We start from the raw sequence: 206,060 nt of genomic DNA, 5'->3' as shown, positions 1-206,060 counted from the left end.
GGGTCAGTGCTGAGGGAGTGCTGTGGGCAGAGGTGAAACAGTATTTTTCACTTTTGGCAGCAGATAATTATCAGATTCCTGTTAATGGGACTGTACAGTGTACAAATCGCCTGGCACAGTGCCACCATTCCATCATGTCTATCCTCCACTTGGGATTTCATTGGCTGTAAACCCCTTTGCGAGACGGAGATTGGGTTAACAGCTGCAGATATCTAGGGTTTGATCCTCAGTGTCTGCTGATACCGATACCCCCCTGTCTGTACCAGGAACTGGGCACAGATATCCCATCTAATGCCTCATTGCCCATCACCTGCAAATCCATTTCATTCACTGACACGTGCCAGACGAAGCAGAATCTGAGGAACAAGATGTTCTCTGCAGCTTGCTATGGGCAGGGTTAGAGCTGGGCGATTAACTCCCTCATTGAACTGCAGTCTCGATCAGGGTAGGCATCTCTCAGTGTCTGTGATGAGAAATGAGGATGGCAATGAGAATGCTGCTGGATAAGCAGTGCTCAGCATTTTATTGAGGGATTGACAGCATGCTGCTGCCTGTCAGCTACAGTCGATGCCAGCAATGCTGAGAAACAGCTCCACACAGAACAGCTTGGCTCATCCCTGAATACTCCACCGTTCTTCAAAAACAGACAATTCGGAATGTGCAAGACCAAACAAGTTGGGAATCAATCAGTTTACAATGCACTCTATTATAAATCGACTTGGAAGGAGTGACTGCGAGCAGTGTGCCTGTCTCTGTAGACACAGACTCCACGTCAATCTGTGCATGAACTGGGCAGAGACAAGGTCTGCATGAGTAATACATATCGAAGGTATTCAAATGCTATAACATTGTTGCTGGTTGGTGCAGTTTCACTAGGGGAAGATGGGCCACAAAGATGTCCCACTTAAAAAGCAATGGTAACAAGATATAGCTTATTGCATCTCATCAACGACACAGGCTACACTAACTCATGGACAGGTTAACTATTATGAACACTAGGTGGGTGAGGTACATGTTGAACACTCCAACTCACTCAGACTGTTCCCCCCCCCACCCCAGACACTGTCAGAGTGGGGTGGAGCTTCAGTTTAGCTCATAGACTAACCCTTTCTTCAGCAATTCATAGGAGTATAATCCTTCAAAGTTTGCCACAGAGACATGAGAACAAGAAGCCCCAAGCTTGTTCCAAGAGGCAGGTTAAGAAGGAGATTAAAGGTAAGGGATACTCTCTGCAGGGTGTACTATAGAAACTTCTGAACCAAACTGTTTGGAGGTATTATTATACATCCCTGGAGCAGGTGGGACTGGGGTCTCCTGGCTGAGAGGTAGGGACTTACCATTACAGCACAGAACCTGCTTAATCCTCGTACGTACAGTTTTTGAGAAGAAGGTCAAGGAGAGGTAGAATATGTCTTTTCTAACCAGCCTGATCAGAGATGTGATTACACCTCTCTGGAACAGGTGGGTCTTGAACCCGGATCTCCCAGTTCAGAGGTACCGACACTACCACTGTGCCACAAGAGTCCGTGCAGTCTTTACACCTCACACTGACTTTGGATATTGACAGAGTCTCATCGGGGTCTGAGTGACATGGACTATGGCAGCATTAGATTGGAAGTGTAGTGAGTCTGATCGTGATGTCAGGAACAACTTTTGACACCTTATAATATTTTCTAATCGGTCTGTTCAGAAATGTAAAGACACACCCGGACCTCCTAGAGTAGGAGCATTGCCAGTGCACTATAAGAGCCCACTCAATCCTTTTTCTTCTGCTGAGTCTAAGGGATAATCCAATTAGCAGTGGGAAAGGACAAACCACTTAGTAAACCTCAATGGGAAGAGGCACTAATCTTAACACAACATATAGTATACTGCCTGACACAAATGGAAACAGGCTACTCTGGCTTGGTTCAGTGCGATTACAAAGATGATCAGGAGCCTGAGATAACGCGTCTGTCTCCATGAGGATCACATGAGACTCTGCTCCCCACCAAGAGTGTCATCAAAGTGGGTGGACCCTAATGCAATCTCCAACCAGGATAGGGTGTAGGGCTGGAGTTGGGTGGGATGTTCTTCGGAGGGTCGGTGCAGACTGGATGGGCTGAATGGCCTCTTTTCATACAATAGGGATTCTATGACTGGCACTTTCAGAACCATTATGCACGCAACAATGTACCCGGGGGAACATCTTAAACCCAGAGTTCACTGGGGATTCCATACTCAGCAGAAATCATTCCAAAACTGGCTCCCTGGGTTTCCAAGGAGGAAGCTTTGATATTGTAACAAAAATATCAGAGTTGCAGCTTTCCAAACAAAACACTTGTCAGTGTAACAGAATATTTATATTTGTTAGATGTAAATTTTATAATATACCAGACAGGTCAGGCAGCATCAAAGGAACAGGAGAATCGACGTTTCGGGCATAAGCCCTTCTTCGAATAAGCCCGAAACGTCGATTCTCCTGTTCCTTGGATGCTGCTTGACTTGCTGCACTTTTCCAGCAATACATTTTTAAGCTCTGCTCTCCAGCATCTGCAGTCCTCACTTTCTCCTAATATACCAGACACTTGTGTGTCCGGTCCTGGGGTTTGTGGGTTGTGTCAGGGATCCTTACACAGTGAGGGATGTCAATAAGATGGAACTGTCTGAAAAATGAGCTTTGGGATTCTGCAGCGATCAGACTGGGAGGTAAACTAGGGTCCCATCCCCCATGATGGGAGATTTGGAATGGGAATCACCGCAGCAAAGGAGGGAATACAATGGTCTGAGCATGCTCCATACAATGTGGGCTGGACAGGGAGAATTGACACTGAGAGACCACGGGGTAATATCCATATAAACTACAAACACCGCTGTTTTCCAGGAAAGTGTGTAAACAACCTTCCTTCTCAGGGAACAGCCTGCCAAAGGAAACACTCTCAGATCCTCACTCCAAGTCTTCCAAACCTCTATTTATCCCATTTACAAGTGGTCAGAATCTCACTGGGACTAACATCTCACCGGCTCATGGCCATGGAAATGTTGACAATGGTACAGAGATATTGAGAGCACTCGTGTCTGGGCAAGATGGTTGTGAGATCTGACCTTCTCTAAACCACAGGGATACATCGAAGCTGATGTTTCAGGACAGTGCTGCACTGTCACGGGGGAAGGAGTGGGCGTCACCATTTGAAGGAGATGTTAAACTGAGATCCGTGGTCTATCCTGTCAGGTGACTCTAGATGATCAAAGGGCAGTATTTCTGGTGAAGAGTCCTGTTCATAGAATCTCTACAGTTTGGCCACCAATCCTCCATGTAGCATCTCACCCCACCTACCCCTGTGCCCATAGAACCAGAAATTGGAGCGTTCAAAGTAAAGCCAAGCAGACACAGAGAGAATGTGTAAACTCCACACAGACAGTCGCCCGAGGCTGGAATCGAACCCGGATCCCTGGCACAGTGAGGCAGCAGTACTAACTACTGAGCCACTGTGCCGCCCTGTTGCCCTGAACAGCATTATCCCTCATCAATGTCACAACAAACTCTCTGATCTTTATTACACCGCTAGTTGTGGGAGCTTGCTGTGCTTCCTTCATTACAGTGATGACTACTATTCAAAAATGGACAGTCGAAGGCTATGAAAGCTGCTATGTCAATGCACGTGTTTGTTGGTATCAGCTGCACTGTGGGAGTCAGTTGTCAGTGTTGAGAACAGTTCCCATTTTCCAAGCAGGCTGTCAGAGATTGCATGCAGTCAATGCTAAGTTTCTTGATGTTTTACTGCGACTGGAGTCTCGCTCTCTAAAGGACCGAATCGGCTTGAACTGGGGCTGATTGGAAACCATCCGAGGCTATCTCAAGAGTTCACACTTCTCAGCAGCAAGGACAAGACAGCCACCCACTCTGCTGTCACATCCTTTCCATCACTCCCAATGAATCATTTTTCTTCACCTGACTGACAGCTCCAAGTTTTGCTTCAACTTTAATCTTCATCAGATCGAGAGAGATCCAGAGGATGGCCTGATTGAATCCTAAAGACTTTCACTGGCTACCTCCAAGAAAGCAAGACACATAGCTCACTTGAACAGCTCGTTCTGTTCAGTCGCTATATTTTTCGACAGAGGTTGACAAGGAGACAAAACAAAATTCTGGAGAATAGCCCCAGGCTTCTCTTCATGTGTCAGTCTCTCAAAACAAGTCAAATTATCAACTCAATCTCTGTGGAAGGAGCATGGGCGTCAGAGAGCGGTGTGGGTGAATTAGAGCTGGGACTTGGTAACCTTCTCACTGTCTTTGTCAATGTCACAGATTCAGGAAGATTATGGGTAATTTTAGATCCCCAGTTGCGGTAGGAATATACCTTCATACAAAGAAGGTGTAAGATCAATCAGACATCGGACTGTCTGGGCATTTATTCAGTGTCAGAAGCTGAGTAAAAGATTTCCATGGGGGGGGGGAGCGGGGGGATTGAGCGAGACAGCACCACCACCAGCACCCCCTCCCCCAGTGGAAACAGGAGAGTATGAACTGGGAAGAAGAGACCAGTGTTTACCATCACTGCCTTCCTGTTGAGAAATGTTGAACAATCATTGACAGAGATGAGCTGTTGAAAACAGGGGTCACTTTGAAACCTTGGGAAAATTAATACTATGGACAGGACAGAGAGGGGTGGGGGGAGAGAGGGAGAGGGGGAGAGAGAGAGAGAGAGAGAGAGAATGGGAGAGAGAGGGAGAGATAGTGAGAGAGTGGTGGGGGGGCAAGACAGAGATAGAGAAGGGAGAGAGACAGGTGGGGGGGGAAGGGAGAGAGAGAGAGAGAGAGAGGTAGGCCTGAAAGGATGAGTCCACTGTGAATGATGACAGCTTCACTGTGTCAGAACACAGTGTGTGAGTTAGCCCCAGGACACAGACGTTCAGAAGAACAAAGGCCGGGTTTTCCAGCCTCCTGTCTCTCCAGTTTACTGGAGGCTACAGGGCCGCAAAAATGAAGCAGGTGTTCTTTCTGCCCTGTCTCATAACCTCTGACCTGCCTCCGTGTTCCAACAGAGTGGAAGAAGTGTGTCAGGGACACCCCCTTCCCCTCCCCCTCCCCCTCCCCTCAAGTCGATGGAGACCCCTATCTGGTCAATTCACAGCCTTTTCAGGAGCTGAGATCCGCTCCACCAGGGGCCTGGGGAGGGCAGGGAGCTCAGCTCAGTCCAGGCACAGGTGGGGACTGAGTGGGGGATGGGGCAGTTCCTGCTTAATGGACATTTACTCTGCATCCACTGGGTGCTTCTCACTCCCTACTCACCCACCTCCCAATGACACCTTTCCCTTCAGAGCACCTCTCCCAGCCTCTCTGATGCTCCACCTTAGTTCCCTCTCTCTAATCTCATCTTTACTAAAATGCCCTGGGTTTAGTGACAGGTCCATGGCCCCCGGTCTCACCATGGGCTGCCTGCAGTCCCAGCAATGGCCATGGCTTGTTCCTGGCAAACACCAAGACATTGATTGGCTGGTGGTGAGAAGGGCATCACTGCCTGTTAGATACTTCATGTATGCACGGACAGTCCGATGTCTGATTGATCTTACACCTTCTTTGAATGAAGGTATATTCCTACCGCAAATGGGGATCTAAAATTACCCATAATCTTCCTGAATTTGTGACATTGACAAAGACAGTGAGAAGGTTACCAAGTACCAGCTCTAATTCACCCACACCACTCTCTGCCACTGTACACTGCCCTCAAAGTGGCTGCAGTGGGTACAGACTGTCACACATCTCCTTTTGGAATGCAACTTTGCAAAGGAATTCTGTCAGAAGATGTGCCATATGGTCTCTTCCCCTGGGACACACATCGACTGGAGGTCTATCAACCCGGTGATCTTTTGTGTGCGTGGGTTGTACCCGAGCCTGTTCCTGAGGCACTGAGAGCGATCAGAGAGATGGTAGCAGCAGCGGCATCATTGAAACAGGCAGCTGAGATTTCCCAGATCGTTGGTCTTTTAGAGCAAGAAGTTGGCCCTGAACATTCAAAGGTCCAGGAGTACGTGCTGAGGGACACACTAAATCTTGGGACAGCTGCTGCCAAGGTGCAGTGGGGAAAGACCACTGTCTAAGGTCATCCTGCTGAAGGTACACAGTTGGGGGGGGTATCTGTTTAGTTATTGGACCCTCCTGGTGCCTCAGATATACAACAGTAAGCAATGTCTTTGGGTTGTTGGAACTGTTAGGAAAGTGCAATGTTTGATTAGATTGCCTGCAGTGTTAGGTGCATTCGTCAGAGGGAAATGCGTCTGGGTGGGTTACTCTTTGGAAGGTCGGTGTGGACTTGTTGGGCCAAAGGGCCTGTTTCCACACTATAGGGGAATCAAATCTAATCTAAAGTAGGCCATTCAGCCTGTTGGGTACACTCCTCCACTCAGTGAGATTGTGGCTGATCTGATAGTCCTCGTCATCACTTTCCCAGAGCCCTAATTCCCTTCCTGATAATCATGTGGTCTCTCTCAGCCTTAAACGGATTCAACCGAGAGGCTTCACTTCAGTAGAACTTCATTAGTTGTGAGAATTCTGGAAGCTTGGGACATGGCATGTGGGAAAGCTTTTGTGCACAGACTGAATTTCTTTATTGGATTACCTTTGCTGTGTGCAGTCTGGACATCCTGCTCTAGGAAGGATATCATTAAACTGAAGAGGGTTCAGAAAAGATTTACCAGGACGTTGCCAAGAATGGAGGCTTTGAGTGAGGAGATGCTGGAACATTTTTCACTGGAGTGTAGGAGATTGAGGGATGACCTTATAAAGTTATATGTAATCATGAGGGACAGAGTTAAGGTGATGGCAAAGATATTTTCCCTAAGGTGGCCTGTGGTGATGTATTGGCTCGGTGTGTGCATGGGTTGTACCCGGGCATGTTCCTGAGGCACTGGGAGCGATTGGAGAGATGGTAGCAGTGGGGGCATCATTGATACAGGCAGCTGAGGTTTCCCAGACAGCAAGATTAGTGAAGGTTTCATCAAAGGCTGTTGAACTTTTAACTTATTCCTTTACTTTTCTAGTTTAAATTAACAAAGACTCTAATGTTAACTATTACCTTATTTCTTGATTTTTCTCCTTATTCTATGAAGGTCTGTAATGCTTAACTTTTTAACTCTGTTCCCCTTGCTACTTTGTACCGAGGCACCTTTGTACCTAAGGTGGTGTCATGTGTGGTAATGATGTATACATTTCACTGTATTCCTGTACTCCTCAGCTTGAGTACGTGACAAAAAGTTTAAATCTGAACCTAAAATATTTTTGAGGTGAGAGGGGAAAGATTTAAAAAGAACATGAGGGGCAAGTTTTTCACACAGAGGGTGGTTCGTATGTGGAATGAACTTCCAGAGGAAGTGGTAGATGCAGGTACAGTTACAATATTTAACAGACATTTGGATAAGTTCGTGAATAGGAAAACATTGGAGGGATATATGGGCCAAACGCAGACAGATGGGACAAGGTTAAAAATCACACAACACCAGGTTATAGTCCAACAGGTTTAATTGGGAGCACACTAGCTTTCGGAGCGACGCTCCTTCATCAGGTGATTGTGTAGGACAAGTTTAGTGTGGGAAGATGGTCAGTGTGAACCAGTTGGACCGGAGGCTGTTTCCGTGCTGTATGACTCTATGACCTGCGATTAATCCCAGTGTACGAGTTATTTTAAAGGGTTGTTTAACTCTCTATGATCAGACCCTTCCCCTTGCAGCCTCTCAACATATTTTTAGCATCTGTTGAGACTCGCAACCCTCCCCCATCCTCAAACAGAAAGCCTTAGTTGAACCGATGAATAATTCATGTTATTAGGGATATTAAAATTTTGTTTCAGCCTGCAGCCTGCCTAGGGACTGATTAAAATGCTAATTATAGCAGCAAAGTGAATGCTGCTAACATTCTCATCTATCACCGTCTAGTTGTTAGCTGTGACTGAGTGACCCATGCAGGAGAGAAACCTTTGATACAGAGGCTGACCTTTACACTCATCATCGCTTCCACTGGAGAATGAGATAGCAGAGGAATTCACCTCATTGTATCTGTGCTGCTTATCCCTACTCCATAGTCCTGAAGATTATTCTTTTTCAGGACCATTTCAAGATCAGTTTTCACTCATTGCCCTATCAGGCAGCGTGTCCTTCTCACAGCATCCTGTCAGGCAGGTTCCACAGATTGTAGAAAATGGAATTTATTTCCAAGTTAAAGATCACACCACACCAGGTTATAGTCCAACAGGTTTACTTGGAAGCATTAGCTTTTGGAGCGCCGCTCCTGATGAAGCGGTGTTGGATGGGACGGGGGAATGGGGTTGGACGGGGTTGGGGTGGGGGGATGGGGTTGGGGAGAGGGGGTTGGGGTTGTGGGGCAGGGTTGGGGGGATGGGGCGGTGTTGGATGTGGTTGGGGGAGGGGGGGTTGGGGGCGGGGGCGGTGTCGGAGGGAGGGGGCGGTGTCGGACAGGGTTGGGGGTCGTGGGGGGCGGTGTTGGACGGTGTTGGGGGAGAGGTGTTGGACAGGGTTGGGGGCGGGGGCAGGTGAAGGGGTGTTGGATGGGTGCAGGGGTGGTGTTGGATGGGTGCGGGGGATGGTGTTGGATGGGTGTGGGGTGGTGTTGGATGGGTGCGGGGGAATGGTGTTGGATGGGTGCGGGGGAATGGTGTTGGATGGGTGCGGGGGATGGTGTTGGATGGGTGCGGGGGTGGTGTTGGATGGGTGCGGGGGAATGGTGTTGGATGGGTGCGGGGGGGGTGTTGGATGGGTGTGGGGGGGTGTTGGATGGGTGTGGGGGTGGTGTTGGATGGGTGCGGGGGATGGTGTTGGATGGGTGCGGGGGATGGTGTTGGATGGGTGTGGGGGTGGTGTTGGATGGGTGCGGGGGATGGTGTTGGATGGGTGCGGGGGATGGTGTTGGATGGGTGCGGGGGATGGTGTTGGATGGGTGCGGGGGATGGTGTTGGATGGGTGCAGGGGTGGTGTTGGATGGGTGTGGGGGGGTGTTGGATGGGTGTGGGGGGGTGTTGGATGGGTGCGGGGGAATGGTGTTGGATGGGTGCAGGGGTGGTGTTGGATGGGTGCGGGGGGGTGTTGGATGGGTGCGGGGGAATGGTGTTGGATGGGTGCGGGGGATGGTGTTGGATGGGTGTGGGGGGGTGTTGGATGGGTGTGGGGGGGTGTTGGATGGGTGCGGGGGTGGTGTTGGATGGGTGCGGGGGGGTGTTGGATGGGTGCGGGGGATGGTGTTGGATGGGTGCAGGGGGGGGTGTTGGATGGGTGCGGGGGTGGTGTTGGATGGGTGCAGGGGGGGGTGTTGGATGGGTGCGGGGGTGGTGTTGGATGGGTGCGGGGGTGGTGTTGGATGGGTGCGGGGGATGGTGTTGGATGGGTGTGGGGTGGTGTTGGATGGGTGCGGGGGATGGTGTTGGATGGGTGTGGGGGATGGTGTTGGATGGGTGCGGGGGGGTGTTGGATGGGTGCGGGGGTGGTGTTGGATGGGTGCAGGGGTGGTGTTGGATGGGTGCGGGGGGGTGTTGGATGGGTGTGGGGGGTGTTGGATGGGTGCGGGGGTGGTGTTGGATGGGTGCGGGGGGGTGTTGGATGGGTGTGGGGGGGTGTTGGATGGGTGTGGGGGGGTGTTGGATGGGTGCGGGGGAGTGGTGTTGGATGGGTGTGGGGGGGTGTTGGATGGGTGTGGGGGGTGTTGGATGGGTGCGGGGGTGGTGTTGGATGGGTGCGGGGGGGTGTTGGATGGGTGTGGGGGGGTGTTGGATGGGTGTGGGGGGGTGTTGGATGGGTGCGGGGGAGTGGTGTTGGATGGGTGCGGGGGGGTGGTGTTGGATGGGTGCGGGGGTGGTGTTGGATGGGTGCGGGGGTGGTGTTGGATGGGTGTGGGGGGGGTGGGGGGGTGGTGTTGGATGGGTGCGGGGGATGGTGTTGGATGGGTGCGGGGGTGGTGTTGGATGGGTGCGGGGGGGGTGGTGTTGGATGGGTGTGGGGGTGGTGTTGGATGGGTGTGGTGGGGGGGGTGGTGTTGGATGGGTGTGGGGGGGGTGGGGGGGTGGTGTTGGATGGGTGGGGGGGTGGTGTTGGATGGGTGTGGGGGGGGGTGGGGGGGTGGTGTTGGATGGGTGGGGGGGTGGTGTTGGATGGGTGTGGTGGGGGGGGTGGTGTTGGATGGGTGTGGGGGGGGTGTTGGATGGGTGTGGGGGGGGGTGGGGGGGTGGTGTTGGATGGGTGGGGGGGTGGTGTTGGATGGGTGTGGGGGGGGGTGGGGGGGTGGTGTTGGATGGGTGGGGGGGTGGTGTTGGATGGGTGTGGGGGGGGTGGGGGGGTGGTGTTGGATGGGTGGGGGGGTGGTGTTGGATGGGTGTGGGGGGGGTGTTGGATGGGTGTGGGGGGGGTGTTGGATGGGTGCAGGGTGTGGTGTTGGATTGGTGCGGGGGGGTGGTGTTGGATGGGTGTGGGGGGGGTGTTGGATGGGTGTGGGGGGGGTGGGGGGGTGGTGTTGGATGGGTGTGGGGGGATGTGGGGGGGTGGTGTTGGATGGGTGTGGGGGGGGTGGGGGGGTGGTGTTGGATGGGTGTGGGGGATGGTGTTGGATGGGTGCAGGGTGTGGTGTTGGATGGGGTGAGGGGCAGGGGTTTGAGTGCGCTGTGCTGCTGTCTCCTCTCCTGAACAGGGAGCAGACCTCAAAAACCTCCAAGCCCCAGAGGAAAGGCATTTAATCGATTAACCGAATAATCGATGATCTGAACGAAATAGTGCTCGCCCATCATGTTTGGATAATCGAGGTTCCTCTGTATCTCTCAGCTCCCCCTGGCCCATAAGCCTCATTCCTGATGAAGGGCTCATGCCCGAAACATCGAATCTTCTGCTCCTCGGATGCTGCCTGACCTGCTGTGATTTTCCAGCATCACACTCTTCAACTCTGATCTGCAATCCTCACGTTCTCTCATTAATGAACAAGACAGCAATCTTATTGAGTTCTGGGTGACACCAACTTGTTCTTTTGAAAGAATGAATGAAGAAACGTCTCAAGGTGATATTTTTGTGTGAATTGTTTCTGAAAAGCATCAGAGACAATCCTATGTGATTAGTGACTGCACACGCCTGAGGCAGGATGTTAGTTTGACAGACTCCAGAACATTCCGTACTTTGCCCTTTTGCCCTCAGGAATAACATATTGACCAAATGTCTTCTTCCTAAAGAAATCTGTATTTTTTCCCTTTGCTTTCTGAATATTGTGTGTGTGTGCGCGAGTGTGTGCGTGTTTGTTTTTGGATTAGTTAGGGATGTAGAAATTTATACTGCAATGTTAACGATTGTGAATGTTAACCAATTATTGCATCTTTGTTGAGTAAGTTATTTTGATAAACCCATCATTGTATTCATTAAGGGAAAGAGTTGCATTGTTAACAACAATCTGAATTTATATATAACCTTTAATATTATGAAACATCCCAGAGCACTTCACAGGTGCACACTGAACCAAACAAGGGTTATTAATATATCTGGAGATTTACAATGATTATGAACCCTGAAGGGATAGAGTGGTCAAGAAGGTATATAGTATACTTGCCTTCATTGGACGGCAAATTGAGTGTAAGAGCTGGCAAGTCATGTTAACATTGTACAAGACATAGGTTTGGCTGCATTCAGAATACTGTGTACAGTTCTGGTCGCCACATTACCAAAAAGATGTGGACGCTTTGGAGAGGGTGCGGAGAAGGTTTACGAGGATGTTGCCTGGTATGGAAGGTGCTAGCTATGAAGAGAGATTGAGTAGGTTAGGATTGTTTTCACTAGAAAAAAGGAGATTGAGGGGGGACCTGATTGAGGTTTACAAAATCATGAAGGGTATAGACAGAGTGGATAGAGACGAGCTTTTTCCCAGGGTGAAGGATTCAATAACGAGAGGTCATGCTTTCAAGGTGAGAGGTGGAAAGTTTAAGGGGGATACATGTGGCAAGTACTTCACACAGAGGGTGGTGGGCATCTGGAACACGTTGCCAGCAGAGGTGGTAGAGGCAGGCACGGTAGATTCATTTAAGATCCGTCTGGACAGATGCACGAGTAGGTGGGGAGCAGAGGGATACAGATGCTTAGGAATTGACCGACAGGTTTAGACAGTACATTTGGATCGGCTCAGGCTTGGAGGGCCGAAGGGCCTGTTCCTGGGCTGTAAATTTTCTTTGTTCTTTGAAAACGGACTATTCCCCCCACTTGACTGCATGGGTGCAGCTCCAACAACACTCAGAGCTTGTCCACATCCAGGTCAAAGCAGTCCATTCCCTTAAGTCCCTCCCTCAATTTCCCGACTGTTTGTTAGACACAGAGAAAGGGGTAGCAGTGACTGGGGATATTGCATTTCTCTGATGACTCAAGGGGCAGGTTCAGGCCTGGGTCACAGTTGGATGCAGGGATGGAATGTGTGCATCTGAGAATCAGCAGGAGCTGGGGTCTCTCTGCAATAAAGACCACCAGCCGATTGTTGTGAGCAGGAGCCAGACTATTACTGTAAGAGGCAGGCTCTGAGCATTCTGGTTCAGTCTTTGTCCCACTCCATCAGTCAAGGGCAAATCTCTCAGTGAGTATTGTCGGTATTATAAAGCCCAGAAATCCTCTAACAAAGAACACCGTCCCTGTGACAAAAAGGACCATGAGCAAAGGATTTATTTATTTATCTTCACCTTAGCAGCTTTTGGAGAAGAAAGGGAGTTAATCCAGTCACATTGTGACATCAAAGCATCAGAAAAGAGATGATTTCCCATCATCCCCCATCATGTCTGATTCCTGTCTTCACGCTATCATCATTTTTGTCTGAACTGAAATTCTCGGAATGACAATTAACAGTTGGCAATGCTGGCTCAAGGACTTGGTCCTCCCTGATGTGATTTCAGAGTGGCCAATATGAGCAGCCATTGCTGATCTGAATGACCAGTCATTGGGTCAGATGGCCATTCAACCCTTTAGTCTGTATTGTAACTGGAAGGCTGCCATTCAACAATGTGAATTGATATATAACCTATAATATAATGGAACATCCCAGAGCACTTCACAGGTGCATACTGAACCAAGCAAGGGTTATTAATATATCTGGAGTCTTTAGTCCATATCCCTCAATATATTTCAATTAATAATAATCTCAATTTAACTCCTTAAGCCTTTAAGGGTTCAAAGCTGTGAATTTCCACACCCCTGAGAGTAAGGCAGTATGTCCTGATGTTAACCCTGAATGACCTGGCACAAATTTGAGGGCTGTAACCCTTCACCTGGACTCCCTCCACACTTTCGTCTTCTCCTTGACTCCCTCTACCCCCCCTCCACCTGGACTCCCTCTACCCCCACTTCACCTGGACCCTCTCTACCCCCTTCACCTGGACTCCTTCTACCCCCCCCATTACCTGTTCTCCCTGTACCCCCTTTCACCTGGACTCTCTCTACCCCTCCTCACTTGGTCTCCCTCTACCGTCCTTTCATCTGGACTCCCCTACCCCGTACTTCACCTGGCCTGTGTCTACCCCATTCCCCAACTTACGGTCTCACTCTCTGGACACAATCAACTCCTTTCACATTTCATGTCCTTAGACTAGTTCATTCTTTAATATTCTGAACTCAATGTAATGCAAGAATCATATCACTCCCAGTCCTCATTACCGAACACTTGAATCTCCAGCAAGTCACACTCACTCTACAGTAAATCACATCCAGAGAGGGTGACTGAAAAGCTGACAGAAGCTGGCTTGCATTCACATATGAAAAGATAAAGTGACTTTGTGAATACTCAGAACAACAGACAAGGTAATGTGCACAGCTAGCTCACTCTTGTGTATGGGGGGGACATAAATTAACCTGGAGAGTCACCTTTCATCTGTTACTAGAGAGACAGAGAGGAGCCAGGAGTAAAGGGGGCATTGCTGATGATCCACAGGCCTGAGATAATTTATTTTTGTCTGGGGAAGGGTCTAAGAACAATGGCAGTGGGATCATAATTTACGACAGAGATGAGGAGGAATTTCTTCATCAGAGGGTAGTAAATCTGTGAAATTCTTTACTGTCGCGGCTGAGTCATTAAATATATTCAAGGTTGAGATAAATTGATTCTTATTCAGTGAGAGAGTCAAGGGTGGTAAGGTAAAGGCAGGAAAGTGGATGTGAAGGTTATCAGATCAGCCATGATTTCAGTGAATGGTCTGCTTCTGCCCTCATGACTTATGGCCTTACAGAAGGTTGGATGGGGAGTTCAGTGTCTGAGAATGAGCAGGAAGTGGACTTTTTCTGTTGACCTCTGCAATGTAAAGTCCTGACTGCCAGTCCTTGGTTGGCCCTGCCCAGCTACACTAACAGGGGTTTCAGTCTTTCTGTCACTCCCTCAGTCAAGGAACAGTTACTCATTCCCAACATTACAGAGCCCAGAAATTCCAACAGAAACTCTGAGGGAGCTTTAGATCCGGGAAAGGCTTTGAATTAATGACTATAGGTGACATGCTGGATATAAATAATGCTGTGCAGTCAGCATGGGTTCAGGCAGTGTGGGTACAGGTCATAGAGTTATAGAGTAATGCAGCATGGAAATAGGCTCTTCAGCCCAAACTGGTATATGCTGACTGTAGTGCCCACTCAGCTAGGCGGCATACACACAGGCTGTGTACATAGTGAAAGCATAGATATAGGTAAAGTAGATATATTTATATATGTAATGAGTACAGATACTGAAAATGTGTTCCTGAAGAAGGGCTCATGCCCGAAATGTTGATTCTCCTGCTCCTTGGATGCTGCCTGACCTGTGCACTTTTCCAGCAACACATTGATCTCCAGCATCTGCAGTCCTCACTTTCTCCAATGAGTACAGATAGCATGGATGTGAGTTCAGGCAATGTCAGCACATGCATCATAGGCACAGGTAGCATTGTGCAGTCAGTGTGGGAACAGGCAGCAAGGGTACAGGCAATGTCAGTGCAGGCAATATGGATGCAAGCAGTGAGGGCACAGGCAATGTCAGTGCAGACAGTGTGGGAACAGGCATTGTGGTGCAGGCAATGTCAGTGTAGGCAGTGTGGATACAGACAGCGAAGGTACAAGCAATGTCAGTGCAGTCAGTGTGGGAACAGGTAGCAAGGGTACAGGCAATGTCAGTGCAGGCAGTGTGGGAACAGGCAGCAAGGGTACAGGCAATATCAGTGCAGTCAGTGTGGGAACAGGCAGCAAGGGTACAGGCAATGTCAGTGCAGGCAGTGTGGGAACAGGCAGCAAGGGTACAGGCAATGTCAATGCAGTCAGTGTGGGAACAGGCAGCAAGGGTACAGGCAATATCAGTGCAGGCAGTGTGGGAACAGGCAGCAAGGGTACAGGCAATATCAGTGCAGGCAGTGTGGATAGAGGCAGCGAGGGTTCAATACACACCAATCCAGTGACAGGCAGCAATTTAGGAAGGAAATCTGTAGCTGAACAAAATTTACTTTGGAATCCTGTCAGAGGTTGGGGATTAAAATCTGACCTGCAGCCACTCTGAGACAAAGATTTTATGTTTTGTCATATTCATTATCATATTAATTGCTTGGAATTAATTAGGCAACCTTTCCTAAAATAACTGATTAGATATGACAAATTTCCCTGATGTCGGTTTGCCAACAGAGTTTGGGATGTATCACAGTATCACTGAATTGTTGCAGTACAGGAGGAGGCCATTCGGTCCATTGGGTTTGCACCAGTTCTTCAACTCAGCATCATTATCTAGTGCCAGTCTCCTGCTTTCTCTCCACACCCTTACACACTATTTCTATCCATATAACCATCCAAAACGACTCTTCAATGCCACAGTGGAACCTGCCTCCACCAATTTCCATTCAGTGCATTCCAGGCCCTAGCTACTCACTGTGTGAAAAAGATATTTCTCACATCACCCTTCCTTCAATTGCACATACTTTCAATCTATATCCTTTCATTCTTACTTAAGAACTAGGAATAAGAGTAGGCCACCCGGCCCCTCCAGGCTGCTCTGCCATTCAATAAGATCATGACTGATCTTTTCATGACCTCAGCTCCACTTACCCACCTGTTCCCTGTATCCATTAATTCCTTTATTGTTGAAAAAAATCAATCTTAATTTTAAAAATATTTCCTGAAGTAGTGTCAACTACTTCACTGGGCAGGGAATTCCATAGATTTACAACTCTCAGGGGTGAAGAAGTTGCTCCTCAATTCAATCCTAAATCTGCTCCTCCTAATTTTGAGGCTATGCCCTCTTGTCCTAGTCTCACCTGCCAGTGGAAACATCCTCTCTACTTCCATCTTATCTATTCCCTTCATAATTTTATATGTTTCTATAAGATCCCCCCTCATTCTTCTAACATCCAATGAATATAATCCCAGCCTTCTCAGTCTCCCCCCATAAGCCAACCCCCTCAACTCTGGATTCAACCCAGTGAACCTCCCCTGCAACCCCTCCAGTGCCATACATCCTTTCGCAAATAAGGAGACCAAAACTGCACGCAGTTGTGGCCTCACCAACACCATACAGAGCTACAATATAACCTTCCTTCTTTTAAATTCAATCCCTTGAGCAATGAAGGACAAAATTCCATTTGTCTTCCTAATTACCTGTTGTACCTGCAGACCAACCTTCTGTGATTCATGCACAAGGACACCGGGTCCCTCTGCACAGCAGCAAGCTGCAGCTTTTTACCATTCAAGTAATAGTCCTTTTTACTGTTACTCCTACCAAAATGGATGACTTCACATTTATTATCATCGTATTCCATATGCCACACCTTTACCCACTCACTTAAACTATGTCCCTTCGCAAAGTTTCATAGTCCTCTGCACACTTTGCTCTGCCACTAATGCACATGTCATCTGCAAACTTTGACACACTGTACATCGTCCCCAACTCCAAATCATCTGTATAAATTATGAACAATTGTGATCCCAACGCAGATCCCTGAGACGCACCACTAGTCACTGGTTGCCAATGAGAATAGCACTCATTTATATCCACTCTTTGCTTCCTGTTAGTCAACCAATTCTCTATCCATGCTCATACTTTACCAAAACGCCACACATCCTTATCTTATGCAGCAGCTTCTTGTGCGGCACCTTGATGATGCTTTTTGGAAATTTAGGTGCAGCACATCCACTGGGTCCCCATTGTCCACCATGTTTGTAATGCCTTCATTGAATTCCATAAGATTAGTTAAGCATGACCTGCCCTTCATGAATCCATGTCACCTCTGCCTAACCTCCCTTTTTAAACATTTGCCATTTTCCAGTCTGCTGGAACTGTCCCAGAGTCCAGTGAATTTTGGAAAATTACCACAGTGCATTTACCACTTCTCCTGCCATCTCTTTTATTACCCTGGGATGCATTCCATCAGGGCCAGGAGACCTGTCTACCCTAGGCTCCATTAGCTTGTCCAACTCGATCGCTTCCATGAGAATGAATGTTTCCAGGTCCTCACCCAGCTTCGGCTCTTTGTCAATTACTGGCATGTTAATAGTGTCCTCCATGTGAAGACTGATACAAAATACCTGTTCAATGCCTCGGCCACTTCATTATATCCCGTAACTAAATTCCTCTTCTCATTGTCTAGAGGACCGATGTTTACTTTAGCCACTCTTTTTCATTTTATGTATTTGCAGAAACCTTTGTTATCTTTCTTTATATTCTGTACTAGTCTTTATCTCATATTCTATCTTATTTTTCTTTATAGCTCTTCTTGTGGCTTTCTGTTGACCTTTAAAGCTTTCCCAGTCTTCTAGTTTTCCGCTGATCTTGGCCCTTTATGTGTGGGTACAGCGTCTCCCTGTCTGCTCTATCCAGCCAACGCATGAGTGCCTCAAATCTCCGATAAGCCAAGGAGAATAGCCCCAACTTCTTCAATTATGAGGGTGGCATGGTGGCTCAGTGGTTAGTGCTACCACCTCATAGCACCAGGGACCCGCATTTGATTCCAGCCTTGGTTTCCCCCCACAGTCCAAAGAGGTGCAGGTTTGGTGGATTGGCCATGAGAAATTGCTCATGGTGTCCAGGGATGTGCAGGCTAGGTGATTTAGCTTTGGAAAATGTTGGGTTACTCGGGATAGGGTAGGGGTGTGGGTCTAGTTGGGATGCTCTTCAGAGGGTAGTGTGGACTCGATGGGCCAAATGGCCTTGCTTCCACACTTTTATCCTTGTATCTTCATACTCAGTACCAGCTGTGAGATGGGAGAATGTGGGATAGTTTGATCTGTTTGAGAGAGAGATAGAGAGAGAGAGAGGCTTAGGATTCAAAAATAGCAGCAGGGGTGGAAATAGGTGCATTACAACAATAACAATTTATGTTCAGACAGCGACATTAAGCTGAGCAGTTTCACAGGACAAATTGTGATGCCAGGTTAGGCACTACACATCACTAAATCATATCAGATCGGATGGAGTAAAGGAGCGTTTGAAAGGAATTGACAGAGAAAACAGAAAGGTTCATGGAGGGATTTCTACAGTTTAGGGTTTAAAGCTGTGTTTAAAGCTGTGTAGCATATCAGCTGTAATACATAACACAGTAAACAGGAAGTAAAATAAGGCACACTTTGATCATGAACTTGTTGGGGGGAGGGGGTGGATGGGTGGGGCTATCCATTGACAAGTTTCCAAAGCATTACTTCTGATGAGGGGCTTATGCCCGAAACATTGACTCTCCTGCTCCTCAGATGCTGCCTTGTTGCTGTGCTTTTCCAGCACCATACTTTTTGAATCAAGTTTCCAAAGCAGTACTTTCTGTGTTGTTACACAATTTGGCTCTGTTTTAACTCTTGAAGATTAATAAAAATAGCAGTACCTCTCCACTAGCCCCCATAAAGATGGCAACTGCTGTTTACAATGTGCCCCTCGAAAGATGGCAGCTGCAGTTTACAATGCCCCCTATAAAGATGGCAGCTGCCATTTACAATTGTCCCCTACAAAGACTGCAGCTGCTGTTCACAATGTGCCCCCTATAAAAATGGTAGCCAGAATTTATAATGCCCCCTATAAAGATGGCAGCTGATGATTATAATCTGTGCCCTATAAAGATGGCAGCCACAATTTATAATTCCCCCTATAAAAATGGCCACTGCTGGTTACAATTTGCCCCTTGTAAAGATGGCAGCCATAGTTTATAATGCCCCCTATAAAAATAAAAATCACACAACACCAGGTTATAGTCCAACAGGTTTATTTGGAAGCACTAGCTGTCAGAGCATTGCTCCTTCACCAGGTAACTAGTGGGATAGGATCATAAGACACTGAATTTATAACAAAAAATCATGGTGTGATCCAACTCATAAGATATATTGAAGAAAACTTAGATTGTTGTTAAGTCTTTCATCTTTTAGAATGGGTTGCAGGTATCAGTTCATTAATAAGTAAATCCCAGAACTTTTCTTAATTCACATTCCCGAGATAACTTAAGGTTTTACAACAAAAAAGGTGATATCTCAGCTCAGATAATGCACTAAAGGTGTGAGGTTAGAGTCTGTCTGTATTTCAATCTTGAGTTTGCCTTGGCAGGATTGTATTTGCAGATACATTCTGTTTTGTTCAAAAAAGTGCACAATCTGCAAGCAATCAATCCATACGAAATTTCATAAATTTGTTCTTTGGAAATAGAACCAGTCTGGCTCAAGATTCGAATACAGACAGACTCTAACCTCACACCTTTAATGCATTATCTGAGTCGAGATGTCACTTTTTAAAATAAAACCTTAAGTTATCTCAGGAATGTAACTTGAAAGAAGTTCTGGGATTTACATATTAATGAACTGATAACCTGCAACCCATTCTAAAAGGTGAAAAGCTGAACAATCTCAGTTTGTTCAATATATCACATTAGTTGCATGACCACTGTGATCTTTTGCTATAAATTATGTGTCTTATGATCCAGCCCCACTAGTTACCTGATGAAAGAGCAGTGCTCCAACAGCTGGTACTTCCAATTAAACCTGTTGGACAATGACCTGGTGTTGTATGATTTTTAACTTTGTCCACCTCAGTCCAACACTGGCACCTCCACATCATTCCTATAAAAATGGTAGCTCCTTTTTACAAAGCTCCCTCTAAACAGTCACTGTTACAGGCAGGTTCTCATCAGACTGCATTTGGAATATTCCAAACAATTTGGTCCCATATCAAAGGAGGCATGTGCAGGCTTTGGAAGCAGTCCAGAGGAGGTTTCCGAGAATGACCCTAGGGATGAGGGCCTTGTCATATAGAGTCGTAAAATCATTGAGATGATGATTTGGAAACAAACCCTTCAGTCCAACTAATTCATGCCGACCAGATATCTGAACCTAACCTCGCCCATTTGCCGACACTTGGGCTATATCCCTCTTCCTATTCATATGCCCACCCAGATGCCTTTTAAATGTTATAAAGAGCAGTTGAGGACCCTGCGTATGTACTCAATGGAGCTTAGAAGGATGAAGAGGGAATCTGACTGAAACTTACAGAATACTGAGAATCCTGCACTCAGAGGACATGGAGAAGATGTTTCCACAAGTAGGAGAGACCATAGCCCAAGAGCACAGTCTCAGAGTGAAGGGATGACCCTCTTATAAATGTCAAAAGGAACATGATATCAGGTTATAATCCAACATTTTAAATCACAAGTTTTCGGAGCGTTGCTCCTTCATCAGGTGGAGTGAAGAGAACATCCAGACACAGACTTTATAATCAGAGAGATCAAAAGATCATACAAATGGTGTGAATGGAGAGTCAACAGGCCGAACAATAGGTCACTGCAGGTGATCGAGTGCGTCAGATGGTGTGAGTAAAGTGTCAATAGCTGAATAACAAGTGAATGGATGACCTATAATCCGATTAATTGAGTTAAAAGTCACATAACTCCAAGTTATACCCCAACAAGTTTATTTGGGAGTACTGTACAGGCTTTCAGAGCACTGTTCCTTTGTGGGGAAGGTAGTGAGGCGAGATCTTAGGACACAGAATATATAGTAAAAGATCAAGGTGTCATACAACTGAGGTGATGTATTGAACAAACCTAGATTGCTGTTACGTCTTTAGTCACCTAGAATGTGAATGCAGTTATAATGTAAATCCCAGAACTTCTCTCAAGTCACTGTCCTGAGATATCTTAAGGTTTTATCAGTATAACTAAAAAAGTGACATCTCAGTTCAAACAATGCATTAAAGGTGTGGGGTATCCCAACCTTGAGTCAGACTGGTTCTATTTCCAAAATAGGAATTTATAAATGTCACATGAACTGACTGCCTCCACATCATGCTTACAGATTGTGTGTTTTTTGAACAAAATAAAATGTATCTGCAAATACAAATCACCCCATAGACTTATATGCATGTGTATGTGTGCACACGTGTGTGTATGTGTGCGCACGTATGTGTGTGTGTGTATGTGTGCGCACGTATGTGTGTGTGTGCGTGTGTGTGTATGTGTATGAGGGGGAGAGAAAAACTCAATATGTGTGGGAAAGAGAGAGTGTGTGAGTGTGTGCATGTGAGTGTGTTTATGTGCTTGATATAGTGTGCACTAGTATGACTGAGTATATGCCTGTGAAAAGATGAACATGTGAGTGTGTGTGTGTGAGAGAGAGAGACAGGGTGTGTATGAGAGAGGGCCTGTGTGAGTGTGTAAGAGCGTGTGTGTGTTTGTGAGAGAGAGTGTGTATAAGAGAGGGTCTGTGTGAGTGTGTGATATGTAAGAGTGCGTTTGTGTGTGTGCATGCGTGTGTGTGTGTGAGAGAGTGGGTCTGTGTGAGTGTGTGATGTGTAAGAGTGTGTTTGTGAGTGTGTAGTGTAGTGGGGTCACCGACAGTGCGACATGAACCAGGTTGAAGCCATCCTTATGGGTATCAAGCTTGGCTATCAGCCTCTGCTCGGCAACTCTCCATTGGTGCGTATCCTGAAGTCCACCTTGGAGGATGGTCACCTGAAGATCCGAAGCTGAATGTTTTTTTTTAGATTAGATTACTTACAGTGTGGAAACAGGCCCTTCGGCCCAACAAGTCCACACCGCCCTGCCGACGCGCAACCCACCCATACCCCTACATCTACCCCTTACCTAACACTACGGGCAATTTAGCATGGCCAATTCACCTGACCTGCACATCTTTGGACTGTGGGAGGAAACCGGAGCACCCGGAGGAAACCCACGCAGACATGGGGAGAATATGCAAACTCCACACAGTCAGTCGCCTGAGGCGGGAATTGAACCCGGGTCTCTGGTGCTGTGAGGCAGCAGTGCTAACCACTGTGCCACCATGCCGCCCTAGACCATTGATGTGCTCCCCCATTTCTCTCTGGCAATTGTTGTGTTGTGTCCATTCATCCGTTGTCGTAGCGTCTGCTTGGTTTTGCCAATATATCATGCCTCAGAGCATTGTTGCCTGCAGCGTATGAGACAGAGAGATAATTACAAAAATTAAAAGTAAGGTGGTGCTAGATACCATACAGCTGGAATAACATAATAGGTATAAGAGTTACATACCACGGAGGAATTTCTTCAGCCAGAGGGAAGTGCCTTTGTGGTGCTTATTGCTACTGAGGGCTGCAGAGGCCAAATCATTGAGTACATTTAAGTTAAACATAGATCATTCTTCATTGGTAAGGGGATCAAGGGTTATAGGGAAAAGGCAGGAGAATGAGGTTAAGAAACATAACAGCCATGATCGAATACTGGAGCAGCCTCGATGGGCTGAATGGCCTAATTCTGATCCTAGATTCTATGGTTTTTTGGCCTTTCCTGTTGTAACCTGGTGCTACACTTTTGCTTGCTCGAAAACCTCTTGATCCAGTCGGGGAGCAAATCCCAGGATTGCAAATAGATGCATTAAATTCAGCAAACTTTTAATAGTCATCCATTGCAATGTAGCTAAATATGTCACCCAATTTGTGCAGAGAAAGTTCTAATGACAGCAATGAAATGAATGAATGAAGCCATTTCAGTTTTCTGGTGGGGAGAGGTTTTTTTCCCAAAGCATACAGTGAACTATTGGCATTATGGTTTTGTGATAGTCAGTGTCAGATTTGGATCCAAGTTATCATTGATTGGCTGGTGGTCAGTTCTGTGGGCACAAAATTGGCATCTTTGTCATTCAGCTGGACCATGGGTATAACCTGGGGTGGGAGACTGCATGGCCTAGGGTTTCTTCATTCATTCACTGTATATGGGCATCGTTGGCTGGGTCAGCATTTATTGTCCATCCTTAATTGCCTGGAGGGCAATTAAGAGTTAACCACGTTGCTGAGGGTCTAGAGTCACGTAGACCAGACCAGGTAAGCACAGCAGGTGTCCTTCCCCAAAGGCCATGAGTGAACCCAATGAGTTTTTATAACAATTAATGGTCTTTTTATGGTTAACATTGGGTTAGATTTTGATTCCAGAATGAATTCAAATTCTACCATCTGCCCTGATGGCATTCAAACCCATGACTCCAAAACAATAGCCTGGGCCTCAAGATTACTGCCTCACCCTGATTCCTCCTCATCAACCAGTTTGGGATGGGTCTGGAGTCACAAAGAGCCCAACCTGTCTAAGAACAGTAGGTTTGCTTTGGAAAACAGACATGACTGAATGGTTACGAATTAATGACAATGCTGCATTTTTCATCATTTTTACAGACTCCAGCTATTTCACTTCTGTTTAAATCACATTCACATTCTCAGATTGTTCAGCATGGTACTTAAGCTCCTGTTCTCTGGGATTAGGAAGCCTGGAGTCTGGTCCAGCAGCAACAGTCATCCTTCTGTTCACTGTGCTTCTCATCAGTTTAATCGTTCCATGTTTGCTTTTCCCATCTTCATTCATCTGTTCAAGAACGATTCACAGTGCCAACTCAGATCTGTCAGGATGTTGTCATTTTCCCCATGACTGGATCTGTCTCACCTCAGGCTGGGACTAAAGTCTTTCTCTGATCACTGTCAGACCCAGTCTGAATCAACCTGCCAGCACACACCCTGGATCCAGTCAGCTCGACCTTTCTAAACATTCACAGCATCTGGCAGATGAAACATTATGATGCTGCAATTGCTCTTCTGACTGTAACTTTGTATTCAAACAATCCTGGTTACCGTGGCAATGTTGTTGCATAAAGGGATCTGTTCAGAAACGAAGACCTCATTCCTTGTATTAGATCCAGTCGGAGAGGATTGTGGGCTTTTGTTTAATTCTTTCATGTAATGACGAGCTCGCTGGGCCAGCCTTTATTGCCTGTACCTAGTTGTCCCTTGCAAAGGTGCTGGTGCTTCTTGAACCACTGCAGTCCATGTGCTGTAGGTAGACACATAATGCATTTAGGGAGGGAGTTTCATGATTTTGCCGCAGCGACAGTGAAGAAACGGAATAATTTCCTCGTCAAGATGGTGAGTGGCTTGGAGCACAACTTGCAGGGAGTGGTGTTCCCATGTACTTATTGCCCTTATCCTTCTTAGATAAAAGCAGTCGTGGGTTTGGAAGGTGCTACCTGAGTCTTGTTGGTGAGTTTCTGCAGTGCATCTTGTAGATAGTACAACTGAGCGTTGGTGGTGGAGGGAGAAGGGGCTTGTGGATGTGGTGCTGAACAAGTGCACTGCTTTGTCCTGGATGGTGTCAAATATCTTCAATGGTTTTTTGAGCCGCACTCATCCAGCTAAGTGTGGAGTAATTAGAGTTTGTTGCTCAACTGTGATGTAAGTCTAAGGCACAATCCCAACTCCTAATATCCAAGCGTTGAGGACAGACTTGAACTTCCACTTTCCCCTGCAAATTGTTTGGGCTCATTTCAAAACAGAGATTTTCTCATTACTGTTGAAACTGAGGGAGTGGCCACAGGAGAGCCTAACAGTTTGGATCATGCTGTGTATTTTCTGGACCCACAGCTTCGCCTTGGTTGAGACAGGCCTGTATATAACCTGGTCTGGGGCCACGGGATGTAGGAACCAATCCATTGTAGTTCAGTTGAAAAGGAAAAAAGATAAAATGTATCCTTCATTTCCAGAGACAGTGACTGATCTCATTTTGTTTCAAACATCCTTTCAGGGAGTCAGTCAAAGTCAGAGTTACGACGACATTGGCTGTGTCCCTATGTTTCGTTTTGAAGGCTGTGTACCACAGAACTTTCCTGTTGGTAGTTTGTGACCCATCATCAGTGTGAAAAGGGTTCATTTGCTCCCCCCCCAGTGCTGGGATGTGGGAACATTCAGATAAACTGTGGCACAGATAAGCTCAAGATACACCCCATCCAAATCGTACAATTGGATTCAAAGTCGCAAAATTGTTCCAGAGAAGACGGAGGCCATTCAGCCCATCATGACTACACTGGCTGGTCAAACGAGCATCATTACTGAGTGGCTAATCCCTGCTTGTCCCGCAAACCCTTACACACTATTTCTATCCAAATAATCAGCCAATGCCCTTCTTCGCTGTCTCCATTGAACCTGCCTTCACCACATTTCCAGGCAGTGCACTCCATATCCTAACCACTAACAAATCACTTTAAATCTAAACCCTCTTGGCTGTGTTTCCTTTATGAGTGGGAATAACTTCTCCCATCTACCCTAACCAGCCTTACATTCCAATCACTTAATGTGAACTATCAACATCCTTTCTCTGCCAGCACCTCGCCTCCCCCCCCCACCACTATTGCATCAGTGCTGCCCCTTCCACATTTCACTTCAGCTCTAATGAAGAGTCATCTAGACTTGAAACATTAGCTTGTTCTTTCTCCATGGATGCTGCCTGACCTGCTGTGATCTCCAGCATTTGTTGTGTTCAGCACAGATTCCAGCATCTTCAGTAATGTGCTCCTACATTTAACAAATCTCTTCGCAGCCTTCCTCTCTCTGAGGAGAACTGTCTCAATCTCTCCCTCATCACTGACATTTCTCATCCCTGGAACCGTTCTTGTAAATCGTTCCTATACTCTCTGTCCAATGTATTCACAACTTCCCTATGGATGTAGTGCCATCCATACACAATACTCCAGCTGAGTCTCATTAGAGTCATCGAGTCATCGGAGCATCGATCTCAGGAGTTGGGAGGTCATGTTGTGGCTGTAAAGGACATTGGTTAGGCCAGTTTTGGAATATTGTGCAATTCTGGTCTCCTTCCTATCGGAAGGATGTTGTGAAACTTGAAAGGGTTCTGAAAAGATTTACAAGGATGTTGCCAGGGTTGGAGGATTTGCGCTACAGAGATGCTGAATAAGCTGGGGCTGTTTTTCCTGGAGCATTGGAGGCTGAGGGGTGACCTTAAAGAGGTTTATAAAATCATGAGGGGCATGGATAGGATAAATAGACAGCCTTTTCCTTGGCCCCTGCTTTGCCCCTGCCCTTCTCTCAGACCCTGCTCCTCATCTATCCCCCACTCCCCAAGTTTAAGGTTCAGTTCTGGCATTACCGTCAGCATTAACCACACTTTGCATGTAACTTGTTGGCTGTGAAATCTTTGACTGCACTCTGAAGTCATCAAAGGCACCTTGTCATTTCATGCTCTTTTCTTCTTTCTTGAAATAAATCTATCTTGTTGAAGACACTATCTGGGGATTCTAACAGGGTCAGAAAAAATGCAAAGTTCTTCATTTAATCCTGATATCTCAATATGCGTCTCTCTGGCCATCAGTCTGCAGTGGGTCTTTTAAACAATGAAACTTGTCTCATGACAGAGTTTTTCAATTTATACAGGCCCTTTGTGCAAGCAGACAAATCGACAACACCAGGACCCATTCAATCTTAACAACATAGAAATCACTGTTGATTATGTAACATGTCGAGGCTTACCGAAAACGTGAATCATGCCCTAATTAGCTCCACTACACTGAGTTCGAGATTATCCTGCACTGACTGTCACCCTGCCTTTACGTTATCACTGATAGGAGATTCCAGGCTGGAATAGAGCTGAACCCTTACCTCACAATCACTGCTGATAAAATTCCTCTCATTTGTAAATGTGTCTGAGGTGCAGATAACTGAAAAATAAAATTATAATACAAGATGCTGCCAACAAAACCCTTCAATTCATAGAACCACTTCAGCAGGCCATTCAACCTATCAAGTCCACACTGACCCTCTGAAAAGTATCCCACCCACCCAATAACCCTACATTGCCCATGGGTAATCCACCTAACCTGCACATCCCTGAACAATACAGGCAATTTAGCATGGCAAATCCACATAACCTGCACATTTTTGGACTGTGGGAGGAAACCCATGCAGACATGAGAAGAATGTGCAAGGTCCACACACACAGGCACCCAAAGGTGGAATTGAACCCAGGTCCCTGTGAGGCAACTGTGCTAACCACTGAGTCCCCCTCAGATTCATTGGTGATTTAGCATGATCTGCACGTCTGCAGGTTGTCAGTCTGATCTCTGCATATTCTGAGCCAGAAATTCCAGTCTGTACTTTGGGACTCAGCACCTGACCTCAGCTGTTGTTCTGGTACAGAGACATTAAGAGATGTGGTATTTTCACATCACACAACAGAGAGATCTCATCCATCTTTGCTGGGGAGTGAGGAGGATCCCATTTCATTCTTTGAAGCAGATGAGGGTGATCTCCTATTTTCATCCCCATTCATTCTTCCATCAACTGAAAGCACCAAACACTGATCAACCATTTACTTGTGTATGTTGTGCCCCTTCTGGTCACTGCCCTTTCCCACACAACAGTGGTGCTGATCCACTGGGCTGCATTGTCCCAGATGGAGTCAATGTCTCGAGTGTTGTTTATTCAAACGAGGGCAGCTCCAGCAGAAGTCAGGAAGCTTTCCCCATTCAGGACAAAGTAGCCCAATTGATTGACACTACATCCATTTGCATCCACTCCCTCCATCACCCACACTCAGTAGTAGTAGTGTGTAACACTGGGGACATAGTGGACGAATGGCAATGTCACTGGGCTTTTTAATAAAATCATTCGTGGGATATAGTCATCACCATATGGCTGGAATGGCATTTATTGCCCATCCCTAATTAACCAGGAAGCAATTAGGAGTCAGTCACATTGCTGTGGGTTTGGAGTCACATGTAGGCCAGACCAGGTATGGATGGCAGTTTCCTTCACAAAAGGCCATTAAGTGAACCAGATAGGTATTTCCCAACACTCAGTAATAGTTTCATGGTTATTGTTAGACTGTTATTTCCAGATTATTATAGAATTATCTGCTATGGCAGGATTAAAATCTGGGTCCCTGGGACATTACGTGAGCCTCTGGATTAATAGACTAATGATGATGCCGAAAGGCTATCACCTACTGGGCTGGTAATCCAGAACTGTACAGGACATTGGTTAGGCCACTTTTGGAATATTGTGTTTAGTTCTAGTCTTCCTACAATAGGAAGGATGTTGTGTAACTAGAAAGGGTTCAGAAAAGAGTTAAAAGGATGTTGCCAGAGTTGGAGGATTTGAGCTATAGGGAGAGGCTGAACAGGCTGGGGCTGTTTTCCCTGGAGCATAGGAGGCTGAGAGGTGACCTTATAGAGGTTTATGAAATCATCGGAGTCATGGATAGGATGAACAGCCAAGGTCTTTTTCCCAGCATAGGGGAGACCAAACTAAGGTGAGATGGGAATGATTGAAAAGGGACCTAAGAGGCAAATTGTTCAAGCAGAGAGTGTTGCATGTCTGGAATGAACTGCCAGAAGAAGTGGTTGAGGCCGGAACAATTACAACATTTAAAAGGTATCTGGATGGGTCTGTTTTTCCTGGAGCGTCAGAGGCTGAGGGGTGACCTTATAGAGGTTTATAAAATCATGAGGAGCATGGTTAGGATAAACAGAGAAGGTCTTTTCCCTGGGATGAGGGTGTCCAGAACCAGAGGGCATAAGTTTATGGTGAGAGGGGAAAGATTTAAAAGGGACCGAAGGGGCAACATTTTCATACAGAGGGTGGTGTATATATGGAATGAGCTGCCAGAGGAAGTGGTAGAGGCTGGTACAATTACAGCATTTAAAACGCTTCTGGATGGGTATATGAATAAGAAGGGTTCAGAGGGATATGGGCCAAATGCTGGCTAATTGGACTGGTTAATTTAGGATGTTTGGTCGGCATGGATGGGCTGGACCAAATGGTCTGCTTCCATGCTGTAAATGACTCTTTGACTCTCTAACTCAAGGCTAATGTTCCAGGGACCTGTGTTCGAATCCCAACAGGGCTGATGCTAAAATTTACATACAATAAATATCTGAAATTGAAATGGTGAGGATGTGACCACTGTCAATTGTTGTAAAAGAAATCTCCCAGACAGAGTGAAATCTGCCATCCTTACCTGGTCTGGAGTCAGATGGCTTATACTGCATGTGACTCCAGACCCACACGAATGAACAAGCCACTCAGATCAAGGGCAATTAGGGATGGGTGTTCACTTTCCATACATGAATAAAAAATTTATAAAATGCACTGCAGAAATTCACCTGCAAAAGAATTGGGGTTAATCTTCTTTGACAGCACGTTCCAAACCAATGACATTAACCGTCTCAAAGACCAAAAGCGTCAGATCCATGGGAACCTCATCACTTACAATCCCCCTCCAAGCCACTCACCATCCTGACTTGGAAATATATTGCTGTTCCTTCACTGTCGCTGGGTCAAAATCCTGGAATTCCCTGCCCAAGGGCGTGTGGGTCAACCTACAACACATGGACTGCAGTGGATCAAGAAGGCAGCTCACAACCACCTTCTCAAGGGCAACTAGGGACGGGCAATAAATGCTGGTCTGGCCAGTGACATCCATGACCTGTGAACAAATAAAAAAGAACCTGTAGTTTTTTTGGATTATGATAAGGCTCTATGTAAATGTAAGTCTTCCTTTTATTCCATTTTCCCAGTAAGTTGCTGCTTAATTCTGAGCTGATGCCAATCCAAATGCACCACAAGGTCTTTTATTAAAGCCCTGCTCTTACAGACAGCTGCCACAGACACTGTGCAGGAGTTATTCCAGTTGGACTCTAGCCATACTGTGCTGAGTTTCACTGGGGTTCAGCCAAGGTTCCTTCCCTGACTCACATCATGTCTTCATGTCATGGCTGGCTCAGTATCACGTGAAGATGAACCGTGATTCCCTTCAGCCTCCCTACAGCCAAAAATGTCAATGAGAATTGGGGTACAATGAGGTTAAGCCAGATTCTGCAGGGATCTCTACACCAGTAGGGACCAGTACAGGTGGACAAGAATGGAAGGAAGGTGGAGATTTGAAGATTAATAACACAATTTTTACAAAATGAGAGATTCTTTTGTTCTGAGCTAGTCATGACCTCACCCAGTCATCCCACAGCACCCCCTCTCTCAAACTCGCCAACATTCCACAGCCAACACAGAATTGTTTATTGTAATCAAGCAGTGGTTACTCTGGGATACCTCTTATCCTGAAGTCATCAGAAAATAGCTTTCAGATGTATATGTTTCCAGATTTCTACATCAGCAGTAAAACATTGACCAACACAATAGATTCCCACTCATTATCCCAGCAGCTCAGAGTCGTTGGTAAAGCTGGTAGTTATTGGCCATGCTGAGAAGTTGGTGAGCTGCAGCCACAGTTTGGTATAAGTGAGCAGTTTGCTCAATTGCATCAGAGGTCAGTTACGAGAGACTCAAGTTGGCAAGGGTCTGAAATTCAGTAAAGTGTGGACTGGGTAAGGACAGCTGGTCTCTCTCCCTAAAGGACATCAAGTGACTGGATTTTAGGATTGACTGACATCCTTACAGTTTTGTTTACTGGTAGCAGCTTCCATTTCCGGGTTTTAACTGGATTCAATTTTCCAAACTGTCCCTGCTGGGGTTTGAGTTCACATTTTATTGTGATGGCTCAGGCCGTGTACATAACAACAGCATTAAGCTCTGGAGCTCCAGAACAAAGTTAAATGTTGCTGTTGAAATGGTCCTGTTGATCTTGGCAGTGAACATCTCTCCTGAGCCTCAGTGAAAACTTGCCTGCTCCAATGTCTCATCAGATCCTCATGCCGAGCTATTAAAATTGAGTCGATTCCCTTCTTCCTCAGGCCACAAATTTCTCCCCTTTTCCCAATTAACATCTCTCAGGATCCTCCAACATTGATTTCATCCCTCGTGGGAATGTGGTTGTGGCTGGGTGGGCCACCATTTATTGGCTGTCCTCACTTACCCTTGGGATACAACAGAGTAGCTGGCTGGGCCATTTCAGAATGTGGGTTAAGAGCCGACCACATCGTTGTGGGTGTGGAATCACACATAGGCCAAACCAGGTAAGGACGGCAGATTTCCTTCATAAAGGATAATTAGTGAGGCAAATGGGTTTTACAACAAACAGCAGTGGTTACATAATTGACATTAGACTTTTAATTATAGGTTATTTGATTCAATTCAAATTCAGCAGTAGTAGGATTTAAACCCGAAACCATTGCTTGTGTCTCTGCATTGTTATTCAATTAATAACACCAGGCCCTCACTTCTCCTTATGACTCATGCTGAGATGATAGACAGAAACCAAGACCTTAAGACCGTAAGACGTAGAAGTAGAATTGGGCCATTTGGCCCAATAGGTCTGCTCCGCCATTCGATCAGGGCTGATATGTTTCTCAACTTCATTCTCCTGCCTTCTCCCCGTAACCCTTGATCCCCTTACCAATCAAGAACCTATCCATCTCTGTTTTAAATACACTCAATGACTTGGCCTCCACAGGCCTCTGCAGCAATGAGTTGCACAGACTCACCACTCTCTGGCTGAGGAAATTCCTCCTCATCTCAGTCCTGAACTGGGGAGATGATGGCCTCGTGGCATTATTGCTGAGCTGTTAATCCTGACACTGATGTAACGCTCTGGGGTACCTGGGTTTAAATCCCGTCAAGAAAGATGGCTAAATTTGTATTCAATAAATATCTGGAATTAAGAGTCTAATGATGGCCATGAATCCATTGTTGGGGAAAATCCATCTGGTTTACTAATGCCCTCTGGGCAATTAGGAATGGGCAATAAATGCTGGCCAAGCCAGCGACACCTTCATCCTATCATCCCTTCATTCTGAGACTGTGCCCTCGGGTCCTAATCTCTCCTATTAGTGGAAAAATCTTCTTCATGTCTCCTTTATCCAGGCTTCTCAGTATTCTGTGCGTTTCAATCAGAGCCCGCCTATCCTTTTAAACTCTATCGCGTACAGACTGAGAGTCCCCAACCACTCCTCATATGACATTCCCTTCACCCCAGGGATCTTTCTTATAAATCTCTTCTGGACCCCCCCCAAAGACTAGCACATCTTCCCTTACATACAGGGCCCAAAACTGCTCACAATATTCCAAATGTGATCTAACCAGAGCTTCATACAGCCTCAGCAACTTATCTCTGCACTTGTATTCTAGCCCTCTTGAAATGAATGCTGAAATTACATTTAGCTTCCTTTCTGCCAACTGAACCTGCATGTTACCCTTAAGGGAATCTTGAAGGAAAAGTCAAGTCCTTGAGATTTCCAAAGTCTTCAGATTTTGAAAGCTTTTCCCCATTTAGAAAATAGTCTACATCTGAATTCTTCCTACCAAAATGCATAACCTCACACATTCCTACATTGCATTCTATCTGCAATTTCTTTGACAACCTCCGAGTCCATCCAAGTCCTTCAGCAGCCTTCCCACTTCAGCAGTGTCTCTCCATTTAGCTTTGTGTTGTCTGGAAACTTAGCAATAATGCCCTCAGATTCTTTAACCAGATTGCTTATGTATGATGCTAATATAAATCCCATTACTGACCCCATAGAACTCCACTGGTCATTGGCTGCCATTCTTAAAGACCTTAAGAAGACCATAAGTCATAAGAGCAGAAGTAGGCCATTCAGCCCATTAAGTCTGCACTGCCATTCAATGAGTTCATGGCTGATCTGATAATCAACTCCAATTTCCTGCTTTTATCCATAATCCTTGATTCCCTTGCTGATTAAAAATCTGTCACGTAATGACCCAGCCTCCACTGTCTCCATGGGAAAGAATTCCACAGATTCACTTGCTCTGAGAGAAGAAATGCCTCTCCATCTCTACCTTAAATGTACGATCCCTATCTCTGAGATGATGTTCTCTGGTCCCTCACGCAGGGGAAACCACCTTTCTGCATCAACCCTGTCAAGTCCCCTAAGAAACTTAAATGTAACTGCAGGTCAATGTTAAGAGTTGTAGAGAATTTGGAAGTTTACAGTGAGGAACCAGTTGAAGAAAATAGCGTCATTATTTGGGAATTGAGAATAGCCTGCAATGGGGCCAAGGGGCAGAGGCAATTGGTACTGAGACATTTCGGAATTGTTTCTTCAAAGGCTAAATGAGAACAGTTCAACCTTCAACTGTACAACTACAAGAACAGTTCCAAGCTTTAGAGAATAACTGGAACATTCCACTGTCTGAGAATGTATGAGGCTGTTAGTCTGACGGTCTTTAGTTACACAATGATGAATAAGTTATTTTCCTGCCTTACTGAGCCTCAGGGAATTGAGAGTGAAGAAGTTTGACATTGTACCAAAGGCTACTCTCTGTTTTGGATTGTGGGTTCATTGGGAATACACACTTTCACTGGCAGCGTGAGAGGTTTTCTCACGTCTCTTGATATCTTCAGTCACCCATTTGGTCCAGTTTGTTTTCAGTAAATATTATATGTGGACAGCAGGCCACAGCAGGGCCTGGAGGGTGACTATTGAACCCCATTCACGCCTCAATTTGAAAATAAACCAGGCCTGAGCTCTTCCACCCCCACCGACTGGTACATGTCCCAGACCACAGCAATGGAATTGGCTCATTGTGTCATATGACAAAAAGCCTGTCATGGACTAATGCCCAGTACCAATTCAAAACCTTTTCATTTCCAATGTCTTTACCCAATCCACAAAGTAGATACCCAAGTTAGACACATAACTTTAAATATCTAATCACTAAACTAGCAGGGATGTCTTGCTGGAATTACACAGGACTTTAGTGAGGCCAAACCTGGAATATCGTGTGCAGTTTTGGTCTCCTTATCTGAGGAAGAATTTTCTTGCTCGCGAGGGAGTGTAACAAAGGTTTACCAGACTGATTTCTGGAATGGCAGGACTGACATATGAGGAGATATTGAAATGGTTAACTGGAAATTCACTGTGTTCAGAAAAATGTTGGGGGGAATCTTATGGAAGCCTAAACAATTCTAACAGAATTCGACAGGCTCGATGCAGAAAGGATGTTCCCAATGGCAGTAGAGTCTGGAACCAGAGGTTACAGTCTAAGGATATAGGGTAGGTCATTAAGGACTGAGATGAGGAGAAATTTCTCCACCCAGAGATATTTGATTTATTATTGTCACATGTGCCTAGGTGCAGTGAAAAGCTTTGTTTCGTGTGCAGTGCAGGCAGATCATACCATACAAAGTCCATTGCAGTAGTAGAACAGAGCGAGGAATACAATGTTATAGCTGCAGAGAAATTGCAGAGAGTACTATGGACCAGGCCAGATCCTCTCAAAACATTTCAAGAAAGTTGCCCAGATCCTAACTTTGCTAGTTGTTTCAAGCAGGCGTAATGCGGATATTCCAGGAGAAATGCAGCTGGTCAAATCACTTAGTTTTAAACAAAACAGAATTTATTTACAAGATTACCAAAAGGAACACAAGCAAAACAGAACAGAATATAGAATAACTTAACCTATCTGAAGACCCAACAGATCATCCCAAGTTAATGATGCTGTTTCAAACACTTGCAACAATCCCCATAAACACCTCTTGGCACAAGAGGTAAAATCAAACACAGATCTTACAGGATATATGTCAGGATGGACCTGCCTCTTTGAGTCCAATAGCTTCACAATGACTGCTTGCTAAAATCAAACCAAACCAAACCCAAACCAGAGAGAAGCAGAGCTGGGAGAACTGGCCACTCCCCTTTCATTATACAAGTGATTTTTTAAAATTGGAAAGCCTTTTGCCTGAGGCAGTATCTGTTAGCTATAATCAAACTGGCCCTAAAACACTTCCAAGTCAGACCTTTCAGAATTTCTGCTTTTACGACCTCTCTGAGAAAAAAAAGACGAGGACAGTATAACCTTGTTAAAGGAGCAGCACCGTCAGAAGAGCAAGATCAACATTAAATTTGAAATTTGAGACGTCCATTCAGGAATCTAATAACAGCTGGGAAGAAGCTGTTCTTGAATCCATTGGAACGTGTGTGTAAGCTTCTGTATCCTCTGCCTGATGGAAGAGGTTGGAAGTGGGTATAACTCGGGTGGGAGGGATCTTTGATGATGTTGGCTGCTTTCCCGAGGCAGTGGGAAATGTAGATGGAGTCAATGGATGGGAGGTTGGCTTGTGTGATGGACTGGGCTGTATTCACAACTCTCTGTAGTCTCTTTGATCCTGGCAGAGCAGTTGTCATACCAAGCCGTGATACATCCAGATAGAATGTGAGCCTGTGGAATTCTCTGCCACAGAAAAACGACTGAGGCTTAAACATTGAATGATTTCAGAAAGATGTTGGATATCGCACTTGGGACTAAATGGATCAAAAGCTTTGGGAAAAGGAGGAACAAGCTATTGAGTTGGATGATCAGTCGTGATCACATTGACTTGGGGAGCAGGCTCGAAGGGCCGAATGGCCCACTCCTGCTCCTAGATTTGATGTAACTATTGTTTAATATTTGACAACAGTGGGTGGGAATGTCACTGTGTAATTCGGAGGGCGGAGTTAATGTTCTGGGGAAATGGACTGAGTTTCCACCATGTTAGTTGGTGGAATTTAAATTCCATGAGTAATTTCAAAACTGAGAGCTCATCCTGATAACAATGGCCACGAAACCATCATCAATTGATTATAAACACCATCTGGTTCACTCATGGTTTCCTTCAGGGAGGAAATCTGCTGCAGTTTCCTAGTCTTGCCTACGCCTGACCTCAGACCGGAGCAATGTGATTGACTCAGAAATGTTCCCTGATGTTCAGTGAGTCTCTGAGGTTAATGGCCACAAATGCTGGTCTTTCCAGTGACTTCTCCATCCAAATAAAACTAAATTATATTTTATGCTCAACATTAATTTTCCTTAACTGATATTGACTGTCCAGCAGTGGAGACAACTCTCACCTAGGGCTGAACTAATATGTCTTGATTAGATTACTTACTTACAGTGTGGAAACAGGCCCTTTGGCCCAACAAGTCCGCACCAACCCTCCGAAGAGAACCCACCCAGACCCGTTCCCCTACATTTACCCCTTCACCTAACACTACGGGCAATTTAGCATGGCCAGTTCACCTAACCTGCACATTTTTGGACTGTGGGAGGAAACCGGAGCACCCGGAGGAAACCCACACAGACACAGGGAGAATGTGCAAACTCCATACAGAAGTTGCCCGAGGCGGGAATTGAACGTAGGTCTCTGGCGCTGTGAGGCAGCAGTGCTAACCACTGTGCTACCGTGCCGGGGACCTATTCAAATCTCAAATTCCATCTTCCCCAGTCTGGGTTCCCACCCCTTAACCAAAACACCCAGCTCCTTCTCATTCAGCCCATGATTAGAATGATGATGTGGAGGTGCTGCCATTGGGCTGGGATGGACAAAACTAAAAATCACACAATACCAGGTTATCATCCAACAGGTTTATTTGGAAGCACTAGCAATGCTCTGAAAGCTAGTGCTTCCAAATCAACCTATTGGACTATAATCTGGTGTTGTGTGATTTTTACAATTGTCACTCAGAATGTTCCCATTGAGTTTGTGCAGGTCTATCCACTTGTTTAGAAGAACAGTATAAAACTCCAGGTAAATTGGAGCATGTAAATGCTTCCCAGCTCTTATCCTACCTTGTTAAAATTACCCCCAGATAAAACTGCTCAGCTGCTGGTGTTCTGAGTATGAACCCTACTCTTCCATATCTGTTAAATTGTGGAAGCCAAGGAGTCTGACTCACTCTGGAATATGGCCCAGTCTGTGTGATTAACCATGCAATGTTTCCAGAATGTTATGAATTTAATGAGGAATGTTGTGGGCTGCCTTAGAGCTAAATGCTAATGTCAATAGAAACTGAGCAGGGAGGATACACTGTGCTCCCCAGCAGCTCCAACCTCACCAGTTTTCCATTAACCATTTCCATACAGAAAGTGCACTGTGTATCAGAGCCGAGGGTTGGTGACAATCGTGAGCGAGCAGACCCAACATCACAACCATTAACATCACTGACTGACACCTCAATATTAACCGTTGTCTCAAACAGGGGCAATGATTGTTCAAGAGGGCAAATGGAAATCTAAAGACTCATTTCCTACAACCAGAATAGCAGACAGAGGCTGAACAGTGACCTTATGGAAGTTTATAAAATCATGAGGAGCATGGATAGGGTGAACAGCCAAGATCTTTTCCCTGGGGTGAGGGAGTCCAGAACTAGAGGGAATAGGTTTAGGGTGAGAGAGGAAAGATTTAAAAGAGACCTAAGGGGCAACTTTTTCACGCAGAGGGTGGTGCGTGAATGGAATGAGCTGCCAGAGGATGTGGTGGAGGTTGATACAATTGCAATGTTTAAATGGCATCTGGATGGAGATATACGTAGGAAGGGTTTAGAGGGACATGGACCAAGTACTAGCAAATGGGACTGGATTAGGTTAGGTAATCTGGTCAGCATGAATGGATTGGGCAAAAGGGTCTGTTTCCGTGTTGTACATCTCTATTACTCTATGTGGTAGATCGAATTGTCCCTGGGGAGACAACGCCAGTGTTGGAGTGGAGGGAGGAAAGGCTCAGGGCGTGATGGGCTGTTATCCGAGTAATAGAGATGTACAACACGGAAACAGACCCTTTTGCCCAATCCATTCATGCTGACCAGATTACCTAACCTAATCCAGTCCCATTTGCTAGTACTTGGTCCATGTCCCTCTAATCTCATCCCACCTGCCAGCACCCGACCCATATCCCTCCAAACCCTTCATATTCATATTTCCATCCAGATGTCTTTTGAATGTTGTAATTATACCAGCATCCACCTCTTCCTCTGGCAGCTCATTCCATACACACACACACACACACTCCTCCACCACAGGAAAATAAGGTCTATATACCTTATCCATGCCCAGCATGATTTTATCAATCTCTATAAGGTCGTCCCTCAGCCTCCAGTGCTCCAGAGAAAACAGCCACAGCCTATTGATCCTGTCCCTATATCTCAAACCCTCCAATCCCGGCAACATCCTTGTAAATCTTTTCTGAACCCTTTCAGGTTTCACAATATCCTTCCAGGGAGAAGGGAGACCAGGTATGAACACAGTATTCCAAAAGTGGCCGAGACAATATCCTGTACAGCTGCAACATGCTGATCAAATATCCTAGACTAATCTAGTCCCATTTGCCAGCTCCTATACTCAGTGCTTTGACCAAGAAAGGAAAGCATACCAAATGCCTTCTTCACCGTCCTGTCTACCATTTCTTGACAGCAAAGGGGTCAAAGGCCAAGAGTCAAGAGAAAAAAGGGATGTTGTGGCAGATATTTGTTCAGAGAGATGCGAGGTAGACAGCTTCTCTAACTACTCTCTGTTCACCACTAGAGATCTGACTCCAAATTAAGGCATCTCCTTGAGGGGAATGGCCTTTCCAGTTGGCCCATGAAGCCATTCTTTGCCATTGTTGACTGGTTCCTGTCGCTGGGCACTTTGTGATTCTGGCTGGATGAGGGGAAACTGAATGGAGAGGGATTAGTGAATTAGTTAAGGAGTTAGCATGGGGGTCATTTATCCAGAGGTGACTGGTGCATGTAGGGAGGGCTGAGAGGGGTGAGGGGCCTCTGGAGAGGGTCACTGTTTGGGAAGGAATGTGTGAATTGAGTTGGAGAATTTGAAGTCAGCCATATTGTTTTTGGGGTGAAAGGCACAGATCAATCAGGGAAGATGGGGTACGGCAAGGGGAAAGGGATTGCACAGGGAACTGTCAAAATCAGAGAGACAGTGAGTGAAGGGGATCAAGGTAGAGGGTACAATTTGTAATGAAGATGAGGACAGAGTTTAGCTGAAGGTTGAAGGCACTCAGGATGAGGAGCTGTTTGAAGTGATGAGGGAGAAAGATTGCCATGAGAAAATCATTGTTGGACGGTGAGGTGTATGTGAGCATGGTACAGGTATCACAAAGAATTGCTGAAAGGGATGGAACAGGTGTTACTGGGGGTTTGGGAGTGAGGAGGAGATTGAGGTGTAGCCAGGTATCCATGAGGGCATGACAGCAAAAGGCATTGCCACAGAGACTCAGGTGTTAGTCAAGGGAAGGGTCAGAGGTTAATCTCAACTAGTTCACTCTTAACAACAACAACTTGCATTGACATAATTCCTTGAGTATAGGAAAATATCACCATCTGCTACATAGCAGCGCTGCCAAGCAAACTCTGACATTAAGCCCCTTGTCTGTTTTCTTCTGCCCATCTTCTTCAGTCCATTTCAGCTGCTGCCTCATGACATAGAGCACCATCACCGATGACTAAGAGGCCAGTCCCTGAGGGGATTTTATCACAAATGCCATACATGAAACCATCATGTGGCACTAGGGCTTGTAGTTTTCAGTGTTGGCATCTGTTGGCAGGGCAGTTTTCCCTGATCATCCTGGTGACCTGTGCTAAACTATAGGAGGTGCTGCCATTCAACAGGGCAGTGTCATTGTGCATAGAGATACACAGCATTGAAGCAGACCTTTTGGACCAACTTTCCCATGCTGACCAAATATCCTAAACTAATCTAGTCCCATTTGCCAGCACTTGGCCCATATCCCTCTAAACCCTTCCTATTGATATACCCATCCAGATGCCTTTTGAATGTTGCAATTGTACTAGCCGCCACCATTTCCTCTGGCAGCTTATTCTATCCATGCAACACCCTCTGCATGAAAAAGTTGCCTCTTAGTTCTCTTTTAAATCTTTCCCATCTCACCTTAGTTTTGGTCTCCCCTACGCTAGGAAAAAGACCTTGGCTGTTCATCCGATCCATGCCCTTCAAGATTTTATAAACCTGTATAAGGTCACCCCTCAGCCTCTGACGCTCCAGGGAAAAAAGTCCCAGCCTGTTCAGCCTCTCCCTATATCTCAGACCCTCTAACCCTGGTAACATTCTTTTAATTTTTTTCTGAACCCCTCAAGTTTAACAACGTCTTTCCTGTAGCAGGGAGGAATATTCCAAAAGTGGCCCAAATAATGTCCTGTACAGCTGCAACATGACATCCCAACTCCTTTACTCAATGTACTGACCAATAAAGGCAAGTACCTCTCAGGTATGGTGATCAATTGTTTCATGTCAAACTTGGAGATCTGAATTCTGGTGATTAAAAATCTTGTCAAAAATGTAAGCATAAAAGTGCATCAGAAAGGAGGAGGGAGACAGACAAGGGAGTGTTAGGGATGGAATTCCAGATCTTAGATCCCAGACAGCTGGAGACACGGACATCACGGGGGAGTGATTAACGTCAGCAAAATGCTGAAGACTGATATCTTCTCTGAGGGCTGGAGAATGTTACAGAGCTAGGGAGAGATGAAGTGATGGAGAAATTTGAACATGATGATGAGAATGTTAACATCGAGGAACTGTAGGACAGGGGAGCAATGTAAGTTTGCAAAGACTCATTGAACTCTGAAGGGAACACTCAGTTGAATCACAATCCCAGCTCCCCCCTCATCAAACCCGCCCCCTCCCCTCCCCAAATTGAACACCATGTTTCTGGTATCACTGTCACTTTAAGAATCAATACTGCAGCCAGTATTTAGCTCCACATCCTGTCTGCAGCGAGATTTCATTAACATCTTACAGATGTGGAAATTGAACTATGAAGCTGCCTGTGAAAAATAAATAACAGGACAGGAGCCCCAGAACAACTCAGCATCAAAGAAAGGGGGTTGGAACATCAGTATTTCAAACTCCCACTGCCTCTCTGTCTCTATTAGGCAGGATAACAGGGAACTGTAAACAGCTAAAACTTCATTCTGCCAGGAAAGTAGCTAGTGTTTCTGACAGAGAAACTGCAGCCATCTGAGAAGGTGGTCTCTCTATTAACAAGAACATTTTTTTCAGGTAATATTTCTGCTCATCAAATGAGCTATATCCAAATATGAGGTCCATGTTCTGTCTGTGTATCTGATGATGTGCATTGTGCGTGTGACTCTGATTATGTGTATACCTGACTGTGTGTGTTATGTATGTGTATACCTGACTGTGTGTGTTATGTATGTGTATACCTGACTGTGTGTGTTATGTGTATGTGTATACCTGACTGTGTGTGTTATGTATGTGTATACCTGACTGTGTGTGTTATGTATGTGTATATCTGACTGTGTGTGTTATGTATGTGTATACCTGACTGTGTGTGTTATGTATGTGTATATCTGACTGTGTGTGTTATGTATGTGTATACCTGACTGTGTGTGTTATGTATGTGTATATCTGACTGTGTGTGTTATGTATGTGTATATCTGACTGTGTGTGTGACTCTGATTATGTGTATACCTGACTGTGTGTGTTATGTATGTGTATACCTGACTGTGTGTGTTATGTATGTGTATATCTGACTGTGAGAGTGTTATGTGTATGTGTATCTGACTATGAGTGTATTGTGTGTATATATCTAATGTGTATGTTGTGTTTACATATCTGGTGGTGTGTGTATCTGACAGTGTGTATATATCTGACAGTGTGTGTATATCTGATGAATGTGTGTCAGGTTTGTTGCTTGAGGTGATTTCAGAAAATTAAACTTTTTTTCAAACTTCAGCTTGAGTCAGCAATTGAGACAATCTGTCTTGATTCTTCTGGGCTTGCTATTTTTCAATATTCTGTGTATCTCAGTGTCCAAGTGCACACAGCCAGTGAAAGGGAATGATTCACTGCCTGGTCTGTGTGCGTGTCCCAGCGTTAGCTCCTGTTTCTGTACACATAGTAAAAGGGAACACTGAAACACACAAAGGCTGTGAGTTCAAGTGGGAAGCCAGCCAGAAACTGCAATGGGTTAGGAATAGTTGGGACTTTGGTGATGAAAAATGAGATTATGGAAATTCTAACTGATCTCACTCTTAGGTTACCATGAGGTTCCTGTGGATCTTGCACTTTGTTCTGGGAGTCTACATGGTGAAGGCTGGAGATGATTATACGTTAGAGACTAATGTTCCAGATCCTCTCTTCCCCATGGTTTTGAACAACACGCTCATGCCTGAGAATGCAGCTGGATTGGGAATCCCGGAGCTCTCAAGTGTGTGTGAGATTACAGTGCTGACCAGCTCCATAACCATCCCCAGTGAGCAGGAAGCTATTCGCTCCCTGATTCAGGAGGATCTCAATCCCGTCAAGAATCTCCTGAACGGCAGCAGTTCTATTCTGGAGAGCTTGGCAACTGCAGTTAAAGAAGAGACTGGGAAAGTGAGCTACCAATCGTTGATCACCACCACAGTCCTGGACATTAAACAACAGAATGAGCTATCCAATAACATCATGACAGAAATCTTCCAAGCCCTTGACTCAGAACCAACGTCAAATATCCATGTGAAAAAGTAAGTACTGAGCTGCATATATGAAGGTTTGGAAAAGTTTAGCCTTTACCACTGAAATGTTATAGCTACAGACATTACAAGTTGGGAATGAACTGGAACAGACTGCCTTGGATCTGCCCCAACATGTAATAAGATCACAACTGATCTGATTGTGGGCTTAACTCCAGCAAATACAAAGGGGTGGGGCACCAGGGACATGTGAAAGAAACCTTCCAATTGAAGCAGAGTAATGCAGATGCTGGGCATAAGTACTTTGCAAATGGGAGCTCAGAAAAAGAGTCATATTCAACTGGAAACATTAGCTGTTTCTCTCTTCCATCGATGCCGCCAGATGCACTGAGTTTCTCCAGCAACTTCTGTGTTTGTTTAGAACCAGAAACCTTTCTTTCTGTGGCACATAGTTACTCATTAAATACCCACTGAGCAGGGACAGCATGGAGTTAGATACAGAGCAAAGCTTCCTCTACATTGTCCCCATCAAATACTCCCAGGATAGGAAGCACACAAGGTATAGCTGCCCCAATATTGGCCCCATCAAACACTTTCAGGAAAGGGACAGCACGGGTTTAGATACAGAGTAAAGTTCACTCTACACTGTCCTCCCATCAAACACTCCCAGCACAGGGACCACCCAGAGTTAGATATAGAGTAAAGCTTCCTCTACACTGACTTCATCAAACACATCCAGGATAGGGACAGCACAGCATTAAGTACAGGGTAAAACTTGCTCTACACTATCCCCATCAAACACTCTCAGTATTGGGATAGCACAGGTTAGATACAGAGTAAAGCGGTCTCATCACTATCCCCATCAAAACACTCCGAGGACAGGGACAGCACAGAGTTAGATACAGGGTAAAGCTTCTTCTGCACATTATTATGTGTGAATAATATATTTCCTTGAGTTGGTTTTTTTGTAGTAGCAGGATTGGTGGATCTCGACAGGTTGTTTTCAGGTTGATCCTCTATCAGTAATGTCCTCTCCTTTGTTAGGTTCAAGGAGAAGGTTTGGAAGATGGACACGATGCTGCAGGCCATCCATCTCCTTGCCAGCCAGGTCGAGGAGCTGTCAGACACTCTTTCAACAGAACTGAGCCAACATATGGGCAAGTCTCACACAATGGAGTCTATCCAATACCAGAACTGAGAGGCAGCTGGCAGGCTGCTTGTTAGACACCACATCTCACTAGCAATCAGCTCACATCTGTGATGCTCAGATTCATTTTCTTGACGAGATTCCAGCATTAGCAGAAATGGTCAAAACATGAGCTAAAAACACCAGCCACTATTTCCCAAGTGCAATGCTCTCTAGCCTGACAAATCTTTGCTACTCTCTCTCTATTGGTCTAAGTTCTGTTCGAATATATTCACTGTATACTTTCAGTTGGTGGCCCAGTGTATTACCAACACATCAACAACTGCCTGCACCCATTTTAAGTTTCCCAGTCTTGCCATATAAAGGGTCATGTTTCCAAACAGCCTGCTAATGATATTAAAACCTGCTCACTATTCACTTACTGCATATGTTCAAACTCATATGAAGTTGTAACATTTTAATAAATGATGAGAAATGGTCTTTGCTGCATTCTGGGATGTGGTCACCTGGTAAAAATTCCCTCACTGGGACTCTTCAGTGTTTCAAGGGTCAGATGGTCCCTCGGTTCTCCCAGTGCTGCTCTGGTCTATTTTCTCAAGAAGGACTTTGTACAAGGGAGTCTTTGATCTTTACTCGATACCACCCCACTTCGTGACGATCAGGACCCCCACATCCCGAGTGCAGTTGATCCAGAATTTCTCCAAATTGAAACTTGTGTTTAAAAAGATTGCATCCCAAAATGATATAGCCATCACACGAGTCAGCAAATGTTTCAGGGCAGAGGTTTAGAGGATGTGGTATATTTGAACTTACATGTAGACCTAATAAACAGACTTGCCTGAAAAAATAAGGAATTTCATGAATATGCTTGGGAAAGTTTTTGGCAACAATATGTCACAGAACCTACATATTAAATTTAATGATGAGATGAAGTTAGTTAAGAACCTAAGAATGTGTGAATAATTACTGAACAATGATCATAATGAGGTTATGTTTAATGTAATATTTAAAATGGAAAGATGCTAGATGCTCAGATGCTAGCTCGCTCTGTATCGATTGTCAAGGGGTCAGTCAGGTGGACATCATGGAATGAAAGGTCTCTGAATGGAGCTGTTAATCTGGTCCATTCAGGGAGCCCTGGCTGACCCGTATGAACAGGAGTGTCAGGGCTTCTGCAGTATTAAGAACTCTGCACGTGTAAATGAAGAGTGACTTGCTGACAGGATAATGGCCTTTCTAAGAGTTATTTCAACTTCAATCTGTAAACTGAGCAAATCAGTCAATGGGGAACGAAGAGCGTGAGGTGTTCAAAAAGGACTTTATGGATGGAGAAGCAAGTTATACCCCATGGGCCAGCTTACTTACAAAGAAACAGTTTATGGATGACTAATGTGTTACGAGGCAACAGAAGAATAAAAGAAGCTTTCAAATTTGTAACCAATAACATAAATCCTGATGATTCAGAGGTTAACAAAAATTCTAAGGTTGCAGAAGAATGAAAAGGTTACATTAGTAGTTGCCAAGAATTGTTCCATGACTGTATGATTAACCCCGGTCAGTCCCTTTCACTTGCATCGTATTGATCTCAGGAATATTGTGTTACAACCTTCAGAAAAAGTTGGCAAAACAAATGATACCAACCATACAACATGATTAGATTAGGAATGATTAGATTCTCTACAGTGTGGAAACAGGCCCTTTGGCCCAACAAGTCCGCACCGACTCTCCCAAGAGTAACCCACCCAGACCCATTTCCCTCTGACTAATGTACCCAACACTATGGGCAATTTAGCATGGCCAATTCACCTGACCTGCACATCTTTGGACTGTGGGAGGAAACCGGAGCACACGGAGGAAACCCACACAGACACAGGGAGGATGTGCAAACTCCACACAGACAGTCGCCTGAGGCTGGAATCGAACCTGGGACCTTGGTACTGTGAGGAAACAGAGCTAACCACTGAGCAGCAATTTAAAGACATTTACAAACATTATTAAAATCAACACAAACATTTTAAATTATTATATTAGGGTGAAAAAGATTGGAGACTTGGCATGAAAACCAATGGAAATAGAAATGAGTAAATGACAATCTAGTTGAATGGTGATTCTGTGCCAGAGTTTAAAGGAGGTCAACAGGCCAGATAGCCCTTGGAAAACCCCACTGTTGGATCAAGGATAGAGCTAAAATGAACAAAAGCAAAAAGACAGGTCTGAAGAAAATAATGACCCTAAAATTAGAACAAATTCCCCAATACCAGATGGTTTCCTTCCAGGATTTTAAAGGATGAGAACATTGCAGGAACCCTAACAATAATTTTCCAAAGAATACCCTGAAATAGTAAGTATTTCTTTAGAACATGGAATTGCATGACAGGATCCAGGGATAAACCAGTGAGCCTTCTATCTTGTTACAACACAGAGTAAACCCTCCTGCTAACTTAAATCAGCAACACAGAAAGGATTAATCCCATGCAGTAATCTGTGAACATTCGAGAGGCCAAGAAGTATTTTTAGTAAAAAGTAACAACTTTATTTTTTAACTTATAACAGAGAATGATTAACTGACAACTATTTACAACTCCTTCCTCTAACCTATCGTTTACCTTCCCCTTCTACAATACTAGTCCGATAAGACCAGTGATTAAGATTTATGAAACAAAATTTCTTATCTCAAAACCAGGCAGCTTTTAGTTCTTCTCTGTATTAGATTAGGTTACTCTACAGTGTGGAAACAGGCCCATTGGCCCAAAAAGTCCATACCAATCCTCCGAAGAGTAACTCACGTAGACATATTTCCCTCTGACTAATGCATCTAAAACTATAGGCAATTTCTCATGGCCAATTCACCTGACATACACATCTTTGGACTGTGGGAAAAAAAACCAGAGCAAACCCACACAGACACAGGGAGAATGTGCAAACTCCACACAGACAGTTGCCTGAGACTGGAATTGGACCTGGTTCCCTAGCGCTGTAAGGCAGCAGTGCTAACCATTGAGCCATTGTGCTGTCCCTGGTATTCTGGTCTTCTTTTCTTCTTAGGGATTTCTGCTTCACAGGTCACTGTTCAATATATGTACCTTTAAGAGAGCTATTTTCTGGGCAGCCTCTACATGCTGGCTTGGCAGTTCTCCTCCCAATTGTTCAATTTTCCCTGGTCTTATACCCCCAAAGCATCATTGGCTTTTAAGATTGTCAATATACTGAATTCAAACTTGATTGGAGGTTGGTATTTTGGGGGTATAATTTAAACTGATTGGCTGAATTCAAATTTGTTTTTATCTCATAGCAACTGTGCCAGTGCTATTTGTTCTGAACTAAATGTTACATCGTAAAGTCTCTAGCACTCAGTGTGCTTGCCAAGCCCTTCACTCTCTTAAAGGTATAATACACGATCATAACACCTCTCCCTCAAGAAAAAAAGTGAACTATCACAATGAAAAGATGGCTTCTCTTTTTCTTCATTTTTAAACATATTACCCTAACATACAGAAAGTTTAATATAAGTTCACCTTAACTTCTCCCCATATACATATGTAAATATATTTAAAAAATTAAATAAATACAAATCTCATCTAAACTTTATCAGTTAAATCCATGATAATACATCTGCGATTATATTCTTATGACCCGCAACATGTATGATTTTTAAGTTAGAAGTCTGTAACATGTGACTCCAATGAAATAGTCTCATATTCTTGTCTTTACAGTGTTCTAAGAATGTAAGTGGATGGTGATCCGTGTACACAACCGTCTCTGACAAACTGTTCATGACATACATGTTAAAATGTTGTAAGGCCAGTACCACACTCAATAGTTCCTTTTTGATTGTGGAGTATTTCCCCTGGTGGATGTTAAATTTATTTGAAAAGTAACTGGCAGTTCAATCCCATCCTCATCTTCCTGCAGCAGTACAGCTCCAACTCTGATGTCACTAGCATTGATGGCCACTTGAAAATGCTTTGAAACGTTTGGTGTAGCTAAAACTGGTGCAAGGGCAAATATTGTTTTCATATGGTCAAAGGTCTCCCAGCATTATTCTGCCCACCAAAACTTTGTGTTCTTCTTCAGCCAATCAGTTAATAGTGCCATGACACTGCTGAAATTTGGAACAGACTTTTTGATAGAATCCACTTAGGCTCAAGAATGGAAGCACCTCTTTCCTCAGGTTAGTCATGGAAATTCCTCAATCGCCTTCATTTTTACATTCCATGGGGTCAACCTTCCATGACCGATGTTATGTCCCAAGAACATCACCTCTGCTTTCTCAAATTCAGTTTTATTTAAGTTCATCACCAGTTTTCATAGTTGTTCTCATAGTTGTTCAAAGAGCTCTGCCAACTGTACCATGTGATCTTTCCAGGCCTTACTAAAGATCACTACATCGTCCAAATAGACTGCACAGTTTGTTAACCCAGCCACAACTCTGTTCATGAGGCTTTGGAAGGTGGTGGGTGCGTTCTTCATTCCAAACTGATATACCCCATTTGGGGTTACAAACGCAGAAATGTTTTTTGCTGTCTCTGATAAAGGTACCTGCCTGTAACCACGCTTTCAGTCCAACTTGGTGATGTAACTGGCTTGTCTAATTTTCTCGATACAGTCCTCCAATCTAGGAATTCAATACGAATCTGATTTTGTAACGGTGTTGACCTTCCAGTAATCTATGCAGAATTGCTGAGTCCCGTTCGGTTTGGGAACTAAGACGATCCGCGAACTCCACTCGCTCTGGCTTGGCTCAATGACATCCTCGTTGAGCATGGCCTCCACCTCCATCTGGACCTGTCTGGCTTTGAGAGGATTAAGTCAATAGGGGTGCTGTTTATTGGAGCAGTATTCCCCACATCTACTTCATGTATTTAGCGTGTATGACATGTATGGCAAAAGTTAACCACATCCATGTGCATTCCAGGCGAATAAACACTTTTCTGCACCTTAGCCTGAGTTTTTCGTACCCCTGGGTGACCTCCTTCTGGGAATTTGTGTGGTTCCCGAAACACTCCCTGTCAGTTTGCTACCGGCAAAACAGTCTGTGCACTGTGGACCATTTCTCCTCTGCACTAACCTACCATGGCCTCCATTTTTGCCTTAGGATTCCATCTTTCAGATAATAACCTTCTGGGATATTCTCGGCCTCTTTTTTGGAGTACACATCCACATATATCTTTTATCATCCTGTTTTGTTGTTGAAAGTCTATTCATCTTTCAGGACCATGCACTTCTGTCTGACCCTCCACCTGTTCAGAATTTTCCTGCACCATTATGTCAGACAGGGTACCCACTGACTGAACCTCAACTCCTTCATCTTTCTCTTTACTTTTCGCTTCGTGCTGTGAATTATGATGGTGGGATTTGGTTACCATACAGTCTGGGAAAATGCCAGGATATTTCTATTTTAACTCCTCAGTTTCTTGGTCTTCCTTGGGCTTCTTCACAACAAGAGGTGTTACTTGGATCCTGCCAAATCATTCCCAAGAACAAACTGAATTCCTGGATCTGACAATCTGTCAATCATTCCCACTGAAACTTCCCTAGTCTTGAGTTGGGAATCCAACCTGATCTTGCATAGGGGAACACTACATTTCTATCCATCTATCCTACAAATGATCACATTCTCAGATAACAAATCAGAAAGAGTGTAAATTTGTTCATCCCTTACTATCAGTGACTGGTTAGATCCTGTATCTCCTAAGATTATAACTTCTTGCTCTTCTCCCCCTGTTCTTTCTGAGTAAACTTTCCCCACAGAGGTGAATTCTTTGTAGAGTCATAGAGATGTACAGCATGGAAACAGACCCTTCAGTCCAACTTGTCCATGCCGACCAGATATCCCAAACCAATCTAGTCCCACCTGCCAGCACTCGACCCAAATCCCTCTAAACCCTTCCTATTCATGTACCCATCCAAATGCCCTTTAAATGTTGCAATTGTACTAGCTTCCACCACTTCCTCTGGCAGCTCATTCCATACATGTACCACCCTCTGCATGAAAAAGTTGCCCCTTAGGTCTCTTTTATATCTTTCCCCTCTCACCCTAAACCTATGCCCTCTAGCTCTGGACTCCCCCATCTCAGGGAAAAGATTTTGTCTATTTATCCTATCCATGCTCCTCATGATTTTATAAACCTGTATAAGGTCACCCCTCAGCTTCCTCTGCTCCAGGGAAAACAGCCATAGCCTATTCAACCTCTCCCTGTAGCTCAAATTCTCCAACCCTGGCAACATCCTTGTAAATCTTTTCTGAACCCTTTCAAGTTTCACAACATCTTTCCGCTAGGATCAGGTACTAACTCCATACCCAGCCCCTGCCTAGGCTGGGCCAGTCTCCTGCAGCTCCTCAACTCTTCATGGGGTATCCTTTATTACCTTCATGAATGCAACTGGCTTAGCTTCTTTTACCACATTTTTTCCCACAGCACCTTTCTTTAATGACCAGCACTGTGACTTCACGTGTCCCACTTTGTCACAGTGGAAACAACTTGATGCCTTTCATCTCCTTTCCACTCTCTCAAGCTTCTTTTTATCCTGTGGTAAAATCTTACCTGTGCTCCCTACTCTTGCTTTCATTGTGTAGGAACTTCCCTTCTCCCAACTTCTATTCCTCACAGGACGAAATTCTGGCTGGAAACTTGTCTTACGCACCAACATGTACTCATCTGCTAATTCTGTTACCCTTCTCACTTCCTGAACTTTCTGTTCCTCGACGTGAATCCTTACCATCCCTCAAAGTGAGTTTTTAAACTCCTCCAGCAGAATAATCACTGCTCAAATCTCAAAGGTCCTATCTATTTTCAAAACATGCAGCCATTGATCAAAATGACTATGTTTAATTCTTTCGAACTCAGCATAATTCTGACCTGGTTCCTTCTTTGTGTTTCTGAACCGCTGTCTATGCTTCTGTACTAATTCATAACCACTTAAAATAGCCTGCTTAACCTCTTCATAATCTCTTGACACCTCATCTGACAGTGCAGCAAATACCTCACTAGCTCTGCCTACCAGCTTAGTCTGAACTAGCATTACCCATAAATCCTTGGACCACTCCATCTGCCTAGCCAATTTTTCAAATGAAATAAAGAAGGCTTCAACATCTTTCTCATCAAAATGTGACAGAGTTTTGAAATATTTGTGTATATCATTATCTTCTCTTTTAATCTCTATTCTGTTAACTTGACTTTGCTGACTAAGTTGCAACCTCTCAAGTTCAAATTCTCTCTTGCTTTCTTTCTCTTCTCTCTCTCTTTCTCTCTCCCTTTCTTCTCTCTCTCTTTGCTCAGCTACGAACCTTCTCTCTCTGGTTTTCCTCTCTCTTCATGCTCTTTCTCTCTCCCTTTGTTTATCTTCTAACTCTATTTTTCTCAATTGTAATTCAAGTTTTTCTACCTTGACTGCACTTGTCTGTTTCCCTGACACACCTAAGGGTTTGAGTAACTCCCTTACAATTTCAGCTTTACTTTTGTCTTTGGTTAAATCCAAATCTAATTTCTTTGCTAATACTAAAAGTATGGCCTTTTTATTTCCTTCTAAACTTTCTTGGAAAATTTGAGAATCATCTTCAAATCTCAGAACCTTTTTAGCAATTTTAAGAGCCATTTCATTCACTTTTAATTTCATCAACCACAAGTCACCAAAAGTAAAACAATTGTCTCACCTAGGACACTGGGATTTTTCTGCTGGGATTTTTCATACCTCCAAATCTATTCAAATCTGTCTAAACCAGTTCAAATCACAGACTCAAGCCCCTAAACTATAATACAATGTGGTAAACTCTCCTGCTAATTTAAACCAGCAATGCAGAAAAGATTTATCCCATGCATTAATCTGTGAAAATTTGAGAGACCAAGAACTATTTTTTGTAAAAATTAATAACTTTGTTTCTTAAAACATAATAAAGAATGACTAACAACTATTTACAACTCCTTCCTCTAACCTATCTTTTACCTTCCCCTTCGACAATGCTAGTCCCATAAAACCCTGATTAAGGTTTATAAAACAAAACTTCGTATCTCAAAACCAGGCTTCTTTGGTTCTTCTTTGGTTCTTCTCTGTATTGTGGTCTTCTTTTCTTCATCTTTGGGATTTCTGTTTCACAGGTCACTGATTGATACTGATTGTACCTTTAAGAGAACTATTTTTCGGACAGTCTGTATATGCTGGCTTGGCAGTTCTCCTCCCAATTGTTCAATTTTCCTTGGTCTTATACCTCCAAAACATCGGATTGTGTCATTGGCTTTTAAGATTGTCAAGATACTCAATTCAAACTTGATTGGAGGTTGGAATTTTTGGGGTATCATTTAAACTGGTTGACCAAATTTGAATTTGTTTTAGTCTCATAGCAACTGAGCCAGTGCTATCTGTTCTGAACTGAATGTTACATCACAAAGTCTCCAGCACTTGGTGTGCTTGCCAAGTCATTCACTCTCTTAAAGGTACAGTACACTTCTACACCTTCATAACAATCTGCTATTGAGGAGTTCCTGGATCTGTAACGATGACAGGCTAACTGAACAAATTGTAAAGGTACAGCTGGTCAGAGGGGCACGACATTGATATGTGTGTGATAAATCTGATGGAATTGTTTTGAAAGCTAGGGCTTTCGCCATGGAGCTAATTTATATGTAAGTCCATTAGGAACTGAATAAGATACCTTATCAGACACTGTTAGCTAAAATTGAAGCCCCAGGAATTAAAATTAAATATTGACCTCATTTGAAAATTGGAGAGGCCTAGCCTTATGGGGATGGGATGAGTAAAAAGCTTTGAAGTGTCAGATTAGCCATGATAGTATTGAATTGGAGGGCAGGTTCGATGGGCTGAATTGCCTACACCTATTGTGATGGACAGGCACAAGACAGTAGGTGTAATGGACAAGTGATCCAATTGTCAATAGATGATTAGTGTTACTCTGCAAGGATCTGTGTTGAGATCATGACCACTCACTGCTTCTTTTCATTGTTCCTTCATGTGTGTCACTAGCAAGGCCAGAGGTTGTTGAACACCCCAAATTGTCCTTGAACTGTGTGGCTTGTTCAACCACTTCAGAAGCAAGTTATGATTCAATACATTGCTGTGTGTCTGGAGTCACATGTCAGTTAGACCGGTTAAAGATGATCGATTTCCTTCCTTAAAGGGCATTAGTGAACCAAATGAGGTTTTACAACAATTGATGATATGCTTCATAGTCACAATCATCACTTTTTCAAGTAGCCTGTAAAACATTTACATAGCATCCCTGTGTGCCATCTGATAGTGGTCAACTCTCTGTATCACATGATCTTGTGCAAGTAACTGCTATCCACGTGGGCATGATAACCTGTGCAGTGCAGCTGGCTTTGCAGGAGGATCACTTCAATGCCAGTGATGGTAGCAGTTTCCAGGGTGTCAATGTTTACCCTGGAGTCTTGCTGGTCAATCTGAAGGATGACACAATGACAATACTGACAAAAAACTTCCAGAATGTGAACATGCCAGAGTATAGGACCCAGGACTGACAACCTTGCAGATAGGTGCTGAAGACTTTGTATGCTTTGAATAGTAGGTTAATTGACAGCTCACATGATGAGAGAAAAAGTCATACACAGGTTATTCTGATATAACACAGCATCTGCTCCTCTGTGACTGCGTGCTGTCAAAAATCACACTATGGAAAACCCAATTAAAAATTGCGCTGTAGAAGATCACTATAGAATATCGTTATACTCATTCAGTAGAAAGTTTGCATTATTCAAAAATCATCCACAATTCATCAATTGTTTTATCGCCAATTCGCGTTGCTGAAACATGCATTATACCCGAACAATCTGTATCCAAGTCTGATTTGATTTGTTTTGATTTATTATTATCACATGTACCAAGATGCAGTAAAAAATATTGTCTTGCATACTAACCAGATCATACCTAACATAAGCACATCAGGGTAATAGAACAGAATGCAGAATATAGTGGGAGGTCTTATGAGGAAAGGCTGAGAGACTTGATGCTGTTTTCGTTAGAGAGAAGAAGGTTGAGAGGTGACATAATTGAGACTTATAAGATAATCAGAGGGTTAGATAGGTTGGACAGTAAGAACCTTTTTTCTTTGGATAGCTATCACAAGGGGTCATAGCTTTAAATTGAGGGGTGATAGATATAGGATAGATGTCCGAGGTAGTTTCTTTACTCAGAGACTAGGGACATGGAACACACTGACTGCAATGGTAGTAAACTCACCAACTTTAAGAGCATTTAAATGGTCATTGGATAAACATATGGATGAAAATGGAATAGTGTAGGATAGATAGGTTTCAGATTGGTTCCATAGGTTGGTGCAACATCGAGGGCTGAAGGGCCTACACTGCATTGTAATGTTCTATGTTCAGTGTAAATGTCCAGGATAGCCAATGACCCTCACCTGGGCCAGCATCACATGATACACCTGTGCAGAAAATCAAATCACCAGCAGGTAACCAGATCCTGCCACACTGCAGTGTTAGATAAGCCTCTTATCCAGGGCATTTGGCGTACCTTCTGATTGGCAAGCCTCACTGCTGGTCTGGCCAGGTTCCTTCTCGTGCAGGGGGGCAATGGGAAACCAGATGGATAGCCCAGTAGTGCAGGAGAGCAGTGGGGAACCAGAGGGAGGAGATGGCACTGCATCAGGTGCTGGGCAGTACAGCTCATGACTGTCCGGATCATTGTGCTCCCTAACTATGGGATTATTTCAGACTGCACAAGGTGACATGAGTGAGGCACTACAGTCTGTGTGAGAATCCGCTGTGATATCACTGAGGCCTCCATTAGCCAGTGTTCCAATATCTAAAATAAGATGTGAGGTGGGTGTAATCCTTCATTAAATAGAACTAAAGCCTCAGGAGAGGGTGCAATCCTTGTCCCATATCAATGCAGCATATACTTTTATATTCTCAATGACAACATACGTTAATATTGAGTTATAGAGCTTTTACCTTGGGGAAAGAGGCCCTTCAGCCCATAGTGTCTGCTTCAGTCATCAACCATCCATCCAGCACTTGACTTGTAATCTTGTATGCTGTGATATTTCAAGTGCTCATCTGAATGATTCTTAAATGTCTTGAGGGTTCCTGCTCCAATCACCCTTCCATCGTTTCAGATACCCACAATTCTCTTAGTGAAAGAATCTTTCCTCAAATTCCCTCTGAACCCCCTTAAATCTCTGTGCCCTGCTTTTTGAGCCTTCTGCTTTGAGGAAAAATGTCTCCCAATCTTCTCTAGCCATGTGAACAGTGCAAGCTGGGTCAGTTATTGCAGACCAGCATTTATTGCCCATCCCTAGTTGCCCCTTGAGAAGGTGGGGGTGAGCTGCCTTCTTGAACTACTGCAGTCCATGTGCTATGGATAGACCTACAAGCTCATTGGAAAGGGAATCCCAGGATTTTGAGCCAGTGACACTAAAGGAACAGCGATCGATTTCAGTTCCGACTCTCTGAACAGTAAATGCATGTATCCTGATTTGCAGGATTCTTGGAGAGCAGGTGATGTAGCAGCACTACAGCTGAGTTATTCCTTCCAATGACCAATACTCCCACAGCCTTTGTCACCACCGTCAACACCATCACTTGCTTTCCTTCCTTCAGGGTCACCTTATCCTTACGTCAAAATGAATGTTGACACAAGCCCCAAATTCTGAAGGAAAGGTAAATGGAAAGAACTCAATTCTTCAGTATTCTGTTTGAGAAACACTATTGTCAAGCCCATAAGAAACACGAGAATGAGGAGCAGGAATGGGCCATTTGGCTCCTCAAGTCTGCTCGGTCGTTGGGCATGATCATAGCTGATCTGATTGTTACTTTGACTGCACTTTCCTATCTGCCCTCCACACCCCTTCACTTCCCTGTCCCTTATAAATCTGTCCAACTGCCTCAAATTGATCGACTGACCCAGACTGCACTGCTCACATGGCTGGACAGTACCACAAGCTAATGAACCTCCGTAATTATAACATTCCTCCTCATCTCCGTGCAAGTGGGAGACCCTTAACTTTTAAAAAAGGTTTCCTCCAGTTCTAGATTGCCCCACATCAAGAGTTATTCTCCTCACACCTGCCCTGTAAAGTCTCCTTACAGCCTATCTTGTCTTTCCTTTGTCCAATCCTGTGAGTGTTTCCTCAGTGTGTGTGTGTGTGTGTGTGTGTGTGTGTGTGTGAGTGTGTGTGTGTGTGAGTGTGTGTGTGTGTGTGTGTGTGTGTGTGTACAAGTGTGCGTGCGAGTGGGTGTTTGCTGTGATGGCCATTGGAAGGTGACTGATGAAAGCAGCTGTAGTTTCTCGTGCAGAGACTGTGGGCTGGGACAGAGATCAGGAGGACGAAGCAAATGAGCTCTGAGGCAGTGCGTCTCCCAGAGCTTCCAGTTTTGATTATTTCAATTCTTCTCCCACCCTTGTGCAATCTCTCTGCTGTGATACAGGTAGGCACAGCCTTCTCAGAGAGTGGTCTTTTGTCCTGGGTTATATGTGACCTTGTCATGCAAGAGGGTGTGGTAGTGAGAGCCTTGTTTTTAAAGAACAGGTGTGATTGTCATGGTGGAATAGCTGATGAACAGTTTGCACAACGTAAGGTGGGTAATAAGGTGTGAGGGGGTGAATGTGTAGTGTAATGCAGTAATTACAGACAAATGAGCTGTTGAGTAGTGAGACATAAAGTAATAGAGTCATAAAACACGGAAACTGATCCTTCGGTCCAACAACTCTATGCCAAACACAATCCCAAACTAAACTAGCTCCACCTGCTTATGCTTGGCCCATAGCCCTTCAAACCTTTCCTATTCATGTACTTATCTAAGTCTGTTTTCAACATTGGAACTGTTCTCACATCCACCACTTCCTCAGGAATTTCATTCCACATATGAACCCACCCTTTCTGTGTAAGCCATTTGTCCCTCTGAACAGTCCTGAGAGATAATTGAACTCTTTCCTGAATTGCAGCTATATTCTCAGGCTCAGTCCAAAGCGATGACTTCCTCGGTGGCCTTTTCCCACAGGAAATGCAGGTAGCCAATAGAAGGCTGGCTGAAATGGATGCTTGGGGCAGGATATTCTGAGCAGCTTTACTGATCATCAGCCTGAGCCCAGGCCTTCTTTCTGGAACTTTTGCAAGCCCCTTGTCCAAGGTTCTTTCCAATTTGTTGAATCTGTCAGAACTGCCAGGTCATTTTAATAAGGGTCCAGCACAGATTCAATGTGAATCTTGAATCCATATCAACAAAAGTTGGAACCCATCCCCTGATAACTCTGGTGCAGTGTGGTCAAATTTCTAGAGCCGGGATATCTATTCAGGTATTTAGAACAGAGGTTGATGCATTTGGGATTTATGAGTCACAATGTATTTCAGCTTGAGGTGGCAGTGCGTTCAAAGAGTTGATTTCCTTCAATCCTTTCGGCAAACACATTATCACAGGCAGGATGGTGGCTCAGTGGTTAGCACTGCTGCCTTACAGTGCCAGGGACCTGGGTTTGACTCCACCCTCTGGTAAAAACAATGACTGCAGATGCTGGAAACCAGATTCTGGATTAGTGGTGCTGGAAGAGCACAGCAGTTCAGGCAGCATCCAAGGAGCTTCGAAATTGACGTTTCGGGCAAAAGCCCTTCATCAGGAATAAAGGCAGTGAACCTGAGCGTGGAGAGATAAGCTAGAGGAGGGTGGGGGTGGGGAGAAAGTAGCATAGAGTAAATGACCTGGGAGTTGCAATGGGAGAGGGACTCCCTGAGATTCTTGTAGAGAGAGGAGGCTCACTGCCTTTATTCCTGATGCAGGGCTTTTGCCCGAAACGTCGATTTTACTGCTCCTTGGATGCTGCCTGAACAGCTGTGCTCTTCCAGCATCACTAATCCAGAATCTGGTTTCCAGCATCTGCAGTCATTGTTTTTACCTCGTTGATTTTAACCCTACTGCGAATCCTCTTGCAAGGATGCCTGCCTTGAAGAAGTTTTCCTCCTCTCTCTACAAGAATCTCAGGGAGTCCCTCTCCCACTGCAATTCCCAGGTCATTTACTCTATGCTACTTTTTCCCCACCCCCACCCTCCTCTAGCTTATCTCTCCACGCTTCAGGCTCACTGCCTTTATTCCTGATGAAGGGCTTTTGCCCGAAACGTCGATTTCGAAGCTCCTTGGATGCTGCCTGAACTGCTGTGCTCTTCCAGCACCACTCATCCAGAATCCCCGCTCTGGTGACTGTCTGTGGGGAGTTTGCACATTTTCTCTGTGTCTGTGTGGGTTTCCTCTGGGTGCTCTGGTTTCCTCCCACAGTCCAAAGATGGGCAGGTTAGGTGGATTGGCCTTGCTAAATTGCCCATTGTTTCCAGGGATATGCATGTTAGGTTGATTTGCCATACAGCGATTGGGTTGGGTCTGGGTAGGATGCTCTTTGGAGGGTCAGTGTGGACTCGATGGGCAGAATGGCCTGTTTTCATACTGTCAGGATTCTATGATTTAGATTAGATTACTTACAGTGTGGAAACAGGCCCTTCGGCCCAACAAGTCCACACCGCCCCGCCGAAGCGCAACCCACCCATACCCCTACATCTACCCTTCTCTGGCGCTGTGAGGCAGCAGTGCTAACCACTGTGCCACCGTGCCGCCCCGTGCCGCCCCAATTTACCATTGAGCATTCTTATGTTACACACCAGGATAGACACACCCAAGAATAAATCTGCACCAATCACAGGCAGGAAGCTGCTGGCCCAGAATGCAGTTCCTCATCACTATTCTCATGAATCAATGGGATAAGTGTCACTCCGGTGCAAACCTGGGATTATTCCTCCATTCTTCCTGGCTACAGATTTTGGGATAGAGGGCAGGGGACACCACTGAATGGAAAGAACAAGAAGGGGAATATTTTCTTCCCTTTTAACGGGGTTCTGAAGAAATCATAACAGACCGAAAAAACGTTGATTTATTTCTTTCTCCACAGATACTGACAGACCTGCCGAGTTTCTCCGGCTTTCTTTGTTGTTTGAAATAACTACCACAGCAATCTCAATATTAATAGTGAATATGGAAATGTTATAATTAATGGACTCTGTATATGGTCAAAAATCTGAGTGACAATCCTTTGGTTTTATCGCTGATGCTGCCAATTGAAAAAAAAACCGATCCTGACTCTAGAGAAACCCTTGAGGTCACTCAATCAATTCTGCAGCCACCATCTGACACTGCACTTTCACTGAAGTTAGTAAAGAGCAAATAACTCAGAATCATTTCTTTAATCAATGCTTCCAGGCAGTAATGCTCACAGCACCAAACAATCACAAGCAACCACTATTAATAATATAATTTACAATCTACAACTGTCAACAATCCACTTCGTAATACTCTCCCATCAAATTCTCCCAGCACAGGGACAGCCCGGGGCTAGATATGGAGCAAACTTCTTCCACACTGTCCCCCATCAAACACTCCCAGGCACAGGTAGAGTAAAAAGTTTTATCCTTTGCATAGACTCTGGTTAGGCAGTACAGACGTTTAGCCAATCGGACGGAAACGTTTCGGATCCGGGTGTAATGTGAGGGGAACTGACTCCCGGCCGTGATATTTGCAGACTGCTCCGGGCTGAGATTCCTACAGTCACTCTCTCTCTCACACGCACACAGAGCTCACTGTCTCTGTCATACTGGCTTCTCTCTACAGGACCGTAGCTGGTGTTTGGATGAATGTGTGTCTGGGGCAGCTCTGCTTTCGCTGTGAGGCGGTTGTGATTGTGGGGAAGCTGCAGTGATCCCCCCAGTCCGGATTGACTGTGTGAAACGGAGCAGGGAGAAGCTGGAGTTGCTGTGTGCTGAGACAGTGGGGTGTCTGCTCAGCTCAGAGTGTGGGACAGGCCAGGAAGCCAGCTCCTCTCCCCGCTCCGGCAAGCAGCCAGGACCCCAGTCCTTCTGGCAATTCCACCCTCCCCCGCCTCACAGTTCACCACAAACCGGCGGTGGCAGCGACCAGGAGCCGCTCTGCAATGAGACCATGCGGAACTGAACCGCTCTCTCTCTGGACCAGGAGCATCTAAGCCTGCAGAGCCAGGGTCAGTGTGTGCTCGTGGTAGTGAGTGTGGGTCAGTGTCTCACTGTGTGTTAGTGTTAGTGTGTGTGTGACAGTGTGTGCCCCAATCTTTTTATTGCAGTTTCTCACATTCTCACACGAATCTGAAATTGTTCGCCCAGTTTGCACTTTCCCTTTGTCAGTCTGTGTTTCTCCACCTCTCTGATCACTTTTACTTCAGTTTTTTTAAAAAAAAGCTCCCTTCTCTGATTTTCACTATGTCTCTGACTACTCTATCTTATAATTATTTCTTTCTTCCCCAACCCTCTGTCTTTCATTTATATATTTCTCTGTTTCTCCATTTCATTATCTCTTCTTTCTCTTTCTGGTTTCATAATCTCAGCCCTTCCCCATCTCCATGGTCTATTTCTCCTGTCACTGTTTTATATCCAGAATTTAATTCTCTGATTTCCCTCTATTCCATTTTCTGGATCTCTCCATTAAATTTTCTGTTTCGGTTCATTTTTCTATTGACCTCTCTCTTCTCTTTCTTCTTCCCCCAACTCGCATGCTCTTTTGGTCTCTGTCCTTCTCTCTCTGGTTGGTATAACTCCCCCCCTGTGTCAGACCAAAACAGTACTGATTTAATACAGGCAGTTTATTGAGATTTATCAAAGGAAATAGTGGTCAGTTAGCTGGAGAACACAAGGGGAAAACAATATAAAGCAGAGGATGGCAGGAACAGTAGGACACAAACTCAGAAGAACAGAAGGATCTTGAGGGGCTTTTCCACAGATCCCTGAAGGTGGTAGGACAGGTTAATAGTGTCCTGAAGGTGGCATACGCTCTTCATGCCTTTACCAGTTGTGATGTACCTTAGAAGTGCAGGGAGGTTACGTTGAAGCTGTATGCGACTTTGGTTAGACCACAACTGGCATACTGTGTGCAGTTCTCATCACTGCACTGCAGGAAGGGTGTGACACTCAACAAAAACTGAAAGAACTGTGGATGCTGGAAATCAGAAACAAAAACAGAAATTGTTGGAAAAACTCAGCAGGTCTGGCATTACCCATGGGGAAAACGCAGAGTTAACATTTCAGGCCCGATGACCCTTCTTCAGAAATGGAGTTCTGAAGAAGGCTCACTGGACTCAAAATGTTAACTCTGCTTTCTCTTCACAGATCATCCTACACCTGCTAAGCTTTTCCAGCAACTTGTGTTTTTGTATAGGAAGGATGGGATTGCACTGGAGGGGGTACAGAGGAGATCACCAGGATGTTGTCTGGGATGGAGCATTTCAATGAGGAAGATAAACTTAAGCTGTTTCCTTAGGAGCAGAGTTAGGTTAAGGGGGTTGGGGGGGGGGGGGGGGGGTACCTGACAGAGGTGTAGAAGATTATGAGGAGCATGGGCAGGGTGGATAAATAGCAGCTGTTCCCCTTAGCTGAAGGATCATTAACAAGGTGCTTATTTTTAATGTGAAAGGCAGGAGGTTTGGAGTGAACTTGAAGGAAGAAATTTTCACGCAGAGGGTGGTGGGAATCTGGATTGCACTGTGTGGAATTGTAGTTGAGGTGGGAAATGTCACTACCTTTAAAAAGCAATTGGACAAGCTCTTGAAATGTCACAACATTCAAATCTATGGATCAAGTGTTGGAAAGTGGGACTAATGTAGGTTTAGAGTGGTTTTTGTTGATGCAGACTTGATGGGCTGAAGGGTCTCTTCTGTACTATATGGTTCTTTGATTCTATGCTCCCAGTGGAGTCAATCAGCGGTGATTCATATGGGAGGGCCCACTGGTACCCTCGATGTACAGCTGTGATGTGATGTTGGATTTTTACCTGCTATAATCTGACTTAGCAATCAGGTTGACATAGGGGATGAGCTTGATGCTGGTTCAGTGCTGGAATAATTCAGTTGGGCAAGGGGAGGCTGGTGAGCTCCTTAATGAAAGGGCCAGGACGTAACAATTACATCCGTGACTCTAAAACCCTTCAAGACAGAATGGCATCATCTGATTATTCCAGGTGATTTCCACATCAATTTGCAAAGCTTTGTGCTGTCACCTCAATTATACATCGTCTCCTTTGAGCTGCCAAACTCCACTTCGAGTTGGTGTAAATAGTTACATTATTTATTGCCTGCTACAACCATTCCTTCGATGCACAATTCTGAGTCAGTTCTAGACTCTACTCCCTGTCCTCACAGCACTGACTACAGGAGAAGTCAACAGGAAAATTTCTCTCTGCTTGTCACTCTGTTTGCTTGTGAGGGAGGACTCTATCTTTCATTGTCATTACACCCTGTTCCCCTTGTTTGCATGGGTTTGCTCTCTCAGCAGTGCTGATCTATTTCCTCTTATTCACACCTACAATTAACACTTCTTCTGTACCTCAATCCCTTCTTTATCCCCATTAGCACTCTCTTTGTCATTTGCTCTGGGCACCCTCACTCACTTCATCTTTCACTTTGACAAATAGGATAAAAAAAAGTATCATATATCAAACATCTTCAGTTCCAAAGAAGGTTCATATTAGACACAAAACATTAACTCTCTTTCTTTCTCCACAAATGCTGCCAAAGCAGCTGAGCTTCTTCACCATTTCCCCTATTTTCATCTCTGTTCATTGATCTGTGTTTGTGGAGATCCTCTCCATTCACCAACCAATCTTTATGAAGATTCACTGTTGACCATTCTGACAGTGTTTTAGTTTGCCTCTTTGTTTGTAACATGATGTCCTTGATTTTCTGATGGTGAGGTAATTGTTTCTGCAGTGTTGGAGGGAGTTGTGCACGGGGATCTGGTGGAATTACTGTTATAGCAGACTCTGAGGGAATTGTCTAGCAGCCTGAAGATTCCTATGGGAAATTCCTCCTTCTCTGGATTCTTCCAAAAGTTTCTGTTTAAACTGGAGAATTCTGAGAGTTCAACTGTAGGGAAGTAAAAAGCGACTCAGGAAAAGTTAGTCTACCAAAAACCTAGCCTATCTGCTGGGTAACTATTAAACTGAACCTCAAATTCCCATACACCCCAACATCTTTGCATCTAGCTGGATTCCTTGCACACCTTCGACTCTGATCCAGCACCTCCTCTGCATAATGCCTCCCAGTCACCAGACCCAACACCTCCTTCTCCCCAAGACCAGAACACTTTGAGAGTGGGAAACATCTCTACATGCCTGATCCTCCTCTCCCCAGCCTCCCACCACATTTCCTGTACCAGTTCTAAAGCAAGGTTTTGCATTGCTAAAGGAGCTGAAAATGTGTTGCATTTAGCATCCAAGGAACAGGAGAATCGACATTTCAGGCATAAGCCCTTCTTCAGGAATGAGGAAAGTGTGCCCAGCAGGCTAAGGTAAAAGGTAGGGAGGAGGGACTTGGGGGAGGGGTGTTGGAAATGCGATAGGTGGAAGGAGGTCAAGGTGAGGGTGATAGGCCGGAGTGGGGTGGGGGCAGAGAGGTCAGGAAGAAGATTGTAGGTTAGGAAGGCGGTGCTGAGTTCAAGGGATTTGACTGAGACAAGGTGGGGGGAGGGGAAATGAGGAAACTGGAGAAATCTGAGTTCATCCCTTGTGGTTGGAGGGTTCCTAGGCGGAAGATGAGTCTCTCTTCCTCCAACCATCGTGTTGCCATGGTCTGGCGATGGAGGAGTCCAAGGACCTGCATGTCCTTGGTGGAGTGGGAGGTGGAGTTGAAGTGTTGTGCTACGGAGTGGTTGGGTTGGTTGGTCCGGGTGTCTCAGAGGTGTTCTCTGAAATGTTCTGCAAGTAGGCAGCCTGTCTCCCCAATATAGAGGCCACATTGGGTGCAACGGATGCAATAGATGATGTGTGTGGAGATGCAGGTGAATTTGTGGCGGATATGGAAGTATCCCTTTGGGCCTTGGAGGGAAGTAAGGGGGGAGGTGTGGGTGCAAGTTTTGATTTCTTGCGGTTGCAGGGGAAGGTGCCGGGAGTGGAGGTTGGGTTGGTGGGGGGGTGTGAACCTGATGAAGGAGTCACGGAGGGAGTGGTCTTTTCGGAATGCTGATAGGGGAGGGTAGGGAAATATATCCCTGGTGGTGGGGTCCGTTTGGAGGTGGCGGAAATGACGGCGGATGATACGCTGTACATGGAGGTTGGTGGGGTGGTAGGTGAGGACCAGTGGGTTTCTGTCCTGGTGGTGGTTGGAGGGCCGGGGCTCAAGGGCGGAGGAGTGGGAATTGGAAGAGATGTGGTGGAGGGCATCGTCGACCATGTCTGGGGGGAAATTGCAGTCCTTGAAGAAGGATGCCATCTGGGTTGTACGGTTTTGGAACTGGTCCTCCTGGGAGCAGATGCGGCGGAGATGAAGGAATTGGGAATATGGGATGGTGTTTTTACAGGGGGCAGAATGGGAGGAGATGTAGTCTAGGTAGCTGTGGGAGTCAGTCGGTTTATAATAAATGTCCGTGTTGATTCGGTCACCCGAGATAGAAATGGAGAGGTCTAGGAAGGGGAGGGAGGAGTCTGAGACGGTCCAGGTGAATTTGAGGTCGGGGTGGAAAGTGTTGGTAAAGTGGATGAACTGTTCAACCTTCTCGTGGGAGCACGAGGCAGCGCCAATACAGTCATCTTCAACCTCCTCGTGGGAGCACGAGGCAGCACTGATACAGTCATCGAAGCAAGTCATTGCTAAAGGACCCCGATCAGAAAATCCTCTCAGGAAAACATGGTGGTTCAGTGGTTAGCACTGCTGCTTCATGGCACTAGGGACTCAGGTTTGATTCCAGCCTCAGGTGACGGTCCGTGTGGAGTTTGCACATACTCTCCATTGCCTGCGAGGATTTCCTCAGGGTGCTCCAGTTTCCTCCCACAGTCCAAAGATGTGCAGGTTAGGGTGGATTGGCCAAGCTGAAACCAAGGATAGGATTGCGGTCTGGGTGGGATGTTATTTGGAGGGTTGGTGCAGACTTGATGAGCTGAATGGCCTCTTTTCACACTGTATGAAATGCAGAGCTCTTTCTTAATGTAAAACGATAAGACTGAAGTTGTAATCTAAATGTAACCTTGGGAAATCAAAGATGTTTGACACCCTCTAACAAGGAGACTTTCCAGGAAGCAAGGCTCACTCTGTTAAACAGTGCCCAGCAACAGAATAGTGAGTGTCACACAGGCTTCACAAAAGGATGGGTCATTTTACCAACTCCTGTTAGACTGGTGGAGAATTAACAAAGACACTTAAATCCTGGAATACACAGCCGAGCATTCTCCCTGTAATTGTATTTGTATTTTGCATTTTTGTAGGAAGAGTTGGGTTTTAATTCAAGTTTAATGACTGTGAATCGAAAGCTGTGTTTGAGTAGTGGCCATTGGATTTAGCTCTTAAACAAACACTTGAGTGGAACCTTGGCTCGAATTTCAGTGATTAAGACTGAAGGGTCACAGAGTTTGGCCTCATCTCTGTTTCTACCACTTTACTTGATTGAAGAAGATTTAGACGATGAGCACTCTGTTTTATTACAGTAAAGTGCACTTCTCCTAGTTGAAATATTAATGTGGATGTTTCTCTTTTTTTTCTCTCTCTCTGACAGGACACGTTCAGTAACTCCTGGCTCTCTGACACTTCCTCAGTGGATGCACAGAGCTAGTTTCAGCACCGCGGACAGCGCTATGAGGGAATCTCAGAGGCCGTCCACACCCTGAGCCAAGCTAGCTGTGCAATTTCATTCTAATGAATTGTTGGTGGGACAACGGAAATCTTGTTGCCTCTTGTTTAAAAGTGGAGTGTCAGGAACACGGAGATGTTTACTCGTTTACTCTCGGCAGGAAGTGTGCCAGGAGGCTGCAGTCTGCTCCTCCTCTGTTCCCTCTTCCTGTGCAGATGCAGTAAGTTGACATTTTGCAATTTGGATGTTTGTGCTTGCTTGCTGATCCTCTCATTCCATGGAGGACCTCCTCACAGGATTTCAGTTCCATTTATAGAATTAGACAGACAGTGCTGCACAAAAGAAAGGCCTTTGGGCCCATTGTGTCCCATTGTGGGTCATACAGAGAGGGGAAAAGGGACTTTCTTGGGAACTTGACAGCCTTCAGGACTCAGTGTAAAGTTTAGCAATTTGAGGGCCTGGGCACCTCCTTCCATGTCCTTTACCCACCCTCTTGTCTTCACATGGGCTATGGGCACCCATCACAGCTAATGCAGTTTCATCCATGGCTTTTGACTCTCCCTGACGCACCATTTTCTAGTTCTTTGCCTGCCCATCTGCTGTTATCTCTCTCTGAGCTCCATTTCATCATTTACTTATCTCCCACCCCACCTTCAGCACGTATACCAACCTTTTCCTATCTACATCAGTTCTGAAGAAGGGTCAATGGACCCAAAACATTAACAATGCTTTCTTCCCATAGGTAATGTCAGACTTGCTGCATTTCTCCAGCAACTTCTGTTTCTGTTTCTAAGGGTTTCCCGTTCTGATTTTGGTTGATTACCATTAAGTGCCCAGCAAGTTTCACTGCAACTTGGGCAATCAGGGCTTTGTAGAAATGGCATTCAGAGTTCTTATGGTTAAGTTTGGTTTCAAGTCATAGATGACAGATCATCATTAGGGTTAGCACAGGTCATCACTGAGGCTCCTATATCATGTACCACACGAGATAACATGCATGTAGCTCCTGACTGGTGTACTAGACAAAAAGTAACAGCAATATAGTAATGACCTCAATGAATGAGAAGTTTTATTTTGAGGGATTGTGAGATTTTAATACAAGCTGACCACAGCAGAGACCACTCATTGAAGTGCATCAAACATTTAGATTCCATCACCTCAGCCACTGACACTGCAATAATCCCATTGGTATTCATTACCCATGCTTCCATTTGTTCACTGGATGTGAGCATTGCATAGAAAGCTATTAGTTATTGCCCATCCCTAGTTACCCTTGAGAAAATAGTGCTTTCTGATCTGCTGCAGTCCATGTCCAGTAGGTAGACCCACAATGCCCTGAGGAATGGAATTCCAGGATTTTGACCCAGTGACACTGAAGGAACAGCAACATATTTTCAAGGCAGGATGGTGAGTGGTTTGGTGGGTGGCATTCCCATGTCTCTGCTGCCCTTGTTCTTCTAGATGGAAGTGGTCATGGGTTTGGAAGGTGTGATAGCATTAGGAGGAAGTTAATGTTTAAGGTGATTGGTGGATGCTGGTCAAATGGGTTAACAATATGTTTGATCCATTACAGTGGGCTTCATCAAGACTCATAATCTCTCCCTCTCTCTCTCTCTCTCTCTCGCCCCTCTCTTGCTCCATTCTCCCCCCTCCCGTATCTCTCCCTCTCACTCTTCCTCTCCCTCTTTTTCTCCCACTCTCCTCTCGCTTTCCTGTTCCCTCTCCCTGTCCCACATCCTCTCCCTCCCCCTCTCTCTCCTCACCCCCTTCCTCTTTCTTATCTTTAGTCCATTGCCAGGAGAAGACTCATTCTCAGGCTGAGGAGAGACTCTTTAAACATCTCTTCACTGGTTACAATCGGTGGTCCAGACCTGTCACCAATGCTTCAGATGCTGTCATTGTCACCTTTGGCCTTTCCATCGCACAGCTTATTGACGTGGTAAGATATCGCTTTGATCAGCTCACATTCACTGCTGTTCACAATTATTATTGTTCACAATCATCACTGCTCACAATCACTTCTGTTCACAATCACCTCTGTTCACAATCATTCCAATTCACAATGACCTCTGTTCACAATCACTGCTGCTCGCAACCACTGATGTCATGTGAAAATATGAGGTTATTCACATTAGCAGGCAGAATGGAGAAGCTGAATATTATTTAAATGGAGGAAGCTACAACACAGAGGGATTTGAGAATCCTTGTGCATGAATCACAAAAAAAACAGCATTCAGCTTCAGCAGGTAATACGGCAGGCAAATGGGATATTAGCTTTTCTTCCAAAAGGAATGATAAATAAAAGTAGGAATATTTTGTTGAAACTATACAAGATAATAGTTAGGCATACTTAAAATACTGTGAATGGCTTTGATCGCATTATCAAAGGAACGATGCACAGTCCAGAGAAGGTTCATCAGATTGATTCTGGATAGCAAGGGATTTTTTTATGAGGAGAGGTTGAGTAGGTTGGGCCTGAACTCATTGGAGTTTAGAGGAATGAAAGGTGCCCTTTTTGAAACAGATGGAGTTCTTAGGGAGTTTGATAGTAAAATGGAAGGTAGTTTCCCCCTCATGGGAGAGTCTAAGACCAGAGCACACCCTCTCAGGATAAAGAGTCACTTAATTAAGCCAGATGGGGAGAACCTTTTCTCTCAGAAGTGCAGAGGATTGTCAAGGCTGGATTGTTAAGTATTTTCAAGGCTGAGATAGATTTTTAATCAGGAAGGTAATCAAGGATTCTGGGGATAAAGCAGAAGAGTGGAGTTGAGGATTATCCGATCAGCCATGACCTCATCAAATGGTTGAGTAGCCTTGCTGGGCTGAATGGCCAACTCCTATTCCTACTTCTTATAATCAGAATCACCGATGTTCCCAATCACTACAGTTCCCAATCACTACAGTTCCCAATCACTGATTTTCACAATGACTGCAGTTCACAATCAGTGGTGTTCAAAATCATTGCAGTTCACAATCACTGATGTTCACAATCAGTGGTGTTCACAATCAATGCAATTCACAATCACTGCAATTCACAATCACTGATGTTCACAATCACTGGTGTTCCCAATCAGTAGTGCTCACAATCACTGCTGGGAATTTGTGCTGCGGTGATACTGTGTTTATACTCACCAAGTAAAATAACAAAATGTTCAGGCAATATTAAATTGCTTTCGATACACTCTCAGACACCCCAGTGCAGTTCACTGTGAAATACTAGTCATTGTTGTTATGTGCACTCACACAGGCTATGCTTTCTGTGCAGGATTGAATGAGCTTCTTTCCCCCCTTCTCTTCCCCACAGTGTATAGCAGGAAAGGGACTGGAGGAAGGGACAAAACCAGGATTGATTTCAGTGACCCATGTGTGAATGCTGGTTGCTTCCAGGCAATGTTGACTGGGGCTGGAGCAGGAGCTGAGCTAGGCTCTGAATGAGGGTCTGCTGTTGGCTGAGGGGATGAAGAGACTTGGGGAGAACAGATGTCAAATCAAGATCAGTCATGGGTGGTTATACTCTGTGAGGATGAAGATGGAGGAACGACATAATAAACAAACAGATTAAAGATTTAGTTTGTTGAACATTAAAGTTTAATGGGCTGTCTGTTGAATAATTTATCATCACTTTGTGTCTTGTTATCTGTGTTGTAGGGATTGAGAGCCTTCTCATTCAGTCTGATGTTCTCACAATTACTAGGATTACGTTAAACACACTCCAGTGGCTAGATCTGTGTACTAATGCCACAGCACTGGGAAATACTGAGCTGTGTTGATACACTTTTATGGATGTATAACTGGTTATAGTATAATGGGAAGCCCTTCACCACCAAGGTACAGTCACAGCAGTGTGTACTAAATACAAGATACACCGCAGAGATCATTAGAAGATACGTCAAAGATCCTGAGACAGCACCTTCCAAACCCACAATCACTTCCATCCAGAAGGACAAGGGTAGCAGAAATGAGTTCCCCTACAAACTCTCACCATCTTGACTTAGAAATATTATGCTACTCCTTCAGTGTCACTGGGTCAAACTTCTGGAATTCCTAAAGGCATTGTGGGTCAACCTACAGCAATATGGACTGCAGTGGTTCAAGAAGGCAGCTCACCCCCACATTTTCAAGGGGCAACTAGAGACAGGTAGTAAGTGCTGACCTAGCCAGTGACACTCATGTCCCATGAACGAATAAAGTAAACATTCCTGTGAATTCTTACTGCAGCCTTTATAAGGTTTTCACATCCTTCCTGAAATGCGATGTCCAGAACAGAGCACTGTATTGAATCAAAGTTTTATACACAAGTTTATCATAGCTTCTTTGCTATGTTACTCCTTACGAATAAATCCCAAGATCTCATGTGTTATATTAATCATTTTCTCAAACTGCCCTGTCACTTTCGACGATCTGTGTAGATGCATTCCCAAGTCTCTCTGCTCTTGCACAATATTTAGAACTGTACCTTTCGTTGATATGACCATGTCTTTGGCCTTGTCACAACATTAAGCAGTTTGCTGTTCTCTGTGCTTCTGAGAGGAAGTGAGATCCCTCCACACTGTGGCCTGTGCACTAGGATTTCCGTCTGGAGCTGGCTTTCAGAGCCACTCTTTTCGTAGTAAAGTGACCAGGGTTTTGGTCCTGAGATAAGGGACAAGACTTGGTTCTGACTCCGCACAAACCTCCCCCTCCCATTCTTATCAGACTTGACTCCACTGTGAGACCTCCATGGTTAAATAATCTGCTATCTCTGACTGTCTGAACTTGAACAATGAGTTGGATCTTATAAAGCAATACCTTCATCTTAAAAATTTTCTCTTCTGTTTCCAAAACCCCAGTCTATTGCTGTCATCTCCTCCAGCTCCACAAGCAACTGAGATCTCAGTATCCCTCTAGTTTTAGCCTCTTGTCGATCCCTGATTTGAAATACTCCACCCTGAGTTGCCTGGGTCCTGAATTCTGAAATACAATTCATATCTCTACCTCACCTCCCTCCTATAACCCTCTCGTTAAAAACTATCCCCTTAACCAATCTTCTGGTGGTCTCTCCTAATGTTTCTTTGTGGCTCGGTGAGGTATTTTCTTTTATAAATGTCTTGGGAAGGAGCTGGTGGTGTTTCATTATGTTCACATTGCTATATAAATGTCAGTTTTTGTTGGTTCTAAACTGACCATTGTTTTGTCTGTTATCAGAAGGGAAATTACTTGGATGAGGGAGGGAGAAAGGAGTCTAATGTCGACACTTCAGTCTGTGCAGTCCAGAGAAGGCTGCTCTGTGCTCAGTCAGCACACTGAAATTCATTAGGTTTCTCCTTATGCTTCAGTTATCTGCCAGAGGCTAGTACAGACCGCACATGCCACAGACATTCCAGCTGCAGAACATCATAACGAGAACTGGAATGATTGCATTGGTTGACTGCCCATTAGACCAAGTGCAGATTAAAGAAATGTCTCCCTTAGATACAAATTATTGGAGCAGAAAACGTTCACTCTCGCCTGAGAGGGATGGGCAGCACCCAGTCTCCCTCACATCCCTTCATTCAGCCCATACACATTTTCAGATTTGCACTCACACTGCTGCCCTCTCATGTGGGTGAAGACAATCCCATGGCACTGTTTCTGAGAATCACAGGGGCTTTCTTCCTAAGGTGCTGCTCAATATTTACCCCTCAATCAGTATCTGTGAAGGTAGCTCATTGCCACACTGTTGTTTGTGGGAACTTCCTGTTTGCAAATTGGCTCCCACATTTCCCACACTTACACTGCCGATTGCTTTTTGAAAGGAATTCATTGGCTCTGAAGTACTTCTGGGACATCATAACATGGCAAGAGGTGCTACAGAAATACATATTTATGGTCCTATTTGTGGTTAGTTGTAGAAAGGCAACTGTTTAAAAATGACTTCATATCACCTGAAACAGGGGAGGTGATAGCCTAGTCATATTATCATTGGACTGTTAATTCAGAGACCCAGGTAATCTTCTGGGCACCCAGGTTTGAATCCTGCCACATTAGCTGTAGAACTTGAATTCAATAAAAATCTGGAATTATGAGTCTAATTAACACCATGAATTGATTGTTGGAAAACCCATCTGAGACACCAATGGACTTCAGAGATTGAAACTGCTATCCTTACCTGGTCTGCCTACATGTGACTCCAGACCCACAAGCAATGTGGTTGACTCTTAACTGCCCTCTGAGAAATAAGAGATGGGCAATAAATGCTGGCCTAGCCAGCAATGTCACATCCTTTGAATAAATGAACACAACAGGGCAATAGTCTAATGAATCGGCTTGAATTTACTCACCAACACAATTCAGAAAAGTTTCTGTTGTAATATTATTGATCCATGCCACTGCCTTATTGTTATATTGGTTATAAAGTAGTGATTAATTGTTATCTTTTCCCTTCCTTTTCTTGAAATAGGATGAGAAAAACCAGATGATGACAACTAACGTTTGGCTCAAGCAGGTATGTGTGTTTTTGAAAGGGAAAATCCCCTACCCCTGTGATCTCTATATCGCTGTGATCCCCTCACTGGGGGATCACCCAACATTCTTCATAAGCTGTCTTGACAGGAACAGGGACTAATCCCCTGAGGAGATTCACAGCAAGTCCCCAGAAGGAGCCATCCCAAGGCCAGGTCCATGGCCTTTAGGCAGAGGCTGCTAGGACCCAGTGGTTATGAGCTCCCAAGTGAGTTCCGAGGCCCTGCTCTGAGACACTGAGCTTCGAACTGCTCCCTTCCTAGTCGGCCACTAGGCTTCAGGGATTTTAGGATCCAAGTGTTGACTGGGCATTCATCTCTGTCCTTTAGACTAGAGATCTGATGGACCTGTTTGCATGGATTGGAGATCTGGTGGACCTGTTTGGGTGAATTGGTGAGTTGATGGACCTCTAGGTGTATAGCATGGATCCTCATGGATCTGTGGTGTAAACTTTGTAGAACTGCTAGTCAGGATTGATGCTTGATGAACATGTAGGTGGTGAGGTTTGGGTTTGGATGAATTTGTTGGCGTGGGTCTTGCAGATTCATGAGTCACAGCCTTACACGGGAGGTGATGCCCTAATGATATTATTGCTAAAGTATTAAACCAGAAACTCAGCTAATGTTCTATGGACCTTGGTTTAAATCCTGACACAACAAATGCTGAAATTTGAATTCAAGTTTAAAACAAAATCTGGAATTACGAAACTTCTGATGAACACGAAACCATTGTCGATTATTGGGAAAAGCCCATTTAGTTTACTAATGACCTTGAGGGAAGAAAATTTTCCTCCTCACCTGGTTTGGTCTACATGTGGCTCCAGGGCCACAGCAATGTTGCTGACTCTCAACTGTCCTCTGCAAGCCACTCAGATTAAGGGCAGCTTGGGGTGGGCAAGAAATACTGGCTAGCCAGTAATGCCCAGTCCCATGGGTGAAAAGAAAAAAATGATGTGATGATCCCTCTAAACCTAATGCTATTTTAATCCTTTGTCAGAGCTATTGACATGCCATTTTGTTTCAACATCCTTGAGGTTACCACTGATCTGAAATTTGACTGGACTTGCCACATAAACACAATGGCTGCAAGAGCATGTCAGAGGCTGGGAATTCTGCAGCAAGTAGCTGATCTCCTGACTCCCCAAAGCCTGTCCAACATCTACAAGGCACAAATCCGGAATGTGATGGAACACTTCCCACTTGCCTGATGGGGGCTGCTGCAATAACAGTAAAGAAGCTTAACACCATCCAGGACAAAGCAGCCACTTCGTTGGCACCACATGCACAGACATCCACTCCCTCCACCATCGACACTCAGTAGCAGCAGTGTGTAGCATCTGCAAGATGCACTGTAGAAATTCACCAAGGCTCCTTAGATAGCACCTTCCAAGAGGATGAGGCACCTTCAAGTTCCCCTCCAAGCTGCTCCCCATCTTGACTTGGAAATATATCGCCGTTCCTTCAGTGTCACTCGGTCAAAATCCTGGAATTCCCTCCCTAAGAGCACTGTGGGTCAACCCATATGGACTGCAGTGGTTCAAGAAGGCAACTCACCCCCCCAAGGGGCAACTAGGGATGGGCAATAAATGTTGGCTTGGCCAGTGACATCCACACCCCCTGAATGAATAAAAACACAAAAACATATTCTGTAAAATTGATCTCACTGGGCTGGGGTTCACAGTGGCTGACTGTAGCTTCCCCTCTGCTTTCACTGATCTTGTTCCTTCAGATTTTGTCAGACACTGTGCCAGCTCCTCACAAAAGCCCTGTTCTCCTCCTGATTACCTGAGTTTCTTTTCTAGGAATGGTATGATTATAAACTCACATGGGATCCTGCGGAGTTTGACAATGTAACTTCAATCCGTGTCCCCTCTGAAATGATCTGGATTCCTGACATTGTTCTTTACAACAAGTAAGTTTTACAGTCTCCTTGGGCAAAATTCCTCTGGGATTAATACAGAAGGAAAATGGGACTTAAACAATTGAATCCGAAAGAATGTGTAGGGACAGAGATCCTGGGGTTGTGTGTGCATCAGTCTTAGTAGGTAGTTGTACATATTGAGAGAGTGGTTAGCAATGGAGATGGGATCTTGGGTTTATAAATAAAGGCAATGAATATAAAAGCAAGGAAGTGATGTTGAACCCTTACAAGGCTTCAGTGAGGCAGAAGTTTATTTGGTTATGGTCATTTTAGCAAGGATGAGAGCAAGATTAACGAGAGTAGTGGTCGTTTAAGGAGCTGGGATAGTTCTCCTTGATGCAAAGGACTCTGAGAGGAGATTAGACCGAGGTGGATGAGATTATAACAGGATTGGATAAGACGGATGAGGGAAACTTTTCCTTGTCCCTAACAGCTTTAAAGTCTGGGGTAAGGGCTACAGGAGGTGGAGGGGGTGAATATGAGGAAAACGTTCACGTGTCCTAGCTGGTGGGAATGAGTTGGACTGTTGCTGCCCAGCAAGGTGCTGGAAGCAGAAATGATCAATGATGTTCAAAGGAATTTTAATGGACACTTGAAAGAAATCAAATGTGCAATAGGGATTTAATCTGGGGGGCGAGGAAAGGACACTGACGATATTGCTCTGGGGAGGGTTGGCATGAACTGAATAGGCTGAATGTACCTCTTCTGTTCTACTATCTCAGATGATTTAAATGGCCTTCCAGTTTTAGGCCATCATGTGCATGCAAAGAAGGTTACCTCGGATTACAATGGGATTTTGATTAGATGAGCCAATGGGCTGAGGAGTGGCAGATGGAGTTTAGTTTAGATAAATGTGAGGTGCTGCATTTTGGGAAGGCAAATCTTAGCAGGACTTATACACTTAATGGTAAGGTCCTAGGGAGTGTTGCTGAACAAAGAGACCTTGGAGTGCAGGTTCGTAGCTCCTTGAAAGTAGAGTCATTGATAGATAGGATAGTGAAGAAGGCGTTTGGTATGTTTTCCTTTATTGGTCAGAGTATTGAGTACAGGAGTTGGGAGATCATGTTGTGGCTGTACAGAAAAATTGGTTAGGCCACTGTTGGAATATTACATCCAATTCTGGTCTTCCAATTGGAAAAATATTGTGAAACCTGAAAGGGTTCAGAAAATATTTACAAGGACGTTTTCAGGGTTGGAGGATCTGAGCTACAGGGAGAGGCTGAACAGGCTTGGGCTGTTTTCGCTGGAGCGTCAGAGGCTGAGTGGTGACCTTATAGAGGTTTATAAAATCATGAAGGGCATGGATAGGGTAACTAGACAAAGTCTTTTCTCTGGAGTGGCTGGGTTTGGGGGGGTGGGGAGGTGTGTGGAGGGGCTTGCCCAGAACTAGAGGTCATAGGTTTAGGATGAGAGGGGAAAGATATAAAAGAAACCTAAGGGGCACCTTTTTCACACTGAGGGTGGTACAGGTATGGATTGAGTTGCCAGAGGAAGTTGTGGAGGCTAGAAAAAATTGTAACATTTAAAAGGCATCTGGACGGGTATATGAATAGGAAGGGTTTGATGGGATATGGGCCGGTTGCTGGCAGGTGGGACTAGATTGGGTTGGGATATCTGGTCGGCATGGACGGGTTGGACTGAAGGGTCTTTTCCCATGCTGTACATCTCTATGACTCTCTGACTCTATAACTAGCAGTAAAGGGATTTCCCCTTTGCTTTTGTGTTGAAGAGTGTACAAAAAGTTCATCCATTAGAAACAGGAAGAGGCCATTTAACCTATTGACCTTCCTCTGCTTGTCAGTAAGATTATGGTGGATCTTCTGCATTTTACCACATGTCTCATCCAGGAACAATCCAGAACTCCTCCTGGAATGTGTGTGTGCACCCCCGGTCAGGTAAAGTTCACCATATCTGTCTGTCATTGTCACCCATGGTAATTCATCACCAGAGAGGACAAGGATTCTTGATATAGCACAGCCATAGGGTTATTCCATTAGAGAGAGAGAGAGAGAGACTGGTAAATGCTTGTAGCCATGCAGCTGCAGTATTGTCATCTTTCTGTATGCCAGTCAATGGTCAAATCTGTACCAGATTAATAATATAACAGTTTACTGAGTTGTAGGTTAGCCTGTGGTTCAACTTTCAGTCCTTGGAGAATGCAGTTACCTATAAATAACTGCTATAGTTTCTGCTTCATAGAATGCCCCCAGGATGCAGGCCGTTTGAAGCATCGAGTCCCCACCAACCCTCTCAAGAGCATTATCTCTGTAACTCTGCATTGCCCATGGCTATTCCAACTAATTTACATCCCAGACATTAGGGGCAATTTAGCATGGCCAATCCACTAATCCATGCATCATTGGATTGTAGGAGAAAACTGGAACACCTCGAGGAAACACAATTGGGGAGAACGTGCAAACTCCAAACAGACAATCGTCCGGAGATGGAATTGAGCCCGGATCCCTGGCGCTGGGAGGCAGCAGTGCTAACCACTGAGCCATGGTGCCATCCCAATCCACTTCACCATATCTGCTTGGAGCCAGCCGGCTGTCAGGGAGTTGGCTAAACTCTGACATGGGATTGGTGACCTTGGGGTCCACCTTCATAATCCTGAGCCAGAATGTCAACGTCCCAACAGGTTTGAAAATTCAGGATGTGTGAAGCTGGTCTCGGTAGATGTGACCAGAAAGCTGTCAGACAGTCATAAATCCTCAGGGAGTTCAGGCATGCTCTTCCGGAGAGGAGTCGGTCATCCTCAGTCACTCTAACTGGCAGACGGCCCTCTGAAATGATAAACCCGTTGAGGTCCACTGGGTCTGGGTGATAAATGCCTGCAGAGCTCACAGCCTGTGAATGAATTAACAAGAACTGACAAGAACCCATTCCCTGATGATTTGTGGAATAAATGTCTGAAGAGATTTCACGCTTGTTTGACAGATAGAAAGATTTCCTTTGATTTTAATTGACATATTTAGCTAGTGAATGTATATTTGCTGGTATGTCAAGATTGGTTCCAATGGGGGAGTTCTGAAAACCTGGCAGCTACAAACTAGTTTCAGAATGTCAAACGTATCGAACCAGCACTGTTCTCAGAGAGAAGAGACCTTCCAGACTGTCAGCCTTTTAATCAATGCAAATTTAGTTGCTCATTAAATTGAAATTAATTACATAAGCTGCAAGGATTGCACCTTCAGGGGAGATGGTTAGATTAAATTGAGCAAGATTAAATAGACAGAAACTGCAGAAAACTGCAACACAAATGGTCTTATGAGAACTTGTGAATGAAACACAGAAAGCTAGCATATGGGGGCAGCAGGTAATCAGGAAGGGGAATGGAATGTTGGCCCTTATTTCAAGATGGGTGGAGGATAAGCTTAGGGAAGCCTTACAGCAACAGTGCAAGGGGCTGGGGAGACCACAGCTGGAGTACTATCAGCAGTTTTCATCCTCTAATTTAAGGGAAGATATAATTTCAATGAAAGAAGTTCTGAGAAGGTTGACTTGGATAATCCCTGGTTTGGAGGGAATGTCTTACGAGCAAAGGCTAAACAGTTTGGGACTTGACTCACTGAAGTTTAGAAGAATGAGAGGCAACTTTGTTGAAATACAGAGGATAATTAAAGGGCTTGGCAGGGTGAATGCTGAGAGGATGTTTCCCCTCATGGAACAGTCTAGAACCAGAGGGATAGTCTCAGTATAAAGGGGCACCAATTTAAGCCTGAGGCAAGGAGGAATTTCTTCTCTCAGAGGGTTGTGAGTCTTTGGAGCTCCTTACAACAGAGAGGCAGGGGCATGGTCCTTGGGTATATTTAAGGCTGAGACAGATAGATCATTGATCAGTTGAGGAGTCAAGAGTTACAGGGAAAGGGCAGGAAAATGGATGTGAGAGATGTTGGATCAGCCATGAACAGGCTTGAGGGGCTGAATGGCCTACTCCTGTTGTTATGGTCTTCTGATTGATTTGCTGGATGAGCTTTGCCTTGTGAATGATTTAACCCTGGTCCCAATGGCTCTGTAAACATGCCCTGTTTGTTTGTTGCAGTGCAGATGGTGAGTTTGCAGTGACACACATGACGAAGGCTCACCTCTTCTCGACAGGCCAGGTACAGTGGGTGCCCCCAGCAATCTACAAGAGCTCCTGCAGCATCGACGTTACCTTCTTTCCTTTCGACCAGCAGAATTGTAAAATGAAGTTTGGCTCCTGGACGCACGACAAGTCCAAGATCGATCTGAGGAGCATGGGCAGGAATGTGGACCTTAAGGACTACTGGGAAAGTGGCGAGTGGGCGATAGTCAACACAGTGGGGGTTTATAACAGCAAGAAGTATGACTGTTGCTTTGAGGTGTACGTTGATATCACGTATTCCTTCATTATCAGGAGGCTCCCTCTCTTCTACACCATTAACCTCATCATTCCTTGTTTACTCATCTCCTGTTTAACCGTTTTGGTCTTCCATTTACCATCAGCCTGTGGAGAGAAAATTACGCTTTGTATCTCAGTATTGCTGTCCCTGACTGTCTTCCTGCTGCTGATTACGGAAATCATCCCCTCGACCTCGTTGGTCATTCCTTTAATCGGGGAATACCTGCTCTTCACCATGATCTTTGTCACGCTCTCCATTGTTATCACTGTCTTTGTCCTCAACATCCACCACCGCTCGCCCAACACCCACAAGATGCCCAGGTGGGTGAAGAAGGTCTTCCTGGATTTCATCCCTCGCTGGCTGTTCATGAAGAGACCAAGACCCAAAGCTGAGACGTTCTCCAACCATTTCAGTCCTCTGGAGTTGAAGCTTGCGCCGTGCAAATGCTGCACTTCCTCAGGGGGTGAGGAACTCCGGTTTGGCCTGCCCCCCTGCCAACCCAGGCTGGTGAGTCCTTGTGCCCTTGGCTACCCGTGTCGCCTCAAGCCCAGCAGATCCACAGGGGGGATGGTCAATGGCAGCCGCCGAGCCTGGGCTAGTAACATCACTCAGACAGGAGCCAGTCTGCCACTATCACCCAGCATCATCAGGGCACTGGAAGGAGTGCATTACATCGCCAACCATCTCCGAGCTGAGGATGCCGACTTTTCAGTAAGTGTTGCCAATAGTATTTGGGGGGGGGGGGGGTGTGTGTCCCTTCCAGTCGGGGGAAGGACTGCTTGGGAGGGTTCTGTGGCCAGATTCTTACACCCTACCTCAGGGACAGGCACACTGGGATGGCAGTGTTTCGAGTTGCTGTGACTGGGACTTTCCCATCTCTACTGCCTAATGGGGGCTTTTCTTCCTGGGGAGATCTCCCAATATAACATGGCAGTCTTAGAGATCAGGCACACCATGCTCAACCGACATCTCCTCCAGCAGTAAGATCTGTCCCTCAAGAGGAAATATCTTCCAAACCTTGAGGTTTTTTGGGATTGTTGACCACTCCACCTTTGTTGCAGTTTGTCATTTGGAACCACCTCTGTTATGGCTGCAGTTCCAGAACTGGCCACTGGTGCTGGTGGTGCTGCTGAGGCAAAACAGCAGCTGACTCTCTGATTGGCTGACAGGCCTCTCCTACTTTGGAGTAGCCAAAGCTCCCAATTCTGGAAATTCTGAATGATGGACATGTCAATAGTGAATTCCCGGGGTCAGCCGGAGGTCAGGGGTGGGAATGGGGTGGGGCATAGCTTCGACAAAACCTTAGCCTCAGGAGTAGCAGTTGTGGAGGGTGGGGGGTGGGACTATGACAGATGTGGGGGAAGGGGTGGGGCTGTTAAAGCAGGAGGGTGTGAGTCAGATTTGGGGGAGGTGTCCAGATTCTGAAAGGCTGGTGTCCACAATGGGGTATATTGTGAGGCGGAGGTGAGACGTGCAGAGATATTACAGGAGATGTTGATGGAGAATGGACTTCACTCAATGAAGGAGGCGTAGGTTTGGATTAGATAAAGCTGAGGGGTGTATGGAAAACTGGATGTCTCATCAGCACCATTGGATAGATTCCAGATTAACCCTGTACTCAGATATCAAACAGAGTCATTTCACAGAGAAACAGGAGAGCTGTAAAGATAATGTCAAACAACCATAGAAATATAGAAGATAGGTGGAGGAGTAGACATTTGACCCCCTGAGCATGCTCCACCATTTGATATGACCATGGGAGACCATCAAGCTCAATGCCGTAATCCCATCCTCCATCATCCACCCTCACCACCCCCCAGCCCCCCCCCCATATCCCTTCAACCATTTAGCCACGGCAGCTATATCCACCTCCTTCCTGAAATCACATAATGTTTTGCCTTCAACTACTTTCAGTGGCAGTGAATTCCACCGGCTCACCACTCTCTGGGTAAAGACTTTTCTCCTCATCTCAGTCCTTAAAGGTTTATCTTATCCTTAAACTATGACCCCTGGTTCCAGACTCCCCTGCCATTGGGAACACCCTTCCTTCATCTACCTTGTTAGTCCAACATTGCCCAGTAACAGGGCAGTGTTCTCAGCGGGAGAGATTTGGAAAGTTAAACAGAAAAGGAAAAGTAGTGTTACAGGGTTGAGGTACAAACACTGATAACCAGAGATGCCCTGTCCAGAGGAAGGGTGAGCGTTGGGAAACAGAACATCAGCTAATAATATCAGGGCAGGGGGATGTGCTTTAAACTGACAGGCAAGGAGTGTTCTGCTGAAGGGAGATTTAAAAGTCTAAACATAAAAGCTGCAGCAACAGAATAGATCATTTTTGTGAGGCCAGACTATCTGTGTGGAGGTTTACCTAACTTGACCTGGATCGAAATCTCACTTCACACTAATTCATGGGAAATGAGAAACAGTTAAAAATGTAAATTATTTTAATGGGAGCGCTTTGACAGGAGATTCCTCGGTGTACATTTTGTCCTCATTATTGTAATTGAGTTTGGCAGTAAATAAAGCATCAGAGAGTGAGGTCCTTGCCGGAAACTGTAAATTAAAACACATTGCATCACTTTGGCACAAAGACAGGTCAATCGAAAGGGAGATGGTTGTGTAGTGGGAAGGTGAAGAGATTAATGCACATGAGGCCTAGGCTACTGATCCGGGGACATGGGTTCAAGAAGTATTTGGTGGAATTTAGGTTTGATTTTACAAAATTTGCCCTTGAAAGCTAGACTGAGTGATGGTGACCATGATACTATCATTGATTGTTATTAAAAAAACCCATCTGGATTATTAATGCCACTTGGGGAAGGAAATCTGCTGTCCTACATTTTCTGACCTACATGTGACTCCAGACCCAAAGCAATGTGGTGAACTTTGAAATGGTCAAGTAAGCCATACAGTTCAAGGGCAATTAGGGATGGGCAACAAATACTGGCCTTGGTAGCAACACTGAGAGAGAGAGAAAGGAACAAAAGGGTTTCAATCAAACTGTTACATGGTGACAATCTAAACAGAAGCCCCATTCCACAAATCTCATAGTTTTAAAAGGCAGACAGAATGATTTGATTTGATTTGATTTGATTTGATTTGTTATTGTCATATGTACAGAGATACAGTGAAAAGTATTGTTATGCGTGCTAACCATACAAATCATACCTTCCATAAGTACATCAGGGTAATAGAACAGAATGCAGAATTTGGTGTTGCAGCTACAGAGAAGGTACAGAGAAATATCAACTTTAATATATGAGAGGTCTGAGTAAAGGAGGGGAGGTAGACCTGAGAATAAAGGATGACAATGCAACAGTGGTGATGGTGTTGAGACAGTAGGAGTGGAGATCATGCCTAGCAAGGTTCAGAAAAAGGTGGTGTTGGTTTATAGGCCTCCCAGCTGGGCTTAGTTGGACATGGCATTACACAATAAATTATTGGAACTTGTGACAAAGGCAATGTAATAACTGTGGGGGAGTGCCAAGTGAATAGGTATAATCCTTAATTGCCCTTCAGCTGTGTGGCTTTCTTGAGAGCAGTTATGAAGCAACCACATTGCTGTTGGTCTGGAATCACATGTAGGTCAGACAGGTAAGGATGGCAGATTTCTTTCCCTAAAGGACAATAATACAACAAAGAATATGAACAGAAGTTGGCCATTTGGCCCCTCAAGCCTGCTCTGCCAGCAAATATGTTAATGGTTGATCCTACATTCCTCATCTCCACCTTCCTCCCCTTTACCCCATCACTCTTGATTCCCCGAATGAACAAGAATATGTCTGTCTCAGCCTGAAATATACATTATGAGCAGATTCCCCCACAGCTCTCTATGGCAATGAATTGCAAAGACTTATAATCCTCTGACAGAAGAAATTTCTCCTTCTCTCAGTCTTAAGTTGATGGCCCTTTATTCTGACACTCTGCCCTCTGGTCTTAAACTCTCCCATGAGGGGCAACATCCTTTTACCCTGAAAAGCCCCATAAGAATCGGATAAGTTTCAATAAGATCACCTCTCATTCTTCTAAACTCCGGTGAGTAAAATCCTAACCTGTTCAGCCTTTGCTCATAAGACAGTCCCTCCACACCAGGGATTATCCACGTGAACCTTCTCTGAACTGTCTTCAAAGAAACGGTATCGTAATTAAAACATGGTGGCTTCATGGTCATCATAACTGAGCCTAGCTGTCAATGGCAGATTTTTATTGATCAAATTTAAATACTGCAAACAACTACTTGAAACCATGTTTCATTCTCCGTTAAATGCCTGTGTGGAATGTTTTTCTGACAGTTTCACAAGGCCATGTGTTGTGGAGCCAACTAGACATAAAAGTATTTTAGTCAAGATTAAAGTGGTGCTGGAAAAGCACAGCAAGTCAGACAGCATCCAAGGAGCAGGAATGATGCAGGGCTTTTGCCCAAAATGTCGATTTTCCTGCTCCTCGGATACTGCCATGACCTGCTGTGCTTTTTCAGCACTACTCTCCTCTGATCTCCAGCATCTGCAATCCTCACTTTCGCTTATAATGCTATTTTAGACCCAGTATTGTGTAATGAGTCAAGATTAATTAGCAATGTTATCAACATGCAATCTGGTGAGATTTCGAAAATATTCATTCCTGGCATCTGGGCATCACTGGCCAGACCAGCATTTATTGCTCCATCCCTAGGTGCCCCTTGAGAAGGTGGTGGTGAGCTGCCTTCTTGAACCTCTGCAGTCCGTGTGCTGTGGGTTGACCTTCTATGCCTTTAGGGAGGGAATTCCAAGGTTTTGACTCAGCGACACTGAAGGAATGGTGATGTATTTCCAAGTTAGGATGGTGAGTAGCTTGGAGGGAACTTGCAGGGACTGGTGTTCCAATGTATCTGCTGCCCTTGTCCTTCCAGATGGAAATGGTTGTGGGTTTGGCAGGTGCTATCTAAGGATCCTTGATAAATTTCTGTATTGCATCTTGTTGATGATACACACTGCTGCTACTGTGAAGGAAGTGAATGTTAAAGGTGATGGATGGGCACACTCAAGGCACCTTGAAGGGTAAGGCTACAAGAGTTGTCCATTCACTCCTTCAAACCTGCTCCACCAATTAGTTAGACCAGTTGTGACCTCACCCCACCTCCACCTTCCTATTTATTATGCAAATTCTTGACTCCGTCCTTTTTCTGACTGTCTCACTCTGTCTTGACTAACTTCAGTGCAAAGATTAAATCAGAAAGGGAAACCTGACAGAAATCACAAACAGAGAGGAAAGTACCTGCACAGACCACAATGGGAAAATGGTTAACCAAAAGCAGAAATCTGATAAAGCACAACACCAAGGTGAGAAACTAGTTTTACAGATTGAAGCTGACATAGAACATAGAACATAGAACAGTTTAACACAGAACAGGCCCTTCAGCCCACGATGTTGTGCCGACCATTAATCCTCATGCATGTACCCTCAAATTTCTGTGACCATATGCATGTCCAGCAGTCTCTTAAATGTCCCCAGTGATCTCGCTTCCACAACTGCTGCTGGCAACGGATTCCATGCTCTCACAACTCTCTGTGTAAAGAACACGCCTCTGACATCCCCTCTTTACTTTCCTCCAAACAGCTTAAAACTATGACCCCTCGTGTTAGCCATTTCTGCCCTGGGAAATAGTCTCTGGCTATCGACTCTATCTATGCCTCTCATTATCTTGTATACCTCATTAGAACCCCTCTCCTCCTCCTTTTCTCCAATGAAAAAAGTCCGAGCTGGGTCTACCTCTCTTCATAAGATAAGCCCTCCAGTCCAGGCAGCATCCTGGTGAACCTTCTCTGAACCCTCTCCAAAGCATCCACATCTTTCCTATAATAGGGCGACCAGAACTGGACGCAGTATTCCAAGTGCAGTCTAACCAAAGTTTTATAGAGCTGCAACAAGATCTCATGACTCTTAAACTCAATCCCCCTGTTAATGAAAGCCAAAACACCATATGCTTTCTTAACAACCTTGTACACTTGGGTGGCTATTTTAAGGGATCTATGTACCTGCACACCAAGATCCCTCTGTTCCTCCACACTGTCAAGAATCCTATCCTTAATCCTGTACTCAGCTTTCAAATTCAACCTTCCAAAATGCATCACTTCACATTTATCCAGGTTGAACTCCATCTGCCACCTCTCAGCCCATCTCTGCATCCTGTCAATGTCCTGCTGCAGCCTACAACACCCTCTATACTGTCAACGACTCCTCCAACCTTTGTGTCATCTGCAAACTTGCTGACCGTCCTTCAATCCCCTCATCCAAGTCATTAATAAAAATTACAAACAGTAGAGGCCCAAGGACAGAGCCCTGTGGAACACCACTCACCACAGACTTCCAGGCAGAATATTTTCCTTCTACTACCACTCGCTGTCTTCTGTTGGCCAGCCAATTCTGTATCCTGTTAGCTAAGTTCCCCTGTATCCCATTCCTTCTGACCTTCTGAATGAGCCTACCATGGGGAACCTTATCAAATGCCTTGCTGAAGTCCATATACAGCACATCCACAGCTCGACCCTCATCAACTTTTCTAGTCACATCCTCAAAGAACTCGATAAGGTTTGTGAGGCATGACCTGCCCCTCACAAAGCCGTGCTGACTGCCTTTAATCAAGCCATGCTCTTCCAGATGGTCATAAATCTTATCCCTCGGGATCCTTTCCAACACCTTGCAGATGACAGACGTGAGACTTACTGGTCTGTAATTGCCGGGGATTTCCCTATTTCCTTTCTTGAAGAGAGGAATTACATTTGCCTCTCTCCAGTCCTCAGGTAGACTCCAGTGGAGAGCGAGGATGCAAAGATCTTCGCAAGTGGTGAAGCAATTGCATTTCTCGTTTCCCAAAGCAGCCGAGGACAAATCTGATCTGGGCCTGGTAACTTGTCAATCTTAATGTTTGACAAAATTTTCAGCACATCAGCTTCCTCTATCTCTATCCATTCCAGCATGCACACCTGCTCTTCAAAAGTTTCATTCTCTACAAAGTTCGTTTCTTTCGTAAAGGCAGAAGCAAAAACTCATTTAGGGCTTCCCCTACCTCCTCAGACTCCACACATAAGTTCCCTATGCTATCCCTGATTGGCCCTACTCTTTGTTTGACCATTTTCTTATTCTTCACATAAGTATAAAATGCCTTTGTGTTCTCCCTAATCCATTCTGCCAAGCCTTTCTCATGCCCCCTCCTGGCTCTCCTCAGACCATTTTTGAGCTCCTTCCTCATCTGCCTGTAATCCTCTGGAGCTGAGCTTGACCCTAGCTTCCTCCACCTTATGTAAGCTACCTTCTTCATTTGATGAGGAGCTCCACCACTCTCGTCATCCAAGGTTCCTTTATCTTACCCCTTCTTGCCTGTTTCAGAGGGACATATTTATTCATCACTTGCAACAACTGTTCCTTAAACAGTCTCCACATGTCTATAGTGCCTTTACCATGGAACAATTGCTCCCAATCCATCCTTCCTAACTCATGTCTAATCACATCATAGTTTCCTCTTCCCCAATTAAATATCCTCCCATTTTGCCTAATCCTCTCCTTCTCCATAGCTATGTAGAATGTAAGGCAGTTGTGGTCACTATCACCAAAATGCTCTCCCACCACAAGATCTGATACCTGTCCTGGCTCGTTTCTGAGCACCAAGTCTAGAATGGCCTCTCCCCTCATCGGCCTGTCAATGTACTGAGTTAGGAAACCCTCCTGAACACACCTTACAAAAATAGCTCCATTCAAATCTTCTGCTTGAAGGAGGTTCCAATTAATATTGGGAAAGTTAAAGTCACCCACTACAACAACCCTACTACGTCCACACTTTTCCAAAATTTTCCAACCTATGCTTTCTTCAAAACTCCCTGCTGCTATTAGGGGGCCTGTAGTAAACCTCTAATGAGGTGACTGCTCCCTTGCTGTTCCCAATTTCCACCCATACTAACTCGGTAGGCAGATCTTCCTCAACAATGGTAACTTCTGTAGCTGTGATACCCTCTCTGATTAGCAGTGCTACACCCCCTCCTCTTTTCTCCCCCTCCCTATTCTTTTTAAATGCTCTAAACCCTGGAATATCCAGCAACCATTCCTGCACCTGAGGAACCCATGTCTCTGTTATGGCCACAACATCATAGTTACCAGGTACTGATCCATACTCTAAGTTTATCACTTTTATTTCTGATGCTCCTTGCGTTAAAGCAAACACACTTTAATTGATCCCTTGGTTCCTTCCCAGGAAAATCCTTCCCACTAGCTGGTCTACCTCTTGCTATTGCCTCATCTGCATCAACTCTCACCTCCGGTATACAGCTCAGGTTCCCACCCCCCTGCCATACTAGTTTAAACCCTCTCGAACTACACGAGCAAAACTTCCACCCAGGACACTGGTCCCCTTTCAGTTCAGATGCAACCCGTCCTTCATGTACAGGTCCCACCTTCCCCAGAAGGCATCCCAATTATCTACATATCTGAAGCCCTCCCTCCTACACCAGCTGCGCAGCCACGTGTTAAGCTGCGCCTGCTCCCTGTTCCTCACCTCGCTGTCTCGTGGCACCAGTAGTCAACCCGAGAACACTACTCTGTTCGTCCTGCTCTGCAGCTTCCACCCTAACTCCCTGAAATCACTTTTTATATCCTCAATCCTTTTCCTGGCTATATCATTAGTGCCAATATGTAACACGATTTCTGGCTGTTCACCCTCCCCTTTTAGAACCTTATACACCCGATTGGAGACGACCCGGACCCTGGCACCAGGGAGGCAACATACCTTCCGGGAATCCCGATCCTGACCACAAAATCTCCTGTCGATTCCTCTAACTATCGAGTCCCCTACCACGAGTACTTTCCTATTCTGCCCCTTTCCCTTCTTTGCCACAGTGTCAGGCTCAGTGCCAGAGAACTGACTGCTATGGCTTTCCTCTGGTAGGTCATCCCCCCCAGCAGTATCCAAAACTAGTTATTGCTGAGGGGAATGTCCACAGGGGATCTCTGCACTGTCTGTCTGTCCCCTTTCCTCCCCCTAACTGTAACCCATCTATACTTGTCCTGAGCCGTAGGAGTGACCAACTCCTGGTAACTCCTCTCAATTACCCCCTCAGCCTCCCAAATTATCTGTAGTTCATCCAGCTCCAGCTGCAATTCTCTAACACGGTTTTCAAGGAGCTGGAATTGGGTGCACTTCCCGCAGATGTAGCCAGGAGGAGCATTCTGCAGGAGGAGCAAGCAACTGCCCTGGCATCCACGTGGGCAGTGGTTAACCATGTACCTGAATAAGAACTGCTCTCTGCAATGTGACAGCAGGTGGATCTCAGTTAATAATTTCCTGTTCCACACTCTGTGTTCATGTTGCTGTAGTTAGGCAGCTCCTGTTCTGAGGTTCTTTCCTATAAGGGAAGCTCATTGCTATTTGATTTCGTGACACTGAGAGTGGAGAGAGGGAGAAACTGAGTCTTGCCTACCCTGGTATACTGGGGTCAGTTTTCTTACCTTAACAGTTGTTCAGAGTACAGAACTGAGTTGTGAAAGTGTTTGCTGTGTTCGGGAGGGGAGTGTTCTCTTTGTGGCTGCTCCTTCGCTGAGTGAAGTGGGAGGATGTTACTGCCACTTTCCCTTTAGCTGTAATCGCAGTACCATCTGAGAATTAATCTTCTGTTTCTCGACCATGCAACACTATCCTGGTGGATTGGTCATTCTACATGGAATACCTTTTGGTTTTCCAAATTATCCAATCATCCTGACCTGAACTCCTCTTCGCTGAACAGGGAAGTGGTGAGTTGTTAGGCTCCAAAGCAACGACCCAGGTTCAGGCCAGTTTTCCCTCTGAGATCCCTCTGGGCCAGGCTGCATGGAAATAGAGCTACAACTCTGGTGGGAAGTTTACTCTGGAAGGGGCTGGTTCCACAGCAGGTCTGAAGGCTGGATTAATCTCTGGGCAAATTCTGCTCGCCGCATAGTCTCAAACTGGTTTAACTTTATCTTGCTTCTCCTTCCAATTCCTTCTCTCCCCTCATTTACCCCCTGCCCTCATTGACCTCCTCCCTCCCCTACCCTCTCTCTTCCCGAACCCTGTCCCTTCCCTATCCATCTCCTCCCCTCTCTATCCCTCTTCACCCCTCCCTATCCCTCTCCTCTCCTCCCTGTCCCTTTTCACCCCTCCCTATCCCTCTCTACCCCTCCTTTATCCTCTCTACTCCCTATCCCTCTCCTTCCCTTCCTATCCCTCTTCACCCCCCTTATCCTCTTCCCTCCCTATCCCTCTCCTCCCTTTCCTATCCCTCTTCACCCTTCCCTATCCCTCTTCACCCCTCCCTATCCCTCTCTACCCCTCCTTTATCCTCTCTACTCCCTATCCCTCTCCTTCCCTTCCTATCCCTCTTCACCCCCCCTTATCCTCTTCCCTCCCTATCCCTCTCCTCCCTTTCCTATCCCTCTTCACCCTTCCCTATCCCTCTTCACCCCTCCCTATCCCTCTCTACCCCTCCTTTATCCTCTCTACTCCCTATCCCTCTCCTCCCTTTCCTATCCCTCTTCACCCCTCCCTATCCCTCTCCATCCGTCCTTTACCCTCTTCCCTCCATACCCCTGTCATCCTCTTCTCTTTTAGGTAAAGGAAGACTGGAAGTATGTTGCCATGGTGATTGACCGGATTTTTCTCTGGATATTTATCATCGCCTGTTTGTTGGGCACGTTTGGACTTTTCCTCCCACCCTGCCTGGCCGGAATGATTTGATGTTCCATTTATAAAGTCGGGAGAGTAAGGTGGGAGGATTTAAGCTGCATGTGAGGGTGTGGGGTTAGGGAAAGTTTCAAAGGAACTCTCCCCTTCATCTACCCTTCCGTCTAGCTCCACCTTCCTATCCCCACTCCCTCACTCCCTTAGGCCCATTTACCCCAAAATCCCCCACTCTGCCACTCACTTCCCCACCCCCGCTCCCCCACCCACCCCATTCCCAATTTACCCTCCAACCCTCAATACGCCCCACTACACATTTCCCATCTTCCTCAGCTCTCCCTTGTGCCCCAAACCCCCTCGTTTTCCATCCTTATCCCAATTGCTGATACACCTTCATTAACCCCCTCCACCCTCTTTGGTCACTTACATACACACCCAGCCTTGCCAATGACCCCCTCCAAGCCTGACCAGGAATGCAGTAACATTGCTGAGGGGGTGAATTTTTTTTGGTCCCAAGGGATTAACATTGCCCTCACACACTGACCTGACCTCTCCCTCTCACTGATTGTCTGAATCCAAACCGTGTTTTCACAAAGAAGCGTGAAATAACGTGAAGAACTAATTAAAAACATGGATATATGGCTGGAAAGTTGCAGGGTGACACATTTCATTCATTAAGCATTGATTTGCAGATAAATAGTTTTGTATCACTTTTGATTTGTTGACTTAGAATATTCTTGAAAGTGTTTCCATCTCTTAAGACTGCCCCCGTCATTATGTGGAGAGCTCAGCGATGAAGGGACTGCAGTTTCACCTTCCCCCTGTTTGGACATTGTTGTCAAATCCCCGGAGAATAGCTCGTGTCCCTATACACTACCACTCACCCCCTCAGAGTCACAGAGTGCAGCCTTCAAGCCCTCATTTGGAGACCTGATAGGCCATTCCAGACTACCTCTAACCCCTTGTGGTCTGTCTATTCTTATACTGCCTTGACTGCCTTCTTATCTTTGCCCTTCATAACCATAAACGCATCTGAGACCAATATTCCATTTGAGTTCTGAGGAAGGGTCATTGTCCCTGAAATGTTAACTCTGATTTTTCTCCACAGACGCCAGACCGGCTGGGTTTATCCAGCAGTTTCTGCATTTAATTCCATTTGCCTTCCCTATCACCCAAAGGTTTAGATTCCAGTTTTGTGATCCGTGGATAAGCTCTGAGTTGTAGCTTTCTGCACCCTTTCTGTATTCAAATAATATACAGCTCCTCTATTCTTCCTGCCAAAGTGCATAACCTCACAGTTTCTCACATTATATTCCATCAATCAGGTTTTTCACTCTCAAGGTAACTAGAAGTAGGAATAACCTCAACTCCACTCTCCTGCCTGCTCCCCCAAGCCTTCAATCCCATCACATCACTCCACCTGTCTATATCTATCTTTGAGTGTGAGTTACAGAGTCAGAGCGATGAAGAGTATGGAAACAGACCCTTTGCTCCAAGCCGTCCATGCTGATCAAATATCCTAAATAAATCTAGTCTCATTTGCCAGCAGTTGGCCCATAGCCCACTAAACCCCTCCTATTCATACACCCATCCAAGTACCTTTTAAATGTTTTAATTATATTGGCTTCTGCCAATTTCTCCCACAAGCATTGCCCTCTGCATGAAAAGGTTACCGCTTATGTCCCATGTAAATCTTGCCCCTCTCACCTTAAACCCATGCCCTCTAGTTTTGGACTCCCTACCATGGAGGAACGACCTTGGCTGTTCATCTATCCACACCCCTTGTGATTTTATAAACCTCTAAAAGGTCACCCCTTAGCCTCCGACACTCCAAGGAAAATGGCCCCAGCCTATTCAGCCTTTCCCTATAGCTTAAACCTGCCAACCCTGACAACATCCTTGTAAATCTTTTCTGAACTCTTGCAAGTTTAACAACATCCCTCCTATAGCAGGGAAACCACAATTGCATGCAGTATTCCAAAAGTGGCTTAACCAATGTCCTGTACAGCTGCACCAACACCTACTCAGCGCATTGACTAATATAGGCAGCATACCAAACACTTTCTTCATTATCCTATCTACCTGCATTCTTTGTTCAGCAACACTCCCCAGAATCTTACCATTAAGTGTACAAGTCCTGCCCTGATTTGCCTTTCCAAAATGCAGCATCTGACATTTATCAAAATTAAACTCCATCGGCCACTTCTCAGTGCATTGGTTCATGTGATCACGATTCTGTTCCACTCTGAGGTAACCTTTTTTGCTGTCCTCTACACCTCCAATTTTGGTGGAATCTGCAAACGTACTAAATACCTCCTGTGTTTACATCCAAATCATTTATATAAATGACAAAAAACAGTAGATCCAGCACCAATCCTTGTGGCACACTGCTGGTCACAGGCCTCCAGTCTGAAAAGCAACTCTCCACCACCACCCTACCTTTGAGCCAGTTCTGTATCCAAATGGCTCGTTCACGCTGTATTTCATGCTCACCACTTGCCTTCCCAACGACTTATGTGTCATCTACAAAATTGGCATCAGTACATTCACTTTCATGACCCAACTGGTTCATGTGTATTGCATATAATTGTGGTCCCAGCACCAAGTCCTGTGGCATAATAAGCCATGTTTAAGAACAGAAGGAAGAAGATACTGGAGACATGAGCACAACTGAAAACTTGATGTTTAGTGACAAGAAATATTCCCTGGGCCTACTCCCCAATCAGCTGCACCCATACCATGCTGTGGTTTGTGACATCTCTCCTCTGCAGGACATACTGCACATCACGATCCCACTCACCTGCTCACACGTCACTGAGCCTAATGCCTGCAGTAAACTTTACTTAAAACTCTTCTTCGTCCCCTCAGGTCAAATTCCCAGATGTACTAACTCGGCCTTTGTTTCTGTCTCACTCAGGTGTAGTCTCCTAACTCACACTAACTTTACACTCTTCCTGATGAACCGATACCTTGATTCAAAATTGTCATTGTTGTTTTTGACTCCCTCCAATGATCTTGCCCCTCCCTTTCATTGGCACTTCCTCAAAGTCTACAACCGTCCAGTGCTGAATAATGGGACTGGTGAAGATTTAGTGTAACTTTGACAGTACTGATCTGATGGGCTGAAGGGCTTCTTCTGTATTGTGTGATTCTATCAAAAATTTTCTCTAATTCTGACCTGTCGAACATTCTCCATTTGAATCAGTCATCTATCAATCCAATAGCACAGGCCACAAGCTCAGGAAAGGAATTCCCTCCCTAAACCTCTTTGTCTATCGACATGGTTGCCTTCCTTAAAGACATTTGTTAAACTTATCACGTTGGCTACATGCTGGGCATCTGTCAGAACATCACATGCGACTTAGCTTCTTACTTAGTTTGATTATGCTCCTTTGAGGCATCTTGGGAGGATTGAAGATGTTTAAGGTACTATATGAATGCATGTTGTTGCTGTCAGTGCATTGCAGTGTGAGTGTAATGCTGTTGGAGTTGCTGTCTATGAAAAGCAATGTTTAACCAAGTCTCTGCTACCCTTGAAGGTGGATGTAAAGATTAGCAGTGAATATTTGTAAAAAGAATGCTTTCTGGCTAATATTCGCCCAGAAGCTAACACCACTAATGCAGAATATCTGGTTGTTGTCACAATGCTGTTTATGAGATCTTGCTATTCCAGAATTGGTTGCTGTGTTTCCAGTGATTACAGATCAATTATATGTCATTAAATGCATATCATTGCAAGAGATTCTCAGGTTATGAAAGGATTTTTATAAATACAAGGATTTCTTTCTGTTTCTGTATACCATAAAGGTCACTTTTAGTATTATTTTGGAAGACACATGACACCAGGTTATAGTCCAACAGGTTTATTTGAAATCACAAGCTTTCAGAGCACTGTTCCTTTGTCACCTGATGAAGGAGCAGTGCTCTGAAAGCTTGTGATTTTAAATAAACCTGTTGGACTGTAACCTGGTTTCGTGTGACTTCTGAATTTGTCCACCTGAATCCAACACCAGTGGACATCAGTATTATTTTGGACTGCGGACTAAAAGTGAGAAAAGATACTGCTTTAAACCAAGGAGACTCCACAGGAGTCAGTAGTTTAAATGGTTATGCAAACACATTGTAAGTTGTGTATAGAATATTTCCTTTTCCAGGAACAGCAAAGGCAATGACAAATGGAACAGTAATAGTGTGTTTCTGAACTAAGGAATAACTGCCTGGCAACAGCGTTTTGATTGGTTCTTGAGCAGCTGATCATACCATGTGTGTGGAAAATATAACAGATGCTTCCAGTGTGCAGCTAACACTGGCTCTCTCCCTCTGTCCTGTGTGAGGAAAGTCACAGGAAATCCTTCGGTAGCTGTTCCTACTCGCTGTTTCCCCATAAACTCTTCACTCTGTAAATGGACTGTTGAAAGAGAAAGGGGTAGGGGATGGGTAAAAGCATCCTTCAGAGTCTCTGAAAAGTGTGAATCCTGAACCAGTGAACGCAATCAGTCTCGCTTCATGAACAAAGAATTGGAAGGAAGTGGGAGGAACTGAAAGGACATGGCTCGACATCAAGTTTTATAGTCCAGGATGGTGCCAGTGAACTGTTTCTTGTTGACTTTTCATTCATGTTTCATCTTTAATGTCCACATCTGTGTTTGTCTGTCTGTATGAAGAAAGGGAATTTGAAAGGGGATAGAGTTTAAGTTTGAGTTATAAGTTAGCAACTTGTGATTGTTTTTGTTGATGTTTAAAAAAAATGATTACAAAGGTATTTAATTGTTAGTAGAGAGTAACTGAGTGGGATTACTCTTTTAACTGGAATTAGACAATTGGGCAATTTGGTAATTTCATCAATTTTTCACAGTTGTGACAACTTGGGAATTGGTGGGTCATGATTTATAGCACACTATCCCACTGAGTCATGACGATATACAGATGATTGATATCGGCCTCCTCCAGTAGTCCCCAGAATCACAGATACCTGTTTTTAGCCAATTCAACTCACTCCATGTGAAATCAGGAAACAGTTGGAGCCACAGGATACTGCAAAGGATAAAGGCCCTGACAACATTCTGGCTCCAGAAATTGCCTTTGCCCTAGCCAAATTCCTCCAGTCTAGATGTTACCAAATAGGGTGATGAAACATCTGGAAATGAACCTTCCAGCTCAGCGAGCAAACCTACATCCAGAACCTCAACCCGAGCTACTTAAAACTCACTCTTCCAGTTCAGTTACAACACTGATACCTACCCCATAAATTGGTATATCCTGTAAAGGAAAAAGAGGACAAATCCAACCCAGCCAATTACTGCCCAATCAGTCTACTCTCAATCATCAGTAAAGCGATGGAAGGTGTCAAAGGTGGAAGGTAAAAACAATGACTGCAGATGCTGGAAACCAGATTCTGGATTAGTGGTGTTGGAAGAGCACAGCAGTTCAGGCAGCATCCGAGGAGCAGTAAAATCGACGTTTCGGGCAAAAGCCCTTCATCAGGAATAAAGGCAGAGAGCCTGATGAAGGGCTTTTGCCCGAAATGTCGATTTTACTGCTCCTCGGCTGCTGCCTGAACTGCTGTGCTCTTCCAGCACCACTAATCCAGGGTAGTGTCCTAGGCCCAACCATTTTCAACTACTTCATCAATGACCTTCCCTCCATTATTAGGTCAGAAGTGGGGATGCTCACTGATGATTGCACAGTGCTCAGCACCATTTGTGACTCCTCAGATACTGAAGCATCCCATGTTCAAATGCAACAAGATCTGGACAATATCCAGGCTTGGGCTGACAAGTGGCAAATGTTGCAGGAGAAAGTCAGTATGAAAAAGAGATAGCTGACATCATGAGATAAGGTCCACCCTTTGATTTTAAAGGACTGTTCCTGGGATGAGGTTACCAAATTTTCAAGTGATTTAGTTGCACCCCATGTTGTGTGTCAGAATATTTTAGTCACAGTACTATGTATCTACTGGTAAGTTGAGGCTGAAGTCTTACTAAGGGGTCTCATAAATGTCTGATGCATTGTAATTTACAATTACATATGATGTAATAAATCTGTTTCTCAAGGCTGAGCCTAGTTTCTGCTGAAGACTTTGTGTAAGACTCGTCCCCCACTTGCTAGCTGAGATTCATACCAACAAGAAGGACTGATGTTTATGAATGTAAGAAAAGCTTTTCAGATGCCACTGGTGGGCATAACTATAGCATACACTGTGCCAGCAGAGTTGGTAATATTGCAACATTTGTGCCACACACATGCTCAACAATTAACAGTTCCAATAAAAGAGAACCTAAACACCTTGCCTTGACATTCAACAGCATTACTATCACTGAATCCCACACTATCAACATCCTAGGGATTACCCTTAACTGGGAATTCAACCAGCCTAATCATAAACATACAGTGGTTTCAGAAACATTTCAGAGGCTAGGAATCCTGCCACAAATAACTCACCTCCTGACTGCTCAAATCCTGTCCACCATCTACAAGGCACAAGTCAGGAGTGTGATGGAATACTCCCCACTTGTTTGGGTGGGTATAGCTCTAATGACACACATCATAAATTTTAAGCAATGGATAATGTTTATTATGTACACACACAGAAGCTGACTGAAACATTACCACAAATCCAGCAATGGCAGTTTGTCAGTTCTGATGCACTTGTCAATGACACTCTCTCCTCACACCCAATTGCATTTCCAGTCTTTAATGTGTGTGTTAAACTGAGAGCTCACCATATGAACATAAACAAACAGCTCTAGTTGTCTCCTGACAGGACCAGCCCTGTGCCCTGTTCCATTCCATTCCTTCATGCTGTCTCTTTCACTCCTATTCAAGTGTAAACCGGAATTAATTCTTCCTGTTGCAGATGCAGGAAAATCTTCAGAAAGTTTGTTTTTAGCAAGATTTATGTTTGTTGTCCAATTCTAATTGCCCTTGAACTGTGTGTCTTGCTCAAGAGTTTCAGAGTAGTTAAGAGTCAAGAACATTGCTATGGATCTGGAGTCGTGTGTAGGTCAGAACCAGTAAGAATGGCAGGTTTCCTCCCCTAAAGAACATTAATAAATCAGATGATAATTGACAATTGTTTCATGGTCGCCATCAAGTAGATTTACTTTCTACATTTCATTTTAATCAGTTACATTTTTGAGTGTGTGTATATAATTAGATTAGATTAGATCACTTTCAGTGTGGAAACAGGCCCTTCGGCCCAACAAGTCCACACCGACCCACCGAAGAGCAACCAACCCAGACCCATTCCCCTACATTTACCCCTTCACCTAACACTATGGGCAATTTAGCATGGCCAATTCGCCTAACCTGCATATTTTTGGACTGTGGGAGGAAACCGGAGCACCCGGAGGAAACCCACACAGACACGGGGAGAATGTGCAAACTCCACACAGACAGTTGCCTGAGTCTCTGGCACTGTGAGGCAGCAGTGCTAACCACTGTGCCACCATGCCTTCCACAATGTGTGTGAGCATCTGTTTGAGTGCATGTGTTGGTGTGTAGATGTGAGTATGTGCATGTGTGTCTGTGCATGTGTGTGTGTGTCTGTGTGTGAGAGAGAGAAACTGGAAGAGTGGTGGGTGGAAGAGTTGTTGGTTATGTCCGTCATGTGAAAGGCCAATTGTGACTTGCTGATGGTCCAGGAGATAGAGAGCTTAAAGTAGCTCAAACGGGAAGGCAATGATAATATACAATATACAAAATGTTCTGAAAATATCTGCCTTTATTGAACTCAAAATTTATTAATAGTTATTCATAGGATGTGGGCATCACTGGCTGGGCCAGCATTTATTGTCTGTCCCTAGTTGCCCCTTGAGAAGTTGGTGGTGAGCTGTCTTATTGAACTGCTGCAGTCCACCTGATGTGGGTTGACCCACAATGCCATTAAGTAGCCAGTCCCAGGCTTTTGACCCAGCGACAGTGAGGGAGAGTGACAAACTGATACTGTGTCACTGCCACTCTCAGTGTTACAGGAACCAAGGACTCTCTGCCCTCTCAGGTGTGTGTCAAGTCTCATCCAGTAGTATTTGGAGAAGCAGGGAAGTTGTTTCCACTGCCCTGACCGACCTTTCTCTCTCAATGAATGTTATAAAAACAGATTTACTGGTCAATATCACATGGCACTTTGGGGAAGTTGTTCTGCTCAAATTGTCTGCAGAGTTTGTTCAGGTAAATGTAGGAAAGCAGGAGACTAGAGGCTAAAGGAGCAGGGGGATCTTGGGGAGCTGGCCCACAGATCCCTAAAGATGGCAGAACAGGTTAATAAGGTCATAAAGAAGACATATGGGACTGTTGCCTTTATTGGTTGAAACATGATTAGAAAAGGAGGGAGGTTATGTTAGAGCTGTACAGGACTTTGGTCAGGCCACTACTGGAGTACTGCGCGCAGTTCTGGTCAGCACACTCTTAGAAGGATGGGATTGCATTGGAGAGGGTGTAGAGGAGATTCACCAGGATGCTGCCTGGGACGGAGCATTTCAGCGATGAAGAGAGGCTGGATAAGCTCGGCCTGTTTTCTTTGGAGCAGAGAAGGTTGGGATGGGGGTGGGGGAATCAGATAGAAGTGTACAAGATTATGAGGGGCGTTGACAGGTTGAATAGAAAGCAGCTGTTTCCCTCAATTGAAGACTCAATAATGATTTTAGTTTTAAGGTGATAGATATGAGGTTTAGAGGGGATTTAAAAAAAAATTCACTCAGAGCGTATTGGGAATCTGGAATGCACTGCCTGGGCAGCAAACCTCACAGTTAAACGGTATTTGGATGACCACTTGAAATGTCAGAATGTGGGTCAAGAATGTGGGTCCAGTGTGGGCAAGTCAGCCTAGTGTAGATTGAGAGTAATTTTCGGCAATGCAGACCAATGGGCGAAAGTGCCTCTTCTGTACTGTCTGGTTGCATTGATGGTTTCTGGTGATTTCAGATTCGCTGCTCTCTCTTTTCACTGACTTCAATGTAAAAAAGGCTGTGGACCTGTTGAGGACTGTTTATGCCAGTTAGTTTGAAGAGCTGATTTGATTGTTCTGATCGTATGTTGTCCACAACTTGTCTACTTTCCCATAATGGAGATACTGAGCGAGTTGGATTGTCCTTTCAAATCAGAATCGTGTGTGAGAAATGATTTAGGAAGCTGAGTGCTCATTCAAAGCCCTGGTGCCTGGCTAAAAGGCATGGCTTAAAATGTCATGATTTTGGATTAGTGGTGCTGGAAGAGCACAGTAGTTCAGGCAGCATCCGAGGAGCAGCAAAATCAAAATGTCATGAGCCAATAGCCTTGACCTCTCAGCTGCTCCATCTAGTGACATGGTGGTTTGAAAGCTTTACGGTAGTCAGATTCCATCGCCACAGCATACACAATCAACAATCTCAAATGAGCACATCGCCAATCACATTCAGTACAGTCTCTCGAAGCTGTAACCCATTGCTTTCTCATTAATTGTGCCTGATAAATTATAACTGAAAATGTGTTGCTGGAAAAGTGCAGCAGGTCAGGCAGCATCCAAGGAGCAGGAGAATCGACGTTTCGGGCATGAGCCCTTCTTCAGGAAATATTCAGCAGGTGACCTGATGCGCTTTTCCAGCAACACATTTTCAGATCTGATCTCCAGCATCTGCAGTCCTCACTTTCTCCTCTGATAAATTATAACACTCCTCATTCCAATGCTTTGCATAATACTTCAAACCTGTCTGTTGTTTTTATCTTGCCTCCTCACACCCCTCCAAGGCAAAACGTATGTCTTCATTTTTTTTTTCAATATGAGTTAAAATCCGATCGCGCATTTCGAAGGTTTCACTGCCAATAGTGCACACTGACTTCTGACACACTCCTCGTTTCCAACACGAATAAAGCAGTCAGCTTGGATCCCACGTTAAAACAGTGAGACAATGTGGATCCTTGTTACATCAGTGTGAAAGTTTGGATATTTGTGTTATATGTGACAGTATTGATCCTGTGTTAAAAAGCTGTGGGGTTGCTCTGGTGAGAGTGACTCTGCAATCCCGTCGACTCCCTCAGTAATGTTGTCTGGGGAGTGTGTCTCTAGGACCCTGCGGACTCCCTCAGTAATGTTGTCTGGGGAGTGTGTCTCTAGGACCCTGCGGACTCCCTCAGTAATGTTGTCTGGGGGAGTGTGTCTCTAGGACCCTGCGGACTCCCTCAGTAATGTTGTCGGGGGGAGTGTGTCTCTAGGACCCTGCGGACTCCCTCAGTAATGTTGACTGGGGGAGTGTGTCTCGAGGACCCTGCGGACTCCCTCAGTAATGTTATCTGGGGGGAGTGTGTCTCTAGGACCCTGCGGACTCCCTCAGTAATGTTGTCTGGGGGAGTGTGTCTCTAGGACCCTGCGGACTCCCTCAGTAATGTTGTCTGGGGGAGTGTGTCTCCAGGACCCTGCGGACTCCCTCAGTAATGTTGACTGGGGAAGTGTGTCTCGAGGACCCTGCGGACTCCCTCAGTAATGTTATCTGGGGGGAGTGTGTCTCTAGGACCCTGCGGACTCCCTCAGTAATGTTATCTGGGGGGGGAGTGTGTCTCTAGGACCCTGCGGACTCCCTCAGTAATGTTATCTGGGGGGGAGTGTGTCTCTAGGACCCTGCGGACTCCTCGCCCGGTAACCACGATACTTCCCAGATTCCTTTGCGTGTTTACAGGAAGTGATGTCACAGCACGAGCTAGCAGCGGGTGAGTTTATTTGAAAATAACGAACGGTCAGATTTAAACTTGGACAGTTTTAACTTGAACAACTTGATCAGAGACTCCAATACTCACCAGACCCTGGGAACTGTTGGGGCGGTATTCCTGCTCAGCTTCTGGAAGTTTCCACGGGCCTTGACCAATCAGGAGACACCGAGTTAATTGGTTTGGTCCCTTGAAATGTTGTGGATGGTTTGTGAACGTCCACTATGTTCAGATAGTCCCGGAGTCCTCAAACCTTCCTCATATGTTCAGCCTTTCATTCCTGCGATCATTCTGGTGAACATCCTCTAGATCTGCCTTAGGACCAATACATCCTTCCTGAGGTATGGGGCCCAAAATTGCTCGTAATACTCTGTGATCTGACGAGCACCTTATAAAGCCTCAGAATTACATCCCTGCTTTTATATTCTAGTTCTCTTCCTAACTACCCACTCAAACTGCAAGTTTACCTGAAGAGAAGCCTGGGCTAGGACTCCCAAATCCCTTTGCACTTAAGATTATGAATTTTCTCTCCATTTAGAAAGTAGTCCATGCCTCTATTCTTCCTACTAAAGTGCGTGCCTTCACACTTTCCCACAACGTACTCTATCTGCCACTTCTTTGTCCACTCTTCTAACCTGTCTAAGTCTTCCTGCACCTCCCTGCCTCCTCAATACTACTTGCCCCTCCACTTAAATTTCGTAATAATCTCTAAACTTAGTCAGAATTCACTCAGTTCCTTCATCCAGATCATTAATATATAAAGTGAAAAGTTGTGGCCCCAACAACGACCCATGTGGAACACTGTTTGTCACTGGCTGCCACCCTGAGAAGGACATCCAAGCTTCTATCCATGCTTGCACCTTGCTTCTAACACGATGGGCCCTTGTCATACTCAGTAGCCTTCTGTACAGCACCTTATGGAAGGTTTTCCAGAAGTTCAGAAAGAGATAGCATATGTTGACTCTCCATGGTTTAACCTGCTCATTACCTTCTCAAGCACAAACCAAATGACTGGAATAACATTCCAGGTATCAGTGTCACATATCAAGGGTCTGATCAAAGTCATAAGTAATCCAAAACTGTACAAACTATTTAAGGTAGAGCGATCATAACAAGTTATCAAGGTGATGGTGTCAAAACAAGACAGAAAGGATGATTTTACAGATATAGAACAGTATGTGGGGGTTCCATATAACATGACGTGAAACCATGCTTGAGGCAGTGTTCATTAGTATGGAACTTGTCTATCAGTTTCTGCTCAGCGATTCTGCCTTGTTTTGTATCTCAAAGGCAGAATTGGCGGATGCTTATCTGAGGATCAGAGGTTGGAAGTCCTTGACCGCTGAAGTGTTACCTGACTGGGAGGGATCACTCATCTGTTGTAGCATTTGCTCGGTCTTGCCAACTTACAATGCTTCAGGGTATTCTTGCTTATAGCATATGAGGTAGACAAAGTTGGCAGAGTCACATGAATACCACATGTGTTCCATGTGATGGTAGTATCCATGTCGATGATGTCTTGCACAGGTTACTGTGGCAGGATTGTGTGGTGTTGTGGTTGATATTTCTTGAAGGCTGGGTAGTTTGCTGTGAACAATGGTGTGTTTAAGGTTTGGTGGTTGTTAGAAGGGGAGGTGGGTCCCAGATCAGGGGCAGGCACAAGGAGGCAGGTCCCAGACCAGAGAGGCGGGTCCCTGACTGTGGGGCAGGCGCCGGGGTGGGTGGGGGGGTGGGGGGGGGTGGGTGGGGGTGGGAGTGGGGGTGGGTGGGTGGGTGGGGGGGCGGGGGGAGGCGGGTCCTGGACTGTGGGGCGGATGTGGGGATGCGCGTCCGGAATGTGGAGCGGGCACAGAGACGCGTGTCCCGGACGGGGAGCAGGCGCTGGGAGCAGGTGCCGGACTGTGGGGAAGGCGCGGGGAGACGGGTCCCCGACTGTGGGGAAGGCGGGTCTCTGACTGTGGGGAAGGCGCGGGGAGGTGGGTCTCTGACTGTGGGGATGGCGCGGGGATGCGGGTCCCCGACTGTGGGGAAGGCGGGTCCCGGACTGTGGGGAAGGCGCGGGGAGGCGGGTCTCGGACTGTGGGGAAGGCGGGGGGAGGCGGGTCCCGGACTGTGGGGAAGGCGGGTCCCGGACTGTGGGGAAGGCGCGGGGAGGCGGGTCCCGGACTGTGAGGAAGGCGAGTCCCGGACTGTGGGGAAGGCGCGGGGAGGCGGGTCCCGGACTGTGGGGAAGGCGTGGGGAGGCGGGTCCCGGATTGTGGGGAAGGCGCGGGGATGCGGGTCTCTGACTGTGGGGAAGGCGCGGGGAGGCGGGTCCCGGATTGTGGGGAAGGCGCGGGGATGCGGGTCTCTGACTGTGGGGAAGGCGCGGGGAGGCGGGTCTCTGACTGTGGGGAAGGCGCGGGGAGGCGGGTCTCTGACTGTGGGGAAGGCGCGGGGAGGCGGGTCCCGGACTGTGGGGAAGGCGGGTCCCCGACTGTGTGGGAGGCGGGTCCCGGACTGTGGGGAAGGCGCGGGGAGGCGGGTCTCGGACTGTGGGGAAGACGCGGGGAGGCGGGTCCCGGACTGTGGGGAAGGCGGGTCCCGGACTGTGGGGAAGGCGCGGGGAGGCGGGTCCCGGACTGTGAGGAAGGCGAGTCCCGGACTGTGGGGAAGGCGCGGGGAGGCGGGTCCCGGACTGTGGGGAAGGCGCGGGGAGGCGGGTCCCGGACTGTGGGGAAGGCGCGGGGAGGCGGGTCCCGGACTGTGGGGAAGGCGCGGGGAGGCGGGTCCCGGACTGTGGGGAAGGCGGGTCTCTGACTGTGGGGTAGGCGCGGGGAGGCGGGTCCCAGACTGTGAGGAAGGCGGGTCTCTGACTGTGGGGAAGGCGCGGGGAGGCGGGTCCCGGATTGTGGGGAAGGCGCGGGGATGCGGGTCTCTGACTGTGGGGAAGGCGCGGGGAGGCGGGTCTCTGACTGTGGGGAAGGCGCGGGGAGGCGGGTCTCTGACTGTGGGGAAGGCGCGGGGAGGCGGGTCCCGGACTGTGGGGAAGGCGCGGGGAGGCGGGTCCCGGACTGTGGGGAAGGCGCGGGGAGGCGGGTCCCGGACTGTGGGGAAGGCGCGGGGAGGCGGGTCTCGGACTGTGGGGAAGGCGCGGGGAGGCGGGTCCCGGACTGTGGGGAAGGCGGGTCTCTGACTGTGGGGAAGGCGGGTCTCGGACTGTGGGGAAGGCGCGGGGAGGCGGGTCCCAGACTGTGAGGAAGGCGGGTCTCTGACTGTGGGGAAGGCGCGGGGAGGCGGGTCTCGGACTGTGGGGCAGGCGCAGGGAAGTGGGTCCCGGACTGGGCGCAGGCGCGGGGAGGCGGGTCTCTGACTGTGCGGAAGGCGCGGGGAGGCGGGTCCCGGACTGTGAGGAAGGCGGGTCTCTGACTGTGGGGAAGGCGCGGGGAGGCGGGTCTCGGACTGTGGGGAAGGCGCGGGGAGGCGGGTCTCGGACTGTGGGGAAGGCGCGGGGAGGCGGGTCTCGGACTGTGGGGAAGGCGCGGCGAGGCGGGTCTCGGACTGTGGGGAAGGCGCGGGGAGGCGGGTCTCGGACTGTGGGGAAGGTGCGGGGAGGCGGGTCTCGGACTGTGGGGCAGGCGCAGGGAAGTGGGTCCCGGACTGGGCGCAGGCGAGGGGAGGCAGGTGCGGGGAGACAGGTCCCGGACTGTGGGGTGGGCGGGGGGAGGCGGGATACGGACTGTGGGGTGGACATGGGGATGTGGGTCCTGGATTGTGGGGTCGGCGAGTGGAGGCGGTTCCTGGTCTGTGGGGAAGGCATGGTGAGGCGGGTCCCGCACTGGGGGGCAGGCGCGGTGAGGTAGGTCCCAGACTGTGAGCCGGCGCGGGGATTCTGGTCCCGGACTGCGGGGTAGGCAGGGGGATTTGGGTCCCAGACTGGGGCAGGCGGGGGGATGTGGGTCCCAGACAGTGGGGCAGGCGGGGGGAGGTGGGTCCCAGACAGTGGGGCAGGCGGGGGGGAGTCATGTCCCGGACTGTGGGTTAGGCGGTGGGAGTCGGGTCCCGAGCTGTGGGGCAGGCATAGGGATGTGGGTCCAAGACTGTGGGGCAGGCGGAGGGAGGCAGGTCCCGGACTGTGGGGCGGGCGGAGGGAGGCAGGTCCCAGACTGTGGGGCGGGCGGGGGGATGTGGGTCCCAGACTGTGGGGCAGGCGGGGGGAGGCGGGTCCAGGACTGGGGGGCGGACGCGGGGAACCGGGTCCTGGACTGGGGGGCGGGCGCGGGGATTCTGGATTAGTGGTGCTGGAAGAGCACAGCAGTTCAGGCAGCATCCATGTAGCTTCGAAATCGACGTTTCGGGCAAAAGCCCTTCATTAGGAATAAAGGCAGTGAGCCTGAAGCGTGGAGAGATAAGCTAGAGGAGGGTGGGGGTGGGGAGAGAGTAGCATAGAGTACAATGGGTGAGTGGTGGAGGGGGTGAAGGTGATAGGTCAAGGAGGAGAGGGTGGAGTGGATAGATGGAAAAGGAGATAGGCAGGTAGGACAAGTCCGGACAAGTCATGGGGACAGTTACTGAGCTGGAAGTTTAGAACTAGGGTGAGGTTGGGGAAGGGGAAATGAGGAAAATGTTGAAGTCCACATTGATGCCCTGGGGTTGAAGTGTTCCGAGGCGGAAGATGAGGCGTTCTTCCTCCAGGCGTCTGGTGGTGAGGGAGAGGCGGTGAAGGAGGCCCAGGACCTCCATGTCCTCGGCAGAGTGGGAGGGGGAGTTGAGATGTTGGGCCATGGGGCAGTGTGGTTGATTGGTGCAGGTGTCCCGGCGATGTTCCTTAAAGCGCTCTGCTAGGAGGCACCCAGTCTCCCCAATGTAGATGAGACCGCATCAGGAGCAACGGATACAATAAATGATATTAGTGGATGTACAAGTAAAACTTTGATGGATGTGGAAGGCTCCTTTAGGGCCTTGGATGGAGGTGAGGGAGGAGGTGTGGGCACAGGTTTTACAGTTCCTGCGGTGGCAGGGGAAAGTGTCAGGATTGGAGGGTGGGTTGTTTGGGGGAGTGGACCTGACCAGGTAGTCGCGGAGGGAACGGTTGGTCCCGGACTGGGGGATAGGTGCGGGGAGGCAGGTCCCGGACTGGGAGACAGGCGCGGGGAGGTGGGTCCCGCGCTTGTGGGCGGGCGGGGGGAGGCGGGTTACGGACTGTGGGGTGGGTGAGCGGAGGCGGTTCCTGGACTGTGGGGAAGGCGGGTCTCGGACTGGGGGACGGGCGTGGTGAGGCGGGTCCCGCACTGGGGACAGGCACGGTGAGGTAGGTCCCAGACTGTGGGGCAGGCGCGGGGATTCTGGTCCCGGACTTCGGGGCAGGCCTGGGGAGGCCGTTCGCAGACTGTGGGGAGGGTGCGGGGAGGTGGGTCCCGGACTTAGGGAAGGTACGGGGAGGTGGGTCCCGGACTGTGGGGTGGGCGCGGAGAAGCTGGTCCCGGACTGTGGGTGGGCGCAGAGAGGCGGGTCTTGGATTGGGGGGGCGGGCGCAGAGAGGCGGGTCCCAGATTGTCGGGCAGGCATGGGTATGCAGGTCCCGGACTGTGGGCCGGGCGTGGTGAGGTGGGTCCCGTACTGGGGTGCAGGCGCGGGGAGGCGGGTCCCGGAATGGGGTGCAGGCGCGGGGAGGTGGGTCCCGGAATGGGGTGCAGGCTCCGGGATGTGAGTTCGGATTGGGGGTAGGAACGGGGAAATGAGTCCTGGACCGGGGGCAGGCACGGGGTGGCGAGTCCTCGGGGTTGGAAGTCCGGTGCGGTCTGGAAGCTCGGTGCTGGTGTAGACTGGTCTGAAAGGACTGTGAGTCTGGTGCCCTCTCTATTTCCTTTTTATTCTTATGTCCGACCTTTATTTATCATTCTTTTAATTTTGTATCTACCTCATTCTTAACGAAGGGCTCATGCCCGAAACGTCGACTCTCCTTGTCCTTGGATGCTGCCTGACCTGCTGTGCTTTCCCAACACCACACTCTTGACTTTGCACGTGATAATAATCTAATTCAATTCAGTTCATTTTATAAGTTTTTTGAGAACCTCTTTGCAGCTGCAATACGTTTGCTCTTGTGCTTAAAGCTTAGCCTATACTAACATCAATGATAATAAGTCAAAATACTGGACATGCTGGAAACTTGAAATGCTGGAGAAATTTAGCAGGTCTGGCAGCAGTTGTGCAGAGAGAAACAGTTAAATGTCTAGAGTTCATTTTGATTCTTCTACAGAACAATTCTGAAGAAGAGTCGAAGAGTGTGGTGTTGGGAAAGCACAGTCAGTCAGGGAGCATCTGAGGAGCAGGAGAGTCAATGTTTGGGGCATAAGCCCCTCATCAGGAATGTGGTGGGTGGAGGGAAAGGGTCTGAGAGATAAATAGGAGGCTGGGGGTGGGGCTGGGGCTGGGGCTAGGGCTAGGGCTGGGAACGTTACCTGGGAAAGCGATAGGTAAATGCAGGTGAGAGGTGGGTGTCATAGGTTGGAGAGGAGGATTGAATGGATAGGTAGGAAGGAAGGTAGACAAGTAGAACAGATCAAGAGGGCGGAGGCAAGTTGGTGGGTTGAATCTGGGATAAGGTGGGGTGGTGGGGGGAGTTGGAAACAAGTGAAGTCCACATTGATGCCGTGTGGTTGAAGGGTCTCAAGGAGGAAGACGTTCTTCCTCCACTTGTCAGGTGGCTTGGATTTGGTGGTGGAGGAGGCCCAGGACTTGCAGTGGTGGATTGAGAGGTGGAGTTGAAGTGATCGGCCAAAGGTCGGTACGTGTGGTCACCCACAAGGCATTCAAGTCCTGGGCCGCCTCCACCGCCAAATCCAAGCCACCTGATGACTGGAGGAAGAACGCCTCATCTTTCACCTTGGGACCCTTTAACCACACGGCGTCAACATTGACTTCAGTGCTTCAGTCAGCAGCTTTGTACAGAGTTGGGCATGGGATTCTCAAATGACAACTGCAGGAAGTCCAGGAATGCGACTACTGGACAGTATTGTTCAGTGTCATGTTTGACACGAGATGCTCCCATTGCACTGTGAGAAAGCCCAATTTCAACTCTAAATAGGAAACTCCAAATTACAAACTACTGACTCAAACACCAGCACACAATCTGAAAATCAATATCAAACACAGAATTCTATGACAGCAAAACATTTACTTATCCACTGCGACAGAGAGCATCAAAGTGAAAGTGGAGCATTTCAGGAAAAAACATTTCAAAGAGATGTAGTTTTTCATTTGCTGTCCTTTCTCAGAGTGTTGTACTGTTGCTCTTTCAGGATCTCAGTAACATGGAACTTCGAGGCTTTTGCTGAATATGCAGCACAGAAAGAGGAAGGAGGAAGTAGGCTGGCCAACAATGAATAAATTTGCTGGAAATGTATTGACACGTTGCAGATAAACAGTGAGGCTGTTCTTCCAGTTTCTGTTCATCTCTCTGGAAGGAAGTGATCTGCTGAGATGTGAGATTCAACTCCACAGTGAGTAGTTTCAGCATTACAGGCACAGTACCAGCAGCAAGATAGTCTCCACACTGTGTCCATTCATTTTCCCCACGTGAATTGTATCTCTGATAGGAATCATCTTCCACCTTAAACCTGTTTCCCGTAGCAACCACATTCCCTATATTAACCCAAACTCCTACAGGGACCATGAAAACTGAGATTGGTTACATCAAGATGCTTCATAAAAACGTTGCAACATGAGGTGAACCCTTCTGCTTAATTTAAACCAGCAACACAAAAGATTTATTCTGTGCAGTAAATTCGAGTGGTAAGAGCTATTTCAAGTAAAAATTAACAACTTTCTAACAGAGCATAATTAACAATTATTTACAATTCCTTCCTCTAATCTATCTTTTACGTTCTTTCCTATAATATTAGTCCGATAAAACTCCAAATTAAGATTTACAGAAAAATTCAAATTTTAAAACCAGCCAACAGTCAAATCTTTTTGTCTTCATTGGTAGATTTGCTCCCCAGATCAGTGTTGAGGTTTTTTTTCTAGACAGGTAACTCTCAGAGAGTTCTGACTAGCAGTTTATCTGTTGGTCTGGTGGCAGTTCTCCTGTCAACTGTTTAATTTTCCCAGGTCTTATACTGCCAAAGCATCAGATTGTGTCATTGACATTTCACTTTGTCAATATATTAAATTCAAACTGGATTGGAGTATGGATTTTTTCAGGGTATAATTTAAATGGATCGGCCTAGTTCGAATCTGTTTTGTCGTTTCTAGGCAACCAGCTACCCCAATAGCTGGAGCAATGTTACATTGTGTCTTATTGAGAACAGTTGGTCCTGTCACTGCTAGCTTTTACTCTCTTAGAGGTATTGTTCATCCACATCTTCATAACAAAAATACCAACCCAACATTAATGCTGTATGAAAGGAGACCGTTGATTGGGTAGAAAGTGAAATCTAATTGGTAGAAGTGTTGCCATACTCATTCTGATTTAATTGTTGGGTGTCGGAGAAGCCAAAAGTGAGACTAAGCTTTCTAATAATTGCTTAAAAATCTTTATTTTGACAATGAATTCAGTATTACAATCATTTAAAGCGATAGTGAGCAGGTTAATTGAAGATCACCTAATCATTTGTGATAATAACAACCTAATCATTTGTGAAAGTAACAAACCTACATTGCAGTAAACAATCCATAAAATCTCCACCTAATCAGAAATGTTGGCCACAGCTCTACCTGAAAGTAGTTGTGAGATTATTCTCCATTAAACTTAGCAGAATCTTTGATAATTTCATAGTAATAGAAGCAGAAGTAGGCCAATTGGCCTGTTGAGAGTCTGCTTCGCCATTTATTAAGATCGTGGCTGACCTATCCATCATCTTAGCTCCTCCCACCTATCTTATCCCCATAATTCTCAATTCCCCTACCATGCAAAAACCCATCCAACTGTGTCGTGAATATATTTAATGAAGCTGCCTCTACAGCTTCCTTGGGCAGAGAATTCCATAGATTCATGACTGTATGGGAAAAGCAGTTCCTCTTCATTTCTGCCCTAAATCTACTCTTGAGACCATGTCCCCTAGGTAAAAACAAGGACTGCAGATGTTGGAAACCAGAGTCTAGATTAGAGTGGTGCCGGAAAAGCACAGCAGGTCAGGCAGCATCCGAGGAGCAGGAAAATCGACATTTCGGGCAAAAGCCCTTTATCATTCCTGATGAAGGGATTTTGCCCAAAACATCGATTTTCCTGCTCCTCGAATGCTGCTTGACCTGCTATGCTTTTCCAGCACCACTCACGCCATGTCCCCTAGTCCTAGTCTCACCCACCAGCAGAAACAACTTGCTTGCCTCTATCTTATCTATCCCTTTCATAATTTTCTATGTTTCGAAAAGATCCCCTCTCATTCTTCTAAATTCTAGCAAGTACAGTCCCAGGCAGTTCAACCTCTCCTCATAGGGTAAGCTCCTCATCTCTGGAATCAAACTGGGGAACCTCCTGTGCACCACCTTGAAAGCCAGTATACCTGTCCTCAAGTAAGGAGACCAGAACTGCGCACAATACTCCAGGTGTGGCCTCACCAATACCTTGTGCAATTGCAGTAGAACCACCCTGTCTTAAATTCAATCCCTCTAGCAATGAAAGCCAATGTTTCATTTGCCTTCCTGATATCCTGTGTACCTGCAAATCAACTTTTAGTGATTCATGTACAAGCACTCCTAAGTCCCTCCGTATAACAGCATGCTACAATCTTTCACAATTTAAATAATACTCTGACCTACTATTTTTAACTTCCACCTCACATTTTCCAACATTGTACTCCATCTGCCAAACCCTTGCCCAATCACTTAACCTATCTAAATCTCTCTTCAGCCCCTCCACATCCTCTGCACAGTTTGCTTTTCCACTCAATTTAGTGTTATCAGCAAACTTTGATATGTTACACTCAGTCTCCTCTTCCAAATCATTTATATACATCATGAACAGTTGCCGGCTGCAGTCCATGTGGGGTAGATGGAGCCATATACCCTGAGAGAGAGAATTCCAGGATTTGGACTCCGTGACACTGAAGGAATGCAATATATTTCCAAGCCAGGATGGTGATTAGCTTGGAGGGGAACTTGCAGGAGTTTGTGTTCCCATGTATCTGCTGTCTACATGAAAGTGGTCGTGGGTTTGGAAAGTGATGTTGGAGGATCTTTGGTGAATGTTTGCAGCGCATCTTGTAGATCATCCATACTGCTGCTACTGAGCATTGGTGACTGAGGGAGTGGATGTTTATGGATGTAGTGATAATTGAGAGATTGACGTGTGATCTTATAGATATTTACAAAACAGTTAGGGTTATAGGTAAGGTGAATAGCAGATCTCGTTTCCATAGAGTGGGGGATTTCAAATATGAGCAGTGAAAGACTTAAAAGCACATGAGGGGCAACTTACTTTTACAGAGAGAGTGGTCATATATGGAATGAATTTCCAGTGGAAGTGGTAGATGCAGGTACAATTATAATGTTTAAAAAAATTGGATAATACATGAATAAAAAATGTTTGAAGGGATTTGGGCTAAGACCAGGTAGGTGGGACTGGTTTAGTTTGGATTAGTTGTCAGAGTGGACTGGTTGGACTGAAGTGTCTGTTTCCACACTGTATAACTCTATGACTCTAAGTGGGCTGCTTTCTCCTGAATGGTATCAAACATCTTGAGTGTTGAAGCAAGTAGGGAGTATTCAATCACATTCCTCTCTCGTGCCTTGTGGACAAGCTCTGGGGAGTCAGGTGGTGACTCACCATAGATTCTTAACCTCTGACCCACTCTTGTCACTATGTGAGATGTTCAGTTGAGTTTCTGGTCAATGGTAACTCCAAGGGTGTTGATAATGTGGGGTTCAGGGATACTAACACCATTGAATGTTAAGGGGCTTTGGAGATGGAACTTGCATTTGTGTTGCTCGAATGTAACTTGTTACTTGTCAGCCCAAGCCTGGATATTGTCCAGATCTTGTGACATTTGAATGTGGACTGCTAAGGATTTGCAAAAGGTGCTGAACGTTGATGTTTCACATTGATTATAGTTTTGCCAGGGCTCCTTGATGCCACACTCAATCGAATGCAGCCTTGATGTCAAGGGCTGTCACTCTCACCTCCCCTCTGGAATTCAGCTCTTTTGTACATGTTTGAACAAAGGCCAGGAGGTCAGGACCTGAGTGACCCTGGTGGAACCCAAACTAGGTGTCACTGAGCAGGTTATTGCTGAGAAGGTGCTGCTTGATAGCACTGTTTATGACACCTTCCATCACTTTACTGATGATGGAGAGTAGACTTATGGGGCGGTCATGAGCTGGTTTGGATTTGTTCTGCTTTTTATGTACTGGACATATCTGGGCAATTTGCCATACAGTTGGATAGATACCAGTGTTGTAATTGTACTGGAACAGCTTGGCTGTGGGTGTAGAAAGTTCTGGAACACAAAAGGCTCAATACTATGACTGAACACTATGTTTGCAGTATCCAGTGCTTCCAACTTTATCTTGATGTCATGTTACTGTGGCCAAATCATTTACAATAACTCAGTGAAATAGTTTACCAGCAAATAACTCAATCCCAGTGAGTGTGATGCAGTACATCCAAAACTTGTGCTGACTTATCAAAACCACAGCTAGAAATTGGTTTCAGTATTACAGTTAATGTCCTTCAGTCCAGCACAGCACAATCCAAAACTGCAATTTGGAGGTTTACACTGGGGAAAGCTGTGCTTCATACAGTCAGGGTAAAAGGTAACATCATCAAAGTCCCAGAGGGCGGTTCTTTTATCACACAGAGAGAGAGAGATGACTAGTGATCGCGCCTCAGTTGACAATGAGGTTGAGTAGGAGAGTCCTTTATGATAACATCAGCCACGGTGGGAATTGAAGCCACACTGTTGGTGTCACTCTGCATCAGAAACCAAGCTTCCAGTCAAAGAGACATGGAGGTAATAGGTTGCCCTGGTCTGTGAGAAAATAACAGAGGACATTGAAGCAACTTCATTGCCTGAGAGTGAGGTATCCCTCAGATCATCGATGGAAGGAGAGAAGAGTTAGTGAGGGGGCATCAGGGAGTGAGGGAGGGGTCAGGGAATGGTTGAATGTGCACTGAGTGGGGAGGGATGTGAGTGAGTAAAGAGGGAGGGGTAAGACAGTGAATGAGGGGCAGGGAGTGAGTGAGGGAGCAGGCAGTGAGTAATGGAACTGTGGGGGTGAGTGACAGAGGGGACAGTTAGTGGAGATGTGTGGGCAAGTGAGCAAGGGGGTGTGAATGAGGGAGGGGGCATTGAGTGGGAAGGAGCTGTGAGTGAGAGAGGGTAGGTGAGTGATGGAGGGACAGGGAATGAGGAGAGGGGGTGTCAGAGAAGGGGCAGTGAGTGAGGGAAGGAGCAAGGAATGAGAGGAGGGGGATTGTGGAAGCAAGGCAGAATAATTAAGTTTGAACAAATTAAACTTCTTACGATGGTGAAGGTGGGTCTCAAAGGAAATTGATGAAAAATGAAGAGGAACTGAAGACGGTGAAGGTGGGAACGATGAAAGTCGGTCTGAATCCCACTGGGTAATGTTCATTCTGAGATTGTGGTCAGGCAGAATTGTCACTGGATGAATAATCAAGAAACACTGGCTAATCATCTGGGAACTTGGTTAAAATCTGCTCCAGCAGTTGATGGAAATCAAATTCAATTCGTAAAGTTAAGTATAAAGCTGGCCCTCAGTGATGGTGACCATGAAACTATCACTGAGGATTGTAAAATCCCATGTAGGTCCCCATCCTTATCTGCTCTGGCCTACATGTTACTCCAGACCCACAGTAATATATCTGACTCTTAACTGCCCCCTGAATGGCACAAAGTATCAATCAACTCAAGGGCAGTTAGGGATTGGGAACAAATGCTAGCCTTGCCAATGAGACCCACATTTCAGGAAAGAATCAATGAAAGCTACTCAAAGATGGATCTAGTCGTGGAACATGTAACCAATGAGAGGTGCTGATGTGAACAGAGAAACTGGGGCCAGCAGCAAATCAGATCAGCTTCTGGAGCAGGAGAGGGGATTGGGAAAGAAGATGGAGAACAGACTTGTTTGGTCCAATGATCTTTCTTGATCAAAATATCCATTTGGTGTCTTCATCCCTCAGGGAGGATTTGTTCAGCGGTTCATCTGTCAGCTGTTTATTTCTTGTCTGTTTCTGTAAAATCAAACATGAAGGTTGTGAGATGTGACAATAAAAGACAATTTCAGTGAATGTCTGAGGTCTCAGGATTGAGTGAGCTGCGCCGAGAGTTCAGCATCATAAGCTGCAGTGAGCTTTAATACAGGTCCCTATGGTCACTGGGGCTGGTCAGTGTTATCACTCCCGGTCACAGTGATTGGTCATTGTGGTCACACCTCATCACACACTCTGGTCAGTGCGGTCACTCCTAGTTGCAGGAACTGGTCAGTGCAATCATTCTCAGTCAGTGGGACCGATTACAGTAACTGGTCACTGTGGGTGTGTGCACGTGTCTGTGTCTGTGTGTGTCAATGATATCTGAAAGGTGCATTTCCATACAGTGACACACGGCTCAAATGATGTCCTGCTCTCTGCTGCTTTATACAGTGCTGCTGTTCATTTCAGTGAAACTTCCCCACACTTTTCCTCATTGATACGGAATGTAACCGATCCACGAGCTTCTCCTGAGCTTTTGTTAGTGTTCCAGCAACATACCTTTAAGGTTGCTGTAAATAGATCGATCCATTGGCTGTAATGTCTAACAGAAAACAGAGAAATATTACAGACTGGGACTGAGTAGCGGATGCACAATGTAAGGATGTTTGTAATTTTCCCATATTTTAAAATTTAAAATTCTCACCGTGTACGTAGCATTGGAATCTTCTGGAAAATCTTGTGAGTTCTGGAACGAAATGCAAGAGTAGTGTTTAACACATTGTTAATGTTGGTTCCTGAGTTCCCTGGGATGATGCACCATCTTTAGTTGTTTCTTCAGCCAGGTACACATTGTACTTAAACCAGGGACAGCAATAAAGTCAGAGCCAAGCAGATTTATAACTGTACATGCAGAGAAACTGAAAGTGAAGGATATTCCCCAAATTGATAATATTCTGACTCAATCACATGGACTCTGGTGGAAGGAATCATACAGCTATAAAAATAAAATTCTGGGATGTGCATCAGATCTCAATCAGCTGAGGGGACGAGGAATTGTCTCAGAGCAGGTTTCATGCTCCCAGCCACAGGCTCAAACCGTGAAGGTATAAGGTCACCTTTCATGAGCTGAGGATGTGAAAGATTAGATTGGAAAGGTGCCCACTGTGGCCCTCGGCTTATCGAGTCCTGGATATCCATTTCAGCCATCAATGGGGATAAAAAGGATGATGTGGAGGGGCAGGAGGCCCTTGGTGAAATTGAAGTCTCCATTGCTCCTTGTTCCTCTTGGAGGAGGCGCCATTCCTCGGAAATGAGAGTATCCCCAAATAACACCTGCCCTTTCACCAAAGATGCAGTGATCTGCCATGATGCTATTGAATGGTAGAGCAGGCTAGAGGGGCTGAACGGCCTTCTCCTGTTCCTTATGGTTCCTTATGTTCTTCATAAACCCTCCATCCTGTTCTCTTGCCGGTGTGGGCTATTTTCTAAGCAGTGAATGTGTTCTGCAGCACATTCAGGATTCTCTTCAGGTTAACATGCAGGTTCAGTTGGCGGTTAGGAAGCCAAATGCAATGTTAATATTTATTTCAAGCAGGCTGGAAATGAACAATGGATAGAGGTGTAATGCTGAGTCTGTATAAGGCTGTGATCTATATGGACTTCAGTAAGGCTGTCAACAAGGTTCCCCATGGGAGACCAATTAGCAAGGTTAGATCTCATGGAATACAGGGAGAACTAGCCACTTGGATACAGAACTGGCTCAAAGGTAGAAGACAGAGGGTGGTGGTGAAGGGTTGTTTTTCAGACTGGAGGCCTGTGACCAGTGGAGTGCCACAAGGATCGGTGCGAGTCCTCTACTTTTTGTCATTTACATAAATGATTTGGATGCGAGCGTAAGAGGTACAGTTAGTAAGTTTGCAGATAGCACCAAAATTGGAGGTGTAGTGGACAGCGAAGAGGGTTACCTCAGATTACAACAGGATCTGGACCAGATTGGCCAATGGTCTGAGAAGTGGCAGATGGAGTTTAATTCAGATAAATGCGAGGTGCTGCATTTTGGGAAAGCAAATCTTAGCAGGATTTATACACTTAATGGTAAGGTCCTAGGGAATGTTGCTGAACAAAGAGATCTTGGAGTGCAGGTTCATGGCTTCTTGAAAGTGGAGTTGCAGGTAGATAGGATAGTGAAGAAGGCATTTGGTATGCTTTCCTTTATTGGTCAGAGTATTGAGTACAGGAGTTGGATGGTCACGTTGCTGCTGTACGGGACATTGGTTAGGCCACTGTTGGAATATTGCGCGCATTTCTGGTCTATTTCTTATTGGAAAGATGTTGTGAAACTTGAAAGGGTTCAGTAAAGATTTACAAGGATGTTGCCAGGGTTGGAGGATCTGAACTACAGGGAGAGGCTGAACAGGCTGGGGCTGTTTTTCGTGGAGCGTCGGAGGCTGAGGGGTGACCTTATAGAGGTTTACTTGCCTTATGAGGGGCATTGGTAGGATAAATGGACAAAGTCTTTTCCCTGGGGTCGGGGAGTCCAAAACTAGAGGGCATAGGTTTAGGGTGAGAGGGGAAAGATATCAAAGAGACCTAAGGGGCAACGTTTTCATGCAGAGGGTGGTACATTTATGGATAAGTATACAAGTTGCCCGAGGATGTGGTGGAGGCTGGTACAATTGCAACATTTAAGAGGCATTTGGATGGGTATATGAATAGGAAGAGTTTGGATGGAAATGGGCTGGGTGCTGGCAGGTCGGACTAGATTGGGTTGGGATATCTGGTCAGCATGGACGGGTTGGACCGAAGGGTCTGTTTCCATGCTGTACATCTGTATGACTCTGGTCAGACTGCATTTGGGATATTGTGAGCAGGTTTGGGCCCCATCTCTAAGAAATGAGCTAGTATTGGATGGTGTACAGAAGAGGTTTACATGAGTGACCTGGGGATGACGGGCTTGTCATCTTAGGAGAGGATGAGGACTCTGGGTCTGTACTCGCTGAAGTTGGGAAGAATAAGAGGATCTGATTGACACTCACAGAATAGTGAGAGGCCTGGATGGAGTGGGTGTGGAGAAAATGTTTCCACTAATTGGATAGACTAGGACCCAAGGACGTAGCCTCGGGGTGAAAGGACGACTCTTTTGAACTGAGATGGGGAGGAATTTACTAATCCAGAGCGTGGTGAATCTAGGGAACTTATTATCACAGAGCGATGAAGAGGCCAAGTCATTGGGTGTATTTAAGGTAAGCTGAGAGACATCTAAGAGATTTTCAATTACTAATGGGTTCAAGAGTTATGGAGAAAAAGGCAGGACTCTTTTATCTTTGTATACTTATCCACAATCGGTTCAGGCACCTTGGAGGTTTCGGTGGGTGTGGCTCTTGATGCTAAGGTAGGATAACTCTATTGCTCTCTTGTATTGCTTCACTACATCCTGTAGCTTTGAGTACAAGTGAAGGGGGTTGGGCTTTTAAAGTTGGGAAGTGATCAGTGTCATACCTCCCACTCCATCACACCAATCTGGCCCTCAGTGACAAAAGACTGGTCAGAACGTACCCCATCAGACTGAGCCTTCCCATCACAGAATCTAACATCCTCAAAAACCACCTGAACTCACCTGTGGCGTTCTCACATTTTCGTAGCCTGCAGTTGTGTCTGGATCATCAGCTGCTCCGGATTGTGCTGTGAAAGCAATGATCAGACACCCCGCGATCAGTTCCAGTCATTTTCACTACATTGATCTGCTGCCAAACAATCTCTCCATTCCCAGCTTACTGAACACTTTATTCTGGTCTTCCCTATTCTAGTCGGGCAGATGGGGGGAGAGCAGTAATGTTACTGTTCTACAGGAATCCAGAGGCCCAGGCTCTGGGAATTGGTTTCAGATTTGGTTCCAGTTTTGGATCTCTATTTGTATGTTTCTGAAGATAACTTGCAGCTTGATTTCTTTCCTCTCAGAGTGACTGTCACTGGACCCTGGTAGGTTTCTGTAAAGTTTCCTATATTTACACAGTAACACTGAATGGACTGGGAGATAGGACATCTCTGGGATAGAGTACCACTTCAGCATCTGTCACCTGACTACTACTGTTAATGTTATCTAATCCTCTCCACCACTCACTCATTACTGGGTGTTAGCTTGCTCAGATGGCTGGACGGCTGATTTCTGGTGCACATTGACACCAGCAGTTGAGGACATGATGTCAGACTCTCCTTCTCAAGCTGTCACCTCATCTGAGGCAAGTTGACCCTCAGTTTAGATCACCGAGTTATTTCTCTTTAATGAGAGAACAGCCCTACAGTTCAGTGGGATTATGATGTCTTTACCTGAATCTTATAAATCTAATGTGCAATGGTTTCTAACCCAGCAGAGCACCTGGTGAAATTTCAGTTCAACTTATCGTTAAAACAAGTTGTGGAATTGAATCCTAGTCTCAGTGCTGGTGACCATGAAACTGTCTTTAATTGTTGTAAATGCCTGTTTGGGAAGGAAACTGCCAACATTCCATGAATGAATCAAACAGGATCATCTACAATAATGAAGACAAAGTGAATGATTGACTCACATGTAGAGGACTGCTTTTTTCTCAGACATGTGTATCCAATGAATAAAATTAATCCAGTAATTCCAAACAGAGCTCCCAGAATGAACCACAAAAGTTTTGTCTTCCAAAGGTGAGTTATTTCTATGAAAAGAAATGACATGTTTAAGCTGTTAAATGGAACATCTGCTTGGTCAGAAGTGATGAGTGGTGGTCACCAGTGATTGGTGGTTGTGTGATCACTCTTTACACACATACACATGACAGCACCATTTATACTTCCCTGTAGAAGGCCCATGACGATGATGTACCTCACTGGGGAAGGGAGCTCAAAATCAAGTCCCAGTATTCCCAGGGCCTTTGTAATTTGATGAAAAAAGAAAAACTCTGAGCAGCAAAGTTCTAGTCCCCATCAAAATCATACACATCGTTTGTTTTATGGCATGCCGACGAGATGAGCATTCTCTGCTCACTACTTCAGGCAATGTTTCATGTGTTGCAGTAACATTTATTAAAACTGCAAACACCTTCTCACACAGTTTCTTTGGTTTAAAGCAATATCTTCTCCCATTTTTGGTCAACAGTCCACAAAATACATGCCTGAACCCTGAAGGAAGATGAAGCACCCTTTAAAACGAGGTGTTTGACCTCAAGAATGTCCTGTTCGAACAGGTAATCTCTAAGAGTGTGGTGCTGGAAAAAAAGCACAGCTGGTCAGGCAGCATCCGAGGAGCAGGAGAATCAATATTTGGGCATAAGCCCTTCAACAGGAATGAGGAACTGAGGAATAGCTTATGTCTGAAACATTGACTCTCCTGCTCCTTGGATGCTGCCTTACCAGCTGTGCTTTTCCAGCACCACACTCTTTGTCTCTGCTCTCCAACGTTTGCAGTCCTCATTTTCTCCGAGACATCAGGCTCCACAATCATCAGTTCCATCAGGAAAATTTGAGAGTTTTCTGATATGAGCAGAGGGCCAGGTTCCAATCTGGTGTTGACACCCACCCAAAAGCTCACGCTTCAGAAAGGCAGCAATGGACATCATTGGCTGAATTCAATTAGACATTGTATCGAGCCAAACACCATCAGAAGTGCAATGACAGTCCAGCAGGGGGTAATGGAAAGCTCTCAGTGTGTGTTCAGTTTGGCTGCTTGAGAAAATACTGTGTGCAAACAGCGCTTTCACTTGAAAACAGATTAGTTCCTGCAAAAGGCTCATGTCCAGAGAAGTGGAAGTCATTCAACAAGGAGGAGTTCAAAGAAACTGAAGATAAAGAACAAAAGGTGAAGCCTGCATCTGTGAAACAAGTCAAAGAGAGTCTGAACCATTAACTTGAAGGTGCAAAGCTTTGAAACAGGATGGAAACGTGACACAGCTGTTTCAATTCCGGGCTGACAGCTTGCCTCAGTTGAAGTCAGTGAGAGTCAGAAACATCTCCAAGGACCAAGAGGCAGAGATCCTCGGGAGTGAGGACTGATCACAGTGAAGATTACTCACAGTGAGTGACATTGCACTGAAGCATTATGTCTCCTGGACAATCAGCCTGTCTCATTGCTGAGCAGAAATGTAAATATGTGCCCAGGTCTCTGAGAGAGAGTGGGTCAGATACATCAGAATGAAGGTGGGAGAATGTCAGCAAGCATTTCAAAAGATAGTTAAAGATTTAGGTAAACTAAGGCAGGGGTATCACATTATTCAGTCAGAAGACACTAAACCAATTGGCTTATGCATTACCTGGAAAATTCCTCACCCTCTGAACGGAAAAGTAATCCCTCAGTTGGACACCATGATTGATAGTGGGGTCATACCATGGTAAAATTGCAGAGAGAATGGTTCTCAGCATTAATAACTGTTGTAAAGACAAATGGAGGACTGAGATTTTGTGTGGATCTCATTCAGGAGAACAACAGTGTTATGAGGACATCCTCATGTGTGGCAACATGAAGGGGGAACATAACCAAAGGCTGAGGAACGTGTCAACACACAACGGAATGCAGGCCCTACTCACTGGGTCATAGCCTGATGGAACTGTACAGCACAGAAACAGATCTTTTGGTCCGACTTGTTGATGCCGACCAGGTAGTCTAGATAAATCTAGTCCCATTTACCAGCATTTGGCCCAAATCCTTTTAAACACTTCCTCTTCTTACACTCATCCAGCTGCCTTTTAAATGTTGTAATTATAGCAGCCTCTACCTTGTTCAAGAAGGGGAGTCCTTGTTCAAGAAGGGGAGTAGGGATAATCCTAGTAACTATAGGCCAGTGAGTCTCACTTCTGTTGTGGGCAAAGTCTTAGAGAGAATTGTAAGGGATAGGATTTATGCACATCTGGATAAGAATAATGTGATCAAGGATAGTCAGCATGGTTTTGTGAAGGGCAGGTCGTGCCTCACAAACCTTATTGAATTCTTTGAGAAGGTGACTAAGGAGGTAGATGAGGGGAAAGCGGTAGATGTGGTATATATGGATTTTAGTAAGGCGTTTGATAAGGTCCCCCATGGTAGGCTACTGCAGAAAATACAGAGATATGGCATTGAGGGTGAGTTGGAGGTTTGGATTAGGAATTGGCTGGCTGGAAGAAGACAGAGGGTAGTAGTTGATGGCAAAGGTTCATCTTGGAGTGCCGTCACTAGCGGTGTTCCGCAAGGATCTGTTTTGGGACCATTGCTGTTTGTCATTTTTATAAATGACCTGGAGGAAGGGTTAGAAGGTTGGGTGAACAAGTTTGCGGATGATACGAAAGTCGGAGGAGTTGTAGACAGTGAGGAAGGATGTGGCAGGTTACAGCGGGATATAGAGAAGCTGCAGAGCTGGGCAGAAAGGTGGCAAATGGAGTTCAATGTAGGTAAGTGTGAGGTGATTCACTTTGGTAAGAGTAACAAAAAGATGGGATACTGGGCTAATGGTCGGATACTTGGTAGTGTGGAAGAGCAGAGGGATCTTGGTGTCCATGTACACAGATCTCTGAAAGTTGCCACCCAGGTAAATAGTGCAGTGAAGAAGGCATATGGCGTACTGGCTTTTATTGGTAGAGGAATTGAGTTCCGGAGTCCTGAGGTCATGCTGCAGTTGTATAAGACTATGGTGCGGCCGCATCTGGAATATTGTGTGCAGTTTTGGTCGCCATACTATAGGAAGGATGTGGAGGCACTGGAACGGGTGCAGAGGAAGTTTACCAGGATGTTGCCTGGTATGGTAGGAAGATCCTATGAGGAAAGGCTGAGGCACTTGGGGTTGTTTTCATTGGAGAAAAGAAAGTTTAGGGGTGACTTGATAGAGGTGTACAAGATGATTAGAGGGTTAGATAGGGTTGACAGTGAGAACCTTTTTCCACGTATGGAGTCAGCTATTACAAGGGGGCATAGCTTTAAATTAAGGGGGGGTAGATATAGGACTGATGTTAGGGGTAGGTTCTTCACTCAGCGAGTCGTAAGTTCATGGAATGCCCTGCCAGTAGCAGTGGTGGACTCTCCCTCTTTATGGGTATTTAAGCGGGCATTGGATAGGTATATGGAGGATAGTGGGTTAGTGTAGGTTAGGTGGGCTTTGATCGGCGCAACATCGAGGGCCGAAGGGCCTGTACTGCGCTGTATTCTTCTATGTTCTATGTTCTATGTTCTATTTCCTCTGGCAGCTCATTTCCATACACGCACCATGCTCTTCATGAAAGTGTTGCCCCTTAGGTCCCTTATAAATCTTTCCCTCTTATCTTAAACTTATGCCCTTGAGTTTTGGACACCCCACCCCAAGGAAAAGACCTTGACTATTCATCCTATCCATGCCCCTCATGATTGCTATAAGGTCATCCCTCAGCCTCCGACACACCAGGGAAATTAGCCCCAGCCTATTCAGCCACCCTCTTTAGCTCAAACCCTGCAGACTTGGCAACATCTTTGTAAATCTTTTCTGACCCTTTTAAGTTTCATTACATCATTGCTATAGGACAGAGACCAGATTTGCATGCAGTATTCCTAATGTGGCCTAACCAATGTCCTGTACAGCCGCACGCATGCTCCCAAATCCTATACTCTATGCACTGACCAGTAAAGGCAAGCATACCTAAACACCTTCTTGACTGTCCTATCTACATGTGATTCCACTTTTAAGGAACTATGAAACTGTATTCCAAGGTCTCTTTGTTCAGTTACACTCCCAGGACATTCCCATGAAGTGGAGAAGTCCTGCCCTGATTTGTCTTTCCAAAATGCAGCACCTTACATTTCTCTAAATTAAACTGCATCTCTAAATTAAACTCTCTTGGGCCTATTGACCCATTTGATCGAGAACCTTTTGTACTCTGAGCTAAACTTCTTCACTGTCCATTAGACCTCCAATTTTGTCATCTTCAAAATTACTAACCATGCCTCCTCTCTTCACATCCAAATCATTTATACAAATGATGAAAAGCAGTGGGCCCAGCACTGATCCTTGTGGCACACCACTGGTCACTGTGCTTGAAATAAGGAAATGGCAGGTGATGACATTCTAAGCTAGCATTTTCCAAGAACTAGGATTCATGGTGTATCAAAGGAAGACAAGGTCTATCAGTGAATTTCCAGCACTGATGTCCGTAAGTAAGTTAGAATGCTTTTGAGGCATGGTGAATCAGTGAGAAAATTAATCTATAACTCAGCTTGTCTTACTCAAACCATAATGGAGCTTGAGATGATATGTTGCGGCTCTCCAAGACTTGTGAGGCAACGTTTAGAATACTGCGTATGATTCTTTTCATGCTGCTATGGGAAGGATGTTGTGCAGAAACCATTTACAAGAATGTTGTCACACTGGAGAGTTTGAGTTTTAAGAAGAAGCTGCATAATTTAGGAACTGAGGTGCAACCTTTTGTTGTAGAGGGCGCTGCGTATATGCAATGAGAGCCAGAGGAAGTAGTAGAGGCTTTGAAATGTTACTTTGAAAAGGCATTTGGATAGCTACTTGGATAGGAAAGGTTTAAAGGGACATAGGTGAAACACAGGCATCTGACAGTAGTTCAGTTTTGGATACCTGGTCAGCGTGGACAAGTTAGAATGAAGGGACTTTATCATTGCGGTCTGACGGTTCGACTCTTTAGTACTGAAGTAAGGAACAGACTGCAGCTTTTGAAGTATTTATGTAAAGCTACTCTGTCCTGATGTTTTAGTGCATTCCAATCTGCGCTTTTTCATTTTTGTAGCTGTGGATACATTGTCCACAGGATTAAAAGTTATTCCTTCTCCAAGTACCAACATAAAAACCAGATTATCTTATGTCAAGAGCTTTGTTGTGCATTGAACACTGTTACACAATCATTGAGGCAGGAACATTGGCAGGTCCATAGGGGTGTAAACGTTTCGCAGATTACATTGTGGGAGTGAAATTTCAGGTCAAGATTGATCATGAGTTATTGGGTTTGAAAAGCATGACAAAGATGCTACTGTGCAGACAGTGTTTCAGGATTACACTGATCAGATATGACAGTGGTATAGCCTGTGTTCCAGATGAGGGACAAACAACGGCAGGTATACTCCCAAAACAGTAGTGGATCAAGCAAAAAGATTCCTTTCTTGTGAAAGAAATCAAGGTATTGTCTACAGCAAGAAATGCCAATACATCAGACAACACTGTCTGCAAGTGATCATAACATATAGTTGAGCAAGCCAAGTTATGGAAAGGTACCTCAAACAGAAACAGCATTTGACAAGGAGTGGAATATGTGTTGATTTGAAATAATAGAATGGTTGTGCCAAAGGCACTGAAAAGGGAAGTCCTACAGAATATCCACTGGACACACTGAAGAGCCATAAAGTGTAGAGCAAGATCAAGGTAATTAGTCTGGTGACTGAGCATTTTGAATTAAAAAGAGGGTGACATTTCATCAGAGCCAAGGATTTCATCAGGATTTCTAGAAATAAGGCTATCAATGATTCCATCTGAGGTTAGAGGACAGATGTATTTAGTCCTGGTCAAGTTTGAGTTTGCAGCATTGTAAGTTCCCCAGTCAAATGATGAAATGGTTTCCCTGGAGCTGATTTTGAGTTTCATTGAAACAGTGTTTGAGGTTGTGGTCAGAGTGGGAGTGAGAATTAAAATGAGAGTGAGTGGAAGCACAGCACTGATTGAGGATATGAGCCTCCACAGCACCTGTCTGATCCTCTGCAGCATCTCCCACGTCTCGCTGACTAGCATTGAAGGTAACAATGTGCTTCATTAGTGGAACCTTTTTGTCAATAGATCTCCCCCAGTTTCCTCACAAACCTCTCTCCCCCTCACTGACACCTCTGGTGCCTTATGAAAACCCACAAGCTGGATGAAGTGACCTGTGCTCCCTCTCCTTTCTGGACTCCACAATGATCCACTTGGTGCTGCCCCTTCATCAGGGTGCTCCGTATAGAGCAGCATTCTTGAGCAAGGTCCTCCAACAGGACATCCTTCAGATTAAGGAGATGGAGACTATGAGATGTCACTGACACAAATTTCCCCTTGTGTCAAAGGTCATCTGTCAAATGGCTGTCTTGGAGCTCCCACACTGAGAGTGAGCCTTGCTGAACAGGATGAGAACCAGCCAAAGTCCCTGAAGCAGCTCGCTCCCTCCCTCAGGGGGCTTCAGCCTAAAGCCCACTGTCCCCCATGAGTGGAGAAACATAGACTAGCCTGCCCCTTCCCGAGGAGTGTCCCCACGACAGACAAACAGACTCACCACAACCACATTAAGCAAATCAGGAGGGGATAGCTGGGGTCTGGAGATTTTCATTTGCCAAGTGATAAATTGCACTGTTCCACCAACAATTAGCCAATAAGAAATATTTTCCCCTTGAGTACTAAGTGAAATTTACAATTGCTGATTTGATATATTATAAGCAATGTGAAATTCAAGTGAAAAAAAGGTTGTTGTTGGCATTTTGAAAATCAGTTTGAGGCAAAAGTTAAAATTGTGAAATGAATACTGTACAATGATCCCCCTTTCCCAGCCTGTCCATCACCCACACAATCAGCGATCAGTTCGTATCATGTAAAGAGAACTTACCTGTTACACATAGCTGGATTCCTGTCCCACTGATATTTCCACATACTTCACAGTGATAAACCCCAGTGTCATTGGGCTGCACATTTGTGATGGTTAGAATGAAGCTGTTACTGGAAGAGTCTCTGGAAGACTGGAATCGCTCAGGGAATCCTAATATCCGATGTGTCATGTTCATCACATCATGTATTAAAGCCCAGTCCATACTATTCCCTGCTTGCTCCCGCACCCAGGAAACTTCTGTCTGTGTTACTGCGGCATTCCTCATGGTGCACTGTAAATGGGCAGTCTGACCCTTGGTGACACTTTCCAGGCTCTGAGACTGGAGAAGGACTGCGGGATTTGAACCTTGAAGAGAAAATGTATGAATAAATTAAAATTAGTCTGAAGCCTGTTAGATATCTCAAACACTTCATAAAAACAAATCAGTTTATGTTATCTTTAGTAGTATCTCGCCCGATTATCAAGCAGCCTAATCTGGAAGACTCGAGGATTATTTTAATTTGAAAATTAAGATGCAATGTTCAGCTGCCTCTGCCATTTCCTCCTCAGGCACAAACTTGTTGCTTCTCCCTCCTTGATTACTGCAGAATCCTCCCAGTCTTCTCCCCACATTGCCTTCCTATTTCCTAATGACTCAGTCCCTGTTTATTTCTTCTCCAACACTCTCCTTGAACTAGTGGTTTCTTCAAACCCACTGTCATCAAAACCCTCCTCAAACAACTCCTCCAGATCCATTTGTGCTCCTTGCTACTGCTGACCCTTCATCTAATCTCTAGTCCTCATGCTATCAAAATGATCTGTTCAAATCTATCCAGTCCAGCTCCCAGCTCAAATATTTGAGCTTGGATCATGCTCATCTATTTCTGGTGTCTCTCGCTGGCTTTCAATTCACTGAATTGATTTTCTGGCCTCAAATTTCAATCTCTGCAGTGCTTTGACTCACCCAATCTCTCCAGCCTCATCCAGATCTAAAATCCAGAGTTCTTTCCTGTACAACGCTCTATTCTCTCCCACTTCCGAACTCCTCAATGGTACTAAAGTCTCTAGCTGCCTGATGCTCTTCTTTCCAACCAGTTCCCTTACTTAGATTTCTCTCCAACTTTCAAATATTATTAAACCCAACATTTTGACCAACATGACTGTTATTTCTTCTCATGTTTGATATATTGCCTCTGTTGGATTTTGCCCAATATCTATTTTTGTAAAACACTTTAAGAACAATTTTGTTGTTAATGGTGTTATGAAGTTGAAGGTGTGTACTGTATCTTTAAGAGAGAATGACTGCTGTTTTGCCCTGAGAGTCTTACAAGCACCTGTGGTATGATGTGAAGCTTGTCTGTTAATTAAAGAGACTCAGAGTGTACTTGAATGTTGAAAATATGTAACATTTAGCTGTGAAATGGATACCTGAGTTGGTTGCTGTTTTGACAAGAACTCAAATTTAACCAATCAGTTTAAATTATGCCCAAGGATACTGAAACCCAACCGACATTGAATTTATTGTTTTGCAACCTCAAACCAATGAGACGTTCCGATGTTGGGGATATAAAAAAGCCAGGCATTTTGAAAATCAGACAGAGCAACTGCTATCAACATAGATCCAAGAAATTAAGGAACACACTCTATCAAAGGTACCTTTTTCATCGGAAGCATGTTTGCAGTGAAAAGAAAGAAGTTGGCACAGGGAGATCTTCAGCTGAAAGAAGAAAGACACCGAAGTCATCAGCTGCTGTGTGGTTTCGAAATTAAGTTGATGTAATTTTAATAAGTGTTTTATCGGAACAGTATATTGTTATGGAATTGGAGGCAGGTAATAAGCAGATAAGATAAAGAGGGTTAGAGTTGTGAATAGTTGTTTAATGTTCACTTTTAGTATTAAAGAATAAACTGATATTATTTTCTTTAAATACTGGAATTTGGGAGCTCTCTGTCACTCATATTTTAACAGATTACATGACAAGTTAAGCTTTTCTGGCTGTTTGGTTTAATTAACAGACAAGCTTCACTGCTGTGTCATAGCGGCATGGGTCCAAAATTTGAACAGGTTTAGACAGATGCAGTCTAGATTTAGACAGATTTGAACAGATTTGGGTTACGAAAATTCCCAGCAGATTTAAACACTTGCTGATTAGTGTCCGAGATCTTTAAATAAATCTTAGGTGAGACAATTTGTTTATTTTCAGTTGTTTGTGGTTGGGTAAATTAAAAGTGAGAGAAATGGCTGTTAAGATGGCTAAAGATGTTCTGGGGTTTGGAGATGCTTCCCAAATTTGCCAAGAAAGTTTAGAAAGACAGAAGAAGGGCAACTTTTAGAATTAGCAAATAGGTTAGAATTAGGTTTAACCAGGGACAAAAGGAAAGCTGAAATTGTAATGGAGTTAGTCAAGCACTTAGCTGTATCAGTGAAATAGTCAACTGCAGTAAAGTTAGAAAAAACTTAAATTGAAATTGAGAGAAATGGAGTCAGAAGATAAAGAAAGGGAAGGAAGAGCCATGAGAAGAGAAAGAGAGAGGAAAAACAAAGAGAGAGAGGAAAATGAAAGAGACAGATGGTTCTTAGATGAGCAAAGAGAGAGAGAGAGCAGAAGAAGAAAGAAAGAGAGACAGGGAAGAAAAAGTGAGGGAAAGGGAGAGAGAATTTGAACTTCAGAAGTTGCAAATTAGTCAAGAAAGTCATTAACAGGATGGAGATGAAGTGAAAATGTAGTGATATATACAAATATGTTGAAATATTGCCACATTTTGATGAGAAAGATACTGAAGCCTTCTTTATTTCATTTGAAAAATTGGCTGGGGAGATGGAGTGGTCAGAGAACCTTTGGGTAATGCTAGTTCAGACTAAGCTGGTCGGCAGGGCTAGTGAGATATATGCAGCGCTGTCAGATGAGGGGTCAAGAGATTATGCAGATGCCAAATGGTATTTTGAGTGCTTATGAATTGTTACCAGAGTTGTATAGATAGGGGTTCAGAAACATAAAGAAGGAACCAGGTCAGACTTTTGTTAAGTTCGAAAGAATTAAACATAGTCATTTTGATAGATGAGCGCTGGTCTTAAAAATAGGTAAGACCTATGAAGCTCTCAGAGAAATTATTCTGCAGGGGAATTGAAAAACTCACTTCCAGAGATGATAAGAATTAATTTGGATGAACAGAAAGTTCAGGTAGTGAGAAGAACGGCAGAGATGGCTGATGAATATGTATTGGTGTAAGGCAAGCTTCCGGTAAGAATTTTATCCTGTGAGGGATAGAAGTTGGGAGGAGAGGAGATCCTACACTACAAAATAGAGTAGAGCACATTAGTAATAGTTTACCACATGTGAGAGATGAAGCCCAAGAGGGCGAAAAGGAGGTGAAGAGCTTCAGGTGTTTCAACTCTGGTAAAATGTCACAGTCACACAAAGGCATAGTGCTGGTCGTTAAAGAAAGGCACTGTGGGAAAAGATGTGGTAAAAGAGGCTAAGCCAATGGTTTTCGTGGAAATAGTAAACAAACTCCAAGAAATTCGAGGAGCTGCTGGAGTGTGTACAGCCTAGGCAGGGATTGAGTATTGAGTTAGTATCCAATCTCTATGAAGACTTCATCTCTGTGGGTAAAGTTTACTCAGGAAGAACAGGGGGAAAAGGGAAAGAAGTTATAATGTTGAGAGATATGAGATCTACTCAGTCTCTAATCATTCTCTAATCAGAGGAGATGAATGTATTTGCACTCTTTTTGACATGTTAACTGAAAGAAGAATGGTAACTTGTCAGATAGATGGACAGAAATTTAGCGTTCCCCTGTGTAAGATCAGTTTGGAGAGCCCACTCAAGACTGGGGAAGTTACAATGGGAGTAATTGAAAGTGTCATTTTCAGGAATACCGTTTGTTTTGGGGAATGATTTAGCAGGATCCAAGATAGGAGTGACACCCCTTATTGTGGCGAAACCAAGGGAAGCCCAGGGAACTGAGGAGCTAAGAGAAAAATACCCTTGAATTTTTCGAGACTTTGCAGTAACAAGGTCCCACTATCATAAGCCATAGTAAGAAGCAAAAACTAAAGAGAAAGATGAAGGTGTTGAGGTTCAGTCAGTGCACATCCTGTTTGATGTAATGGTGCTGGAAAAAGCTGAATAGGTAGAGGGTCAGGCAGAAGTATTTAGTCCTGAAAGGTTAATGGAATAACAACAGAAAATCAAGACAATAGATGCATACTTAGTAAAGGAATCAGATTATATTCCTGACAGTATTATCCTGAGATGAAAATTGAGACCATGGCAGGTTAGTGCAGAGGAGAATTGGGTGGAAGTGCACTAGATTGTTTTGCCGGTAGCGTACAGTCAGGAAATGTTGCAGGTTGTGCATAAATTACCAGAAGGAGGTCACCTAGGTGTGAAGAAGACTCAGGCTAAGATACAAAAGCATTTCTATTGGCCTGGACTGCACAAGGATGTGGTTAAGTTCTGCCGTATGTGTTATACGTGCCAAATAGTAGGTAAGCCAGAGGCAGTAATAAAACCAGCACATTTGTCGCCAATTCCTGCATTTAAGAACCTTTGTTATAGTTGATTGTGTAGGTCCCCTCCGGAAAACTAAAAGTGGGAACCAGTGCTTGCTAACCATAATGGATGTGTCGACCAGATTTCCGGAGGCAATTCAATTTGGAGTGCTTAGCTGACCATACAGCACTTTTAATCAAGTCGTACCATCCTGAATCCCAGGGAGCTTTGGAAAGGTGGCATCAGACCCTGAAGACCATGTTAAGAGCGTACTGTCAGGATTACCCAAATGATTGGGGTAAAGTATCCCATTCATATTGTTTGCCAGTTGAGCTGCTCCAATTGAATCAAGTCAGTTTACTTTCTTTGAGTTAATTTTGGACATGAAGTGAGAGGGACTTTGAAATTAATTAAAGAAAAATTAACAGGACCAAAGTTAGAGATCTCACGCTTGCATTATGTATCTGAGTTGAGGGAGAGATTAAATTGGGTAGATGCATTAGCTAAACAGCAGCAGAAGAGGTCACAGCAAAGAATGAAGCAGATGGCAAATAAGACATCTAAAATTTGGACATTTTCCCATGGGGATGACATATTAAGATTGTTACTAGTAGGAGAAAAAATCAAATTGAGAAAAAATCAAATTGAGAAAAAAATTAAGTCAGGTAAAGTATCTGGTAAAGATGCCAGACAGAAAGAAAATGTATCAAGTATGTGATGTGAATATGTTGAAACCTTATTATGATGGACACGGAGCTGGAAAAACAGGTGTTAGTTACAGCCCTGCAGAGTAAGGAATCAAATCCAGATATCATGAAGTTTGATGTGCCTCAAAGTACGTTAAATAATGAGCAAGTCTTTGAGGAGTGGGATAGATTAGTGAACTGTCTGTCTCATGAGCAAAGAGCCTGGTTGAAAGGTTTATTGCAGCAATATTAGACATATGCAAGAATTAGATAAGGAGGGCTGATGTACATGAGGTGGAAGTTGAGAATGCCGGTCCAATAAAACAACACTCCTACAGAATTAATCCTTTCAAAAACACACAGGTCTAGAAGGAAGTGAATGTGATGCTCAACAAAGATATCATCGAACCCGGGTCAGAAAGATAGAAGTTAGCCGATCGTGTTAGTTCCCAAACCTGACAGGACTCAATGAGTTTGTGTGTCCTAACGGAAAGTTAATGCCGTAACAAAATCAGACTCCTATCCAATGCCATGATTGGAGGACTGTATAGAGAACATTGGACAAAGCCAGTTACATCACAACGTTTGACTTATTATGTGGTTATTGGCAGGTACCTTTATCAGAAAGAGCAAAAGAAGTTTCCATGTTTGTCACCCCAAATGGGCTATTTCAATTCAAAGTGATGCCTTTTGGAATTAAGAGCACACCAGCCACATTCCAAAGACTCTCGAACAGAGTTATGGCTGGATGAAAGAAAACTGTGCAGTTTATCTGGATGGTGTAGTGATCTTTCGTGAGTCATGGAAAGATGACATGGTACAGTTGGCAGAGCTCTTTCAACAACTATGAGCAGGAAATCTGGTAGTAAAGTTAAAGCAAACAGACGTCTCAAATCAGAGGTGACATTCTTGGGACATAACATGGGACATGGAAGGCTGACTCCAAGGAATGTGAAGGTGAAAGGCATCAAGGAATTTCCACGGTCATCCTCAAAGAAAGAGGTGCTTCGATTTTTGGGACAAAGTGGATTCTACTGGGTGTTTGTTCCAACCTTCAGCAGCGTGGTGGCACAGCTAACAGATTTACGAATGAAGAACACAAAATTTTGGTGGCGGGAACAACGCCAGGAGACATTTGACAATTTAAAAGCAGTGTTAACACTGCACAAGTCGAAGCTACACCAATTTTTTTGAAACCCTTCGAAGTTACAATTGATGCCCTCGATATAAGAGTTGAATCTGTGCTGCTAAAGGAAGATGATAATTGATTTGAATGGCCAGTTAGATTGTTTTCAAAGAAACTCAACACTCACCTGAGAAAATACTCCACCACTGAAAGAGAATTATTGAGCTTGGTACTGGCCTGAGAATCCTCTTACATGTTTGGAATGATTTAAAGAAAAAAGGGACTAATTCATCGGAGTCTTATGTTACGTACTTTTTGATTCACATATTGTATATGTTGAGAGGGGGGGTCATCAAAATGCGATAGCAGATGCGCTATCACAGATTTAATGGAAAATATGGATAAAATTGGACAGATTCTGATGTTATATGTCTGCATGCAGAAATTACCATAAGCTTAGATTAATGACCCATGTTCTTCAGTGAACTGAAGAGAAATCATTGAGTTTTTATGGTGACTCTCAAGCGGAGATCATCACACTGATATCACAGTGAGTGGATCCAGAGTGAGAGCCAGACTCCTTGAATCTGCTTCAAACCAATGAAAGGCATTAGACAGGGAGCATCAAGGAACAGCATGTCCCCACCAGCCACAAGGACTATCTCAGAGAAGTCTGGGAAATGGGATCAGTCAACTGCTTTCCCAGTCTTCCCCTCCATCCGTCACATCCATGTTTATTCTGTCTTTGCCTGTCTAGCAATGTATGCAAGAGGAGTTTATAACAGAGTTAGAATTTTAAGCAGTCGAGTGATATGTTGAAGAGTTGTAAGTGTTAATGAGTTGGTGCAGTCCATTCATCTGCAATGAGTAGTGATTCTTGTGATGTTCTGGCACCTGGTCAGTGCTCTCTGTGAATTTGGTTCCAAAATAGAGATTAAAAAGTGGGATTTGCGTGCTTCTTAAAATCGTGACCGTTTGTGATGCCTCCTGGATTAATGGGTCATGATTTCTAGAGCTATACCAGGGAAGAGGAATAAGGTTAGGGGGCTTGGCCAGGAATGATTTGATAGAGAAGCACTGAGGATTTGAGTGTGTTATTAGTGAACAAAGCAAGTGAAGGAAAGCATAAGGTTTGCTTCTGCATTGAGGTCTTGGCTCTGGAATTGGCAAAAGCTTTCCTACAGCTGACAGTGTTTTCATTGATAATCTTCAAGGAGTTTTCCAAACGCACGTTGATTGCGTTGGTGACTGAACCAAAGGCACCTTTACCTGACAGAGTTAAGAAGGTGCAGGCATTTGAGGAACTGTCATGGCACTTTGTTTTAGAGGAAATAAACTGGAAAGGAGGTGATCTGGGGAGAGAAACATTGGAATCCAGTAATATTGAGATCCTCTTATAGCAGCTTGAGTCTGACAAAAGATGTGAAATGAAAGCACAAGGTACTGGAGAAACTCTACAGGTCTGGCAGCATCTGTTTTTAGAGAAAGCGAGTTAACATTTCCCACTCTTCCTGCCTGCCATAGGGGTATCAGAGGAATTTACAGCTTAATGATCATCAACACATTTGGCCTCGTTATAAATTTATCTTCCTTGGCCGTTGGTCCTGGAGTGGGACTTGATCCTAGGGTGTCTGATTCAGATGGAAGGACACTACCCATCACATCAGTCATAATGATGGTTTTGTTGCTAGAGGAGTAGACTCATTGTGTATTTAGGCTGAACTTGTATCAGCCCTTTGTTCCCATCCAATTGGAGTTCTGTGGCAGTTGCAATCATCATATTATAAAAAGGACACAGAACCATTGAGGATGATGCAAAATAGCTCTGCAAGCATGAAAACAGATCCATGACGTTACTTGTAACAGGGAAAGATGAAGAAGTTCAGGAATTCTCACATCACCATGCCGTTATGATTCCAGCAGGTGAGAACTATGGATAATACAGAACTCAAATTGAAATCTGACCTAATAGATTGTGTTTCTTTTAGTTGATTTAGTTGGTAATTCACTGAATCAAAACACACAAGCCTGTTGATTTTCTTTTCAACAATTAAACAGGAATTTATTTCACAATAAAAAAATTTGAATTCCCAAAATGCAGCGCCTCGCATTTTTCTGAATTAAACTCCATCTGCCACTTCTCAGTCCATTGGCCCATCTGATTGAGATCCTGTTGTAATCTGGATCTTGATCAGATGAGCCAATGGGCTGAGAAGTGGCAGACGGAGTTTAATTCAGATAAATGTGAGGCGTTGCATTTTGGGAATTCAAATCTTAACAGTACTTATACACTTAATGGTAAGGTCTTAGGGAGTGTTGCTGAACAAAGAGACCTTGGAGTGCAGGTTCATAGCTCCTTGAAAGTGGATTGCAGGTGATAGGATAGTGAAGAAGGCATTTGGTATGCTTTCCTTTATTGGTCAGAGTATTCAGTACTGGAGTTGGGAGGTCATGTTGCAGCTGTACAGGTCATTAATTAGACAACTGTTGGAATATTGCGTGCAATTCTAGTCTTCCTATCAGAAAGATATTGTAAAACTTGAAAGGTTTCAGAAAAGATTTACAAGGATGTTGCCAGGGTTGGAGGATTTGAGCTATAGGGAGTGGCTGAATATGCTGGTGCTGTTTACCCTGGAGCGCAGGAGGCTGAAGGGTGACCTTATAGAGGTTTACAAAATTATGAGGGGCATGGATAGGGTAAATAGACAAAATCTTTTCCCTGGGGTCGGGGAGTCCAGAATGAGAGGGCATATGTTTAGGGTGAGAGGGGAAAGATATAAAAGAGACCTAAGGGACAACTTTTTCGCACAGAGGGTAGTACATGTATGGAACGAGCTGCCAGAGGAAATGGTGGAGGCTGGTACAATTGCAACATTTAAAAGGCATCTGGATGGGTATCTGAACAGGAAGGGTTTGGATGGATATGGGCCAGGTGCTGGCAGGTGGGACTAGATTGGATTGGGATATCTGGTTGGCGTGGACAGGTTGGACCGAAGGTTCTGTTTCCATGCTGTACATCTCAATGACTCTTTTAAAATGAAAATAAATCAATTCAATTCTTATCTAAAGGTAAAAAAACAGTTTAAAAGATCTAAAACCCAGAGCAAAGCAAATTCTGTTTCATGAATATCCTTTAGGGAAAGGAGCTGCCATCCTTACCAGGTCTGGCATAGATGTGACTCCAGACACACTGCAATGCCCTCTGCCCTCATTTGGCAGGGTATTAAATGCTGGCCTAGCCAGCCCAGAGTTCTCATCTCATGAATGAATTAAATAAAATCCCTCCCCCTCTCTGACTTGCTCCCCTCTCCTAGGAGAAATGAGGACTGCAGATCAGACTCTATGTTCCAGATGCGGTACAAACAACGGCAGGTACACTCCCAAAACAGTAGTGGATCAAGCAAAAAGATTCCTTTCTTCTAAAAGAAATCAAGGTATTGTATACAGCAAGAAATGTCAAGACATCAGACAAAACTGTCTGCAATAGTGATCATAACATATAGTTGAGCAAACCAGATTATGGACATGTACCCCAAACATAGAGTCATAGAGACATACAGCAAAGAAACAGACCCTTCAGTCCAACCTGTCCATGCTGACCAGATATCCCAACCCAATCTAGTCCGACCTGCCAGCATCCGTCCCATATCCCTCCAAACCCTTCCTATTCATATACCCATCCAAATGCCTCTTAAATGTTGCAATTGTACCAGCCTCCACCATATCCTCTGGCAGCTCATTCCATGCACATACCACCCTCTGCGTGAAATAGTTGCCCCTTAGGTCTCTTTTATATCTTTCCCCTCTCACCCTAAACCTATCCCCTTTAGTTCTGGACTCCCCAACCCCAGGGAAAAGACTTTGTCTGTTTATCCTATCCATGCCCCTCATAATTTTGTAAACGTCTATAAGGTCACCCCTCAGCCTCCGACGCTCCAGGGAAAACAGCCCCAGCCTGTTCAGCCTTTCCCTGTAGCTCAGATCCTCCAACTCTGGCAACATCCTTGTAAATCTTTACTGAACCCTTTCAAGTTTCACAACATCTTTCCGATAGGAAGGAGACCAGAATCGCACGCAATATTGCAACAGTGGCCTAACCAATGTCCTGTACAGCTGCAACATGACCTCGCAACTCCTGTACTCAATACTCTGACCAATAAAGGAAAGCATACCAAACGCCTTTTTCACTATCCTATCTACCTGCAATCCACTTTCAAGGAGCTATGAACCTGCACTCCAAGGTCTCTTTGTTCAGCAACACTCCCTAGGACCTTACCATTAAGTGTATAAATCCTGCTAAGGTTTGCTTTTCCAAAATGCAGCACCTCGCATTTATCTGAATTAAACTCCATCTGCCACTTCTCAGACCATTGGCCCATCTGGTCCAGATCCTGTTGTAATCTGAGGTAACCCTCTTCGCTGTCCACTACACCTCCAATTTTGGTGCTATCTGCAAACTTACTAACTGTACCTCTTATGCTCGCATCCAACTCATTTATGTAAATGACAAAAAGTAGAGGACTCGCACCGATCCTTGTGGCACTCCACTGGTCACAGGCCTCCAGTCTGAAAAACAGCCCTCCACCACCACCCTCTGTCTTCTACCTTTGAGCCAGTTCTGTATCCAAGTGGCTAGTTCTCCCTGTATTCCATGAGATCTAACTTTGCTAATCGGTCTCCCATGGGGAACCTTGTTGACAGCCTTACTGAAGTCCATATAGATCACATCTACTGCTCTGCCCTCATCAATCTTCTTTGTTACTTCTTCAAAGAACTCAATCAAGTTTGTGAGACATAATTTCCTACGCACAAAGCCATGTTGACTATCGCGAGTCAGTCCTTGCCTTTCCAAATACATATACATCCTGACCCTCAGGATTCCCTCCAACAACTTGCCCACGACTGAGGTCAGGCTCACTGGTCTATGATTCCCTGGCTTGTCTTTACCACCCTTCTTAAACAGTGGCACCACGTTTGCCAACCTCCAGTCTTCCGGCACCTCACCTGTCACTGTCGATGATACAAATATCTCAGCAAGAGGCCCAGCAATCACTTCTCTAGCTTCCCACAGAGTTCTCGGGTACACCTGATCAGGTCCTAGGGATTATTCCACCTTTAACCATTTCAAGACATCCAGCACTTCCTCCTATGTCATCTGGACATTTTGCAAGATGTCACCATCTATTTCCCTACAGTCTATATCTTCCATGTCCTTTTCCACAGTAAATACTGATGCAAAACAGAAACAACATTTGACCAGTAGTGAAACGTGTTGATTTGAAATGATAGAATGGTTGTGCCAATGTCACTGTAAAGGGAAGTCCTACAGAATATCCACTGGAGACACTGAAGAGCCGAGCAGAGCAAAATCAAGGTAATCAGTCTGGTGACTGGACATTTTGAAATAAAAAGATGGTGACATTTCATCATGATAAGCATCTGCTGTTCAGAATGAAGAGGCAATAGAGCCAAGGATTTCATCAGGATTTCCAGAGATAAGGCTATCAATGATTCCATCTGAGGTTAGAGGACAGATGTATTTAGTCCTGGTCAAGTTTGAGTTTGCAGCATTGTAAGATCCCGGGTCAAATGATGAAATGGTTTCCCTGGAGCTGATTTTGAGTTTCATTGACACAGAATTTGAGGTCGAGGTCAGAGTGGGAGTGAGAATTAAAATGAGAGTGAGTGGAAGCACAGCACTGATTGAGGATGTGAGCCTCCACACAACAGGCTAATGGGTATCTGTCTGATATTTTGTATCATCTCCCACGTCTTGCTGACAGTGCATTGAGGGTAACAATGTGCTTCGTTACTGGAACCGTTTTGTCAACAGATCTCCCCCAGCTTCCTGTCCTCACAAACTTCTCTCCCCCTCCCTGACACCTGGGCAGCACGGTGGCACAGTGGTTAGCACTGCTGCCTCACAGCGCCAGAGTCCCGAGTTCAATTCCCGCCTCAGGCGACTGACTGTGTGGAGTTTGCACGTTCTCCCCGTGTCTGCGTGGGTTTCCTCCGGGTGCTCCGGTTTCCTCCCACAGTCCAAAGATGTGCAGGTCAGGTGAATTGGCCATACTAAATTGCCCATAGTGTTAGGTAAGGGGTAAATGTAGGGGTATGGGTGGGTTGCACTTCGGCGGGTCGGTGTGGACTTGTTGGACCGAAGGGCCTGTTTCCACACTACTGTAATCTAATTTAATAGTGTAAAAAAAAACCTCTGGTGACTGATGAAAACCCACAAGCTGGATGAAGTGATCTGTGCTGCCTCTCCTTTCTGGACTCCACAATGATCCACTTGGTGTTCCCTCTCCATCAGAGTACTCCATACAGCGCAACATTCCTGAGCAAGGTCCACCAGGAAGACATGCTTCAGATTAAGGAGATGGGGACAATGAGATATCACCGACCCATTCTCCCCTTGTGTCAAATGGCTGCCCTGGAGCTCCCACACTGAGAGAGGGCCTTGCTGAACAGGATGTTAACCAGTTAGTGTCCCTGAAGCAGCTAGCTCCCTCCCTCAGGGGGCTTCAGCCCAAAGCCCACTGTCCTTCATGAGTGGAGAAACACAGAATTTCCTGCACCTTACAGAGGAGTGTCTCCCAGACAGACAAACAGACTCACCACAACCATCCCCAGCAAATCAGGAGGGATCATTGGGGTCTAGAGATTTTCATTTGCCAAGTGATAAATTGAAACATCCCACCAACAATTAGCCGATAAGAACTGTCTTCACCGTGAAATTTACAATTGCTCATTTGATCTATTGTAAACAATGTGAAGTTTGAGTAAAAAAAATCTCGTTGGCATTTAAAAAAAATGGAGCCACTTGGTAAAATTGTAAAATAAATAATGTACTGTGATCCCTAATCCCAGCCTGTCCATCACCCACACAATCAGAGATCAGTTAGTATCATGTAAACAGGAGTTACCTGTTACAGTCAGCTGAATTCCATTCCCACTGATATCTCCCCACATTTCACAGAAATAGTTCCCACTGTCACTGGGCTGCATGTTTGTGATGGTTAGAATGAAGCTGTTACTGTTGGTGTCTCTGGAAGACTGGAATCGCTCAGTGAATCCTGAGCTTCGTTGTGTGATGTTCCTTGTGTCATGTGTTAAAACCAACTTTGTGTTATTTCCTGGTTGTTCCAGATACCAGTGAACTTCTGTGTCTTTCACTGTGGCATTCTTCATGGTGCACTGTAACTGGGCAGTGTGACCCTTGGTGACACATTTCACGCTCGGAGACTGGAGAAGGATTGGGTCATTTGCACCTTTAAGAGAAAATGTGTGAATAAATTAAAATTAGTCTTAAGCCTGTTAAATATCTCAAACACTTAATGAAAACACGTCAGTTCATGTTACCTTTGGTAATATCTCGACGTATTATCAAGCAGCCTGATCTGGAAGACTCAAGGATTACTTTAATTTGAAGATTAAGATGCAATGTTCAGCTACCTCTGCCACTTCCTCCTCATTCACAGACTTGTTGCTTCTCCTTCCCTGATCCCCAGTTACTGCAGGATCCTCCCAGTCTTCTCCCCACACTACCTTCCTATTTCCTAATGACACAGTCCCTGCTTATTTTTTCTTCAACACTCTCCATGAGCTTCCTTCATCCTTTACAATGCAGCTCACAGAACTAGAGGTTTCTTCAAACCCACTATTATCAAAATCCTCCTCAAACAACTCCCCAGATCCATTTGTATCCCCACTGCTGCTGCTGCTAACTCTTCATCTAATCTCCAATCTTAATGCTCCCAAAACAATCTTTTCAAATCCATCCAGTTCAGCTCCCAGCTCACAACCTTGAGCTTGGATCCTGCTCATCGATTTCTGGAGTCTCTTGCTGGCTCCCAATTCACTGAATTGATCTTCCATCCTCAGATTGTGATTTCCCCAGAGCTTTGTCCTACCCAATCTCTCCAACCTCATCCAGATCTAAAACCCCACAGTTCTTTGCTGCTCTAATGCTCTTTTCTCTCCCACTCCGAACTCTCTACTGGTACTCAAGTCTTCAGCTGCCTGAGGCTCTTCTCCAGAACCTGTTCCCTTAATCAGATTTCCCTCCAATTTCCAAATCTTTCTAAACCCAACATTTTGACCAACATGTCTGTCATTTCTCCTCATGTTTGACTTGATGCCTCTGTTGGATTTTGCCCAGTGTCTATTTTGTGAAACACTTTGAGAGCAATTTTGTTGTTAGTCGTGTTACGAAGTTGAAAGATTGTACTACACCTTTAAGAGAGAGTGAATGCTGTTCTGTACTGAGAGCTGACAAGGACCTGTCATATGACTAGATAGCAGTCTCAGAGTGTATATGAATGTTGAAAATATGTAAAATTTGGCTGTGAAATGGATACCTGAGTTGGTTGCTCTTTTGACAATAATCCGAATTTAACAAATCAGTTTAAATTATGCCCCAGGATACTGAAACTTAATTGTGATTGAATTTATTGATTTGCCAACCTCAGACCAGTGAGACAATACAATGTTGGGGATATAAAAAAGGCAGGCATTATGAAAATTGGAATAGCAACTGCCATCAACACAGATCCAAGAAATTAGGAGACACTCTCTATTGAAGGTTTCTTTTCAGAGGAAACATATTCACAGGAAGAAGAAAGAAAACAACCCAGCTGGAAGAGAACAGATACTGAAAACAACAGGAGCTGTGTGGTTTCGAAATTAAGTTGATGTAATTTTAACGTATGTCTTATTGGAATAGTATATTGTTATAGAGTTGGAGGCAGGTAATACGCTGTTAAGAGAAGGGGGAATAGAGTTGTTAATAGTTGTTGCTTAATGTCTACTTTTAGAGATAAAGAATAAATTGATATTATTTTCTTTAAATACTGGAATTTGGAATTCTCTAACTCATATTTAACAGATTAAGTGACAAGATGAGCTTTTCTAGGCATTTGGTTTAATTAACAGAGGGGTTCGCTGCTGTGTCGTAACAGTTTGGGGCTTGGCTCTGAGATTTGAACAGGTTTAGACAGATGAATAGATTTGGTTTACCAAAGATCTGAGCAGATTTAAACGCTTGATGATTAGTGTCCGAGATCTTTAAACAAACCTTCGGTGAGATAATTTGTTTATTTTCGGTTACTTGTGGTTGGGTAAATTAAAAATGAGAGAAATGGCTCTTAATATTACTAAAGAAGTACTGGGGTTTGAAGATGCTTTCTAAATTTGCCAAGAAAGTTTAGGAAATCAAGGGAAGGGCATACTTTTAGAAGTAGCAAATAGAATTGGGTTTAACCAGGGACAAAAGGAGAGCTGAAATTGTAATAGAGTTAATCAAGCACTTAGCTGTATCAATGAAACAGACAAGTGCAGTAAAGTTAGAAAAACTTAAATTGAAATTGAGGGAAATGGAGTTAGAAGATAAAGAAAGGGAAAGAAGAACCATAAGAGAAGAAAGAAAGAGAGAAAGACAGAGAAGAAAAAGAAAGGGAGAGAGGAAAAAAGATAAAAAGTGAGGAAAAGGAAAGGGTGGGAGGAAAAAGATAAAAAGTGAGGAAAAAATAGAGAGAAGGTTCTTAGCTGAGCAAAGAGAGAGAGAGGAGAAAATAAAAGAGAGAGAGAATCTGAACTTCAGAAGTTGTGAATTTGCCAGGAAAGTCAAGTTAACAAGGTAAAAACAATTTCTGCAGATGCTGGACACCATTTTCTGGAGTAGAGTAGTGCTGTAAAAGCACAGCAGTTCAGGCAGCATCCGAGGAGCAGGAAAATCCGACGGTTCGGGCAAAAGCTCTTCATTCCTGATGAAGGGCTTTTGCCCGAAACGTTGGATTTTCCTGCTCTTCGGATGCTGCCTGAACTGCTGTGCTTTTTCAGCACCACTCTACTCAAAAGTCAAGTTAACAGGATGGAGATGAAGAGAGAAGGTAGTGATGTATACAAATATGTTGAAATATTGCTGCATTTTGATGAGAAAGTGATCAAAACCTTCTTTATTTCATTTGAAAAATTGGCTGGGGAGATGGAGTGGTCAGCGAAGCTTTGTGTAATGCTCATTCAGACTAAGCTGGCTGGCAGTGCTATTGACGTATATGCAGTGCTGTCAGTTGAGGGGTCAAGAGATTATGCAGATGCCAAACAGACTATTTTGAGTGCTTATGATTTGATACCAGAGGTGTATAGATCAAGGTTCAGAAACATAAAGAAGGAACCAGGTCAGTCCTTTGTTAAGTTCGAAAGAATTAAACATCGTCATTTTGATAGATGGATGCAGGTCTTAAAAATAGATAAGACCTGTGAGGCTGTAAGGGAGATTATTCTGCAGGGGAGTTTAAAAACTCACTTCCAGAGATGATAAGAATTCATTTGGATGAACAGAAAGTTCAGGTAGTGAGAAGAACGGCAGAGATGGCAGATGAATACGCATTGCTACATAAGGCAAGCTTCCGGTAAGAATTTCATCCTGTGAGGGATAGAAGTTGGAAGAAGGGGAGATCCTACACTACAAAACAGAGATTAGAGCACACTGGTAATAGTTTACCACAGGTGAGAAATGAAGCCCGAGAGGGTGATAAGGATGTGAAAGGCTTCAGGTGTTTTGACTGTGCTACAGTGGGACACATAAAGTCACAGTGCTGGTGGTTAAAGAAAGGCACTGAGGGAAATGATGTGGTAAAAGAGGCTAAGCCAGTGGCATTAGTGGAAATAGTAAAGGAAACCTGAAGAAGAGCTGAGGTGCTGCAGGTGCCTGTGCACAGAGATCGAAAGAGTAGGGGAATAGCGCAAGAAGTTACAATTTTGAGAGATAGGGATCTAATCAGTTCTAATCATTCTTTAATCATAAGAGATGAATGTAGTTGCACCCTTTCTGACGTGTTATCTGAGAGAGTGGTAATTTGTGGAATAGATGCGCAGAAATTTAGCGTTCCCCTGTGGAAGATCAGGCTGGAGAGCCAACTCAAGGCTGGGGTGGGGAACTAACAGTGGAAGTGATTGACACAGTGTCAGTTCCAGGAATACAGTTGGTTCTTGGGAACGATTTAGCAGGATTCAAGGTGGGAGTGACACCCCTTGTAGTGGAGAAACCAAAGGAAGACCAGGGAGCTGAGGAATTTAAAGAAAAATACCCTGGGATTTTCCTAGACTGTGTAATAACGAGATCCCACTATCATAAGCCACAGTAAGAAGCAAAAACTAAAGAGAAAGATGAAGTAGTTGAGGCTCAGTTAGTGCAAGCTCTGTTTGATGTAATGGTGCAGGAAAAACCTGGACAAGCAGAGAGTCAGGCAGAAATACTGATTCTGAAAGGCTAATTTGCTTACAACAGAAAGACGAGATAATAAAAGATTTTATATATATATATATATGATGCATACTCAGAAAAGGAATCAGAATGTATTCCTGAGGGTTATTGTCTTAAAGATAAAACCCTAAGATGAAAATGGAGATCATGGCAGGTTGGTACAGAGGGGAGATGGGTAGAAGTTCACCAGATTGTGTTGCTGGTAGCATACAGACAGGAAGTGATTTGGAAAGCACACAAATTACCAGAAGGAGGTCACTGAGGTGCGAGGAAGACTCAGGCTAAGGTATGAAAGCATTTCTATTGGCCTGGAATGTACAAGAATATGGTTAAATTTTGCCGAACATGTCATACATGCCAAATGGTAGGCAACTCACAGGCAGTAATAAAACCAGCACCTTTGTTGCCAATTCCTGCATTTGAAGAACTTTTCATGCGGGTTATGATTGAATGTGTAGGCCCCCTCTGGAAAACTAAAATTTGGAACCAGTACTTGCTAACCATAACAGATGTGTCTACCAGATTTCCGGAGGCAATTCCATTACAGAATATAAAGGCGAAAAAGGTGGTAGAGGAGTTAGTATCTTTCTTCATTTGGTGGGCTATCCAGAGAGATTAGGCCAGACCAAGGGTAAAATCTTACTGCTTGGCTGTTTAATGAAATCATGCTTAGCTTAAGCATATAGCACTTTTAATCACGTGCGTACAATCCTGAATCCCAGGGAGCTTTGGAAAGATGGCATCAGACCCTGAAGATCATCTTAAGAATGATTGGGATAAAGATATCCCATTTGCATTGTTTGCCATTAGAGATGCCCCAAATGAATCGACTCAGTTTGCTCGCTTTGAGTTAATATTTGGATGTGAAGTGCGAGGTCCTTTGAAATTATTTAAAGAAAACATTATAGGACCGAAGTCGGAGATCTCACACTTGGATTATGTATCTGAGGTGAGGGAGACATTAAATCAGGTAAGAGAGTGAACTAAACCGCAGCAGAAGAGGGTGCAGCATAGAATGAAGCAGGTGGCAAATAAAATCTTGAAAACTCAGACATTTTCCCATGGAGATGATATGTTAGTTGTGTACCAGCGGTAGAGATCCCTTGAAAGCCAGGTTTAGTGGTCCCCATCAAATTGAGAAAATATTAAGTCAGGTAAACTATGTGATAAAGATGCCGGAGAGGAAAAATCTGTATTGGGTATGTCGTAAAAGATGTTGAAACTTTATGGTAATAGACAGGAAACTGGAGAAGCAGGTTTAGTTACTGTCACACAGAGTGAGGAATCAAATCCAGATGCCATGGAGTTTGATGTATCTCAAAATATGTTAAATAATGGGCAAGTCTTTGAGGAGTGGCATTGATTAGTGAACTATGTGTCTCAGGAGCAAAGAGCCGAGTTGAAAGGTTTGTTGCAGCAGTATGAGGACGTATGCAGGAATGGGGAGGACGAATATTGTTGGGCATGAGGTGAAAGAAGGGAATGTTGTTCCAATAAAACAACACCGACTCAGACTTAATCCTTTCAAAGCCACACAGGTCGAGGAGGAAGTGAACAAAGATGTCATCAAACCCGAATCAGAGGGATTAAAGGTAGCCGCTCGTCTTAGTTTGCAAACCTGACTGGACTCAATGATTTTGTGTGGACTATCAGAAAATCTATGCTGTAACAATGGACTCATTACCAATACCACAATTGGAGGGCTGTAACGAGAACATTGGACAAGCCAGTTACATCACAACATTTGACTTACTGGATGGAAATTGGCAGGTACCTTTATTAGAAAGAGCAAAAGAAGTTTCCATGTTTGTCACCCCAAATGGGCTATATTAATTCAAAGTGATGCCCTTTGGAATGAAGAACACACCAGTCACATTCCAAAGTCTCATGAACAGAGTTGTGGCTGGATGAAAGTAAACTGTGCTGTTCAGCTGGATGTTGTAGCGATCATTAGTGAGTCATGGAAAGATCGCGTAGTACAAGCAGAGCTTTTTGAATGATTACGAGAAGCAAAACAGGTAATAAACTTAAAGAAAACAGAATTTGCGAAGGCAGAGGTGACATTCTTGGGACATAACATGGGTCATGGAAGGCTGACCCCAAGGAATGTGAAGATGAAAGCCATTGAGGAATTTCCACAACCATCCTCAAAGAAAGAGGTGCTTCGATTTTTGGGGCAAGGCGGATTCTACTGGATGTGTGTTCCGATCTACAGCAGCGTGGTGGCACCGCTAACAGATTTACTAATGAACACAAATTTTTGGTGGCGGGAACAATGCCAGGAGGCATTTGACAATTTAAAAGCAGTATTAACCACGGCACCAGTTTCAGCTACACCAAATTTTTTAAAACCCTTCAAAGTTGCATTTGATGCTAGCGATATAGGAGTTGGAGCTGTACTGCTACAGGAAGTCGATGATGGAATTGAATGGCCAGTTAGATACTTTTCAAAGAAACTTGACATTCACAGAGAAAATAATGTACCACTGAAAGAGGATTATTGAGTTTGGTACTGGCCTTACAACATTTTAATGTTTATGTGACGAACAATGTGTCGGAGCCAGTTGTGTGCATGGATCACAATCCTTTAACATTCTTGGAATGATTTAAAGTCAAAAATGTGACACTGTTTCATTGGAGTCTTATATTACAGACTTTTAATTTACATATTGTGAATGTTGTAGGTCATAAAAATGTGATAGCAGATGCGTTATCGCAGATTTAAAGGAAAAAGTATAGGTAAAATTGGACAGATTGCAGAAATTATTACAAACTTAGAATAACGACCCATGTACTTCCGTGAATTGAGGAGAAATCATTGAGTCTTCACGATGTCTCTCAAGGGGACATCCATCACACTGATCCCACAGTGAGTGGATCCAGAGTGTGAGGCAGACTCCCTGAATCTGCTTGAAACCAGTGAAAGGCATTAGACAGGGAACATCAATGAACAGCATGTCCCCCCCAGCCACAAGGACAATCTCAGAGAACTCTCGGCAATGGGACCAGTCAACTGCTTTCCCAGTCTTTCCCTCCATCCATCACATCCATGTTTCTTCTGTCTTTGCCTGTCTAGCGATGTATGCAAGAGGAGTTTATAACAGAGTTAGAATATTAAACAGTAGAGCGATATGTTGAAGGTTTGTAAGTGTTTATGAGCAGCTGCCATCCATTTATCTGCAATGAGTAGTGATTCTTGTGATGTTCTGGCACCTGCCGAGTGCTCTCTGTGAACCTGGTTCCAAAAAAGAGGTAAAAGTGGGATTTGCGTGCTTCTTAAAATCGTGACCATTTGTGATGCCTGCTGGATTAGTGGGTCATGATTTCTAGAGCTATACCAGGGAAGAGGAATAAGGTTAGGGGGCTTGGCCAGGAATGATTTGATCGAGAAGCAGTGAGGATTTGAGTGTGTTATTAGTGAACAAAGCAAGTGAAGGAAAGCATAAGGTTTGCTTCTGCATTGAGGTCTTGGCTCTGGAATTGGCAAAAGCTTTCCTACAGTTGACAGTGTTTTCATTGATAATCTTCAAGGAACTTTCCAAACCCAGGTTGATTGAATTGGTGACTGAACCAAAGGCACCTTTACTTGACAGAGCTAGGAAGGTGCAGGCATTTGAGGAACTGTCATGGCACTTTGTTTTAGAGGAAATAAACTGGAAAGGAGGTGATCTGGGGAGAGAAACATTGGAATCCAGTAATATTGAGATCCTCTTATAGCAGCTTGAGTCTGACGAAAGATGTGAAATGAAAGCACAAGGTGCTGGAGAAACTCTACAGGTCTGGCAGCATCTGTTTTTAGAGAAAGCGAGTTAACATTTCCCACTCTTCCTGCCTGCCATAGGGGTATCAGAGGGATTTACAGCTTAATGATCATCAACACATTTGGCCTCGTTATGAATTTATCTTCCTTGGCCATTGGTCCTGGAGTGGGACTTGATCCTAGGGTGTCTGATTCAGAGGCAAGGACTCATTGTGTATTTAGGCTGAACTTGTATCAGCCCTTTGTTCCCATCCAATTGGAGTTCTGTGGCAGTTGCAATCATCATGTTATAAAAAGGACAGAGACCCATTGAAGATGATGCAAAATAGCTCTTGCCGGCATGAAAACAGATCCATGAAGTTATTTGTAACAGGGAAAGATAATAGACAATAGAATTATCAATAGACAATAGGTACAGGAGGAGGTCACTCTGCCCTTCGAGCCTGCACCACCATTCAATATGATCATGGCTGATCATCCTTAATCAGTATCCTGTTCCTGTCTTATCTCCATAACCCTTGATTCCACTATCCTTGAGAGGTCTATCCAACTCTTTCTTAAATGAATCCAGAGACTGGACCTCCACTGCCCTCTGAGGAAGAGCATTCCACACAGCCACCACTCTCTGGATGAAGAAGATTCTCCTCATCTCTGTCCTAAAGAAGTTCAGGGAATGAAGAAGTTCAGGGAATTCTTACATCACCATGCCATTATGATCCCAGCAGGTGGCAACTCTGGATAAGAACTCAAAATGAAATCGGGCCCAATAGATTGTGCTTCTTTAAGCTGAATTGTTGGTAATTCTCTGAATCAAGACACACAAGCCTGTTGATTGTCTTTTCAACAACAAATAGGAATTTATTTCACAATATAAAAGAAGAATGAAAATAAATCAATTCAATTTTTTATCGAAATGTAGAAAACAGTTTAAAAGATCTAAAATCCAGAGCAAAGCAAATTCTGATTCGTTAATATCCTTAAGGGAAAGAAACAGCCACCCTTACCAGGCCTGGCATACATGTGACTCCAGACCCACATCAATATGGTTGACTTTAAACTGCCCTCTGCCCTCATTTGACTGGGTATTTAGTGCTGGCCAAGCCAGCCCAATGCTCTCATCCCATGAATTAAATAAAAATCCCCTCCCCAATCCCTGACTTGCTCCCCTCTTCGAGGAGAAAGTGAGAACTGCAGATACTGGAGATCAGACTCTGCCCGAAACATTGATTCTCCTGCTCCTCGGATGTTGCCTGACCTTTTGCTTTTCTAGCACTACGGTCTCAACTCTTGCTCCCCTCTTCCTGCACTCCACATTGGAACCCTTTCCCACCTGGCACACTTGCACCTGTCACCCTAACCCTGTCCTAGTTGGTATCCTACTGAGCTGGCACTCACCCCTGGCATCCTATTTACTCCATCCCTATACCAGTCTGATTCCCTACCCTCCCAGCACTGAAACCTCACACTTACCTGACATCCTTAAGTTTTAACAGCAACTGCTAAAGTGGCTGCCTGTGATTCTTTACATTTCAACCTCACATTACATTGAAGGTTTCCTTTTAATTGCAGAAGGTGGCAGTTGACAGCTGTTTGCCTTCCTGTGACATTCTGTGCTCCACAAAAACTGTCAGAATAGAAATACGGCTCTACGTTACTGAAGAAGTCCTGATTCCAGATATGTGACCAGCATCAGCTCCATCTGACAATCAGAAAGCCGCAGCTCAGTGACACCAATATCTTAATTTATGAGATTTGGGGGAAAGTCTTTGTGAAATGGAGTGGTAATTGGAGAGAGATTGCCACTCAGTGGAAATTCCAACCCCTTGAGATTAGACTTTTTGCTTTTATGGTGTCCCTGACTTCTCTTGTCAGCCATGGTTGCCTCATTCTTCCCTTAGTATGTTCCTTCTTCCTTGGGATGAATTTCTGCTGTGCCTCCCAAATTACACCCAGAAACCCTTGCCATTGCTGCTCCATTGTCTTCCCTGCTGGACTCCCTTCCATCAACTCTGGCTAGCTCCTCCCTCATGTCTTTGTCTTAATCTTTGCTCAGTTTTAATCCTGTTACATGTGATTCAATTATCTCCTTTTCAAACTGCCATGTGAATTCTATCATCGCATGGTCACCGGTTCCTTGGGATTCTTTGACCTTAAACTCCTGAATCAACTCTCATTACATTTGTACTGCACCGTCTGAGAGACACAGGAATGAGGGCTTGAGGGCTGCAACAATTGGGAGGATCCACTTCGGGGCCAGGGTGGAGTTGGGATGGGGAATAGTAAATGGTTTCATGTTGTGGATGGGCTGAATCTCCAAACGAAGAGCAGGGTGAGCTCAGCCGGGAGCACTGCAGCTCCCTCTAGCCCTAAGGTGCAACCATGAATGACGTTTCCTCCAACGATAGGTCAGAAATGATTGCATAATGTTCATCACCATTTGCGACTCCTCAGACACTGAAGCAGTCCATGTTGAAATGCAGCAAGGTCTGAACAATATCCAGGTTTGGGCTGATGTGTAATAAGTAAAACCTGCATCACACGTGCCAGGCAGTGCCCCCCCATCTCGATTAAGAGGCAATCTCATTGTTGTTCCTTAACATTCAATGGTATTGCCATGACACAATCCCCCACTATCAATATCGAGGAGTTATCGATGACCCGAAACTCACCTGCACTCATCATGTAAACACAGGGAGAGCAGGTCAGAGCCTAGGTATCCTGCAGTAAGTAACTGACCTTCTGACTCCTCAAAGACTGTCCACCAACTGCAGGCCCCATGTCATGAGTGTGGTGGATGACTTGCCTGGATGGGTGCAGTTCCAACAACACCCAAGAAGCTTGACACCACCCAGGATGAAGCAACCCTTTGATTGGTATCACATTCACAAATGTCCACTCCACCACCGACGCACAAACACAACAATGTGTACACTCTGACACAGAGCTCCCTGCCCTGAGAGAGACACTGGGCAGGAGAAGGTCAGCTCCAGGAACACAGTGACAGATACACTTTCTTCTGGAAGGGGACATTTAGGAAGAACATAACTCCATGGAGATGGGGGAGGGGGGAGAGGAAATGCTGACTGAGAATGTGACAAGCAAAGGAAAGGGAAGCAGTGGGTTCACAATCTGTAGGAGTTGAACTCAGAATTGAGTTCAAAGTTGTAAATGAGAATTTCTGGGGAAATGTCACTGGAGCTGAAACGTCAGCTTTGAGTCATCTCTACAAATGCTGCCAGACCTGTGGAGCTTTTCCAGTAAATTCTGTTTCTGATTTCCAGCATCCACAGTAACTTTGGTTTTTATCAGATTTCCTCTCATCCACCTTCTCTCCAGAGAGAACAGCCCCAACCTGGGAATTCCTAGAGGCATGGCACTCATCCACAGACTCTATCAACAAACACATTGACCTGGACCCAATATACCGGCCACTACAGCGGACAGCTCGAACTGACAACCGGAAGCAGCAGAGACAGGCCACTATAAATGCCGGAAGAAACAGCACAGGAGCGCTTCACAGGAGGCTCCCAAGCACTGAGGATGTCACCTAGACAGGGGACGAAACGTTTGCAAGACAAATTCCCAGCTCGGCGAACAGAACCACAACAACGAGCACCCGAGCTACAAATCTTCTCCCAAACTTTGTGGGACCTATAATTGCACACAATACCTCAGCTGGGAATGAACAAGGGTCTTGTATAAGTTCCACAGCAGCTCCCTGCTCTTGGACAGACGGACGGAGAGTGAGGTTAATAAAGCAGGCAGGTCCTTGGAGTGTGCAGGAAGTGATTTACAAGAATGATTCGAGGAATGAGGAACTTCAGGGATGAGGAGAGATTGAAGATGTTAGGAACTTTCTCTGTGGAGAGAAGGCGGCTGAGAGATAATCTGATTGAGATTTTCAAAATCATGATCAGGCTGGACAGAGTAGATAGGGAGAAGGGGTTTCTGCCTGTAAAAGGAACAAGAACAAGAGGGGCATAGATTTAAAGTGATCTGCAAACAAAGGAAATGTGATCTGGCTTGGAACTGTGGTGGAGGCAGGTTCACCTGAGCCTTTCAACAGGAGATGTGCTGCTGATTTGGACTGAAACGGTCTGCAGGGATACAGGGAAAACAGAGGAGATTGGCACGAGGTAACGATGATCATTTAAAGAGCTGGTACAGACACAATGGGCAGGATGTCCTCCTTCTGTGTTGTAACAATTCTCTGATTCTGCTCTTCTCCCTTGAGCCTACACTCATTCCCATCCCCATACCATCCTGGCCCTGATCCACATAGCTCCCTCCACCCAGTGTCCAAGCTCCTGTTTCTGGAACATTCAGTAACTCCCCACCCCTTGAAACCATTTGCTACCACAGCCCTAAAATTTAATTCATCCACATTTCACTACCTCCTATCACAAATATCCAGTATCCAGTACCCTCAGTCTAACCCAATGACCACACAGTGGAATGCACAGACCCACCAATGAGACCTATCCCTCTCCCACCATACTCGACCAGACACCCACATACCTCCGCATGATCTGCTTTAATTTCGACAAGATCTTTGAGAAGGTGCAACACCAGAGGCTGCCAAATAATGTGATAACCCATAGTGTTAGGAGCAAGGTACTGGCATGGAGAGGGATTGGCTGGCTGGCAGAAGGCAGAGAGTAAGGTGAAAGGATGTTAACCAGCGACTAATGGAGTCCCATTAGTGTCAGTGTGGGGTCTAGAGTTGTTCATGTTATACATTATTGATATGGTCATTGCAACTGAGGGCATTGCTGCTAAGGTTGGAGATGACACAAAGCTATATGGTGGGACAGGTAGTGTTGAAGAAGTGAGGAGGCTGCAGATTGATGTGGACAGGCTAAAAGGATGAGCGAAGAAGTGGTGGATTGAATACAGTGTTGGAAAGTGTGAGGTTCTGCACTTTGGTAGGAAGAATAGATGCATAGACTATGTTTTAAGCAGGGAAAGGCTTCGGAAATCTAAAGCTGAAAGGGATTTTATAATCCTAGTTCAGGATTCTCTCAAGGTTAACATTCAGGTTCAGTTTACAGTTTGGAAGGCAAATGCAGTGTTGGCGTTCATTTCAAGAGGGCTGGAATACAAGAGCAGGGGTGTCGTGTTGAGGCTGTATGGGGCACTGGTCAGATTGCATTTGGAATATTGTGAACAGTTTCAACAATGTACTTAAGGAAAGATATGTTGGCATTTGAGGGACTTGGTCAGAGCAATTCAGGTTTACATCTTGTTCGCTTGACGACTCAGAGTCACTCAGAAGGGCACACTGGCTGGGTAAACGTCCTATTGCCTTCTGAATCATATCTTTTGGATTATTAAGACAATTCCCCAGTTTCTAACAATTGCTTCAAGGCATTGCCTCCCCTGTATAAGTGAAAGAAGGAGACTCACAAGAGTATCACAGAGTCACATTGTGTATTGAGGAGTCTATTTGATGGACAGATATTGAAGATTCATCTACTTGACCGTAATGTGGTCATTTTTAGAGGTTCAGTGCTTCAGTCAGAATCTTTGTGCAGAGTTGACAGACATGGGAGTCCGGCAGTGGGACAACTGGACAGCATTATTCAGTGTCACATCTCACACTGTATGTTGCCATTGCACTGTGAGAAAGCCCAATTTCACCTTAAGTCGGAAATTATGAATTACAAAACACCGACTCAAATACCAGCACACAATCCAAAAAGGAAACTCAAACAAGAAGTCTATGGAAACAATTCCAAACATTTACTTACCCACAGTGACAAAGAGCATTAGAGATAAGATGAAGAATTTCAGGAAAAACATTCCTAATAAAAGTGTTTTTTGCAATTGCTGTCCTTTCTCAGACTTGCGTTGCAGCATCTCTGAAACATGGAATGGCTTGAGGTTTTTGCTTAAAGTACAGCACAGATAGAGGAAAGAGGAAGTGGGTTGGACAACAATGAAGAAATTTGCTGGAAATATATTGACACATTTCAGATCAACACTGAGGCCATGCTTCCTGTTTCTCTCCATCTTTCTCAATGCACGTGAGCTGCTGAGGTGTGAGGTTCAGCTCCATAGTGAGTAGTTTCAGCATTACAGACACAGTACTAGCAGCAAAGTGGTGTCCACACTGTGTCCATTCATATCCCTGACATGAACTGTGTCTCTGATAGGAACCATCCTGCAAGTTAACCTTGCCTCCAACAGGAACCATGAAGACTGAGTTTTGTCACAGATTCTCCCATCAGGACCCTTCACAGAAATAGCAGGGGAAAGCAACATTAATGCTGTATGAGAGGAGACTGCTAATTGGGTTGAACGTGGATTCTGATTGGTGGAAGTGTTGCCACACACATTCTGATTTCATTGTTGGGTGTCTGAGGAGTGAAATGTGAGACTACAACTTCCTAATAATTGCTTAAACTTCTTTATTCAAACAATGAATTCAGCATTACAATCATTTAAAGCAGTGGGGAGCAGATTATTGGAGACAGCTAATTCCCTTTGGTAATATCGAATCGACATTGCAGTAATTAATCAATAAAATCCCCATTGAACAAGAAATGTTGGCCACAGCTCTACCTGAAGATAGTTGTAGATAATTCTCCTTTAAACTTAACAGAATCTTCAAATCCAACGGCATGTGCAATGGATATTCAAATAAATAAATCTGTTCATTCTTTTCTGGGATGTGGGTGTCACTGGCTGAGCTAACATTTATTGTTTGTCCCTTGCCCCATTGAGAAATTGGGGGTGAGCTGCCTTCTTGAACCACCGCAGTCCATGTGGTGAAGGAGGACCCACAATACCCTTAGGGAGGGAATTTCCAGGATTTTGACTCAGTGACACTGAGGGTACACAATACACTTCCAAGTCAGGATGGTATGACTGGCTTGGAAGGGAACTTGCATGGGTTGGTGTTCCGATGTATCTGCTGTCCTTGACCTTCTAGATGGAAGTGGCTGTGAGGTTGGAAGGTCCTGTCTGAGGATCTTTGTTGATGTTCTGCAGTGTATCTTGGAGATAATACACACTGCTGCTACTGAGCATCCGTGCTGAGGGAGTGGATGCTTTTGGATGTGGTGATAATCAAGAGAGATTGATGGGTGACCTTGAGAGGTTTATTTTCAATGAGAATTGTAAGTAAGCTGAATAACACGTCTCTTTTCTGTAGAGTGGGGGGTTTCAAGACTATCAGGCATATGTTTAAGATGACCAGTGAAAGATTTAAAAACATGAGGGCCAACTTGTTTTTTACAGAGAGTGATTCATCGGTGGACTGAACTTCCAGTGGAAGTGGTAGATGGAGGTATAATTGCAATGTTTAAAAGACATTTAGATAAGTGCATGAATTACAAATGTTTTGAGGGACATGGGCGAAGAGCAGACAGTGGGACTAGTTTGGATTGGAATTATTGTTGGGGTGGATTGGTTGGTCTGAAGTGCCTGTTTCCATGCTATATAACTCGATGGCTCTAAGTGGGCTGTTTTCTCCTGGAGAGAGTCATAGAACTGTGCAGCACAGAAACAGACACTTTGGTCCAACTTGTCCATGCCAACCAGATGTCCCAACCTAATCTAGTCCCACCTGCCAGCACCCAACCCATATCCCTCCAAACTCTTCCTATTCATATACCTATCCAGATGCCTTTTAAATGTTGCAATTGTACTCCACCACATGTTCTGGCAGCTCATTCCATACATGTACCACCCTCTGTGTGAAAATGTTGCCCCTTAGGTCTCTTTTATATCTTTCCCCTCTCACTCTAAACCTATGCCCTCTCGTTCTGGACGACGCCATCCCCAGGGAAAATACTTTGTCTATTTATCTACCCATGTCCTCAGCCTCCAACGCTCCAGGGAAAACAGCCTTAGTGTATTCAACTTCTCCCCATAGCTCAAATCCTCCAACCTTGGCAACATCCTCGTAAATCTTTTCTGAACCCTTTCACATTTCACAACATCTTTCTGATAGGAAGGAGACCAGAATTGCATTCAAACTTCCAAAGTGGCCTTACCAATGTCCTGCAGTCGCAACATGACCTCCCAACTCCTGTACTCAATACAGGAGCATACCAAACGCCGCCTTCACTATCCTGTCTACCTGTGGCTCCACTTTCAAGGAGCTATGAAACTGCACTCCAAGGTGTCTTTGTTCAGCAACACTCTCCAGGATCTTACTATTAAGTGTATAAATCCTGCTAAGATTTGCTATCCCAAAGTGCAGGACCTTGCATTTATCCAAATTAAACTCCATCTGCCACTTTTCAGTCCATTGGCCCAACTGATTAAGATCCCGTTGTAATCTGATGTAATTTTCTTTGCTGTCCACTATACCCCCAAGTTTGATGTCCTCTGCAAGCGTACTAACTATGCCTCTTATGCTCACATCCAAATGATGAAAAGTAGTGGACCCAGCACCAATACTTGTGGCACTCCACTGGTCACAGGCCTCCAGTCTGATAAACAACCCTCCACCACCACACTCTGTCGTCTACGTTTGAGCCAGTTCTGTGTCCAAATGGCAAGTTCTCCCTGTATTCCATGATATCTAACCTTGCTAACCAGTCTCCCTTGGGGAACCTTGTTGAACGTCTTACTGAAGTCCATATAGGTCATGTCTACTGCTCTGGCCTCATCAATCTTCTTTGTTACTTCAAAAAACTCAATCAAGTTTGTGAGACCTGATTTCCCATGCACAAAGCCATGTTGACTATCCTTAATCAGTTCTTGCCTTTCCAAATACATGTACATCCTGTCCCTGGTTGGGCCGAAGGGCCTGTTTCCGCACTGTAGGGAATCTAATCTAATCGGGTGCTGCCTGAGCTGCTGTGCTTTTCCAGCACCACACTCTTGACTCTAATCTCCAACTTGCCCACCACTGAAGTCAGACTCACTGATTAATAGTTCCCTGGCCTTTCCTCACCACCTTTCTTAAATAGTGGTACCACGTTAACCATGTTGGGAGGGGTGGGGCTAAGGGATAAATGAGAGGTTCGTGGGATTGGGGGGTGGAAGGTAGCTGGGAAGGTAGGTGCAGTGGTGGGGGCTGATGATAGGTTGTAGTGGAGGGTGGAGTTGAATGGTGGCAAGAAAGATGGACAGGGAGCATAGTTCAAGAGGACGATGCTGAGTTTGAGGGTTGGATCTGGGATTATGTAGGGGAAGAGGAGTTGAGGAAACTGGTGAAATTGACACGGGATTAACGTCGATGCCAGGGTTGTAACTGTACTGGAACAGCTTGGCTATGGGTGCAGCAAGTTCTGGTGAACAAGGGTTCAGTACTATAGCTGAACACTATGGTGTCAGCGCTCATAGCTATTGCAGTATTCCAACTTTTTCTTGATATCATGTTACTGTGGCCAAAGCATTTACAATAACTCAGAGTGAAAATAGTACATCAGCAAATAACTCAATCCCAGTTAGTGTGATGCAGTCACAGTGTTTTCCCTGCTATAGGTCCAAACCTTGTGCTGACTCATCAAAAAACATAACCGGAAATTGGTTACAATATTAGTTAGTGTCCTTCAGCTCAATACAGCGCAATCCAAAAGTGCAATTTGAGAGTTTACACTGGAGTAAAAGGTAACATCATTAAAGTCCCAGAGTGCGGCTCTTTCATCAGAGAGAGAGAGACGACTGGTAGGGGTCCCCACGCCTTAGGTGAGAGGAGAGATTGAGGAGAGTCCTTTATGATACATCAGCTGGTGCGGGAATTGAAGCCACGCTGTTGGTGTCACTCTACATCAGAAACCAAGCTTCCAGTCAAAGAGACAAGGAGCTGACAGGTGGCCCTGGTCTGTGAGATAATAACAGAGGGCATTAAAGCAACTTCATTGCCTGAGAGTGAGGTATCCCTCAGATTATCGAGGGAAGGAGAGAAGAGTTAATGAGGGAGGAGGAGGGGCAGTGAGGGGGCGTCAGGGAGGGAGTGAGGGAGGGTCAGGGAATAAGAGAATGTGCACTGAGTGGGGAGGGATGTGAGTGAGGTAGGAGGGAGGGGTAAGACAGTGAATGAGGGGCAGGGAGCGAGTGAGCAGAGGGCATTTAGTGAGGGAACTGTGGGAGTGAGTGACGGAGGGGGCATTGAATGGAGAGGTGTGGGCAAGTGAGGGGGTGGGCAGTGAGTGAGGGAGGGGGCAGTGAGCAGGAAGAGGCTGTGAGTGAGGGAGGGTAGGTGAGTGAGGGAGGGGACAGTGAGTGGAGAGGTGTGGGCAAGTGAAGGAGGGGGCATGAATGAGGAAGGGGGCAGTGAGCGGGAAGGGGTTGTGAGTGAGGGAGGGGGTAGTGAGTAGGAAGGGGCTGTGAGTGAGGGTGGATGGATGAGTTAGGGAAGGGTCAGTAAGTGGGGTAGGGTCAGTGAATGAGGGAGCAGCCAGGGAATGAGATGAGGGGCAGTGTGGAAGCAAGGCAGAAGAATTCAGTTTGATCAAATTAAACTTCTTACGATGGTGAAGGTGGGTTTCAAAGGAAATTGATGAAAAACTATGAGGAACAGAAGACGGTGAAGGTGGCAATGATTAAAGTCAGCCTGAACCCCACTGGGTAATGTTCATTCTGAGATTTTGGTCAGGCAGAATTGTCACTGGATGAATAATCCATAACATTATGTGGAAACTGTTCCAGCAGCTGATGGCAATCAAATTCAGTTCGTAAAGTTAAGTAGAAAGCTGGTCTCAGTGATGGTGAATGTGAAACTATCACTGAGGATTGTAAACTCCCACCTCGGTCCATAACGCTCTTTTGAAATGGAAATGTGCCATCCTTAACCTGGCCTACACGTGACTCCAGACCCACAGTAATATATCTGACTCTTAACTTCCCCCTCAAATGGCCCCAAGTATCAATCAGCTCAAGGGCAGTTCGGGATTGGGAACAAATGCTGGCCTTGCCGATGAGACCCACATTCCAAGAAAGAATCAATGACAACGACTCAAAGATGGATCCAGTTGTGGAACCAATCCAGTAACCAATGAGAGATGCTGATGTGAACAGAGAAACTGGGGCCAGCAGTGAATCAGATCAGTTTCTGGAGCAGGAGAGGGGATTGGGAAAGAAGATGGAGAACAGACTTGTTTGGTCCAATGATCTTTCTTGATCAAAATATCCATTTGGTGTCTTCATCCCTCAGGAAGGATTTGTTCAGCAGTTCATCTGTCAGCTGTTTACTTCTTGCCTGTTTCAGTAAAATCAAACATTAATGTTGTGAAATGTGACAATAAAAAACATTTTCAGTGAATATCTGAGGTCTCAGGATTGAGTGAGTTGCTCCGAGAGTTCAGCGTCATTAGCAGCAATGAGCTTTAATACAGGTCCCTATGGTGACAGGGACTGATCAGTGTTGTCACTTCCGGTCACAGGGACTGGTCAGTGTGATCACTCCCAGTCACAGGGACTGGTCAATACGGTCACTTCCAGTCACTGGGACCAGTTAGCATGGCTACTTCTGATTGCAGGAACTGGTCACTCTGGTTGTTGCATATGTCTGTGTCTGTGTGTGTGTCAATGATATCTTAAAGGTGTATTCCCACACAGCTCGAATGATGTCCTGCCACCATAGGGGACTGACTGCTCTCTGCTGCTTTATACAGTGCTGCTGTTCATTTCAGTGAAACTTTCCCACACTTTCCCTCATTGATACGGAATGTAACCGATCCACGTGCTTCTCCTGAGCCTTTGTTCGTGTTCCAGCAACATACCTTTAAGGTTGCTGTAAACAGACTGATCCACTGGCTGTAGATTCTATCAGAAAACAGAGAAATATTACAAACTGGGACCTAGTAACGGATGCACAATGTAAGGATGTTTGTAATTTTCCCATATTTTAAATTCTCACCGTGTAAGTAGCATTGGAATCTTCTGGAAAATATCCTGTGTTCTGGAATGAAATGTAAGTAGTGTTTAACACATTGTTACTGTTGGTTCCTGAGTTCCCTGGGATGATGCACCATCTTTAGTTGTTTCTTCAGTCAGCTACACACCGTACTTAAACCAGGAACAGCAATAAAGTCAGAGCCAAGCAGATTTATAACTGTACATGCAGAGAAACTGAAAGTGAAGGATATTCCCCAAATTGATAATAATCTGACTCAATCACATGGACTCTGGTAGAAGGAATCATACAGCTATAAAAATAAAGTTCAGGGATGTGCATCAAATCTCAATCAGTTGAGGGGACTAGGAATTGTCTCAGAGCAGGTTTCATGCTCCCAGCCAGAGGCTCAAACCGTGAAGGTATAAGGTCACCTTTCATGAGCTAAGGATGTGAAAGATTAGATTGGAAAGGTGTACACAGTGCCCACTGTGGCCCTCGGCTTATGGAGTCCTGGATATCCATTCCCAGCCATCCATGGGGATAAAAAGGATGATGTGGAGGGGCAGGAGGCCTCCGGTGACATGGAAGTCTCCATTGCTCCTTGTCCCAACCATTCCTCGGAAATAAGAGTGTCCTCAAATAACACCTGCCCTGCCACCTAAGATGCAGTGATCAGCCATGATGCTATTAAATGGTAGAGCAGGTTCAAGGGTCTAAATGGCCTTCTCCTGTTCCTGTTCCTTATGGTTTCTGTAAACCATCCATCATCTGCTCTTGGGAGCATAGAATATTTTCTAAACGGTGAAAGTGTTTGCAAACCTGGAGCACAAAAGGATTTTAGTGTCATCTTCAGGTTAACATGCAGGTTCTGTTGGTGGTTAGGAAGCTAAATGCAATGTTAATATTTATTTCAAGCGTGTTGGAACAGAACAGCAGATAGAGCGATAATGCTGAGACTGTAAAGTGTTTTAGTCAGACTGCATTTGGGATATTGTGAGCAATTTTGGGCTCCATCTCTGAGAAATGAGCTGGTATTGGATGGTGTACAGAAAAGGTTTACAAGAGTGTCCCAGGGAATGACGGGCTTGTCATCTTAGGAGGGGATGAGGACTCTGGGTCTGTACTCGCTGGACTTGAGAGGGATGGGGGGTGATCTGATTGAAACATACAGAATACTGAGGGGCCTGGATAGAATGGACGTGGAGAAAATGTTTCCCCTAATAGGAGAGACCAGGAGCCAAGGACATAGCCTCAGGGTGAAGGGACGACTCTTTTGAACTGAGATGAGGAGGAATGTTTTCATCCAGAGGGTGGTGAATCTAGGGAACTCATTACCACAGAGTGATGAAGAGGCTGAGTCATTGAGTGTATTTAAGATAAGCTTTTGAGAGACATCTAAGAGATTACTAATTACTAATGGTTTCAAGAGTTATGGGGAAAAGGCAGGAGGAGAATGGAGAAAGGTATCAACCATGACCGAATGGTGGAGCAGAATCTTTTATCTTCTGGTCTATAGTTAGCCACAATAGGGTCAGGCTCCTTGGAGGTTTCTGTGGGTGTGGATTGCCTCACCACATCCTGTGGGTTTGGGTACATGTGAGGGGCTCAGGTTTTTAAATTGGGAAGTGGTCTGTGTCATACCTCCCACTCTAACACTGAAATCCGACGCTCAGTGACAAAAGACTCAAACACACAAATAGAATGTGTCCCATCAGACTGAGCCTTCCCACAACAGAATCCAAACCCCCCCTTGGCCAACTGTCTGTGTGGAGTTTGCACATTCTCCCTGTGTCTGCGTGTGTTTCCTCCGGGTGCTCCTGTTTCATCCCACAATCCAAAGATGTGCAGGTCAGGTGAATTGGCCATGCTCACTTGCTGGTAGTGTTAGGTGCATTAGTCAGGGGTGAATGTAAGGGAGTGTGTCTGGGTGGGTTGCTCTTTGGAGGGTCGGTGTGGACTTGTTGGGCCACCTGAACTCACCTGCGGTGCTCTCAAATTTACATAATCGCCGGTTGTGTTTGGATTATCCACTGCTCCGGATTGTGCTGTGAAAGCAATGATCAAACACCCTGCCATCAGTTCCAGTCATTTTCACCACATTGATCTGCTGCCAAGAATCACTCCATTCCTGGCTTGCTGACATTTAGTTCTGGTCGTTCCTGTTCTAGTCGGGCAGATGGGGACAGAGCGGTAATGTTACTGTTCTACAGGGATTCAGAGGCCCAGGCTAATGTTCTGGGAGTTAGTTTCAGATTTAGTTCCAATTCTGGATCTGAGTTGGATGTCTCTTCAGATAATTTGTGGCCTGGTTTCCTTCCTCTCAGAGTGACTGTCATTGGACCCTGGGAGGCTTCTGTAAAGTTTTCTATATTTACACAGTAGCACTGAATTGACTGGGAGATAGGACATTTCTGTCTGGGATAGAGTACATCTTCATTCTCCAGAATCTGTCACCTGACTGCTCCTGTTAACATTATCTAATCCTCTCCAACACGTGCTCATTTCTGGCGGTTGGTTAGCTCAACTGGCTGGACAGCTGGTTTTTGATGCACATTGACACCAGCAGCTGAGGACACTATGTTGGACTGTCCTTCTCAACCTGTCGTCTGAGGCAAGGTGACCCTCAGGTGAGACCACCCTGAGTTGTTTCTGTTTAATGAGGGAACAGAACTACAGTCGAGTGGGATTATGGCAACTTTACCTGAATCTTTTAAATCTAATGTGCAATTGTTTCCAAACCCAGCAGAGCACTTGGTGAAATTTCAGTTCAACTTATTGTTCAAACAAATTCTGGAATTGAATCCTGGTCTCAGTGACGGTGACCATGAAACTGTCTTTGATTGTTGTAAATGCCCATCTGGTACATTCGGGAAGGAAACAGCCAACATTCCATGAATGAATTAAACATGACCATCTACAATAATCAAGACAAAGTGAACGATTGACTCACATTTGGAAGACTGCTTTTTTCTCAGACATGTGTATCCAATGAATAAAATTACTCCCGTAATTCCGAACAAAGCTCCCAGAATAAACCAAACAAGTTTTGTCTTCCAGAGATGAGTTATTTCTGTGAAAGGAATTGACATGTTTAAGCTGTTAAATGGAGCATCTACTTGGCCAGGGGTGGGAAATGGTGGCCACCTGTGATTGGTGGTTGTGTGATCACTCTTTCCACACGTATACACAAGACATCACCATTTATACTTCCCCATAGAAGGCCCATGATAGTGTTGGACCTCACTGGGGAAGGGAGCTCAAACTTGAGCCCCGTGATTCCCAAATTCTTCGTAATTTGATGAAAAAAGAAAAACTCTGAGCAGCCAAGTTCTTGCCCCCATCAGAATCGCAATCATTGCTTGCTTTATGACATGCTGACGCGATGAGTATTCTCTGCCCGCTGCTTCAGACAATGTTTCATGTGTTGCAGTAACGTTTATTAAAACTACAAACAACTTCTCACACAGTTTCTTTGACTTAAAGCAATATCTCCTCCCATTTTTGGTCCACAGTCCACAAAATACATGCCTGAACCCTGAAGAAAGATGAAGCACCATTTAAAAAGAGGTGTTTGACCTCAAGAATGTCCTGTTGGAACAGATAATCTTCTCTGGCACACAGACAGACATCAGGCTCCACAATCAGTCAGTTCAGTGAGAAAATGTTGGGAATTTTCTGATACGATCAGTGGGCCAGGCTCCAAGTTGGTATTGACATCCACCCAAAAGCCCACACTTTAGAAGGGTAGTAATTAACTTCATTGGCTGAATTCACTTAGACATTGTATCGTTCCAAACACAATGACAGTGCAATGATAGTCCAGCAGGGGGCAATGGAGTGCTCTCAGTGTGTGGTCAGTTTGGCTGCTTGAGAAAATACTGTGTGGAAACAGCACCTTCACTCGAAAACCAAGATCAGTTCCTGCAAGAGGAGAATGTCCAGAGAAATGGAAGTCATTCAACAAGGAGAGAGTTCAAAGAAACTGAAGATAAAGAACAAAAGGTGAAGCCTGCATCCGTGGAGCAAGTCAAAGAGAGTCTGAACCATTAATCTGAAGATGCAAGGCTTTGGATCAGGATGGAAACATGACAAATGAGCAGCTGTTTCAATTCCGGGCTGACAGCTTGCCTCAGTTGAAGTCAGTGAGAGTCAGAAACATCTCCAAGGACCAGGAGGCAGAGATCCTCGGGAGTGAGGACTGATCACAATGAAGATTACTCACAGTGAGTGACATTGTACTGAAGCATTATGTCTCCTGGACAATCAGCCTGTCTCATTGCTGAGCAGAAATGTAAATATGTGCCCAGGTCTCTGAGAGAGAGTGGGCACGATATATCAGAATGAAGATAGGAGAATGTCAGCAAGCATTTCAAAAGGTAGTTAAAGATTTAGGTAAACTAAGGCAGGGGTATCACACTATTTGGTCAGAAGGCACAAAACCTATCGGCTTATGCACAACCTGGAAAACTCCTCACCCCCAAAGGGAAAAGTTGGACACTATGATTGATGGTGGGGTCATACCACGGTCAAAATGCAGACACAATGGTTCTCAGCATTGATAACAGTTGTAAAGACAAATGGAGAACTGCCAGTCTCTGTGGGTCTCATTCAGGAGAACAATGGAGTTATGAGGACATCCTCATGTGTGGCAACGTGAAGGGGGAACATAACCAAAGGCTGAGGAACGTGTCAACACACAACGGAATGCAGGCCCTACTCACTGGGTCATAGCCTGATGGAACTGTACAGCACAGAAACACACCCTTTAGTCCAACTCATCGATGCTGACAGGTAGTCTAGATAAATCTAGTTCCATTTACTAGTATTTGGCCCATATCCTTCTAAACACTTTGTCTTCATCCACTCATCCAGCTGCCTTTTAAATGTTGTAATTGTACCAGCCTCAGCCACTTCCTCTGGCAGCTCAATTCCATACACACACCATGCTCTGCATGAAAATGTTGCCCCTTAGGTTCCTTAGAAATCTTTCCCCTTTTACCTTGAGTTTTGTACTCCCCATCCCAGGGAAAGACCTTGAGTATTCATCCTATCCATGCCCCTCATGCCCCAGCCTATTCAGCCTCCCCCTTTAGCTCAAACTCTCTAGACTTGGCAACATTTTTGCAAATCTTTTCTGAATCCTTTCAAGTTTCACAACATCCTTCCTATAGGAATGAGACCAAAATTGCATGCAGTATTCCAAAAGTCGCCCAACCAATGTCCTGTACAGCCGCAATGTGACCTCCCAACTCCAAAACACACTGCACTGACCAATGAAGGCAAGCATAACAAACACCTTCTTGACTATCCTATCTATAAGTGATTCCACTTTTAAGAGACTATGAAACTGTATTCCAAGGTCTCTTTGTTCAGCTACACTCCCAGGACATTCCCATGACGTGGAGAAGTCGTGCCCTGATTTGCCTTTCCAAAATGCAGCACCTCACCTTTCTCTAAATTAAACTCCTGGGCCCATTGGCCCATCTGATCGAGATCCTGTTTTACTCTGAGGTAATCTTCCTTGCTATCCACTACATCTCCAATTTTGGTGTCAACTTCAAACTTAGTAACCATACCTCCTCTCTTCACATCCAAATCATTTATATAAATGAGAAAAGCAGTGGACCCAGCACCGATCCTTGTGGCACCCCACTGGTCACTGCTTGAAATGAGGAAATGCCAGTTATCATGGCAGGTGATGAGATTCTAAACTTGCATTTTCCAAGAACTCGGATTCATGGTGTATCAAAGGAAGACCAGGTCTATCAGTGAATTTCCAGCACCGATGACCGTAAGTAAGATAGAATGCTTTTGAGGCATGGTGAATCACTGGTAAAATTAATCGATAGCTTGTCTTCCTGAAACTGGAAAAGAGCTTGCAATGACATGTTGCGGCTCTACAAGAATTTAGTGAGGTATGGAATACTGTTAGAATACTGCATTTGATTCTTGTCAGAGGAAAAAGTGAGGACTGCGGGTGCTGGAGATCAGAGTCGAGAGCGTGATGCTAGAAAAGCACAGCTGATCAGGCAGCATCCGAGGAACAGGAAAATCGACCTTTCTTGCATAAGCTCTTTGTTAGGAATGATGAAATCGCACCGATAAAGGGATTACGCCTGAAACATCGATTCACCTGCTCCTCGGACGCTATCTGACCTGCTGTGCTTTTCTAGCACAACACTGTTTGAAAATGATCCTTGTTACTCTGCTATGGGAAAGATATTGTGCAGAAACCATTTACAAGGATGTTGCCAGACTGGAGGGTTTGAGTTGCCTCTATAACTAATCTTCTCACTGCCCCATTCCATGCCCCAAGATGAAACATGTTGGATGAAATAATACGATTCCACTTGTCTGCTCTACAGTGTGAAGGTAAAACACTTCCCAGTTGGTTCTGTGCAGCTGCTTGTGTTCTCTCCCATTGACTTACCAGTTACATTGAGCTGGCTCCCTGCTCCATAGATGTAGCCCCACACACTGCAGCTGTACACAGCAGTATCATTCCGTGTCACATTTACAAGGCTCAGAATGTAACTGTTCCTGTGGACATTCCTGGAAAGCTGAACCCAGTCGTGGAAACCCTGGGCCTTGGTGAGGCTTACCACAAAGTGGCTTATCACCCACTCCCTGTTGCTGCCTGGTCGCTGGTAGTGCCAGTGGACATCAGTGTCAATCACACTGGCATTGTGCATGGCACAGTGGAACTTGACAGTTTCACCCTCTGCTACCTTGCTGACCACTGGATCCTGAATGAGGACTGAATCAGCCAATGGGTCTGTGTGTGGGAAACAGATGGAGCTAACACAGAGAAATGTATTACTTCATCTTTCAAATTTTAAGAATATATCGAAAATTTTGATAGTCACCTGGTGTTTAATGCACTACACATTTAAGGTATTGGGCTAGATACAGTACAACTCAACAGGGTGCAGCTGTGGTTTATTGGGAGCTCTCTGTCTCTGAGGCAGATGATGGTATTGCCTCCCCCTCCAGAGGTTTGAGAGACATTGGGGCCATCCAGAACAGCACTAAGGCAGTGTGTTTGGAACAGGCAGCACTGACTTGAGGAGGATGTGAAATATCCCAGGGTATCATTCAAGGGTCAACACAGGAGTTCACCCAGTGTTCAGGAAATATGCATCTCTGAAGCAGATGATGGAACTATTTATTTCGATGGTGTTTGATAGAAATAGGAATAGATGTCGGCCATTCAGCCCCTCAAGCCTTTTCCACCGTCATTAGAAGCACGTCTATGACATTGCTCACATCTACTCTCCTGTGTTGTCCCCATATTTCCTCTCGATTTCCCTGACTGATCAAGAATCTAACTTTAGATTACTTACAGTGTGGAAACAGGCCCTTCGGCCCAACAAGTCCACACCGCCCCGCCGAAGCGTACCCACCCATACCCCTACATCTACATCGACCCCTTACCTAACACTACGGGCAATTTAGCATGGACAATTCACCTGACCTGCACATCTTTGGAGTGTGGGAGGAAACCGGAGCACCCGGAGGAAACCCACGCAGACACGGGGAGAACGTGCAAACTCCACACAGTCAGTCGCCTGAGGCGGGAATTGAACCCGGGTCTCCAGCGCTGTGAGGCAGCAGTGCTAACCACTGTGCCACCGTGCCGCCCACAACTTTAATTGCACTAAACTGTCTCTAATGAAATGATATTTTTTCTGGAATAAGTGAACCAAACCTGTTGACACTACTGTTCATGTGGTCTCCACAGTATCTACAGTTGGACTTCCTGACTCTCATACTCTAACTACGTTGAGTTGAGGCCCAACTTTCTCGGCCTGGACTTTATGCAAGGACTCTGCCCCCACAGCTCCCTGTGACAAGATGATCTAGAGATTCAGAACCCTCTGAGAGAAGAAATTGTTCCTTATCTCAGTCTTAAGTTGGTGTCCCTTTATTCTGAGATGATGCCCTCTGGTCCTAGACTCTCCCCTGAGGGGAAACATCCTCACAGCATTGACCCCATCAGGCACCTCATGAATCCTGTATGTTTCAATGAGATCACGTCTCATTCTTCTAACCTCCAATGAGGGGAAGACCAACCTGTTTAGCATTTGCTCAAACGACAATCCATCCATACAAATGATCATCTCAGTGTAATTGCACTAAACTGTCTCTAATGAAATGATATTTTTTCTGGAATAAGTGAACCAAACCTGTTGACACTACTGTTCATGTGGTCTCCACAGTATCGACAGTTGGACTTCCTGACTCTCATACTCTAACTACGTTGAATTGAGGGCCAACATTCCATTAGCTTTCCTGATTACCTGCTGCCCCGTGTCCCAGCTTCCTGTGTTTCACGCACTAGATCCCCCCATTACCTTCATGTTGCAGCTTTCTGCAATTTTCCTCTACTTAAGTAATATTCTGTTCTTTTATTGCCCCTTACAAAATGAACAGTTTCCCATTTTCCAACAACTCAATTTGTTAACTTTTCCCCACTTATTTAGCTAATCAATATCTCTCTGCAAACTGTCTGTATCCCTCTGTTAAACTGCCTTTCCACATATTTTTCTGTAATTTAGAAATCTGGCGAAAGTACATGCACTTGCTTACGCCAGTTAAAGTACCTAATCGCGATGGCTCAGGAAATCCCTGACGGACTCGACCTGTAAGCCTTTTTTTGTTCCGAGATCATATTCTGTGGTAGTTTGGAATATATACACCTCTGCAAATCATTGGTCAGACCACATTTGGAGTGTTGTGTTCAGTTCTGGGCAATTTGTATAAGGAAGGATGTTAATGCCCTGGAGAGAGTTCAAAGGAGATTTACTGGAATGGTATTAGGAATGAGGGATTTTTGATGCAAGGGATGATTAGAGAGATTGAGCTTATTGTCCTTGGAGCAGAAAATATTAAGAGGTCACCTCATTGAGATGTACAAAATTATGAACAATTTTGACAGGTTAAAGAAGAATCAAATGTCCTCTTCCTGTACAGTAAAACTCTATGATTCTGTTTATCATGGATTTAGGCATACGAGCGATAATATCTGAATTTGCAGATTACTCAGAAGTTTCATAAACGATAGAGTAGTAACAGACCATCCAGGGCAAAGCAGCCTGCTTTATTGACACCACTTCCACAAGCATCCAGTCTCTCCATCACCAATGCTCAGCAGCGGCAGTGAGTATTATTTACAAGATGTACTGCAGAACTTCACAAATATGCTAACACAGGACCTTCCTCACCCATGACCATTCTATCTAGAAAGACAAGAGCAGCAGACACATGAAAATACCAACAGCTACAAGTTCCTGTCCAAGCTACGCACCATCCTGACGTGGAAATATATTGCATTTCCTTCAGTGTCACGAGGTCAAAATCCTGAAATTCCCTACCTAAGGTCATTGTGGGTCTCCCCTCAGCACAGGGACTGCAGCGGTTCAAGATGGCAGCTCAGTACCGCATTCTCATGGGCAACTAGGGACAGGCAATAAATGCTGAGACCCATATCCTACGAGTTAACTAATATTTTTAAAAAAAGTATTTCAATTGAGTTTGAGAAACTGGTCAATTCTGATCCAAGGAGAAATTGTGAAAGAAGATGAATTCCTCAATGTCATGCCTAGGGAGGATTCACAGCTCCATGGAATATGGGTCAGAGATATGCTGACAACATCACAACCTGAGGTCTCCAATCCTGTCTCCTCCATAGTGGGAGTACAGTGACTGAGTTCATAGTTTTGATGCTATTTTGTTGAAAACAAATTTTCATATACTTACCTGTTACAGTCAGCTGGGAACCATTCCCACTGATATCACTCCACACTTTACAGTAATAGACTGCAGTGTCACTGGGCTGCACATTTGTGATGGTCAGAATGAAGGTCTCATTGGAGGAGTCTCTGGAAGGTTGGAAGCGCTCAGTGAATCCTGGGCTCCATTGTGTGATATTCCTCACGTCATGTGTTAAAACCCACTCCATGTTTTTCCCTGGTTGTTCCTGGTACCACTGAACATCGGTGTTTTTCATTGCGGCGTTCCTCATAGTGCACTGTAACCGGGCAGTGTGACCCTCGGTGACACGTTCCAGGTTCGGAGACTGGAAAAGGACTGGGACATTTGCACCTTTGAGACAAAGTATTTGAACAAATTAAAATTAGTCTGAAGCCTGGTAAATATTTCAAATATTTTATAAAGACATTTGAATCCATGTTGCCTTGGGTAATTTGTCAATCTATTATCAGGCTGCTCGATCTGGAAAACTCAAGGATGACTTTGTATTGAAGATTAAGATGCAATGTTCAACTACCTCTGTTGTTGCTTCTCCGTCCTTGATCCCCAGTCACTGCAGAATCCTCCCAGTCTTCTCCCCATGTTGCCTTCCTATTTCCTAATGACTCAGTCCCTGTTTATTTCTTCTTCAACACTCTACCTGAGCTTCCTTCATCCTTTACAATGCAGCTCACAGAACTAAAGGTTTCTTCAACCCCACTTTTATCAAAATCCTCCTCAAATAATTCCCCCCAGATCCATGCTGTTTCTTGATCTAATATCTAATACTAATGCTCTCAAAACGATATGTTGAAATCCATCAGTCCAGCTCCCAGCACACATCTTTAAGCTTGGATCCTGCTGATCCGTTTCTGGAGTCAGACACTGTCTCACTGGCTCCCAAATCACTGAATTGATCTTCCGTTCTCAGATTCCAATTTCTGCAGAGCTTTGTCGCACCCAATCTCTAAAACCTTGTCCAGATTTAAAACCCCACCATTTTTTGCTGCTCCAATGCTTGATTCGCATCCATTTCCTAATCCCTGACTGTCTTCAGCTGCCTGAGGCCCTTCTGTCAAACCTGTTCCCTTAATCAGATTGCTCTCCAACTTCCAAATCTTTCGAAACCTAACATTTTGACCAACACAAGTGTCATTTCTCCTGACATTTCACTTCTTGCCTCTGTTGGATTTTGCCCAATATATATTTTTGTGAAACACTTTGAGAACAATTTTGTTGGTAGTGGTATTATGAAGTTGAAGGTATGTACTGTACCTTTAAGAGAGAACTAACGCTGTTCTGCCCTGAGAGCCTTACACACACCTATGGTATGACTAGATGACAGCCTTAAAGAGTACTGGAAAATTGAAACAATGTAACATTTGGCTCTGAAATGGATACCTGAGTTGGTTGCTGTTTTGACACCAATTCAATTTTAAAGAATCAGTTAAAATTATGCACCAGAATACGAAAATACATTTGAGTTTGAATTTATTGTTTTAACAACCTCAAACCAATGAGATGATCTGATATTGGGGATGGAAAAAAAAAAGCAGGCATTTTGAAAATCAGACAGAGCAACTGCCATGAACACAGATTCAAGAAATTTGGAAAACCTCTCCTTTGAAGGTACCTTTTTAGATGAAACATATTTGCAGTAAAAAGAACACGGCCCAGGGAGGTACTCAGCCGGAAGAAGACACTCTCCGAAGACAGCCGCTGTGTGGTATTGAAATTAAGTTGATGTAATTTTAATAAGTGTTTTACTGGAACAGTATTTTGTTATGGAATTGGAGGCAGATAATACGCAGTTAAGAGAAAGGGGCTTAGAGTTTAGTTTAATTAACAGATGGGCTCACTGCTGTTTCATAACAATTTCAGGGCACGACTCTGAGATTTGAACAGATTTCGACAGATCCAATCTGAGATTTGGACAGTTTTGGGTTACAAAGAACAAAGAACAAAGAAAATTTACAGCCCAGGAACAGGTCCTTCGGCCATCCAAGCCTGAGCCGATCCAAATGTGCTGTCTAAACCTATCAGTCAATTCCTAAGCAACTGTATCGTCTGCTCCCCACCTACTCATGCATCTGTCCAGACACATCTTAAATGAATCTACCGTGCCTGCCTCTACTACCTCTACTGGCAACGTGTTCCAAACGCCCACCACCCTCTGCATGAAGTACTTGCCGTGTGTATCCACCTTAAACTTTTCACCTCTCACCTTGAAAGTGTGATCTTTTGTTATTGAATCCTTCACTGGGAAAAAGCTTGTCTCTATCCACCCTGTCTATACCCTTCATGATTTTGTAAACCTCAATCAGGTCTCCCCTTAATCTCTTTTTTTCTAATGAAAATAAACCTAGCCTGCTCAACCTCTCTTCATAGCTAGCACCTTCCATACCAGGCAACATCCTCGTAAACCTTCTCTGCACCCTCTCCAAAGCGTCCACATCCTTTTAGTAATGTGGCGACCAGAACTGTACACAGTATTCTAAATCGAACCAATGTCTTGTACAATTTTAACACAACTTGCCAGCTCTCATACTCAATACCCTGTCCAATGAAGGCAAGCATACTATATGCCTGCTTGGCCACTCTATCCACCTGTGCAGCAACCATCAGAGTGCAATGGACCTGCACTCCCAGATCTCTCTGCCCATCAACCTTTCCCAAGGCTCTTCCATTCATTGGGCAGCAGCCCAACCTACCTCCTTGCCTTTTATCTTAGCCTGCTTGGCACACCTTCCTCATTCCTGAAGAAGGGCTTATGCCCGAAACATCGATTCTCCTCCTTGGATGCTGCCTGACCTGCTGCACTTTTCCAGCAACACATTTTTCAGCTCTTCCATTCATTGTATAATTTGCTATAGGATTAGTCTTGCCTAAATGCATCACCTCACATTTGTCTGGATTGAAAACTACCTGAACGTCCCAGCAGATTTAAATATTTGCTGATTAGTGTCCAAGATCTTTAAATAAAACTTAGGTGAGACAATTTGTTTAATATCATTTACTTGAAGTTGGTTAAATTAAAAGTGAGAGAAATGGCTCTTAAGATTGTTAAAGAAGTTTTGGGGTTTAAGATGCTTGCCAAATTTGCCAAGAAAGTTTAGAAAATCAGGGGAAGGTCACATGTTTAGAATTAGCAAATAGGTTAGAATTAGGTTTAACTAGGGACTAAAGGAGAGCTGAAATTGTAATGGAGTTAATCAAGCACTTAGCTGTATCAGTGAAACAGACAAGTGCAGTAAAGTTATAAAAACTTAATTTGAAATTGATGGAAATGGTGTTAGAAGATAAAGGAAGGGAAAGAAGAACCATAAGAGAAGAAAGAGAGAGAGAGAAAGGGAGAGAGAAGGAAAAGAGAGGAAAAAGATAAAAAGTGAGGAAAAAGAAAGAGGGAGAAGGTTCTTAGCTGAGTAAAGAAAGAGAGAGAAGGAAAAGAGAGAGAGAGAAGAAACAGCGAAAGCAAGCGAGAGAGAATTTGAACTTCAGAAGTTGTGAATTTGTTAGGAAGTCAAGTTAACAGGATGGAGGTGAAGAGAGAAGGTAGTGATATATACAAATATGTTAAAATATTGCCACATTTTGATGAGAAAGAGATTGAAGCCTTCTTTATTTCATTTGAAAAATTGGCTAGGCAGATGGAGTAGTCAGAGAAACTTTGTGTAATGCTAATTCAGACTAAGCTGGCTGGCAGTGCTAGTGATGTATATGCAATGCTGTCAGCTGAGGGGTCAAGAGATTATGCAGATGCCAAACAGGGTATTTTGAGTGCTTATGAATTGTTACCAGAGGTATATAGATAGGGGCTCAGAAACATAAAGAAGGAACCAGGTCAGACTTTTGTTAAGTTCGAAAGAATTAAACATAGTCATTTTAATAGATGAGTGCGGGTCTTAAAATAGATAAGACCTATGAGGCAGTAAGAGAGATTATTCTGCTGGAGGAATTAAAAAACTCACTTCTAGAAATGATAAGAATTCATGTGGATGAACAGACACCTCGGGAAATGAGAAGAGTGGCAGAGATGGCAGATGAATACACATTGCTGCATAAGGCAAGCTTCCGGCAAGAATTTCATCCAGTGAGGGATAGAAGTTGGAAGAAGGGGAGATCCTACATTACAAAACAGAGATTAGAGCACACTGGTAATAGTTTACCACAGGTGAGAAAAGAAGCCCAAGAGGGTGATAATGAGGTGAAAGGCTTCACGTGTTTCAGCTGTGGAAAAGTGGAACACATGAAGTCACAGTTAAAGATAGGTATTGTGGGAAAAGATGTGATAAAAGAGGCTAAGCCAGTGGCATTAGTGGAAATAGTAAAGGAAACCTGAAGAAGAGCCGAGGAGCTGCAGGAGTGTGCGCAGACCTGGCAGGGGCTGGGTATTGAGTTAGTACCTGATCTCAATAAAGACTTTGTCTCTGTGGGTAGAGTTCACTCAGGAAGAATGGGGGAGAAGGGCAAGAAGTTACAATTTTGAGAGATTGTGGATCTAATCAGTCTCTAATCATTCTTTAATCGTAAGAGATGAATGTAGTTGCACTCTTTCTGACATGTTATCTGAGAGAGTGGTAATTTGTGGAATAGATGGACAGAAAGTTAGTGTTCCCCTGTGAAAGATCAGGTTGGAGAGCCAACTCAAGACTGGGGAAGTAACAGTGAAAGTGATTAACTGAGTGTCAGTTCCAGGAATACAGTTTGTTCTTGGGAACGATTTAGCAGGATCCAAGGTGGGAGTGACACCCCTTGTTGTGGAGAAGCCAAAGGAAGATCAGGGAACTGAGGAGCTTAAAGAAAAAATACACAGAACATTGAACCAGACAGCACAAAACAGGCCCTTCGGCCCTTGATGTTGCACTGACCTGTGAACTAATCTAAGCCCATCTCAAGACACTATCCTATCACCATCCATGTGCTTATCCAGGGGTTGTTTCAATCTCCCTGATGTGACTGAGTTAACTACATTGGCAGGTTGGCATTCCACGCCCTTTCCACTCTCTGAGTAAAAAATCCTGCCTCTGACATCTGTCTTAAATCTATCATCCCTCAATTTTAGCTATGCCCCCTCCTACAAGCTGATGTCATCATCCAAGGAAAAAGACTTCTCTGCCTACCCTATCTAATTGCCTGATCATCCTGTATGTCTCCATCAAATCTCCTCTTAGCTTTCTTCTCTCCAATGAGAACAGACCCACATCTCTCAGCCTTTTCTCATAAGACCTTCCCTGAAGACCAGGCAACATCCTGGTAAATCTCCTCTGCACCTTTTCCAATGCTACCACATCCTTCCTGTAATGGGGTGACCAGAACTGTACACAATATTCCAAGTACGGCCGCACGAGAGCTTTGTATAGTTGCAGCATGACATTATGGGTCCGGAGCTTAATCCCTCTGCCCATGAGACCTCACACACTGTATATCTTCTTAACAGCCCTATCAAGCTGGGTGGCAACTTGCAGGGATCTTTGTACATGCACTCCAACATCTCTCTGCACATCCACACTACCAAGAATCTTTCCATTGACGTAGTATTCTGCCTACCTGTTATTCTTGCCAAAGTGCATCACCTCACATTTACCTGCATTGAACTCCATGTGTCACCTCTCAGCCCAATTCTGCAGTTTATCCAAGTCCCCCTTCAAGCTGCAACATTTTTCCACACTGTCCACTCCTCCACCAACTTTAGTGTCATCCACCTATGCCTGTATCTAAGTCATGAATAAAAATGACAAACAGTAGTGGTCCCAAAACAGATCCTTGTGGCACACCACAAGTAACCAGACATCAGGCTCAATATTTTCCATCAAACACCACTCGCTGCCTTCTTACAGAAAGCCAGTTTCTAATCCAAACTGCTAAATCACCCTCAATCCCTTCCTCTGCATTTTCTCCAACAGCCGGCCATGTGGAACTAATCAAAAGCTTCACTGAAGTCCATGTGTACCACATCAACTGCCCTACCCTCACCCACCTGCTTGGTCACCTTCTCAAAAAACTCAATGAAGTTTGTGAGACATGACCAACTCTTAACGAAAACACATTGACTATCTGCTATCAAATTGTTGCTTGCTCGATCATTATAAATCCTATCTCTCATAATCATTTCCAAAACATTTCCTACAACAGATGTAAGGCTCACTGTTCTATAATTACCTGGGTCATCTCTACTGTCCTTCTTGAACAAGGACACAACATTTGCAATCCTCCAGTCCTCTGGTACTAAACCTGTCGACAATGACGACTCATAGAGAAAGCCTGAAGGCTCCAACATCTCCTCTCTCGCTTCCCAGAGAATTGTTGGATAAATCCCATCTGGCCCAGGGGACTTGTTTACTTTCACTCCTTCTCATTACTAACCTCGATCCTTCTCATTCTTTCTCCTCTACAATATTCTCCTTTTCTTGAGTGAAAACCGATGAGATATATATTCGTTTAGCACCTCTCCGATCTCCACAGGGCCCACACACAACTTCCCACTTTTGTCTTTGGCTGGCCCTAATCCTACCCTCATCATCCTTTTATTCCTCACATACCTATAGAAAGCTTTAGGGTTCTTCTTTATTCTACCTCCTAAAGACTGCTCATGTTCTTTCTTTGTTCTTCTTAACTCTCTCCATTACGTCATCTGAACCATCTCGCCTCATTGTCACATAAGCCTTCTTCTTCCGCTTAACAAGAGATGCAATTTCTGTGGTAAACCACGGTTCCCTTATCTTTTCACTTCCTCCCTGCCTGACAGGGACATACTTATCTAGGACGTGCAATATCTGTTCCTTAAGACAGCTCCACATTTTGATTGTCCCCATCCCCCACATTTTGCTACCCCATCTATGCATCCTAATTCTTGCCTAATCACATTATAATTGCCAGTGCCCCATTGATAAATCTTGCCCCCTGACATGTACCTATCCCTTTCCATCACTAAACTAAACGTAACTGAATTATGGTCACTCTCTCCAAAGTGCTCACCTACCACTAAATCAAACACCTGGCCTAGTTCATTACCAAGCACCAGATCCAGTGTGGCCTCCCCTCATTGGCCCTTTGACATACTGTGTCAGGAAACCCCCCCCCCTGTACACACTGGACAAAAACTGATCCATCTGATGTACCAGAGTTATAGCATTTCCAGTCAATGTTGGAGTAGACAAAGTCCCCCATAATAGCCACCCTGTTCCTTTCACTCCTACCCAGAATCGTTTTGCCGAACATTTCCTCCACATCCCTGGAATTCTGCGGAGGTGTATAAAAAATTCCAGCAGTGTGACCTCTCCTCTCCTGTTTCTAACTTCAGCCCACACTATCTCAGTAGACGAGTCCTTGTCAAAAGTTCTTTAAGCCACTGTTAACACTGACTAACAAGGCCACACCACCCCTCTTCTACTACCTTGCCAATTCTCAATGAAAGCTCTAATCCCTGGAACCTGCAACATTCTTTCCTGACCCTGCTCTATCCATGTCTCTGAAATGGCCACAACGTCGAAGTCCCAGGTACCTATCCATGCTGCAAGCTCACCTATTTCCTTATTTTGGATACTTCTGGCATTGAAGTAGACACCAGCTTGCTGTGTGCCAGCACATTCCTGTGACTGTGAAATCCTGTCCATGGCCTCCGTACTCTCATCCTCCTGTGCACTGGAACTACACTTCAGGTTCCCATCCCCCTGCTGAGCTCGTTTAAACCCACCCGAAAAGCACCAGCAGATTTTCCACCCAGGATATTAGTACCCCGTTGGTTCAAATGAAGACCGTCCTGTTTGTCGAGGTCCCACCTTCCCCAGTATCAGCCCCAATTATCCATGTATCTGAAACCCTCCCTCCTGCACCATTCCTGCAGCCATGTTTTCATCTGATATCTCTCACTATTCCTTAACTCGCTATCATGTGGCACAGAGATAACAACTCTATTTGTTTTAGCTCTCAGCTTCTACCCTAGCTCCCTGAAGTCCTACCTTACATCCCTATCCGTATTCCTAACTATGTCATTGGTACCTGTGTGGAATTTTTTCAGACTCTGTGGTAACAAGATCCCACTATCATAAGCCACAGTAAGAAACAAAAACTAAAGAGAAAGATAAAGTAGTTCACGTAATGGTGCAGGAAAAACCTGGACAGGCAGAGGGTCAGGCAGAGGTACTAATCCTGAAAAGCTAATTGACTTGTAATAGAAAGATGAAACAATAAAAGGTATACATATATTGATTTATACTCAGAAAAGGAATCAGAATGTATTCCTGAGTGTTATTATCTTAAATATAAAATCCCAAGATGAAAATGGAGATCACAGCAGGTTAGTGCAGAGGGGAGATGGGCAGAAGTTCACCAGATTGTGTTGCTGGTAACATCCAGACAGGAAGTGATTCGGGAAGTACACAAATTACCAGAAGGAGGTCACTGAGGTGTGAGGAGGACTCAGGCGAAGATACAAAAGCATTTCTATTGGCCTGGAATGCACAAGGATGTGGTTGAACTTTGCTGAACATGTCATCTGTGCCAAATGCTAAGCAAGTCACATGCAGTAACAAAACCAGCACCTTTGTTGCCAATTCCTGCATTTGGAAAACCTTTCATGCGGGTTATGATTGAATGTGTAGGTCCCCTCTGGAAAACTAAAATTGGGAACCAGTACTTGCTAACCATAATGGATGTGTACCAGATTTCTGGAGGTAATTCCATGACGGAGTATAAATATTCAAAGTGTGGTAGAGGAATTAGTTTCTTTCTTGTGGTATGGGCTATTCAGAGAGATTCAGTCAGACCCAGGGTCTAATGTTACTGCTCGGCTGTTTAAGGAAGTCATGGATAGCTTAGGCAGACAGCACTTTTAATCAAGTGCGTACCATCCTGAATCCCAGGGAGCTTTGGAAAGGTGGCATCAGACCCTGAAGACCATGTTAAGAGCGTACTGTCAGGATTACTCAAATGATTGGGTAAAAGAATCCCCTTCGTATTGTTTGCCATTAGAGATGCCCGAATGAATCAAGTCAGTTGACTCCCTTTGAGTTAATATTTGGACGTGAAGTGAGAGGGCCTTTGAAATTAGTTCAAGAAAAATTAACAGGACCGAAGTCAGAGCTCTCACATTTGGATTATGCATCTGAGGTGAGGGAGAGATTAAATCAGGTAAGTGAGTTAGCAAAACTGCAACTGAAGAGGGTGCAGCGTAGAATGAAGCTGTTGTTTAGTTTGAATGAAGCATTAGAAAAAAGGAGCTTGAGGGGGCACCTGATTGAGATCTACAAAATCATGAAGGGTATGGATAGGGTAGATAGAGATAAGCTTTTCCCAGGGTGAGGGATTCAATATGAGAGATCACATGTTCAAGGTGAGAGATGAAAAGTTTAAGGGGGATATCCGCGGCAAGTACTTTACACAGAGGGTGGTAGGTGCCCAGAATGCGTTGCCGGCAGAGGTAGCAGAGACAGGCACGGTAGATTCATTTAAGGTGCATCTCTTCAGATGCATTACTGTGTGGGGAGCAGAGGGATACAGATGCTTAGAAATTGAGGGAAAAGTTTAGACAGTGGATTTGGATCGGCTCAGGCTTGGAGGGCTGAAGGGCCTGTTCCTGGGTTTTCAATTTTCTTTGTTCTTTGTTCTTTGAAGCAGGTGGCAGATAAAATCTCTAACAATTGGACATTTTCCCATGGGGATGATGCATTAGTATTGTTAACAGTGGTAGGAGATCCCTTCAAAGCCAGGTATAGTGATCCCTATCAAACTGAGAGAAAAATAACTCAGCTAATCTATCTGGTAAAGATGCCACACATTTGAGTGTGTTATTAGTGAACAAAGTAAGTGAAGGAAAGCATAAGGTTTGCTTCTGCATTGAAGACTTGGCTCTGGAACTGGCAAAAGTTTTCCTACAGCTGGCAGTGTTTTCATTGATAATCTTCAAGGAACTTTCCAAACCCAGGTTGATTGAGTTGGTGAATAAACTGAAGGTACCTTTACCTGACAGAGCTGAGAAGGTGCAGAAATTTGAGGAACTGGCATGGCACTTTGCTTTTGAGGAAATAAGCTGGAAAGCAGGTGTTCTGGGGAGAGAAACAGTGGAATCCACTGATATGTGAAATGAAAGCACAAGGTGCTGGAGAAACTGTACAGGTCTGGCAGCATCTGTTTTTAGAGAAAGAGAGATAACATTTCCCAATCTTCCTGCCTTCCATAGGGGGTTGTGTGGCAGTTGCAACCATCGTGTTATAAAGAGGACACAGAGCCATTGAAGATGATGCAAAATAGCTCTGCAAGCATGAAAACAGATCCATGAAATTACTTGTAACAGGGAAAGGTGAAGAAGTTCAGGGAATTCTCACATTACCATGCCAATAAGATCCCAGCAGGTGAGAACTCTGGATAAGAAAGAACTCAAAATGAAATTGGGACCAATAGATCATGTTTCTTTTAGCTGAATTGTTGGTAATTCACTGAATCAAGACACAAAAGCTGTTGATTTTCTTTCAACAATAAAACAGGAATTTATTCATAATACAAAAGAAAAGTGAAAATAAATCAATCCAATTTTTATCTAAAGATAGAAGACAGTTTAAAATATCTAAAACCCAGAGCAAAGCAAATTCTGATTCATTAATACCTTTTAGGGTAAGAAACTGCCATCCTTACCAGGTGTAGCATACACATGGCTCCAGACACACATCAATGTAGTTCACTCCCATCTGCCCTATGTCCTCATTTGGCTGGGTATTAAATGCTGGCTGAGCCTGCCCTGTGCTCTCATCCCATGAATGAATTAAATACTGAGCTGGCACTCTCACCCCCTGGCATCCTATTTACTCCATCCCTTTACCAGTCTGGTTCCCCCACCCTCCTAGCACTGAATCCCCACACTTAGCTGACGTCCTTACATTTTAACAGCAGATGCTAAAGTGGCTGCCTGTGATTCTTTACATTACAACCTCAAATTACGTTGAAGGTTTCCTTTAGAATTGCAGAAGGTGGCAGCTGACAGCTGTAACATTGGGGACTGCTGTTTGCCTTCCTGTGACATTCTCTTATCCACAAGAGAAATACGGTTCTGCATTTCTGAAGGAGTCCTGAGTGAAATCTCCTCTCAGTTCTGTGCAGTTCCCTTCTATTGTAGAAAAATGAAGTGTTGTAATGATAATTGGAGAGAGATTGCCCCTCACTGGAAAATCCAACCAGGTGAGATTGGAATTTCTCAGTCTTTTAATAAACTGCAGCTTCTGAAGCAGACCCTCCTGTGTAAGTGTCACTAACTAAGCTTTTACATGGGGATAACAAAGCTTTCTCTGAACTGCCCCATTCTTCCATCAAGGAGGGAAATGTTATTGGCTTCTGACCCCAGCCAGTTCTCCTCCAAAACTGCTTTAAAATCCTGTAATTAATGGCTTTTTCTCATTGAAAATCAATCTGCAATTATTCTAATCTCTAACCCTCACTTACGGTCACACTCTCAGTGACCCTCACTCATTCCTCTGACACTCCTCACTGAATCCTCAGTCTCCCTGACTCATACATCACTCGTGCCACACTCACAGCTTAGTCACTCATTTCCCAGAATCACTTACTCTCCCTCATTCACTCTCATTGATCCTTACTGACCCTCATTCGCCATCACTTGCTCATCACCCATCCTCACTCACTCATACTTACTCACTCTCACTCCACACTCACCATTGCTGCTCAGTCATGATTACTCACCTTCACACACCCATTCATTCACTCCTCACTCACCTTCATTGACCTTCAATAAATATTACTCAATTGCTCACTGTTCACCCATCCTTATTCTTTTATTGTCATTCAGCCTCACTTGCTCCCTCCTTGTCACTCTCTCTCTGTAACTCCTTCTCTGTCACTCGCTCCCTCTTTGTAACTCCCTTTCTGTCATTCTCTCTATGTCACTCCCTCTATCACCTACTCTCTGTCACTTGCTCTCTGTCATTTGCTCCCTCCCTGTCACTCACTCCTTCTCTTTCACTCCCTCTCTGTCACTTCCCTGTCTGTCACTCCCTCTCTCTCTGTCACTCCCTTTCTGTCCCTCCCTCTCTGTCACTCGCTCTCTGTCACTCGCTCTCTGTCACTATCTCTCTCTCACTCCCTCTCTGTCACTCGCTCCCTCCCTGTCAATCCCTCTCTCTGACTCCTTCTCTGTCACTCCCTGTCTATCACTCGCTCCCTCTCTATCAAGCCCTCTCTGTCACTCCCTCTCTGTCACTTGGTTCCTCTCTGTCACTCGTTCCCTCCTTCTCATCCATCCTCTCTCTATCACTCGCTCTCTGTCACTCCCTCCCTCTCTTTTACTCCCTGTCACTCGCTCTCTATCACTCCTTTTCTGTCACTCGCTCCCTCGCTATCACTCCCGCTCTATCACTCGCTCACTCTCTATCACTCCCTCTCTGTCACTCACTCCCTCCCTGTTACTCCCTGACTGACTGGCAGGAGCCAGGGGAATGGTCTGTGATCCAGGGCAGTGAGCTGACTGTGCTGCTTCTGCTGAGGACAGGGTTTAGGAGGGAATGGGCTGAGAACCCGGGGGCAAGGGGCCAAGAGGTTGTGTAGGGGTTTTAGAGTCCGGGGCTGGGTCTGTTATAAAGTTTATAAAATGTTCATTTAAACGGGTTACTTCCATGGTAAAATCACTGGGAATCAAATCAATATTGTATTAGAGACTACTTACTGGTCACATTCAGCTGGGTCCCTTTCCCAAATACTGTCCCCCAAATCTCACAGATGTAGGTATTGGTGTCTCTGAGCTGCAGCTCTCTGATGGTCAGAATGTAGCTGTTAGTGGACACATTTCTGGAAAGCTGAAACCGCTCAGAGAATTCTCTCGATCGGGAAATATCGCCGTTTGGATAATGTGCCAACATGATCGACCCGTCTCGGGAATGGTGCCAGTGTACAGTGTATATGTCCACAGTGTCATTGACATTACTGCTCCACAAATCACAGTAAAATGTTACTGTCCCACCCTCAGGCACTGTCACTGCTTCAGGGGATTGGATAAGAACTGGCCATGTATCCTGACCTGTGAATAGAAAATAACTGAGATCAGAACAGATGAGAAACCTTAAAATAATCACCTGGAAATTAAGTCATGATAAAATCTCCTCGATATAATCAATAGTTGTGGATTCTAGCCACTAATTAGAAACCAAATTGTTTTGGACAACACCTGAGTCATAGAGTCATAGTGATGTACAGCATGGAAACAGACCCTTCGGTCCAACTTGTCCATGCCGACCAGATATCCCAACCCAATCTAGTCCCACCTGCCAGCACCCTGTCCATATCCCTCCAAACCCTTCTTATTCATTTACCCATCCAAATGCCTCTTAAATGTTGCAATTGTACCAGCCTCCACCACTTTCGTGTTACATTGTACTGACCAACAGCTTCAGAGAGTAATTTGTACTCAAAGATGTGGAGTGGGACTCGGACAGTGACACCATAAAATAGAGGAGCAGAACTAGGCCATTCAATCCATCATATCTGCACCACTGTTTGATTACAATTGATATTTTTCTCACTCCCATTCTCCTGCCTTTTCCCTCTAACCCTTGCTCCCCTTACTAATCAGGACCCTATCCATCTTTATCACAGGGTTTTCCATTCGCCATTTTCCAGTTCTCTGGGACCCTCCCTGACTCAGGTGATTCCTGAAAGATCACCACCATCTCCTCTACAATCTCCTCAGCTATCTCATGGAGTGAAACAGGCGGGAAACACACCCTTTGGTCCAGCCAGTCCATCTGATCAAAATCCCAAAATGAACCAGTCCCACCTGCCTGTGCCTGGCTCAGATTCCTCCAAACCTTTCTCATTCATGCACCTGTATAAATATTTTTTAAACATTGTAACGGTCCCCAAATGCACCACTTCCTCTGGAAGTGCATTCCATGCCCGAACCACTCTCTGTGTTAAAGACTTGCCTCCATGTCTTTCTAAAATCTTTTTGAAATCTTCTTCAGAACTTTGCACTGTACTCCATGTGGTCTGGGTGATTTATTCACTTTCAGACCATTCAGTTTCCCCAGCCCCTTTTGCTACACTCATCTCTGCCCCTGGATCCTCTTGAAGTTCTGGCTGGAATCAGAAATGCAAGATAAAACGTAGAGTACGTGGTGAAGATGAGTGGGAAGCCAGAGGATTGGGAAATCTTTAAGGACCAGCTGAGGATAATTAAAAAAGCAATGAGGTGGAGAAGATGAAAGATGTGAGCACGCTGTCAAACAGTGAAAAGAGGATTGCAACAGATTTTTTTCGAGATTTGACGGGTAAGAGAGAGACAACAGAGGTCATTGACCATGGCACAATGAGGCTACTGTCAGTCATGTTTGCCTCATCCTCTGCTGAGTAGGTTCCATCTTCCTTGGGATGAATTCCTGCTGCGTCTCCCAAATTCCCCCAGAAACTCCTGCCATTGCTGCTCCACCATCTTCCCTTCTGAACTCCCTTCCAATCAACTCTGGTCAGCTCCTACCTCACGTCTTTGTATTAACCTTTGCTCATGTGTAATCCTGTTACATATGAATCAATCATCTCCATCTCAAACTGCCATGTGAATTCAAACATCTCATGGTCACCGGTTCCTTCAGATTCCTTGACCTTGAACTCCTGAATCAAGTCTGTCTCATTACATCTGTACGGCACCATCTGAGAGACACAGGGATGAGGGCTTGAGGGCTGCAACAATTGGGAGGATCCACTTTGGGGCCAGGGTGGAGATGAGGGTGGGGAATAGTAAATGGTTTCCTGTTGTGGATGGGCTGAATCTCCAAATGAAGAGCAGGGTGAACTCAGCCAGGAGCACTGCAGCTCCCTCTCACCCTCAGGTGCAAACATCAATGATCTTTCCTCCATCAATAGGTCAGAAATGAGGATGTTTGTCAATGATTGCACAATGTTCAGGACCATTTGCGACGACTCAGACTTTTTTTTAATTTCAAAAATATACTTTATTGATAAAATACTTTAATGGTCTGTACAGTTGGACATGCCATACATATGTAAACATTCCATTTGTTTGCATACCGAAACAGAGTAATCATTCCTATTTACAGGTCTGTATGATTACATTTTTAGCTGAGGCGTCAGCAGAGCCCAAATGACTGCGCGGGCCCCCTGTTCTTCTTTAGGCAGGCAGATGTTACACAGTGGTCTTTCCCCACGGTGCTATGGCGGCAGCTGCCCCAACCTTCAGCGCGTCCCTCAACACGTAGTCCTGTACCTTGGAATGTGCCAGTCTGCAACACTCAGACGGGGTCAACTCCTTCAGTTGGAAGATCAACAGGTTTCGGACCGCCCAGAGAGTGTCCTTCATCAAGTTGATGATCCTCCAGGCACAGTTAATGTTCGTCTCAGTTTGCGTCCCAAGGAACAGGCCGTAGAGCACGGAGTCCCGCGTCACGGTGCTGCTCGGGACGAACCTCGACAAACACCACTGCATTCCTCTCCAGACTTCTGCGTAGGCACATTCCAGAAGGAGGTATGTGACAGTCTCGTCCCCCCCGCAGCCGCTTCGAGGGCAGCATGCGGTGCGGCTGAGAGTCCGGGCGTGCATAAAGGATCTCACAGGCAGAGCCCTTCTCACCACCAGCCAAGCCACGTCTTGGTGCTTGTTGGAAAGTTCTGGTGATGAGGCATTCTGCCAAATGACTTTGAGAGTCTGCTCAGGGAACCGCTGGATAGGATCCGCCCTCTCCTTTTCCCAAAGGGTCTCATGGACACTACGTGCTGACCACTTCCTGTGGTCAAAGGTGTTTTTCTTCATAAACTTCTCCACGAAGGACAGGTGATACGGAATGGTCCAACTACTTGGAGCGTTCCGCGGCAGCGAGGCCAGGCCCATCCTTCGCAACACCTGGGACAAGTAGAACCTCAGTATGTAGTGACACTTGGTGTTTGCGTACCAGAGATCCACACACAGCTTGATGCAGCCACACACAAAGGTGGCCATCAGGGTGAGGGTGGCATTGGGTGTATTTTTTCCCCTGTTGCCCAGATCTTTGTACATCGAGTCCCTTCGGACCCGGTCCATCTTTGATCTCCATATAAACTGGAAGATGGCCTGGGTGACTGCAGCGGCACAGGTTCTGGGAATAGGCCAGACCTGTGCCACGTATAATAGCAATGACAGTGCCTCACACCTGATGACCAGGTTTTTTCCCGTGATGGAGAGCGACCGTAGCTTCCATCTGCCCAGTTTCTGCCTCACTTTGCTGATACGCTCCTCCCAAGACTTGGCGCACGCCCCAGCCCCCCCGAACCAAATACCCAGCACCTTCAGGTGGTCGATCCTGACGGTGAAGGGGATCGAGGATTGGTCGGCCCAGTTCCCGAAGAGCATGGCCTCGCTCTTGCCTCGGTTTACCTTGGCCCCCGAGGCCCGTTCGAACTGGTCACATATGCACGTGAGTCTGCGCATGAACAGCGGATCCGAGCAGAAAACGGCGACGTCATCCATATACAGGGAGGCCTTAATCTGCAGGCCCCCGCTGCCAGGAATAGTCACCCCTCTCAGGCTCACATCCTTCCTGATGGACTCGGCCAATGGTTCTATGCAGCACACAAACAAGGCAGGAGAGAGAGGGCAGCCCTGCCTGACTCCAGATCTGACAGGGAAGATATCTGATTCCCACCCATTGATTGAGACTGCACTGACAATGTTGGTGTAGAGCAGTCTGATCCAATTGCAGATTCCCTCCCCAAAGTCCATTTTGGAGAGAACATCTCTCATATACCTGTGTGATATCCTGTCAAAGGCTTTCTCCTGGTCCAGGCTGATCAGGCAGGTGTCCAACCTTCTGTCCTGCACGTAGGCGATCGTATCCCTGAGGAGTGCGAGACTCTCAGAGATCTTCGTGCCCGGCACAGCACAGGTTTGGTCAGGGTGAATCACCAATCCCAGAGCAGACCTGACCCAGTTTGCGAATACCTTTGACAGAATGTTGTAATCCGCATTCAACAGTGAGGTTGGTCTCCAATTTTTAAGTTCCTCCCTCTCCCCCTTCCGCTTGTAGATGAGAGTGATGATGCCTTTCCTCATGGATTCACTCATGGTACCTGCCCAAAGCATACCGACATACACCTCCAGCAGGTCCTGGCCAATCAAATCCCACAGAGTGGAATAGAGCTCGACCGGTAAGCCGTTGCTCCTGGGAGTTTTATTCTTTTTGAAGGACTCGAGGGCCTTGGTCAGCTCGCCCAGAGATAGCGGCTGGTCCAGCCTCTCCCGTGTTCTGTCATCTAAGACCCCCGTGATCGAGGACAGGAATGACTGGGAGGCCGCGCTGTCGGTCGGCTTCGCGTCATACAGACTGGCATAAAAGGATTTACTGATCCTCATGACATCAGCCTGAGATGACGTTAGCGAGCCATCTTCTTCCTTCAGGCTGCTGAGCATGGAGCTCTCCTTGTGCACCTTCTGGAAGAAGAAATGTGAGCACGTCTCGTCCTGCTCCACTGAGACCCTGGACCGGAAGATTATCTTGGAGGCCTCCGAGGCAAAGAGCGAGGCTTGCTGACCTTTCACCTCCTTGAGGTCCTCCGTGAAATCGACCCCCATCGTCTGCAGCAGGAGCAGGTTCTGCAGACTTTCCTGGAGCTGGGACAGTTTTCCCGCCTCTCTCTTGCCTCCTGAACACCTTTGAGGATGAAGAACCTCTTGATGTTCCCTTTTACTGTTTCTCACCAGTCTGCTGGGGACTCAAAGAGAGGCTACACGGTTCTCCAATCTGCGTAGTCCCTCTTGAGCTCCCCGATGTTTCCCGGGGTCAACAGCTTTGTGTTCAGCTTCCACTTTCCCTTACCAGCCCGCTGCTCATCTTGTAGGTGATAGTCGGCCAGCAGGAGGCAGTGATCAGGGAAGAATACCGGCTTGACGTCGGTGGATCTGACTGAGAGTGACTACTCAGACACTGAAGCAATCCATGTTGAAATGCAGCAAGGTCTGGACAATATCCAGGTTTGGGCTGAAGTGTGATAAGCAAAACCTGCATCACACATGTGCCAGGCAGTGACCCCCAACTTGAATAAGAGGCAATCTTATTTCTGTTTCTCAACATTCAATAGGATAGCCATGACACAATCCCCCAATATCTATCTCCAGGAGTTATCAAAGACTATCCACCAACTGCAAGCCCCCTGTCAGGAGTGTGGTGGATGACTTGCAGTTCCAACAACACCCAAGAAGCTTGATACCATCCAGGATGAAGCAACCCTTTGATTGGTATCACATTCACAAATGTCCACTCCATTACCGACGCACAAACACAACAATGTGTACACTCTGACACAGAGCTCCCTGCCCTGAGAGAGACACTGGGCAGGAGAAGGTCAGCTCCAGGAACACAGTGACAGATACACTTTCTTCTGGAAGGGGACATTTAGGAAGAACATAACTCCATGGAGATGGGGGAGGGGGGGAGAGGAAATGCTGACTGAGAATGTGACAAGCAAAGGAAAGGGAAGCAGTGGGTTCACAATCTGTAGGAGTTGAACTCAATATTGAGCTCAAAGTTGTAAATGAGAATTTCTGGGGAAATGTCACTGGAGCTGAAACGTCAGCTTTGAGTCATCTCTACAAATGCTGCCAGACCTGTGGAGCTTTTCCAGTAAATTCTGTTTCTGATTTCCACAGTAACTTAGGTTTTTATCAGATTTCCTCTCATCCACTCTCTCTCCAGAGAGAACAGCGCCAACGTCTTCAATCTGTCCTCATCGCTGAATTTCCTCATCCTTTGAACCATTTTCAGAAATCACTTTTACACTCACTCTCCAAAGCAGTCACATCCTTCCTGTGGTGTGGGACCTATAATTGCACACAATACTTCAGCTGGGAATGAACAAGGGTCTTGTATAAGTTCCACAGCAGCTCCCTGCTCTTGGACAGACGGACGGAGAGTGAGGTTAATAAAGCAGGCAGGTCCTCGGAGTGTGCAGGAAGTGATTTACAAGAATGATTCGAGGAATGAGGAACTTCAGGGATGTGGAGAGATTGAAGATGTTGGGAACTTTCTCTCTGGAGAAAAGGCAGGATGAGAGGAAATCTGATTGAGACTTTCAAAATCATGATCAGGCTGGAGAGAGTAGATAGGGAGAAGGGGTTTCTGCCTGTAAAAGGAACAAGAACAAGAGGGGCATAGATTTAAAGTGATCTGCAAACAAAGGAAATGTGATCTGGCTTGGAACTGTGGTGGAGGCAGGTTCACCTGAGCCTTTCAACAGGAGATGTGCTGCTGATTTGGACTGAAACGGTCTGCAGGGATACAGGGAAAACAGAGGAGATTGGCACGAGGTAACGATGATTGTTTAAAGAGCTGGTACAGACACAATGACCTTCTTCTGTGCTGTAACAATTCTCTGATTCTGCTCTTTCCCCTTGAGCCTACGCTCGTTCCCATCCCCATACCATCCTGGCCCTGATCCACATAGCCCCCTCCACCCATTGTCCAAGCTCCTGTTTCTGGAACATTCAGTAACTCCCCACCCCCTGAAACCATTTGCTACCACAGCCCTAAAATTAAATTCATCCACATTTCACTCCTCCTATCACAAATATCCAATATCCAGTACCCTCAGTCTAACCCAATGACCCTACTGTAGAATGCATAGACTCACCAATGAGATCTATCCCTCTCCTACCACAGTTGACTGGAAATCACATTCCTCAGCATGATCTGCTTTAATTTAAGGTCTTTGACAAGGTGCAAAACCAGAGGCTGCCAAATAGTGTGATAACCCATAGTGTTAGGAGGAAGGTACTGTCAAGGAGAGGGATTGGCTGGCTGGCAGAAGGCAGAGAGTAAAGGTAAAGGATGTTAACCAGCGACTAATGGAGTCCCATAGGGATCAGTGTAGTTTTGTTCATGTCATACGTTAATGGTAAGGCGTTATTGCTAAGTTTGCAGATGACACAAAGATAGTGTTGAAGAAGTGAGGAGGCTACAGAATGATGTGAGTAGGCTAAGAGAGTGAACGAAGAAGTGGCGGATCGAATACAGTGTTGGAAAGTGTGCCGTTATGCACTTTGATAGGAAGAATAGGCGCCATAGACTACTTTTTTAGAAGGGAAAGGCTTCAGAAGTCTAAAACTACGTGGGATTTTGGAATCCTAGTTCAGGATTCTCTTAACGTTAACATGCAGTTTCCGTTTATGGTTAGGAAGGCAAATGCAGTGTTGCATTCATTTCATGAGGGCTGGAATACAAGAGCAGGGGTGTCGTGTTGAAGCTCTAGACCGACAACATTTGAAATAATGTGAACAGTTTCGGCCCTGTCTCTAAGGAAAGATATTCTGGCATTTGAGGGACTTAAGAGGGAAATCAGGAGGGCAAGAAGGTGACATGAGATAGCTTTGGCAAACAGAGTTAAAGAGAATCCAAATGGTTTTTACAAATACATTAAGGACAAAAGGGTAACTAGGGAGAGAATAGGGCCCTCAAAGATCAGCAGGGCGACCTTTGTGTGGAGCTGCAGGAGATGGGGGAGACACTAAATGGGTACTTTGCATGTTTATTTACTGGGAAAAGGACATGAACGATATAGAATGTGGGGAAATAGATGGTGACATCTTGAAAAATGTCCATATTACAGAGGAGGAAGTGCTGGATGTCTTGAAACACATAAAAGTGTATAAATCCCCAAGACCTGATCAGGTGTACTCTAAAGCTCTGTGGGAAGCTAAGAAAGTATTTGCTGAGCCTCTTACTGAGATATTTGTATCATCAATAGTCACAGGTGAGGTGCCGGAAGACTGGAGTTTGGCTAATGTGGTGCCACTGTTTGAGAAAGGTGGTATGGACAAGCCAGGGAACTATAGACCAGTGAGCCTGGCATCAGTGGTGGGCAAGTTGTTGGAGGGGACCCTGAGGGACAGAACGTATATGTATTTGGAAAGGCAGTGACTGATTAGGGATAGTCAACATGGCCTTATGGTTGGGAAATCATGTCTCACAAACTTGATTGAGGTTGTTGAAGAAGTAACAAAGAAGATTGATGATGGCAGATCAGTGGACGTGATCTATATGGACTTCAGTAAGAAATTTGACAAGGTTCCCCAAGGGAGACTGGTTAGCAAGATTAGATCTCATGGAATACAGGGAGAACTAGCCATTTGGATACAGAACTGGCTCAAAGGTAGAAGACAGAAGGTGATAGTGGAGGGTTTTTCAAACTGGTGGCCTGTGACCAGTGGAGTGCCACAAGGATCAGTGCTGGGTCCACTACTTTTCATCTTTTATATAAATGATTTGGATGTGAGCATAAGAGTTATAGTTCGTAAGTTTGCAGGTGACACTAAAATAGGAAGTGTAGTGGACAGTGAAGAAGGCTACCTCAGATTACAATGGCATCTTGATCAGATGGGTCAATGGGCTGAGAAGTGGCAGATGAAGTTTAATTTAGATAAATGTGAGGTGCTGCATTCTGGGAAAGCAAATCTTAGCAGGATTTATACACTTAATGGTAAGGTCCTAGGGAGTGTTGCTGAACAAAGAGACCTTGGAGTGCAGGTTCATGGCTCCTTGAAAGTGGAATCGCAGGTAGATAGGATAGTGAAGAAGGCATTTGGTATGCTTTCCTTTATTGGTCAGAGTATTGAGTACAGGAGTTGGATGGTCATGTTGTGGCTATACAGGACATTGGTTAGGCCACTGTTGGAATATTGCGCGCATTTCTGGTCTCCTTCCTATTGGAAAGATGTTGTGATACTTGAAAGAGTTCAGTAAAGATTTACAAGAATGTTGCCAGGGTTGGAGGATTTGAGCTAGAGGGAGAGGTTAAACAGGCTGGGGCTATTTTCCCTGGAGTGTCGGATGCTGAGGGGTGACCTTATAGAGGTTTATAAAATCATGAAGGGCATGGATAGGATAAATAGACAAAGTCTTTTCCCTGGGGTGGGGGAGTCCAGCACTAGAGGGCATAGAACTAGGGAGAGAGGGGAAATATATAAAAGAGACCTAAGGGGGCAACTTTTTCACACAGAGGGTGGTACATGGATGGAATGAGCTGCTGGAGGAAGTGGTGGACGCTAGTATAATTGCATCATTTAAAAGATATCTGGATGGATATATGAATAGGAAGGGTTTGGAGGGATATGGGCTGGGTGCTGGCAGGTGGGATTAGATTGGATTGAGATATCTGGTCAGCATGGACGGGTTGGGCTGATGATTCTGTTTCCGTGCTGTACATCTCTATGACTATGTCTCTATGACTTCCAGTAAACTCACTGGATGATGAGCCAGGCAAGATGATGTCAGATTTCTGAGGTACTGTTGGTCAGAGCAATTCAAGTTTGCTTCCTGTTAGTTTGTCGACTCAGAGTCTCGTGGAGGGGCACACTGACTGGTTGAACATCCTAATTCCTTCTCAATCATCTCTGTTGAATTATTAAGACAGTTTCCCAGTTCCTATCCATTCCCCCAACGCATTACCCCCACTGTATCAAAAAAAGTTGAAGACAGAAAAGTATCACAGAGTCACATCGCGTACTGAGGAATCTATTTGATGGACAGATACTGAAGGTTAATTCACCTTGCCAAAATTTGGTGATTTTTAAAGGTTCAGTGCTTCAGTCAGAATCTTTGTGCAGAGCTGGCATGGGATTCTCAAATAGGCTTATTTCTCCACGCTTCAGGCTCACTGCCTTTATTCCTGATGAAGGGCTTTTGCCCGAAACGTCGATTTCGCTGCTCGTTGGATGCTGCCTGAACTGCTGTGCTCTTCCAGCACCACTGATCCAGAATCTGGTTTCCAGCATCTGCAGTCATTGTTTTTACCTCGTTGATTTTAACCCTCCTGCGAATCCTCTTGCAAGGATGCCTGCCTTGAAGAAGTTTTCCTCCTCTCTCTACAAGAATCTCAGGGAGTCTCTCTCCCACTGCAACTCCCATGTCATTTCCTCTGCCTTGAAGCTCTTCAACCATGTCGTGAAACAAACTCGCTACCACAGCCACATTTGCTTCCTCAGTGCCTGCCTCCGGAACCAACTCATCCCACACGGACTTCGGATCACCTTTAAACCAGCAGAGTTCGGACCCGAACAGGACAAACAGTACAGACTACAGATTCAAAAACACCAGCAACCGTTCTCTTTCAAGATCCTCCGCTCCACGCTTGCAGCAATGCGCTGGCACCTAACCTCTCTACAGTCAGCCCTGCCTCAGCTGAGGGCCACACTCTCTCAGAATTGCAAAGGACCCACTCTGTACTACATCCTCAGGAGAATTCATACTCTCAACAAACAGTATTTCAATTCCATCTTTAACATCAAAAACTGTCAGTACAACAAACTCTTATCTGTCTAACTCCATAACCAGCACTCCTCAAACATTCCAGAAGATTCCCCTGGCCTTGGAAATGCCATTAGCCATGCGGCTGATGCAGCTACCACCCCTATGCTGATTGATGATGTCACTTCCGCCCCATCATGGCCACTCCCACAGCCACTTCCGGCCCTCATCATCACTGATGCCACACACTCAGTGACTTTGCCACCCCTACTGCTGTGTCTGCCACCACTTCCGCCCCCACCAGCGCCAATCACCTGCATTCTGCTGACACGCCCCCCCACAGACCCCACTGTCACTTTCCCCATGCCCCAGAACCCTGAGGGGAACACTACCCCTGCTCATGACTCCACTCCCATTCCCCCCACCATCACACCCACTCCAGGTACTGGCTCCGCCCCCACACTCAGCTCCACACCCACACCAGATCCCAGCTCCCAGCCCTGCCGAGTTTTCACCATCCCTCCAGACCTTCCCCTCAATGATGACGAATGATCAGTCCTCTGCAAAGGACTCACCTTCATCCCCCTCCGTTCACGCATCAATGAATTTAATACACGCCGTGATGTCGAACAATTCTTCCGTCGCTTCCGCCTCCGAGCTTACTTTCACAATCAGGACTCCCGCCCACCTTCCAAGGACTGCTTCGCCCACCTCCAACACACTGCATCCACCTGGACACCCCGCGCTGGCCTATTACCTGCCCTCGACCTCTTCATTTCCAACTGCCGCCGGGACATTAACCGCCTCAACCTGTCTACCCCCCTCCCCCACTCTAACCTCTCACCCTCACAACGCGCAGCCCTCCAATCCCTCTGCTCCAATCCCAACCTCACCATCAAGCCAGCAGATAAAGGGGGCGCAGTGGTAGTCTGGTACACTGACCTCTACACCGCTGAAGCCAAATGCCAACTCGAGGACACCTCTTCCTACTGCCTCCTCGACCATGACCCCACCCCCCCATCACCAAACCATCATCTATCAGACCATCCAGAACCTCATCACCTCAGGAGATCTCCCACCCACAGCTTCCAACCTCATAGTCCGGGAACCCCGCACTGCCCGGTTCTATCTCCTTCCCAAGATCCACAAGCCTGACCACCCTGGCCGACCCATTGTCTCAGCATGCTCCTGCCCCACTGAACTCATCTCTACCTACCTCGACACTGTCCTATCCCCCCAGACCAGGAACTTCCCACATACGTTCGAGACACCACCCACGGCCTCCACCTCCTCCAAGACTTCTGTTTCCCTGGCCCATAACGCCTCATCTTCACCATGGCTATCCAATCCCTCTACACCTCCATCCGCCATGACCAGGGCCTCCAAGCCCTCCATTTTTCCCTCTCCAGACGTCCCCAACAGTACCCTTCCACCCACACTCTCATTCGTTTGGCCGAACTGATCCTCACCCTGAACAATTTCTCCTTTGAATCCTCCCACTTCCTCCAGACAAAAGGTGTAGCCATGGGCACACGTATGGGCCCCAGCTATGCCTGTGTCTTTGTTGGCGATGTAGAACAGTTGATCTTCCGTAATTACACCGGCACCACTCCCCACCTCTTCCTCCGCAACACTGATGACTGCATTGGCGCCACCTCGTGCTCCCGTGAGGAGGTTGAGCAATTCATCAACTTCACCAACACATTTCACCCTGACCTTAAATTTACCTGGACCATCTCTGACACCTCCCTCCCCTTCCTGGACCTCTCCATCTCCATTAGTGACGACCGACTTGACACTGACATTTTTTACAAACTCACCGACTCCCACAGCTACCTGGATTACACCTCTTCCCACCCTACCTCTTGCAAAAATGCCATCCCATATTCCCAATTCCTCCACCTCCCCCGTATCTGCTCCCAGGAGGACCATTTCCACCATTGAAAACACCAGATGGCCTCCTTCTTTAGAGACCGCAATTTCCCTTCCCACGTGGTTAAAGATGCCCTCCAACGCATCTCGTCCACATCCCGCACCTTCGCCCTCAGACCCCATCCCTCCAGCTGTAACAAGGACAGAATGCCTCTGGTGCTCACCTTCCACCCTACCAACCTTCGCATAAACCAAATCATCCGCCGACATTTCTGCCACCTCCAAACAGACCCCACCACCAGGGATATATTTCCCTGCCCACCCCTTTCTGCCTTCCGCAAGACCGTTCCCTCCGTGTCTACCTGGTCAGGTCCACACCCCCCTACGACCCACCCTCCCATCCTGGCACTTTCCCCTGCCACCGCAGGAACTGTCAAACCTGTGCCCACACCTCCTCCCTCACCTCCATCCAAGGCCCTAAAGGAGCCTTCCACATCCATCAAAGTTTTACCTGCACATCCACTAATATCATTTATTGTATCCGTTGCTCCAGATGTGGTCTCCTCTACATTGGGGAGACTGGGCGCCTCCTAGCAGAGCGCTTTAGGAAACATCTCCGAGACACCCGCACCAATCAACCACACCGCCGCGTGGCCCAACATTTCAACTCCCCCTCCCACTCTGCCGAGGACATGGAGGTCCTGGGCTTCCTTCACCGCCTCTCCCTCACCACCAGGCGCCTGGAGGAAGAACGCCTCAACTTCCGCCTCGGAACACTTCAACCCCAGGGCATCAATGTGGACTTCAACAATTTCCTCATTTCCCCTTCCCCCACCTCATCCTAGTTTCAAACTTCCAGCTCAGCACTGTCCCCATGACTTATCTGGACTGGTTCGACCTGCCTATCTCCTTTTCCACCTATCCACTCCACCCTCTCCTCCTTGACCTATCACCTTCATCTCTTCCCCCACTCACCCATTGTACTCTATGCTACTCTCTCCACACCCCCACCCTCCCCTCGCTTATCTCTCCATGCTTCAGGCTCACTGCCTTTATTCCTGATGAAGGGCTTTTGCCCGAAACGTCGATTTCGCTGCTTGTTGGATGCTGTCTGAACTGCTGTGCTCTTCCAGCACCACTGATCCAGAATGGGATTTTCAAATGACAGACACTGGAGCCCAGGAATGGGACAACTAGACAGCATTGTTCAGTGTCACATCTCACACTGTATGTTCCCATTGCACTGTGAGAAAGCCCAATTTCACCTTATATAGGAATCATGAATTACAAAATACTGGCTCAAATACCAGCACACAATCCAGAAATGAAACTCAAACATAGACCTCTATGGAAACAATTCCAAGCATTTACTTACCCACTGCGACAGAGAGCATTAGAAATAAGACAAAGAATTTCTGTAAAAACATTTCAAATAAATGTATTTTTTCAATTGCTGTCCTATCTCAGACTGTGTTGTAACGTTGCTATTTCAGGGTCTCTGTAACGTGGAATGTCTTGAGGTTTTTGCTGAAAGTACAGCACAGAAAGAGGAAGGAGGAAGTGGGCTGGACAACAATGAAAGAATTTGCTGGAAATATTGACACGTTCCAGATCAACAGTGAGACCATGCTTCCTGTTTCTTTCCATCTCTCTGGATGCAAGTGAGCTGTTGAGGTGTGAGGCTGAGCTCCACGTGAGTAGTTTTAGCATTACAGACACAGTACTAGCAGCAAGTGGTGTCCACACTGTGTCCATTCATATCCTGCACATGAGCTGTCTCTCCGATAGGGAGGGGGCAGTGAGCGGGAAGGGGCAGTGAGCGGGAAGGGGCTGTGAGTGAGGGAGGGTCGGTGAGTGAGGGAGGGATCAGTAAGTAGGGTAGGGTCAGTGAATGAGGGAGCAGCCAGGGAATGAGAGGAGGGGCAGTGTGGAAGCAAGGCAGAATTCAGTTTGATCAAATTAAACTTCTTACGATGGTGAAGGCGGGTCTCACAAGAAACTGATGAAAAATGAAAAGGAATAGAAGATGGTGAAGGTGGCAATGATTAAAGTCGGTCTGAACCCCACTGGTAATATGCATTTTGAGATTGTAGTCAGGCAGACTTGTCACTGGATGAATAATCGAGAAACTCTGGCTAATGATCTGGGAACTTGGTTAAAACCTGCTCCAGCAGCTGATGGAAATCAAATTGAATTTGTAAAGTTAAGTAGAAAGCTGGTCTCAGTGATGGTGACCATGAAACTATCACTGAGGATTGTAAAATCCCACCTCGATCACTAACACCCTTTCGGGATGGAAATGTGCCATCCTTAATCTGGCCTACATGTGACTCCAGACCCACAGTAATATATCTGACTCTTAACTGCCCCTGAAATGGCCTGAAGCAGCAATCAGCTCAAGGGCAGTTAGGGATTAGAAACAAATGCTGGCCTTGCCGATGAGACCCACATTTCAGGAAAGAATCAATGACAACTACTCAAAGGTGGATCCAGTTGTGGAACGTGTAACCAATGAGAGATGCTGATGTGAACAGAGAAACTGTGGGCAGCAGCGAATCAGATCAGCTTTTGGAACAGGAGAGGGGATTGGGAAAGAAGGTGGAGAACAGGTCACAGGGACTGGTCAGTACAGTCACTTTGGATCACAGGGACTGCTCAGTCCTGTCATTTCCAGTCACTGGGACCGGTTAGCACGACCACTCTCGATTACAGGAACTGGTCACTGTGGGTGTGTGCATGTGTCTATGTCTGTGTGTGTTAATGATATCTGAAAGATACAAAGTTTGGTCCAATGGTCTTTCTTGATAAATGTCCATTGGGTGTTTTCATCCCTCAGGAAGGATTTGTTCAGCAGTTCATCTGTCAGCTGTTTATTTCCTGTCTGTTTCTGTAAAATCAAACATTAATGTTGTGAAATGTGACAATAAAAGACATTTTCAGCGAATGTCTTATGTCTCAGGATTGAATGAGCTGCTGCGAGAGTTCAGCAACATTAGCTGCAGTGAGCTTTAATACAGGACCCTAGTCACTTGGTTTGGTCAGTGTGGTTACTCCGAATGCAGGAATTGGTCAGTATGGTCACACCTGGTCACACGGTCTGGTCAGTGCGTTCACTCCCAGTCCCAGGGACTGGTCAGTGTGGTCATTCCTGCTCACAGAGACTGGTCAGTCCAGTCACTTCTGATCACAGGGACTGGTCAGTGTGGTCACTACCAGTCACTGGGGATGGTTAGCATGACTACTCCTGATTGTAGGAACTGGTCTCTTGTGGGTGTGTGCTCATGAGTGTATCTGTGTGAGTCAAAGATATTTGAAAGGTGCATTCCCACACAGTGACACACAGCTCAAATAACATCCTGCCACCACGTGGGACTGACTGCTCTCTGCTGCTTTATGCAGTATTGCTGTTCATTTCAGTGAGACTTTCCCACACCTTCCCTCATTGATACGGAATGTAACCGATCCACAAGCCTCTCCTGAGCCTTTGTTCGTGTTCCAGCAACATACCTTTAAGGTCGCTGTAAACAGACTGATCCATTGGCTGTAGCATCTATCAGAAAACAGAGAAATATTACAAACTGGGACCTAGTAACAGACGCACAATATAAGGATGTTTGTAATTTTCCCATATTTTAAAATTTTAAATTCTCACTGTGCAAATAGCATTGGAATCTTCTGGAAAATATCCTGTGTTCTGGAATGAAATGCAAGAGTAGTGTTTAACTCATTGTTAATGTTGGTTCCTGAGTTCCCTGGGATGATGCACCATCTTTAGTTGTTTCTTCAGTCAGCTACACACCGTACTTAAACCAGGAACAGCAATAAAGTCAGAGCCAAGCAGATTTATAACTGTACATGCAGAGAAACTGAAAGTAAAGGATATTCCCCAAATTGATAATAATCTGACCCAATCACATGGAATCTGGTAGAAGGAATCATACAGCTATAAAAATAAAATTCTGGGATGTGCATCAGATCTCAATCAGCTGAGGGGACGAGGAATTGTCTCAGAGCAGGTTTCATGCTCCCAGCCACAGGCTCAAACCGTGAAGGTATAAGGTCACCTTTCATGAGCTGAGGATGTGAAAGATTAGATTGGAAAGGTGTACACAGTGCCCACTGTGGCCCTTGGCTTATCGAGTCCTGGATATCCATTCCCAGCCATCCATGGGGATAAAAAGGATGATGTGGAGGGGCAGGAGGCCTATGGTGACATGGAAGTCTCCATTGCTCCTTGTCCCACCCAGAGCGGGCACTATACCTCCGAATTGAAAGTGTCCTCAAGTAACACCTGCCCCTTCATCAAAGATGCGGTGATCAGCCATGATGCTATTGAATGGTAGAGCAGGCTCGACGGGCCGAACGGCCTTCTCTTGTTCCTGTTCCTTATGGTTTCTGTAAAACCTCCATCCTGCCCTCTTGGGAGCATAGAATATTTTCTAAACGGTGAAAGTGTTCGGCAACCTGAAGCACAAAAGGATTTTAGTGTCATCTTCAGGTTAACATGCAGGTTCTGTTGACAGTTAGGAAGCTAAATGCAATGTTAATATTTATTTCAAGCGTGTTGGAACAGAACAGCAGATAGAGGGATAATGCTGAGACTGTAAAGTGTTTTAGTCAGACTGCATTTGGGATATTGTGAGCAATTTTGGGCTCCATCTCTGAGAAATGAGCTGGTATTGGATGGTGTACAGAAGAGGTTTACAAGAATGACCCAGGGAATGACGGGCTTGTCATCTTAGGAGGGGATGAGGACTCTGGGTCTGTACTCGCTGGACTTGAGAGGGATGGGGGGGATCTGATTGAAACATACAGAATACTGAGCGGCCTGGATAGATTGGACGTGGAGAAAATGTTTCCCCTAATAGGAGAGACTAGGACCCAAGGACACAGTCTCAGGGTGAAGGGACGACTCTTTTGAACTGAGATGAGGAGGAATGTTTTCATCCAGAGGGTGGTGAATCTAGGGAACTCATTACCACAGAGTGATGAAGAGGCTGAGTCATTGAGTGTATTTAAGATAAGCTCTTGAGAGACATCTAAGAGATTACTAATGACTAATGGTTTCAAGAGTTATGGGGAAAAGGCATGAGGAGAATGGAGAAAGGTATCAACCATGACCGAATGGTGGAGCAGAATCTTTTATCTTCTGGTCTATAGTTAGCCACAATAGGGTCAGGCTCCTCGGAGGTTTCGGTGGGTGTGGATTGCCTCACCACATCCTGTGGGTTTGGGTACATGTGAGGGGCTCAGGGTTTTAAATTAGGAAGTGGTCTGTGTCATACCTCCCACTCTAACACTGAAATCCGACGCTCAGTGACAAAAGGCTCAAACACACGGTCAGACAAGTCCCATCAGATCGAGCCTTCCCATGACAGAATCCAACATCCTCAAAAACCACCTGAACTCACCTGCAGTGTTCTCACATTTCCATAATCTGCAGTTGTGTCCAGATCATCAGCTGCTCCGGATTGTGCTGTGAAAGCAATGATCAAATATCAGTTCCAGTCATTTTCACCACATTGATCTACTGCCAAGAATTTCTCCATTCCCATTTTTTTTGAACATTTAGTTCTGGTCGTTCCTGTTCTAATCGGGCAGATGGGGACAGAGCGGTAATGTTACTGTTCTACAGGGATCCAGAGGCCCAGGCTAATGTTCTGGGAATTAGTTTCAGATTTAGTTCCAATTCTGGATCTGAGTTGGATGTCTCTTCAGGTAATTTGTGGCCTGGTTTCCTTACTCTCAGAGTGACTGTCATTGGACCCTGGGAGGTTTCTATAAAGTTTTCTATATTTACACAGTAGCACTGAATGGACTGGGAGATAGGACATTTCTGTCTGGGATAGAGTACATCTTCATTCTCCAGAATCTGTCACCTGACTGCTCCTGTTAACATTATCTAATCGTCCCCATCTCATGCTCATTTCTGGCGGTTGGTTAGCTCAGCGGTTGGACAGCTGGCTTTTGATGCACATTGACACCAGCAGCTGAGGACATGATGTCAGACTGTCCTGCTTAATCTGTCGTCTGAGGCAAGGTGACCCTAAGGTTAGACCACCCTGAGTTGTTTCTGTTTAATGAGGGAACAGTACGATAGTTAATGTGGGATTATAGCGACTTTACCTGGATCTTATAAATCTAATGTGGAATTGTTTCCAAACCCAACAGAGGACTTGGTGAAATTTCAGTTCAACTTATCATTAAAACAAATTCTGGAATTGAATCCTGGTCTCAGTGACGGTGACCATGAAACTGTCTTTGATTGTTGTAAATGCCCATCTGGTACATAGTGCCCATTCGCGAAGGAAACAGCCAACATTCCATGAATGAATTAAACATGGCCATCTACAATGATCAAGACAAAGTGAACGATTGACTCACATGTGGAAGACTGCTTTTTTCTCAGACATGTGTATCCAATGAATAAAACTACTCCCGTAATTCCAAACAGAGTTCCCAGAATGAACCAAACAAGCTTTGTCTTCCCAAGGGTGAGTTATCTCTGTGAAAGGAAATGACAGGTTTAAGCTATTAAATGGAGCATCTAGTTGGCCAAAGGTGGGAAGTGGTGGCCACCTGTGATTGGTGGTTGTGTGATCACTCTTTCCACACGTATACACAAGACATCACCATTTATACTTCCCCATAGAAGGCCCATGATAGTGTTGGACCTCACTGGGGAAGGGAGCTCAAACTTGAGCCCCACTATTCCCAGAATCTTTGTAATTTGGTGAAAAAAGAAAAACTCTGAGCAGCCAAATTCTAGCTCCCATCAGAATCACAAACATTGCTTGCTTTATGACATGCTGATCATTCTCTGCCCACTGCTTCAGGCAATGTTTCATGTGTTGCAGTAACGTTTATTAAAACTACGAACAACTTCTCACACTGTTTCTTTAGTTTAAAGCAATATCTCCTCCCATATTTGGTCCACAGTCCAAAAATACACGCCTGAAGCCTGACAAAAGATGAAGCAGCTCTTAGAAAGAGGTGTTTGACATCAAGAACATCCTGTTGGAACAGAAAATTTGCTTTGATGCACAGAGAGACATCAGGCTTCACAAACAGTCAGGTAAAAACAATGACTGCAGATGCTGGAAACCAGACTCTGGATGAGTGGTGCTGGAAGAGCACAGCAGTTCAGGCAGCATCCAAGGAGCAATGAAATCGACATTTCGGGCAAAAGCCTTTCATCAGGAATAAAGGCAGAGAGCCTGAAGGGTGGAGAGATAAGGTAGAGGAGGGTGGGGGTGGGGAAAAAGTAGCAATAGGTGAGTGGGGGAGGGGATGAAGGTGATAGGTCAGGGAGGAGAGGGTGGAGTGGATATGTGGAAAAGAAGATAGGCAGGTAGGACAAGTCCGGACAAGTCATGGGGAAAGTGCTGAGCTGGAAGTTTGGAACTAGGGTGAGGTGGGGGAAGGGGAATGAGGAAACTGTTGAAGTCCACATTGATGCCCTGGCGTTGAAGTGTTCCGAGGCGGAAGATGAGGCGAACTTCCTCCAGGCGTCTGGTGGTGAGGGAGCGGCGGTGAAAGAGGCCCAGGACCTCCATGTCCTCGGCAGAGTGGGAGGGGGAGTTGAAATGTTCGACCATGGGGCAGTGTGGTTGATTGGTGCAGGTGTCCCGGAGATGTTCCCTAAAGCGTTCTGCTAGGAGGCGCCCAGTCTCCCCAATGTAGAGGAGACCACATCGGGAGCAACGTATACAATAAATGATATTAGTGGATGTGCAGGTAAAACTTTGATGGATGTGGAAGGCTCCTTTAGGGCCTTGGATGGAGGTGAGGGAGGAGGTCTGGGCACAGGTTTTACAGTTCCTGCGGTGGCAGGGGAAGGTGCCAGGATGGGAGGGTGGGTTGTCGGGGGGCGTGAACCTGACTAGGTAGTCACGGAGGGAACGGTCTTTGCGGAAGGCGGAAAGGGGTGGGGAGGGAAATATATCCCTGGTGGTGGGGTCTGGTTGGAGGTGGCGGAAATGTCAGCGGATGATTTGGTTTATGCGAAGGTTGGTAGGGTGGAAGGTGAGCACCAGGGGTGTTCTGTCCTTGTTACGGTTGGAGGGATGGGGTCTGAGGGCGGAGGTGCGGGATGTGGACGAGATGCGTTGGAGGGCATCTTTAACCACGTGGGAAGGGAAATTGCGGTCTCTAACGAAGGAGGCCATCTGGTGTGTTCTGGTGTGTTCTGTGGTCCTCCTGGGAGCAGATACAGCGGAGGCGGAGGAATTGGGAATACGGGTGGGAAGAGGTGTAATCCAGGTAGCTGTGGGAGTTAGTGGGTTTGTAAAAAATGTCGGTGTCAAGTCAGTCGTCATTAATGGAGGTGGAGAGGTCCAGGAAGGGGAGGGAGGTGACAGAGATGGTCCAGGTAAATTTAAGAGAAAGTGGGTCGGATACATCAGAATGAAGATAGGAGAATGTCAGCAAGCATTTCAAAAGGTAGTTAAAGATTTAGGTAAACTAAGGCAGGGGTATCACATTATTTGGTCAGAAGACACAAAACCTATCGGCTTATGCACGACCTGGAAAACTCCTCACCCTCTGAAGGGAAAAGTAGTCCCTCAGTTGGACACCATGATTGATAGTGGGATCATACACCTGTCAAAATGCAGACACAATGGTTCTCAGCATTAATAACTGTTGTAAAGACAAATGGAGGACTGAGATTTTGTGTGGATCTCATTCAGGAGAACAACAGTGTTATGAGGACATCCTCATGTGTGGCAACATGAAGGGGGAACATAACCAAAGGCTGAGGAACGTGTCAACACACAACGGAATGCAGGCCCTACTCACTGGGTCATAGCCTGATGGAACTGTACAGCACAGAAACAGATCCTTTAGTCCAAGTCATTGAGGCCGACCAGGTAGTCTAGATAAATCTAGTCCCATTTACCAGCATTTGGCCCATATCCTTCGAAACACTTCCTCTTCATACACCCATCCAGCTGCCTTTTAAATATTGTAATTGTACCAGCCTCCACCACTTCCTCTGGCAGATCAATTCCACACACGCACCATGCTCTGCATGAAAATGTTGTCTCTGCATGCAGTATTCCAAAAGTGGCCCAACCAATGTCCTGTACAGCTGCAATGTGACCTCCCAACTCCAAAACGCAATGCACTGACCAATGAAGGCAAGCATAACAAACACCTTCTTGACTATCCTATCTATAAGTGATTCCACTTTTAAGAGACTATGAAACTGTATTCCAAGGTCTCTTTGTTCAGCTACACTCCCAGGACATTCCCATGACGTGGAGAAGTCCTGCCCTGATTTGCCTTTCCAAAATGCAGCACCTCACATTTCCGTAAATTAAACTGCATCTGCCACTCCTGGGCCCATTGGCCCATCTGATCGAGATCCTGTTGTCCTCTGAGGTAACCTTCCTTGCTATCCACGACATTCCAATTTTAGTGTCATCTTCAAACTGACTAACCATACCTCCTCTCTTCACATCCAAATCATTTACACAAATGACGAAAAGCAGTGGGCCCAGCACTGATCCTTGTGGCACCCCACTGGTCACTGTGCTTTAAATGACGAAATGGCAGTTGATGACATTCTAAGCTCGCATTTTCCAGGAACTCGGATTCATGGTGCATCAAAGGAAGACAAGGTCTATCAGTGAATTTCTCGCACCGATGTCCATAAGATACAATGCTTTTGAGGTATGGTGAATCACTGGGAAAATTAATCGATAACTCACCTTGTCTTACTGAAACTGGAAAAGAGCCTGCAATGACATGTTGCGGCTCTACAAGACTTTTGTGAGGTATGGAATGCTGTTAGAATACTGCATTTGATTCTTGTCAGAGGAAAATGTGAGGAGTGCAGGTGTTGGAGTTCAGAGTCGAGATTGTTATGTTGGAAAAGCACAGCTGGTCAGGCAACATCTGAGGAGCAGGAAAATTGACCTTTGTCGTGTAAGCTCCTCATCAGGAATGATGAAATCACCCCAATGAAGGGATTATGCCCCGAACGTCGATTCTCTTGCTCCTCAGGCGTTGCCTCACCTGCTGTGCTTTTCTAGCACAACACTGTTTAAATATGATTCTTGTGACTCTGCTATGGGAAGGATGTTGTGCAGAAACCATTTACAAGGATGTTGCCAGACTGGAGGGTTTGAATTATAAGGAGAGGATGCATAGGTTGGGAACTGAGGAGCAACGCTTTGCTGCAGAGGGAGCTGCGTATACGCAGTGAGAGCCAGAGGAAGTAGTAGAGGTGAGTACAGTTGCTTTGAAAAGGCATTTGGAAAGCTACTTGGATAGGAAAGGTTTAAAGGGGCATTGGTGAAATGCAGGCATCTGACAGTAGTTCAGTTTTGGATACCTGGTCAGCATGGACAAGTTGGAGTGAAGGGTCTGTATCATTGCTGTCTGACTGTTCAACTCTTTATGACTGAAGTAACGAACAGACTGCAGCTTTTGAAGTATTCATGTAAAGCTACTCTGTCCTGATGTTTTAGTGCATTCCAGCTTTTTCATTTTGGTAGCTGTGGATGCATCGTCCACAGGATTAAAAGGTATTCCTTCTCTAAATGCTAACTGACAACATTAAAAACAGATTATCTTGTGTCAACAGCTTTGTTGGGCATTGAACACTGTTACACAATCATTGAGGCAGATACATTGACAGGTCCATAGGGATGTGAACATTTCGCAGATTACATTGTGGGAGTGAAATTTCAGGTCAAGATTGACCATGAGTTATTGGGTTTGAAAGGCATGTCAAAGATACTACTGTGCAGACAGAGTTCCAGGATTACACTGTTCAGATATGTGTTCCAGATGAGGTACAAAGAATGGCATGTACACTCCCAAAACAGTAGTAGATCAAGCAAAAAGATTCCTTTCTTGTAAAAGAAATCAAGGTATTGTCTACAGCAAGAAATGTCAATACATCAGACAACACTGTCTGCAAGAGTGATCATAACATATAGTTGAGCAAGCCAAGTTATGGAAAGGTGCCCCAAACAGAAACAGCATTTGACCAGGAGTGGGACATGTGTTGATTTAAAATAATGGAATGGTTGTGCCAAAGTCACTATGACAACCATCTGCTGTTCACAGCCAAGGTTTTCATCAGGATTTCCAGAAAAGGCTATCAATGATTCCATCTGAGGTTAGAGGACAAATGTATTTAGTTCTGGTCAAGTTTGAGTTTGCAGCATTGTAAAATCACAGGTCAAATGATGAAATAGCTTCCCTGGAGCTGATTTTGAGTTTCATTGAGACAGTGTTTGAGGTCGAGGTCAGAGTGGGAGTGAGAATTAAAATGAGAGTGAGTGGAAGCACAGCACTGATTGAGGATGTGAGCCTCCACACAACAGGCTAATGGGTATCTGTCTGATCTTCTGTATCATCTCCCACGTCTCACTGACAGTGCATTGAAGGTAACAATGTGCTTCGTTACTGGAACCTTTTCATCAACAGATCTCCCCCAGCCTCCTGTCCTCACAAACCTCTCTCCTCCTCCCTGACACCTCTGGTGACTGATGAAAACCCAAAAGCTGGATGAAGTGATCTGTGTTCCCTCTCCTTTCTGGACTCCACAATGATCCACTTGGTGTTCCCTCTCCATCAGAGTGCTCCATACGGCGCAACATTCCTGAGCAAGGTCCACCAACAAGACATCCTTCAGATTAAGGATATGGAGATAGTGGGATATCACTGACCCATTCTCCCCTTGTGTCAAAGGTCATCTGTCAAATGGCTGCCGTGGAGCTCCCACACTGAGAGAGAGGCCTTGCTGAACAGGATGAGAACCAGCCAGAGTCCCTGAAGCAGCTCGCTCCCTCCCTCAGGGGGCTTCAGCCCAAAGCCCTCTGTCACACACATATGGAGAGACACAGACTTCCCTGCACCTTACTGAGGAGTGTCCCCTCGACAGAGAAATGGACCCATCACCACAAACACCCCCATCAAATGAGGAGGAGATCGCTGGGCTCCAGAGACTTTCAATTGCAAAGTTATAAGTTAAAATGTTCCACCAACAATTAGCCAATAGGAAAATATCTTCCTAATGAGGACTAAGTGAAGTTTACAATTGCTGATTTCATCTATTGTAAACAATATGACGCTCGTGAAAAAAAAGTTCTTGTTGACATTTTAAAAAAAGCATTTTGAGCCAACAGTTAAATCTGTAAGATGAAGACTAAAATGATCCCCCTAACCCAGCCTGTCCATCAGAGATTGGTTAGTATTGTGTCAACAGGGCGTACCTGTTACAGTCACCTGGATTCCTGTCCCACTGATATCTCCCCACACTTCAAGTGTCTCTTGGCTGCAAATTTGTGATGGTCAGAATGAAGCTGTTATTGGAGGGGTCTCTAGAAGACTGGAATTGCACAGTGAATCCTGGGCTCCATTGTGTGATATTCCTCATGGTGTGTGTTAACACAGAATAACACTGTGTTATTCCCGGTCTGCCCTGGTAAACATCGGTGTGTGTCACTGCAGTTTTCCTCATGGTGCCCTGTAATTGAGCAGTGTGACCCTCGGTGACACATTCCAGGATCGGAGACTGGTAAAGGACTGGGGGATTTGCATCTTTTGGGAGGAATACACGCAATTTGGATCATAGATTCATCGAATCCCTACCGTGCAGGGAGAGGGCAGTTGGTCATTAAGCCTGCACTGACCTTCTAAATGATATCCCAGTCAGACTCACCTCAGCCACTCTCTTGCCAAAACCCATCATTTACTCTGGCTAACTCACCTAGCCAGCACATACCTGCAGACTCAGGGGCAATTGAGCATGGTCAATCCACCGAACCGACACATCTTTGGACAGTGGGAGGAAACTGCAGCAGCCAGAGGACATTGGTGCAGTCACAGGGACAACATGGAAACTCCACACATAGAGTCACCTGAGGGTGAAGTTGAACCCAGGTCCCTAGTGCTGTGAGGCAGCAGTGCTAACCACTGAACCACTGTGCTGCCAGAATCTGAGAAAATGCCTCTCCTCGGTCACATGACGTCCGTTGCAGATTAACCGGCAATTAGAATCTCTCCGTATTGATTTGAAGAGCCACGAGAAGCCTTTTGAAAGTCAGTGAACATTCCGCAGGGTAATGCGAAGCTCATTGGCAGTGTCTTCCTGAAAGGTGTGACTACCTCCTTCTGTATCATCAAATACCTCAAAGATGAGAGACATAAACAGGGAGTGTTGGAGAAACTTATCAGCTCTGGCAGTGCCTGATGAGAGAGAAACAGAGTTCATGTTTATTGCCCACTCAGCTCAATGCCTGGTGCTGTCCTCACAGCTGCCTTCTGGGCTGTCCATCCAACATGGCTGCTCACAGCCAGATGTTGATAGATGCCACACTTCAAAAAAAACTGCACCCAAATCATCAAACCATGTCAAGTATTGTGTTCGTCCCCACCTGGAGGATTGATTATACATTGTCCTGGAGCTGAGGAAATGAACATTTTAACTTTCCCAGCCTTTACAATGGGTTCTCATTTATCAGGGAGAAGCAAAATAGTGTTGATGCTGGAAATCAGAAATAAAACTGAAATTTCTGGAGAAACACAGCAGGTTTGACAGCATCTATGGAGAGAGAATCAGAGTTACGTTTTGAGTCTGAAATGACTTCTCTTAATGGGGCTGAAGAAGAATCATGAGACATCAATACAATAGCTGCAAGATCAGGTCAGAAATGTGCATCCTGCAGCAAGTAACTCACCTCCTGACTCCCCAAATTCCGTCCATCGCTAACAAGACAAAAGTCACATTTGTGATGAAACACTGTAAGTTATTTGGATAATTGGGGCTCAAATATCATGCAAGAAGTTTTCACTATTCTCAACAAAGCAGCTTGGTTCTCCATAGTTGCACCCACCTCTGAAATATCCACTCCCTCCACTACCAACATTCAGTAGCAGCAGTGTGTACCACCTACAAGATGCACTGCAGAAACTCACCAAAGATCCCCAGACAGCCTTTTCCAAAGCCACAACCACTTCCATCCAGATGGACAAGGGCAGCATATGTATGGGTACACCAACTCAGTGTTAACGATGGCTGAAAGAACTTCTCCTCCACTCCCCTATCAGCGTTCCGAAAAGACCACTCGGTCTCACACTTGGATTATGTACCTGAGGTGAGGGAGAGATTAAATCCGGTAAGTGAGTTAGCAAAACTGCAGCTGAAGAGGGCGCAGCGTAGAATGAAGCTCTTGTTTAGTTCTAATACAG

At 45.2% G+C, this 206,060-nt stretch overlaps 3 protein-coding genes across 7 annotated transcripts; 2 read left to right on the top strand and 1 right to left on the bottom strand.

Annotated features, from left to right (window-relative positions):
- The first annotated feature begins 24,269 nt into the window (after positions 1–24,269).
- LOC140482563 (uncharacterized) lies at positions 24,270–44,364 on the top strand. The gene is made up of 3 exons (XM_072580092.1): positions 24,270–24,337; positions 41,945–42,414; positions 43,408–44,364. The coding sequence occupies exons 1-3, from the start codon at positions 24,335–24,337 to the stop codon at positions 43,559–43,561; spliced, it is 627 nt and encodes a 208-aa protein (XP_072436193.1). The 5' UTR covers positions 24,270–24,334; the 3' UTR covers positions 43,562–44,364.
- Positions 44,365–58,838: 14,474 nt separating this feature from the next.
- LOC140482698 (neuronal acetylcholine receptor subunit alpha-2-like) lies at positions 58,839–92,398 on the top strand. Of its 3 annotated transcripts, none has more exons than XM_072580228.1 (7): positions 58,839–58,933; positions 65,047–65,341; positions 66,909–67,060; positions 71,540–71,584; positions 73,403–73,512; positions 77,564–78,596; positions 88,477–92,398. In XM_072580228.1, exons 2-7 carry the CDS (start codon positions 65,257–65,259, stop codon positions 88,600–88,602), a joined length of 1,551 nt encoding a protein of 516 aa, XP_072436329.1. In that variant the 5' UTR covers positions 58,839–58,933; positions 65,047–65,256; the 3' UTR covers positions 88,603–92,398. The 3 variants fall into 3 exon arrangements, with proteins under 3 accessions (XP_072436329.1, XP_072436328.1, XP_072436330.1); XM_072580227.1 differs by lacking the exon at positions 58,839–58,933 and adding an exon at positions 58,971–59,537; XM_072580229.1 differs by lacking the exons at positions 58,839–58,933; positions 66,909–67,060 and adding an exon at positions 58,971–59,537.
- A 16,059-nt stretch (positions 92,399–108,457) lies between these two features.
- On the bottom strand, positions 108,458–151,059 carry LOC140482697 (immunoglobulin kappa light chain-like). Of its 3 annotated transcripts, XM_072580225.1 has the most exons (8): positions 150,962–151,059; positions 137,112–137,456; positions 123,899–124,243; positions 116,920–117,039; positions 115,971–116,035; positions 113,058–113,099; positions 112,913–112,955; positions 108,458–112,393 (listed from the first exon to the last, which is right to left on the bottom strand). In XM_072580225.1, the coding sequence occupies exons 1-8, from the start codon at positions 151,011–151,013 to the stop codon at positions 112,377–112,379; spliced, it is 1,029 nt and encodes a 342-aa protein (XP_072436326.1). In that variant the 5' UTR covers positions 151,014–151,059; the 3' UTR covers positions 108,458–112,376. The 3 variants fall into 3 exon arrangements, with proteins under 3 accessions (XP_072436326.1, XP_072436325.1, XP_072436327.1); XM_072580224.1 differs by lacking the exon at positions 108,458–112,393 and having other exon boundaries at positions 112,838–112,955; XM_072580226.1 differs by lacking the exons at positions 108,458–112,393; positions 116,920–117,039 and having other exon boundaries at positions 112,838–112,955.
- Positions 151,060–206,060: the final 55,001 nt, after the last annotated feature.

The sequence above is a fragment of the Chiloscyllium punctatum genome, chromosome 11 (genome assembly GCF_047496795.1).
Source record: "Chiloscyllium punctatum isolate Juve2018m chromosome 11, sChiPun1.3, whole genome shotgun sequence".
In the NCBI taxonomy this organism is placed as follows: domain Eukaryota; kingdom Metazoa; phylum Chordata; class Chondrichthyes; order Orectolobiformes; family Hemiscylliidae; genus Chiloscyllium; species Chiloscyllium punctatum.
Note: the sequence above shows the minus strand (reverse complement) of the source record. Positions and strands in the feature narration are given on the sequence as shown.

Coding starts and splice junctions, on each gene's coding strand:
- LOC140482563 (XM_072580092.1), top strand. Junction 42,415..43,407: donor TCAAATATCCATGTGAAAAA/GTAAGTACTGAG, acceptor CTCCTTTGTTAG/GTTCAAGGAGAAGGTTTGGA.
- LOC140482698 (XM_072580228.1), top strand. CDS start 65,257: ATGTTTACTCGTTTACTCTCGGCAGGAAGTGTGCCAGGAGGCTGCAGT. Junction 67,061..71,539: donor TCGCACAGCTTATTGACGTG/GTAAGATATCGC, acceptor TTCTTGAAATAG/GATGAGAAAAACCAGATGAT. Junction 78,597..88,476: donor CTGAGGATGCCGACTTTTCA/GTAAGTGTTGCC, acceptor CTTCTCTTTTAG/GTAAAGGAAGACTGGAAGTA.
- LOC140482697 (XM_072580224.1), bottom strand. CDS start 151,013: ATGTTTTTCCTGAAATTCTTCATCTTATCTCTAATGCTCTTTGTCACT. Junction 137,457..150,961: donor AATGCTCTTTGTCACTGTGG/GTAAGTAAATGT, acceptor TTTCTCTTAAAG/GTGCAAATGACCCAATCCTT. Junction 112,956..113,057: donor ATTCCAATGCTACGTACACG/GTGAGAATTTTA, acceptor GTTTTCTGTTAG/ACATTACAGCCAATGGATCG.